Source organism: Penicillium nucicola, assembly GCF_028828085.1.
Source record: "Penicillium nucicola strain IBT 29836 chromosome Unknown utg000013l, whole genome shotgun sequence".
Taxonomy (NCBI): Eukaryota; Fungi; Ascomycota; class Eurotiomycetes; order Eurotiales; family Aspergillaceae; genus Penicillium; species Penicillium nucicola.
This window is the reverse complement of record NW_026643137.1, coordinates 282893-522044: the sequence shown is the minus strand read 5'-3', so window position 1 is coordinate 522044 and position 239152 is coordinate 282893. Positions and strand designations below refer to the sequence as shown.

The 239152-nt window shown below is 45.8% G+C and overlaps 56 protein-coding genes across 56 annotated transcripts; 35 read left to right on the top strand and 21 right to left on the bottom strand.

Annotated features, from left to right (window-relative positions):
* Window positions 1-9819: 9819 nt before the first annotated feature.
* On the bottom strand, window positions 9820-10374 carry N7511_011384 (ankyrin repeat domain-containing protein; the record flags this gene model as incomplete). The annotated part of the gene is made up of 1 exon (XM_057133761.1): window positions 9820-10374. The coding sequence occupies one exon, from the start codon at window positions 10372-10374 to the stop codon at window positions 9820-9822; it is 555 nt and encodes a 184-aa protein (XP_056978718.1).
* Window positions 10375-11422: 1048 nt separating this feature from the next.
* Window positions 11423-11737, top strand: N7511_011383 (uncharacterized protein; the record flags this gene model as incomplete). Its single annotated transcript, XM_057133760.1, has 2 exons — window positions 11423-11620; window positions 11714-11737. The coding sequence occupies 2 exons, from the start codon at window positions 11423-11425 to the stop codon at window positions 11735-11737; spliced, it is 222 nt and encodes a 73-aa protein (XP_056978717.1).
* A 5268-nt stretch (window positions 11738-17005) lies between these two features.
* N7511_011382 (uncharacterized protein) lies at window positions 17006-17938 on the top strand (the record flags this gene model as incomplete). Its single annotated transcript, XM_057133759.1, has 1 exon — window positions 17006-17938. The coding sequence occupies one exon, from the start codon at window positions 17006-17008 to the stop codon at window positions 17936-17938; it is 933 nt and encodes a 310-aa protein (XP_056978716.1).
* A 2602-nt stretch (window positions 17939-20540) lies between these two features.
* N7511_011381 (BTB/POZ domain-containing protein) lies at window positions 20541-21254 on the top strand (the record flags this gene model as incomplete). The annotated part of the gene is made up of 1 exon (XM_057133758.1): window positions 20541-21254. The coding sequence occupies one exon, from the start codon at window positions 20541-20543 to the stop codon at window positions 21252-21254; it is 714 nt and encodes a 237-aa protein (XP_056978715.1).
* Window positions 21255-21957: 703 nt separating this feature from the next.
* N7511_011380 (uncharacterized protein) lies at window positions 21958-23283 on the top strand (the record flags this gene model as incomplete). Its single annotated transcript, XM_057133757.1, has 1 exon — window positions 21958-23283. The coding sequence occupies one exon, from the start codon at window positions 21958-21960 to the stop codon at window positions 23281-23283; it is 1326 nt and encodes a 441-aa protein (XP_056978714.1).
* Window positions 23284-26016: 2733 nt separating this feature from the next.
* Window positions 26017-27043, top strand: N7511_011379 (uncharacterized protein; the record flags this gene model as incomplete). Its single annotated transcript, XM_057133756.1, has 3 exons — window positions 26017-26034; window positions 26102-26186; window positions 26244-27043. 3 exons carry the CDS (start codon window positions 26017-26019, stop codon window positions 27041-27043), a joined length of 903 nt encoding a protein of 300 aa, XP_056978713.1.
* A 1113-nt stretch (window positions 27044-28156) lies between these two features.
* On the bottom strand, window positions 28157-29204 carry N7511_011378 (uncharacterized protein; the record flags this gene model as incomplete). The annotated part of the gene is made up of 5 exons (XM_057133755.1): window positions 28157-28177; window positions 28228-28368; window positions 28443-28808; window positions 28875-28969; window positions 29024-29204. The coding sequence occupies 5 exons, from the start codon at window positions 29202-29204 to the stop codon at window positions 28157-28159; spliced, it is 804 nt and encodes a 267-aa protein (XP_056978712.1).
* Window positions 29205-36146: 6942 nt separating this feature from the next.
* N7511_011377 (uncharacterized protein) lies at window positions 36147-36461 on the top strand (the record flags this gene model as incomplete). Its single annotated transcript, XM_057133754.1, has 1 exon — window positions 36147-36461. One exon carries the CDS (start codon window positions 36147-36149, stop codon window positions 36459-36461), a length of 315 nt encoding a protein of 104 aa, XP_056978711.1.
* Window positions 36462-39544: 3083 nt separating this feature from the next.
* On the top strand, window positions 39545-39973 carry N7511_011376 (uncharacterized protein; the record flags this gene model as incomplete). The annotated part of the gene is made up of 3 exons (XM_057133753.1): window positions 39545-39764; window positions 39814-39869; window positions 39923-39973. The coding sequence occupies 3 exons, from the start codon at window positions 39545-39547 to the stop codon at window positions 39971-39973; spliced, it is 327 nt and encodes a 108-aa protein (XP_056978710.1).
* A 2150-nt stretch (window positions 39974-42123) lies between these two features.
* On the top strand, window positions 42124-43083 carry N7511_011375 (uncharacterized protein; the record flags this gene model as incomplete). The annotated part of the gene is made up of 1 exon (XM_057133752.1): window positions 42124-43083. One exon carries the CDS (start codon window positions 42124-42126, stop codon window positions 43081-43083), a length of 960 nt encoding a protein of 319 aa, XP_056978709.1.
* A 1607-nt stretch (window positions 43084-44690) lies between these two features.
* N7511_011374 (uncharacterized protein) lies at window positions 44691-44994 on the bottom strand (the record flags this gene model as incomplete). Its single annotated transcript, XM_057133751.1, has 2 exons — window positions 44691-44798; window positions 44833-44994. The coding sequence occupies 2 exons, from the start codon at window positions 44992-44994 to the stop codon at window positions 44691-44693; spliced, it is 270 nt and encodes an 89-aa protein (XP_056978708.1).
* Window positions 44995-47718: 2724 nt separating this feature from the next.
* N7511_011373 (uncharacterized protein) lies at window positions 47719-48498 on the bottom strand (the record flags this gene model as incomplete). Its single annotated transcript, XM_057133750.1, has 1 exon — window positions 47719-48498. One exon carries the CDS (start codon window positions 48496-48498, stop codon window positions 47719-47721), a length of 780 nt encoding a protein of 259 aa, XP_056978707.1.
* Window positions 48499-55159: 6661 nt separating this feature from the next.
* On the bottom strand, window positions 55160-56461 carry N7511_011372 (ankyrin repeat domain-containing protein; the record flags this gene model as incomplete). Its single annotated transcript, XM_057133749.1, has 1 exon — window positions 55160-56461. The coding sequence occupies one exon, from the start codon at window positions 56459-56461 to the stop codon at window positions 55160-55162; it is 1302 nt and encodes a 433-aa protein (XP_056978706.1).
* Window positions 56462-58377: 1916 nt separating this feature from the next.
* N7511_011371 (uncharacterized protein) lies at window positions 58378-58648 on the top strand (the record flags this gene model as incomplete). Its single annotated transcript, XM_057133748.1, has 2 exons — window positions 58378-58461; window positions 58511-58648. 2 exons carry the CDS (start codon window positions 58378-58380, stop codon window positions 58646-58648), a joined length of 222 nt encoding a protein of 73 aa, XP_056978705.1.
* A 75-nt stretch (window positions 58649-58723) lies between these two features.
* Window positions 58724-59675, top strand: N7511_011370 (uncharacterized protein; the record flags this gene model as incomplete). The annotated part of the gene is given in 5 exon segments (XM_057133747.1): window positions 58724-58791; window positions 58844-58859; window positions 58870-59245; window positions 59311-59413; window positions 59489-59675. The coding sequence occupies 5 exon segments, from the start codon at window positions 58724-58726 to the stop codon at window positions 59673-59675; spliced, it is 750 nt and encodes a 249-aa protein (XP_056978704.1).
* A 2026-nt stretch (window positions 59676-61701) lies between these two features.
* N7511_011369 (uncharacterized protein) lies at window positions 61702-62589 on the top strand (the record flags this gene model as incomplete). The annotated part of the gene is made up of 1 exon (XM_057133746.1): window positions 61702-62589. One exon carries the CDS (start codon window positions 61702-61704, stop codon window positions 62587-62589), a length of 888 nt encoding a protein of 295 aa, XP_056978703.1.
* Window positions 62590-65137: 2548 nt separating this feature from the next.
* N7511_011368 (glycoside hydrolase family 71 protein) lies at window positions 65138-66704 on the top strand (the record flags this gene model as incomplete). The annotated part of the gene is made up of 4 exons (XM_057133745.1): window positions 65138-65272; window positions 65334-65865; window positions 65940-66162; window positions 66209-66704. 4 exons carry the CDS (start codon window positions 65138-65140, stop codon window positions 66702-66704), a joined length of 1386 nt encoding a protein of 461 aa, XP_056978702.1.
* Window positions 66705-68435: 1731 nt separating this feature from the next.
* N7511_011367 (ankyrin repeat domain-containing protein) lies at window positions 68436-69410 on the bottom strand (the record flags this gene model as incomplete). Its single annotated transcript, XM_057133744.1, has 1 exon — window positions 68436-69410. One exon carries the CDS (start codon window positions 69408-69410, stop codon window positions 68436-68438), a length of 975 nt encoding a protein of 324 aa, XP_056978701.1.
* Window positions 69411-78155: 8745 nt separating this feature from the next.
* On the top strand, window positions 78156-80849 carry N7511_011366 (uncharacterized protein; the record flags this gene model as incomplete). The annotated part of the gene is made up of 4 exons (XM_057133743.1): window positions 78156-78713; window positions 78774-79490; window positions 79546-80302; window positions 80350-80849. 4 exons carry the CDS (start codon window positions 78156-78158, stop codon window positions 80847-80849), a joined length of 2532 nt encoding a protein of 843 aa, XP_056978700.1.
* Window positions 80850-85064: 4215 nt separating this feature from the next.
* Window positions 85065-86019, bottom strand: N7511_011365 (ankyrin repeat protein; the record flags this gene model as incomplete). The annotated part of the gene is made up of 4 exons (XM_057133742.1): window positions 85065-85087; window positions 85128-85515; window positions 85667-85745; window positions 86003-86019. 4 exons carry the CDS (start codon window positions 86017-86019, stop codon window positions 85065-85067), a joined length of 507 nt encoding a protein of 168 aa, XP_056978699.1.
* Window positions 86020-95815: 9796 nt separating this feature from the next.
* Window positions 95816-97747, top strand: N7511_011364 (zinc knuckle domain protein; the record flags this gene model as incomplete). The annotated part of the gene is made up of 1 exon (XM_057133741.1): window positions 95816-97747. The coding sequence occupies one exon, from the start codon at window positions 95816-95818 to the stop codon at window positions 97745-97747; it is 1932 nt and encodes a 643-aa protein (XP_056978698.1).
* A 47-nt stretch (window positions 97748-97794) lies between these two features.
* Window positions 97795-101649, top strand: N7511_011363 (zinc knuckle domain protein; the record flags this gene model as incomplete). The annotated part of the gene is made up of 1 exon (XM_057133740.1): window positions 97795-101649. One exon carries the CDS (start codon window positions 97795-97797, stop codon window positions 101647-101649), a length of 3855 nt encoding a protein of 1284 aa, XP_056978697.1.
* Window positions 101650-103013: 1364 nt separating this feature from the next.
* On the top strand, window positions 103014-104228 carry N7511_011362 (uncharacterized protein; the record flags this gene model as incomplete). The annotated part of the gene is made up of 1 exon (XM_057133739.1): window positions 103014-104228. One exon carries the CDS (start codon window positions 103014-103016, stop codon window positions 104226-104228), a length of 1215 nt encoding a protein of 404 aa, XP_056978696.1.
* A 2067-nt stretch (window positions 104229-106295) lies between these two features.
* On the top strand, window positions 106296-107978 carry N7511_011361 (uncharacterized protein; the record flags this gene model as incomplete). The annotated part of the gene is made up of 1 exon (XM_057133738.1): window positions 106296-107978. One exon carries the CDS (start codon window positions 106296-106298, stop codon window positions 107976-107978), a length of 1683 nt encoding a protein of 560 aa, XP_056978695.1.
* A 3729-nt stretch (window positions 107979-111707) lies between these two features.
* Window positions 111708-112941, bottom strand: N7511_011360 (HNH endonuclease signature motif containing protein; the record flags this gene model as incomplete). The annotated part of the gene is made up of 3 exons (XM_057133737.1): window positions 111708-112172; window positions 112224-112543; window positions 112620-112941. Coding segments are annotated over 3 exons (1107 nt in total), but the record flags the coding sequence as incomplete, so codon positions are not given.
* Window positions 112942-114800: 1859 nt separating this feature from the next.
* On the bottom strand, window positions 114801-115122 carry N7511_011359 (uncharacterized protein; the record flags this gene model as incomplete). The annotated part of the gene is given in 2 exon segments (XM_057133736.1): window positions 114801-114850; window positions 114864-115122. The coding sequence occupies 2 exon segments, from the start codon at window positions 115120-115122 to the stop codon at window positions 114801-114803; spliced, it is 309 nt and encodes a 102-aa protein (XP_056978693.1).
* A 6-nt stretch (window positions 115123-115128) lies between these two features.
* Window positions 115129-115763, bottom strand: N7511_011358 (uncharacterized protein; the record flags this gene model as incomplete). The annotated part of the gene is made up of 2 exons (XM_057133735.1): window positions 115129-115364; window positions 115487-115763. The coding sequence occupies 2 exons, from the start codon at window positions 115761-115763 to the stop codon at window positions 115129-115131; spliced, it is 513 nt and encodes a 170-aa protein (XP_056978692.1).
* Window positions 115764-115772: 9 nt separating this feature from the next.
* Window positions 115773-116995, bottom strand: N7511_011357 (uncharacterized protein; the record flags this gene model as incomplete). Its single annotated transcript, XM_057133734.1, has 3 exons — window positions 115773-116162; window positions 116212-116931; window positions 116981-116995. The coding sequence occupies 3 exons, from the start codon at window positions 116993-116995 to the stop codon at window positions 115773-115775; spliced, it is 1125 nt and encodes a 374-aa protein (XP_056978691.1).
* A 3327-nt stretch (window positions 116996-120322) lies between these two features.
* Window positions 120323-121251, bottom strand: N7511_011356 (uncharacterized protein; the record flags this gene model as incomplete). Its single annotated transcript, XM_057133733.1, has 2 exons — window positions 120323-120558; window positions 120615-121251. The coding sequence occupies 2 exons, from the start codon at window positions 121249-121251 to the stop codon at window positions 120323-120325; spliced, it is 873 nt and encodes a 290-aa protein (XP_056978690.1).
* Window positions 121252-137418: 16167 nt separating this feature from the next.
* N7511_011355 (uncharacterized protein) lies at window positions 137419-139665 on the top strand (the record flags this gene model as incomplete). Its single annotated transcript, XM_057133732.1, has 1 exon — window positions 137419-139665. One exon carries the CDS (start codon window positions 137419-137421, stop codon window positions 139663-139665), a length of 2247 nt encoding a protein of 748 aa, XP_056978689.1.
* Window positions 139666-141048: 1383 nt separating this feature from the next.
* N7511_011354 (uncharacterized protein) lies at window positions 141049-141870 on the top strand (the record flags this gene model as incomplete). Its single annotated transcript, XM_057133731.1, has 1 exon — window positions 141049-141870. One exon carries the CDS (start codon window positions 141049-141051, stop codon window positions 141868-141870), a length of 822 nt encoding a protein of 273 aa, XP_056978688.1.
* Window positions 141871-142243: 373 nt separating this feature from the next.
* N7511_011353 (uncharacterized protein) lies at window positions 142244-143336 on the top strand (the record flags this gene model as incomplete). Its single annotated transcript, XM_057133730.1, has 3 exons — window positions 142244-142395; window positions 142458-142626; window positions 142686-143336. The coding sequence occupies 3 exons, from the start codon at window positions 142244-142246 to the stop codon at window positions 143334-143336; spliced, it is 972 nt and encodes a 323-aa protein (XP_056978687.1).
* A 712-nt stretch (window positions 143337-144048) lies between these two features.
* N7511_011352 (uncharacterized protein) lies at window positions 144049-144455 on the top strand (the record flags this gene model as incomplete). The annotated part of the gene is made up of 2 exons (XM_057133729.1): window positions 144049-144173; window positions 144230-144455. 2 exons carry the CDS (start codon window positions 144049-144051, stop codon window positions 144453-144455), a joined length of 351 nt encoding a protein of 116 aa, XP_056978686.1.
* Window positions 144456-145850: 1395 nt separating this feature from the next.
* On the bottom strand, window positions 145851-146216 carry N7511_011351 (uncharacterized protein; the record flags this gene model as incomplete). The annotated part of the gene is made up of 3 exons (XM_057133728.1): window positions 145851-145961; window positions 146043-146121; window positions 146185-146216. The coding sequence occupies 3 exons, from the start codon at window positions 146214-146216 to the stop codon at window positions 145851-145853; spliced, it is 222 nt and encodes a 73-aa protein (XP_056978685.1).
* A 1560-nt stretch (window positions 146217-147776) lies between these two features.
* Window positions 147777-147983, bottom strand: N7511_011350 (uncharacterized protein; the record flags this gene model as incomplete). Its single annotated transcript, XM_057133727.1, has 1 exon — window positions 147777-147983. One exon carries the CDS (start codon window positions 147981-147983, stop codon window positions 147777-147779), a length of 207 nt encoding a protein of 68 aa, XP_056978684.1.
* A 3630-nt stretch (window positions 147984-151613) lies between these two features.
* Window positions 151614-151961, top strand: N7511_011349 (uncharacterized protein; the record flags this gene model as incomplete). The annotated part of the gene is made up of 1 exon (XM_057133726.1): window positions 151614-151961. One exon carries the CDS (start codon window positions 151614-151616, stop codon window positions 151959-151961), a length of 348 nt encoding a protein of 115 aa, XP_056978683.1.
* A 1191-nt stretch (window positions 151962-153152) lies between these two features.
* On the top strand, window positions 153153-154247 carry N7511_011348 (uncharacterized protein; the record flags this gene model as incomplete). The annotated part of the gene is made up of 1 exon (XM_057133725.1): window positions 153153-154247. One exon carries the CDS (start codon window positions 153153-153155, stop codon window positions 154245-154247), a length of 1095 nt encoding a protein of 364 aa, XP_056978682.1.
* Window positions 154248-155198: 951 nt separating this feature from the next.
* Window positions 155199-156303, top strand: N7511_011347 (uncharacterized protein; the record flags this gene model as incomplete). The annotated part of the gene is made up of 3 exons (XM_057133724.1): window positions 155199-155280; window positions 155563-155742; window positions 155810-156303. The coding sequence occupies 3 exons, from the start codon at window positions 155199-155201 to the stop codon at window positions 156301-156303; spliced, it is 756 nt and encodes a 251-aa protein (XP_056978681.1).
* A 4016-nt stretch (window positions 156304-160319) lies between these two features.
* Window positions 160320-161187, top strand: N7511_011346 (glycoside hydrolase; the record flags this gene model as incomplete). The annotated part of the gene is made up of 2 exons (XM_057133723.1): window positions 160320-160328; window positions 160351-161187. The coding sequence occupies 2 exons, from the start codon at window positions 160320-160322 to the stop codon at window positions 161185-161187; spliced, it is 846 nt and encodes a 281-aa protein (XP_056978680.1).
* Window positions 161188-161297: 110 nt separating this feature from the next.
* Window positions 161298-161874, top strand: N7511_011345 (glycoside hydrolase; the record flags this gene model as incomplete). The annotated part of the gene is made up of 2 exons (XM_057133722.1): window positions 161298-161367; window positions 161492-161874. 2 exons carry the CDS (start codon window positions 161298-161300, stop codon window positions 161872-161874), a joined length of 453 nt encoding a protein of 150 aa, XP_056978679.1.
* Window positions 161875-162775: 901 nt separating this feature from the next.
* Window positions 162776-163189, top strand: N7511_011344 (nucleotide-binding domain-containing protein; the record flags this gene model as incomplete). The annotated part of the gene is made up of 2 exons (XM_057133721.1): window positions 162776-163010; window positions 163032-163189. The coding sequence occupies 2 exons, from the start codon at window positions 162776-162778 to the stop codon at window positions 163187-163189; spliced, it is 393 nt and encodes a 130-aa protein (XP_056978678.1).
* Window positions 163190-186551: 23362 nt separating this feature from the next.
* N7511_011343 (uncharacterized protein) lies at window positions 186552-187133 on the top strand (the record flags this gene model as incomplete). Its single annotated transcript, XM_057133720.1, has 3 exons — window positions 186552-186658; window positions 186685-186857; window positions 186967-187133. The coding sequence occupies 3 exons, from the start codon at window positions 186552-186554 to the stop codon at window positions 187131-187133; spliced, it is 447 nt and encodes a 148-aa protein (XP_056978677.1).
* A 2477-nt stretch (window positions 187134-189610) lies between these two features.
* Window positions 189611-190793, top strand: N7511_011342 (uncharacterized protein; the record flags this gene model as incomplete). Its single annotated transcript, XM_057133719.1, has 2 exons — window positions 189611-189709; window positions 189789-190793. 2 exons carry the CDS (start codon window positions 189611-189613, stop codon window positions 190791-190793), a joined length of 1104 nt encoding a protein of 367 aa, XP_056978676.1.
* Window positions 190794-191398: 605 nt separating this feature from the next.
* On the top strand, window positions 191399-191617 carry N7511_011341 (histone H3.1; the record flags this gene model as incomplete). Its single annotated transcript, XM_057133718.1, has 1 exon — window positions 191399-191617. One exon carries the CDS (start codon window positions 191399-191401, stop codon window positions 191615-191617), a length of 219 nt encoding a protein of 72 aa, XP_056978675.1.
* A 969-nt stretch (window positions 191618-192586) lies between these two features.
* On the bottom strand, window positions 192587-194554 carry N7511_011340 (uncharacterized protein; the record flags this gene model as incomplete). The annotated part of the gene is made up of 5 exons (XM_057133717.1): window positions 192587-192788; window positions 192839-193137; window positions 193182-193440; window positions 193500-194422; window positions 194468-194554. The coding sequence occupies 5 exons, from the start codon at window positions 194552-194554 to the stop codon at window positions 192587-192589; spliced, it is 1770 nt and encodes a 589-aa protein (XP_056978674.1).
* A 1278-nt stretch (window positions 194555-195832) lies between these two features.
* Window positions 195833-196345, top strand: N7511_011339 (uncharacterized protein; the record flags this gene model as incomplete). Its single annotated transcript, XM_057133716.1, has 1 exon — window positions 195833-196345. One exon carries the CDS (start codon window positions 195833-195835, stop codon window positions 196343-196345), a length of 513 nt encoding a protein of 170 aa, XP_056978673.1.
* A 1430-nt stretch (window positions 196346-197775) lies between these two features.
* Window positions 197776-198258, top strand: N7511_011338 (uncharacterized protein; the record flags this gene model as incomplete). Its single annotated transcript, XM_057133715.1, has 2 exons — window positions 197776-197787; window positions 197839-198258. 2 exons carry the CDS (start codon window positions 197776-197778, stop codon window positions 198256-198258), a joined length of 432 nt encoding a protein of 143 aa, XP_056978672.1.
* An 8839-nt stretch (window positions 198259-207097) lies between these two features.
* Window positions 207098-208246, top strand: N7511_011337 (uncharacterized protein; the record flags this gene model as incomplete). The annotated part of the gene is made up of 1 exon (XM_057133714.1): window positions 207098-208246. The coding sequence occupies one exon, from the start codon at window positions 207098-207100 to the stop codon at window positions 208244-208246; it is 1149 nt and encodes a 382-aa protein (XP_056978671.1).
* Window positions 208247-209777: 1531 nt separating this feature from the next.
* N7511_011336 (uncharacterized protein) lies at window positions 209778-211178 on the top strand (the record flags this gene model as incomplete). The annotated part of the gene is made up of 5 exons (XM_057133713.1): window positions 209778-210121; window positions 210187-210412; window positions 210466-210581; window positions 210840-210981; window positions 211026-211178. The coding sequence occupies 5 exons, from the start codon at window positions 209778-209780 to the stop codon at window positions 211176-211178; spliced, it is 981 nt and encodes a 326-aa protein (XP_056978670.1).
* Window positions 211179-211874: 696 nt separating this feature from the next.
* On the top strand, window positions 211875-212613 carry N7511_011335 (uncharacterized protein; the record flags this gene model as incomplete). Its single annotated transcript, XM_057133712.1, has 2 exons — window positions 211875-212129; window positions 212152-212613. The coding sequence occupies 2 exons, from the start codon at window positions 211875-211877 to the stop codon at window positions 212611-212613; spliced, it is 717 nt and encodes a 238-aa protein (XP_056978669.1).
* Window positions 212614-219848: 7235 nt separating this feature from the next.
* N7511_011334 (protein kinase family protein) lies at window positions 219849-222222 on the bottom strand (the record flags this gene model as incomplete). Its single annotated transcript, XM_057133711.1, has 2 exons — window positions 219849-222025; window positions 222078-222222. The coding sequence occupies 2 exons, from the start codon at window positions 222220-222222 to the stop codon at window positions 219849-219851; spliced, it is 2322 nt and encodes a 773-aa protein (XP_056978668.1).
* Window positions 222223-223310: 1088 nt separating this feature from the next.
* Window positions 223311-226137, bottom strand: N7511_011333 (uncharacterized protein; the record flags this gene model as incomplete). The annotated part of the gene is made up of 4 exons (XM_057133710.1): window positions 223311-224204; window positions 224292-224511; window positions 224574-225691; window positions 225754-226137. The coding sequence occupies 4 exons, from the start codon at window positions 226135-226137 to the stop codon at window positions 223311-223313; spliced, it is 2616 nt and encodes an 871-aa protein (XP_056978667.1).
* A 2549-nt stretch (window positions 226138-228686) lies between these two features.
* N7511_011332 (4a-hydroxytetrahydrobiopterin dehydratase) lies at window positions 228687-229197 on the bottom strand (the record flags this gene model as incomplete). The annotated part of the gene is made up of 3 exons (XM_057133709.1): window positions 228687-228857; window positions 228922-228984; window positions 229045-229197. 3 exons carry the CDS (start codon window positions 229195-229197, stop codon window positions 228687-228689), a joined length of 387 nt encoding a protein of 128 aa, XP_056978666.1.
* Window positions 229198-229841: 644 nt separating this feature from the next.
* On the bottom strand, window positions 229842-232024 carry N7511_011331 (uncharacterized protein; the record flags this gene model as incomplete). Its single annotated transcript, XM_057133708.1, has 3 exons — window positions 229842-231162; window positions 231265-231799; window positions 231886-232024. The coding sequence occupies 3 exons, from the start codon at window positions 232022-232024 to the stop codon at window positions 229842-229844; spliced, it is 1995 nt and encodes a 664-aa protein (XP_056978665.1).
* A 1770-nt stretch (window positions 232025-233794) lies between these two features.
* On the bottom strand, window positions 233795-234365 carry N7511_011330 (uncharacterized protein; the record flags this gene model as incomplete). Its single annotated transcript, XM_057133707.1, has 3 exons — window positions 233795-233826; window positions 233934-234102; window positions 234156-234365. The coding sequence occupies 3 exons, from the start codon at window positions 234363-234365 to the stop codon at window positions 233795-233797; spliced, it is 411 nt and encodes a 136-aa protein (XP_056978664.1).
* A 1610-nt stretch (window positions 234366-235975) lies between these two features.
* Window positions 235976-237139, bottom strand: N7511_011329 (protein kinase family protein; the record flags this gene model as incomplete). Its single annotated transcript, XM_057133706.1, has 1 exon — window positions 235976-237139. The coding sequence occupies one exon, from the start codon at window positions 237137-237139 to the stop codon at window positions 235976-235978; it is 1164 nt and encodes a 387-aa protein (XP_056978663.1).
* Between the last annotated feature and the right edge of the window lie 2013 nt (window positions 237140-239152).

Genomic DNA, 239152 nt, shown 5'->3' with positions numbered 1-239152 from the left:
CACGATGAGATTTGGTCGATTGTCAAGCAGGTGCTCTTGAATGCACCATCTTTCTAAGCCTACTTGACTGACTTGGGACAGGTCCGGACCGGAACCGAAATTTTGGCATCTCGAGGGCTGCACCATACTATGCTCAATCCACAAAGCATTCTGATATCGTAACAATGGCATTGTAGAAGATTGGTAGGTCAGCGGGCCACATATGATCAGTCCTGTACTCATGCAAGCCCAGGGGCGATTTGTCATATCGAGCCCGACGAACTTGGGAGCTGGGCCAGGACAAACGAAGCACTGGTCCAGCTCGCTACAGATCTGATTGGAGAGTTCAAGGAGCCATGCTCCCACTGCATCGATACATTTTTGTGAGAGTGACGGCGTCCATGGATGCTGCGATCGCACATCGATGCTTCTCGTGTTGATCTCCTTGCAGCAGCATTGAATGTCACCCGCCGTCCGACCGAGGAGCCCACGGATCTTCAGAGTGGTGCCATAGGGGAAGCCTTATTGACGGCTCTCAAGGTACGTACCGAAGCCACCTGGGCTGTAAACTACATCTAAGGGGTGCAGCTAGTTGAGCTTTATTTGCCAGGCAAAAGGCTTACGTCTCGGCGCTTTGGCCGAATTCGCCTCCGGAAAGGTCTATCGTGAGGTGATGCCAGTACTGAGGACCACCGACCGTCATGGCATGACGACCTCGTTCTCCTCGAGCAGTGGCAAAAAGAAGCGGTTGGGAGAGGATTACAAGCTAATTCCAGACCGGGAAACTGTTCGTCGGAGAAGATTTTATGGCAGAAAGAAAGGGAAATCGTTGGTTTGCAAACACAAACCACCTACGGGTCACCCGAAGACAAAACGGACAATTCAGAATCCTACCAGCAAGATCATAGTCCAAAGTTAGATGTCGGCTGTCACACTAAGTGAGCTTTGATCCAGAGCAAGACGTAACAGCGGAGAATCTTTCAGACGGTGCCCTGTCAACTGGCAGCCCAGACGTCCTATGCAAGTAATACGATGATTCATTTTCCTTTACCGCTGGACTTGCAATGTACATCCAAATTGAATTCTGGTTGGAGGCAGAATTTTTCCGCAGCTTTTGGCTGGCATAGCTACGTTGCTCTCTTCTACAGAGTTGGGCTCCACGTGTACAATCCAATAGATAATTGCTTCTAGCCCGCTGGCGGGGTTCGCGAACCATTGATAGATCCTCGTCTACTGCAGCCTTATATTGATCTGTTGAGAGTTCTCAATAATTGCTGCCTAGCCATCGTAAGGGCGGGGTGTGCTTTCATCACATCTGGCCTCCTCTTTAGTCGACCCACCGTAGTCGCTGTAAGACAAGGCCATGTGGTGGAATTCATAGCTTCCACATTATTTGATGAACCTGTCTGGTCTCTTCAGTTGCCGCTGTAACTGATCATGAGCTTGTTCTGCTCGCCCATATCCGGCCGCAAAGGAAACGCTAACGTTACTACTTACAGTAGAACCGTTGAATAATTCATTATATACTTTGGCCGCTTCGAATTGACACATGAACATGTTTTCCCTTTGCGAGCTACTTTCGGCGCAGATCAGATCCGTTTTTGTGTTCCAATTATTTCCGTCCTTTCGCAGCCACTTGGCTTATCTTTCCGGAATTTCGTCCCTACAGCCTTGCTACCCTTGCGAAGCCACACTTTTCTCGTAGTTTAATTTGAGGTGTTCTCGGAGACCGACATGACACTGCAAGTCCATCCAAGGCATCGTCGCTTGGGTGTCCCAAGTATGGGTCCTCACATTTGGGACACATTTGCGACCGAGGGGGGAATGAATGCCAATCTGCGAGTGGCCATGAATATGTGTGATGCCCTCCCAAAATAAACCTATTGCTTGCTAATTTTAGAACGACTACTGCACTCCCATTTCGTTCGTCCTATTTTTGGAGGCTCTGCTCCATATTTGCTCCATGTATTAAAGCAAAGAGAGAAGCCCTTCCTGGACATTCTCTATTCCAGCGATCTCAAAAACAGGTACGCGATGAACAGATCATTGGAAACGCGCTACCCTCCCCAAAGCTACCCTAGTTTGCCCCGGTTTCCATTTTTGCCTGCTCCAAAGCATATCCCCAATCAACCGAATGCCACGAGAGTGACTAAACCGAGACAGAATAGGCATATCTTGAATCCACGGCACGGGTCAGATGAAAATGAAGCCCGTCTCAAGAAAATTGAATCTATACTGGGCTTGAACAGTGAAAGTGGCAACAATTTGCAGAAGGTACAAGATGCGATTCAAGAAACGTGTAGCAAGCTCGCGCTCATGTGAGTATGCATGACCTCGTCACCGCATGCTTTACTGACTGATTTTTTCTATAGATGTGAGCAGCTGAATTCACATCTAGAGAAGGACTCCAATCACATAGATCCAGCATTGGTGTCCAACTCAAATCCGCCAACCGATCTCAATGCTTTCGACCTATGCCAGCTGCCGGAGCTCGGTGATGAGTTTCCTGGTCTTGGGTGATACTTATGGAGGGACTGGTGTGCTCACTTTCCTTGGAAGATAATGTTGGAATGAGGATCATTGTTTCTTGGCCAAGTGTTTGATTCGTTCTGGCGAATTTCTATCTTGGTGGGAACTATCTCTCTAGTATGGAGTCAAGAGAGCACTGAGAAACCCCACAAACAAATCATGGTGTGAGGGCTTACGACAAGTGCGGTCAATACCCAGAGCTCAGGATGAAGCTCTTATTACAAAAAAGGAGCGGGGATGATTATAAAAGAAAATGCATACATGAAGAACCGCACTAGTTTTCGATCTCCGCTGTACCTGATTTGCCATAGATTTCAAGGCGTATATACGGACGTTGGGTTTTTGGGTTTCATTGGCTATTTTGGACAATAGATGGCCCAAGTGACCTTTTTTTCGAGATTTCTTGTGAAAAATATTGGAAATCGCGTCCCTGTACTGTACTGTTTCCAAACTCAACCTACTACCATCCCCACATGCCCCTCCCAGGGTATCAGGAGCCAGCGACGTTTGACCAATGCTTTCAAATGTATGGTGGGCTCTCATACCTAACAAGACCCAAGCATCACGCTATTGTTGCTCTCCTTCCCTTCTGAGTTTTGTTTTCATTTTTCCCCTACTTTACTGGCGCGGATTTCTCTCGCTCTCGTCGTTTTAGACGCCAGACTCACCGAATAGACAGGATGTTCGAGCTTCTGATGAGGGTATGATAAAGTGCCGTTGCTAATTGGATTGGGGATGCGAGGTGGGTATATCCATGTTGATATCGGAATGACCTGCTGCTTTAGTTGACGAAATTCTTGAACACCACATCGCTGATCATGACACGACATCTAAAGGTCCTTTTATATCAGAACGGACATTAGCTTTCAACTCCTTCACTCCAAATTCTATCAAAACTCTAGCTCACCGTCCTATGAACATCAAAGAAAGTAGGCGGACGAGCACACGGTGATCCGATAGCTCGTGATTTGGCCTGGAAGTATCAGACAATACTTCATACGCAGCGCTCAAGATCCTCCTTTATCTTGAATGTGGTAAATGGCCAGCATGGCTTCTACTTTTATCGCAACTGTTGATCAGAAAAACGACGCAGAAATAAAAGGCATATATTGCATTATATTACGCCCTAAAAGACAGTGACTGAGTCCAAGCATATGACAAAATGGATCTCAGGCACGGCTGTCAAAAAGTAGTGTGCTTCGACCGCAGCTTCTAGTGGCCATGGTTGATTCCCATCATTGTCCTTCAATAGACTTGCTTCCATGGTTGATGATAGTAGAAGCTGCGGCGGTATCAACGTGGCGCGCTGCCTGAAAATAGAGTGCTTCGCCTTGATTCGGATTTGACGGGAACACAAATGTGGACTTCGTTTTCTTGCCTCTGTGGTGCTCAAAGGAATAGCGCTATCGGATTACCTGATTATCCGGTATGTGAGGGAATGAAGACTTGACAGTTTCTCATAAGTTGCTTTACAGTGCCAAAACAAACATTATTATCTCTTCCTTCCCTCTTGTTCTCCTTCTGCCCCTCTTCAGCTGGAGCGAAACCATGCCGACTGTCACGGCCATTTTGCTATGTACAGCAAAAGCTGCTAGCCCGGTGCTCTACCGGATCAGAACCGTAGGATCAATATAGCTCATGCATATTGATTGGCCATGCAACTCAAACCAGAGCTTGTCTGAGAGGCTGTCTTGATAGCCGGCAATTTCCAAGTCGCCATACTCAAAAGGAATATTATCCAGCAAAGGATTAAAATAGACTTCCGAGGCCACCGGTGAGCTATCCGTAGTCAAGTCATTTACCATAGGCCGCTGTAGGCCACAAGGGTGAGCAAAATACGGTTCTGATTGTTCCAGGACTGGTGGAATGATGTCCACGGTAGGGCTTTGGCTGCCTTGACTGGATGCAGAGTCACTGCATATTTCAGTATCTGCAGTAATTGAGAGCGATGACGTCCGCTTCATGGGCAGCTGGCGCCTCTTGTTGGCGGAATCGTTGATCCCGTTGTGCATGGTAGAGTGATGTTGTCGCTCAATGTCCGCCAGTTCTTGGAAAACGCAACGAACGATCGGACTCTCGTTCCGCCACCCTAGACCGACGACCTTGGAGATGGCTTGGCCGTTGCTGCGGTGGTTTCTTTGCCGCAGATATTCCTTGACATGCTCGTTGTAGGCAAACCGGTAAAGCATGAACGCATTCATCGGACGCGTGATCTTTCCTTTCTTCCTGATTTCTTCCATGCGATCGGTGCAGGATCGACGAGCCCAACTGTACATGTCTCTCACGGGGATTTTCACCTCATCTTCCAGGATGTGGCTCAGTGGTCGACCAAGAATGTCTCTGATGATCGGAGTGGCAAGCTCGTTTGGCGAGTCAAGCTTCCGCACTATTTTGTGGCGCGCCATCGAGGCTGTATGTTTGTTTCTGGCTAGTCGGTAAAGTGAAGGAAGAGGACACTGGTCTGGTCATGAAAGGCGTAGGAGGTGGAGATTCTTACAGAAACCAGACTGGTGATTTCTGACGGACGGAAACGTGTGAGCTTGCACAGCAATTATCAGGCTCGACGCAACCAAAAATGGTACCCCAATAAATCCGAGAGCAGATGGAAAGGTTCGATGGTTTGGGATTTTGGGCTAGGTATTTAAAGGGCTAGTCCGTGGCCCACTCGAGGATATGAGTCGGGCGGAGATAGGTCGGGTCGCTACGACGCACGAGTTTGCCATATCTTACCAGTCTCTGTCCAACAGAAGGCAGACAAGTTGAGTCGTCTTAAACAGAAGCACAAGCTCAAAGATTTTGTCAAGTTGACTGGATACATGGTGATATCACCCAATGAGCAGAACGCTCCGCCTCGCTAGATCGTCGCATCGAGCTACACAGTACTACGAGGATGAGCTCGAACCCAGCGCTGCTTATCAGAATACCGACCATTATTCATGCATCGCGGTGCCCACCTTCGTATCTTGTCTCTGGTCTTATCAACTTGTCCAAATTGTAGACGCCTTGGTTGCGTGATACATTCTGATTGATATAGTGAGCGATCCTCTCTCCCACGTACTGCTGTGAATGGTATGCAATTTGGTAAACATGAGATCTAGCTACAATATTCTGCGCATCTTTCATACTAACGATCGTACCGCTTCCTTCCATACTCGCACCAAGTCAATAAGAAGCCTCTTTCATGCCGATCCTTCAGGTTCCCCCATGGTATGCGCTCGCCAAAATAACTAATCAATCAGAAATGTCGACCCTATGGCGGGAGATGCATCTTCTCCAAGGACTTTGCCGATCCCCCTGGAGCGTCCAGTCCTCGCAGATACATGCATGTCGGTGTCTCCCCGATAGAAGATCTTATTGACTTGGCCGATGGGGGAACGTGAGCTGGCAGCTCATTGACTCCGTTGCCCACAATGCGGATGGAGCGTACCACGGGCTGCGGCTCGACCGGGGCCCCATCTGCCTCATTTGGTCGAGACCGATCGGATTTGAGACAGAGCATATGTAGCCAATGACGGCTTTGGGGGCTACAGTGGCACAAACCACGTTGCAAATGACGCTTACGATTGATAGCGAACCACATAAGAACTACGCAGACTGCTCCGACCGTGGGGATAGTCACGCCGACAGCAACAGGCATGATCCAGCCATCCTTCTGACGCCTGGATGCTTGGGTGGCCGTAGTTTTTGGTGGCAGCGGCTTTCCCGATGTGGTATATGGGTACCAAGTCGTGACCGTCTTCGTGTACGGGGTATCAAACAGTGACTTGAGGTGAGGGTCTCCCCACAATTCGGGTGCAGTTCGACTGGCGTTTCCTGTTGTTCTAGTCTTGGTCAGCTACCGAAGTTGGCAGGCTCGCCAGGCAAGATCAATGACCCACGTTCCTCCAATTTCCTGAAGCACCACACTTGGTACATGGTACTCCTCGACAGCCTCTGGAGAGTATGTTGTTTGAAATTCCAGATCATTCAGGCTGAATGTCTGCAGAATGCCACCGTCGAGGCAAATAGATGGATCCTGGTATAGACCCCCTACCACTAACATGTAGCTCGGTAGGATACCGAAGCATTGATGTCCGCTGCGACCATGGCCAGATTTCCCGGAGTAGGCCCTGATCCAGATAAAGGATGGCAAGGAGAGGATGTACACATCGTCATAAGGGGCAGTAGTGGAATCTTGTCCGTCATAGCCGCCGTAGATGTAGATATTGTGAGAGCTGCCATCCGATGCCGAAGCCAGCGTGGAGCAGAACGAGGAACGACCCCCTGAGGGAATATCGCCCGTGGCATTTTGGAGATACCTTGTAGATGTATCAACAGTGAAGCTTGCGTTCAGTTCGGGAAGGCCGACAGCGTACATACCATTTATCGAGCGCGATATCGTAAATTGGAATAATAGTCATAAAATCCGGGTCGGTCAGGGACTATGCTGGGTTAACCAAGGTTCTTCTTCGGGCCAGAAGAGCGGGTGGAGTCTTACATTTTGCTCTTGCTGCGTGGATGAAAGACCCGACGGATATAATTCTTCTGGGATCTTCACCCCGCCAATTACTGCTAGAACGCCTTGCCGGGAAACGGGGATCCACACCACTTGCGGGTTTGCTCGGCTCGCGACATATTTGGGCAGCGTCAAGTTCCGCCAGAGTTTCTGATCACCAGTGGCTGCCAAATTGACTGCAATCAATGTGTTCGCCGACGTGTTTGCCGATGCATCGTCCGAGGTGATAGGTCCCCAGTCCTGACCGCGCATGCCACCGAAATAAAAAGCCAGGTCCTCGCTGGGCACCGATACCGAACCCCCATTTGTGACGTAGCGAGTCACGTTGCTTGGTAGTGACGAATTAAAAAACGATCCCTCATCACGGCCTGTGGCTGTATCCAGATATCGATATCCAAGAACCTCCCTCGCGTCGGGAACATCCTTGCTGTCCATTGGCCTGGTTAATCCCCTGAGAAGACGCTGTCAGAATAAGCTCGAGACAAGGGAACGGGGCGACGGGACTTACCCGTAGAGAATGATTTCTCGATCGTTCCCAAACATCGCGCCATCTTCAAAGTTCACTTGGGCCACGGTCGGGCTGGGTGCCTTTGAAAAAGGCTAGATGTGTTGGTCGTTTCATTGTTGAATCGATCAGCGAGGGACAGGCTATAAAATGGGCTCCCACCTAGCTGGAACGATCAGCTGTTATTCTTCATGGACCGTCGTAACAGCTGTCGATTTGTTACCGTCATTTGCTGGTATGCCGTAGGATCCATCGGAATACCCGCTAGGGAAGGGTCAGTGTGGGTCATGAAAGCACAAGGTCACGAACCTCTGCCACCATAAGGAGCCGCCGTTCAGTATGATAGTTTGCCGAAGTTGGAAGCCTTGGTCGGATCAACGTTGTGCTCGTGCGATTTGTATGCTTAGTGCGGTGCGACTTACCACGAAACCCGTTCCAGTTGCACATTGTGGTATTTATTTGGGTCGTCCATGGCGGCGCAGCAATTGCAGGGAGAGAAAGAAGCGCACCAATCAGCCACTTTAACGTGAAAGGGGTTTGTGGCATTTTTCAAGACTTTCTAGAATTGAAGCAGACTGAGCTCTGGCCGGACCGACGGCACTTATAGGAAAGGCTGACCAGTATGCTCATAACGGAATGTTACGTATTCTGTGCGATAAATTTTCTTCAGTTCAACGAGCCAAGTCCCAATCAATCCCCAAGGCAACTACTGATGCCATCGGTTCACTGATTTAGATGAGAAGACATCTGCATCGACACTGGCTACTGTAAGTATTGCGTTTGATTGCTGTATTATCCATCGTGAGAGGCTACCCATGCATTATGCCTTTTTCAGATATTCCTGCTTTTCCGCCTCTAGGGTAAGTTGAAATTCGAATGAGGATTCCTTCGTTGACATAGGCTGGATCATTTTCGGGAATTGCAGATAACCGGGTAACTGATTAGGATCTTGACCCTGCTTGTGACCAGCCAACAGAATGGCAACGTGCCTTTTGCGTAACTGAAAACCCACCTCGCAAAGAATCCATCCTATGCCCTTGTGCAACATTCGTATAGCCCCCTATCGTAGGACAGGCCCATTTATCGTGATATACCACCGTCTTGTTTTCTCGCTTGGGATTCAAATAGTCAGAGCCGATTCGATTTTCCGTTGCGGTCTGCATGTCGAACCTGGGTATATGGGATAAACATGCATTATAGTCTGTCTATTCAGAGCTTATTATAAACCCTCTGCCCTCTCTCTACTTGGGACCCATAGCCAGATATCTGTCTCTAGTGAGTGGTTTTATGTCATAACGGCTAGCCAATGTGCGTTTTTTACGTCGAGAATTATTCTATCTCAAGTTCAGAAGGGACGGACATCCCTGCACGTAACCTGGAAACAGGATCGAGATCCTACTGCGTTCAACTGGCTTCCGCCCATGGTTTTTCTGTCAGTGAACGAATTGAGAAATTACCAACTTTCTGACGATACTCGCCTGAGATTGAGTTGTCGCATAGGAATTGAGGACACAAAAGGTAAGAGTCACGATCAAGTCATGAAAGAGGGAGGAGTAAGAAAGCCAGGTTCCAATTGACCCTTGACCCTAAGCCCAAAACCCTAAACCCTAATGATGAACTTGCGGATACGGCAAAATCCTAGGTCCCCCTTATTTCACCTTGGGGCGATAAAACTTCCTTTCGGTCAATTATCACAGTGGCTTAAATCTATTGTCTACGGTACTTTATCAGAAACCTTCATGTACACATTCCCTCGAGATAAACGGAGCTGAGCTCACGTTGTTTGTCTACTTTGACCGCTTGCGATGCGCCTAGAATCGGATTGAGGCTAAGGCTCGGCTTCTCCGGTCTTCTTTGGCAAGTTACTGTGTTGTGACCTACCTCTCGAGCTTGGATTATCAAAGCTGTAGCTGGCGTCATAAGCGCCATAAAGGTGAAGGTTCTTTTAGAATTCTCCCCTGTATCGAAGGTATGCTTCAGCCTGCGGCTATTTATTGATCTTGTTGGTGAGTAAGATAGACAATAGGTCCGGCAGATGATCGAAAAGCTCGCTCATTGACCAGACAATGTGAAGAACGAAGAAAGCACTCAAGTCTTTACAATGCATTCAACATGGCTTTGTCTCGACAATAAGCAACTACGTGGTACATGGCCGCGTGCTCTCATAATGATGATTTTGGGTTCTTTTTCTAATCAAAGATGCTAAAGTTGAGTATTATTGCACTATTACCGAAGTGGTCGACAGATAAGGATGAGGGAACCAGAATAATATTGAATAATACTGTATATTCCCCGAACCTGATGATTTTTTTCAACCCGCTCCAGGGAAGCGAAACCATATACATTGATCAGCTCTGCGCTTGAGCAGGATCTGAACGATCTTGTCGTGTCCAAAAAGACAAGCAGCGTGCAGCGCATTATCGTATTCTTTACCCGGGGCGTGGACATCGGCTCCTTGCTCTAATAGCATCTGCACGATCTTGTCGTGTCCTTGAAAAGAAGCTGCGTAGAGCGGATTTCCGTAAAATCCAACCTGGGAATTGGCATCGGCTCCTTTTTGCAACAGCATCTGCACGATTTCGTCGTGTCCTTCGAAAGAAGCTGACTGGAGCGCATTTCCGGATTCTCCACCCTCGGCATTGACATCGGCTCCTCTTCCCAACAACATCTGCACGACCTTATCATGTCCAAAAGAACAAGCAGCGTGCAGCACATTTCCGTATTCTCCACCCTCGGCGTTGACATCAGCCCCTCTTGCTAACAGCATCTGCACGATTTCGTCGTGTCCTTGAGAAGAAGCTGCCTGAAGCGAATTTCCGTGAAATCCACCCTGGGCATTGACATCGGCTCCTCGCTCTAGCAGCATCTGCACGATTTTGTCGGTTGTTTTCTGCGGGGCCCAGATCAATAGCGTTGTTCCTCTATTGTCGGCCTTACTGATGTTCCCTTCCTGGCCGTTTTAATATTGCCACAGTGAGTGCATTCGTTGATCGCACGGAACTGTATAGAATTGCTGTCTTCCAAAAAAGGAAACCGCCGGGAAAGCCGTTTTATGTGCGTTTGGTCCCCGTGATGTACGCAATTCGTTATTTCTTTGTCCAACGTCAGTCATATTCTGCACGTGATCGGACCAAAGCACCGCTCAATATTCCAACAGGCCTCGGATCATGAAGCTCGCTTGATCTCTACCGCGTTCTAACTCGGTTATCAAAAGGTATTGCAAGTAGATCTCACCCATCCGATCTTCTGCACTACTCAGGCTCCTACAATATGCAAGATGGGAATTCTCTGAAATCTTCTTTTGAAATAAAGTGTGGAATTGTTAGTAGAGACAAACGTGGATATATGCCATGGACATAGATAAGAAAGCACACCTATTCACATATACCGGGCCAACCTGGATCCATATCAGTATCTGCATGTGTGCCCCGTGACTTGAGCCTAGAACTTGACCGTCATACCGTTTGCTAGGTTTTTGTTTCTTGTAGCGTACGTAGCCTGCTACTTCTTCTAAGAATGCGTCTAGAATTGGGATTTGGGGTTTGAGATTCCGAATTCCCTTCGCCTCCGCTACCCCTTGCACTGCCGACCTGGTGGGCTCGTTTTTCTGCCATTTTGATTCTTTTCAGCCAAGATCCAGACAGGTGGGGCTTTGCCAGACGTATGGCTTCCAGAATGCGTTGTTGCCTCTCCAATGCTCGCTTGTCTATGCTCGAAAGACCCTCAAGTCTATCTATCTCCGATTCTAGATCGTGCACAAGAGAATAAGGATAAGCCAAACGCGTCTTACTGGCCCTTGTCTCTTCTTGTTGCCGCTCTTTCTTTGAAAGAATCCAGGACCAGTTGTCTACCTGGTTCAGCCATCCCGAACTTTTCAGGTCATAGTTCAGGAGTTGGAGGACTTGTTGCTCCATATGTACTATAACGGCAACACTTTGAGCGTTCATGCGAGTGATCACATGCTGATAGTCACCTTCCAAGACGCCATTGTGCGATACTGGCTCGTCGATACAGGGCCAATCTCTGTGGAGTACTGGCGATGGAAGGAATCAGCTTGTCCAAGTCTCTCGTTTGGCGTCAACACCTCACCTTTCTGGGATATTAAGAAACAAGTAAGTGCGAGTGCTCGGAACCCAGATAGACTCTTAATAGACCGAGCTTCTGCTAATAATTGTAAGAACCGAGAGAATATATCTTTGGCATAGAGTAACATGATGACCGTCGTTTGATCCATGACTGGGAGAGCTCTCCTAAAATAATCTCTTTCCTCTCGTTTTATATGCTCTTTTTGCGATCCCGTCGTCTCTGGACAACTTAAGTATTTAAAGAACTCCTCGACGATGTCCTAGCACATTGTAAGTTCTAGTCAACTCGTGTGAATCAAAATTCTCATACATCTACCAAAAGATCTCGAAGGTCGTTAAAATCCATGAGGGTCTAAGATGGTAGCAGACAATAGGATTGAGTACAGACTTTATCTACCGCAGTCGCTCTGCTGGCCAGTGATATATGGACAAAGAACCAGTTGTCAAATTGCAGTCCTGAAATGGAGCACAGAGAGACAGATTGAGTCGATGATGCATCGAAGGTAAAGACAGCTCCCAGCCAATTGCAGGGCCATCGGCTCTTCTTAGCCCATTATTTCAATGGCCCCACTATTCGACCATAAGCGCTGTTGGGATGACCCTGAGCATGTTCAAATGGGCTCAACCCCCGGATATCCAAATCTAGGGAGCGAAAGACCCTTTTTAGATCCCGGTGTCCAATTGTGACTTGAACTGTACCTGTCTTACGAAGCCGGCTTCTCTCGTGTCGTGTATTTATTCCTAGTGCCATATCCCTACATTGGGTGTCACTGAAACATGTTGCGTCGGCTCAAATATCCATTCACTCTTTTGAAACGGCGAAAGAGACTCAATTACATTAATGTAAATACGCCCCCAGTCGAAGGATGGCCCATAAAGGCTCAGATTCCTGATCAGTATTCCTTGTCTCCTTGCAAGGCATTGATTGACCTTGATGGGTCCGTTGACTCAAAGGAATTACCGGAGGTGCACGCACAACGACTCAATGCGATTCAGCGCCGGGCTCAACGGCTTGACCACTGGGGTCTGTTTATTGGACTCGTTCCAGTGTGCGGTTTGCTGTGTCTTTTCCACCGTGTCTGATCTTACTGACTGTACCCACAGCATCGGCGATATCGTTAACACTGCCCTTGCGGTGAGGCTACTCTATGGTTGTCGGAGGTTGGGCACCAAGCTCCCTCCATCGCTATATAAAAGGATGGTGGCCAATATAATCATCAGTCTTCTCATTGGTTCTTTTCCTATTTGCGGAACCATTCTTGACCGGTGCTTGGTCAGATGCAACAAACGAAATGCTCTCATCCTTCAATCTTTTTTCAATTCCCAGGGCTGCCAAAGGACGAGAGACTGAAAAATACAATAGCAAATGAAGGGGCGATACAGGATTGGTTAATACGAAGGCCTATCGTTACAGGGCGCATGAAGCATCCTAAGTTGATACGCGGGATAGTCAAGTTCTGGGATTTAGACTGATTTTATGTAAGACCACTAATAACCATGACTACTATAACTTAGTTTCGTAGATAGGTGGCGTTCCGGGTGAATGCTCAACTGATTGGATCGATATCGGCGACTATGTCTCATTGAACGTCAACAGTGCAAAGTGGTGAAACGCTCTCTCAACTTTGTCTTCCGCATATGTTGCATTGATCTCACCGCAATATGCTGTATAGTCTCTGTGACACTAGCACGGTTCTTTTTAGAATGCATTAAGCCCGACTTTTACGAAAAGCAAGGGGGAAAACGGAGATAAAAAAACGAACGATAGACTCTGATGAACACTCAGTTTGACTTTCGGTAATACCCAGGAACGCTAGACGTATCAATGTTTTTGGAAAACCGTTTTATGTTACCTGCGTATTCCAGATGTGATTTCCAAAAACACCCACAGTTGATCAAGGTATAATCCCTTAATCGGGCCTGAACAGCGTTAGCGCGTTATGTCGACCATTTTGAAAACGGTGGTCAAAAAATGAATTTGGAGACTAATACCAAATAAACTGACTTATTGCGAGTACGTCAAATCAAACTTTTGTATTAGTCCCAGAAAGTTGCTGCAAATTTGTGGACGCTGTATATTTATTTATTCAAATACTAGAAGAATGGAAGTGAGGACTCCCGCAGATGGTGTAGTCTCTAGATAGCGTTACCTTCAGATAAGCTTGTTGTGGTATTTCTGGCATTCATCATCACGGAGATCTCTGTCCATAACGGTTTGCGGATTTGAAACCCCAAGCACATTGTAACGTTGACATGACGTGTTTCCCAGATGGTCCTCCGGGCGTTACTTTTACTAATTGATCAAGGCGATTGGGTGATAATTGTGACAACAAAAAAGTGCTAAGAGTTTGCACGTACGATGAATGGGTCGGCCACATAGCTACGTAATAAAGTAGAGTCACGGCCAGCGGATCCTGCTACATACAGCGCATTGACAACCCATGATAGTAGCCCATATTCTGTGATAGCCAGTAGCAAAAGTAATGTATCTAAAGCAGCAGTGTCGACCCTGCTCTGCCGAAAATCACAACATGAATTCTTGTCTACAGTGCTTGCAGTTTTCCCATTTGTTTCCGTCCTATCGTGAACAGACCACAAAAGTTTTCGAATAAGACTTGTTCTTGCATCTGCAGACCCCAATGTGCTGGCAGAGATTCCAATAAGACTAGGCTGACATAGATACTTGTCTGCAATGCAGATGTAGATCTTAGTTGAAGCGAAACTGTGACATAGCGTATGATTTATTGTACGCATACCGGACCGAGCATTTGGGTCCTCAGTGGGTGAGAGCGAGACTTGTCTTTGATTTCTCTGAGCTTTCGTTCCAGGAATGGGTTAGTTGAAGGTATTTGTTGGTTTTCTCTTCTGAGCTTTTCGATACGAGTGCAAAGAAAAGGGGTGCTGTCGCTGGGCATGATTTCTGACCTCTACGCACCTCAAAAGGTCGGCTTCTTATCTTTTGTGGCGTGTACGTGAAAGGTAGACGAACAAAAATCATTAATTGTTGTGTCTTTTTTGGAACTTGGCATCCTCAGCTGCACAAAAAACATGCAACTAAATTTAGCCATGCGAAGGGCTGCGGCGCTGTCGCGCCACTATTCGATGTCCCTGATTTGATAAGTATGCACCACCGGCGAAACTTGCCCTCATTGCCTCATCCTCAAGTTTGATCCAATACCGACAGCAACCTTATCTGGTGCTCTAAAAAAGACCGCAGAAGCGGTTTGTCTGTCTTTTTTTTTCCATCTTTCAAAGCATTTCTGGGCGGATACCTTGGTCAACGAAAAGGGCAGGCATTCAATTTCGGACCATAAGGCTGCCGGAAAGATGGTATAAAGTAGGTGTCAGTACAACTTTCTTGGTTGAAGGAGGACTCTCAATGGCCCCTTCTGTCTTACCATGGGCTATCCTTCCAAGCTGTCAGGTGGACAGCTTGAGCACGTTGATTCAGCTGTATGAGCCCTATACCGATATTGAGCAGTTGAAATGCCAACCAGTCTGCGTAACCATCATTGGCTATGAACAGCCACAGGCATACGGTCCTGGTATTCATACATCATTATATGAGGTTCAAGGTGAAAACACCGTATGCAACTTTTTGCAGCTTTCTGCGGCCTGTAGCCTCAAGCCACAACCACTCTATGCCAAGCAGTCTGTTTCTATAGATGCCGAGCACACTGCTAAAATCTTTCATAGCCTATGCCTGGAGTTTAGTGACGTTATATGTATCAAAGCCCGAACCGTGGACGAGGCTGTTCACAGATTCCTACAGTTTCGAGACTGCACTGATGTTAGAGCCGATAGAAAGCCCCAGTTGATTATTCTCTTTGAAATGATTTCATCACAGACTACAGTAGATGAGACGGGCGTAAAGAAACACCTCGAAGCCAAATTGGCCAAAGATGGGAATGCCTCCCAGTGGACTTCGCAACTATTGCAGCATTTGATTGTGCAATTTGATGACCCGCAAAAAACGAATTTGCCCGAACTTTTGACCCGCATCCAAATGTATACTACCACAATGAAAAAGAGACGCGAAAAAAAGAGCCACATATGGACACTTGGAGAGCTCAACTATCTATTTGAGCAATACATCGTCACCAAAATGCCTTTTGTAGCATACCGTCAAGATCTGCCGAGGCTTAGCAGCCCAAGGCGGGGCGCCACCTGGTATCCAATGGCGTTTCGAAAGCGGATATGGCCCGGAAAAGAGATACAAAAACATAACGGCTTATCACAATGGCTCCAGGCCATGGATCACGATAGCGATTTGAACAGCGTTTTGGCCCCGGTCTTTGCAAAGATGTTTCTGGAGGATGCCGGCCTCCTCCCGCACGGTATGTATTATCCCACCGAAAGAGCCCACACCACACTTATCAGAGTATGCTGGTGCATTTAGATTTCCTCCCCGCAGAGCTCGTTGCAAGCATATATGGGCCATTGTGTAGACAAGCGTGGCACTGTGCCGTTCAGCAGTGTGTCTGGATAACCCACAAAGGACTTAGCAGCTTTTTAGATGATGTAGTCTCAAAAATGGGGCTCCAGATCACGGATCTCTGGCACGATGCGCAATTGGGGCTACAAAAAGTCCGAGGAAAGCCATTTTGCTGCATGTGTCCATGGAGCCTGCAACCCTGGGCCGTTTTCCCTTGCGGTCACAGCTTATGCGAGCGCGACGCCTGGCGTTATTCTGGGATCCAACCCAATGATGCCGGGCACCCGACTTTGGCCCAATTCAAAGCCTGCCCGGCATGCCATGCACCGGTGGACATAAAGTTACGGCTTCGCCCGTTACAGGCCGGTTATCGAGTCGCAACATTTGATGGAGGTGGTGTCTTAGGAATAGTCTCGCTCATTGCTCTTCGAGCTATTACCGCGAGCCTTCCAGAGGCACTGTCCGTACATCACTTTTTCGATCTCATAGTCGGTACAAGTACAGGTACGTTGAGTTGGGCCTTGTGAGTCTTGTGCACATAAACGAGGTTCAACTGACGGTCAGAGGAGCAGGCTCAATCATAAGCGCTGCGCTTGGTCTTATGCAATGGCCGTTGTCGTATTGCATTGAGATGTTTTGCTCCACGGCAAGTGACGTATTTATGAAGAACCGCGGATTAATAGCCCTTGTGCGAAGATTGCTCCGTCTCCACAAGACCGGGGCACGATATGACATGAATGTATTTTGCCACATACTCAGAAATGCCTTTGGAAATGACCTGATGCGACAGAGCACAGTGAGAACGAAACCAGATGTTGTACGTGTAGCCATCACGTCGGCAACCTTCGATTCACAACTATGCTTATTCCGTTCCTACGGAGACGTGGTGCGCGAGGTAGAACACGGAAAATACAAAGCAGAGAGCTTGTTCGATCTTCCCCTGTGGCAAGCGTATGTTTCCCGTTACTCTGATGACCATGGCCTTGGTTTGTTCCCAGATAGGATATGCTGATCTTCTCTGGTTCTTACGTAGCATTGCCACAAGCTGTGCTGCCCCCTTGGTCTTTGAGCCAGTGAACGGACTTCAGGATGGGGCTTTTGCTGCTAATTGCCCTGCTTGGGTGGCAATGATGGAGCTGAATGAGCTTTCTATGCTAGGCAGCCGTCTACTTGATTATTCGGTAAGCTTTGGGACTGGTCGGTTTCTGTGCCCGGACAAAAGCCGTTCGCGGAGATGGATAAAGCATCTCGTTCCAGAATGGGTTTCGAGATTAGGCTGTGGTTTGGGCAGTGTAGTGGACGCCGATTCTATGTATGGAAAATTTTCCAGTGCCCTCAATCGAGCCGAAAGGGATGGTAAACATTATCGCGTGGAGCCGTCGTTGAGAAAACCGCCAATTGCACTGGATGACGCAGCCTTCCTTGCAGATCTCATCACGGAGACAGAACAATACATGGAGTCCCCTCAAGTCCAGCAAAGCATTTCTCACTTACAGCTTGCAATGCTTGCGTCTTGTTTCTATGCTGCTTTGCTGTCACCGCCAACCTTTAACTCCAATGTAGGACAATACTGCGTCCAACTAGCAGTTCTGTCCCGATGGCCCGAAGATGGGGACATATGTCAGTCACTCGGTGAGAAACTAGAACATGCATCTTTTGTTATGGGTACCCTGACGCGCCCGTACACGATCCCTTTGTACTGTACGATTTACGTGAGCTCTCTAGATACGCCTATTGACATAGGTCTCACTGTTGACGGAATAACATCGCACCCTATCAGCGGGGCCCCGTTGTCTCTGATGCAATTGATGTACCTGCAACATCCGCCATTCTGGTCTCACTCTACTGCTCGTAAGCGGGACGGCTCTCATTTGGCCGATAGTTGCAATAAACGTCGCCGTACTACCTAAGATGCCTGCGAGATGGTTCTGGAACTGACTACTTCCCGAATGTGACATTCGCCGCAAAGCCTTTTCCTTTTCTCTGCGAAACTCTGAAAAATATAGCATTGCTGATATAACGATACTCTATGACCGTAGTCATGTTTGCAGTTTGCAGATTTACGGAACTTTGAATTTCCGTCGCTTTATTCAAGCCGTGCTCGTGCCTTGCATTGCCAGATTGGTTCTTGCAGCCACATCTAATCATTCATATGAAAGAACATCGTAAAGAAGAATGAACTGTAACTACCAAGATCGGTATCTGACTATGAGAGACTGAATGCGTTTAGTTTTCTCTGCCGCTGTACGCCTCGACGATTCTATAATTTGTGGCTGCAGCAAACTCTGATTCAATGTTCCAATGTGCTTGCTACCATCGCCATTTGCTCAAGATTTAATCAATATTCTAGACTGATAACTTTGTGTGCGTCATCGGGTAACATTACCAAGGTCAAAATTGTAAGACTCGCGTTTGTCTTGGTAGCCGGAATCCAATCTTTGTGTGTGAGGCAAGCTTTTGTCTGTATCTTGGCATCGGGTTTAGAGCACTCCTATCTCGGTATAGAGCTCGTTGTGAACCGTGACAGGTAGAAGGTAGTATATCAGACTGGGTGATTGCGTAATCCCTAAGTGCGGAGAACGAATAGGAAATAGCATGCAAGTTTCAGCTCTTGCTGTGCTCATTCAATCTGTGCTTCTAGCGCCATTCACTCCATGCAGCTATACGGTGCTTATATATTCTTTTTAGCCTTGGAGGTGCTACTGTAACGAGGCGCTCCGTCAGCCGTTTTATTTGTAGCCGGATCTTCAACAGAGATCCTGATCCCTAGCTTGAGTCTGACATTTGGTCAGATCTGTGTCCTGTTCACAGCAATATTTGAGCAGATACATGTACCTTTCCTGCTAATGCATCGAATTTTCCCTGATATGAGCATGGCTACTTTTTGGAATCTCTCTTTCGCCACTAGGCTACGAGGCATCTCACAATGAGCTAGAAAACTTTATTTAAACCGAGTCCTTAAAGCTGTTTGACACCCTTGAACGCGGCGCGAATCTGAAGGATGTCGGTCTCCACGACACCAACCGTGTCATCACTGCAATATACGGTTCTCTAGGTCTATAGTCAAAGTCAAAATGGCGATCAAAGGCTGCGAATATTCTTTTAATCTTTCATTCTTTCATTCTTCTTTTCGTCACTACTTATGTTCTTCCAGGGATTTCAGGGACGAAGGCAGAAGAGGATTTGAATATCGTATGTCAATGACTGAATGGATGCGCCTGATGACACTGGTTGAGTATCAGAATAGAAACATGGTTTGAAATAATAAACAGGCATCGTAAGATTGGTATGCAAGTCATAATTAGAATATTTCGTCGGGCGGCTCCACGTTTGCTGTAGCAGAAGTCCCAAATCTTTGAGCGACATCAAGGAATAAACTAATGAGCAATTTTTGACTTTAAAGCAAGTCTCGAGTATTTTGCACAGTCCAACCACCTTGGTTCACCCACGCTCATCAAGCAATTCTGTGGACTTTCCTCGGCTAATGCGCGGGATCTAGTATATGCAGGTTGCATCAGCTAGTTTTATTCCTGAGGCCGATTATCAAGATAATCAAATGAAAAGCGGAAACGAACCATTCTATGGGGGCAACTCGGCTATCAGGTCATATGGAGCGTAAAGACGTGAGGGCCTCGATGAGATGCAGACTGGCCGAGAGCAAAGCCCATCTCGGGGAAACCTGGATGGCTCTATCGCATGCCATCGGCAGTAGGCGCGTGACCGTCGCTTCCCGCAATACACACATCGTAGGCTGGTTGACCAGTGGCCCGGGAAGCTGGAGTATGGGGGAGGTTGTAAGGCTTCTTCTATCACAAGGTCGCCCCAGTGATCCCTATCAATGCCAAGCTGTCTTGATACATGATGTGCGCAACTGAAAAGAAGTAAGAGTCTGGAATCGCAGAGTCATACCAGAAAGGCACACCTATCTGAAAGCCGTACCCAGATCCCGTTGATGAAGCGCATCGGGCTTACAGCTTTAACTCGATAGATTTCCGCAGAAATTAGATTTGTCTACCATCTATTGAGCTATATATGCAGTACAATACCTGGCATTGACAATCTCGGACTGCATTCTAACGAATCTTTGTTCACGACATCTGAAAGATCAGCGAAATTGACGCAAGTGTTGTCGTTGTCAAAGACTTCAAAGGTCCCCCTGACTGAGACAGTTATGCCATGCCTTCCGCTCTGTTGGCGTGACTGTAGTTTTTGCGTAGCGGATCCGATGCATCTCGCACCACACTGGCACATTACGTCTCGGATCTAAATTTGGCACTGATTAAACAATTATGTGTTATTCTTTTGTAGCCCATGGACATTGTTTGGAAGCTTTTCAAGGACCTTCCACCTGACTATACATTACCTCCAGTCCCTACACTGAATGCCCTCTCGAACGCCCTCTTTCCTTGCTATCCCATCTATTGGCTCAGCAGAGACCACGGTATGACCGAGCTATCCAAGAAAAGCGCGAAGGAGTTTGCAACATTGTAAGTAAGCCATGTCCACTGCAAGATGGCATGCCTGATAGAATTCTGCACTAGCATTCTCCCACTCTACTGTGGCCCGCACGTAAAAATTCGGATCGACTTCAGCGATCACGAGTATACAGTCTCTAAAGGTCTTCTCTGCGCCGAGTCGTCGTACTTCTCCGCAATACTTGAGAAGCAGGATCCCGGATCTCAGCAGCAGACAGCGACTCTGAGCAAAGTGGAAGGCATTGTCTCCAGACAAAGCGTCGAAGCCTTGATCCAATGGTTGTACCTTCGCATGGTGATATTTGATGTAGAAGACCCCGGAGATCAGATATCAGCCGCCATAGAGCTGGTGAGACTCGCCGACTTGTGCAGCGTGAGCGGACTGGAGCCTCAAATGGCTCGTTTTATCAAGAAGATTCTTGTTGCCCATCCAAACCCTCAATCCGAAGGGTTTTGGAGACACGTGGACACCAACACTTACTGCCTCACCCCACAGCACATTGCAGCGGCATCACATCTACCCCAGGGGCACCTGGTCCGTCGCATTTTGGCAGCGGCTTCCGTTGAAGGATATCTTCGGGATCAAAACCACAAATTTGCCGAGGAGACCCAAGAATATCCTTCCTTTGGAGCCGACCTCCTCTGGGAGGTAGGCATGGCCTTGAATGAGATCAAGCCCACCAGAAAGGTCGCATTTAAGGACCCCATCAGTGGACATAGAGCGGAGATCAAGACGGGTCGGGAGATTTAAGAAATTCGATTCAGTCATCAAACTGCACTGCAGTTTGGCAATATCTAAAGATGTCGATTTGCTCGTAGACTGTCGGGAAAGGTCAATAGAAATCCCCTCAGATAAATAATCAGAGACAAGGTCACCGCCGCCGTAGATTAGGTGGCCCGTTTATATATATCAGTGGCTTTTCTGGTTCACCGCACCCACTCATCGCGTGCCTTGGAAGGAAAATTGGAGCTCAGGCTCATCCCTGGCGCGTATAAACGCAGGGCTTCACCGAGAGAATGGATGCTGTACTTGTGATGACCGACAAGCAACTGTCCATATTCTGTCGAAGCGCGTAACAGTCTCAGGCCGGTGAGATATTTCCACCCACCACGCCTATTTTATCATGTTTCAAAAATAGCTCAATCGGATTTGAATTATTCTCCCTTTCAAGCCCCCTTCTCTATGTTCCAGGAAATAACTCAATGCTGAGAGAATTACTAGACCAGACTTCCGTGTGATTTACTTGCTAGTCGTGAGCACCTGCAGATCTTGAATATTCCGGTGCCTGGGACCTCAATGAACGTGTGAGACTGAGATGCCACAAGGGGTAGTAACGAGCCCTGAAGACAAATCAGAGTATCGAGTCCCTCCAGTCCATGGGAACATTGACCGCAGGCGTTCACCTTTGATGTCGGCCCGGTACCAGCAACCGCCGCAGTCTTCTGATCCGCATATGTCTGACCCCCATGTCAGTCATCTAGAGTTGCTGAAAGACTCTTTGAGTGTATCCCAAACCGCATCACGGACAGGTAAAGATAGGTGCCTGGCGCGTCCGACGGGATCCCAATTCCTTAATCAGGAGGAGCTATATGAGAGTATTGAGCTTCTTTTGGGGCTCGACATCCAACAGAATACAGGGCATAGCCAAGGCTTCGAGTCTTCATCGGGAGGCATGCCTTCATATCGCCCGTGTAGTGAGCCAGGTAGGCCCGGGCCAACTCTTGGCCTGAACGAAATTAGACATACGTCAGTCGGACCCCATTTTGATGGAAAATTAGTGACTACATTACAAGACGCTGCGTCTTTAGGTGACCTTTTTGATTTAGCTACGCGCAATGGGGTTCAGCTGGAGAATATCTCCTCAGGCCTCAGCTTGATCCGATCTGTCCTACAGCGGTCACATCCGGAGCAATTCGAATTGCGAGAAATGGGCTTGCCTGTGACACCAGCAGGAAGGGTACTTCGGCCTGGATCACAGGGCTATTTCCTACATCTAGTGTCACCTTTCCGAGAAAGGCCTCTTTGTTTGAGCGCTCAAGACTATTGTGATCACTACGAATACGAGATCCTCACGTGCGCATATATAACGGGAGCTATTCTGACACAATGTGAAGCAGCGGCACTTTCATTAGATGAGACGCGGTGGTCAGTGTTAAAGTTGGCCCTAGACAACTACCAAGACCCCCGATGGAACGTCATGCATCGAGCCTTCTGGCGAGTCTGGACCTTTTGCAGACTTTTCGGCTCTGGCAAAGGACGCGAGGAAGATTGGCAAGGCCAACAAGCCTGGCTTGAAGGACATACCATCCATAGCAACAACGGATTTGGCACTAACACTCAGCCTGGGAGCCTTCAAAGCGAGGTTCTCGACAATCCTCCGGAGTTCTTTGCCACTGGTAACCCAGGAGGGCTCACGTCGGAGGAATTAAAGGATATGATGTTCATCTGGCGCTGTCTCCGATGGCTGTTACGAATCCGACTGTACAGAGACACACTGCCACAAACTCCACGGCGAGACCAAGCGCAGGGCAGCGTGAAGCTGAGTGAGAAGACTGCGAACACCGACTGGCAGATCACAGATACTTTGGTTGATTCGCTGTTGAGCCTTGGACTAGCCGCTACCAGACATCTCTTGTCCACTCGTGGAGAACATCCCCTGCAAGTTGCCCACAATCTACAATGGACTTCACGGCCCATCATCTTTAGGCGAGAAAGGGGTCACGCATTCCTACTAGAAGCTTGCCAGAGGAAACTTCTGGAAACAAAGGAACGTGGATAAGGGATCCAGAAGAAAGAGATTGCGATGATGCCGTAGCAAGGAGTGAGAAACTACCCTCGCATTGGAATTCTATCCGTCGTGACTTATAGTTGGTAACCCGCGATTAAATGAATCGGAATCTACAGGCCCAAAGCAAGAGCCCTGCGCCATACGAAAAGCTCGCGAGTCAGCTATGTTAAACAACTACTGCGCGTTTTTTGACCTAAGAATTGTGGAATTGACGAAAGAGCTTGTATCTGTCAAGGATGTAGAGGCTCGATCGAGTATTCAGAGAATCGACTGAAAATTCCCCAATCTTCGTCTTTTCCAGTGGTCAAAGTCTACGTGAGAGTTGACCAGGCTGGCGAAGGGGATTTGCGAGACTAGCCCATTGACGAACTGAGTGCGGATCGTATTTTTGCTCCATCCGGATAAGAAAAAAAGTCTCATCGATATAAGTAATGTCAAGATTAGAAAATCCTTTGGCTTCACGGAAACCACCATGCGACCTACCACTAAACAGATCAACTATAGATTGAGACACATGGGACTTTGGGAACAGTAATCTAGATTGCAGTAAAAATAGACTACTAAATGTTTTGTGCAGGCAGACCGATATGACTGCAAAAAGAACAGCTTTCCGCTATCAGACATGAGCGGGTCGGCCCTTGTGCTACCTAAGCGCTACCCAGCTTAATGCACGAGAGAAGGTCAATCACCTCTTAAAATAGTATGACTCTGACATGTGCCAAAAGCCAAAAGTATCCGACGATGGGCAAAATTGAACCACTCGGGGCGAACACATATTACTTGGACGGTGTGAAGCCATGTTTAAGCGCTGCGGCAACAGTTCGAGTTCGAGCCACACTAGAAAATGGTTTCCCAGGTTGCCTTGTACAACAGTACTTTAGGACTCCTACAAAGATTCTGTCGGTCGTCAAGCTCGGAAATTGAAATTAATTACCCGCAACGCCTAGACGAGGATTTCACGCTAAAGGACTCGCGCGATGCTTGCGCAAAGCTCAGAGGTTATATTTGCGAGAATAAATTCAGCTTTGGCGACCTTCTACAGACCACTCCCGATCTACAAACGGCACTGCGCGAACTCTCAAGACTGCAAAGTATGCTCTTTTGTGAACCTACCACCGGTTCCTTCACCAGCACAAAGCACATTGCATATCAAAACCCGACCGTGCCTACGAGGAATCTTCAGAAATTGCTAGATGAGATAGAAGAATGTGCCTGGTATATTGTGGAAATTTCAGAAGACGGGAGGGAAAGTGGACAAACAACGTGGAGATCAAATCAGAGTTCCCGCCGAAGTTATGATCATCATAGATACTCTGAGCATCATGAGTGCCGCTGATCAGGCCTTGGTCTGCGTCAGCGACAAGTATGGATTATTCGCGGGTTCCAAGAATTGCTATCCCAAGTATATGAAGTAATCTTCTTCTCTTTCTTCTCGTCCGATACAGTAAAAGGTAAATTTCGTTCCATCTCATAGCTAAATTGATTAAATCATTCTATGGGCTCCAAAGTAGATGTCGGTGGCATTGACGGCAATTTGCCCGTTGGGTCGGTTGGTTTAACTGCTAAAAATGGCGCTGATATATAGAGAGTAAGCCAGCTTTCGCAATGCAATGAAAGTTCAGATTCCGTTTCATGGGGGAAAGTTTGTCCCTCTTATAAATGAACGGCCCGAATGGGCGACAGACCGATGACGTCCCTGGTCAAATAGTTGTAGCTCTGGATGGTATGCGCATTAAATGCTGTTACCTATCATACAGGGTCCAGCCAGTTCCGGTACTTAGTCTCTTCACGCATTTAGGAGTATTTTTGCAGCCACCACTCTGTAGTACCTCGATCATTCTGGGCATTGGAGAGGGGACTGCTATTTAGCAGCTGAACATCTGTATTGGCTCTATGAAAAAGTAAGCCAAATGCCAATCCTCAAAAGCTTAATGGGAAAATATCATTACACAAACCTTATGTGAAGCCTTAGGAAGACCATGATATCAACATTCCCAGCTGTAAACTACCAGACTGTGGCTGCAGAGCCTTATTGATCTTCCTGTCTATGACTGGTGTCGGTTTCTCAACAAGGTTAGTGTATGTGAAAATCTCTAGATATTACGTTAGACAACGTTTCCAAGATACGTTGCCGACATGTTTCATCCGTCATATGCATCCGGCGGTGTCCCATCCCATGCCATTTCTCGTCCTGGTACCCACGTCTGCAAAGCACTACATGACGCTCATTATATTCCGATATGATTTTAAGGTCACTAAAATGAAATACTGTGAAGCCGTCTGAGCATAAGACCATGGCATTCCCAAGGCCGATTGCGCCAGCCGTAAATGCCTAGATGCTCGGGATGTGAGCCACCCATAATTCAAAGGAAAGTGATATCGATCCATAAGCAGAGACTGTTCAAAGAAAGGGCTATATTGCAGCGGCTCGTCCATTCCTCGTTCCGTACCTGGTAGGCGCACGATAAAGCGGGGTTGACGTGGTGCATAGCGAAATCCTTGCGCAGAACTATGGGAGCAACGTCATCATAACTCAGTTCCCTAAAGCCTGGTATGTGGTCAAAACACCCCGTCTGAGTGATTCTCGCCAAATATTCCGAGTCTTCAGATTCCCCTTCTCCACTGGTGCGCAATTCCCCCGCTGGCTTCTCGCCCGGCGTGACCCAAGGCCTAGTTATCGTGGCTAAGTACCCTTCACAGTCAACTCTACCTGCACATTAAGGGATGTCTCTGTCATCAAAGGTCGGTCCAATCTTGGTAAAAGCAAGAAGCATCATACCAAGAAGGCATTGATCTCACGAATTTGCAGATCAAAAGACTGAACGCCCAGTGGTCGTTCGACTGCTTACCTGGACGGGAACTAGGCAAAGGAAGCGTTGCCGATGTCTATCTAGGTGGGTAGAAATATCGGCCCCTCGTCCCGCACTTTCACCCATGTTGATTATCACTAGGGACCAACCACTGCACCCAGGAGAAAGTCGCCATCAAAAAGCAACGGATCCCCTGGTCATCTAGTCCGAAAGGCAACACACTGCACCACGAATACAGTGTCTACCAAGAGCTGGGCCGCGGTGAAGGTATCCCGACTGTCCATGACTACTGCCGTGAAAGATACAGATACAGAGGTGAGAATAGATATCGATGCTATTTGATTATGGAGCAGCTGGGCCCAAGTCTCTACAAGACCATGCACCATAGATTGGGAAGACCTCGACTGGCAAGCAGCGGACTTTTCTTCTCCCTGGAGGAGGTTGTGAGCATTGGAGACAAGATGATCTGTGCGCTGCAACTTGTACACAACAGGAACTTCATACATCGGGATGTTCAACCTGGAAATATTGTGTATGATCAGTTTCGAGAGCGAGTGCTGCTGATCGATTTTGCCGTTGCTGAAAGGTATCGGGGCACCACGGCCCACAGGCATGCGCCCTGGCAAGCCACTCAAATGGTAGGATCGCCTGTTTTCGCCAGTCTGAACAGTCATCGTGGTCATTCAGTGTCGCGGCGCGACGATATGGAGTCTCTTGGTTATGTCCTGGTGTATCTTATACGTGGACAACTCCCCTGGCAACACCTCCCTGCCGAGACCAAAGATCTGATGTTTGCGAAGAAATCCGCTATCACGACCAAGGAGCTTTGCGGTGGATTGGAACCTCTGTGCAAATTCCTCCGCTCGGTGAAACGGCTTGGGTTCGGCCAAGAGCCCGATTACGACGGCTTGCGCCGGGTGTTACGTGCTCTTGTCGTGTGAAATTCTCCGAGTCTATACACACATATCCAACAACCCAACTATCTTGTCATGAGGATCGGAAGAGTTTGAATTGGGAGCCTTGGACTTCGGCACCATATATATAATCAAATCTGTCTCGCCACCGAAATTAAACAGTCTGTTGCACAGGACTCGAGCTATATGGCTCTCCTGGTTGATGAGACTGATCAGATGTCCTCTTAGCTGAGCACTGAGTAACTATCTGTCTCCTATTTGATCTGATCCTTTTGGAACTCCAATTCTTCAGGCCCATTTACGGAAGAATCTGGCTTGCTCTGCCAAAGCCTAATGGCCTGGAGGTAGTGTAAGCCTACCTCTGTAGATTAACCCCGCATAGTCGCGCCTGCCATTTGAGGCCTCCCGAATAATTATCTCCCTAGGAATATACTCGGCCGCTAGTGTGATCCAAAGTGCTATAGCTTGACTCGCTGGTCCCACGTTCTTCATTGAAAACGTTGTGGTTCACCATCCCTGTGGAACTTGCTGGTCCCAATCTACAAGATGAGCTTGGTCGATGTGCTTTTGTACATGCTGCTTTATATGGCTGTGTGCAGACTCTGCAACCCTTCATTGATTCGCAAGTTGATATCTGAGAGATAGAAGGTATTGAACAAGAGACGAATGGCAACTGAGAGAAGTAAGAAAAGAATCAGCACCAACAAAGAGCGGGTCCTGGAAAATAAAGCAGTGAGCACCTTAAACGAGGATGGACCATTTCCAGTACGTAGAATAGTTTCAACACATTATTGATGTTCACTAATTACACCTCTGCTTATTTCCAAATTCAAATACTTTCATAGAAAGACACTAAGCATTGAGATCGGCGGAAAGCTGAAGGGCGCCTGGGTTCTCTGGGATACCTAGGACCGCCGCTTCCATAGGTACGATAGGCAACGGGCGATTTGAAACTGTCTAAAACAAGAACCACGCTACGGGCGAAATCACCTTGACAGATACTGAGCCGGTCAATCAAGCCAGAGCTCAGGGCAAAATGACACAAGCATTGTTGCCTGGATCGGAATTGGGTAGCCCGCTAGATCTACAGAATAATACAGGATCAAGAAAACACTAGCGTGATCAACGTCGTTCGACCTACTAAATGTCACCGCAGACATTCTGAATCGGTCAGCTGATGCTTCAAACAGCGCCGCAGCAAAGCCACATACCTTTCTTCTGTTGTTGAAATCAAAGTAGATTCCAAGCCAATAATCGCGGTCGCGACAGTCATCATCTCCACCGCTTGTTACGTTCCAATGGCAAGAAGGCTTGTGCTCATTCATAGCGTTGGAAGGGAAATCAACCCAAGGCTATACAGGGTCTATCAGCAGGATGAACTCGAATAATCTCTTGGGCACAGCAAAAGGCCCAAAGGGATACGGACCTTTGGAACCGGCCAGTCGGAGAAATGGACGGTCTTTGCTTCCATAAGAGCCTTTTGAGGATTCCAAACTTCGCGTGAACTCCCAAGATACTTGGCGTGGACAACCTCACGGAACTCTCCTGTCAAGAGGGTATAGGGTCGGTGGGGAATGATGAGCGCATGGTCTCTGTAGATGGCATTCACGATCTCCATGTCATAGTCTGATGTTTGTGATGTTGCAGTAGCAGTTACGATGCGGTCAAACTCGAGCTCAGAAGGCTCAATTATCATAAGATAGCTGGTCATAACGCGATGATCAGGATCCAGCCAGTAAGCTCGAGGGAAGGCCAAAGGACATGGAGGCAAAAAGAACAATTCGTCCATATGCTAGATTGCCGAACGTCAGTGATACAATCTTGAAAAGCTACGATCCATGCTTCATCGTATACATACTTGTAACATGGTAACATCCGAGTCTAAGCTAAGAACGCGACTATATTGCGTCTGATTAAAAGCGAGGAGTTTTGTAAAGCTTTTCGACCACGTAGCTTAGATTGTGTTAGTTCATTTGGTCTCTCAAGTTCAAACAAGACATCACGTACGGTCTTCTCTGTTTCCCGTTTGGACGCGTACAGGCACTAGCTTCACATTATATTCATCCCGGGCTTTGCGAAGTAATCGGCTCTCCGTCCCGTTTTCATTCTCATCAGCCGAAAAACTCAACGGGTACATCAAGAGCCGATCAGCTTTACTGTGCAAGCGATGTAAAGTCTCAAAAATCATGACTGAGTTGCACAAGTAAGCAGTGTTGGTGGCATATTGCGAGTACGCAAATCGCGACCAATCCACGGCATCTTGGCCTTTCCCGTGATGGGAATTCCCGAGATCAAGCCTTGTTGCTGAAGATCGATCACATAGAATAATTTTTGTCTGAAAGAAGAGAAGTGCAAGTACTATGGTGAAGCCTATTGTTCGTGAGGCGCCCCGCAATGTGCGTAGCATCATGAAAACCCAGACATGTAATGCAAACTAAATGAATCGAAGGTTGAGATATGTCAGAGCAGCGCTGACCGAGTGTCGTTATAAGAGGAGCTGTATGTCAGGCATTAAACATGACCACGGGGGTGAGGAAAGGAGATGAACCAAACAACGGTTGCACCGTCACTTTTCTCCCTGAAGTCTTAGTATTTTAGGAGACGTTTTCTTTATTCAAAATTCCAACGAAAAAAGATATACCATCCAAGCGGAGGGCAGAAGCTGACAGGGCAATACAATCGATTCAGTTACGGAAAAACACGCAAAGAGAGATGAAATAAAACACAAACGCAGATGTAGCTAATGCTTTCGTCAAAAAGATGGCTGGTTATGTCAATGAAGAAGTTTATTGAATAGAGGGAATTTGACAGAAATGTTGAAATAAACCGGCAAGTGAGTAGGTGGCGGCAGGTGAAGTGTAGTGTCTCAGCTTGGGTTTGAGTAAATAACCTAGACTCAGGGCTCACATGGCAAAGGGTAGGCTGCTATCAACCGAATTAGGCAACGAAGATCGGTCCAGTTCTAATGATGAAAAGCTAAACTTGTCACCTACAAGCACAAGCGCGACTTGGCAGTCCTACTCATCCCTTGCTGTTTCAAACTTAAAAAATAGTTGGTTTCTTCTCTTCCTCTATAGTTTTACAGGTTGTGACTCTACCAAGTAAACGATATTGCCGACGATGAACACCTGGTACGGAGGTTCAGACGGCGACAAAATGGTTAAAAGTATAGAGCAAGGAGACAGATTGCGTGTAGTTTGTGGCCAGTGGTTCTGGAAAACGGCCAATTTCTTACCACCAGGGCTCTTCCTCACAAGGTAGGCGGAGCGCGACCTCCCCGATCTCTCTTCACTACTGACTATGATGCAGCTTCCTCCTCTTCCCGCCGGTGTTGCAAGGCTCTTTGGCCAACAATCTGAGCAAGGAGAATGCCAGCATTGGTGCTGCTTTTGCATGTGCCGCATGTGGCTTTCTGCCTTTGTTCATGCTTCCGTTCACGGGGCTCAGGTCACGAATATTACTTCTAGGGAACAGGTACGGTCGGCTATCCTAGAAAAGTATCATTCTGGGTTGCTGACTCCGGATATTAGACTATGTCTCACGGCGGGCCTCTTCGGAGTATTGAACCTTGCAATACATCTCGCCTACGACCTGACGATCAGCAACATGGTGATAGCTGCGCTAGCTTTGGCTGTGTCACAGATTGTCTGCTATGCTGCCGTCATCTGGCTACGCTCTCGCGGCACTGCTAGACAATATACCCGCCAAGATTGCCCTTGCGAGCAGCTCCACAATTTACAAATGGAAGATAAGCCACCAAAGACCAAATCACCCAGTAATCTAGAGCATCCGATTTGGGTGTGAGGGCTGAGCATGTGAGGGCTGAGCATGTGAGGGCTGAGCATGTGAGGGCTGAGCATGTGAGGGCTGAGCCTTTGTCGAGGCTCACCGCTGGTGAGCCACTATGTTCCGGAACATTGAACGAGTAACAGTGCCAGCACCTCATAATGAGAAATGAGAAATGAGAAACGGAATGATAACTCCTGAAGGAGCAAATTGTACTCACACTGGCCTCCCTGACTGGTGCAATCTCGGAGATGTTAGCCCAGCAGTTGTGTTAGAGTTTTGTTGGGTACTATTGTCTATTCCCAGAGCTTGATAAGTGTGTCATGGAAATTCTATTAGATCTCTCCTTTACTCCAAATGAAATGTCGGGATATAGTTAGATACGGCGAAATTTCCCCGGAGACCACTATCCCTCACATTATTTACTTGAAGAATACGCGCGGACGCAACTGGATTCATTAGATGAGCAGTCATCATTAGATTCGCAGTCAGGTACTTGGTTTCTTACTGTTAAACAAGATCATCATGATAAGTTCTCCGCGTTCTACATTTAAACTATGACTTTGGCTATCAGGCATCTGCTTGTCACTGAGAACAAAGAGAATATATCGTGTCTGGGGTACGTTTCCTAGTATTATCTCTGTTAGTGTAATCGCGCACAGCCTGATAAAATTCATTGGCTGTTTTCACTTAATTGGGCGAGGGCTAGCATCCAACGGCATTGTTTGATGACTTTCGCGTAAGCTCTGCTGCATAAACTGGCTGCTAGTGATAAATACACCTATCAAACTGAATAGAGTCGCAGCTATTGATCAAAACCACCGCGGCAGGTCACGTCCCCATTCAAACTGACTGTCACTTGCTGCTGCTGCCCTATCAGCACCAGTGAAATGAGATACTACTGCCATTCTGGAACAGGAAAACTTGCGACCTGCATTTTCTTTGTATTTTATACAGTAAGATACGTCGCATAGGTCTGTTAATAGCTCAATAAGTCTGACCGAAAAGCTCAACCCCTAGTTCATATGCACAGCTGCAATCATCATGACGGACAGCAAAAGGATTTGCCACAATCGCTCTTTGTTGGAGGCATTCTGTTGCAGATATGAGAAATGAACTGTTTACCTGCAAATAAGTATCCCAAGGGCTGCGAAACAGCTATCGTCCTCAAATTAGCATAGAACTTTCCCGGACTTGCGGTACAGAGAAATGCGAGAGAAAACAAGACGCTGGTAATCTTCTCTGATGATTAATTAGCTACATTGCATCCAAGAGGTCTTGTTACTGCTGTGATGTCTATTTCTCTGAGTCGGGTTCATCAAGCAACTGCCGGTTAGGGCTGGTAATATCACGTGTGTCGACTGGATTAACTGAGGATCATCTCTCCCGGGACCGCCTAACCCTGCTTCACACTTTGTACAAGCTTGACTTTTTTCGTAGCATCATTGTGAAAGAGAACAAAACAAGCTCACTGCGGGCGAAGGCTTCAGCGGGTCTCATCTCAGCATCTGACGTAGGCTCAGATACACCTGGCTTGCTGGCAATCTTTGGAGCCTCGGTCTGTGGTACTCATCCCTGATATCAAAGGTGAACAAGCTTATACCTACAAGTCTAAAGACCAGTTTCAAGGGGTAAGCTCGTGCCAGACGTACTTTGTTCCTAGTATCGAGTCCGCTGTATAGTTTCGCCTGCGTAGCGCTACCCACGGGCCAAGACGGCGTGTATCTCCCGAATCAATTATTTGTACCATGGCCAAGTGCAAACCCAATGATAAGTCATACGGGTTGGCTGTTTATCGCATTCTTGTAACGACGAGGGACTTTGGTTAAGTGTCCTCGGAAAGGAATGTGGTGGACTGCGTTTGGCTTTGCTTAACTTGCCTCGTGGTGAGTATAGCTTCACATTCAGAAATCGTTGCAAATACAGACAAAAGCCCTCCCTCCCTTCCATTTTTCTCATATAGAAGAATTTGAAGCGTTGAGTGTGATTCTATGGTTGATGTTCCTAATACTTTACTGCTAAACAACATTGCACTATCCGTCTAATACAGCACCATAAACTTTCCTAATGTGCTTTCCCATCATTCCAATGATATCGGCACACCCCAGACTGACTGTCCAGTAAGAGCAGTTCAAAGCAGCTGGTGCAGTCGTATGCCTGAAGTGTCAGATATGTCCGACTTGCTAACTATTGCTTGCGCTCTGCTCGGACTTCGCTCCAATGGCTGCCTTACTTTAGCTGAGTGACCCAGATATTCATTCCAATTGATACAAGAGAAAAGGCAACTGCCATACATGTGGAAATTATAGTGTGAGTTCCGAGACTGGCCTGCGCACCATATTTCCCCAAAACGTCCTGAATGTGCTGCGTGTAGACATAGTATAGACTGATTGACCATGAAGTTGCAACGGTGAGTAGAATCGTCGTAATCTACGCCAATTAGTAGAGCCGGTGTCTCGCTGACTGGTGCGAACTTACAAGGGATGAGATCACCAGCAATGCACTTCCACGAGAAATAAATATTCTTTTGATGCCAAAGACCAATGTCAAGAATGCTGCCACATAGGCTGATATATATATGCAGATGATGGCTCGTGAGCTGCGTAGATTTCCTGAGAGATAGACCTCTCCGCCACTCGCTGACAGCCCGTTAATCTCTCCGGTGAGAGACCTAACTATATCTCGCAGGTTGAATACGAACGAAGTGCTTGGATCGGAACATCGATTGATGATATTGTCTCGGCCTTCGCAGTAACTTAGGAGGCCAACGTGATAGTACCTGGGCAGATCTGCTTTGATGTCGTTGAGCAATGTGTCGAGAGTATCACTTACTTGACTAACGATGGTCGCTGCGCCCCTTGCTAGATGCAGATGCTTTCGTGCCTCTTCTCTTGCATTTCTAGAAAACTGTTGCATTGCATACGTGACATTCACAGAGCCCATACCGACAGTATCCGGTGAACGTCGAGCCGCGGCATTAGCGATCTGTGGGAAGTTGTTCAGATCTACCTGATTATTGAAGTCAATATTTCACCGCAGCCTGTAGAGTGGTAGTGTGTACCTTCATAAAGTACAAGTTGAATGGCGTAAATGGCGACGTGCAGCCGACAAATACAATTGCCAGGCAAATCAACACGGCGACGGGAAAGGACAATGCTGCGATGGGAATAACTCGGTTTAGTCTAGCTCGGGAACTGGGTCTCATGATGGCCATCCTGCACCTAGAACAATCTGGACGCGCGGAGTGCCTTTCAAATAGAAAAAGCAGCGGTCGCTAAGCCATTGGCTTTGCAACTGGGTGGCCACATATGAAACATCAGCTGGAAGACATATCCCAACTTTGCTCATATCCTAGTAAGAACAGCTCAAGATTGCTGCAGATTTGCCATTAATGCACACCAGCTGATTTGGTACTCTCCAAAACCGAAAGTTCAAAATTATCATGATTGCTAAGCTATCAGTATATCTACAAAGACTCAGCTGGCCTCACGGGCTTCTAGACCGATGTTGACTGTCTGATTCAAACTGGGTGGTAAATGTTAGACAAAGTTTTGTATGAGACGATGGTTAGGAAGTACTCGCGTATCAAAGTAGGGATCTAACTGCCCCATTGATTACACGACACCAGCTCCAGTGCTATGTCAACATGCCAGAAACCGAAGCATAAAGTCGGCTTGTCGGCCAATCTAGGTTGAAATTGAAAATGATCCAGGAAAGAGTAAAAGCAAAAGATATAAAAGAGACATGTATCTTAGTAGCGCGTGGATGGCTTCAATCCACTGCTCCTTGCTCAGCTTGGTGCTACTCAGATCACAAGCTCAGTCAGCGTTTTTCAAATAATTGAGTCTACATTTCCATTAGTTTTGGATAATTATATTTCCAATAGATGCCACCATGTTCAAGCCATTCATTTGTTTATATCAATAAGCGAAGAGTCCACACTTGGCCAGATGCGCTCAGTCAAGTAGAGCAACTGACTCCAAGATAAACCACACCTGTTTACTCAATCATACTTCGAAAACTAATGCTCTCCAAGGCCCTAGACCTCAATGTCTGAATGACTGCCCCCATTTATATGATAAGTGGTATATGCATATAGATAATGAGGACGACCGAGTAGTGGGCCGTAGCGGCAAGGACAGGCAGCGACATATTGCCGCGTAGGGCTTATGCCTCATACTTCAATGCCTTGTGCTGTCATTTATATCTCATCGAGGGCATGTTACTGCCTACGGAAAGATGTCACGCTGTCTTACAGTGCCCAATACAATTGTGACTGCTGTCTATTGTGGGCTATTGGATATTTGGTCAACATAATTGCTTGGAACCATTCCCAATCCCACCACCAGAGCCCCGAGAATCTGCAAAAGGTGCAGCAGCCATTTGGACCAGCTCATCGACCAGAATCAGGCATGTAGAACACGTGTCCCTTGCTTAGCTTGATCCCGAATGCTGACTATGTCGATCCGCAAATTTCCAAGAACCAAGAGGCTGCATTCAACCCAAGGATGGTCCGAATACAGACGAGATACACATGATCCAAAGAGCCGTCATCTCTTTGATGGCTCGATAAGAGGGGTTCCATGGCGCGACCCTCCCTTCGAGTTCTACAAAATTTCTTTTACAGACGCATGGGAAAAAGTGCCGCATGAATTCCGAACGCGCCCAAATTTCGAGACTGCATTTTTTATGCATAAGGAAAATAAACCTTGAATAGCTCCTATCCCTCATAGAACAGCCTTCCTGTGACGACTCTCATAATGGTGCGGTATTATGCTGCGCATTGTACGAAGGATTTCGCACAGAGAGAAAAAAGAATTGCCCCAAGGAATCCTGTCCACTAGCTGGTGAACCTGCAAGTTTATGCCGCGGCGGATTGCGACGGATACCTTAAGCCCAACCCGCGCTAGTTCAAATTCCGGTCGCGCTTGCCTACCCCATTTAGTGCTTCTTTACATTTAGACTAAAACCGTAGCGCAGTACAGAATTAGTCATGGATCATGAAAGAATACGCAGATGTACCTTATGAAAGAGGCATTTTGACAGAGCCGACTTTCATTCCTTCCTTGTCTTGCTTACAGCTATAAATAAATTCAATCCGCATATCCAGTCAACATTGCTGGTACGAGATCAAAACATTGGCTACCATTTTGAAGCTGTGCAGACTGCTGCCTTTTTCATGATTCAATCCACGGTCGTCTTGGTAGGATTCCTCGGGGAGGGCAATGAGCGAGACAGCGTCCCGCTACTGGTGGAACAATCAGCAGCATTCGACGGGTTGAAAGGAAAAAGCTCTTTTCGTGTCGTTGGGGGCTTCTTCAGGCCGATGAACCACTGGTGAATCATGGTGTTCTACGAAGGATCCCTGATAGGAGACCCTGCTGTGGAGGGATTGCGCCGACATCTGGCCACATTTTGCTTAGACAGGAGAACTTACGAGCATGTTGAGCCGATTGCGGAGCCGCTTTTTTCGGAGACAGGAGGACACAATCCATTTGGAGCCTGGAAACAGGAGACATTGATTTGCTATGTCAGAGGCTCCACCTATCGCCTGATGTGGGATGGCGTTGTGCACTTCGAAAATGCCAAACTATACACGTCCGCCGTGGACGATGCGTTAGAGGCAGCCGGGGTAATGAGTGTGGATTATGATATATAGAGAGTCATTGTGCAAACACGTCTGGGCGAGGTCAACGCAGTGTGGTGACCTGAAGCCTCGAGGTAGCTGCTGAGATCCATGCTCAAATTTGGCTTTTTCGTGTTTTGTGCCCTCGTTCTCTTCTGTCTCTTTTCTTTTCTTACTTCTGAATCTTTTCCTTTACTTGAGGAGTTGGACATGTTGACTGGATGTTGCTAGTGTACCTATATTGTGAGCGATCATAGAAGGACGGACATATCATCTACTAGCCGTATTGCAGTAGCATGACTACTACAGCCAATGGTTTCTTTCTGCGGTATAGCCTGTCCTACATCTTCCACAGGTTCTTGCCCCAAATCTGGAATGTGCCAAAGATCGGTGCACGGCCATTCTACTTTGTAGACCTGACCCATTACTGAAGCCCACAATTTACCGACTTGCCGTAATTGAGAGCCCGGCTGCAGACCAGCAGGGAACCTCTCAGGGAAGCCGCGCATTAGATTTGCAAAGTCAACACGCTTGTATAGGACATGATGCGGTGCTTCTCTATGAAGGGACAGCCGATTACTGCAAAAGCCACCAGGTTCATTGGCCCAAGTGTCGCAAACTTAGCGCTGGGAATAGACAGTATGAAGCACTGGAAAAAAGAGATGACAAGAGAAATTACTCTACCTCGGGCTTTCAAATTTGGCAAGTTTACTTTGAATGATGTTTCTAGCCCATTATAAAGTCTCAAAGCCACGCAGGTCACTATGAATGCTCGAATTATGGTGGCTCGCGTGAAGAAACGGAACCGGAGGGGAAAAAAAGGTCAGAGACGCAAGGAAACGTTTCGCGACAACGCCATTTACTCCAAATTGTATCAGACTTCCCAGTGTTACTTTCCTGATGCATTTACAGGCTACGTGCATCGACGGGTCAAGTTGGATATTGAGATGTATTGGTATGGAATGAGGCGCAGAGATCTTGCAATATTGACCCACGCACGACGCCACTTCGTTAAAAGAGCATACAAGAACTGGGGAAGCGTTTCTTTGCGAGTCATTCGCATGCTATTTCAAGATCCAAGATTCGCCTTGATGGGTGAGTTGAAGGAGTTGGCTGTCAGAGTGGCGCGGGACCATTTTTGTCTAGAAATGTCGCACTTCACACGCTGGATGGCGAGGCTAAGGTCAATACCGCTATGGGAAGCGCGCGGGTTTCGATCAATGCTTCAGGAAGAGCTTCATTACAGTTGGGTGGTGGGGAAGGTGTGGGCTCATCCGCCGCCCAACACATGGTATCATTACGAACAAAGATACCGTACTGACCTAGCTAGTATAACATATTGCAACTGCAGATTTTGAATTTCTCTGCGGTATTGTGATTGCGATTTTTGCTGTCGCACGGGACCTATGTATCGCCGGATGACGGATTATTGCGATGCTGTTCCTCGTTGTCCATGCAGGCAGCCCATGGTGGCGATTGGCCGTGCTTTGGACTCGGACCTGAATTGACAGACTAGACGTAGAAAATCAGGTGCAAGCGCCTCGTGTGTCGCATCGGAGTACTTCAAGTGTAATTTTCTCCGCAACAGACACCACACCAATACCACATGCTTTTGCAAAGATCCCGGTTAGTGAACAACAGCATTGCCCATAATTGGCGAGCCAGGCGGCCACTTCCTATTGCAGGACGAGACTTGGAGCTATGTCCTCACAGAACCCATACATCATGATCAGGGAAGTTTCACGTTTGTTCTTATGCATTTGGAGCAAGTTATTAAAGAGTTTGCAAGACAATCGTTAAATGGATCTTGTAAAGCTTGAGTCACTCGGTATTTCGTAATAGTGTGGAGGTTCTGCGCTAACCGACAGCGGGCCTGGTTTGTAGAACGTGACAACGTGCCAGGGTTGCCAATTGATAGGTACATGCTTGATCCCAGCCGGAACGAGATGCAGTCTTGTGATATAGATTGAAGTAGGCATTGCGCTCGTGCATTACGAGGGAGCGGTATGGATTTGGAAAGTGTCAGGCAGAATGGCAGCAGGAAAGTTCAAACTGCCAGTAGAAACACGCAATGGTGCTCAACAACGCCGCGCCCTTCTAGCCGACGCCCCATTCACGAGCACCTTATGCTTGATCAGTGCGCGGCACAGTCTAAGGGCCTAACATCGTGGCCAGGACAGTGTGGCTTCACTTGATGCGCTGGTGGTGTCGTGACCTATGGCCTTGCTGGGCAATCCTGGGGCTGTTCATGTGCTTTTTGTATGTGATAACAAAGAACCTGCTCGGATCTAGACAGCAACGTGTGGCAGAACCAAACTGAGTCCCGGTCGCTGGGACAAACACGATTCAGACACCCATCTCAATGCGGCCCCCTTCCCAGTTGATATGGTATAATCCCCGCATAAATTTTAGACAATAGCTTCTCATCGCCATACTGCTTTCTGGACAGTGAAAGAGCTCAGGTGACTAGTTGGCCTGGATTACATTTAGGGCTTAGGGTTGGGGTTGGGCTTGTCTCGGAAACCCGAAACCCGATACCCGAAACCCGATACCCGAAACCCTGACACCCTAACACCCTAACACAGAATGGAACGCAGCCTGCCTGGCATATCTTTGCTAATTCTTGCGGATACTTCCAGGAAGGCGAACATCGCTAGTGACCCGAGCTGTCACAAAGAATAGTTCAATCTGTGATAGGCGACCTTTGCCACTTCTTTGCAGAAAGCTGGACAGACTAAGAAATGGTGAAAATTGCACAAGCAGCAATTGCACTCTCATTGATATCGATTTATGTACCGGATGATCATGCTTGACTTGGTCTTTACGAAAGAAAAAGGGCATGGGGCTTGAAGACGGAAAGGACGGCCACCGTGGTACCTTTTGGAAGTACAAAGAATGAGATTGTCCGGTGGGGCTAGATATCAATCATGTGTCTCGATCTTAATAACAATGGACAATATCTAGACTAGGAGAACGGACCATGCTGAGGACAGTCTTCGCGAATATAAAAGAGGCCATCCAAATCGATTGTGATCACACCATATACTTTCCCAGATCATTGCCTCTTCTCAATCCCTCTCCGTCTTTGACGCTCCTCCGTCCCTGTTCTCGCTACCATGGTCAAAGGAGACCCGCCCACCAAGGCTGCAATTCGGGACGAGAGGACCTTTTCCGAGCTAGAGACTCGGCCGACCTGGCCCTCTCTCAAGCACAGTCTTGATCTGAGAACGCCAAATTCGCCTGGAAAGATTGCGTCCACATCGAAGAAAGCTGCGAGGCCAAACGGCAAGCATGTCCGTATGGCCTTCAAGCGGAGCGCCGGCCTCGATGTGGCTGGTAAATCGGCAGACAGCAGGTCATGCTGCTGTCCAACACCGATCTCAAGAACCACCCGCGGCTCTTTCTCAGAAAGCAGTTTTCACACTGTCCAAGAGTACCCGGGTAAGCATCGACTCTCGGGTCTTTTTTCAATGGATGATTTCGACAAACCAAAGTGCCGCGACTCGCCGTTTCGCTCACTTGTGGTATTTGACGCTGGCGGTTGAGGCTTGGAACCCAGTACGTGGACTTCTGCCACACGTCCAGATGCTGGGGCACTTTGCGGTAACGACCGAAAAAAATGCTCTAGTCAGGCTTTTGGAGACCTAGTGTGACCGGGCTACTCGACCTGTGTAGTCACATACATGATTGGTTGAAGGTCACAAAGGGCTCAAGGTGGGATCAGATTGGGGTTCTCATGAGAGTCAGCTATTACAGAAATCCCACGGCTAGAGAAGCCGGACATCATAAATATAGACGATTGTTATATGAACATCGCGTAGAGTCCTGGTGCTTGACTGTCCCTCTGGCGTGCCCAGTATGATTCATGAGCAACGGGAGTTTTATCTGGCGTGCGCTTCAGATCCCTGACTGGCTACAAGACCAGAAAATAAGCCATCAAAAGTGTGACATAGGCTACTTTGAATGGAAGCATTTCTTTTGCTGGGCTATGAATCCACAGAATCACAGCGCATGTGTGAAGACCGTTCAGATAGAAAGAGCTGTCTGACATTGAGTAGGCAACCTGATTGTCTCCACTAGGCTCATGATGAGTATTATTTGAAAAGGTATTTTGTAGTTCTTTTGTATCTGCCATCTGCCGTGAAAGTGCAGCAAAAATAGATCTCGGGGGGCGTAGTGCTGCCTCACTGGAGCTGCTACAGTGATAGTCAAAGCCCTCGCCTGGTTTCCCAGAGCATAATATGATACTGTCCTGTCCTCTCAGCTGCTTGTGGGCGTGGAGCAATTAAACCAGGAAATAAACCGCAGAGGAGCAGCGCGGTCACAAAAAGCATGCCAAAAGAAGCATATCGAATCTTTCAAGAACTAAATAAAACGCCATCTGCAATAATCCGTCTCTGCATATTTGGTTTCACCAGCCTAGTCTTTTGCTACACTGCACTGTATTTTCAAGACTCAATAGGTATGCTGCTAGTGTAATTCCCACCATACGTTTTGAGGGCACTATCAAGCACTGTGGTTGGCAGTTAATCCGGAATATGCGCAGGCTGGACGAGCCCGTTCAGCCTATCCTGGTGATCAATTTGGCTTGCTACTCCCACGCAACTCTTTCGTTCTCCTAACGATTTATTGACGGATATTGGCAAGGGTGAAAGAGTTTCCTGATGGTGAGCTAATCATAGAGCTTCTCCGATTTGTTAGATTTGGTAGCTACCATAGCCTTGAGGAGCGGGTAAAACGAATGAATTCTGGTCGGAAATTTGTTAGCTAAGTATTATGTGGCTACTGTGATCTTCGGTTACGCGAATATATCGAGACAGGTCATTGCCACGTTAACAATAGCAGCTATTTTCTGACACTTTCCTAATTAAGCTTAAAAGAAGAACGGCATGGAGCAGAAAATGATAGTACATTATCGTGAGGTTTGGCCCATACAACTACTTACTACAATAACTCTCTCACAAGGTAATAATAGCTCGTGTAGAAGCAACACACATAGCCCACAAACGTCTCGTCACTGGACTACGTGAGAGCCTTGAAGTCCACATGTTCAGTGAGTCAAATGCTCTCGTGAAATCTGCTTATGGACAGTAACTTACTTGTGGGCTTTCTTCAGTACTTGTAGTCTTTTGGTTGACCAGTGCGCCTATCGCATGGCCATATATTGGGCGGAGACTGGTTTGGATCGAAGCCTGCATGAGGAAAAAGGAATGGGGCGTCAATGTTACCAAATACTTATCCATATGCGCGTAGTGCTTTTGTCAGTCTTTTGTCAGTCTTTTGTCAGTCTTTTGTCAGTCTTTTGTCAGTCTTTTGTCTGTCTTTTGTCTGTCTTTTGTCTGTCTTTTGTCTGTCTTTTGTCTGTCTTTTGTCTGGCTGCGCGGATTCAGGACTGGTGAAGCGGAGGTGGCGGTTCTGTCACCAGACAAACCACGCTCGGTCGAGACATGCAAGCGATATTCAGAGATATTGTCCAGGGGGCTTGACCGGCACCTTACAATTACAATCACCTCCGTAACCATTCCTTACCGAAGAGAGCATGCTCTACTGTAGGCTAAACTGGACGTGTCATTTCCAATTCTGGTGGTTCACATTCCACATTTAGATTCGTTTAGGCAGTTCTGCAACAAATGCGATCCTTAACTTCGTAACTTTGTCAGACATGGCTCTCAAAGAAAAGTAGCAATACTCTAACATGCAACAGGATCATCTTCTCGAGCTAGAGCAGCTAAGCTCACCGCTAGCTTGGAATAGTCAAGGGATTCACAGCCCAATCCTGGCAAACAAAAAGGCTGGCCAACACACAGTAGATGACTGGGTCTCTGAAGACCGCTACGTAGACTCCTGCACTGTGCTGGATACGTACGACTGGAAACCACTTCCCCCGCGGCCCCTTGATCCGAACAGAGGTAGTCACCGCACGTCTGCAGATTATCCATCCGAGCGTGTCAATCACCACAAGCCTAATGTAGTTTTTTCTTTGAAGTCCCAGCCCAATCTCCAAATTCATTCATGTTTCGGACGCTTGGCAGAGTCCAGTGTCAGCGAAGACCACGATCAGAAAAACAAGCCTCTTCCTCTGGAGCCATTCTACCCTCCTGCTGATGACCGTCAAGCACCACTCGGGCCAGCGAATGCCGACCGTTACCATCGGCCCCGGCTATCCTCAGCACAGCCTCAAATCGCCGCTCAGAGCTTCCCTCGTCCATCTCCCAAGCCCTTTCGCCAGCCAAGTTTGCCAAGCCCGGAGCAGCTGTCTGAGCAGAGACTGTTGTGCATGTTCTTCGGATTTGATTTGATGGGTCTGTCCCATCTTCTCAACAATGACAGGCTGCGTCGGGTTCGACATTACTTGGCTTCACAGCCGCTCCCGGATATGATGGTCGATGGCGAGAGATATCCAACTGCCACATGTGCTTGGTTAAGGAATTTCATTGTTGATTCTCCGTATCGGCTGAACCTTGATCGAGGGCGACTGCGTGGCCTGAGGCTGGATGACAATGCCAGTCACAATATAAACCGGGGATTCGGGCTTTTGTGGGACTTTGTGGAAGCATGCGGTTCAAAAGCCAGATGTGCAATAAATGAGAGGAGCAATCTCGATGCAGCAAACAAGGAGGACCAGCTCCGATGGTTTCAGGTAAATATTCCCTAGTCATTGTCTGTTCGGCGTCTCCAATTCCTTCTCTTCGTTTCTCTTATTGCTCTGAAATTCTTAACTAACACGCCTGGCGCCCTCCTTTCTCAGTACCGTGACATTCAGCCGGCGGAAACAGAGCACATGCTTCAGATCTGGCATGTCCTGAAATCTTTACTGTTACAGCATTCTGCCCTAAAACAGACACGGAGGCCAGGACCGGACAGGCATGCTCGTGTGGAGTTCATCTCGTATACTCATCGCGGCCGCATGCTAAAGCTTCACGCAGAAGGAAATGTCATTGGATTCATGAAACGCGGATTGGGAGAAATCCAGCAATATCTGACGGGGCTAATAAACACGGGGCATCCGTTTTGGGATGGATCCAGTATTGACAGGTTTTTCGAGGAAGCTTGCGTAGAATGGCAAGACAAGTAAATTGAATGGCAGGGATGCTGCAGCCCTGTAGTCCGTTATACTTTCCGTGTTGATTCACTATACCTATATATCAACCCTATTATACTTCTATATTCGCGAACTAAACTGAACGAAACAGCTTAGCACTTTCATCCGAGGGCCTATTTATCTGAAGGCATACTTGAAGGGCCTGCTTAAAGGGCCTGCTTAAAAGGCCTGCTTGAAGTTAGGATCTGAGGTACACACCTAGAGCAGGCAGATTCAATCCACAGCATCTTCTCATTCGTGCCTGTCCTCACTCAACAAAGTGGTATGATAAAAACAGTCTCCTGCCTCGGCCTACTCTACGTGACAATCAATATCTTCCTCGATTCAAACAAGAATTACCTAGATCCAAGCAATCTTTGAAAGGATTGCTGTCGAGCTTCTGCCTCCGCTTCCGTCCCTCATACTAGTCACAAGGTGCTCTATACTCGCCAAATTCATCAGCGGTGGGAAGTCAATAATTGTTCAACAGCCGGTTTTGGACCGAGAACCCTTCAGTGGTGTTGCTTTTTCACGAGCATGATAAACCTGGCTTTAGCTCCAGGGCCTAATATAGCCACACAGCTACTCAAAGGCACAAACCCTACCCCAGCGCAACTCTATTTGTCCTCCCAATTATATCGTATTTTGTCACCTCCGTGCCTGCCTCGGGATGGATTTTCTTGAATGACTCCTCGCCATACTTGGAAGTCCCAAAATTAAATAGCCTGGTGGTTGCCAGCGAGAGCCAAGCCAGGCATCAGCTTTCTAACGGCTTAAGTAAACCGAGGTATCGTGGCTTTTAGTCACGGCTCAGCGTGAGGATTCTATGGTATCATTCTTACTAGAACGCCACACGAAAACATCTTAAAATCTGTCAGCCGAGAGCATTGGCAATTATATGCCATCAACATCGTTGACCCCGATGATGCCAACAAAGGAGTTGTTCGTTTCAGCCAGCCTCCGCCAAAGGAAAGGCGACGGCTTGCACACTCATCAAGAACCCCAACGGCTCAGTGCCCAGTCCCCATCCAGAAGCAAAGTCAAAGTCGGCGCGGAGAACTTCAGTATACTGGAGGGCTGCCGAAGTAAGCCTCTGCCACTCACGCCAAATTCCGCATGGCAATTACGGTCATTCGAATCTCAAGACGACCAAGAAGGCTTCCCCTCATCTTGGAATGCTATTACTCTAGCAGATAATATCCACGGCGTGTTTGCGGATGAAATTGAGCTTCAAGATCTATGCCAGCCATGCTTTCCAGATACGGAAGCGCCTCTGGAATGCGACGATGCTGGAAACGAGTCTGAGAGTCGGCCACTACTTACAACAGCACGTAGATACAAGACCAAAAGCCACCGTAGCTCGTCACGGTACAGCAAGACATCAATGCGGATGTACTGCAGGGTAGAGGCCACAGCTCTAGGACGATCGCAGCGCAGTGTCTTCGCGTCCCTCCCATTGTCTCTCCCATTCTCGTCCTTCCGCATGACGCGGGGTATCAGAAAGTTGTTTTCGGGATACAATCGACTGTGCAACGTTTCAAAACCCAGGTGCATTAATGAACATGACTTTTGGCTATTGTTGAAAAGATTCTTCGGCCTGGTGCCACTTCCGCCATCGCTTTCGGGGCTTTTCCCTGCCAATGATGAGATCCCCTACCTCAAAGATTATTTAAGATCCAAACCAGTCCCGGTACAGCATAGCGACAGTAGAGATAGCGATAGAAACCTGGTCAAAATCTGCACGAGGTTGGCAGAGTGGGTTTTCCATCCCCAGTCACCAGCTACAGATTGGGAGATGTTCCAGGGATTTGGGCTTGTTCATCGATTTTGCAACGAAATGGAGTGCAGAGAGCTGGATCCCTCGAAATTGACGGTCCAAACAGCGTGGCTTCGGGTAAATTCTGCCTTTTGTGCACACTTTCAAAGCATCGGTACTAACGCACATCCAGAAACATAATATTTCTTTCCGGAAAGGCCAATGTATGTTGCAGGTTTGGGAGACTTTGCGGTATTTGCTGTTAAAGAAAAAGCATTTTGATCCGACGCAGATAATAAGGGGCGGGCTCCATCAAGTATACTTGGCGCTCTTGACCCCGGGGCTCAATGCCGACGGTCGCTCCGGTAGCACACCGGCCACTTCTCCAAAAGGACTGTCGCGATAAGGTGGGCGACATGCGTAGGTTCTGAGCCACTGACTCTATTGGTGATCTTTCCCCCGGCGCGCTGTTCGTAGTTCAAAATTTCCTCATTTTTCATTCAGTGTCCAGCTTCACCTGACATAATCTATCTGCTACTGTAGCTTCTACTCTCTGACGAATCTGATGTAAACGTTCTTCAGTAAAAAAAGATTGGCATAATTACTGCATGATGATATCTCTTCGAGTCATCACTTTTCCTCCCAACCAGTAAACGTTTGGACCGGGTCTTTCCTATTAGCGCTCCAAATTTGGAACACGCAGGCTGTCGAGCCTTCACATACGGAGAAACATCCTGGCTTGGCTACATTATCACACATTTTCTTCCTTGTGCATATGCTCATAATAGGCATTTTGGCAGTGTAGGACGACCCCAGCACATGAGTGGAGTGGTGTGCCCTTCTGAAAGCTCAACGTCTCCGGCACATGAGCATTGAACCAAAGTTGGATTGACGCTGAAGAGCATAGACCATGGTCTCGGTGCCGCCCATGGCATTCGCAAACCTAGCTTGTCAGTGGAAAGATTGTAATAGACCAAAAGTGGGCGTCTCATCATGTGCCATTTTTGAACGGTGCGTTTGGGGCCAGGGATGCAAGATGTAACCTGTTCATGAAAGGCGGTAGCACAGTTTCGTGATTATTTTGACATTATATAGCCGCTTCCTCCCCTTCAAACACGGAGCTACTAAAAACTATGGTAATCAATATCTCATTCACTCCAAACACTTCATAATAGTCTATTTCATATGCGGATATATAAAACGCCAAATATCTTACAGTGGCTAGGTTCCTAAGAGCAAGAGGGCGGTGAGAAAGGGGCAGGAATAAACAATCAACACACTGTATGAGGAAAACCTGAACGGTAATTCTCACATTCTGTAAGAAGATTCATGCTATTTGTGAAGTAACGTTACATCAAGTTGAACATCAGCTCAATCAAGCTTCGCTTCTGATACCGCCAATCGCCAGGTGTACGTGTGGTAAGCTTCGAGACTCAGAATCTGCTCCGTTCGCTCTACTAAACTATATAATCCTCCGCAGCCGCTTGTCGTCCTCCCCGCTCGTATTGAGGATACTTTGGACGTGCCAAAGATTTCAACCTGATATTGTCAAATGAGAGCTGAAAATGTCACAATAAAACTATCGATATCTGGTTGAATATCTTCTCTATTTTCAATTAAAACAACTACCAGTTCTGGGCATTCTTCAATTTAAACATCTGGCGCAAGACTTTGAACTATAAGACCAATTTCAAACATTCAATTTCCCTCAAATATCGTGCTTTGCATATCATCCGGTGGATCACACCGACTCGGAATTAGCATACGTAGAATCACCTCAATTTTTGACCTACTAAATTTCTCCATTACTACTCACTAGTTGTGTTGCAGGGCTATCACAGACGGTGAGACTTTGGTGGTAAGAAACAATAAGCTCAGTGACAATGGTCATGGCCGCTACAGGTTTAACCTTTCTTCGGTAAATTATGCGTGATGAAGCCCGGCTCACATAGGGCCTGAGCCGTAGGAGTTCATCTTATATGTTTTATGTCAAGACAAGTTCAATTATCGCATGAAAATAAGTCAAAGCTAAATTCCGGTATTCTTCGCGTTCATCATGTTTCCACGGCTATTTGGGGAGGATGAAGGCTATTGCCTTCCCAAGGTGTAAAGTTACACAAGTGCACTGTCAAGCTAAGACAAAGCCTTTATTCGCACATGCAAAGGAAGCTGGTTACTCTGCTCATTCACGAGATCTGATATTTGGCGAGCAACTTCCTGTTTTGCTCTAGTCCTAATCGATACAGTTTCATGATGACCGTCTGTGTGGCTGCCCTGGTACAAACTGACTGCAACATGGGCTTTTTTAAGAGTGTAGCGCCATCCTCCAAGTGAGACAGCAATGGCACCTGCAGATCATCTTGTCACGTCACCAAGACAGGGCGTATGCTACTACCCAGGGAAGCCATACAGACGGTACCAAGCATTTGTTGTCGACCAGTAGGAGAAATAAATCAGGAAGGGACCGAATGATGATCAAAGAAAAGTCCGGATGGCGGTAGCGATGGGCCCGATTGTTGAGAGTTGAACCTTGTCAGTTGCTCTCCACGAACCATGTGGGCCATCTCGCCGTGCCCACATCGATGTGTACTTTGCAAGTCGGAGCTCTGAGTTTGTGATGCACTTGCGACAAGCTGGTCATTCTGTGAGACTGACAGGCACCTTGTCCCTTCATGAGCGAGTTGTTTCCCGATATCGGACTCTATTCTGTCAGATTCACGAGCTCTGGAAGTTAAACAAGCGCTTGGGTAGGGAGTCTCTTCAGTCGGAGACAAAAAGAGATCCGCGTTGAGCAAGTTATCCAATTCGCTAACGTGATGGACAACAACAGATGGGGAGAGTAGGGGCGACGCAGGGGTGATTGATTGGGCGGTTGTGTCCCGCACTCTGATACCTCGTTCTGCTTCGTACCATTGTCGCGCTGACTTCGTTCCCTCCCACCGGCACAGATCATTGATCTCCGATTGAGTCAAGTTAAAATCATCAAACACTTGAAACAATTTTCGATGCCATCGAAATCGACTCAGTCGCAAGCGATGCGGTGGGTATGAATAATCTAGCCCGGGATATCGCACTTCAATACGGTTTGATGGACCGTAGAACTGTAATGTCTCCAGTCGTACCTCGGGCACGAGGTATTCCATAATTAGAGCATCGATTGACATTCTTCCATATGCCGGAGAGGAGACAAACGTGGTGTTAAAGACGACCTTGGCCCACGATGATTTTCGCATATTTGCAGAGGGAATTCAATTTGAAATGGCTGTCTGGGCTGCACATGAGAAAATGACCAGGAGTGATATTTGAGTAGGTTGTTTAAGTAATTGGGGAATTTTCTTTGCGTTCTATTAATAAACCCGAGGTGAGAGTCTCTCTGAAGCGAGCGAGGTCAAAGACCTTACCGATCACAGCTCGGGTGCACCACCAATATCTCCTAGTGCGGATAGCCAAAAAAGCCAATACCAGCTATATCCGTCACCTCCGCTACTTCCAATGCATCTAACAATGATCTTGACCATTATCAAACTTATCTTCAAGGATGTTGCTCACAGATGGTCCATTCCCGTTGGTTGAGCAACTACGCCTTGCTCTCCGTACACGACTCCATATCATAGTGCGGCAATTAAACACGCCCATCAGATGATCGGTCAAGTAAAGGATGGGCGTTTGAGTATTCTTTGGCGGCAATAATGATGCACTTCTGGCAATTACTGGAAACATGGGGTTTACAGTTTACCGAGACAGTCTCTGGTACCAATGAACTCAAAAGCACAACGGGGCCGTCTTTCTAAGAAACACGCCGCGTCCAATGTGCCTTAGCAGGAAACGTAATGGAACAGGAAAAGCTGGCGAGATCATGCAAACTGGCTACTGTTTGCTGATGGCCCACGATAACAGGAAATGAATTGCTTGACAAATTTAAGACACAATTAACATTTTCGATATTTGGCAATCCCTTGGCCGAAGGTCGCAAAAGAGCGGCAGGCAAATTTGGCTTGGCCAACATATTTTCTTCGTCAGCTTTTTATTTAGGAAATCCTATTGATTGGAATAAGTTACAGAACGGTAAGATTATGGGGCCATCTCTCACCAACAGGCTAACGTATATGAGGCGCCGAAACAAGGCGGTGTGCCGAAACTTCACGTTGATACTTTCATCTTAAACGAGGAATAATTCATCAAATGATACTATTGTCGCATGAAAAGTTCGCTTTGATTACTCTTCATCCCTCTAGTTGTATAATTACTTCTTTGAAGTTAATAATACAGCGTGCTGATTAGGAGTGATTGTGCGAACAACCCTCCACCGTCATAGAATGTAACACAGCGGAACTAGGATAATTTCTCGCTCGATCGACGTATGGCTCCAGAATGTCTAATTTTGAGATTACACATGATTTCAAACCTAAATTCTCATATCAAGTATTAGTATTGAAATATTTCTTCCATAATGCGTGAGAACTGTATCTCTGAAGCTCGGTCTTGGGTACTTCATGCGACCGCACTAGTACCTCTGTTACGACCGATGTTACGACGGATTGCCAGGTCACGATCAATACTATATTGTGATTCGGTGTTACGGTAGTATATTAATTCCGGGGGTCCAAATTTGGCTCTGTCGGTCAACCACGGCTCGGGTAGTCTGGCTCTCCCTTGCACCCTATGTTTCCCTCGAGTTTCCTTCCTGATGTACAGCTCCCGTATCCACCACAACCGTCCATGCATACCACCGACCCAGCAACCTTAGCACTTGCTCGACTGATTGACTCAGCACACGGTCTAACCTGGCCTACCAAATCAGAAGTCTCTCACGTCCCAACATCTACCCTGTGACACCGCGCGAACGGACGCCCATCGAGGGAGGAGAAGGCAGCAAACCAGCAATATCCAACTACCTCGGAAGAAGATGATCTTGCTGGTTACCAAGAGTACTGCACTGTACTGTAACACTTGATCTAGTGCTACATTCTCGATAGATGTCAGACTCCGATGGATTCAAAGATGGGATGAAATCTCGAGGAGCTCCATTGAGTAGCTCGGGCCACGTGGTATGGAGCGAACGTGAGCACAGTCAACATGAGATGGCCAAGGAGGAAGATTTGGGAGCACCAGGATAGCTGGTTACCACTGAGAGAGAGATTTGAAATTAATTCGACTATGTAAATTGTATCAACAAACAAGAGCAATACATAGTTGGGCTAAATGGCTGGTTACGCAGCCACTAGACAATGATGAATGGCACGATTCGGACAGAGGTCCAGGGTAAGGGAAGAGAAATTGTGGAAGTGCAGAAGCTGCATCTCTAGATAAGACCTAACGTATATATACCGTAACGAGCAGAGTGACCGTGCCGAAATATTGCAAAGGTACTTCCCTCGCCGATCAAGAAATATCCACCATCTTGCATAGGCAGTTCGTCAAACTCATCAGGCGTATATTTGGTCACCTAATCTCCACTACAAACAAGTTACCATTGAGATCAGGTCCGATAAGCGGGGCTGTGACAACGGCGAACCTTAACCACTCAAAACTCGATTGGATCGCGAACAGGTCACACATACGTTGTAGACACCTCATGCTCCTCTCTACTCCATTTGCCAAGCAAAGCAAGCATCAAGAAGCTGCTTCAGCTGTTAGATGTACATATCATCATATTAAAATTTTTGGAAATCCGCGTCCATCGTGTGTGTGTCGGTACTTATCCTGGTATCTTTCACGAGTCAGGTACGACGTCATATTACTGACAACGTACGGTGACAGTACAGTACATTACTGCATTTTCGGAGATACCTTGATCCGCCAGATCCCAAATTTGGCGACAAGCTCTCGGCCCTGAACTATTATTCTCCGAGTTAAAAAAAACTGTTGCTAGCTTCCCCGTTCAGGCCATTCCCCATCGCGCGGTGTTTGACGCTGTGACACCAAATCCATTCATACGTGTTAGCGACTCAGCAACACTATCTCTGTCTAGACTAAGAGACTCTTCTGGATGTATCACATGGTCTGTTAAATCAGGGTATACTAAAGTCCCAGCATCCACCCTCTGGCATCGCGCCAACGCGCGGCAGTCGAAGAAAGAGAAAGCCGAAAAAGAGCGTTATCTTACGGACTCGGAAGAAACGGCTCTCCTATGCCGCTCAAGTTTTTTTAAAAAAAGCGTAACGTTCTTTTTCAAGGGCGGCCTTGGCTTCATTTAGCGCCAACTTGTGTGATCGGCAGTATCCAGCGGCAAGGGACTGGCCTACAGGCTCTTGTTCTGAGGCGCTTTCTTGCATCAAATGTGGAAAAATCCAAGGCGTATGCGCTTGTTCGGGCCTCAGTGGGATTGGTATGCTTATACGCGAACTCATAGCATGAAGAAACAGTACCTCAACGATCTACATGGGTACTGAAGCGAATTCGCCTGGCGATGCTACCGCACGAGATATCTACACCACTTGCCAGAATTTTCGGAGCTTTGTTGCAAACTGTTTCTCACCTTTTTGTGTAATGCAAGATGTCCACTACCTTTGGCTTGATAGCCACAATCAAGAAATTGAAGACTTCAGCCTGTTGTCCCCCACGCCTCAAACTTCCATTAGACACGTTTCTTCAGCGTCTACACTAGCCAAATCATTGGCTTGTACCAAAACAAGTTCCCCCTTCCCCGAACGCCCGAGCCCTGAAAGCCCCAAAGCGCTCCGAGTTAATTCCCCGATCTATAAATATTCATACGGCTCGTTCCTCCTTTTGCTGAACTCACCATCTCGCAGGAGTCCCTTCTAGACCGCTATTCCATGTCTAGTCTCCGCCGTTCCTCTAGCTTCTCTCTGTTCGCATTGAAAAGTCGCCGACATGCCGACTGTACAAGTCTCCTGACGCATACACCTCCACCTGTATGGGGTGATAACGAAACTTCAACCAGCACCAAACGGTGGACAGATGAATTTCCGAGATTTGAACATATTATTTACCATGGACCAAGGCAAGGGCCCGCCAGTTTTGAAGATGTTCACTCGTTTCTAGGTCCTGACCAGAGAACACCTTCAATGGCCGACCGTATAGGTCTTGCAACTCCCGCTCATCGTCCCAATAATACTCCACAGTATATGGAAAATGAGGCGGATGTAGTGCGGGTTTTCTATCAAGATATAATACCGCCGGTCGCTTTGGCTTTTTCGGGCCCAACGGCCTCTACATATCAGAGCCCCGAATTTCCGCTTCAAGAGGGCGGTGCTTTAATGAATCAGAGATCCGAATCTAGCACCCAAGGAGCTGCCCATAATATAGATTTTCAGATGGTGATGCCTCATTCCAATCTATCACTGAGTCGCACGGCTATCATTGGAGAGTTTAAAAAGCCTCGCTCAATTTTACCAAATGAATGGAAGTCGAGTGACCGTGGGTCATTTGGAGCAGTAACTCGAGCTTTGCAGAAGGAACTTCGAGGGTATGGTCACAATCTTCCCAACGTTACAATGCACACAGACTCACCGAGGAAACATATCCTTCTTCCTGGGCGGAAAACAGCCTTCTGATGATCAGAAGTGGACGCCAAACTTAGAGGCAGTACGGGCCTCCATACGTTTCGCCATTGCGACGGGCCGACTCGAGGCCACTTGAACATATCGACCAACATAACCCCCACCCCCTTCTTCCTACCCTACTTACCCACCACCTCGTGCTACACATGGTAGACGCGCTTCAACTGCCGAAGATAGGATGTTGAACACTTGGAGAAGCGCCTTCAAGCCAGCCTACTAACCCACTTACTAACCCACGAGAAACTCGCTGCGACACTGCTTTCTGGAAATGACACATGTTATAAGATTTTATGTATGGGCTTTCAGGAGATACAGCATATACAGATGGACATGTACAGTAGATCAGTGATAGTTGCCCTTTCGGCTCAGCCGCCGGGCGTCAATGAATTGTTTGTTTGTTTGTTTGTACCTGAATCGGTACGGCGGTGTTTGGTCTTCTATTTTCACATCATTGCATTTAGTCAACCCCAATATTGGGTGGACAGCTAACTTCCCCGCGTATTCCTTTTCCAACTACGAAGTCGTCTTTATTGTTTCTGTCTCCCCTGTGAGCTAATAGTACAGAGAACGAATCATGGCTGTTTCAAGACGAGCTTGATTTCTGTTTCTCACTCTGTGTTTGATATTTAAAATACGCGCTTGCTCATATATTTGGTGATAATTGCAAGGTTTCTTCCAAAACATCAAAGGGCATGTGCTAGTCTAATAGCGATAAGAACTGGTCCAAAAGGCCTCTAGTCTTATATTTGCAAGACCCACGCAAGCGTAGCCTAGCAATTCCTACGACTTGGCAAATATTGCCGGATTTGGGTGTGGCATGATTTGGGATACTAGAAGGCGGTCACATATTGTATAAGACAGGGAGCTCAGAAACTACGCTGAAGCTCTCCAGGCGCTTAATTAACACTGAATTGAACATACCTACAGTTTTAATCTCACTATCACAATCTCAGGCTAATTTAAGTTTGTTTTTCAAAGATATGAGACAAAAAGCGGATCAAGTACTGGAAAATCTTCCGTTTTAGCCGGTCAATTCAGCTCGTTACGGCTAATATAGGACTTGCATTACAAGATGGCTTGGCTATCCTACCAGGATGCGTCGATCTTGTATATGAAGAAGATGGTGATCCCGTGCCCTGGTTGCAGTACATAATCAAAAAGGGCGCTGTATTGCTTGCCCTTCTAGAGGTTCTTGCTAAATATTAAGGTCAAAGTGCGTATATGCCTATTCAATGGCCCTCCTGTACTTCTTCAAGCGTGCTGGCGGAATCCGTCCTAATTCTATTGTAAGGTTTTTCTCTTTCTTGCAGCACAGGTTTGTCTGTCTATCCAGCAACACTTCGATAATGCCCGTATTTTTCTCGTAGATTTCCTAGGTACCGAAATTAGTTATTGTCTAACTAACCGCCGTTAATTTGGGGGGTGATAGCAGTCCTTAAACCTGGCGACTCAGTGCCGGTCTTCCTATTGCTCAGTCGCAGAAGCACTGAATTATCACCTTGGTATCATGACTGATGACTTCAAAGATACACCAGACTAATGGATGACTCGGACATTGGTTCTCCACAGCTGCGTGGTGGAGTCTCTGGCGGTAGCACTCTGCTCAAACAAGTTGCGTGAGCGGGGAATTTTAGCATCACACAGATAAATTGCTGACCAAGAAACTACTATTGTATCGCATCAACCAGGCATTTGAGCAAGGGCAATCTGTGGACGCTATCTAAAAGATCCCTGTAGCTTGAGGATTTTCTTCCATTCCATTATCATTTTTTTGACAATAATTTCTAAGCTTGCTGTAAGGGGGAGACTGATTGTGCACGGCTAATTAGCGTCGAACAAGACGAGCTCTGTTGGCTTCTCAAAGAATATTTCGATTATGGACACTCTGCCCTCACTGGAGACTACCCTATATGAAGCAGGTCTTGGTCGATTTGAAAGTATCATCCGTGACGAAGGTAGCCGCTTGGTGCATTCTAACAGCAGTACTCTATCGTGGGACATTGGCGTTTTTAATATTAGCGAAACGTTTCTGTCTCGGCTTACTTATAATGGGGTAGGTCTAGATTTCTTTGAACCGAAAAAGAGCCCGAGAATAGAGTTAAAATGACCTTAAATCTAAGATCGTATTCGCAGATAATTACTGATCAGGCTGATGGTTGGTGGCCGGACAAAGGCATCCACGTTTGAAACTCGGAAAAGTGGACGAATTGCAAGCAGTGGCATGGAATTGGTGATTTATTGTCGTCTTGAAGATTGAAAGTATTTGAGCAAGGTTCACAGAACTGTCAATTTTTTAAATAAAGCTCACTAATTGCCTGGCAAAATTACAAATAGGGTGAAAGTCTTGAGTTACATTGGCTTGTTGAAGGAATTACATATTCTGAAGGATGCTCAGAATTTTCCGCGATGGCAAATCAAGAGCCAACGATAGGGCTGAGTCACCGTATGGATTTGTCAGTCTAACGTCTAAGACCTGGGTACTTTTAAAAATCAACAATTGGAGCATGTCGACATCTTGATGTTGAACTACCTCCATAAGAGGGGACCAGCCATACCTATCAAGTCGCATAGGATCAGCCCCTTGATCAAGGAGTAATCGGGCCAGCCTCATATTCCCCTTCGAGACTGCCAACATTAGAGGCAGATGAGCATTTTGGCTATTGTTTTCCACGCGGGCCCCATTTTTCAAGAGCAAAGCTGTCATTTCCACGCTGCCCTGTGCAGCGCCCAATGCAATGGATGTCCAACCAAACTTGTCAACTTGTTCAGGATCAGCACCATGTTCCAGCAGCATTTGCACCGTTTCCATATGGCCCATCACCACGGCCCAAGTGAGGGGTGTGCGGCCACATCGGTCCTTTCTGTGCAGACAAGCTCCTCGACAGAGGAGCTGTTGCGCAATCTGCACATTTCCGATCAAGGCTGCCCACATCAGCGGATCTCTGGTAAGCTTGTCAGCCTGGCTCGGGTCTGCGCCACCATCTAGCAGCATCTCTACAAAAGAACCGTTGCTTCGCTTCACTGCCCAACATAACATGGTTTCTTCGAGTGCGTCTCTAGTATTTGTACTTTCTCCATATGAAATGAGTAGCTTGGCAATGGCCAGTTGTCGTCCCTTGACTGCTACCCATAAGGCCGTCATTTCTTCTTCATATGTGAATGTGATGTCAGCCTTTGCGCCAAGTAGCTTCTCAACCATGCAGTAGCTGCCGTTCTTTACTGCCCAATAGAGTGCACTTTGATTAGAAGCGTTACGAGCATTGATATTTGCTCCTGCGCCAACGAGTACGGAAACAATCTGGTCCTGATTGTGTCGCGCAGCCAAGATCAACGGGGTATCTCCCAGCGCTCCGTACGTCTCAAGTCGGCTCTTTGCTTGAGGGCGTGCGAGCAATAAGTGAAAGACGAAGTTGTACCCCCGACTCACTACACACTCGAGGGCAGTTCTCTGCTGCTGGTCACATACGCCTAAATCAATTTGCTGATGACGCCTTACAAAACTAACAGCGGCTCCTTCATGTCCCCTGGCTAGGATATCAAGGAACTTGTATCCAGTCCTTGTTGGCTTGAGGATAGTGTGTAAACCTATGCTAGTGGTACTCAAGCTTGCGAAACCAGGTCGATCAAGGCTTCCGGCCACGAGAAGCCAGATCTCCCAGGGAAGTTCTGCCATTTGATTGTATTCAACCTAGGTGAAAGCTGACGAAGGCAAAATGTTGCGTGTTAAGTACTACGTAAGAACATAAGTCAATTTTGGCTTTAAAATTGACTTTTTGAGGGTCTTTCGACATGGACAGGATAAATTACAGAAGGGACCACGTCTTTTCTCGTCGGGAATAGCGATGATTAGTTATAAACTTCGAGGGGTCGTGCTAGCCAGGCAGTGGGCATGAACAGGGGTGTCAGACTAGGCTTCTAGACGTAAGACCACCTTAAAGTGAAGCTTCTATCAAATATTTTATTTGATTTCAGTTTTTAAATCTCTTCTGGACCTTGCTGTGGCCTTCTATAATATGCATATTTATAGCATAAGCTTACCAACAGGAGACATTGATAGAGTCAAACTAGATTGAAGTAATTTTATAACGTTACTATATCTTTGAACTATTGGGAATGGTGACGCGCTGTGTTTTGGCAATATGGCCAACTACAATGCCTCGACTTATGATAGAGGCTGCACAGGCGCTTAATTGTTTTTCTCCAAAAATGAGCCCCCAGAATGATCTGTGCCATCCCCAAGCTCGCAAAAGCCGCATTTGATTCAATAGAAGCTATCTTAACGTTAGTCGCCTTTTCCGTTGAATTGCAATCACAAAATTTTCGAGCACAAGCGTAGCTAGATATAGAACGTTGATGATCGGTCTTTACTATCGCTTAGTGGTCAATTCAGCCTTTTCTTTCCAATTGTGGCTTGAGTAAGGTTCTGCTTGATAAGGGTTTAATTCTTGTCTGCACTGTTCATGTTTTCTGGCTTCATACAAAATGTTTGGAAGCTTTACCAATCAAAATAATACAAGTCAGATATGATCGAGCAAAGCCCGGGAACGGCAACATCCCTTCGTACAGAAGCATTTCGTGGCAGATAGCAGCTGGTGTAGAAATTACAGGCGCCCTATTTCGTCTGATCCTATGGTGGGACGCGGCAGTTACCAGAATCCAACTGGCTTCATCATGCAGTAAAAAAAAGCAAAGTTATTTCGTTGTCCTCTAGTATACAGCCCTTCCTACTCCTCTAGAGCATGCGAAGCCGAAACAAATAACACATAATTAATCATATTCATCTACGCTTTCTTCATCCAAATCGGCCCATAGGGCATCCGGCCACGTCATGTTCGGCGCAAATTCGGAACCCTCCCTCCGCAGAAGCGCATTTATCAAAATCGAGTGAAATTTACCACGTCTACTTCATGATCATCTGAAATATCCAAAGGAAGATCGAGACCGCCTCTTTCTGGGATCACAACGGGCACTGAAGCTAGATCCATGCAGAACCTGGGGGCAAGGTGCTGGAATCTCTAGTTTAGAAACGGAACCCAATCATGACCAAAGTAGCCTATCATTATTTTTCTCCATGACATCACACTTACTCGCTCTTTCCATTTGACTATCAATAAATCCTGAAGTAGACTTGTGAATGAGCTGCACCGGACAACAGAATAAGATTCATCCTCAATGCTCTCCAGTAATTATGAATACGCAGACAGAGCTAGTGGATCTGCGATATGACACGCAGCATGTGACAGTCAGTTCCTTCCCTGGAGGTATAAAGATCAACAGATAACTTATGCCGCACATGAGACATACCGCGCACATCCATTTGGCCATCCAATAAAGCATTCCCACTGGTACATAACCCAAGGTGGATTCTGAGCTCAGTAAATGCTTCACTTGTTGAGCCTCTTTGTCTGTTTCACAAGCCTTTCTTTTTCTCAACGTTGATGGAACGCTTTGTTGGGGAGGTGATAATACCAGGTATGGTGGGGGCTACTGGACCGACTTGGAGACCATTCGCGAGCTAGAGTATCCTCTACTGAACGGTATGGTCTCTAACCCTAGTAATATTCTGGCTATGCTAATCATTATTTTGAAATGACCTCAGAAACTACCTACCTCGACCACGCTGGAACAACACGTTATGAAAAGTCTCTTATTGAGTCACTCTCGCATGACATGGTACCCAAATCAAATAGAAAAAACTCATTCAATGTCTCAATCCTCACAGAGATCTACGCGGCGTATAGAAGACGTGCGGCTGCGTGCCCTTAAATTTCTCAATGCCCATCGAGATGAGTCTGATCTAGTTTTTGTGGCCAACGCAACTGGCGCTATCAAGTTTGTTGCGGAATCGCTCCAAGATTAGGATTCACGGGGCTTCTGGTATGAATATTATATCGACTCCCGTACAAGTATTGTTGGTGTACGGGAGCTCGCCCAAATGGGCGACCAATGTTTCCAAGATGTTGATGTTGACACTTGGATCCCAGCACTAGGCGCTGAACAGTCGTAGACGCCCAAGTTATTTGCATTTCCGGCATAGTCTAATCTGAACGGCTAGCGGCTCCTGTTTGTTGGTGTAAGTAGATCCGCGCCGCTACTGGTGAGCACGAAGGAAATGTTTTCAGCTTGGTAGATGCCGCCTCATTTGTATCAACCGCTCCCCTGAACTTGAAAGAGTTGGCGCCCGACTTTGTCGCGCTCAGCTTTAACAAATCCTTCGAATTTCCAGACCTGGGGGCTTTGATTGTTCGTATAAGCGCCCCCTGTGCCCTCGAGAAGCGCAAATTCTTTGATGGAGGCACTGTCAATGTGGTTTTAGTATCGGAAGCGCAATGGCATGCGAAAATGACGATTTCGATCCACAAGCGTCTCGAAGATGGCACTCTTCCCTTCCACAGGATCATTCCACTAGATGCAGCCTTTGATACAGATGAACACCTCGACTTTCTGCCAAAAAGTTGTACGACAATCTCTCTTCGCTGAGACACTTCAACTGTACAAACTTCTGTAACATCTACCAGTCAGACTATGGGGATCTTGCGATGCAAAGCCCGATTATTGCTTTCAGTTTGAAGGACAGCCAGGGCAAGTGGATCCCAAAATCTGATATAGAAAGTCTAGCAGCCGCGTAAGATATTCAATTACGTTCTGGGTCAGCCTGCAACCCAGGCGAGACCGCCTCATCCCTGGGCTGAACAGAAAGAGAACTTCGCCTTCATTATGCGCAAGGTCTACGCTGCGGTGACAGCCATGATGTGCTAGACGCTCGGCCTACTAGCGTTCTTCGTATCAGTCTGGAAGCGATGACCAGTGTCAATTATATCCGGACTTTAGTCCATTTCATTGAGGAGAATGCATATGTGGATAATTTTCTACCTGTGATGTTGTAAATCTCATAATTTTGTACCTCTTTCTTGGCTCTAGCTGTACGCAAGCACTTTACAGGCTTTCGGGAAATAGATCGAGTCCAGCCCTTCATATGAAGTCAAATAGCTCAATCGAAGCCATCTTTACTGGTGAATACAGGGTACAGTACAATAAAAATGAGGTGCTTTTATTCTGCAGGAAAGCTCTACCTATTTCATACGAGCCACTTTTGTGATACGCACTCTGAAAAGTAATGCAGACACGAAGTAAACCAATTAGATAAACCGAGATAAATTTGCCTATAAATCACAAGCGTTTGTTTCAAATTCAAATTGACTTTTTCCTTGAAGAAATCCAAGTTCACTAAGACGAACCCCTCCAGTGAGTAATGTGTCCCCACAATGAAAGCTGTAGGATACTCCGATGCCTACGGAGGTCTAAGTCTTTTTCTCGTCTTTCTTATAATTATTCGTATGCCTTATTACATTACAACTTATGAAGACCGCGTGTCCCGCAGACATGTATGGCTGAAATCCAAGTAGATCCAAGGCTTTATACCTGTCAGAGAGGGCGGGGGATGGGGTTGCCATTTGATGCGCCTCTAATAACAACCATACCGCAAAGTCATGCATCTACGTAATCCTCCATCATTCTATAATCACTCTGACTGAGAAGATCTAAAGGTAATGGGTTCTATAAACGTTCCCAACGGGTCTCTTAGCTCTTGCAGTCCATGAGGAGGTAGAGCAAAACTTTCTACTTATCGGGCAAGACACTGGATGCCGGACAAAATTCTATATGTGCGAGTTGTGGTCCTTCGATAATCTGCATTTTACTCGCCGCCTTCATGCTCTACTACTCCATTTCAATACATCCATAAATCGCTTTTGAAGGATATCAATCTCTATTGAATCTGAACCTGAAGTTGGCCCGCAGAACGCGAACGACGTATGCGCCTCTCGCGGCTTCGTCTCAGCAGCAAACCTAAGCGAAAGACCTCTCACGTCAACCTGGAAAATCCCTGCGAGCAGGAGAAATACCTCCAAACTGTCACTGATACCGGCACACTTGAAAGTAGCTCTCATTTGGTTAGAAATGTACTGGAACAAGAAAATACATCAAGAGATTACAGGAAAATAAGCATCTGCCAATGTGACAGCAAAAGTGCGAAGTTTCGAACACATGACACCCCTTAAAATGGAGCTAGTAGACGAAGAACACTGCTACTCTTAGCTAAGTCTCCTACAGGCTCCTGATGACATCGGTTGCTATGGCTGCTTTTAAGATGGCTGTTCTAGACCATAAAAAATCGGCCTGAGTTGTTGGAGTCTGATCCTTCACGTCTCTTAGTCAAGACTATTTGAAAAGATAGTGCTGAAGAGAATGAGCACGGGCAGTGATTTGCTTAAATCAAATCAAAAGAAAAATCCTATTTCCGTTGATTCATGCATATCGAGTCAGACCTGAATACGATCCAGTTAAGTAGTAACTGGGTACTAGTATTGAAGTGTACTGTAACGGAACTACACCTCCCCTAAACTTAACTTATAAGTTACTTTTGAGTTTTCTTTAGCCAATGAAGTTTTCATCAAACTTGAAGCTTCCCGATGAACTTTCTTAGTGAATTATGAGCTGCTGCATGGTGCCAGGTACTGTAGATGAATTATAGCTCGGCAGTCTTTGCTGAGTAGTATGTGACTTTGCCAAAAATTGTTCCCATGCCGAGCTCGCCACAGCAGGAGCAAATATGTAAATGCGTCAACGAACCAAAATCATCTATGGCTTTTTACAGCCGAATATTTTTCCTTCCAACAAGGATCGATACAAACTCATTTGTCAAAAATAGCATTGTAGGTCTGAATCGCAGCTCAGAAATGTAGGAAGTAATTGGAACTGCTTAATAACTGACTCAAAAATAGCATGCACTACAGATGAAGACAAACCGAGTACCAGGAATATTTCAAAATACATATAAGTACCTGTCAAAGACGTTTTTCCTCTCAGTTTGACTGCTACTAGTATCAAAAAGCTAAGACACTTATCAACCTAATGCTTTTCAATCAGGCTTTGAAAGATACAATTGATACTGACGTTACCGATATGGAGGGTACTGATACAGATACCGATGCCACTGATTTTGATGCTACCGAAAATTTAGCGATTACCAGAGGGAATAGCTTGGAGGCTACAATGGCAGAAGCAAAACAGAAGAAGACAGCCGGACGTGGGGATACTACAAATGATCGCGCTACAGCGGCGACAGCTCCCACCCGGAAGAAGACAACCGGACGTGGAGATGCTGCAAATGATCGTGCTACAGCGGCGACAGCTCCCACCCGGAAGAATACAGCCGGACGTGGGGATACTACAAATGATCGCGCTACAACAGCGACAGCTCCCACCCGGAAGAATACAGCCGGACGTGGGGATACTACAAATGATCGCGCTACAACAGCGACAGCTCCCACCCGGAAGAAGACAGCCGGACGTGGGGATACTACAAATGATCGCGCTACAACAGCGACAGCTCCCACCCGGAAGAAGACAACCGGACGTGGAGATGCTGCAAATGATCGTGCTACAGCGGCGACAGCTCCCACCCGGAAGAAGACAACCGGACGTGGAGATGCTGCAAATGATCGTGTTACAGCGGCGACAGCTCCCACCCGGAAGAAGACAACCGGACGTGGAGATGCTGCAAATGATCGCGCTACTACGGCGACAGCTCCCGTCCAGGAAAGGAAGGAGAACGCCAGAGAGACTATCTTCCCTACATCCATGGACTTATTCAACTCACTTCCAGAGACTATGAACATATGGGATACAGATCCGGCATTCCAAAATGTGTATCATGCTGTCCATAAACTAGCTGACTTTCTTTGCGCTTTCGTCATATTTTTAATCCAGCTCTTAGCCGAACGCAGAGCATCTATTTAAAGCACTTGGGCTTCATTCGCAATCCCGAAGATTCTGTTACCGACTGACTTCTTGACGCATAATCATAACTGGAGGGTAATAGAGAAATATAAATGAAATCTCACTTTCGGTGAATTACAGTTCAAGCTGATATTGGGGGTAATAACCCAAGTGTCGTGTTTTAGATCATTAGACTGAATCAACAAAATATTATTTAAGGACTATCATCGAGCCATTGGAAAATAGTTTAGAGCTCATGCTCCCTAGACCAACGAGCTCTAGCAGTTCTGATCTTATTGCTGGGCTGGACTGATTGCAGCCAGAAATTTACAAAATGTGTAAGAAATCATTTCAGGCATAAAGCCGGAAGAGCACAGATCTCTCAAAAACATGGGTTTTAGGGAGTATTTTCAAATGTCTTTGGTATTCCTAATGACTACTTCCTTCCTTCTTCGACCTCCAAATTCGCCTTGGGCGAAGCTATTCAAAGGAGGTCCTACTTAGCTGGAGGTTTTCAGGAGATGCGAAGGCCGGAGTTGTCTGATTCACGAAAAAGGTACTTCTTACTGTGCTTGCTTGATACCATTTGGCCTGTGCTGTTAGGATCTTTTCAGGACTGATCTATTCTGTGAACATGTTGACTTACACTTGGGCGACGAGCTTTTAAGTTTAGGTAGGTTTGTTTGAGCTTAGGCTTACAAGTAGAAGTAAAAGAAATTTTCAATCAGACACAAGGCGCGAGAGGATATCGCTCCTGCTTGGCCACTGGATCAGGATAGAGGTAGATGATAAAATAACTTTGCAGCAGACAAGTCCACATGCTTCTTATGTTATTTACTTAGCTCAGACTCATACAATTTGTGTTAAAATTGCCGTTCGTGATGATGACTCACTGCTCCCAATGCGCTTCGATGGCGATAAGGGGTTGGACAAATTATTAGGCGCATTTAGCCTTCGTGTTGGGGACGGTGAGTTCTCGCACAAAAAGCTTGCTTCTTATCCTACGTTCAGGGCATACAGTAATATAGCTCTAATTTTCTCCGGCGGGAGTCCAATACCTTTGATGCGACGCCACTACTGATCGATGTAGGTTTTACGAAAGTCAAACTTTGCAATACGTGTACTGCGCCTCGCACAGAACTACGGTCTACTCACTCCCAAGTTTCAGCCGAGAGCTAGAGGCGTTCTTCTCAATGGATAATTTTGATATTGCAAGATTAACGTAATTCGCAATTTTGCATTCCTGTGGAGTTCGACGCCGGATGTTGCTATTTGCGATCAAGTTACACAATTAGCGTCACTCTTTTCATGGATCCAAAGAACTTTGTGCAAATCGATCTTAGTTTGTATGTGGATTGTAAGGCAGATCTTATAATTGCGTCTGACTCCATAATGTGTCTCGCGTATGGTAGCTGTGCACTCTAAAATCATGAAAAGAACCCTATCAATGGAAGACAATTTACATCTCGTATATATCGTGATACCTGAATCATTCCAAGTTCATCAATGTATGAAACCTACACGAAAGCGAATCTATGAAGGATAGAAACAATAATCAGGGAGTGCTGCAGCACCGAACCGCATGATCAAAATCTTTTTAAAAGCTATCCTTACAAACTTACTGTTTTCACTCCAACCAACTAGTTATTGAAATCAGAATTGGCTCCAAATAGCGTGTTTAATCCTGAAATGCTTTGAAACTGATCATCTGACATTCATCCGATACTCAGTTCTCCAAAGCACGACACAAAGTCGAACCTGGTCATTATTTGCAATTGTCTGGGACTGGATTTATGAGTTTGGCACTTGAAAAAAGATGCCAAGAAAAGGACTAGTATTCTGTTTTCGGTATATCATTGTCATAAGATATAACTATATGATCCGTACTATCGATTCTACAAGATATCTGTTTCTCCTGCACATATCTTTGTATATCAGACAGCGGAATATGCTTTCATGACATTTTGTACGATTTGATGGCTACAGCAGCTAGTTATGGAGCCTCCATTGGCTATTTTATGACTTTTTTTGGTTTAGTTGGTTTCTAGCGCAAAGCATCCACGGACAGAATAGATTGCTCCACGTTTCTCTGGAAGCCCTGGATCACGTGGCGCAAGAAATATGGATTCGAATGTGATCAATACTTATACGCGAACATCATGGGAGAATTGCAAGTTTTTAATTACAAAGGTATTTATTTAGGGCGAGACTGATAGTCACACGCCAAGCGCACTTTAATTTCGATTAGACCATCATCAAAACAACACGATATATTTGTGTACTTGATCGATATAGCTTCAATGCCGAAGATGCCTCACACAAGAATAGCACAAATAAACCTAGTTGCTGCACTGTATTGTGAATATGAGAACCGATTGCGCTTTATTTCGTCAAGCTCGGTTATTTGTCTGCCCCGTAGATCCTATGTCCGATACAGAATTAAAACCCCAAAGTCGCTATCATAGTCTTTATATTTCGATCAGTAACTCTGAAAGACGGTGCATTGGACTAATCCCCTCCACCCTCCGATATCAAAGCAAGAGGGGTCACTAGGCCTCAGTAGAGCAAGATGAATTCCATCCCCATTTTGCTTTCCATGACTGTCACAGTGGTTGTATGGGTCATTTCATGGGCTGGTACAGTCAACAGCGCTCTGTTAGTCACGAAACAAAGCACTAGCCGTCTTGTGTTCGCCCATTTCATGGTATGCTCATGCTAGTATGAGAAATGTGCTAAAAATGAGTATGTTAATGACTTCTCAACAGATTGGAGCAACTCGTAATCGGAAAAGTGCATCTGAATATGACGAGGACATGCGACGCGCAAGATCACTGGGTATTGATGCCTTTGCGTTGAATATTGGGGTGGATCCGTACACAAACCAGCAACTCGAGCTTGCTTATGAATCAGCTGCACAGAACATGATGCAAGTCTTCATTTCTTTTGATTTCAATTGGTGGCAAACGGAGCAAACCACCGAGATCGGTCAGACAATTGCTATGTTCGCTACCAGACCTGCTCAGCTAATTGTGGACAACAAAGTTTTTGCATCAACCTTTGCCGGTGACGGGTTGGACGTGGCAGCATTAAGAACAGCAGCTGGAATTCCGATTTTCTTTGCTCCTAATTTTCACCTCGCTTTTGGAACCGACATCTCAGCCGTTGATGGCCTCTTCAACTGGATGGCTTGGCCCCATAGCGGAGGAAACAAAGCACCGACACGTCACAGCAATATTTCTGTCTCGGATGGAGATCAGGTATACATCAATGCACTTGCAGGACGAGCCTACGTCGCCCGTAAGAGATTATTTCCATGGCCCACATTATCTCGCTTATTTGTCATCCACCTTTATCTGACTTCTGGAAAGCAGTGTCCCCGTGGTTTTTTACCCACTTTGGGCCCGAGGTACCATATAGCAAGAACTGGGTGTTCCCTTCAGATCTGCTATGGTATGATCGCTGGCATGAAATATTGACCATGGGGCCTCGTTTTATTGAAATTGTGACATGGAATGACTATGGCGAGTCCCACTATACTGGGCCCTTGCATTCTCCCCATACTGATGATGGAGCTTCAAAGTGGGTCAATGACATGTATGCATACTCTTAGAATAATATGCCGCCTCTCTAACATACGCAGGCCACACGATGGATGGTTAGAGATGGCAAAGCCGTTTATCGCAGCATTTAAAGCAGGCGCATCTTCTCCAGACAAATACATCACTTCTGATCAATTGTTCTACTGGTATCGCCCTACATTGCGGAATCAGAACTGCGACATAACAGATACGTGTACGGCTCCAGCTATTAACAATAGCGGGAATTACTTCTTAGGCCGGCCTGACGGTTGGAATTCCATGCAGGATTCTGTCTTCGTGGTCTCTTTATTGCGAAGCCCCGCATTAGTGCAGATCAACTCCGGCGGTAGGGCGTACCATTATAATGCTCCAGCAGGGAGCTTTGCCCGAGCGGTATCGATGTATACCGGAGAACAATCGTTCTCTGTTTATCGTAACGGGCAGGCAATTCTTGAAGGGACCAGCCTCAAACCAATCATCAACGGTTGTGTCTGTGGCTTATATAATTTCAACGCTTATGGTAAGACCTTTGCCAAAGGCCACATATTCGAATTCTGAGCATCATTTTTGATATATTGATTACAGTTGGCAGTCTCCCCCCAAATATCATCAATTCTCTACAGCCGGACGGCCTGATCTCCTTTTCTCATGGATTGCATGTTCAAACTTGCGAGGCCACACCTTCACTTAAAAGCTTGGCTCACCCTCCATCCGCGTCTTCAGCATATAAAATGCCCACAGAACAGACTTGTAGCACAAGCAATCTCTGGAGAGCTTCATCGACTGCTTATGCTATTCCACCAACAAAATCAACATAAAACAAGCGTATTCCTTGTGTCAATGAGATAATCATAGTCTAGCATGAAGCTTTATATGTTTGCAAAAGGATGCTTTCGTCCCACAAAGTGCATAGTAGTATGTTGAGTTCCATTATGGGCAATGCTTTGTCCCGTGAGAAGTGATCTCATGGAGAACATGAATCGTTTTTGAAGACGAAGGCTTCAGGTATATATTTTTTCCTGGAAAGAAGCATGATCGCGTGAAGTGATCTGGCCCTAGCTTCCTCACGAAATTATCATGGTATGATAAAAGTAGTCAAAGTATGAGTTCCTATATCATGCCCCCCGGATAGTAACAAACTGATCCTACATTCTTATCGCATTTTGAGGGCGCTGGCACAAAAGAAGGAGAATCTTAATGGTTAAGATCTGGCCTTTTTATTTGCGATGGTAACACACGGTATGCATGTATACGTAGGCATGGGGCTGTTGTGCTTACTTACCTGCGGGGTTGGGGCACAGTGCTATTCGTTGATTGAAATTTTGCATTGTTGACTAAAATTGAAATAGTGTAATTTTTTTTGCTCTATGACATGTGCGCGTTACAGATATATATCTAGTGTTTATATACATGGCAGCTTTGGAGGAAGGGGTTGATTACTGCGTCGGAATTTGGTCAATCAGGCCCCAGTGAAACGAAACACAGGGGCGAGATTCAGATCAAAATTTGGGCCAACGCGATACGAATTAGGCAGATTAAAGCGCACTAAATTAGTCCGTTGGAGCCCCAGAACACTGAGTTACAATAAATAGACCGTGAATACCCCACATCCCCTTTCACCGCAATACCGGAAACGATAAAGGAATATGATGAAACAGAGAACTCTAAGTAGACCCAAAAAAAGCAGAACATACACTTAGAAGTGCTCTGATGTTGTGTGACTTGGAATGTCTTTAGTTTAAAAACTGCTCAGTATAATTATTGGAATCTTGTCTATACAGACTGTTCTAAATGCGACTGTCTATCCTATTAACGCAATCACGTTTGGTAGTGGCCGTAACTGATTATCGCAGAGTGAAAGCCACCGCAAATCTAAGTGGCTGGCAAATTGCTCGTAGAGTTAAAGATTGGAGATTTTACACAAGTTTATTGGGTTGGGTTGCCTGACGTTATTTTAGCGAACGAAATTACAAGTTTTCCTAGATGCTCATCTCGCCTCCGATATTTTTTCTCCCTCAAGATCTATTGAAATGCAAATTAAGCAGATAAACGAGCAAATTTAGGGCTATATGACAGTTATCTGGAAGTGACACGAAAGAAAAAGGAAAATGAGATAAAGAATGGAAGAGAAAGAGAGATGAAAGTAAGCTTTAAGTTACATAGGCATAGTGACATAATCTTATAGTAATTTCAGAAAGAGCGTTCAAAGAGTTCGATGATGACGGCATCGTGATGCGAAACTATGCTACGAGGATTTGCAGCTTAAGATTCTTGAACAAGAGTGGGCCACTATCTTCCAATACATTTAATTTCTTCCACATCAGCCCCATGCTCGAGAAGAAGTTGTACCATTTCCCTGTCACTATTCAACATGGCCCACATTAGAGCTGTTTGGCCATTACCATCGGCTTCGCTCGCGCGCGCTCCATTCCGAAGAAGCACAGTAGCCATGGAAATATTGCGATGAATGACCGCCCAGATGAGAGGCGCCCGGCGGTCCGGTTTTGTCTGATCAATTTCAGCGCCGTTGCTAAGCAGTAACCGGACCATATCCACGTTGCCCATCATCACAGCCCAGACGAGCGGTGAGCGCTCTTCTTCATTTCCAATTGAATGAAAAGTGGCCCTTTTGTTATATGAGATCAGGAGGTTTGCAGTTGCAATATCATCCGAAACAACGGCCCAGGCGAGAGGCCGATGGCCTTGGCCATCAGGTTGCTCTACGTCACATCCGTGTTCTAGCAATGCTGTAATAAGATCGAGCTGACCGCTCATGATGGCCAAAATTAGTGGGGTGAGGCCATGTCGAACAAGCTGGTGTGGGTCTGCTCCTCTTTTCAGCAGCACGCGTGCTAGATTTGGCTTTTGGCGCTTGATTGCCCAGAAAAGGACGCTTTCACCACAGGCATTTGGCACGTTGACATCTGCTCCTGCGTCCAACAAGAGTTGCAAAGATTCCTCGTTCTGATATCGGGCAGCAATTATTGAGGGGGTATCACTTTGTCGGTTCTCTGGCGCATTCAACAATTCTTTGTGCTGCAAATTCCTCGTTAGAAACCAAATTAGTTTCTTGTAATTCTTCATAGCCGCGTAGTGTAAGACCGTCATATGAGCAGCGTCTCTTACTCGGATATCGACATACTCCGACCTTACAAGAAACTCCACCGACGAAATTTCAGGTTCACGGATGATGATTTGGAGAAGCTTGCATCCACGAAGTAGCGGCATGATGATACTCCGCATGTATGTGCCGGTGGCACCCATTGCCTGAAGATCTCTAACTGCGAGCCTTTTTGATATGAGGAACCAGATCTCCGCCGGAATTCGGTCTATTGTTTTGTGAGATCTGATAATCATTGTTTGAGAAACCAGTGGTTCGGAAGTTGCTTAAAGCAAGCAAACGGATCTGTATCTTTTATACCACAGATGCAAGTGAGCCATTCTGACCCATTGACTCGTTTGTCCTTTTGTTTGTTGCTATTGTCATGATTGTTCTACAATATAGCGATATTGAATTGTATAACTTATCATGTTCCTTTGTCGTTCTTTCTAGATAGATCAAACATTACCTGGATTTTTCGGTGGTTAGTCGGCGAAAAACATCTAAACGCATGCACCAGGCGGACTGGCCGTTTAAAAAAGTACATAATCAAGATCACCATGCGTTTAAAGGAGTAGGCAGCTCTTGTGGGGGTGACTTTATCTAAGGGAGAGATATCATGGCAGCAGGAGAAAAGGATATAAATTTAGAAGCTAAAATTCTCAGACATTTCAACGATAGAGGAGAATGGGGTATTTCAGAGAACACCTCCAGAGCCAAGAGGCGTAATTAATTAAGTCTTGTAAGATCTCTTCAAATAGAAGTGAAGTCCTGTGCCACCAGTCAGCTTTGTAATGCCGATGGCTCCTAACACACAGTTGGTCTATTGTAAAACTGAGCTTTAACTACACAAAAAGAAATTACAGTTGTTTTAGCATACAATGATCCAAAATGCACTTAGCCGGTCAAATAGAACACTTTATCGTGCGTCAGAAACGTCATTTCTGGATTCGATCCAAGGATATATTAAAAGATTTGACATATCAAAGGGCTTTTTTTAGCAAAATAGCTGAAGCCACCTGTGATCCGAATATTTGCGTTATGGCAACATCAGATCTCACGCACGATTTGGCCAAATAGGCATTGATAGACAAACACATCGAAAGAGGCATTTTGTGCAGCGTATCGTATATTTATAGTGATCCTCCGAAAATGGAACAAGTCGGTTATTGTCGCTACAAACCAGAGATCTCGGTGAGTTACACTACGGTAAGAGGCAGTTAAGCTTTATAGACTGTGACCATTTCCAAACTCATGCTCAAATTAGCCCCAAGGCGCACTATTGTAGGTTTATAAAGAGGAGCTGGTACCATGTAATGCCCTGGATAGCTGGAACCTGTGTTACATATCACAATGATCAATAAAGCACTCTTTGGGCTTGTTATCACTTTGACTGGCGTGTTATGGAAGGCCGACAATAGCATTACGAAAAACAAAAGCATGGTTTCACGGAACTTTCTTCTCATAAACATTGGATTAAGCGTAATCCTCAGCGCTATGTCAGATCACACTACCGGCTGGATTCCTGGATCTGAGACTTTTCTCAAAACGGTGTCTACTGTCTTCGTTCACTTTGCAATGGTTGAAATGATCGCTGTCGCTGTTCAGGCTGGAATTCAGTACGAGACCAGGGGATTGCTCTACATACTGGGCAAGATTATGTTGATTTTGACTTATCCCCAACTCAAGGTAGTTTGGTTGCGAATTTTATACCCGACAGTGGCACCATGGTGTATTATGCTTAGCCATAAGACTGGAAATCCCTTTGAGTGGCTTTCTTAATAATTTGAGAATGAGTTGGCTATTCATATTTCCTGTATCTGGTCTCAACGCGTTTTCACAGACACAGACAGATTGGTTACCTGCTTATTCCAAAGGCAAGCTGTCTTTTCTTTTTCTGGAAACCAAAATACAGGAAGAGCCGAGCGTATATGCATTCAAAAGCAAGTTTCAACCAATTCCAGCTAAGTCAGTAGTGCCAAGCATCCAAGAAAGAGACGAGATATATTCAAAACAGTAAAGGGAACGCATAATTGTTTATTGTTCGACTGGAAGTTGTCAAATATTGTGACTATGGCACGTCCTGGGATCATACTCATTTCAAAGCATCTATCACCACATTTTTTATACTCTAATCTCGTCGTTATCCGTAATCAACCGTTGAAATATTCTTTTGCCTGTAGGACAGATGGCCTGATTTTTATGAAGGTGGAATGCATCGATATAAGCGAGGTCCGGTCGTATTATCAGTTCATCCTTTAATGTTAGACAAGATGAGTTTGAATTAGCAATTTGTGGCTTGTTCTTGATACTTTGCTCTTGATTTCTCCTTCGTTCCCTTTACGTTGTTTGTGCCTCTTTCTAGAGTAGCGATCGTGGTACAAAACTGCAAGAACAAACTATGATCAAGTTCGTCAAGTTTTACAAACCCGACTGCACGAAAATAGCATACGGCACCCAAGCTATAACTTGATGAAACTTCTGAGCCAGCAAGATTCGGACCCCATATTTTTATTTTGTCGACTACATTTGAAGAGGATATCTATTCTGTGTATACGAGCGGTTACTTACTGGCTCTAGAACTGTGATTCGAAGCACTTAAAATTATCAACGTCATGTGCTCATGAACAATTGATCATTTTCAATCTGATTGGAGTTGGATGGCACATCCCATACAGTCAACTTGAGGTCAAAGATGTGTGCAGCCTGATTGAAGCGGCATTACAGTTCTTGGCGGCTTTACTCTCGGGCTTCTGCTTTAGCATTTGATGGATCGATATGCACCGACTCGGGAGCAGAAGCGCCAGAGAAGCATAAATCACAGTACCTCAACGATGGTGTTAGATATATCGCTGCACTGCGGTCATATGGATGGCTTATATTACACATGTTCCCAACAAGTGGTAGTTATTGCAGACTCTGGCTTGTTTTGCACGAAAATTTTGTTCGTTGGAGGCATCTCATGACGAGCAAAGGGATGTATCTGTGGTACGTACCCCAGTTGACGTGTCATTCTACAAGTACCATGGCAGTCAATTCTTTGCTGACCTCTTCGCTGACCTCGGAAAAACTGTATACGTCAAGCCAGTGTGACAAAATAAACACGCGGTCGATATCTTAGAGCTTCGCTCCTTGTCCTCACTCTCGTGCTTTGCGTAAGGTGAGCAAGAAGATCGTTCCTAATTTGCCGAGCTTAGTACTGTCATGAGGACCACTTACGACGAATAAACCGTTCAGATATCGTCATTGGCTCGTACGTAGCAGGAATAAATAACAAAGAAGAACTAAGTAAAAAAGGGTGAGGCGGGACTCGGTGTGGTAGACTGATTAGCAAGAGGTTTGCGATAAAAAATTAAGGACTCAGCTTTGCAACTTTTGTGATTCTTTCAGTACGAGACCTGGCTTATGATTCTAGTCACGAGATAATTATTCATTGTTTTCCGTCATGTCACAGCACGTAGGCAATGATGGCGCGAACCCGAGGCAACGTGTGATCATTTTGACTACGTGTGATTGCACGCAAACATAATGTCATGCTGCACTATAATGTAGCGCCATTCGCGCCACAAGAACTACCTCATCGCTGTCTTAATCATCACCATCATCGCAATAATTCCTCTGATTCTCAATTTGGGTCTCGGAAAGTCGTCGACGGCAAAGCGGACAAGTATCGCTTACTCTGCGCCTTTGGTAGATACACTCCCGGTGGAACGAATGCGAGCAGGCAAGGATTGTGACCTTCTCGCCTAATCCAAACGGATTCCAACAAATTGTACAGCCTTTGGAGTTATCGGGGTTACAGCGTAACATTGGCAAAACAACTCAAGAGCTCATTGCCATACCGCCCGGAAGTAATCCCTACTTAAAGCATTCATTTCATAATACTTCCTAGAATAATTCAAATTTGCCCTGTCCAAAATGAGATCTGGCACAATACACTCATCTCTGTCATGAACTGTTGAGAGCTAAATGAACCGAATGTGAGAGGTAACTTAATGCAAGTCCTATATTAGCCGTAACGAGCTGAATTGACCGGCTAAAACGGAAGATTTTCCAGTACTTGATCCGCTTTTTGTCTCATATCTTTGAAAAACAAACTTAAATTAGCCTGAGATTGTGATAGTGAGATTAAAACTGTAGGTATGTTCAATTCAGTGTTAATTAAGCGCCTGGAGAGCTTCAGCGTAGTTTCTGAGCTCCCTGTCTTATACAATATGTGACCGCCTTCTAGTATCCCAAATCATGCCACACCCAAATCCGGCAATATTTGCCAAGTCGTAGGAATTGCTAGGCTACGCTTGCGTGGGTCTTGCAAATATAAGACTAGAGGCCTTTTGGACCAGTTCTTATCGCTATTAGACTAGCACATGCCCTTTGATGTTTTGGAAGAAACCTTGCAATTATCACCAAATATATGAGCAAGCGCGTATTTTAAATATCAAACACAGAGTGAGAAACAGAAATCAAGCTCGTCTTGAAACAGCCATGATTCGTTCTCTGTACTATTAGCTCACAGGGGAGACAGAAACAATAAAGACGACTTCGTAGTTGGAAAAGGAATACGCGGGGAAGTTAGCTGTCCACCCAATATTGGGGTTGACTAAATGCAATGATGTGAAAATAGAAGACCAAACACCGCCGTACCGATTCAGGTACAAACAAACAAACAAACAATTCATTGACGCCCGGCGGCTGAGCCGAAAGGGCAACTATCACTGATCTACTGTACATGTCCATCTGTATATGCTGTATCTCCTGAAAGCCCATACATAAAATCTTATAACATGTGTCATTTCCAGAAAGCAGTGTCGCAGCGAGTTTCTCGTGGGTTAGTAAGTGGGTTAGTAGGCTGGCTTGAAGGCGCTTCTCCAAGTGTTCAACATCCTATCTTCGGCAGTTGAAGCGCGTCTACCATGTGTAGCACGAGGTGGTGGGTAAGTAGGGTAGGAAGAAGGGGGTGGGGGTTATGTTGGTCGATATGTTCAAGTGGCCTCGAGTCGGCCCGTCGCAATGGCGAAACGTATGGAGGCCCGTACTGCCTCTAAGTTTGGCGTCCACTTCTGATCATCAGAAGGCTGTTTTCCGCCCAGGAAGAAGGATATGTTTCCTCGGTGAGTCTGTGTGCATTGTAACGTTGGGAAGATTGTGACCATACCCTCGAAGTTCCTTCTGCAAAGCTCGAGTTACTGCTCCAAATGACCCACGGTCACTCGACTTCCATTCATTTGGTAAAATTGAGCGAGGCTTTTTAAACTCTCCAATGATAGCCGTGCGACTCAGTGATAGATTGGAATGAGGCATCACCATCTGAAAATCTATATTATGGGCAGCTCCTTGGGTGCTAGATTCGGATCTCTGATTCATTAAAGCACCGCCCTCTTGAAGCGGAAATTCGGGGCTCTGATATGTAGAGGCCGTTGGGCCCGAAAAAGCCAAAGCGACCGGCGGTATTATATCTTGATAGAAAACCCGCACTACATCCGCCTCATTTTCCATATACTGTGGAGTATTATTGGGACGATGAGCGGGAGTTGCAAGACCTATACGGTCGGCCATTGAAGGTGTTCTCTGGTCAGGACCTAGAAACGAGTGAACATCTTCAAAACTGGCGGGCCCTTGCCTTGGTCCATGGTAAATAATATGTTCAAATCTCGGAAATTCATCTGTCCACCGTTTGGTGCTGGTTGAAGTTTCGTTATCACCCCATACAGGTGGAGGTGTATGCGTCAGGAGACTTGTACAGTCGGCATGTCGGCGACTTTTCAATGCGAACAGAGAGAAGCTAGAGGAACGGCGGAGACTAGACATGGAATAGCGGTCTAGAAGGGACTCCTGCGAGATGGTGAGTTCAGCAAAAGGAGGAACGAGCCGTATGAATATTTATAGATCGGGGAATTAACTCGGAGCGCTTTGGGGCTTTCAGGGCTCGGGCGTTCGGGGAAGGGGGAACTTGTTTTGGTACAAGCCAATGATTTGGCTAGTGTAGACGCTGAAGAAACGTGTCTAATGGAAGTTTGAGGCGTGGGGGACAACAGGCTGAAGTCTTCAATTTCTTGATTGTGGCTATCAAGCCAAAGGTAGTGGACATCTTGCATTACACAAAAAGGTGAGAAACAGTTTGCAACAAAGCTCCGAAAATTCTGGCAAGTGGTGTAGATATCTCGTGCGGTAGCATCGCCAGGCGAATTCGCTTCAGTACCCATGTAGATCGTTGAGGTACTGTTTCTTCATGCTATGAGTTCGCGTATAAGCATACCAATCCCACTGAGGCCCGAACAAGCGCATACGCCTTGGATTTTTCCACATTTGATGCAAGAAAGCGCCTCAGAACAAGAGCCTGTAGGCCAGTCCCTTGCCGCTGGATACTGCCGATCACACAAGTTGGCGCTAAATGAAGCCAAGGCCGCCCTTGAAAAAGAACGTTACGCTTTTTTTAAAAAAACTTGAGCGGCATAGGAGAGCCGTTTCTTCCGAGTCCGTAAGATAACGCTCTTTTTCGGCTTTCTCTTTCTTCGACTGCCGCGCGTTGGCGCGATGCCAGAGGGTGGATGCTGGGACTTTAGTATACCCTGATTTAACAGACCATGTGATACATCCAGAAGAGTCTCTTAGTCTAGACAGAGATAGTGTTGCTGAGTCGCTAACACGTATGAATGGATTTGGTGTCACAGCGTCAAACACCGCGCGATGGGGAATGGCCTGAACGGGGAAGCTAGCAACAGTTTTTTTTAACTCGGAGAATAATAGTTCAGGGCCGAGAGCTTGTCGCCAAATTTGGGATCTGGCGGATCAAGGTATCTCCGAAAATGCAGTAATGTACTGTACTGTCACCGTACGTTGTCAGTAATATGACGTCGTACCTGACTCGTGAAAGATACCAGGATAAGTACCGACACACACACGATGGACGCGGATTTCCAAAAATTTTAATATGATGATATGTACATCTAACAGCTGAAGCAGCTTCTTGATGCTTGCTTTGCTTGGCAAATGGAGTAGAGAGGAGCATGAGGTGTCTACAACGTATGTGTGACCTGTTCGCGATCCAATCGAGTTTTGAGTGGTTAAGGTTCGCCGTTGTCACAGCCCCGCTTATCGACCTGAATCATGATGGAAACTCATTCATAGTAAAGAGCAGATAGTCAGACGAGCGTCTGAGAAATTTAGCGAACTGACTACCCAAGATGGTGGATTACTGTCGGTCGGCGAAGGAAGTACCTCTGCCATGTTTCGGCACGGTTACTTCGCTCGTTACGGTATACATACGTTACCCATGGAGTCTAGCCATGCCGGTTCGGAGTTGGGCCAGTACGCTCGCTTCTTTCCACGTTAGGCGATCATACAACTGCCGGGTGTGTTTGCCTGGCAGTGCGGCATCTACTCGTTTTGCGTGTCTTCCTATGCTCTCTGGTAGCTCACTGCTGGGGACTGCTTGGGAACGTGCGATGTTCAATGTTGTCGACTTCATCCTCGAGACGTGTTCTTGTGGGAGAGCATCTTCTTGTGTTGCAGTTCTGGCCTGTTCTTTAGCCAGACCTAACAGCTTGTTGTCTTCGGTAGTAGGGATCCAGTGGAATTTAATGCGGTTTCCATTCCTCCGCAACCTTCTCATCAACTTGTATATCTGACAAACAAGCTCCTGGCCAGACTGTCGTCGCGGGTTACTTAGCGTGAGCGCCGCCGCCTTGTTGCTTGTGAGCAAGGTAGTCCTGTAGTCCTTGATTCCCACTATCATTTTCAACACATCTGCCATGGCTGCCAGCTCCACAGAGAACGGGGCAGATGCTTACAGTACCGGCCACGGGGGAGATAGGAATAAAACCCCGAAGATAGCTAAAGACGGGGGATCAGTTTAACGGACTCTACATCGCATTGGTAATGAATCTCTGAGAGCAAATGATGGGTCATGCTCTTATCTACAGCATGTTCTCTTTAACGGCCCAATCACTACCTGTCGCCTAGGCCTGGCTTCGAACCGCCCATAGGTTCCAAATCCTAGAACCTGAACCTAACCTCAAGAGGTTAGGTTCCAAACTTTTTAACCTGGACCTGACCTCAACCTCAAGGAGGGTCGTTGAGGTTCAACCTCAAGAACCTACATGAACCTGCATATGCATTATTCTTCGACGCCTTTCCTCTTTTGGCTGGATAAAAGTGATGATTCATCTCTGATTTTTACAGCTGTTTTGTTGACCTGGCGGAATTCGACTGATTACTCTGTCAACGTGGTGAATTATGGACACGCAATTGTTCAAAAGTAAACAGAAGGCATGGCCATTGATAAATTACAAGTAATATTCGATGATAGCGACGTGGTAGGTAGTTGGTAGAGATCATCGGCGAAATTGCATGTCAAGATGCAGATATATATATTCTGAACACTGTAACCTTATGTATTTTGACCAGCAGAACTATATGATATCGAGAAAACCACTAAAATATAGATGAAATCCCTTCATTTTTATACCAAACAAATTGTTATACCTCCCTCTATGAATTTGTCGCAAAGGATTCGGGTTATAATTATCTACATCTGTCGTGAATCCAGTTCAAAGGTTCTTATGATTGGACTTAGCCATTTGGAACAAGACGATTTTCCTAACCTAAGATTAACCTCCAGGTTCTACGCGGGTAAGTTAGGTTAAGTTCTAGGTTCTATACGGATACATGAGGTTAACTTTCAGGTTCTATGCGGGTAAGCGAGGTTCTCTTCTAAAATGATCCACTATAATAGCCAATCAGACACGGGTCGGTAGATACAAAAGATGATAGATCAATTCTAGTACGCAGAACAGGGTCAAACGGATCTCCCAAGAATATCGCGTATCTTTTCGAAAGAATTAATAAGTTAGTTCCTTATTCTCTAACTCCTCAGTGATCATTTCATCTACAACTTTACTAAATCTATTATGTCTCAGCCCTCCGGCGTCTACGCATCGTCTAGCTTCGATACTATAGACGGTTTACCATTAGAAGCGCTCCAATACCTTCTCCCGGACGATTCCCTGTCCCAGAGCGGTAGCCAGAGCCAAGTACTATCCGAAAGCCAGCTTGATTCAGTTCTAGACCTTCCGGACTATCGATCTCGCGTGGCACATCAGGCCCCAAGCACCCTACCGCGAATCAAGCCCGATCGCATCAACGAATTCATCGTCTGTACGCCAGAAATGACGGCGGAATTCGTTAAGTGGTGGCTCGATACGGGCTATGGCAAGTCGAAGCGGATCAACTGGGATGGGAGCCTAACAAACCGTCGAGCAGAGTGCTGGAAAGGGTTCCAACAAGTTGCAAATGCTAAAGATGGCAAGCTAGGCGTTATGTGTAATAAGTGCCGCACAGTTCTCACGCATCCAGCTACGAATCATACTGGAACTTCATCGATGCAGAAACATCTCGATGGGCCAAGGTGCCGAAAGCAGCTACCGAAGAAAGGTGCTGGTAGTATCCGACAACTACTTAGTGACGCGGTATGTTCTAGAGGGTCTGAATCCTATATTGATATTAATGATGAATTCACTATCTTTTAGGCCGAGAAAAGACCAGCGCCTACCTTTACACAACAGGTATGGGAGCAGATGCTTCTTGATCTAATCACCACATCGAATTTACCCTTTCTATTTGTCGAGCATCAAACATTCCGTGACCTCTTCTCTTTCGCACGGCTAGCATCCGAACCACCTAGCTTTCCGTCAAGAAAGGTGATTCGCGAGCCCCTCCGGGGTTTCGTGCTACAGTATCAGCAGGAGACACTACAAATACTCCCACCTGGTGCAAAGCTATCACTTGCACTTGACTGTTGGACTTCACCATTTCAGGATGCGTTCATGGCTATCACAGGATACTTCCTGGACAAGGAATGGGAGTATCGCGAGGTCCTCCTTGGTTTTGAGCCACTTTCTGGAACTCATTCTGGCGTGAACCTTGGTAAAGTTGTTCTCCAAATTCTACAGAAGCATCAAATCACTAATCGTGTACTGGCGGTAACAACTGATAATGCGTCTAATAATAAGACGCTTATCACTGCGATTAATGATTCAATTCATGAACTACAGCTAAAGACGGATTCAACGATTATTCAAGTGCCCTGTCTTGCTCATGTTATTCAATTAAGTCTGGTTAAATTACTTGGTAAAATCAAGGCCTCGCCAAAAAATGAAAACACTGAATTGGAATGGTCCGAGGATCGTGTTCGATCACTGCGTGCGCGCCAGCAGAAGCGAGATATCACCGATACCCTGAACAAGGTAGGCTTCTATTGAATAACAGTCTCTATATTTAATACACTAACTATGATTATAGGTTCGAGGCCTTGCGGTTTTTATTAATGGAAGTCCTCAACGGAAAGAAGCATTTCTGAAACTCGAGTCCAATGGGCAAAAACTTATTCCAATCCAAGATGTTCGCACGCGATGGAATTCAACGTTTCTTATGCTCCGCCGGGCTAAAAGGCTTTCTACCACATTCGACGACTACTGTTCGCTCTATCACCAACCCCATTTTGCATTGAGTGCGGAGGGGTGGCGGCAGATTGACTATCTACTTTATATACTCCAGCCCTTTTTCACATACACCACACTAGTCTGCCAGACTAATGACTCGAGTATTCACCTTGTCTTTAGTATTTACAACAGACTCTTTGATCATCTCGAAAGATCGATGCGTCAGCTTCGTCGAAAGAAGATTGCCTGGAAACAGCTTATGCTTTCCTCCCTTGAGGCTGCAAAAGATAAACTGTCAAAGTACTATAGTATGACGGATCTTGTTGAAGGTGATCTCTATGCGATTGGAACGATCCTAGATCCGTCTAATAAAATGGAGTTCTTTTCAACAAGTGATTGGGCCCCAGATGACACAGGAAAAGACTACAAAAAGGAATACCGTCAGAGTCTCCAGTCTCTTTTCGAGAAATACCGTCTACGTGCACCATCAAATATATCACCGTCGGATGGTGTATCGGTCCCAGCCAAATCAGCGCTCGAGAGGATTCTTAAGGGCGATTCTTTACTGCGATCAACCAGTCCGTATCAGGATGAGCTTACCAAGTACCTCCAGAGTGGTAAGTGAGTAAGCCGCCGGTATGAATCATAATACTGATATTTTTAGCCACCGTTAATGAATCCGCTCAGATCTTCTGGAGAAACCACGAGAGGGAGTTCCCTATTCTTGCAAGCATTACTCGTGATGTGATGTCCATCCCAGCGACTGGTGCCGGTGTTGAGCGACTTTTCAACTCTGCCCGGGACATTTGCCACTATCGCCGGGGGTCGTTGAGCCCAGAGACTATCCGCGATATCATGTTATACATGTGTACAACAAGATTTGATACGAAGGAGGAGCAGCGGCAGGTTCTCCAAGAGTATCTTTCAGAGCAAGAGATCGCAGCTTCGTCCGAAGAGCTTCATATTGAAACACATTGTGCCGAAGCTATCAGTGATACTGAGGAAGACATGGAGATGCACCTTAACACCCCGGCCGTAGCACCACTCTCAGCGGTTGCCGCTGGAAAGCGGCCAGCTATCAATTCTGACGAGGAGGAAGACTCTGAGGCCGATGACGTTAAGGATCCAGAAGAGACCTCAGCATTACCATTACCTGATATGTAGCAGCGTGTATCAGGAAGAATGCGGAAAAGATCGAGACTCTTAGATGGGTATATAGTTTAACAGTTAGAGTCTTAAGAACCCTGTACTCTAGATATGATGTGAATTACTGATATTTAAAAGCCCTATTGAAGATAAAGCTATAACATACACTATTGGACATACAGTATCCTTTTGTAAGGCTATACAGTAATCAAATTTTGGTTAACAATTACAATGGAATACAGCCTGTTTCGACATAGTTTATGCAACTGGGCCCGAGTCACGTTTTTTAGCTGTTTGTCATGTTTGTTTAACCTGAGGTTCACCCGCGGGTGAACCTGATGAGGTTCGGTCCTCGGATGAAACCTCCCTCAGGTTCCAAACCCCAGAACCTGACCCGCCCAAATGGAGGTTCAGGTCAGGTTCTTCAGGTTCACCCGCGGGTAAGTGCCAGGCGACAGTGTCGCCTGATTTTCTTGGACGTCCGTTCTCATTTAAATCAACTTGATGGCCGTGCATGGACAGAAAAAATGCATGTACGCCCTTTAGTGATGCTAGGCAGACGTTTCTTACAAATCTGTGTTATGTGTATCCTGCAGAAAGGTGCCAGCCTAATCTTGGGTCTTGTTCCAGGAGTCATTTGCGATCTCCTCTACTCTAAGATGTCACGGTGACCTACCTAGATAGATATTAACAGGCTTTCCCAACACATTGGCTCAGATGGAGAATGTCAGGATGGCGTGCGATATCCATTGGGGCAAAGGGCTAGCTTCTTGTGGGTCAGACCGCAGACATCCACGCAAATCCACTATGATCTTCTCGTTGGTGGATAGCCGTTGGATATTGGGTCAGTGACACGATAAGATGCACATATAATAAACATGTGATGTACCCCCTCGATGTTCAAAATCTTTCCTTGGGCATACTCCTGCATACGCGTGCGTATTTGTCCCAACGATCCTCAGCGAAGGCCGAGGAACGACCAACTCCAAGATGTCATCCAGACGCTGCAAAAGCAACCAGTCTGCTTCTTCCATCAGTAGTTTCTCGTGTGAGGCTTCTGAGATATGTGGAAAAAAAGACATTTTTAGCAGCCGGCCACCCCTCAACTCCCTGTCCTCGCCAGGTCTCACACAACGGCCGATAATCAAAACAGAGCCAGGGGAAGCAAAACAGGCCCGGACGCAGCCCACAAATAAGGCACCGGTCGAAAGTACGCAATCGTTTGTCCTGAAGTGGCTTCAGAAGAGTGGGGGAGGTCAGGGATCCATTCCTGGTGTAGGTGGTCAGACCCATTGACTCATATCGCTTACGCTCAGCCGAGCATTTCATCCTCGTAGCCACCTCCCCATCGTCTCCATTTGCTCAATGGGAGGATCCAGATGTGATGGGGGTCTCAACGGGGATAGCAGATATTTTTGAGTATATCAGGGAGCAGTTAGGTGTATTCTGGATGGAGTGGGTGGAACTTCATATCACTGGATTCTCTCCCTCGCGCTTTCCACCGCGTCCTATCTGGGGACGAGTTGATACGTTTCATGAGGACGTTCGTTCGCATCTAATGGGGTGTGGTGATGATCTGGGTGCCGTGCGGGATGGGATCTTGCACCGCATTATGGTCTACAATACACCGTATATTCAAGTGATTATTCGGGTTCGCCCGCCACGGTTGATGTGGTTGGCTCCCAATACAGTTCCAAATGAGCCGCTAGGCGTCTAGCAGTATCTGATCTCTTGTAAAATTGCAATGTTCCTTCCGTATTCTTCGGTTCGTTTGCCGCCCGACCGCTTCGCATACACGAAAAAACACGAAGTTCATTCAGTCGCTGTGGGGGTTTAGCAAGAACGTCTCTCCTACCTATTCCCGAACTTGTCCCCTACCCGTGGGTATTGTTCACAAGTTCTTGTACCCACTTGGCTTCCTTCAAAAATTAGGTAATTTGCTTGGATGATAACTAATAATATGGCCATGCATATTCTACATGGTAGCCCTACATGCGGTTCAGAACCTGAGTTGAGGCATACAGCAGTGTTCATTCGGTGAAAAAGCCATGATAGCAGTTTAGATTATTTAAAAGCAAAAATATACATTATCTTTTGCCACTTTGTGGAAATGGGGGCAGAGGTTGGATGATTTAAATTGGCCAGTTGGTTGGCGATAGGCCAATTCAGAAACCAATACTTCAAAACTAATACTTCAATAAATCTAACATGAAGCGCAAAGTGAGGATGGTAGCTGAAAGTATTCATTAATGAATCTACAAAGCCACTTCCTGCAATGGGCTTGGAAGTGTGATCGTGCAGAACTGGCCAGTTGACTTGTCCTGGGAAACCGATCTCCAAACAATCACGGAAATGAATTACTACATTGGACCGCAGGGCTAGAATAGTAGCTCATAATATTGGTTAACAATTACACAAAGCCTCATCTTGTAATTGAGTTCGACATGCGATCGTGCAGAACTGGCCAGTTGACTCGTCTTGGGAAACCGATCTCCAAACAATCACGGAAATAAATTACTACATTGGACCGCAGGGCTAGAATAGTAGCTCATAATATTGGTTAACAACTACACAAAGCCTCATCTTGTAATTGAGTTCGACATGCGATCGTGCAGAACTGGCCAGTTGATTGGAGGAGGAAATCCCCGCATCAAAACTAACATTGAGGTAAATTGGAAACTGGAAACGGTCGAGTATCCAAAGTAACGGTCAGTCCAAGTATCGCATGGGTCATAGCGTAAGATCTTCTGGCTTCATTTGGGACTGACCTGTTTTATCGACAGTCTCGTATCGACGGTCCAAAGCGAGAGAGCAAGGAGCCTCGTGCCTTTCTACGTCCGACCCATCTCCTTCGACAATATCCAATGAGACGTGGGTACCTTGGAGGCTCAATTTCTTTCATTGCACATGTCATACATGGTCGGAGCCTCGGGCAAATAATTTCTAAAACCAGGCGTTCGGGACCAGGGCTTGTAACCACAACATATGGAATGCTAATGCTTGGAAATGCCATCAAGATGATCGATTGAGGTTAGGGGTGTCTGCGAAGAAATTGGGGTTGGAATAGAATGCCCTGCCTGTACACTCGACTTGATAATTTACTTTATTGACAGCTGGGGAATTGCGACTGTGTTTGTGTACTAGTTTCAGTAAAAAATACGAGGAGAAAAAGCAGGTAAGATCTTTCGAATGTGGACTTCAGCATGGGCTGAGAGTGGAAATGAGATAGCACCAAGAATCGGGCTTGCATTCCTTCCAGCTATAATCTCTAATATTTACTCAAATCTGCATCCACCAGATGGGCAAATATCACTCATCAGCCAGCTATCGGAGAGATTTCTAACTTTGTACCTTGTCATTAGTCGGCATAGCCATTAATATGTCCTTTGGGGCTTTGTTATAGCGAACAGTAGGACTAATTGATCTGCTCTCTGCGTCACGTTGCTTCAATATTTTACGCAATTCCAGCTGTCTGCATTAAGTAAGAAATATAAAATTTCTAGAGAGCGTAGAAAGAGCTTAGTAAGGTAGATCTTGAATTATTCTCAATGTGAAAACTGACTGATGGATAATGTATCGCCGTGCAGTGGTGTCTGAACGTCTCAAGTACGGATAAGCTCTTTATTCTTGCCTTCTTAAGTAATTTTATGCATTTTTGGCCCTTGTGCACCTCCAGTACGCAAGGAGCGTCTAAGGCTTGGCTCAGATGGCGTTTGATTGACCTTGGCTGGTTTGAATGGCTTGGATGGTTTGGAGTTCTTAGACGATTCGGAGATCGGGATTGGTTCGGGCTTCTCGACCGAATTGCTTCCATTGATTGTATTGGGGCTCGGGGGGCTGGCGCAGCCGAGAATCTTTCTTGACGTAAGCATAGATGCAACCAGAAGGTCAAGAGGAATGTAGACAATCCCATGATGCACGCCTCCATGGTTTCATGGAGCATAAAACTTGATAAAGAATGCTTCTTCAAATCGATTTGGAGAGGTACTCCCCCCATATATGCCCCGGGCTCACGCTGAATGGGAAACTACAATTGACTCACCGCTTAAAGTTGGCTCATTTGGCATGACGTTCAAATTTGGTATTTGATAAGGAGCTCCGAGTTTCACGGAATTAAGTGGTTTTTGTCAAAGTGTGTGACATTGTTGGGGCTGGTAACGTATTCCTGATACAACCATCGAAATTGATCAGGAATTTTCCGATGCCGAGGTGGATGTACTTCAGAGAGCCCCCCTATTGGGTGATGGCAGCCCAGTCTGCGATATGCCGCAGATGTGATGTCGTCTCCTGGCTTACATCTGTGTTGGACAGCTGTGAATTTCGGCTCCATGCCGGTGAAAGTCATGATGACCACCAGTGCCTGCATATCTCCGCGTATGACCTTCTGCAAGACATATGTCGGCAGGTCGCCCATGGCCTGGAGCTTCCTTGCACTCTTGGCATACACCAGCCCCACGAGGAACACATGGTACGGTTTTGCCCATGCCCGCAGTTGCTTCCTCTTGATCTCCTGGACCAGCTCCCGCAGCATAGGCAGGCTGTCCATACGGTTCAACGCCAGAAACTTGAGGTAGAGGGTCATCAATTCAAGGATCAGAGGAATGCGGATGGATAGGACCAGTCCCTTCGTGACCAGGTCCACAGCTCGCGTCGAATTCTTGAAGCGCGCATTCAGGACCTGCTCCTGGAACCCAAGTAGCTCTTTCACCCGTTCATCCAATGAATCCGTAGGCCCCCTCAGACAAGCAACTCCCAGAAGAGATGGTATCCACACGTGCTCCTTGCTGGAGTAGTTCCTCCGTAATTTCTTTCGAGTTCACCAAAATGGCTCGCACCAATGGGGTGTCCGTGTCGCTAGTTTCCCACTTGGTCTCGATGCAGGCACCGTGCTCGAGCAGCACCCTCACAACGTCTCTGTTTTGACCGATTAGTGATTTTGTAAAACAGTTAACATGCTTCGATCCTTGAAGTTGACACGTGCCCCATGTTCATTTCTCGGTGACCTCCGTTGACTGCCTAGTACAAAGTTGTCCGGCCGTAATTGTCCTTCCGCAAAATGAGACAGGTATGTGTGCCGAGTAAAATTTTGGCCTGGGGTACGTTTCCAAAGTATGCCGCGAGATGCAAAAGAGTGAAGGTGGGCGGGCTGCCGCCGTTCTTCTCCTGCTCACAGTAAACTTTCCACCATTCTGTTCGGATGGGAGAGTTCACTCGGAAGAATGGACGCGAGAATTCTGTCGCTGAATCAATCACATGAATAGCGTGGCTAAAATGCACCGGCCAGTACTGGCTGGCGTAAGATAAGAAGGGATCTATACCCGGCAGGATTATCCGGTTCAGCAAGGACCAAAAGGCAGCAGGTATTGAAAACGCTATTTCATTTCTGCAGGCAAATTATCGTCCATCCATCCTTATTGTGATGCTGTCTCCGAAAGCCAAGAAATTAGGAAGCCTTGCAAGACTGACCTGCGATGTTACTCATGGCATACCTACTATCGAACTCACGGACGAATGGCTGGCAGGTGCTGATCAAAGGAGATACACTAGAGTTGGTCTTATGATGAACCTAAAGCTTGGTGGGGAGAATCATGTGGTTTACGCATCCGATCTTGGCTTCTTGGCTAGCGGTAAAACCATGACAATGGGTATCAGTGTTGTCTATGCCAGATCAGTGTCCGAAGTAAATTGTTTCACTAAAGCAATATTCGCCGCATTTTAAGACTCTGGCCTTGCTTAGTGGCCTGTGGAGATTCGTTTGCAGCTCGGCAAAGAACCGCATATCCACAAGCTCGACAAGATGTTGGAATTTCAAATTCGGTCTTGGGCAAAAGAAAATTGGCAATAAGCTCCCGGAGGATATTGTGATCTATCGTAAGCTGACTTTTGGGAGCGAGCATGAGTCTTGGATTGAAAAGGAAATATCTATGATCATGGATACCTGTAGGGCTTCAAAGCTCTCGGTGAAAGACGACTTGCCCCGAATCGCTATAGTGCTCGTAGACGAGAACCATGGCGCACAGTTGGTCCCCACAGCAGATAGAGAAGGTCACTGCTCCGGTGGTTCGCTGGCTGATACTGTTGTTGATTGAGTTCTCACGGACATTCGCTACTGGGACCTTTTCCTTCAATCGCGAAACAATACGCAGCGCCCCAATCGACCGACTCGATACTTTGTGGTATTCGACGAGGCTATTCGCAGGCGGTCCGCCTCGGCCAATTTGCTGCAGAAGCTTACTAGTACTCTCTGCTACTTGTCTGGCGAGTCCACGCAGGCAACAAGTGCTTGCACTCCGGTGCGCCACGCTATTCAGGCTTGTGCTATGGTTCGATCATATTATCACCTGGCTGTTGTGTCTGGTCTGTTTATGCAAAGGTAACGCACCAGAAACTTCGACAGGCTAGTAACGACCAGCGCGTTGGAGATTCACCCCACTGTCCGGGACTATGTTCTATATATGATCTGTCGTGAATCTTCTAGCTATAACCATTGAAAATGAGAGTTTCTTAGCATATTACGTGATGTCACAATGAATCAGAATATGTTTTAAAGATTCATTACACATATTGCTCTTTCCAACAACAATGGCTTTGAGGAAAATTTCAGATTCCTTTCAGCATCCTTGAGCACTGAGTGTGCTTTCACCCGCGACCGGGCTAAGCCAAGCGCGTGCTTCTGAAAGAAAGGTATAGATCCAAGGGATCTTATCAACAGCGTTTCATATAATATTAATTGGAAAACAAGTAACAAATGCCTTTGTATCTTCCAGAGCTGGCTCAGTGATAGTAAGAAGGTTGCAAATATGAAGCTTGTGTACTGTAGAGCCAAATAACGATTTAGTGAGTTGTTAGGGCCGTTGACAGTGATATGACTATAGTCTTGAGCCACAGCGGGTTAAAAGAATACAGAGCAATACCATTGGCGCTGCAAGTATAGCAGCCTAGAGGCTTCAATCTGCACCGTAAAATCTGTTTACTAGAGACTCTGACAGACCAGACTGGATGATCATGCGAACAAAACGCGCCCGACCAGGATCGTTGTTAGTCGGGATCATGACTACTACATGTGGGAGACCACGCTTTCTATCATCATGGGGCACCAGCTGTTGGACTATAGCCTCGTTGGAGCTATGAAGAACTAAGAGGGGAACGCCCAGCTATCCACCAGCATATGTCAAAAGGGGCTCAGGACCCCCACATATGAGAAACTCACACAGAACGTTACTGAAAGGAGCCCACGGGATCTGATCTCGCTCAGTGCCCAATATTGGGGCAGAATTATGTATCCAACTTTTTCCCGAACCGAGGATGTGGTTCAGCAAAATAGACGTTGGTGGATACAATCTTCGAAGAATGGCAGAGGTGCACATAAAGTAGACCATGGATTTCAGCGTATATAGTAGATCGGTAGCGTTATATACCAGTAGTCCTGTGATATGAAACCTTTGGAAATAAACCGAACATAGTTGAAATATAGATTGAAGTCGCCAGGATACTTGTTTCATAAGCGTTCGCCAATTGGATTGATCGCAGTAGAAGCAGCAGGAGCGTTGCATCACAAAGAAACTTGCAATGGCTTCAGGTGATACTGGCCCCTTTTGAGAATTCACCAAAGTGTAATCGGCGTTATATTCAACAGCGCATGAAATTTTATATTTTGGATATAATTGGTTCCCTTCTTCTTGCTTCTTTCACTCTGACGCCTGAACACCCTATTTCCAATGACTATGCTGGGGACAAACATCGTTTGAAAATGTGATTGATAATCTAGCGTGAGGTTTGCTAATTTCAGGAAGTAGGCTCGTTCACCAAGACTGCTATCACTGGCAGGCCATATATATAGCTTTTGGTCTTGGACATTTTTTTGGTCACCGGCCGCTGGATATATGTTTAGATAAGTTTCATCAGGTAAAGAACGGCACTACCACGTTTGGGGATGACCCAGGGAGCAAAAAATAATTAACGGTCGTTACAGTGACAAATTCGCTAGAATTTGCTACAGTTTGGCTTCTTCCTCTCTGACCACCCTCGTCGAATGTCGAAGCAAAGTTAATGTTGCGTGGTATTACGCAAAAACCCCGAGACTCTTATCAGGCAGTGAGGACTTGCAAACCCTTCTTCATTCGACGACTAGATGACAAGAATCGGTCATCCTTTTATCAGTAGAAGCGGATGATGAAATATCATTCAGATGGGCCAAAAGGGCATAACACCTGCTTACGGAAACAAGTAGAAAGCTCAGTTGAGGTCGGTACTTAAATAAACCTCCCACAGTGTGCCTCATAGTCCGGATTCGATCTTTTCTCAACCAGCGGAAAAGAATCAGTGATTTACATCAAACCTGATTATGCCACAGACATCAGATCAAGAGCAACAGCCACTATCTATCCAGCTCACAAGTCCTATTATTTCATCCCTAAGACCAAATATCCGGACCCGAGTGTCATTGTTATTACAGCAAGAGTCAAAATCCGAAAAATATGACGCATTACTGCCGTTGCATCAATATTCGACATTGCTCGAAAGTTTTCCGACTGCGTTCCACTCATTCAGACAGAATCCAACATCAGGAGAAGATCCATCACCAACGGAAACTTATATCCCTACCACGTCAAGCTCAGGACGACAAGCATCAATATTCACGGGGCACCATATCCCACAAACTCGTATATCAACTGCGCCGCAGTCAAGGCAACCGAAGTCTCCCTTAATACGACATCACACGTCGGACCAATTACACCATGATCTAACATCGCACAGAGATGATGTGGTACTAAATCCGAGCTCCAAAACGCCACAGGAATTACAACGAGAGTCATTATTCCCGAAGGGCGATATATCATGGTTGTCGCGACATGATTCAACATCAAGCCAAGACACTTTTTCATCAAATTCTGCACTGACTACTCCACTGTCATTACGATGCGGATTTACCCCAACAAAAGAATACTCGCAGCCAACAATCTTCTATTTGACTAGCGTCCCCTCTCAAGTAATATTCCCCAGCGACCAGGAATCGATTACCTCGGAAAATTTCCTTATAAATGCTCTACCCACAACGAGTGAACCAAAGAGCATATCTCTCTCATCCGCGCGTGATCTTATCAAGGGAAAAATTTCTCCAGTAACCTCCCTGTCCTCTACCCAAGAAGCAATCACGCGGCACAGCGAACTACACCACGATCTATCCGAGGTCAGAAAGCTTCAGACCGTATCCCCTGGAGAGGCTGGAAACCTTTACATTGGGATCGCCGATTCTTCGACAAGTAATTTGATCCCCTTCACTGGGGGCCAATCCTCCACAACACTTCTCCCGATAAGAAGCGAAGGGACAAGTTCACTTTCAACAAGACGAACAGACAACGCCAAAGTTGTATACCAAGCTGCGGTGCTTGATACTAGAACGAAGAGCTCCTTTCTCTTGCAATCGACGCCATACCTAGAAAGTCCAGAAGGCATCGCAACAAATTCCAAGCATTTATCTCTAAAGTACTGCCTTCCACCAAATCGCAAGATGCTATCTCAGCTAATCACTGTCATCCACAGCATCTTCACAGCTGCATCCATAATCACTTCCAGTGCAAAATGTTCACACCTCCCCGATATAGAATTTAGCGCAATTCCATCTATTCAGGGGTCTCCTAAACACGAAAGCACGGTTTCATCATCATCTTCAACCTCAGATGGCTCCGCTACCCAACGCCCCATCACTAGCTCCAGCGTTGGTATCGCTGTCGGCAGTGTCGCATCGGGAGGGTTCATATTCCTGATATTAGTGGTGTGGGTAAGACGGCGGAGAAAAGCAAGATCGCAAATGCAGGATAAAAAGCAAGTACGCTTAGCCCTTGCTCCACCTCAATCGAGAACAACCGCCCTGCGGCGGGGATCTCCCGTACCTTCGTCTATTTATTCACGCCCGCCTTAGGCATATGTAATCGTATAGGGTGGACAATCTCAACCAGCTATTCCACAATCCTATGCACTTCCGCTACACATGTCTCAGGAATATACACCCATTGGGCTGATATTACGGTTATTGAAATTTTAATACTTAGAACGGTGGTACAGAAAAGGTAGAAATCGCAAAGCGAAATTTTCTATTCTAATGAAGAAAATTCGATAGATAAGATTGTGTAAATTGAATGATGAAATTGGCTGGGTGGACTGGATGACGAAATTATGCTTGTTACTATTATAAAATTTTGCTGATAATCCACCAATTTGCAAATTAATAACTGCGAACTAGACTGATATCAATCTGGTTAGTGCTCAGTTGGATACCGTGGCTTTGCAAGAGCATTGCGCATCCTCTTCTCCCAAGTACCATACTCATGCATGGAATGATCAGTTTTCCTTCTTGAGAAAGTAAATTACCTTGAGACAAGCTAAGGATTTTCCTATATATATCCGCTGGATCACAAGGATTTAGCATATCTTCTCGTTTCGGATGTAGCGAGGCGTGCCTCCCTGAGCTGATGACAACTTTTAAGCTATCCCGGTCGGACCCCGAATTTAGATAGCGGGCTATGCTCTTACTTTACTTACATTGGACTGAGTACGTAACCTCCGAAGCAACCAATACTTCTCAAATGGAATTAAGAAGGTTTTTTTTTCAGTTTGGCTTTCACTTGAAACTGTCCACTTGAATTCACTATTCGGAAGCTTTGGGAAATAGACGACTGTGGAAGTGAAGATAAGAGCATACAGCTGCATATTTTCGGTAATGAGAAATTGTTGCCTCCAAATGAGCTTCATGTGGCAAGATTATACAGAATAATTAAGAGATGGGGCTAGATCTTCTAGCCCTTGGCTGTTTTACAATTACAGTACAGGACAAAGGGCGATAAATCCCCTGAAGAAGCCATAATTTACGCCTTTCGAGACATGCTTCAGTTTTGTGCAATTAGGCTTGGATCTCTTGAGTTTCACCAATGAAAGCATGTTAACATTACCTTCACGTCCTGCTGCGATGATTATTTTTATCCCCCAAGATCTATGAAGTGGGACCTTTCGTATACTCGGTCACATGTTGACTGACGTTCATACAGTGAGAGTTATCGGCCAAGATCCGGAGAACTTTTATTTTAAGTGCGAGACTGACTTCTAGGAAAGAACACAATGATGACACAGTACTGGGCAAGTACTTGCTAATGCGGAGGGAGCGACGCTTGTTACTTTGGCCGCAAGAATAACGGAACCACTTTCGCCTCAGTTCGACCTGGTTGAGTTGACCGGCTTGGGCGTTGGTCTATCCATGAACATGACGAAATAGGGACTCGGAATATTCAGCTAAGTTAACCGAGAGGATGGCCGGAAATGACCGAGACCAGCTCAAAAGCAAAATTAACTGGTTATATGCCCCAACAATGGACTATTTCAGTAACCAGTTCAGTGGTCACTTAACGTACGTATGAGGTGGCGAAATAAGGCGGTGTGACGAAACTGTATGATAGTACTTCGAGCACAATTAAATCATTCTTTATCAAATCAATCTCTAAGCATTTGGAGAAAGCCCAAGGATTTCACTGCGTCTCTAATAGTGTCTAGAGTTTCATTATGTATCGCCAATACGGCGTGCTGGCCTGACTTCCTTGACATGAACAACGGTCATCGAAAAACAACAATTTACCGCGGGATTAGGATCAATGCCCATTACGCCACAGACATATAATAAGTATGATTTATTCATTGAAGTGCGTATTACGGAGGCCTATATCGGTAATGCTAGCAAAACTGTCAATTATTAGCCAGGTCGTGGAAGAAATTGACTCCCTAACGTTGATCGAGGGTAACGTGCGTCCCCCCGCAACCGTGTCCCCTCCAAGCCGCTCGAGTTTCCGGTACTTCGAAACACAACGCCAATAAAGCTGATCGACTGGTGGTATATCAACAAGCTCAGATTTAAATAATACCTGATTTGTGTCCATTATAGACTGTCGAGCTGTCACCCAAAATTACGTTGATCGGTTGGCATATTTCATCGCAAGTAGACTTCCGTTCCCTAAGAAGGTTTCTATGGCAAACAGTGCTAAGGTCCCATGGTCCCCAACCCGCCGGTTTTTACAAAATTAAGCTTATAAATCTTGGTAAACAGATCCCACTGATCAACATATACTAGAAATTATATACCTTGTTCACTGTCCAAATCTGAAATAGTTTAATGCTTGTTCACACATGAAATTCTTAGAGTACCTGATCTGCTTATTAAGGATAGTTTTGTACAGCCCATTACATACAAAGCGTACTGAACATGTATTGTAAGGAACTCTAATTTTAGAGATTTCCTGGCCACGTGCTTCTCGGGGTCAGTCGTGTTGCCCACCTCCAGAGCCAGCTTTACATTCTCCTGTTACACCAACACGCGCTAAATCCTATGACCGAGTACAACGACCCAGCAGCAACTGTGCTCGCCCTTAACGAACAGCGAACAGTCTGGACAATTTAAAAAGTTGCTCTACCCTCTCGAAGTCTAACGGTATTCCAATCTTCACGTTACGGGATCGTGATCATGCACGATCGGGTACTCTGCCGTCCCCCCTGCTTTTCGAATTTGGTACAGTCCTGTGGTTCAGCTCCTGTATTCAACGAGACGTGGCAGACATTACAATAAGTTTACGATAGTATCAGTTATGTCTACATTATACACCCCATCAAGTTTTAACAAAAATTACTTTCATTTCTTGCCATATTTCATCGCAATGTGCCTTTCGTTTTCTAAGAGGTTCCGCGACAACGTGTTTTAGGTGGCCATGCATGGTACACAACCAACCACAATTTACGGAAGTTATTTAAGTTAACGTGATTCATATCGAAGCTGCGCACATACCGAAGCTGCGCACCACACCCAACTTAGTCATTTAAAATGGATTTTTCTCAACCAAAACGCCATCAAATTTGACTAAACTAACTGCGAGATCTAGTAGGACAGGACCTTCTATTATGACCTTGAATTCCACATTCTGAGCATCTCAGTAACGCCCGCGTACGTGGCTGTAAACGTGCTAAACCCTGATTTGCCTCACTGGATATAGGCGCTAAAACAGCCTGCTCTCGCTCTAATAGCAAGGCAGAGGCATCTTGAACTGAAAGGCCTTCTTGAGAAACTATCTGCCTTGTAGATCTAGCCTTTTTTTCGCTTCTTCTTCTCGTTTTCAGCGCGTAAATCGCTTACTTCTTTCTCGAGAATAGCTGCTGAATGCATAGTGATTTGACAAGCTTTTAAAACCTGATTAATCGCTGAATTTAGCGGACTCGGAGGGCTTTTTGAGCGCTGTTTTAACAAGGCTTTTATCGAGGAAGCTTGTTTTTGTAACTGGATATAATTTGAGGGCGTTTTTGGCTCCCACTCGCTCCCTCGGCTCGAGGGGGGGTCGGCGTACGCGTAAGAATATTGACCTTCGAGAGAACCCGATCGGGGTTAAAAGGTAATAAACCAGCGGCCGAGAAGCTATTCTTAATAGTCTCCGGTTTAAACGCCTCAATTCGCGCGGAAGGGTAGGCATCGAGGAAGTCTAGTTTCTCGATATGGTTGATTTTAAGCCGCATTTTCGAATCAATAAGTCGACCGTAGGCGGCCTTTAATACGGCAAAACAGCCAATATCAAGGGGCTGTAAAAGGTGAGATGAATGCGGAGGCATACAAATTGCGATAATATTGTTCTTCTCGCAAAGCTCGTCGAATTTCGGAGTCAAGTGACTACCGTGGCCGTCAAGTATCAAGAGTCTATACTTCCCCTTCGTATAAGAAGAAGTAGACGGAATAAAGAGCTTCTCGAGCCATCGAAGGCCAATTTCATCAGAGGTCCATCCGTTAGGACTAACCTCGAGTCTCCAATCGTTCGGGAGGTTATCGAACCAAGATTCAATAAAGACTTTGCCCTTAAAGATTATACACGGAGGAAGCGCCCACCCCGTCGAACTTATACACTCAATTGCAGTCACCCACCCGCGATTTCCAGGTTGTAAAAGTGATCGCCGACCGTAGAATTCCTTTCTCGTTACAACCTTCGTAGTCGCGATTATGCCCATCGCAAAGCCAGTCTCGTCAAAGTTATAGATATCGTCGGAGTCGATACCGTACATCAAGATTGTCTTTTGAACGAGAGAAAACCACTCAGAAAGAACCTTCGGGTCTTCGCATTTAGCTCGCTGATAATCGTAGCGTCTTGAGAAACGGGAGGATAATAAAGGATGCCTTTTAATAAAGTTTGTAACCCAACATTTGCCGACCGTAAGAGGGGGTATAGATCCACGCGCCGCAAGTAGTAAATCTGCCATTTCTCGTACAGTCGCCGGTCGGGGGGCTGCTCCGCGAGAATCCATAGATATAATCCATTTTTCAAGAGATTCCTCCTCAATATCAGTCAATTTGAGCTTTTTAACGCGTGCAATTGCGTGGTTTTGAGCCCCATTGAGACGCGTACGGAGGGTCGATTCGGGTACGTCAAAACAGCGCGCTGCTCCACGTATAGAGGTAAAATCTTGCTTCTGAATCGCCTCGATTGCTAATGAGAGCCTACCCTCTTGCTCCGTACGTTTTTGAGAGGATTGAGTACGAATTGGTGGCATAGTGGGTGGTTGAAGAAGAAAGGTCTAATTAAATGACGCGTTTTTGGGTGGGGTGCGCAGCTTCGGTATGTGCGCAGCTTCGATATGAATCACGTTAACCACCTTGATTAATTTAGTAAGCAGACGCCTTCGAAGGAGATCCAGTACAAATTGTTCCCCCTTTGCATGTCCCATATAAAAAAAGGTTTAGATGAAACGCTTTCTTGGCAAAAACGTTTTCTTGGAATATCTAGCCAACCAGAGGTCGCGAGGCCTCGAGAATTAGTTCATCGTAGTCGTAACTTCAAGCGCTACCATCCAATACCCTTTTTGTAGGGGTGATGGCAGCAATGATGGCGACGGGTGCGAATGCACAGAATTTACCCCCTGTCAGGAGAGGAACAACAAAAAACTCGACCCTCGCGGATCCGCCCCAAACCATGGACGACATCGCGGAAGGGGCCCGCAGGGTGCTGAACCACATCGAAAACAATGGCACGGAGGATCGCTATGTTACTGGATATATCCGCGCCGTCCGCCAGTACGCAATCAACGCCCAACGGGGCGATGGCCAGGGGATGGCCAAGGTGCTGGAGGCGCTGACCAAAATCAACCTCGACACTGACCGTCTGAACCAGCGAATCGACACCATTGAAAAGACCACGAGCGCTCTATCGACAACTTTGTCCACCCCTGCGGCGAACTCTGCGGCGGCATGGCGCACCTTCCGAGCCAGAGAATGGCAGCGCGACCTGGCCAAGGCGGTGGCACCCAACACCCGGAGCAACGGTACGTCGTCTCCAGGAGTGCCAGAGATCGAACTTCGCGAAGACCGCGAGATTATCGTCAAGGTGGGCTCAAACCGTGATCAAATCAGGGGTCTGACGCCCAAGGACCTGGTTGAACGGGCAGAACGGCAGAGAAGTACGATTGCCAGACAGAAAAATTCTGGGGTACTAGCTGGGCAGGCTTCATTCGTAGCTGCCCGAAAGCTGCCCTCGGGCGATGTGGTGATGATCGCCAACAGTGCCGCCGGCGCAGAGGTCCTCCGCAAGCACCGTGCGTGGCTGAGGGCGTTCGGACCAGGCTCGGTGATCCAGGAACCATCCTGGGGAGTGGTGGCGTACCATATCCCCGTGAAGTCGATGAAACTTACTCCGGAGACGATGGCCAACGTTGCAGCTGAACTGCTCAGGCAGAACAACTGGGGCGAAGGCGCAAGGATCCAATATCTCGGATGGCTGACGCGTCCGGGTGAACGGGCGGAGGGCTCGATCCTGATCGAGTTCACCAGCCCAGTCATGGCTAATCGCGCGATTGTCACCGGTGTCGTGTGGGGAAAGCAAATCCATAATGTCTCACGGTTCTGTCGCGAAGGGCGGATGAAGCTTTGCAGGAAATGCCAAAAGCCGGGGCATATCCAGTCACACTGTTCCAACGTCTTCAAATGCGGCCACTGCGCTGGCGGGCACCCGACCTGGGAGTGCCCGTCGACAAAGGGGCAAGCGATACCAGTCAAGTGCGCCAACTGTGGCGAAGGGCACCGCCCGACCAGCCGGGAGTGTCCGGTGAAGATTGCGGCGGTGAATGAAGCCAAACAAGCGTTGGTCGAGTGCCCTACATATCACCGCATCCCTCTACACTTCCGGGCTCGGACGAGCTCCGACAAGGAAACGACTTCGACTGAATCCAGCATCACCAGACCAGAAGGGATGGAGGCATCAGTACATGCCCCCGAAAGTCAAGAAGAGGATCTTTCAACGAACTGCCCAGCAACCGTCATCGATTTAGACGAAACACCGGCGGCAGACGAGACAACAATGGAGCCCATTGAAGCCGCTCAATCTAGGAGAGGCCCTGGCCGCCCAAAGGGATCCAGGACCAGGGCAAAGGCCCCCAAACCACCGGTGATCCCACTGGCATGCCAGCGGTCGACAAGGTTCCAACTGGCCTCCCAAAAAGCGACACAGGAAGAGGTCAATTCCAAAAGACGACGCACCGTGGAGCCAGAAGATGTCATGGATGAACAACCAGATGACAGTGACTGGTTCAACATCCAACTCAACCCGGCTGACTTCCCTCAAACCAACTCCCGGCAAGATAACCAAGAACATCGGCTTTCTCAATTCATCACTGAAGTAACAACTGTCAACGATCCAGGCAGCACTCCAGAACCCGTCGACGAAGAGCTAGACCCGGAGAGCCCTGAGTACCGCAAGCTGGTTGTCTTGAAATACAGACAGCGACAGGTAGTACCAATTGAATCCTCTCCTCCAGTGTCTGGAACGGACGCGTCGACAATTGAAGATACAAACGACGAAGTTTGGCACGAAACTAGCGAGCGAAGCGATGACGAACAACATCAACTATGAAGCCTTTCGAGATTCTTCAATATAACGTACACGAGGCGTGGCCTGTAATGGCTACGTTTCTTAGAGATAAGAAAGTCCTAGCAGCAGACATTGTTGCGGTGCAAGAGCCATGGAAGAACGAACTACAACACACAAGCCACCAACCTGCAACCGCATCATTCCAATTGTTGTACCCGACAGAAGGTGCAGTACAGGAACAGAACCAGGAATCAGTTCTTCCCCCACCGGGAGTGTGTCTTTTTGTATCCAAAAAGCTTGACCCAAGCACTTGGTCATGCCAGCTCATTTCACAGGACTACCAACTACTGAAACTCAGGAAGACCTACCGAGACAGGGACTGGACAGACCTCTTCATACACAACATATACAACAGACCAGGCAGCGATACACTAGAACGACTGAGGTGTGAGCTATCGAAACGACCTCATGGAGAACACGTGGTGTTAGGAGACATGAATGCACATCACCCGGCATGGGGAGGTGTAGGAACCAAAACCGATCGAGAGGCCGAACAGCTTCTCGAGATCATCGATGAATGGAACCTGGAGATGACAACTGAAGAAGGAAAACCTACTTGGACTCGGAATGAGCAGTCATCGGTGATCGATCTTACCTTTGTTTCCTCAAGCCTAGTCGGCAGGCTTATACAGTGCGAAAGAGCAGACGACGTCGAGCATTCCTCCGACCATTTCCCCATCCGAACGGTGCTCGACATCAAGAGCCCCGCTAATATACAACAGATGCGAAGAAATTGGAATGCGACGGACAGCAAAAGACTCGTCCAAAAGATTGAGGGAAATCTGCAGGTAAAAGATCTGTCCCAGGCAGACGCACAGCAAGTAGAGGCTCAATGCCAAGAACTACTGGAAAGCGTACAATCAGCAATTGAAGACTCAACCCCGTGGGCGAAACCATCGACCTGGTCAAATTCCGATTTCGAAGATGAGTGCAAGGCGGCAGTGAAGGAGGTTCGTCGCCTCCGACGCAGACACACAAAAACACAGGACCCCTACGACTGGATGTGCTATTCCATAGCGCGCAACAGAAAAGCACGTCTGATCAAGAAGACGCTGTCACGAGCACACCGGCGCCGCGTCCAGCAGGTCATCGAAGACGGGCCACAAGGCATGTGGCGATTAGCAAAATGGGCCAGGAATCGAGATGGAGCCTACGAAAAGGGCATTACTCCCTCACTGAAGATCCAACATTCCCAAATACCTGGAGCTATTGCGAAAACAATTGAACAGAAAGCAGAAGCCTTTCGGACTGCCTTCTTCCCACAACCGCCACCAGCTGACCTCTCCGACACGGGATCATTCCAATACCCGCAACCGATCGAGTTCCCATCAGTAACGGCCCAAGAGATCCAGGAAGCAGTGAAAGGAGCGAAAGCAGGGAAAGCGCCAGGAGAAGACGGCATACCGAACTCTCTGTGGCATAAACTTATCGAGATACCGGCAATCCTGGGCATACTGGTCCAACTGTTTAACGCCTGCATACGCACCGGATACAATCCATCGCACTTCCAGCGCTCGATCACAGTTGTCCTCAGAAAACAAGGCAAAAGCGACTATCAGCTCGCCAAATCATACAGGCCGGTCGCATTACTCAACACGCTTGGGAAATTCCTGGAGTCGATAGTTGCACGAAGAATCAGCTACGCAGCAGAATCGGAAGGACTACTCCCTCGGACTCATCTGGGTGGTAGACGCGGCATATCCACTGACCACGCGATCCACATCATCATCGACCGCATCAAAACTGCATGGGGAAAGGGAAAACCAGTGGTGTCCCTGCTGATGCTAGACGTCTCCGGGGCATACGACAATGTCTCCCACGCTCGCTTACTTCATAACCTCAGAAAACGACGCTTAGGGCACTTCGTTCCCTGGGTCAAAGCGTTTTTGTCCAACCGCAGCACGAGAATCCGCATGCCAGAAGGCATGTCCGATACAATTCCAACGCCCACAGGAATTCCGCAGGGTTCGCCGATATCACCAATTCTCTACCTGATCTACAATGCGGATCTTATTGAGAATTGCGGGCCAGGAATCATCAGCAGTGGGTGGGTAGACGATGTCTGTTTTCTGGTCAAAGGGGACAGTGAACGCGAGACCATCAAGAAGCTCAAGACCGCATGCCGCAAAGCCGACCAGTGGGCTAAGAAACACGCATCAGTCTTCGACCCCAAAAAGTATGCCCTCATCCACTTCGTCAATACCAAAGAAGTCGACCCTCAATACCTTCCACTACGTCTACGAGAACACACTGTGCCAGCGACAGAGAGTGCCGAGAGGTATCTGGGTTACTGGTTAGATCCGAGCCTGACTTTCCATCGTCACCGTGAGAAAGCCGTGGCAAAAGCCAGTATCTCTCTCAAAGCGCTACGAAGCTTGGCTGGCTCGACGTGGGGAGCCTCGCTGTATGCCATGCGAAAAATTTATCAAGCAGTAATCATACCGCAGATGCTCTTTGGAGTCTCCGCATGGTATCAGCCTATGCACATTAGCAAAACTAAGGCCCAATCAATCTGTCGGCCTTTTGCGGCCATCCAAAAACAAGCTGCTTGTCTTATTAGTGGAGCTTTCAGAACCACAGCGGCGGAGGCACTGAACGCGGAGCTTTACCTACCACCCATCTCGATCCACATGAACCGGCTAGTAAAAGAAACGGCTCTTCGTTTGCGAACAGGACCAGAGCTTGGTATACCACCAACGATGGTGCGACGCCGACCGGCACACGAAAGAGACTGGAGTGGATGGACGCCAATGGAAGCGCAAGCCTGGAAGATGGGCGGATGTCTGACGGCTTCCCCGGGAACTTTAGCGAGGAACTGGGAGAGTCGAAAGGCATTCGTCCTGGCACTATGGCGAACGCCGCCGGAGGTGATCATCGACGACAGAAAGACCGCAGTGGAATATCACGAGGGGATCATGGTACAGGCATCACAAGAACGACCCTTAATAGTGTACACCGATGGAAGTGGCATCGAAGGAAGAATGGGAGCAGCGGTAGTGGTTGACCTCGAAGATCATGTCGCCCACAGTCAAATGGGCGACGAGAACACAACAACTGTGTACGCCGCAGAGCTACGCGCTATCGAGATGGCGCTGGACTCGGTCCTAAACAGCACCGAGCCCTGGGCTGCACAGGCCAGGAATGGGCTCGTTATTTTTGCGGACAGCCAAGCGGCGCTGAAAGCGCTCCGCCGACCTCGTATGCCTTCAGGTCAGATTTACCTGATAGGATGCCTGGAACTCATACACCGGCTGGCGGAGAGAGGAATCAAAACCGAGCTCAGGTGGATTCCAGCGCACCAAGGAGTGCTGGGAAACGAGATTGTCGACCAACTCGCAAAAGAAGCGGCCCAGAAGCCCAACGACGCACAAAATCCCCACAATCGATACATTCGCCTGGCTGCCGCGACGAAGCGTCGATTTCGCCAAGAGGCAAAGATCGAGTGGGAAAGAGCATGGGCATCAGAGAAAACCGGTCGACCAACCAGAAGGTTGATCGAGACACCGAGCAGGAAAACCCTAGAATACTGGTCGGGATTACGCAAAGCAACTGCATCCATCCTGATGCAATTGCGGACAGGACGCATCGGACTAAATGCATATCTGGCTCGCATCAATCGGCGAGAGACCGCACGATGCGATTGCGACTTGGGCAACCAAACGGTGACACATGTCCTACTTGAGTGCCCGTTGCATCAGGAGGAGCGCAACGAGATGCGCGAGGCCCTGTCTGAGCAAGGCATCACGCTCCGCCACGAAGAATTGTTGACGCGCCTGGAGGCGCGCACAATCGTGGCCAAGTACATGATCAGAACCGGTCTCCTAGACCAGTTCCAGGGGCTGGATCCAATAGCTCTTGGAGCAGACGAAGTAGAGAAACAATGATCCATAGGACAGTGTGACGGAAGGAGAAGAAGTTTGCCCGCTAGGAGTGCAGTGCCAGGTCCACTGTACTCCCTTGAGTCAAACGAGCACACAAGCGCTTGCTGGCAGCTGAAGAAGATGCGGAGAAAGGGGAGAGTTGGGGTCAGGAGTGGTGAAACAGGGGGTCCCAACGAAAGCGGTGAGGACCAGGAACGTTCATTTTCTTGCGGGCCAAGTGGTTGTGATTCAACACTTGCAGCCCGCTTGCTTTTGTCTTACTTTATTCTACATTCAGAGTGATCAGAGAAAGGCTCAAAATATGAGCCTCTCTGTATCATCAATGGGGCTGGATACCCGTTTTAGCTGTCGGCAGGCTCGATAGCACTCCCGCATAGCAGCATTTATTTAGAGCGAGCTACATCGGGCAAATGAATTCATCATCATCATCATCATCATCATAAAAAAGGTTTATTGTATGCTCCCACATCAATCTCCTAGGTACTTAGTCTGCTTGATTGCTTGTACAAGGTCATTACATACTAGACGTAATGAGCTGATAATGTAAGCACTCTGATCTTAACGTAGTTCACGCCCGAGCGGATCACACGCCCGAGCGGATCACACGCCCGAGCGGATCACCCCAAAACACCATACTCAGTGCCTTCTTTTAATTCACCCATATTTCGACCACCAAAGGTTAATTCCGATTAAGAATTTAGATCATGCATTTACTGTGATACAGGAAGAAATTCACTGAATTTTAGCTCTATGTAAAGATATCTTAGATGCGTTACTATAAATTACACTGTATTTTTGTCCCCCAAGACTTGAATGTATATATTTCGGTCAATACCTTGATTAGTTCTTCTTGAGTACGCCACTAAGCTGGAGATAGTATTAAGTCTATGACCCCTCAATATTTAATTATAAATTGATCTGGTTGCTAAGATATGAAGTTGTAATTTATCGCCTTTAGTATGGTGTTTTGGGGTGATCCGCTCGGGCGTGTGATCCGTTCGGCCGTGAATTACGCTAGTTGCCCTGAACCGCGTCCTATCGCATCGTCCTCTCCAAAAATCATGATTTCCTTTTTTCTGTAAGGCCATACATTCTACTGTGGCTTGACCTGTAACTTGACCTCTATGACCGAGCATTAGATATGGCTAAGTGCTTTACTTAAACCCTCAGGGGCACTTTATGCTTTGCCATTCTGCTGGGATACGTAAATCCATAATTCATTTGTAGTCACGTGTTCTTGTATTATAATCCTCCCCTCTCAGGTGACTCAAAGTCAGTTTCGACCAAGATCATACGGTTGAATCTAATTGTTGCAAGCACCACTGCCACTCTCTTGTCCAATTTCTTTATCCCTCGTATCTAACTCAATGACTTGCGAGCGTGTACGTCAAGTATTGGGTGGCGTCTTTTTGCAAAACGGAACAGAAAAGGCCCTTCTCTGGTTTGTTTTCCATCGCTGGGCAGCCTTATTAGATGGTCAACCAGTTGAAGACGCAGAGGTTTTCTCAGAAGGTATCTTCGCTTTGAAAATACAGCAGAGTATTATTTTCAAGATTTCGAAGGATATTCTGGACCGCTGGCAACATGTTGAGCGCGGCTCCACTATCTGCAAAGCTCGAAATCTCACCCTTTTGGTCCTTCCGCGTCAGAGCTTGTTGAAATTGACGATCAATGTTGAAGAGTACTGGGTGATAGCTGAAGAGCGGCTGCACCTAACTCATGATTTGGTGCTCCAAAGCAGTCTTTACAACCAACTTGCTCTACGTTTGAACCCTGCACTTCAGCAGCTTGTCACCTTCATTATCGAGGCTGGGTTCTCTGACGTCGATTTCCGGAATTGTCCCATCATTGACCAAGAATTGCAATATGGAGTAACACCAAGAATAGCCCTCGTTGACCTGGAGAATTGTGTATCTCCTATGCTAGAAAGTGCATGCTTGAATGTTATTTATGAACGGGCATTTTTCGGCCAGCGACCGTCCATCCGTGGGCTTTTGCGATGTGTAACACCGGCAAATTTCGAAACCATTTGCCTTGCTGCCATGAGAAAAGGAGTTGACTTGCACGCTCTCGGTCCCTATAAGCGTATCACCAATGAACGCTGCTTGGAGCTAGAACAGGCCTGCCAGTATGCGAAAGTCCTCTCGGAGGAACAGGTCTTCCTCCACCTAGTCCGGCAGTTTGTCTCTTGTTTGATGAGATCTGTCGCGAGCACTAGTGCCATATGTGACAAAGTACACACTAAGCCAGTGTCCCCAAAGCGATGGGGTTTTTGTTCTGGGGCTCCTCGTCGATTCCAAACCCTGTGTCGGATCACAGACGCAGAAATGACCTTACGCGGTGTTCTCGTCTTAGATCTGAACTCTAAGCCCGTGGCTACGGCGATCTTGGTTGAAGGTATTCCAAAATATGAGTTCAATAGGCAGAGCGTGTCAGAAAGTATGACTACATTCTTCAATAGTAAGGTGGAGGTTTCAGCGATGCGAGAGCAGGGCGGTGTTTTATCATGCTACTTCTCTCGCTGCCGCAGTGCAGAGTATGAGATTCTGAAGTCGAACTTACGTACCTTTCTCAAAGATTGATTTGCTCGGACTTTTGAAAATTCAATTGAATGGAATCTTGAACTTTATTGACTTATAGCAACACATACGACCGAAGTAGACTCCGAGCTGTACCGTACGTAAAGCTTTAGTTCCTTATATTTCCCCGAGCTATGGACGGCCCTCGTGTTTTTACCGTGTCATCACGTCTTGTATGTCATAAAATCTTAAAGTCAACCCTCAATAAGTCGGCGAGGTACCATAAGAATTTCATGAGGCAAACAATAGAATTATTTCAGATATGGAACTTGTAAAGAGGATATAACTTGTGCCAGATCTTCATTGGAAGTATATGTTTTCTGTGAATTATGAGCTTATTCTTGCAAACAGGTTTGGCTATGTGTCACGGTAGCTTGAGCGCAGTCGCCACAAAAACCACAAAAATCTCCTTAAGGACCGGAAAGTAAATTGCGATGGAATATGCCAAAAGACGGACGTAATCTTGGATGGAACTTGAACGGTGTAACTAAGAGTTGATTGCAATGTTCTAGCACCAGTTAGTCTATTTTGCTAGCATTGTTTCTGAAGTACCTGAAATTTGAGCGTCGCGGTGGGACACAAGTTATTCTAAAATGGCATTGCGTTCCCCTGGGGCTTGGACCAGCATCATAACGTGCTACGCGACGAAGTCGCCAACTTATCAGGCTGGATTCATTTCACGTCTGACTGATGGAAGTGGCAGCTGGATAACTGGCATGGTATGGTGATATTTGACAAGCCTGCTAAGTGCGGTCCTCGAGCCTGCAGGAATGGTGACAGAACGCTCACTAGAAATGTCAACTTGGCTGGACAACAAGGCTCCTATGGAGCGTCATATGAATGGTTATCTCGCACTGTCAGGTATTTGTGTCGTCTACGGGTTTACATTCTTCAAAATGTTCAGCGTGTGACTAAGACCGCCAGAGTCCGAATGATGTTAATGACGGGTGTAGGTGATTTTTGAACTCAATAAAAGCGAAAACACGTGACTGGAGGAGGGTCAAATCTGGATTTGGTTCTTTACGGGACAGATCCCTTACAGGTTCGTCTGTATTGTAAATTTTACATGTCGCATTAGTAAGCCAATAATGTATCCCAAGAGTTCCATGAGCGAGCGTATATCGTGTTCTTTCATATACGAAACGCAAGAAGCACATTAAATTCTTCGTGAATTTTGTTGTAACATATCAATCTACTAAAGGATTGAATTCTTATTAGTATGAAGGATAGGTGGCTGTGAGCCAAGTTGGGTTTGTTCGAACTGTATGGGATATGCTAGAGCAAACAGTAGTAATTCTCGTAACGAAATTCACAAATAGTCAACGTAATCTTAGATAAAAAGGAATTTTATCAATGAGTGACTAGTATCGACAGTATTAATTTGCTTTTCTTTCGAAAGTATCACTAAAGTTGTTCACGTTTTGGATGCTTGATTCCAAAGTATCTTGAGGTTGAGCGGGTGCGGCGGGAAGCGGTTGCGGAGGGATTGACGACGTGCGTCCCACCGCAACTGCGTCCCCTCGTACCCGCTCGGGATTGAGGTACTTTGGAAAATAATGCCAGGAAAGTCAATCAACCGGTCGCAGATCATTAATCCCAACTCCAAATAAGAATTTAATATTTTCGTTATAGGCTGTTCCATTTTCAACCATAATTACGTTGATCTGTTGGCATATTTCATGGCAAATGAACTTCTGTTGCTAACAAGGTTTCCGTGGCAAATTTGTGCTAAGCTTCCATGGTCCCCGACTAGTCGATATTTACGGAATTAAGCTCATAAGTCTTAGTAAACAGATAACTCCGATCAATAATAACTAGAATTATAACTCCATACACCGTCCACATCTGAAATAAATTTACTGTTTGTTCGCACAAGAAATTTTTGGGTACATGGTCTGCTTATTAAGGACGGTTTATGTACAGCCATTACATACAAAGCGTACTGAGCATGTACTGTAAGGAATTCTAATTTTGAGAGATTCTTGCCCACGTGCTTCTCGGGGTCAGTCGTGTTGCCCACCTCCAGGGCCAAGTTTACTTTTTCCTGTCACACTCAAACACTCCAATCCAATGAACGAGCATAACGACCCAGCAACAACTGTGCTCGCCCTAAACGAACTCTCTGATAAGCCCAAAAATTACTCTGCTCTATCGAAGTCTAGCGGTATTCCAAGCTCTACATTACGCGACCGTGACCATGGTAGGATTTCCAAAAAGGAGCGTGCTGTGGAACAGCAATACCTTACCCCGCAGGAAGAAAAGTCGTTACTGGAATACGTTCTACGGTTATCGAAGAATGGTTACCCCCTCCCGGTCAAATTCTTACGTGCTCTGGCGTGGGAGATCGCCCGCCGACGCTCATCACATACGCCAATCCCGGTCGCCAAAGAGGACACTCGCCCGCCAGGGAAGAACTGGCCACAAGCATTTTACAACCGTCACCCCCAGCTGACATCGAAGACACTAAAAACAATAGACTGGAAGAGACATGATCACAATATCTACGACAAGGTGCAGGATTGGTTTCGTGTCATCAAGACGGAGCTGGACAACCCCGCGATCCTCGCGGAGAATGTTTATAACATGGACGAGACAGGCGTCCTCCTGAGTGTTTTGAGTGCTCTCAAGGTGTTAGTAGGGCGGGAGGAGATGTGTAAATACCGTGGTGCTGCTGTCAAACGGAAAATGGTTACTGCCGTTGAGTGCCTGTCGGCAGATGGTAGGTCTCTGAATCCCCTGGTCGTTTGGCCTGCTTCTACCCACCGTAGTAATTGGACCACTTATCCCACTCCCGGATGGCATTTCGCCTGTTCAAAGAACGGATACACAGACAGCTCCATCAACCTGTACTGGATCCAGCATGTCTTTGACCCTCAAACCAAGGCCCGTGCTGGTAAGCGGCCGCGCCTTTTGATTAGCGACGGGTTTGCTGCGCATGAGTCCCTCGAGGTCTTGAAGTTTTGTCTAGCAAATAACATCATTCCCTGCCGACTTCCCTCGCATACTTCGCATAAGCTTCAGCCATGTGATGTGAGCGTGTTCAGTGCCCTGAAGACTGCCTATCGGGAACAAGTAGAGCTCTTCTATCGGGGTGGAGCTAATGCTGTGCGGTTGGAGCATTTCACTTCCCTCTATAGCCGGGCGCGAAACTCTGCTGTAACGCCCCGTAACATCAACGCGGGATGGTCTAAAACTGGATTGTTTCCTTGGAACCCTGACCGGGTACTGAAGGACATTCAGCCGCCCCCAGGAGCCAGTTGCTCCAACGGGGGGAATGTTGCTAAAGTAGCCCATTACCCTGCCAGTGCAGAGCTGCTACAAACACCACAAACACCCATCACGGCTGACGGTCTAAAGTCACTGTGTCATAAGATGCAAAAAGAAGTTCGTGGGTGGGACGAAGATTCTAGGCTTCTCGTCAACCGTCTTGCCCACGCAGCGGAGAAGGCATTCGCGGACCGTGCACTTCTTCGTAATGACAACGAGCGGCTCTTGGTACAGAACAATGAAAATGGAAGTCGAACATCGAAGCCAGCACGCAAGGTGGGCAATGCTAAAGTTATGAGCTATGAGGATATAATCGAGGCCCAGCGCAACCTTGAAGCAAAAAAAGCCTCCCAGACTGGGAAGCGCAAGACCAATTCCAGCAGTGGGCGTCGAGCAAAACGATCTTGCAGTGACGATGTACGAAGGGCTGAAGATGAAATACAAAGCTGGGGCTATAAAGAGTACTGCTCAGTTATTAGCTTTTGACAGGCCGCCTTTCTGCTTTAGTCAGTTAGGTTACTTTTAGATTGAGATTAATTATGCAATATATATGTGGTAACGTATTTGTGAGGTGCCGAAATCAGGCGGTGTGCCGAAACTTCAACTAGATACCTTCATTATAATCAACTTTTACTCTAGATGGAAGTGGCTCAGATCATCTTCTACCTCTCATATTAGATATTGCCTAGTTTTATGTGAATAATATGACGTGCTGACTTGGTATGGCTGGGTGAACAACAGTTAATGTGAACAAAAGATACACCGCTAGAGTGAAATTATTGCTTGCTCCAGCGTCACAAGGGTCTATAATATCTAATTTTGCAATTACTTATAATTGCTGATCGAATTTAACGATCCACTCAACTAAAAGGATGCATACCTAATAGATTGCGTGAGAAGTTTCTCTCCTAAGTTAGGTCCGAAGTTCATCATGCGACCGAGCCAATGCCTCTGTAACGACTTACGTTAAGGCATATGTGACGGGAACATTGCAGACTGTATTGTATTGTAATTTAATATTACGGATATTCTTTTAATCCGGAGTCCAAAATTGGGTCTCTCGATCCACGAGGAACGGCTATCCCACCGCCTAACGCCAACTTCTTTATTAACCACTGGCAGACCCAACCAAACAGCCCACTACCCAGTCAACATACCACAGTCTGACACTTCATTGTGCTCCTCACTCTAATATCAACAAAATAAACATCGTGGTTGAAAAATGTGCCAGTACAAAGCTGTCCGTTTGAAAGATGTCTCGGCAAACGTCTGTACGTTCGCCTGGAACAATGCGCTGGAGACGCCCTTGGCTGTAATAACTATAGTCTTTCCCCGTCAGTTATCTCTCGTGACAGCATTTGCGATGGGCCTGCTCTCGATTTCTGCGGTGAATGTCAGGGGCCTCGGCACGGTATGCTGAGAGTGAAAGCTCTGGGACGGATGCCAGGCCAAGACCCAAGAATTGTGCCGATACTTCTCGACGCAATCTATACACCCTCTCGCAGCCCTGAATACCTTATCAGAGGCGGACAGCATGGATGGGCTTTACTCGAAAATGAAGTCCCGATTGTGGATTTGACCATGGCAACGTTCTCTCCTCATATTTCCCAGGTGTCTCCAGAATGCCCGATATGCCTTGTACAAGATGCCCAGGCTTTCGTGATAACAAATTGCCAACACGTCTTTCATCAGCAATGCTTGACGGGCTGGTTTGAATTGAAACAGAATTGTCCACTTTGCCGCCGAAATCTCGCATAATGACGAACGAGGGAATTGAATGGATCTGAAGATGGAATGTAGTATTAGTGTTCCATGTCATACAGTCTTTGATATGTTGACTCTTTCCCCGGTTTTGCGAGTTAGACTACTCTTGAATGTACACTTTGTGAACTTGGCATCGAGGATCCTTGGACGCATGTAGTTACTTTAATTGGTCAAATTCCTTTCACAAATAGTTCTTGATTCGATTTAGTGTATTGCCAGATTTTCAAGTCCCTTGCAAATCGGGCTATTTTTGCTTGACTCTTTTTCCAAGCTCAGGGAGAAGCGGGAAAATGCGTCTCTCTGGGTTTGAATGTCGAAATTGAATCGGTTGCAGCTATCTTCTGTCCTTCGAAAAGAAAGATTCATGTCTTTCAAAAAACTGAGGAAACATTTGTGGAGGCGACGAGTGAAATTATCAGGAATTTCAGCGGTAACCTCCGTGAGGTACCGATGTTTAAAATAGCCGCGATTTTCATCTTTTTCACTGATTATCTCGGGCTTTGTGGGTGCACAAGCCTCCTTGCACCAAGTATAAAAGCTTTCCAAGAGTATCTGAGCATACTTTCCGGTGTCGTGGGCATCTCCAAAATTTGAAAGAAAAAGAACCGCGTCAGCGCAATGCCAGGATAGGTTGCTCTCCGTCAGCCGCGTTTGGATTTGGTCGCTGCTCATATTGGCTCGAAAGAACTGTATCTCATACAAGGCCGTGTTTAATCCACTAATAATACAGTCGATAGCGGAAACGGCTTCTACCCCCCAGACTGCCTTTCTTCTCCCAGGCCCCACTTCCAAGGCACTAGCGTAGGTCTTTTAATGGCCAGACCACACCAAGCTGAGGGCCGCAGTAAAATACCGCATACCTAGTACCACAACAACCAAGCTTCACTACTTAAAATTTAGGGTGCAGATGTAATTTTGCCAAGGAGCTACAGTACCGTACGCGGGCTTGGTACACTGACCCTCAACTTCATGTACTCCGATCAATAGATGATTTGCGCTAAGGCCTTGGCAGTGGAACCTGGGAGAAGAAAAGCAGTCTGGGGGGTAGAAGCTGTTTTCGCTATCGACTGTACTGTTCCAGCGATGCATCATTACATCGGGTTGACTGATTTGTTTTTCTGCTTGCATCTTCTTCTGGTCCCCTGATAAAAGGTTATTATAGATGCCACGCTAGGTTGAATAATTTCGATGCCGCTTACGGGAGATTTTTTGGGCAGTTGTGCGACAATGTAATCGTAAAGTCTCCATCCACGGCTCCTCTTTCCATTCTCCTGTCCAGTTATAAAAGGCATAGGTGAACTCAAGAAGAAGAAGGCGGCGGAAGCAACTATAGGTGGCGTTGTAATTGACCGCATAACTGGGATGAAATGCGTTAATCCTTTGAGCACTGCAATCAGAGCTAATTGTGAAGACATGCGGGCCAAAAACCTGACCCGCTCCTATGCTGCGAAGATTGTTGACAAAAGAGTTAGACGAATTGCCTTGATAGCAGCAGAGGATGACGTCGGGCTTTTTGGCTTCAACCATGTGGCTGAAAGTTGCTTCGGCCTCTCTGACAAGCTCATTATCGTCGGATCCTTCAGGCGAAAGGGGTAACGTGTCAAATACGCTAACATCGTCGATAGTGATTTCGTTGCGGTGATTATTAAATCAGCCACCGCCTGTGTTGTACGGCAACGGCTAATTTCTGCACTATAGCCGTGATCAAAGCATTGGTTCCGAGGCGGGCGAAGAAGCGTGATCAAGACACCACCTGTTGTATCAGGGCCGGCAAGCTCTGATGTATGGTGGGATTCACATTCGGGGATGGGCTTATTGTCTCGTATGGCAGTCCGTGAAAATGCGTCGAGAATGTCGATGTGTGAGCTCCGACCATGATGAGGAGGGCATTTGACGCGTTTGATTATCTTGATGATTCTGTGGTCGACAGGAACTTCTGAGGATTCCATATTGAACAGCTTAGATATGATAAAATTATTTTGACAAAGTTTACGATTAACCCCAGGCCGACTATTCTTCCAGAATATTCCAGCCCCGCTTACCCTGCTTATTCTACCAAAAATCATGTTTGTACCAACCGTTAGGTAGGGCACGTTTAGTGTTGGAGCAAATTCCCAGTGCCCTGGTAGAGAGACCAATTTCCGAAAGCGTTATTTAAGAGAGAGAGAGCTTCTGACTGATGGAAGATGTTTGCGGGTTGGGCGACTGTAGTTGCTACTTTCAGAGCGACGGTGGAGTTGTTGTTTTTCGATAGTTATGTAATTTTTACCTTAGCCGTGCATGTACTAGTACATGGCCATCCAATTCTATACTTTTCATCCTAAGTAAGATGAAGGTTTGAAATATTAACTTACTATTCCTGGATATGGAAGGCAATGACGGTCGGCACCGTAGCCTGACCTCTCGCGAACGATATGGGAAAGTGAGCAGGTACACTGATGACATAAGAGATTAATGCACAGATAAGGTTAACCATCCGCCAAGTCGTAGGCCCGCAAGGGATCCCAAATTTGTTGACCCGTCCTCGCTGATGTGTAACTGCTCCATGTCCCTAAGGACTCTCTCAATATACTCACCTGCGCCACTCAGTTTCAGAATGAGGGCAATTGCACGATGGACATCGAGGAGCCGGGAGGATGGAGGATCAATTGTATGGTTGGGACTCAAGGTGAGGTCGCGAGTGACAGGAAACAAAGGGTCACGCAGAAAAGGGCTTTGCTCTGTGGAGTCAATCCTGTACTGGTGAGGTATGCCAGTGGATTGGAAATAAATCTGAAACTCGCCAAATAACCGGTGATAATCGAGGGTTAAAGTGATGGCATTTGAGGGGCTATCGATTTTCGGGCCATCAATGAGATGGCCAATCCCAGGATCGAACATATCTAAGATGCGGAGAACATTTTTCTTTGAATCACTCTAAGCACCCGCATTAGCAATGGTCAGATAGAACGTCCGTATCAGACATACCAAATCCGTCTCTCCAGAAGCTATTGTTGTCAGACAGTGGGGCAGAATATGGGCAACCTCCAAGAACTGAAACTGGTCACTAGACTCTCCCCTCAACAGGTTATCGTCATCATCCGTGCAGAACTCTCCATTTTGTGCGAATCGTTTTTTGGCTTCGGCTCGGTCGAATTTTCGAGTAACTACACAACGGTGGCGGTCACGCACAAGACAACTCTGTCGTAGAACGGATACACGCTGCCTGGTTCCGGTTGGAGTAGAGCTTTGCAGGGACGACAATGATGTGGGAGTCGGTTGTGGCGTTTTGACAGATGAGGCTCTGACTAAAACCACAAGTTAGCCTATGCTTAGTATGGCTGAAAGCATGGCTGAAAACAAATGGGTGTGGAACAAACACACGGGGAAGCAGGAAATTTTCAACAATATACTCAGCGCATTTTTCAAGAGCTTCCTTAAGGTTGTTCAACTGTTCAGGTTTCCGTGAAGCCAAGCCATCGAAATACGACAAGGCGTCATCAATGTTGAAATCAACCACAGTTGTATCCTTTGGACATAATTCTTCGTAGATATATGAAACGAAAAATTTTAGGAAATGATCTGGCGATGCGACATGCTCAAGGGTAGCCTGTATAAGTGCCGCTGGCTTGTAACCCTTCCGCCCAGCCTGTTCGAGGCCATACCCATGTGAAAGCCAGGTCACAAGGTCCCTCGCCGACTGGCGCTGTTGAGCTGTTAATGATAAAGGTATTGAGAAGTCTATAACTCCCTCCAAAGAGGACTGGTGACGGTGACGGTAACGGTGCGTGGCCATCGTAGTATTCTCTTTTGACCAGCAAGAGCGGGTGAGGTAGGAGCTTGGTTACACGTGAAAGGTCATTCCTCGGGTTCAATCTCGGACCGGACAAAGGCCCCACCTACTTCTCCATGATTCGAGAAAGTAGATGTGCAGGAAAAACCAAGTTCCGTTCCGAAAGGCATTTTCGCCTTGATCTCACGTGACTAGGAAATGTCAAATTTGGCCTTGTTTCATACAAGACAGGGCTGTTACATCGCCTCTGTAATGGTATTTTACGGATCATCGTTACTAAGCAATTGAAAGTACCCCAAGGATTTCTGTTGAAGCAAACAACAAGCATTTTACCTGATACAGTGTGTAGAGAAAATATGATTCTAGTTGGCGACATATGTTAAAACGTGGCTTTAATAAGAAATCCGAAGCTTCCCCTAACCACTCGCTAGCTATGGACTACAGCTGGATAAAAGTGTTTGCCGGCCAAAGCCCTGCTTGGGACGGCAGAGGTTTCCACGATGAAAAGAACACTCAACCGGATGTAATTTTCGATAAAATTAGACGCAGCAAATGAAGGAGATAATGGCGATATTAACATCATTTCATTGCAAAGTTCCGACAATATATAAAGGTAGAATTTCTGGCGCGACTTCCAAAGTATCTCGGTCACGGGCGGTGACGGCGGGAAGCGGTTTCGAAGGGATAGACGTTACTTGCTGTAATTTATCATACCGAATAATTTCACGGCGAATATTACCCGATGTATTACGGAAAGTGTGTATTATGATATATAGTTAAGGATTTACTCATTATCCGGGTTTCCAAAATTAGCACTCGCTTCCTCCCACGGTCGGGTACTCTGTCAGCCCCCTTCCCTGTTGGTCCGGAAATCTTCCAACCTTGGTCCAGCTCCCTATCCGCCGAGGACCTTTCGATGCGTACCGCCGATCCAGCAACCTTAGCACTTGCTAACGTAATTCACTACCGAGTGGCCACCTCCAAAACGCATAGTAAATTCGATATATTACAACTTAGTATCTCAACAACCGCATTATTATTTGATTTTACTTTTTCTGGATAGTGATCGATAACGATTTAAAATCCTATATATTAATTTCAAGAATCTCGAAACGTTATATTATCATGATTTTCGAAATTACGTTACTGAGGGCCAGAAATATATATAATGTCGTACTTAGAAAGTCGTAAACATATTCAAACTCCCCAGAGAAGCTAATTATTACCTGAAAAGCATTAGTTTATTAAGACAAACTCTATATAGATTCTCGTTGCTGAGAAACTAAGTTGTAATACATTGGATTTACCATGCGTTTTGGAGGTGGCCACTCGGTAGTGAATTACGTTATACTTCAGTGGTCAGCCAGGCGATGACGAGGTTGTGCTCACCCATGCGACCCCACGTATAACGTATGTATACCGTAACGAGCGAAGTAACCGTGCGGAAATTGTTCAGAGTAGACCTCGCCCTGACCCGCGGGTGACCCTCCTAGGGTCACCCTCAGACCCTCATTTTGAGGGTCGAGGGTCCGACTTTCTCACCTGCAGCGAGGGTCCAGGTTAGGTCCGACCCTCGTAAGGGTCACCCGTGGGTTACCCACGGGTAGTCAAACGTGACAAACAGTAGGAACTCGTGGGCTGCATATTTTATGTAAATTTAAGCAGTATTTTTGAGTATTTCGCTTACATCTTCAGACTACAGAGAATATTCAATAGATCTTGTATAGATCAGATAAAAGAGCTCTGTTTTCATATCAAATTCTGCTACAGAACTACTTATGGTGTTTCATATCCATCAAGAAGTCTTGATCGTTTCCGGACCCTACCTGACGTACGCTGCTGCATATCAGGTGGCGGAAGATCTCTTACATCTTCATCGTCATCTCTGTTTCTCTCTTCTGGTGTAGATCTAACACTCAGTCGCCGTTTACTTTGGCTTCGCTCACTAGGAGCTTGATTAGGGCACTGTGTCCGAATAGAACCCTCCTCTCCTCCTTCCTCGTCTTCACTAATTGGGTCAAATCCGCTCGCCTCGGTATCCCTTTCCTCACTAGCCGCCTGTATCTCTTCATATGAGAGATACTCATTGATCATTGCCCTTTATTCATCCTCAAAATCGAACCGGGATGTGCACATGAATAGCATCAGGCCTTGGATAGTCGTAGGGGTAAGGGAGCCTCGGCGATAATGGCAGATATCCCGTGCAGAGTTAAACAGCCGCTCTACACCTGCACCAGTAGCGGGGATTGAGAGAGCGTCGCGGGCAAGGCTTGCAAGCGCTGGAAATTCATGCTGGTGCTCCTTCCAGAAGATGCGAGGACCAGAACGAACCGTTGCTATTAGAAACGTTAGTTAGGGATATAATGAATCAGTTTTTATGTTACATACCGCTATCAAGATATTGCGAAAAGCTCATTGTGTTGTTCAGTTGTTAACAGTTGAGACGCTTCTGGTTCACATATCATTTCAAGCTCTGAGATAGCTGAGGCTGATGGCTGAGCCTTAGCCGATGGCTGGGCGCTTAAAAGCCGCCGTTGATAGGGTTCGAGGCAATTTTCAAGACTATTGCGATACCGTATACGCCATGCATTATCCCAGTCCTTAGTGGAGAAAAACTGTAGCTTCTGCTGCGGTGCAACGATTGTGCCAATTGCATAAAGGTCACCCGGGATCTGATCGATCATACTGTAGTATTGAGAGAGCTTTCCCTTAGCCGCATGAAGGGCAGCTAACATTAGCTGCTTCTAAGGGACTTTCTTTCGCTGCAGCTGCCGGATTGACTTTTCTAGATGGTCAAAGAGCCTATTGTAGATGCTCAAGACGAGATGAATTGTCACATCTTTCGTCTGCGAGAGAAGGGATGTAAATTTGAAGAATGGTTGTGTAATCCAAAGCAGATATTCAACCTGGCGCCATTCCTCTGCTCTAAGGGCAAATTGCTCTTGGCCGTAATGCTCACAGAACTCATCAAAGGTAGACTGTAGCCGCTTTGCGCGCCGGAGCATAAGAAAGGTCGAATTCCAGCGAGTCTTAACATCCTGGATAGGAACAAGTTTTGGCTCCTCTGTTTGAAGGTTATAGAAGGCCTCTCGACGCTGAGGACTGCTGTTGATATAAATCGCTAGGCTGCGTATCTAATAGGTAAATTAGGAAATAAATGCAAATTAAAAGGAAGCTGTTTACCTTATTCAACGTGTCAATTATCTCTCTTTTTTGCTGTGCCGCACGAAGAGACTGGTTACGAGATTCAGACCACTCTGTCTCCGCCATCTCGTTTTTTGGATTTGCTTTCAATTGACCAAGGAGATCCTTTGGGCTAAGCTGGATGACATGTGCTATACATGGAACGCGTATAATAGTAGAGCTGTCACTTAGCTCAAGTGACTGGATAGCCTCATTTATAAAGTTGACCAAGGTATTGTTTTTCGACGCATTATCGGTGGTAATTGCGAGCACTCGGTCTGTAATGTTGTGTTGTTGAAAGAGCCTCATTAGTACCTCACTAAGATTCAGACCCGAATGGGTACCGGAAAGAGGCTCAAAGCCAAGTAAAACCTCCCGATACTCCCAGTTATTGTCGAGGAAGTAGCCGATTACTGCCGTAAACGCTTGCTGAAAGGCAGACGTCCAACAATCTAATGCTAGTGAGAGCTTTGAGTCTCCTGGTAGTTGTCGTGGCATACTCTGTTGCTGTTCCGCTACATATCCTCGTAACCGGGCGCGAATAGTTTTTGCAGTAGGAATATTAGGCCGCTGTGGTGCAAGGTGCGCGAAAGAAATAAGTTCATGGAACTCTGGATGTTCAATGAATTGAAAAGGAAGTCGTGACAAAGCGAGGAGTCTTAGAATTTTGTGCTCCCATTCTTCCTGCGTAAAGACCATGGCTTTCGGAGCATGTTTCGCCTAGTAGTATAAGTTTCTTATAAAGAATAGAGAGGGATCTCTAACTCACAGCGTCCTCTATCATCTGCTTAATACTTGGCCTTTTAGTGCTCTTACAACAGGTCGGGCCCTTAAGATGCTTATTCATAGAAGAAGTCCCCATGGCGGCAAAGGGCTGGATGTTGTAGAGGCGCAGCGCACACCCTACACATAACCATTGGCTTCCCAGTCTTTATATCTGCTACCTGGTCAAACTGTTTCCAACACTCAGAAGAGTGGTTTGTGTCCCAATTGATTCGTTTTTTCATCCCATATTCTGTCATCAACCACCAAGTAACGAAAGCGTCTCTTGACATGGTAGTATACAGAACGTACTGCATATACCGGTCGGGGCCTACGCGTTGAAGGCTGTCGGGGATAGGAGGAGGTAGAGGTAGATGTTGAGTGAATTCTGAGTTGACGACTGAGGCAGTTTGGCTTTCTGAGATCTCTGGTGTAAACTGCGAGTCGATAGGAAGACTAAAGTAAAATGGATTTGAAGGATCCCCCCGTAGATAGAGGAGGATGAGGGTCAGAGAAGGGTAGGGACATAGTATATAATGTAGGATATTCGTAGTGCTAAGTAAGGCTCACGAGTCACGAAGAAGGAGGCATAATGAGAATCAAAAGGACTTACAGACAAAAGTCTGGTTAATAGAATTTGAAACGGCTAGGGGACGACCAGGGGATAGTAGGGGAATCTAGAGAGCTGAAGATTCGAAGTTGATAGATCGATACACTCCACTTAGCAGTGGGTCTTTTGTTATTTAATTAGCTAAGAAATGAGGGTTACGAGGGTCACCCGCAGATTTACCCTCGTAATCAGAGGGTCACCCGTCTGAGACCCTCGACCCTGGCGGCCTACGTGGTTCAAAAAAGAAAATCACGCCAGTCTCATAGAGTCATAGTGACATTCCTTTGGCATGAAGAAAGATCAGAATGGAACTCTGGAATTACTTTTCAAGTTACTCAAAATCACTCAACGTCTATTGTGTTCCTTTCTAAATCATAGAAAGATTAGCTATAAAATAAGTGTTGAAGTGATATTGTAGGACGAAAGGTTGTGAGGACACACTGTGCACCGCAGTACTGGATATATATTTTGCACCCGAAATAGCGTATATCTGTTCACTAACCTCTCTTAACTACCTAATTGTAAAGACTTCTATACATATCTAGTCAAAATGTGAAAGATTCAAGTGTGCAGTTATCAGATCGAGAGGGATTTTAATAATATTCAATTCATTCTTGGTGGGTTTATAGTATTATCATTTAACGTACTAGAACAAGTGTAAATAACAGTATTTTATAAGATGAATTCGCATTTTTATCCATCCGATTCAAGTAAAGCGTAGAAACTTTATGAAAAATGAGGGTCTATGAGGGTCAGTGAGGATCACCCGCGCGAGGACCGGCGAGGGTTGAGGGTCGGGCGCGGGTCAAAACTTTTGAGCCGACCCGCGCAAGGGTAATTCCGAGGTCTAGTCAGATACTGCTGGTTTGCTGCCTTCTCCTCCCTTGATGGCCGTCCGTTCGCGCGGTGCCACAGGGTCAATACTGGGATGTGAGAAATGACCTACTAGACCAGTTTAGACAGTGTGTCGAGCAAGTGCTAACGTGATTCCCAGCCGTCCACATAGTAAAGGCGACAAATTACTCATTGTAGTGGGGAAATCACGACACTTGTATGATTACTGCCTCAGGCAGTGAGGAAGGGTTATGGGCAACCTACGACTGTAGAGAAGGATAGACAGCTACAACAATGCCACTCATTTCCTGATTCAAGATTTATGATCATTATGCTCCTTGATATAGCATCTGATTATCCCTGATAGGCATCATTTGTCTAGAGCTCACAGACCTGACTTGTTGTTGGGTTTTCTTGCCACCATTTGTCGACCCGTCTGTTTTGACCAGACTGCCATCGAGCATCTCCCATTTCATCATGCATTATCTCAACAACCATACTGTATGATATTATTATTTGAGTATTAGCATATAGGCTTTTCTAAGCATACGAAATAGTCCTTTTTGGGTTTAAGCTATTCAAATGATTATTACGTTGCTTTAGCACAATATACGGCGTAATTTTCGCAAAAGGGAAATGCATTTATATATTTCCATGATTACTTCAACTAACTTCCATTAACTTTCTACATTTCCCTAGAGGGCTAGAAACAGTATTGAGATGATTTAAGTTAACTTTGATATTTTATCACAATTAGATATAGTTGTTGAGATATGAACTCGGCTGAGAATTACGTTGGTTAACCAAGGTTGCTGGGTCGGTCGTAAGCATGGATGGCTGCCGAGCTGTGGTTGACCAACAGAGCGGACTTCCGGATTAATGTATGGCCTTTACACCGGATTACAGTACAGTATTAATCGTGACATATTCTGACAATCGCTCGTATCACTCGTCGTAACGGGTGCCACAGTCCGGTCGTCATTAAGTATCCTGGACCGACCTTCAGAGACAAAGTTCTCAAGCAGCATAGTGTAAACATATTGATATAAGTATTCAGTTCCACAATATAGATTTTGAGTTATGTGTAATTTCAAAATTAGGCATTTTGGATTCCTGTGGCATCCGAGCGAGAAAAGATCCAAGTACCGCTGTTTTATATTCTATTCCAGTTGACGGTTGTTCGCGCAGTCACGCCCTGATCAATAGGCTGTATAATAACTTCAATTTAGCAACAATTTAACTGGAGAGGCAGGAGATAATGAAAAATACCTTTTCATGGGATAATCATTATCGTATGATAAATTTATCTTCGTTGAAGATGAAGGTATCTATGTGAAGTTTCGGCACACCGCCCTATTCCGGCACCTCATATATACGTTACTTCCTCGCAAAGCACCGCGCACTTGATTCTAAACAGATCCAGGCACGGCTGGACGGCTCATCTCATATTCATGAAATTTTGGTGCGGCAGACTGTGCGTAGCTGCTTGGATTGTGCCTGAACCGTGGTGGTAGAAGTTTCCTTGTCAAGGCTCTCGGGAATTGGCTTGGTTCAGTGTCTGACTTCCTTTCCGTCAAAGTGCTCGATGTATGTGCATTTCATGGGTATTGGCTCTGAAGAGAGACCGACATAGTTGAAAGCATGCCAGATTCAGGCTCTGCCGTTCTTGGAGCCGCTCGTTTTTTCTTCACGTGCCATTTGCGATTTTTTTTTGCTTCCCGTTTAACAGCGGCGCGGATCGCACCGCAGCTTCGATAGTGACGAAAATCTGCTTTGAATTTTTTCTCAATCGCATCATCGGGTAGGTGCTCATGAATTTTGTACCAGGGCAGGAGGCATTGAAGATGCGGTGAAGTCCATCGGCGGGAATGGGGCAGCTCTGCACCCTGTGATCAGCTATATTCATTATACTGGAGTGGAGTGTTGCGTCCAACCTTCTTCTTTTGCTGTAGTCCTGCTTTCTTCAAAATGATTACTGGCTCGCTCGTCGTGCTTGGGTGCTGAATTTTCTTCACTCGCACTATCGCAGTGGAGCCCAGAAAGAGGCGGCTGGAGTGTGCTAGTCAATCGTTTCAATTTTTCCTGAAGGGGCTGCAATCTGCTAGTGATTTGTGCGAGTGTCACCTGGTTGGTCTTGATAACTAATTTTCCCCATTAGTCATTGGAAAGCTACATGAGATCGGGGCACCCCACTCACAATCGGAAGCAATTTGGTTGCACGACGACAGACCCCTCGCCATGAATTCCAAAGTGTCTCGTTCAACCAACATGTCACTTAAGTAGGTTTGAGTGTAAACAAGTTGCCGACACGTAAAAATCAGGTCGTGATCCCAGGCGGATATCCGAACTAAAGCATTGCGCTTTTGGATACGACATTGATAGTTTCCGTTATCTTGACACCGAGGCTCGAACTGTGACTCTTGAATGAGATCAAGCCAATGAATATCATTCTCTTCATTGGCTTCACCAAGGTAAGCGTCAGCTTCAAGGATTTGAGGTCGAGGCTTGCTCAGCAAATCTGCAACCTTGGTAGCCAGTGCATCACTTAGAAGCTGTTCTCCAAAACTCCTAGCAATGCTTGACTCTGTCTGTAAAACGCCTTGCTGTAACTGAGCATCGGCAAGGGCAGACCGCAGCTTCTCCTCTGTGGGAAAGAAATCTCCAGAGATATTTGGAGCTTTATACGATTCGGCGGGGGAATGGAGCTCCGCGTCATGGGTGTTTTCGGGATGGCTGCTGCTTTGATGGCAGACATTTGCTTCCATGGCTCTAGATAAAGAGACAGCAGTGCGTAACTCATCTTGTGAGGGAAGCCCATCACCCAAATCGTCCATTTACAGGCTTAGTTTGCTGTTGATTTGCAGATTTGGGAGGAAAGCAGGGAAGAAAATGATGGAGGATTCGATCAAGTCGATAGTTTTCTTGGATCATTCTGGCTTTTTAAACCTTTTCCGCAATTTGGTAAATCAGTTCGAGACCCATATTTTCAAGTCATTAGTGTATTACGTGACGTTTGAGCCGGGCTACAAAGATAAGAAATTATAAGGATTGACTGAGCTAGATTACGTTATGGTTCCGCGAATTTAGGTCTGTAACATTGCCCAGGGAATGGCTTCCAAGTCAAAAGCAGAATGTTTCCAGATAAGTTTCATTAGATGACATGCTGTTACGCTATACATCCATCTGAAAGACGCGCAATGACGAATCTATCGCTTCTTTTGTCTTGCTGGCACAGAGTCTTTAACGTATGTATACCGTACGAGCGGAGTAGCTGTTGCGAAATATTGCAGAGGTACTTCCCTCAACAACCGGGAATTATCTACCATCTTGTGTAGTCAGTTCATCAAACCCATCAGGCGTTCATTTGGCCATCTGATATTTACTATAATCAAATCAATATCAAGATTCAGTCCAATAACCTGGGCTGTGACAACGACGAAACTTGACCCATCGAAACTCCATTGGATCGCGAATATGTCACACCTACGTTGCAGATATCTCATTCTCTTTTCTACTCCATTTTCCAAGCAAAATAAGCATAGAGAAGCTGCTTCTGCAGTTACATGTACCATATTTGGATCTGGCGGATCAAGGTACAGTGGTGTAACGTTATATATTTGGGAACTTCTTATTAAAGTGAACTACACGGACATTCAGTGATATTTTCGCCGCTGGCAAACTCTGCCCACAAAGCGGAAGAGATTCTGGCTGTCATGTAATATTTCCACGCTTCTTTATAGACTAGAGCCTAGGCGGTTTCTTTTTCAAGTAATCTCTTCAGCTGCGTCATCTGCAAAAATTGACGAAGCTAGACCTTATTTGCTATTGGGCCGCGATGAAGGAGTCATTTTTGGGAACAGTGTTGGACTGGAGTTTCATTTTTCTTTTTCGCTCTGCCGAATTTTTGCCGAATTGACGCAAGCTTGAAAGGAAGAAAGCAATTTTTAGTTTTCCAAGCTTTCTGCCAACATTCAGTCATACACAGGAAAGGCTCAGTTGCTGCAGTGGCCTTCCCGATCCAATTGTGACCAAGCTATTGTTGCTATTTACAAGTACTCATGGCCAAGTCTAATATTGGCAATCTGCATTCATGAGTATCAAGAGGAGGGTTATATATCCCATGACTGGTCTGACCTCTCCTGGGTAGAATTTTTATCCCCGCCTTCTCTCAATGGCGGTCGTAAAGCGGTTCGAGGTGTATCAAGACTCCGATGACCTACAACAACCCTTGACAATAGCATGCGGCCTAAGATATATGCAGTCGCCACCCACGGTCAAGTTATATTCCCTCAAAGGAGTACGATGCAACTTCCAAAACATTGAATCTCTTTCGAATAAACCATGGCAGAGGAATATGAAGCTCTTAACTTTAGCTTCCATTCCTTCTTCTCTAACGGAATCATTCAGAGGTCGATTCGGGCTAACATATCAATTAAATCCGGATCTCACACCCTACTTCTTTGATTACACTGGTCCAATTACTTTACAGTTACCTATCCGACGTGTGTTCTCTTTGCCGCGAACAGTACTCGGCGTGCAAGTACCAAAAATTTGGTACACAGGGTATGATCCGAGGAGCATTGAGTGGTGATAAAGCTATCCTTCACATTGGAAATATAAAGATCATCTTACAAAACCTAAAATTAAGACAATAGAATACATGATGGGTATAGGTTGTGATAGCCTGAAATTGTCGTTGTAACGATCACAACACCATGAAACCCCTGGTTTACTAAGGGCTGATTTTATCTATGGAACTTGTAATGAACAATTGCGGGAGAAGTGATTAGACAGCTTATTAAATTTTGTTTCCCACGAAGCCGCTCAGCTAGTTACTGAGCTGTATTCAATCCACGGTACACTCTCAAATTATCCGTTCTATTGAGGATCACTAAAAGCTTTTAACCATAAGGACTAGAGCCGACAAAGAGGCCGAGCAGCTACTGGAGGTTACTGATGAACTAGACCTCGACTTGCTTACCGAGCAAGGAAAGCGACTTGGACTCGAAATGACCAGTTGTCGGTGATAGACCTCACCTTCACTAGTTCGAGCCTCGCCATTAGGCTTGTCAAATGCGAGCGAGGGGATGACATTGAGCACTCAGCTGACCACTTTCCGATTAGGACGGTGATTGATATTGAAACACCTGTATTCACACAGCAGAAGCGGCGAAACTGGAACGCGACTGATGATAAAATGCTGATTCAGTCAACCGAACAGAGGTTAGAAGCAAGAGACCTATCTGAAGCAGCCCCCTCCGCAGATCGAGGCCTAGTGCCGAACAATAATCGATGTTGTTCAATCAGCAATCAGAACCTCGACTCCATGGGCCAAACCGTCCGTGTGATCGAACCCTGATTTTGATGATGAGTGCAAGGCGGCTGCCAAAGAAGTCCACCGTCTGCGACGCCAGCATACGCGAACAAAGGACCTCCACGACTGGTTCGCCTATTCTGAAGCACGCAACAAGAAAATTCGGTTGGTCAAAAAGGCACTGTCTAAAGCGCACCGGCGTCGAGTCCAACGGTCCTTGAAGATGGCCCGCTGTGAAAAGAAATCTCGCGCACTAGCAACGTACCAGACCTAAAGTGCTGTGAATCATGGAAAAATGTAAGTTTACATCTATCTTCGGCACAAGCTGCAGAAGTTGATGTAAAGGGACTCGCAGCACGGAGTGCACTCCCAACCCCTGGGTCAATCAGAACATATGTTTCTCCCGGGTTGCCGATAATAACAGGCACCTTCCTGGAAAGAAGATTTCCTCTCGCATCATAGGTAACGAAATCTGTTGTGATTCGATGAAAATATCGCACAGTACGAGGTTCTGGTGCTGTGCAAGGCCGAGAAAGGGGGAGGAGCACTGCAGAACGCATGAAGTCGGACTAATAGAGGACTCAAGTCAGTGAGGTAATGAAGAGAGACAGTAAGTTACTTCTCATTTGAGGTGTATAATGAGCTATAGGTTGTAGATTACATACGCATGATCAAGGTCTAACGTGATTCCTTGCCGAGCGGCCACCCCACTCCAAATTTCCCATCTCCTAAGCAACCTTTGTTTTTAATCATCCACAATGCCCCCAAAACGCACTGAAAAAGCCCAAAAATTCATCGAACAAGAGGGCAGGGTCCTATTAGCTATCAAAGCTATTCAAAATGGCCAAATTCCTTCGGTCGCAGCTGCTGCACGCTCTTTCGATGTCCCTCGTTCTACCCTGCGGGCCCGCCTGACCGGCCGTACGAATCGGTCTGATACTCGACCAAACGGCCATAAATTTACTCAAGCTGAGGAGGAATCGATTCAAGATTGGTTAATCTCTATGGATTCGAGAGGTGGAGCTCTTACAATCGAGATGTTACGAGATATGGCCAATTTATTACTCCAGCGCCGGGGTGATGATACCCCCCAGACTGTTAGTAAAAATTGGCCAACCCAATATCTTAAACGATATCCTGGGCTTACGAGCCGATTCTCTCGCAAATATGACTACCAGAGGGCCTTAATGGAAGATCCAAAGGTTATCATAGAGTGGTTTAATCTCTTTCAAAAAACTGTTATCAAGTATGGGGTATTATCAGATGATATTTACAACTTTGATGAATCAGGCTTTGCGATGGGGATTAGTGCGACCACTAAAGTGATTACTGAATCATTTTACACCGGTCGGAGAGGGGTTTTACAAGCTGGGAATCGTGAATGGGTGACTATAATTGAGGCTATTGGTGCATCTGGATATGCGCTCCCGCCATACATTATTTTCAAAGGGAAAAACTTCATGGAAAGATGGTTCGACGACCTCCCTGACCAATGGGCTATAAACCATAGCCCTAATGGATGGACGAGTGACGAGATTGGTGTTGATTGGCTACAAAAACACTTTATACCGCATACTACAAGTTGTACAAAGGGAAAATATCGTCTTTTGGTTCTCGATGGTCATAACAGTCACCTTACGGCTCAATTTGATAAGATTTGCGAGGAAAATCATATCATACCAATCTGTATGCCTGCCCGTGCATCTCATCTTTTACAGCCTCTTGATGTAGGCTGTTTTGCGGTTTTGAAGAGGTCTTATGGAAGCCGGGTTGCAGGATATACCCGATTAGGCATCAATTCTATCGAGAAAGACGACTTCATCGATATATTCCCTATGGCTCGCGCAGATGCTTTTAAAGACACTATTATTTATAGTGCTTTTGCGGCTACTGGTTTGATCCCATTTGAACCTGATCGAGTGCTATCTAAGCTCAATATTCGTCTTCAATCCTCACCCCTACCAGATCGACCTAGTTCGCAAGGCTCGACATCAGATAGCAATATCTCAACTGGTATACCTCAGAACACTAAGCAACTAGCAAAGCGCAAAGCTAGGATCGATGCTGTACTGAGTGATGGGTTAAATAAGCTATCTAGCCCTACTAAGCGTGATCTTGAGCGGTATCATAATATGACCCTCAAGATCATACATAAGGTTATTTTTCAAGATGCGGAAATCAAGCGATTACGGGCTGCAAATGCAAAGCAGGTGAAAAAGAGGGCTAAATCGAAAAAGCAGATATCCTACCAGGGTAGTCTCACAAATCGTACGGTCGCTGAGATTGATGGTAATGATGGTGGTGAGATATATATATCTAATACACCATCTATCCCAACTCTCCCAGTGGAGCCCGAGCTGCCTATTTTACCTCCTGTACGTCGTCAAATCAAATGTTCTGGGTGCGGTCAGAAAGGGCATCGGATTACTAGATGCCCCAGAGCTTAATTTAGTGAATTCAAGGGCGTTTTGGTTGATTAATTAATGTATAAAGATTCAGAATACTGGTGGGGTGGCCGCTCGGCAGGGATGGCCGCTCGGCAAGGAATCACGTTATGACAGATTCGACTGGAGTCGGTGGTTGAAGTTGCTTCAGAGGTGGGTATTCGTGCCGGAACGGAAAAATATCTCAGCGGAGTGGTGGTATTCAAGGGGCATGAGGCAGACGAAGACGGGCAGGCGGTAGAAGGTGGCAGCGGGGCGGTGTAACGGACTCCGTCTCTTGTCCCGCATTATTGGGTCGGATATTGACCGGCTCTCAGTGACACTGGGCAACAGTTCGCAATATAAAGAAATCGGAGGATGATTCATGGTGTTGTCGATTCGCACTGCCTCCTGCGGCTGAAGCGAAAGGACCTTCAGCGGGATGCTTAATTATGGCGTCATAATATGATAGCTCATGGCGACGCGCTTTAGAGCTGAGCGTTTTTCGTTTTTAAAACTACGTTTACGGTGTTTTATTTTATCAGCAATTTATCTTTCCCTCGACTGCCGCCCGTTGGCGCGATGCCAGAGGGTGGATGCTGGGACGTTAGTATATCCTGATTTAGCAGACCATGTGATACAGTCAGAAGAGTAGGTTAGTCTAGACAGAGCTAGTGTTGCTGGGTCTGTAACACGCATGGATGGACTTGGTGTCACAGTGTCAAACACTGCGAGATGGGAGGTGGCCCTGAACGGCGAAGCCAGCAAGAGTTATTTTTAGCTCGGAGAATGATATTTCCAGGCCGAGAGCTTATCGCCATTTTTGGATCTTGCGGATTGAGGTATCTCCGACAATGCAGTAAAAGTTAATGTACTTTACTGTTACGGTACATTGTCAGTAATATGACGTCGTACCTGACTCGTGGAAGATACTGGAATAAGTACCGACACGCACACGATGGATGCGGATTTTCAGAGATTTTTATATGATGATATTTACATTGAACTGCTGAAGCAGCTTCTCTATGCTTGCTTTGCTTGTAAACGGGGGTAGAAAGAAGCATGAGGTGTCTACACCGTATGTGTGAAATATTCGCGATCCAACGGAGCTTCGAGGGGTCAAGGTTCGCTGTTGTCACAGCCCCGCTTATTGGGCTAAAATTTGTTATGGTTCTGTTTGTAATAAAAAGCAGATGGCGAAATGAACGTCTGATGATTTTGACGAACTGACTACACAAGATGGTGGGAAATCTCGGGTCCTTGAGGGAAGTACCTCTGCAATATTTCGCCACGGTTACTCCGCTCGTTACGGTATACATACGTTAGTTAATTCAAATCCAGCTACTTTCCAGATCCTGTCCCCCACCATACCTTGGCACTTTACTAGTTGACAGATATACACTTGGTGCAAGCAGTGTCAGCCGTGCATCCGCGCAACACCCCCCGCGTCCGAGGGACCACGAACAAAAAGCTTACGAGGAAGTCGGTTGTAGAATGAATGTTCCTTGACCAAGATGCCACGTGCCAGATGGGCGTGTTGTTTGGTCATCGACTCGGCTGTGCGTTTTACCTGAGATATGCCGGGTGAGATGGTCGACGAGAGATAGATCTTGAACAAGGCTTAGCATTGGGTGGAGCAAGTCAAAGAAGGAACAATTGGCACATAATGGTATTCAGTGCCTTTTGGACTTCTCATTGAATGATTCGAGAGATACTTCGGAGTCCGCATGAAGCAATTTGCTGTAGTATGACGGTCAAAAGGGAAGACGTAGGCAGTTCTTTGCTTTTTGTAACCTTCTTTCTCGGATCCCGGCTTTTGGTTTTCCGGCTACTTGTCCTGCTATCCGACCAGCGTATTATAGACGGTCCTTTATGTTGGCGACGGTATCTACGTTCGGGATCGCACCAAGAACAAAAAGCGACAAGGACTCCGTAGGTACCTCTTCTGTTTATTCGCTTCTTCGCCACTGGCCTTTCGAGGCTTGCAGTAGCACCACAGCTGCCATCCTTGATCGCATTCTGGGAAGCTATCGGAATGCGAAATTATCGGAGCCTTATAACTTCCTCGGAGGCATGTCATTGTATGCTCAGTTTTGAACCAAATACGAATTGGAATCGGGGACCGGTCTAAATCTGCAATTTTTCCCTCTGGAGTGGAACGGCGGGTTCTAATCGATAAGCTGTCAAAATGTTGGAACTTTCCTAATTCTCCCAATTCTCCTAATCCTCATGCCGAGTAAGCTTTGTCCGAGCCGCTTCACAGTTGATTTAAGGAGACACTATGGGCGTATACCAAACAACTTGCAAATTACGGGCCTGTTCAAGGATACTTTCTGGGACCCTACTTGCGTTTCGGATGTTGTCATCATTCAAAGTTGCTAAGGAGAGACAGTTGGGCACAGATTTAAGGTTACAGTAGTCAGATATCACTAAAGATGAGTATGATATGAGAGCCGGTAATAAACAGAGCTACTGTACCTTTCAACCCCTTTCAAGGATTGTTTCAAAGCTAAGTGACGTCAGACAAGGTATATCTATTTCAAGTGCATCCATTTTTGACAGATCTCTCCGACGAATCATATACTAAAATAAAACCCCCTTGAAATTTGCTGCTTCTCATAGGAAGCCGGGATAGTATTGATCTTTATATAGAAATATCTCTCAGAAATGGCGTGCCAGGTGGTCCAAATTAGAGACCTCATATATGGCAGTGAGATTGAAGCCTTTCCGGCCTATAAAATGCTCTATTTTATGTCTTCCTCGAGGCTTTGTCTTCTTCGATAGGCCATTACTCAAATGAGACAAACCAAGGAATATCGTTGCTCTCTCCAAAGGGGAAAAAAAGAAGGCCTCACTCCGGCGTTGCTTGCCGAAATGGATGATGCTGCAATAGACTTAGTGATTGACGGAATGAACCTTAAAGAAGTGATGTTTCCGGCAATCACACGCAAGACTTCCGCAGATTACTGTCCACTTCAAGGCAAAAACAAGGTAGATATACCAAAGATCCTGAGCAATAGCAAATCATTCAACATTGAGGAAGCTCAGCGCAGCATTTCACAAATGCCCTGCTTGAAGAAATACACGGTCTCCAAGAAAAGACCTGATTTAAGGTCAAGATGGTTCAGCACACAGCTTCGAAGTTATCTTCAAATCTATGACCCCGAATGTCCTTTCAGGATTGCCAGGTCTGAAAATCTCTCAGGCATAGAGGCTGCCGTCTTTGCAAAGTGCTTCTTCCAAAGAGGAGAAACAATCCGATTCCTCGACGGAGTATGTGTACCTCTAACAAAAAGCGAAAAGCTGCAACTAGAGGCATGTGGCAAAGACTTCAGTATCCTTCAATCCTCTCGGTGTCAAGCAGTAGCGATGTTTCTGGGCCCTGCTCGATTCGTGAACCATGACTGCGAGGCAAATTCTGAAATTGTATGGGCTAAGAAGTCAAGGGCACATATCGTGGCATTGAAAGAAATTAACGAAGGGGATGAGATTACAGTTTTTTATGGATCACATTATTTTGGGGATAATAATGAGACCTGCTTATGTCGACATTGCTCCACACGGATTACAAATTCTTAAAGCAAGCGTTACTTAGATCTCTTCGGCCCGAATTCTGTTCTATTCATCACCGTTTGGCCAAATTCAGAGTTAATTGCAACATTTTTGGTTTCAAGACTAGCTTCTGAAGAGGAAACATGGATTACTCAAGAATTATCATTCCGTCGATCAATTTTTGCTATTGTACGAGTAGGTCAAGCTTTGGTGTACCCACAATGCTATATGTGGAATGATAGTTCTCAGCAGTAGGCTGTTTTTCCCTGTAAGGTAGGACAGCCGTCGGCCATCACTGCTTCAAGAAGCTTACCAAGCGTATTGAGCAGTGAGATCGGACGGTAGGCACCGGGCAGCAAGAAGTCTGGTTTGCCTGGTTTTCGCAACACAATGGTCTTCGCACTCCGCCACCGTTTCGGATGGTATCTGTAATCTGTGCACGCTGTGAAAATGTAGGTAATAAAGGTCTTCGAATATGGCCATAGCTTCTTCCAGACCATCAGACCATCCTCTCCTGGTGCAGTAGCTTCCTTCGCTGGAGTCGGTGATCTTTCAATTTCGAGTTCGGTTATGGGTTCCACACAAGCTCCGGGTGGAGAGAGGCAGCAGCTGTGGTGTTAGTGTGTTCTCGTCCGAGCTCCGCGCAGCTCGCCTGCCATCTTCTGCTCAGTTGATTGACTTCGACTTGTTGAATCTTGAGTTCGGGCGTAAACCATCTTTTAGAGTATAATGTTGGGAGAGTGTCGGGCGTGAGCTGGTTGGTCTATTGCTGAAGCCCTTTCGATGTGAGTTGCTCCCCCGCCCGGTCGAGTGTTGGGCGGGTCTTAATGTTCTTCTTCCATGGACTCATCTGCGGAACTACTTCCACGGCTATTCCGGCCCAATCCGCGCGCTCGTACGCCTTCCTCGATTTTGCTTTTGGTGTGTTCTGGGGCTGGAGATTCCATTCTGAATAGGTTGCGCGGTGGTCTGACCGGTAGTTCTTGTGGTACAAATGACATCTGACAAGCTGTTCTGGCCTGTTTGTCACTGTCTGGTCAATGGTCGAGTTTTGTCCTGGATTATTAAAAAACCAGTATGTCGCCGTACCTCGAGAGAGGCAGCTCTGGGTAAAGGTGATTACGTAGCTGGTGTCTTCGACAAATCTGGGTGGAACGTGATTGCCGCCCCACAACGGATGGTGTCGGTTGAAGCGCCCGCGATAATGATACTCGTAGAGCGCTGTTCGTTTTGCACACCGGTTGTGATGGTTTCTTCTATTGCTGTGAGCGCCGGCACTGCTGATGTGTTGTCGGCCGCAAAGAGTGGCACCGGTGGTATGTAAACGAAAAGTAAAGAGTTTGAGAATCGGCTGTCCAGATCTTGATGGCTGCGACATCTGGGTGGTCACAGGGTATTTGACGGTGTGAGGAGGTGGAGATTCGTCCGTTCACGTAGACCAGGCTGCAAAATCGAACTGCGTCGGTCTATGCGGTGGGTCGATATAATCGCCAGGCGCTGTGGTTGACACGTGTGCGGTAGGTGGTGATAGATGGCCTTTGGATCAAAAGGACGCCGAGACCTTGGCTTTGGCGGTCATTGATGAGTGCTTCTACTCTTGGTCCTGGTTCCATCATGTTCAGCTGGAGGATGCGTAGGTTGCTCTCTAGCATCGGCTGGGGTTCAAGGTCGCGGGGGTTGGACATTGGCGATCTCCAGTAGCGTGTTCGCCTCCACAGTCGAGGCACCAGGCTCTGGCTTGCTGACCTGCGCAGTGTCCGCACCATGTGGTCTCTTTTCCTGGCCATGCCAGGTATCCTAGCCGTTGACATCGGAAACATCTCTTTTTCTTGATCTCGCGTCGTTCAACCTGAGGCATGTAGTGTTGGCTAACAACGGAACCGCTACGGAGCTTATGTTCTGCTCTCTCTGCGGAGTCGGACCAGATTACCAACGCCGCGAATTTCCCTAGGGCCTTGTCATCTGCTTTCATCCAGGCCAGTTCTTCGATGTGGAAACCATGTTCTGCCAGGTCGTTATCTTGGATTATTTTCTCTGCTGCCTGGGTGGCACACGTTCCCAGGTCAAATACCTCGGTGGAGGTGCGGTGTACAGCAAGCCGTGGTTTAACCAGCTTCGTGTTGCTGCCTAATTTATGTAGTCACTCAGTGTTGTTGCGAGCCGCCTGAGCCGACTCCACGTTCTTGAATAGAATGAGATAGCCGGGCTTGGTGGTACCTATACCAGCCAATTGGGCGACGCCAATTGGGCGTCTTGTGTTACAGCGTCGCTCTGCAATGCTGTGTGAATTTATGTGTTGGCAGTATCAGTCGGAGGATATCACCCAAAAGCGTTTCCGCCGTTGCTGTCATTATCTCTTGGGTCATCAAAGGCTCTCTGAGTGCTGATTCGGACGCAGTTCTGCTCTTTCTCGGGTTTTCGGTGGTTCAGCGAGGGTGTGGCCTTTCCGCTGTTGGCTGCGACTACCGCCCAGGTCCTAGTCGCGGTGATTGCAGGGGGGCGCTTTCAACCTGTTGTCGTAAAGCTTTCACTTTCTCATGGAGCTTCTCGGTATGTTCCTGCAGGACTTGTTGGTTGTGTTTGATCTCCTGTAGCTCGTTCCGAGGGGACTCGATGACCGTGGTTTGATGGCGGATAATGTCTTTCAGGGTCCCGATGAGTTTCCAAACCTCCTTGGTGGTGACTCGGTCCGAATTTTCGATGGTGCAAAGGCATCACCGCTCCGCGTTCGCTTAAGGCTTTCGTTAGGTGACCCGGGGGATCCGATATTTACTCTAGGCGGGACATCTTCCACCGTAAAGCTGGTGGCTCACTTTACGTGGAGGGGGAAACGCCTCGGCGTTGAACGATGCGTGCGATCACCCGAGAAAAGCAATCACAAAGATACGGCGAGACACGGACGCTCTGGTGGAGGCCATGATTGTAGGAGACTTTACCCGCCATGATCAACTCTGGGGAGGAGACGCGGTGTCTCTGGGAAGACAGGGCGAAGCGGATCCAATCATTGACCGCATGAACGAGTTTGCTCTCAGCAGCTTACTCAAACGAGGTACAAAGACATGGCACGGCGGTGGACAGAGCGGGACTGCGAGTCGACCATCGACCTCGCCCTGGCCTCTGATAATTTGACAGACTCAATGATCAAAAGTGCGATCCATGGGACAGAGCACGGCTCGGATCACCGTGCCATTGAGACTGTGTTCGATGCACCGTGATCAGTCCCGAAGCATCCGGAGCGACTTTTGCTGAAAAACGCACCATGGAAAGAGATCAATGCCAGAATTGCGATTGCTCTGGCCACCACTCCGTCGGGAGGCACGGTACAGCAGAAGACGGACCGACTTATGACGGCGGTCAGCGAGGCACTGCATGTTTTGACGCCAAAGACAAAACCGTCACCACACGCGAAACGTTGGTGGACAGCCGACTTAACACAGTTGCGCCATGTATACACATACTGGCGAAATCGTGCTCGCTCGGAGCGCCGGGCGGGACGAAAAGTACCGCAACTGGAAAGAGACAGCCCAAAGTACGGCGAAACAATACCACGATGTCATCTGCAAACAAAAGAAGACGCACTGGAATGAGTTTCTCGCAGACAACGATAACATCTGGAAAGTCGCTCGGTACCTAAAGTCGAGAGAGGATGCAGCATTCGGTAAGATACCGCAGCTCGTCAGAGCAGACGGGACTACTATCACGGATCATCGAGAGCAAGCAGAAGAGCTGCTGTCTAAATTCTTTCTCCCTCTGCCTGACGTGATTGACGACGAGGGGTCCAGACCACAAAGAGAGCCGGTGGGCATGCCTGCTATCAGCCTGGAGGAGGTAGAACGACAGGTTTTTACGGCGAAATCATGAAAGGCGCCGGGTGAAGACGGTCTACCGGCGATAGTCTGGAAGATGACGTGGCGCACGGTCAAGCACAGGGTTCTCGACTTGTTCCAAGCGTCACTGGAAGAAGACATGTTGCCGAGACAGTGGAGACATGCGAAGATCATACTGCTCAAAAAGCCGAGCAAGGAAATCACCATTGCGAAGGCATGGAGGCCAATTTCGCTCCTCGCGACGCTAGGCAAGATTTTGGAATCCGTGGTTGCAGAAAGGATCTCGCACGCTGTGGAGACACACGGCTTGCTTCCGACCAGCCATTTCGGAGTCCGAAAGCAACGGTCCGCGGAGCAGGCGCTTGTGCTCTTAGAAGAGCAGATTTACACAGCGGGGCGCGGCCGATGGGTGTTGAGTTGGATCAGCTTCGATGTCTAAGGCGCCTACAACGGGGTGTGCAAAAATCGACTGCTCCAGAGAATGGAAGCGCGAGGCATACCCGTTGACCTGCTCCGGTGGGTCGAAGCCTTCTACTCGGAACGATCGGCGACCATCCAAATCAATGGGCAAGTGTCGGAGGTCCAGAGCCTTCCACAAGCTGGCCTACCTCAGGGCTCGCCTCTGTCCCCGATCCTATTCCTTTTCTCTAATGCAGACCTCGTGCAAAGACAGATCGCTAGCCAGGGCGGAGCAATAGCGTTCGTGGATGATTTTACCGCGTGGGTGATCTGACCAACCGCCCAGAGCAACCGGGAAGGTATTGACACAATTATCAAAGAAGCACTCGACTGGGAAAGAAGGAGCGGAGCCACCTTTGAAGCTGAAAAGACAGCTATGATACATTTCGTCCCCAAGACGAGTAAATCGGACCATGAGCCGTTTATCATCAAGGGACAGACGGTTGTACCCAAAGTCCATGTCAAGATCCTGGACGTCTTGATGGACACCAAACTCAAGTACAAGAAACCCATCGCGAGGGCAGCATCCAAGGGCCTGGACGCCGCGATGGAGCTTCGGCGACTTCGGGTCTATCTCCAGCAACAGCGCGGCAGCTATTTACATCGACGGTGGCGCCGGTCGTGGATTACGCATCCAAAGGGCAGGAGCGCAGGTGATTAGAGGAACATTCCTCACAGATGCGACTAGAGCAGCAGAGGCGGAGGCCCACCCTGCCACTGTTCAACGCCGTTTCTGGAGACGAGCCGTGAAGATGTGGACGGACATGTATACCCTGCCAGAAACCAACCCTCTTCGCAAGTATACAGCTCGGATCAAGAAATTTAGAAGATACCATCGTTGGCCGTTGTATCAAGTAGCAGACGCGCTGAAGAACTTTGAGCTGAAGAACTTTGAGCTGAAGAACATTGAGATGGAAACCCTGGAAACCATCAATCCGTTCACATTGGGACCATGAGAAGTACGCGTATAGGCTGGCGTTGAAGCAACTCCACAGTCACCGACCGTACCAGATGGTCTAATGCAGATCGCAACCAGCGGTTCGGCACGAGCTGGTCGGATTCGGGGTGACGATCGAGAGCCAGCCACCTCGGCATCGAAAACTGAAACTGAAGACCCTTTCCGTCACATTGGGTGCAAGAGCAGAGCAAAATCTGTTCTCTGCGGAGCTAGCAGCGACGGCACATGCATTGAACATGGTAGTGGGACTGAAAGTCCACAGACTTACGCTGCTCACGAGCAACAAAGCGGCGGCTCTGACACTAAGGAATCCTCGACAACAGTCAGGCCAGGAATTCGTCTGCCAACTATACAAGTTGACGATAAAGCTACGGAGAAATGGAAACCAGATCAATATTCTGTGGATCTCAACGAGCGAAGATAATAAACTGCGGGGTCTGGCCAAAAAACAGGCCAGAGCCGCGACACAAGAAAATGCTCTCCCGCAAGCACGCGTCCCGAGAATGAAGTCAACAACACTGAATATCGCACGCTCCCAACCAGTCCCCAGCAATGACCTGCCAGTGAATATAGGGCGACACGCAAAGCGAGTTCATGCAGCACTCCCAGGCAAACACCCACGGCAGCTCTATGAGCGACTATCGTGGAAAGAAGCGAGCGTGCTGGCTCAATGGATATCTCTATCGAATCAACGTAGCAGACACGGACCGACCAGTGTGCGTGTGGACAAGCGAGAGAGACCGTGGAACACTTCCTATTTCGATGTCAAAAATGGACGGCGCACCGGACGGAACTACTACAATGCACCAACACCCACCGAGGAAATATATCCTTCTTCCTAGGAGGAAAGTCCCCTTCCGATGATCAGAAGCGGACGCCGAACTAAGAGGCGGTACGAGGCTCAATACGATTCGCCATCGCCACGGGCCGACTCGAGGCCACTTGACCATGCCGACGAACATAAATCACCATTTTTTCCGATCTAACCCACCAACCACCTCGTGTCACAGGTGGTAGACGCGCTTCAACTGCCGAGAATAGGATACTGAACACTTGGAGAAGCGCCTTCAAGTCAGTCTACCAACAAAACTACTAACACACGAGAATCCGCTGCGACACTGCTTGCTGGAAATGACATATATGGCAAGGTTTTATGCATGGGCTCTAAGGAGACACAGTAATGTATATATTATGGCATGTATAGTAGATCAGAGATAGATGCCCTTTCGGCTGAGCCGCCGGGCGTTAATAAGTTGTGTGTGTGTGTATATACTACACATACATCTGCACTGGTCTGACATGGCTACTGAGCTGTACTGGTAATTATCACCACAACCGCCGTAGGCAGCGTGCTTTAATTGATAAATTTGAGACACTCAAATCCATAGACTTTGAAAACACATGTAAGGGGATAAGTAGTCCGCACTTTTCCACGTTGCAAAGGAGCGAAGGGCTACAAGCTAACCCTTACCGTTGCACCATGGAGCCGAGATTGCTGTAACTTATTACTTTCTTTCCTTACCATTCTGGAATGCGAAAAGGCAAGTTGGGGCTTCTCACTGGAAACCCTCATCTATTCGTCTAAAGGTGCGCCCGAGCCTAGTTGTAGCACGCAACGTCGCGCTAGCGCTGCGGTAATGTACCGAAATCCCGTTTAGTAATACGTTTAGGGCTCCGAAAGGAATAAATGAATGCGAATATACAGCATATTCATATTCGCACTGTAGGAATATGAATATATGAATTTTTATTCACGCGAATAAACGCATTATTCATATTCGCATTCATATTATTCATATTGTGAATTTTATCCGCATTAATACTTTGTCCGGTACAGCGGTTCTCGTATTACCGAAATACGTTAGGGGTTAATTTCAAAATTCCATCACTTCATCGACGGCGTTGAACCGTAGAATGTCATTTCCAAATATATGCTAGAATTCAAGATCCGCCTATCTACTAAGCTGCAGTGGATTGTTTTGAGGTACCATACTCATCCACAAGCGTCTGATCATGGAGACTTTAGGGCCAGTAGAAAAGAGCGGTTGAAATTATATATATCTATGACCCAGCTTCATATCATCTTGTTTGGTCTGTTTGACTATACCCATTAATTCCCGTAGTTTCATTGTGATCCATTTCAAATTTCGTCCATGCACTATGTACGATGAATGGCACGTAGAAACACGTTTGCCTCACAATATAGAGTCTCCAATGACCCTGGCTGCATTTTGTTTACATTCTGTTTACGCTCAATGTTATGAATAGCGCGCTGCAGAAATACAGAAGTGACCTATCGATTTTCCAGTTCATAAAGGGCATATAAAGCGCGAAAATGACCGAGATTGCCAACAATCATCCCACCCTCCAGTCCCCCTTTCAGCTCTGCCTGATTATTCAAGTAGCTCAAGGTATGTTATGCATTATTGTTGAGACCACTTTGATATACTGACCCAGAAAACACTAGCATGGCATCTACACCTGCTCCATTCGTGCGGAGGACGCGGGGTCTTCCACGCCGGGACTATAATGCTCTACACAATGGCCTGGTTTCATCACCTTCTGAGCAATCCGAGGAATCCATTTGTGAAATAGGACGCCCCTACTCTCCGGAACACTCTCCGTCTAGGGGCCCTGAGCAAACACCCCAATCTAAGCGGTCCTACTGTCTGCCTAGTTCTTCCCCCTCCCCGCTTGATCCCGCGTTTTCAGAGAGCACGAGCAATACGAGTAGCTTGCATCCGTATAAGAGACGAAAAACCAAGTCCTATTCTAGTTGGACCACTGAGCACTTTTGGACCACAGAGCTGGACAACACTTGGTGTCGACAGGGCGGCCCCTTGAAGAATGACCGATTGCTGGTTTGCAAGCACTGTAGCTGGTCCTCCAGGGATTCGGCGCGCTATGGTTCCACTTCGAATTTGTTGGTGCATCTCCAGACCAAGCATCGTATCAAATCCGGGAATCACCCTATATTGTTGCCCACGGCCGAAGGGAACCTCGACCCATTCTTGGAGTCGCCGGGGAAGAAGGCTGATGTTGAAAAGACGCTAGTCCAATGGGTCATTCAAACAAGGCAGCCTTTCACGGTAGTGGAGCATCCGGCGTTCAGGGCACTTATTGAAGCAACGGGGGTTAAGTTGCCTATCAGGACCGCTGACACTCTCTTCAATCGAATCAAGGACGAATTCCACTCAGATAGGGCTTGCGTGAAAGAAAAGCTTGCTATAAGCAGTCGAACACTCGCATTATCTCTTGACGTTTGGACTTCGGAGAATCAGATCGCGATAATGGGTATCATGGGTCATTGGATCTCCCCCGAGTTTGAAAAGCGAGAAGAACTTCTCGAGTTCACGGATATCAATGGACCACATTCTGGAGAAAATCTTGCGGAAATTGTGCTAAAGATGCTCGAGGAACTGGACATTGCGCCTAAACTCCTGACTATCACAGGAGACAATGCGGGCAACAATGGGACTCTCTGCGATAGTCTGCATGACGAGCTCTGCAAAAAGTACGACAACGATGATGACCGCTTTCGCATCAGGCCGCTAATGCGGTTCCGTGGACGACAGAGCTTTATCCCTTGCCTTGCCCACGTCCTCAATCTGATTTGCAAGGACGTGTTAGCTTCTTTGAGGGCCGGCTCGGCACGAGAGGCGAAGGCGATGCTGGACGACTTGGCCGTCAATACTAGCTCAGCATTTAGCTCCCTTCACAGCACGAAAGGAGCAATCATGAAAATCCGGCTTTTGACACTATGGATCGCCCGCAGCCCACAACGCCGCCAAGATTGGAAAGAAGTGTCACCAGGCAAGCAAGTCAGCTATGATGTTGACACCCGATGGAACTCAACCTATGTCATGATCCAAGACGCCCTCCGGCTACAGACTGAGCTGGGGCAATTTGTCCGGATACATCCAGAAGTCCAGGCCCTTCAGCTCACCGATGACGAATGGTCGACGCTTCAGCAAGTAGCCAAGATTCTCAAGCCGTTTTGGAACCACACAAACTCCGTATCAAAGACTCGCCCGACAATTGTGGAAAGTCTACCAATTTATTGGAGCTTGGACGACTTGTTGAACGACGTTCGGAATGCCGCGGGAGATTTTGAAGATGTGAACACTGAAATTCGAAATGCAGTGGAAAGAGGGATTCGGAAGATGAACAAGTTTGCCAGGAAAATGGACGACAACCTTCTTTACTACGTTGCTTCCGTGTTGGATCCGCGTATCAAGTCGTCCTTGATTGTATCGCAGATGAGTGACCAGGATGCAGGGCTCATCATTTCTCAAGTGCGCGAGTTTCTAAAGAAAGAATATCCCCCGGAGGCCTTTACCTTGCATGAATCTGAGAACTCACGTCCGCCGGGGATGTCGGAAACCATGTGGAAAACTCTGCGCAAAGTTCAGCCTGCCCAAGGAAAATTTTCATCTGATATCGATAAATATTTGGACTCACCACCGGTCAGCTGGTCCCACCATATGATCGGCGATGCGGACGAAGAATGGGTCCTGAAATGGTGGAGGGCCAACGAATTTAATTTCCCTCTAATGGCAAAAGCCGCTCGCGATTACCTATCGATCCCCTCAGCAGAGGTCGGTATTGAACGCGAATTCAGTAATGCCAGAGATATGTTGGGTCTCCGAAGACACTGCCTAAACGCAGAGACTATGCGATGGTTGATGCTACTGAGAGAACGGTATCAAGCATAAATTTCGGGTAATTCAAATTTCAAAGCCTCGTATTATTACGCTGCGTAAGAACAAAATGATGAACCCTATTGATGTATTGGGATGTAATGAAATGAATGGTAATGTATGGGATCTGCGTATTTGGGATAAATATGAATTATTCATTTATTCATGATTAATGCGAATATGAATAGAGGGGTTATTCATATTCATATTATTCAATTCATTTAATTCATATTCGCAGATATTCATGATTATTCACAAATTATCATATTCCTTTCGGAGCCCTAAATACGTTCAAGCTTCACGACAAAAACTCAATCACATGATGCAGGTCAACATGCATGGGTACCTTGATATTTTAGCTCCTATGGACTGACGCATAGGTCTCCATATAACACAAATCTTCGTCTTCAACGAGAAAGGTGACATTTAGAATGCTGAAGGCAAGTACAGGGCACGCAAACCGTTTTCTCCACACTGGCCCTCTGGGACAAGAACAGACGTCCCAAAAAGACAGAAGCCTTTTGATCTCAGTAAGCTGACTGAATCGAACTACTGTTCTTGTTATGCGCCTAGAAGCTTTATGACAGTAGTCGTCAAACCCGATATTAGCTTGGTGTCCGCTCATGAAACTCGATATCCATATCCTAGCCCCAATAAAAATGCCTCTTGCGCGAGGGAGAGCGTCAAGGCTGGTTTTAATCACCCCATTGAAGGTGTCTTTGGATCAAAAGTCACCAAAGTGGCGATTCTCTATTGACAGCATGCTCGGTCGATTGCATTGGCTAGCACCTAGCACCGGTAGGTAGGGCTTGCTCGGCGGTACATCCCCGATCCCAAACCAGTCACCTTGCAATAGGTCATAGTTATCGGTCAGAGAAGGCAGCCGTCGGACCACCATCGCGTCCGACAACCTGCTGCTAAGCATGTTGAGCTGTGATCTCGAACAGGACACGCCTGGGAGTGAGTAGTTCGGGTTTCCGAGGCACCATTAAACGGGCGACCCTCCATCTCTGGGCAAGATAGCCCGAATACCTGGACGCTGTGAAGATCTACATAATGATTTTACTAGCTCATGTCGAAAGCCATCTTAAGACCAATGTCGACAGACCGTTTCCAACTGACGCCTTTGAACCTCTCGCCCTTTTTAGGGATCGGCAGACTCCACAGGAGGGTCAAGGATACGATTAATGTTTTGGATCTGGCTCGCAAACATACCATGAATAGCAGCTATCTGGTGAAAACGTTTCCACATTCTGCCTGGTGCTTGAGATAGTTTAACGAAATATCGGGGCGGCGCGAGTCAAAATCCTCGAGTTCAACATCACGTGATAATATAGCGTGCAAAACTTTAGTCACGATTCCCGACCCCTGGGGGCAAACGGTCTTCCGCCGCCAACCATGGCCCTGCCGGACGCCAGCTCGGATCTCACCCTGCACACCATGAGTGAAGCGTTGCCCCATTTGATGGTTGGGGTTGACCTGGGAACAACATCCTGCACCGTCAGCTTCGAATGGATGGGTAGCAAGGTTTCTCATCTGCTCAAATTTCCAACCCACAGCAATGCCAAGAACAATGAGGAACTAGATGCTATCCTTGCATGCTCACAAGACAGATGGTACTATGGAGAAAATGCTCAATTTCGGCCCCATGCCGTCCTCTTTGAACATATCAAACTTGCGGCTATGGGACGGAAGCCCTATACGAGTATTCTGAAGAGAGCGTTGCGTGAGGCAGCAACAAATTATGGAACAGCCTTGACCATCTTGAATCTGTTCGAGAAGATTTTCTCGTACATTCTTGAAGTTTTGGAGGTGCAGTTACCCAAATTATCAGAAAGCAGTGTCTTCTCAAGGGGTCGACGTTTCGACGAAATCCAGAAATACTGTCGAGTGACGTATCCAGTGGAATACAACGTTTGGCTCCGAATGATGCTTTTTGAGGCGGCACGAAGCGCGGGCTTCGATGAGGTTGCCGGAGTCTCGGAACCTTTGGCAGCTGCTCATTATATTGCATTCGAAAGTGAACGTGCTCGATTACCTTCTCAAGCTATGTTGATCATCGATAGTGGCGGTGGAAGCACAGTTAGACTGCGGACTCCCTTGATACGCAACTCATCGTCTAATTCTTTACGTAGGATGGCGCAACGGTATATTTTGATGCTGAAGAAGTCAAGCTGGCCTGCCCTACTGATGGTGAGAACTCTTGCAAGCATTCGATGAAAATTCTTACTAACAGGTACACAGGGTTTGATGGAGGGAGTCAGATGATCAATGACACTATGCGCACATGGTTACAGCACAAACTCCCCGACAATGTCTACTTGAGAGATGATAAATGGTGGCCGAAGATTTCTCAAGAGATCGAAGGTCACAAAAGAAGGTTCGATGGAACCGCGGCGGTCGTGATCGAAGTTGTGAACGAACACGTGTCTATAGAGATGTGAGTGTATTCACTATTCGCTGTTCACTGCTCCCCGCCCCTTCCCACCGGTGCTCTCCTGAAGCAAACTTGTGATTGACTGATAAAAAACTTTATAGTGAGGAAATGAAGAGTCTCTTTCAACCCTTGATCCAGGGCATCCTGTCACTAGCTATGAGACAATATGCTGCGGCTAGAGAGAACGGCCACCCGCCTAGCGATTTGGTTATTACGGGCGGGTTTGCACGAAACAGCTGGGCCATAACGTATCTTGAGTCGGAGGTGCAGAAATCAATGCCTGGAATCAAATGTACCACCGAAGTTGTGTAAGTCGCCCCCTCTCCGTCAATCATCGATAAAGTTGGATTTTTGACCATGGAACTTTTAGGGTTGAGACCGTGGCTCAAGGAGCCCTCAGATATGCGCGAAACCCATTGAAGGAAACAACCACGGCTCGTGTTGATGTGGGTCTGTCTTACTTGGAAGACCGCACCCCTTCGGGGAGGCCCTTGGGAGGAGACCGCGTGGAAGATGCCATTGGCTGGGTCATCTTGAAGGTACGACACTCGCGAAACGTATTCCTGAGATCTCAGGCATCGTTAACTCACTGTACTAGGGTGAAGCCGCTGGAACCGAGAGTCGCGTGGTATTGATTAAAACTGTCTTTCGGGACAAGCAAGAGCGATCCAATAAATTTATCTCGTCTAAGGTCTGGACAACGACAGATCGGTTTGATCAAAAGAAGATTCAGCCCAACAGCTGGAACGACTGGGACTGTCCAATCACGTATCCAATTATTGGATTACGATCGGATTTAAACTGCATCGGCATCATCGAGGCCAAGATTCCACAAGACACATTATTTCCCGCCGGCAGCAAGCATGCTCAGGTGGAGGCGCGATTTCTTTTCACCGTTAGACCTAAGGACCAACTTCTCGAAGCGACAGTATTCCTCATGCGCGACAACTACACCCCATTGTTGCTTGAAAAGTCCTATGTGTCCGCCCCCGCCTGGGTCCCTCAATCAGAATTTGACGTCGACGGAGATCGCCATGATAGTCGCCAATCACCATTTCTCACAAGTGAGCCCTTGACAATCTCGGCAACAGGCAAGGTGCAAAAACGAAGAAAACGTGCGCCGAAAGGAGAGTCCACGGACTCAGTACTACCGCCTCGGTCTAGCATTGAAGAGATACCATTGCCTCGGAGTCGAAGAAAAATTCGACGTCTTGGGCCTCTAAAGCCACGCCGATCATTGTCATTGTAACGTCAAGCAATATGACCAGAGCGGACAAAGGGGCCTGACTTATGTTTCTCGTACACCACTACACTAGACAGTAGCTACGAGTTTCATCCATTGCTTCCTTGTTCTCTGGATCACCGAGGATCTTTTCCCAGGTAAGCGAGAGATGATAAAAGGATTGAGGCTTCCTTACTCGCTCAGAGCCTGTATCAAATTTGGATATGTGTAATGCAATTTGTCCTTCCGATTTGCGTCGTTCCCAGGTCGTGAAATAATGCCATGAGTCTCATTTTCTACAACGGCGTCTGTTGATAAACCTTGATCATTTAGGCCTTCCATGGTCAATTAAGCGGTTTAAACATTTTAAAGATAACGCACAATGATGAAAGGTGACCTCAGTAAAAAAGGAACGCTAAGTTCTACAAGAATGAATGAGCTTGAGAACGAACCTGAATCGCGTCAAACCCTCGAAGTTACGGCTAGCGAAGAGTATGATCGCCGCCTAAATCATCGGTGGCCCTTCCCGCACGCTTCCGCACGCAAGGTATTGAAGTTGAGAAAAAGAGTCTGGATCTTGGTCAAGCTAATGATGGGCAGGCTCTCTCCTAGGTCGAAGACAATGCTGCCACCTCCGTCCAGCACCATGAGATATTCATCAATACATTCATAGCTGGGCTTTCATCAAGAAGCTGTGATTAAGTTTTCAAATACATCACGAACTTCTGGGCAACATTGAATGACATACTCGTCGCTAGAACGCATTGCCTTCATCCTTGAAATCAACACATTGAAAAAGGACGGATGTCTGGCTATTCGCGGTCCACAAAACCAGACTTCGGGTGTGTTTCGCATCGGTGATTGGTAAATGTATGCGAATGGGATGTCTTATAGTATCAAGGTAAATTATATGAGACCAGCGTCATCGATGCGTCACGTCTTCACCTCATCTTCACCTCATCTTCACCTCATCTTCACCTCATCTTCACCTCATCTTCACCTCATCTTCACCTCATCTTCACCTCATCTTCACCTCATCTTCACCTCATCTTCACCTCATCTTCACCTCATCTTCACCTCATCTTCACCTCATCTTCACCTCATCTTCACCTCATCTTCACCTCATCTTCGATCACTCCGATGTAAATGTATGCGTCAGTCGTCATAACTTGGCTGGAGTCGATTTGGGCGACCCATAGCTTGCTGAGAGTAATATACAAGGCCGGAAGAAGAAAGGCGCCTAGATTGAAGAGCAAAGACCATCAATACCTGTCCCTGCTCTCCTGCAGATTAATTGACATTCTGGGGCTTGGAACTTACGTTTGACGGCCCCAGAACCTGCGAGGCCCTGAGCGTCTGACTGTCCGGTACGCTCTCATCGTCCGCACATGGAACATGTGTGGCTACGGAGGGCGTCTTTGCCAATGTAGTTCCTGGTTCCATGATGGCAGTGACCCAATAGCCAATTGGTAGCGAGGTCAGCCTTTGTTTGTGCAGGTGCTCAGACAAAAGCGAAGATCGGCCGGGACATGTTCATTGCACTCGATTCAAGCGCCCTAGATGTGTAGATTTGGGGAGAGGGAGATTGAAAGCGGGTTTCTTTGCGACTCCGCACCCGAGCTGCCTCGAGGTCTCCACGCTAATGTGGCTCACAATGCCCGAGCATCTTTCACATACCAACCAGAATGTGAATCATACCCCTCTCTCTTGTCTACTGGCCGAACCGTCAACCAGGCTTTCTTTGCATAAGTCGCACACAATCGATATCTCCCAGAGACGTCGATCTATGTTCCCGTTGCTAAGATGGGCTTTCACCATCCACTCGATCCCACCTTGCGCGCGGGACAAACAACACGTGCTACGGTGGCTTAATTCCATATGACAGGAAAGAACGATATGGCGCTACAACGAAGCTGCGCAGCTACAGCCTGAGCGGGTTCCAAATACGTTAGGGGTCTCTCCAGACGACAGACAGGCCACCTTTCCCCCTTGTCACGTCGCGATGAGCAACACGACGTGCTCGTCCGCGGTCCCTCCGTGAGATCGGGGCCGAGGGCTAAGAAGAGGTGCCAGACAAAATCGCTGGCGAAGGAAGGAGCCCGCTAGCGTCAGACGTGGATATCCCGGTTACCTAGGGAGGTCTTCGTAACACGGGCTCCGCACACGCTTCACGTGAAACACACCGGTTGAAGTACTACAACATGACCTCGCCGACGTCTTGTCCTCAACCGCTTCTCCAAGAGCTTGAACCTCATTGGTATAGGCATCAGCAGGGCGACAGGATCAAGCCACAGCTGACTTCCGAGGCCTGACGTTGGCTCACGATCCTTCGACCGATATCAAATACCGTTCCACCTAAGATGAGAACGAAGCCGCAGTTCACAACGCCTTGCCGAAATGAACCAGACCCCAATTCCATTTTCAACAGCTAGCACCAAAGAATCGAGCCCGCGAGCTCTCTGCCATCCAACGTAAAGTTAGCGGAGATCTCATCTCTGCACGATCTTCACGTCTGCGCTGGTTGACGTGACACTTTTTCTCTCATTCGCTACGAGCCCCATAGTATTTGAAACGCTCATAGGCATCGTACTTGAAGAACGCGACGTCCACGCGGATCGAAGCTTGCTGCTCGCGCAGGCCGTGATCTCGAAGCTAGAGAAACGAAGTCATATAGCATTGGACAAGTCTTCTTTCTAATCAGCTGCAAATCAGGACCCGTTGATTTATTTTTACCCGTGCCTCCAGCGTATCTGTGACATTGGTCTTGCTGGCAGATTTCCGCGTTTTCATACTGGATGCTGTCGCCGAATACCTAATGAGGAGCTATGCAATCACTGTTGTCCCCTGGAAGACGATACCTTCGGCTCACATTTACCATGATTCGTCAACTCCACCATGACATTTCATCTTGAAGGAGTGATCGAGAAGAAATGATCGGTGTGGAATGAGTTTGAGGATATGCCCCGAGGACGATCAAGCAGACACCCATACAGCCCAAAGCTGATGAAAATGAGCTAAAGGCCAGATATAAACACGACATGAAAGCCACCCAAATGCTAGGGTTCAACCTTCACGCGAAGGCGTGTCACGCTTTCTTCAGCTTTCTTTCTTCACCACCAACGCTCTTGGTCGGCTTCATTTGTAATTGGCCGACCATTGTTCACTCTACGGCCGTATAGCGGAACCAGAGACCCTTAGGTACCATTGTCTAGGCGAGAAAAAAAGGGGCACGTACCGTGCGGACCTCGGGGGAAACGGATGCGAGCCATTTGACCCTCTTCGCGCTTCCTAGTGAGACAGAGTGGGAAATTGCAGTTACCCTTTTGAGCCTAAATGAGTCAAAGCCTTAGTACGCTAGTGAAACCGGATCGAATGTAAGGTGGAGCACACACGGTACATCTATGGTCTTCTCGCCCCTTAGAGCTCGGTGGCGACAAGACGATGTACGAAATACTGACCTTGGCAGTGTAATACGTGGCTATTGCATGAATATACAAGCCGATTGTATTGTATTGTATATAGTGGAATTAACACCCAATGAAAAATTAATCTCTTATTTATTTCTGGCACTAAGGGGGAAAAATAAAGCGGGAAATCTTGACACACCAGCTAACAGCAATACAGGTTGTGACCTCATTTTCTTGACTGCACTCTGCAATCATCTCATCCCCGTTCGTAACGACAACGTTTCTATTTGTCCGCAGGATTTTTCCCACCAGAAGTGAGATGAGTACATCTATAGATATATTCACAAGACAGTATCATTCTATGAATAGCAGCACGTTTGCGCGAGAACAGCTCCCAAACAGCCCCTGGCCCGGAAGTATGACTGATCGGCTTGTTCTTTTTCTAGTAGCTTTCTCTAGCTCTGATATACCCAAAGATTTACCAACCATGCCTCGAAAAGTCATTTATGCTCGCCGCATATACAAATACAAGAACTGCCCGACACTTTCTTACTCAATTCTCAGGCGTCCCTGGTCTTCTCCGAGGGCTTTTGGGTGACCGAGAGAGCTAGTTCCATAAACTTAGTGTGAAAGAGGTGGCCACCTCGTTAAACATCCCGCATCCATTGCCACCATTGATTGAACAAATTCGAATTCCACAACTCATGGAGATCGCGGACAAGGTGAGGTGATTAACATGTAATGAACTAGACCAAATTGGTCCTTCAATTGATCGTTCATCTCCGTACGGACCTCAATTGGCCGCTAATGATATGAGGCGTGAAGTGGGACCGTAGCCGACTCCGAGCTTTCCGACCCACTGCGGAGCCCAGTTCCTGGTCACGCAAAAGTCCATCGCCCCCATCTACAGCAGTGGCACTTGATTCATATCTCGACTGGTTCATTGATCCTAAATCCGGATCAAACGTGCTATGACCAGCCGCTGCTCTAGTATTCCTGTCAGTGTAGCGAACAAGAGATGTAATACCCCTGATAGATCCACCTTTGATTATACCCTAATTTAGTGCGCAGTAACAAATCCCGATATCAAGTCTAGTACGTTTTCAGAGTCGGAGGCTGGCAAGGGACCTTTGATCTTCGCTGTGTCTTTGGGGAACAGGGTTCCTGAAATTTCAGTGGATTGGAAGAAGCGGTGCGTGTAGGTGTAAAGAAATATGACTTTCTTGGCATCGGGGTTGGAGGATGTCGCGGTCTCGTCATCATACATCTCGAGCAGACAAGCTTCCAGCAGTATTTATCGGTCAGTGTCCATTGCCGTACTTCAAGTTGTGGTAAATGCAAATACACTGCAAACATGGTACGCGATGCTTCTGGCTAGGGCATTCACTAAAAGCTCCATTCTGGTAGGCTCGAAACACGGCAGAGAAGAGATATCACGATTGGCTGATACGGGCCGGGTGGTGAAGGCTACCCATGGAACTATTGTGGTAAGGTCAAACCCCGCCTCTACGATCAATTCCGGCCTGTGCACATGAAAGAAAGAATGAACCTTGGAAAGTGGGTTAGCTGGCGAGTAAGCAGCGATCCCACTCTGATCAAACGTTTGCCGATCTTGCCGTCGATCTCAGCTCGGAGTAGCTATGGTCAGATACCTCTGGCGATGATTAATTTGTCACTGTCCTGGGATTGAAGTTGAATTTCGCTGCTGTGTTGATTAAGATCACTGACATCAAGTGTTCCATATGGTTGTTCGCAGATCTCATGGGCCTACCTAGGTCAGGTGATCGAACAGGCATGCGGGCTAGATCACCATTGCGCAGCCAATCTGCATATGAGCCCCACCTTCTAAAGCTGAAGCTATCCTGGCTGCTAGCCTATCCTTGTGTTTCGCGTGAACGGCAAGGTCGGCACGGTAGCAGTTCTGGGTGGCATACGTATTTCCGGTCAGCTTCAGCAACAAAGAATTTCGCTAAACAAAACCCGAAGGTTGGTTGGTCCGCCGGGCTGAACAAAGGAGTATAGCGGGACGAAAATCAAGATGGGGAAAGGGGCCAGTTTCGGGCCTAGTAGCGATAATCCACAACTTATGTGGATCATATACAAATTGAGGAGATCAACATGCGCTGTATGAGGTAGGCCGCATTGCTGTTCATATTGATCGCTAATCTCCGTCCTCACCTCATGCGGCTAATAATTTGAGACGCGAAGTGGGTCTTTAGACCCAGCTCCCAGCTCCCCGAACCATTGCGGAGCCCTATTCCTCCCCTTCCTCTATCTTGCCCCTTCGTCGTTGCTCCAGAATAACTTAGTACGTTACCGTAGCAGAACAGGGAAGCATCAAACATCAGATTGGATTTCAAACACATTGCAAGTTTGAATAGTCTCTAACAGCTTACAAGCAACCGAGTGGGCGAGAAATGTCGATCAGTGGCAAGGTCGGCGAACCTGTGATCAGAGCGGAATCTGCTTCTTCTGCACTCGCCGGCTAATAAGCCACTTCCAAAGCCTGTTCATTCCTTCATGTGCTCGGGGTATCAACCAATCGCGGAATCTCTTCCCTGTCGTAGGTTTCCAGCCGACCAGAACGGAGCTACTAACGTATGCCCTAGCCAGCAGAATCGCGTATCATGTTCGAATGCGGCTGTTGATCCGTAAAATTGTGATCGTCCGTATACATATGACGAATACACGGGGGTGAGCCGCGAAGTCTGAGTTTCTTGTACCGTGATTGAAATCCGGAGATTGAGCGACAAATTAAAAGTCCTAGTGCAGTTTGAAACTCTCGAGATCTAGCCGCGTAACTCAAAATGCTACACATATGATACAAAGGGGATGGACTGCAAGCTAGAACCTATTCGAATTGAATGTGAGGATCGTTCTCATATTAGAGAAAATCAAGTCTGGTAGTCTGAGAGTCATATGGCTCTTACATCGCTTGAAGATAGTAACATACCAGCCGATACCATCGCATATAGAGGAAAAGCCGTAGACCAAACCTAGTTCTCCACAGAAAACCGTTTGACGGCCCGCGCGCTTCCGGGCCATGCTGTACTGCACCACCAAGGTAAAGGTTGAATGGTTGCCTCGTCAGATACATGCTGCGCTGAATTTTAAGATCTCAAAACAAAAGAACGAACAACAGAGCCCAAGTCACGTACAAGTCCTCAACGCCTTATATGTTGATACCAGGTCTTCGATGAAGACTCAACTTGCTGATGCATAGTATGTCTAATACCACCAGTTCTCGAGTGGACATTGGGAATATCTCACAATGTAACGTCAGAATTTAATTAGCTCTCGCTGGCAACAGTCACGGCGACTCATTGGACAAGATAGTATGTGGCACCTACAAAAACTGGTGTAGTCAATCTAGACCCAGCGCTAAGCAAGGGCCATCTACGGCTTTGCTCCGTTGGCCGATCCCTGATAGGCGCGGTATCTGCCGATCATTTAAAGGGGTAAAGTCGGGACAAGGAACCGAATACGGCGAAAAATGGGGATTGAATATTCATGACAGAACGCAAATTACATGCATGCTAGGCCTGTAAACGAGGTAGGCAAAGTCATCGGGGGTTTGCGATGGTCGCAGAATGGTTTGTGCGGTGAAGCTTATCTGTTCGCAATCTCCGGTGCAATTTGATTCATAGGCAGACACTATGGGATGTGTACAGTACCAGGAATGCAGCTTATTCTCAACTTAATCAGATCGACCATCACTCAGATCAACCATGGATTCATGAATTAGCCAAGATCCTCAAGTCGAGACAAGTGAAGTATCGGAAAACACGGGCGACCAGTCGCTGACGCTCCGTATCCGAAGATTTTCCAATAGCTTGACATCCTTGGCAGTTGGTTGCCAGTTGCATATAGTGTACGCCACTTTTAATGTACGGAATTCAATTCAGTCTGAGACACGGCAGCCGAACAGGGTACATTGTAGGTGCATGCGCGTCTAAGACCGACTTTTGTCACCCTTGATCGACTGTGCATCGCAGAGGTGCGCTTAGATCCCGGGTTATACATCATGCATTCGCAGATCGAATATAACAACTACATTCACATCTAAGCCCAACCAAATTTGCTACCCTGCAATCTTCGGCCCGAGCTCCAACTAACTAACCACCTCGGAAATAGCTAGCTTAAGCGGAAGTGGGGGATGAGGTATCAATCCGGTCAAGAGCATACCAGAATTCGCGCGTTGAACTGTCTGAGCAAGATAATTTAGCCTGCGTGTCACGTTGATCATCTGCTTTTAATATTTCGCTCTGGCCACTTGATCAGATTGGGGTGATTGTGGGGTTCTGCTCCGGGGGTAGCGCCTCGGTTTTCATGTTGCATGCACAGAAAAGGAGCCATACTTAACCGAGTCTAATGATGTACATAGTCCAAGTTTCATTTTCCGGGCCCCGCAGCAGAAGAGTAATAAGGGCCGTGCCCAACTTGTCCCAGGTAAGCTACATACATACCTAGAAATGAGAATGACTTCTGGTCTTCTGGTCTTCTGGTCTTCAACGCTTGCCTGGGTAGAGGGAGATGAAATACAGTTATATTGATCTAATTCCATCAAAGTGATGACGTTATCGTGGCAGGTCCATTCAAAATCGATGCATGTCGCATCATGCTTCTTACGGTCATAAGAGGGTCTCCTGGGAAGAGCACGTCAAAACTCTTATTACCTAGACTTGATGTTGCCCAGGTTCCCGCCAAACATCCCTGCTATGGAGCTAATGCACGAGGCGCCTCAACCCACCTTTAGTGCCAATATAGTCACACTCTGGTTTATTTATTCGGAAGACTTCGATTTTTTGGGACGGGAGAACACACTAAATGAAGTACTATAAAGTGATGGCACGATCTCACTTTGATTTATCATTTCTGTTTATCACAAAACACCGCAATGGCTGGACGACAAACAAGGGCGAGTGCAGAGGGTAACCAACAGCCGTCGTACGACAACCCTGAAAGACAGACACCAAGGCAAGCCCAACAGCAAGAACTGTCCCCGCCGTACACGACGCAAAACTCCACCCAAGGCCAGACTACACAGCTGGGTAGCCAGGATGAACTTATGCCTGACGGCTTTGGCGAAATCAATACCATGTTCCCGCAGGAGCCTACTTACAGCACCTCTGGATTCTCGGCCAGACCCATGTTCGATCAGGGCCATTATCCAATCAGCTCCGCGCTCATTGACGAAGTGCTAAGCGGATTTATCATGAACTGTGCCAGAGACTTATACGTATGAAAGCCTCTTTGATCGTACGCTTCTAGACGCTAATATCTTATAAGCCTCGCATGAGGAGTAGTTTGGAGGACCCAAGTGCAAAAGCCACACTGGTCGGCCTCATGTCGACAATGTTTCGAGCTGAGATTAGCCACGGGGAGAGTGTTGGGACCAGTAACAGCAACAACAGTGTTGGCAATGAAGACAGTGCTTTCTGCACATGAAGAAAGAGAGAGGACAAGAGACCTGGCAGGGCAGGGGAAGAAAATGACGGCGGAGGTGCTGAGGGACGGGGGCTATTGTGTACGTTTTTTTATCAGCTGTAGAAAAGTTTGTATAGGATCAATTATTTCTATAATAATTGATGTACTCGGCACCTTTCACAGTTTGAATAATGTGGCGCAGTCAAACTGTTTTGGGAACCTTCGTTCTCATTGGCCTGGGACCGCTTAAATATTACTTAGCCTTTTGGACTTTCTGACAGTAAACGGGTATGAGAAGCCCCGAGCTTCGTCAAGGAAGTCAAGGACATTCCCACCAAATTGATAGCCATACTCGCTCACATAGGCAGCTGTAAATCTGCTCGCTATGCTCCGTCAAGCAAATCCAATACGTATATACTGAAATGGGGATGGCGCGATGGCAGTCTGGTCGAGCAGACAGCTTGACAAGCAGTAACAAAACCCAATAACAGGTCAGGGAAGAAGCAGAGGAGCATATGACGTATACTGTAGGTAATCTGATGCTATATCAAGAAGCATAATCATAAATCAAGAATCAAGAAATGAATGTTATTGTTGCTTGTTTTTCTCTCAGACCGAAATACGCCCTTGTATTGCCCCAACGGTAATGATACCTGAGGCACTAATCATATGTCACAATTACCTTACGAATACTGCATGAAACCGGATCTATCGATGATCCGTCGGCATAGCTTATGTAATCAGAATGGACCAATGGATAGCGAGAAATGGGGTTAATGAAAATACAGAGTCATTTACATCTCCAATTGGCCGGATACAGCACAAATCGTGACAGTTATGAGCCCGGTTCGCACCCATTAGGAATTCATTTGCTATCACTCTTGAAGCTATTCACAAGCTGAAAGGTCCTGAAAGCATCTTGCCGACTTCCTACCCCTGAATCCCCCCGATCCCTACTATCCAACCATCTCGCAGGATCCTCGCTTCATTGCTAGAAGCAGCATCCACAATGGAGACGGCATCAATGCTCTCCGCCCTGAAAGGCGATGAATTGAAAGACTCGTCACAATGGCGAGCATGGCACAAGAGGATGAGGGCATTCGCAATGAATCGGACCGTCTGGGACCTTTGCAACCCTGACAACGATGAAGCCCATCGTCCGGAGGCTCTGAAAGAGCCACGGGAGCCCGAGTATCCGCTGGATGCGGATGCGGAGGTTAAAAAGGAGTGGAGAGACCTCTTAGAGGTCTACAAAATTGGATCTAACCGCTGGGAGAAGCAGCGGAATGAGTATATCATCACCTTCGTGGATAGCAGTCTCCGTGACGCAGTCCTCGAATTTGATACCCCGTGTGACCGGCTAGTCTACCTGAAGACTAGCTTTGCGCGCACAACTGCGTATATGGAGGAAATTCGAATGAAATGGAGAGCTTTTTCGGCTGAAAAACCAACTGGAGATATCGAGAAATGGCTTGCTTCTTGGACTGAACTAAGAGAGCAAGTGGTTAGTCTCCAGCTTCCCGAAGCAAATAGTGCCAATCAGGACTTCCTACAAGCAGTTAAGGAGGTCTTACCAATCTGGTGGCAAGCAAAATATCAAGAAATCGTGATGAATGGAGCCTCGTACGACACTCAGAGTCTCACCGAATCATTCAGAGCTCTATATCGGGAAACTGGCCAGTCCGACCTATCACCGACAGCGCCGAAGGGGTCTTTCTCCACTTGGCAGGGTCATCAGGAAGCAAAGAATGACTCTAGGAAGCCAAAGGAAGACGTCCCTTTCGAGGAAAGACCATGCCCCTGCGGCAATAAGCATCCGAAGCATCAACCCACTACCTGCTGGGTTGTCAATGAATCAATTCGACCCGACGGATACCAGCCAAGGAAAGAGAATCTCCTGAAAACGGAGAAAGCTCTGTCGGCCGACCCGGCATGGAGAAAATGGATCCAAGAAACCACCGTCAAACATGCCGGCAAATGCAGTCCAATTAAACCTAGGAAACATCTCCTTTTCAAGCCAGGAAATTGGGTCACAAACTACTATCTCAGTACTACGCGACCGATGGATCCTCGACAGCGGCTCTGGTGTCCATGTCTGCAATGAGAGAAGCAGGTTCGTCAACCGTTACCAGCTAGGGAGACTCTCGCGACGGGAGACGGCGGTACAGCAGTTATTGGACGTGGGACGGTGAAACTCACCGGCGCCGACCCGATAACAAGGCAAGAGAAGACCATTACCCTAAGTAATGCCTGCTACGCACCTGGGTTTCATGTCAAGCTAGTATCGTACGCAAGGTTGCGAGAAAGGGGTGGTGAATGGTCTGAAGCTAAGGGGTATATCCAGGATCACCAGGGTATCCCTATTGTTAGCCTGCATCCTAGGAAGCAGCACGGGTTATAAATCTTTGACAAACCTAATGAAGCCATTCAGAGCACTGCCAATGCAGTGTCCTCGGCACCACGGCAGGAGAAGGGTCCAACGGAGCTATGGCACCGTTGCCTAGCCCATATACAGCCTGCAACCCTTAAGCAATTGCCTAAGATGGTCGAAGGAGTGATCATTGACACAGAGGAAGCAGCACCCAAGGTATGCGAAACATGCAACCTAGGAAGGTCGAATCGGCAAGTGTCTAGGAAGCCAATCGGACGAAGCTTTCGCCGATTTGGAAGAGTACACTTCGACCTAATTCAGCTTCCTCATGCCTACAATAGGCATCGATGGATCTCTCACTTTTACGTCGAATGAATGCGGTTTCACTGGATTATGACGCATGAGTTAAAACCTGAATGTCAGCTAGCCATCACCCAGTTCGTCTAATTAGCCAAAAATTGGTGGAACCTACCGATCAAGGCCTTTCATTATGACAATGAAATCTCGGCAGGAAGTGTGTCAGAACGAAGCTTGACGTCGGACGGCATAGTGGTCTATCATAGTCCACCAGGACACCCAGAAATGAATGGATACGCCGAGAGAGCAGGGGGTGTCATCAATTTACGTATGAGGATGCTAAAACTCGAAGGAAATCTCCCTAAAGAACTATGGCCTGAAGCAGCAATGGCAGCAGTCTGGCTGCTTAATCGGACGCCAACCTACCAGCGGGAAGAGAACCACTGGACAGTGCCATGGGACGAAGTCCGTAAGAATTCTGCTGCTGGCGAAGCTATTCCGAAAGTCAACCTATTCAATGTTAGGTTGTACGGAAGCCTTGCTTACTGCCGTATAGAAAAGCAAGTCCAATCGGATAAGATGAATACACGCGCTGAGGTTGGTTTCCTCGTGGGCTATCTAGCAGCAAATGTCTGGAAAATATGAGTCCCTCAGCATGGAAAGGTCAAATTAGTCAGAGATGCCGTATTCGATGAATCACGGCGATACTCACCGGATTTTCAACCCTTTCAACCTATCCCAATGCCATTAGGAAAGGAACCGCAGGAATTGGACCTAGCGGAGACTGAGAGAGCATTCCAGGCATCATTGACAAGTGGAGAGATGCCTGAACTAGAAGCGAGGACCGATAATGAAGACGTCCAGGAAGCACCAGGGAGAAATGAGGCTCTAGGAAAAGATGGGTTTTTCGGCCGAAAAACCATCTCATACAGTAAGCCGCCAAGGGGTGTACGAAACACCTAGTAGCCGACGGTTCGAAACTATATCGGTCTTACCAGGTGCATTCCCACAGGAAACTCCACTGCCGCCGACACCTCCACATGAAGAAGAACCTCCTACAGCTCGTCAGGGGGTGGAGACGCCGGAAATACAGGCCGGGGACCAGCTCCAGGAGGTTCAGCAAGAGACCCATAAAGCTCAAGAAAATAGTGAATCGGACGATGAAGCTGAAGCACAGCTGCAAGCGGAGCTAGCACCGAGAGAACTAGCCCCGAGGGACATCAACGGCGATCTAGATGAGGCAAATATTATGTCTGGACCAAGAAGAAGCTTAGCAAAACGGGATAATGCCTTCGCGTACGCCACCATGGAAGAACCCCCAGCTTTCCTCCATGCATTCGCAGCGGCCTTATACGCGGAGAAGCCAATAAGACGTCATCGGGACAATCTACCTGATCCCCCGAAGCATTGGAAAGACGTCATGAATCATCCATTTCAACAAGACTTCTTAGCAGCCATGCGGAGAGAGATCGACTCCCTAACGGAAAAATAGACGTATCAGGTGGTAGATCGTCCGAAAGACCGGGGAAAGCAGGTCTGGCCGCTGCTATGGGTCTTCTCATACAAATTAGACCAGGACGGCTTCCTAGTAAAATTCAAAGCTAGGATCTGCCTGAGAGGAGACCTTCAGACCATCACATCGGACGAAAAGAGAGCTGCTACGCTAGCAGCAAGGACAGCGAGAATGTTCTTTGCGTTGGTCGCGGCATTCGACCTGAATTTGAGACAGCGGGACGCTGTGACGGCATTTCTCAATAGCAGGCTAGAGAAGGAGGTATACACCAGGATCCCGGAAGGTTTTGAGATGCCAGGAAGGTGTTGGAAGCTTCAAAAAGCGCTATACGGGCTGAGAATCTCACCACGCCTGTGGCAGCAGGAAGCTGCGGGAGTTCTCAGCAGGCTAGGTCTGAAGCAGGCACCCGAAGACCCATGCGTCTTCACCGGAGACGGCATCCTCGTCTTCTTTTACGTCGATGATATACTGGTAGCAAGCCATCGGACGGCGGAGAACAGGGCTTATCAGCTAGAAAAGGATCTCGAAGCATATTGGGAGCTTACAGACCATGGAGAAGCTGAATGGTTCCTGAATATACGCGTTATTCGGGACCGACAAGCGAAGAAATTGTGGCTTTGCCAAGACAGCTATCTCAAGCGTGGCAACTCGCTACAACCTCACAGACCGACCCCCGTGCTAACCCCACTACCGATCGAAGATCTAAAGCCGTATGAAGGTATTGCAAGTGCGCAAGAAATCCACTTGTATCAGCAAAAGGTCGGATCAATGGGATACGCTACCACAATCACCCGGGCCGACGCCGCTAAAGCAACCAGCAAATTGGCTGAATTCCTAACGAATCCAGGACCCCAGCACCACCGAGCCGTCGATCGAGCTATCACCTACCTTTACACCACCCGATACCTAGCAATCGAGTTCAACGCGGAGGTGGACATGGACTCGGTGCAGCTAGTAAGCGATGCATCGTACGGTGATCATGCAGATCGGAAGAGCTCTGCAGGGTATATCTGCCAGGTCTACGGCGGACCTGTAGACTGGAAAGCTACTAAGCAGCAGACGGTGACGACTTCAACCACCGAGCTTCTCGGCCTATCTGAAGCCGGCAAGCAACTCCAATGGTGGAGAAGACTGCTTGGCCGAGTGGGTTTCGAGGCATCGCACGTCCTCACTATCGAGTGCGATAATGAGAGAACTGTTGGTCTGATCACCGCCGACGATGCTAGCTTCGACACGAAGCTTAGGCACGTTGGTATTAATCACCTTTGGCTGAGACAGGAAGTGAAGGCGGGACGCGTCGCTGTACGCTGGGTCCCAACAACAAAAATGGCCGCCGATGGCCTGACGAAGCTGCTCTCTCGACAGAAGCATGCTAGCTTAGTCAAGCTACTGAGAATGGTCGAAATTGAACACCTGGTCATGAAGGAATGACCTAATCGGAGCAGATTCGCTGGTAAATGGCATTGCCAGCGGCTCAGGATGAGATACTGAGGCCGCTGAAGGGGTGTGTCGCAATTACCTTACGAATCCGCTATATATCAATTTCCTCCTTCAATCAAATGCTCAATCTGGATCATTCGGAGCAGCTTGATGAAGTTCTCATGCTGCTGCCTCTATAGCAGTTTGGTTAAGCCGTCGGCGACCATTCTTGCCGTCGGCTTCCAGCGTAAGGCGATACGTCCAGCTTGTACTTCCTGTCTAGGCCATAGATGGTGAATATATATATGGTGAAGCTTGGTATCAAGACTGGCGTCCTGATTGGTGAGAAGTCCAATTGCTCTCTCATTGTCACATTCAGTTGTGATGACATGAGAAGCATCAAATCCTACATGACTGAGTAACCTTCTCCACCATTGGAGATGTTTCCCAGCTTCTTAAAGGCCTAGCAATTCGGCTTCAGTGGTTGATGTTGTCACCGTCCGTTGCTTAGTAACTTTCCAATCCACGGGTCCTCCGTAGACCTGGCAGATATAACCTGCGGAGCTTCTTCAGTCTTTATGATCCGCGTACGAGGCATCGCTGGCTAGCTGTACCGAGTCTATCTCTGATGTGCTACTATACTCAATGGCAAGAAAGCGGGTGGAGTAGAGATAGCAAATTACTCGATCGGCAGCTTGCTGATGCTGAGGACCAGGGTTGGTCAAAAATTGAGCAAGTTTAGCGGTTGCCTTTGATGCATCTGGTCGGGTGATCCAACCTTCTTCTGATATAGAAGGATGTCTTGGGAAGATGCCCTTCCATCGTACAGCTCCAATTCCTCGTTTGGTGGTGGCGTAGATACACTTGGCCGGTCAGTGAGGTTATACCTCACTGCAATACTAGTGATATAGCTATCCTGGCATAGCCATAGCTTCTTGGATTGCCGGTCTCTGATAATGCGGATTTTCAGGAGCCATTCAGTTTCTCTTTCTCCATGATCAGTTAGTTCCCAATGCTTTTCAAGATCTTTTTCAAGCATTTGGGCTCTCTCCCTTGTTGTCGGGTGACTTGCAATCAAGATATCATCCACGTAGAAGAAGACAATAAGTCCATCTCCTATAAAAACGCAGGGGTCCTCGGGAACTTGTTGAAGACCTAATTGGCTAAGCACTCGAGATGCTTCTTGCTGCCATAGACGTGGGGAGATTCTCAGTCCATAAAAGGCCTTTCGGAGCTTCCAGCATTTTCCTGGGATTTCAAATTTCTCCGGTATTCGAGTGTAGACATCCTTCTCTAGCTTGCTATTTAGGAAGGCTGTGACCGCATCTCGCTGTCTCCGATTAAGATCAAATGCTGCCACGAGTGCGAAGATCATGCGAGCCGTTCTAGCTGCTAACGTAGCAGCTCTCTTTTCATCCAATGAAATAGTCTCCAGGTCTCCTCTGAAACAAATTCTTGCTTTTAGCTCAATAAGATATCCATCTTGATCAAACTTATAGGCAAAGACCCAGAGCAATGGAAGGATTTGCTTGCCCCGGTCCTTCGGTCGGTCCACGGAGTTAAATGTCGCTTTCTCTGCGAGAGTGTCAATCTCCTTTCTCATTGCGGCTAGGAAGCCCTTTTGAAATGGATGATTCATAACATCTTTCCAATGTTTTGGAACTTCTCAAAAGGTCATCTCTGTGACGTCTGATTGGCCTATTTGCGTATAACCCAGCCGCGAATGCATGTAGATATGCTGGAGGTTCAGTCATGGCAATAGCATTGTAGGCGTAGGCATTGTCTCTTTTTGCCTGCCTTCTTCGTGACCCAGAGATAATGTTCGTGTCTTCGATATCTCCATTGATGTTTCTCGGTGCTAACTTAGCAGTCCTGCCTGTAGTTGTAATTAGACCTCGCCCTTACCCGCGGGTGACCCTCTTAGGGTCGAGGGTCCGACATTCTCTGTTGTTTTATAAGTGATGCTTCAGTGTTCTTGTTGTTAAGGGAGGTTGATTGTGTGTTGTGTTGCATGTTATCTAAGATACAAGTAGGCTGGTGAACAGGTATTAGGCCTCGCCAAGCGCGGGTTGGGTTTCGACTCTTGACCCAAAACCCGCCAATAAATTTGAATACGTGTAATATATACCATATTACATATATTAATATGAGCTACAGTACTGTGTGTATTACGTCCGTTATTCCGTAAAATACGGACTCATGGGTTCTTGGCGGGTTCGCGGGTGCCCATAGGGTACCCGAAAACAATGTGGCCATCACGTGACCTACGCTCACTTAACGCAGAGCTACATGCTCATACAGACAAGTGGTTTCCGGCGATACTAGTGATCGGCTGATCTCAGATTTTGGAATTACCTCCACGGATTTCTACGAGTACAACACTGCGTCAGATCTCTGTTCACCAGTCGTCGTGGGTATCTATGTTTGCTGTTCTGCGGGATCTCAGACTTCTCACCATTTGCTTATTCGAATGGCACCTGTTACACGTACAGTGTACAATCTGGCGACAGTTATTCCTCTCTGGCTAGCTCATATAGCCTCACTGAAGCTGAAATCGAGTTCTACAACAATAAATCATGGGCCTGGTATGGATGCAGCGAATTGCAGGCTGGTCAGAACATCTGTTTGTCTACAGGCAACCCTCCATACCCTTTGCCAATTACCAATGCAGAATGCGGACCTCAGGTTGCGGGAACTGTTTTCAATAGCACCAACTCTGATGACTGGGAGGCCTACATTTCATGTCCATTGAATGCCTGTTGCGATGCCTTTGGCCAGTGCGGTATTACACCAGCTTACTGTAATCGCACCTTTGCGGACAACAACAACCCTGGAACCGCAGCGAATGGATCATACGGATGCCTTTCGAATTGTGGAACAACAACCACAAACTGGGCAGTTCCTCCTTCAAGCTTCTACAAGGTCGGCTACTACGAGCCCACTAGTGTGGATCAATCCTGTCTCCAGATGAGTCCGCTCTCAATTGACACATATGTATTGACTCACGTCTATTATGCGTTTGGCAGTATTTCTTCGGACTTCTCCATCAATGTGGATGGATATGAAACAGAGTTCTCGGAGTTCATGGAGCTGAAAGACGTCAAGCGTGTTATGTCCTTCGGCGGCTGGGATTTCTCTACCGGGTTGGATACATATATGATCTTTCGCGAGGGAACTACTGCAGCACACAGATCCACCTTGGTAGAGAACATAGTTAACTATGTTTCTGATACCGGTCTTGATGGTATCGACATTGATTGGGAGTATCCAGGCGAGCCAGATATCGCAGGCATTCCGGCCGGAAGCGATGACGAAGGAGATAACTACCTTGCTTTCCTCAAAGCGCTCAAGGCCGCCCTACCTGACGACAAAATTCTCTCAATTACGGCTCCTTCCTCGTACTGGTATCTCCAAGCCTTTCCAATTTCCGAGTGGCAGATGTAGTGGACTTTATTAACTACATGACCTACGATCTGCATGGAACCTGGGATAAGGAAATTACCTGGGCAGACAATGACTGTACAGCCGGAGACTGTCTTTTCTCTCATGTCAACATGACCGAAACCGAATGGGCCCTGGCCATGTTGACCAAGAGTGGAATTGCCACTAACCATTTTGGTCGGAGTGGCTAGCTATGGTCGCTCTTTTGAGATGTCTGAAGCAGGCTGCTATCATTGCAGTTGCACATAAACTGCCGCAGGATTGGCAGGAGAATGTACCGATTCCGCGAGATACATCTCAAATGCAGAGATCAACCGAATCCTTTTGACCAACGACAGCTCTGAGGCTTACTCGGATGGAAATGTGACCGACTTTATCGTCTACAATGACACTCAATGGGTCGGTTACATGACTAATGACACCAAGACCAAGCGCGCAACTTGGTACGAGGGCTACAATTTTGGTGGTACAGCCGAGTGGGCCGTTGACCTCGAGGAGTTTGTGATTAATGATGAGAGCTCTTCCTCCGGTAGCTCAGGAAGTTCAGGCAGCTCAGATACAGCAACACTCACGGTCGATCCGGAAATCTGGCAACAGCCAAGTCCCGCCGTGACCTGCGCACCGCCCCGTTTGATGACCATGCCCCCCCCTACCTTTGACCTACAACACCACAATTACCTTCCCCCATAGAGGACTCATCTTACATGGAGCTCTATTGCGTCTTCTACCTCTGCCAATAGAGCTGGAAACATCACTACGGTTTCGTATTTCAGCAATATTCTGGTCCCGTGGCTGATCAACATCGAGCCTGGTATGTTATCATGTTATCCTTCGAATTCTACGCGCACAGGTATCCCAAACACTGACCTGTTGACACAGTGAGAACCGATTACATCAATTTGTGGAACCAACAGATTTCTGCGGGTCAGACAGCCGTTTACCAGACCAGCTCAGTGGCTCCAAGGCCTTTCGCTATCACCTACACACCGTGAGTCCCGATCTCAGTTCCAGTGACCCTTTCATAGAAAAGCCAAGTCAAGCTAACCAGAGCAGAACGGTCGGAGGAAACACTACCGTCATTGATGGCACCACAGGCGTCATCCCCGGATTAGAATATTCCTCTGGGAACATCACCTATACCACACAGAACTACACTGGAGTTTAGGGAGGTACCACATCTGTCAGCGGTGGAACCACTCAGCCTGCGCAGACTTCAACTGTGACACATGTGGCCTATCCGACAACGACTGACAAGACACCTGATCCGATTTTGAACACTGTTAAAACCACCGTGAAATCGGCTTCCGACTCCTCGAGCTGGTGTCCTAAGGCAACTAGTGGCACTGAGCATACTGGTTCAATCTGTATGTTCCAGACTCCATTCTAATATCCCATTGACAGATGTTCGAAATGGAATAATTTGGCTAATAAAGAATATAGGCACGATACACTGCCTTGGAGGCTGCCCTTTTTGCCCTCCGAGTCTTAGCATTGATATCGATGGTGGTGGTGGTGGCGGCGGAGGGGGTAGTGACGACGATGACAAAAGGACGATAAAACCATCGTGACAGAAAGCGCCTACACCACAACTATGACCACAGACGGCAAGATAACCACAATAACCCATAGTGCCACGACAGAAACTGAGACCAAGAGTGAATCCACTACCACCACTGAGACCACATCCACCATCACAGTCGGCCTGGTAGTTGGTACTTACACCGCGTTTGCCGAACCTACGAGCTCATTGGGTACCTCAACGGTGGACATTACAAGCCTGTCAATCGCCACACTTCAGTCAAAGCTCTTCTCGTCTCTTTATTCCGGTGAGTAATACTCGCTCACAGGCAGCCTGTACACCACAACCACGTCCACATCGACAACTTCCACCTCAACGACCTCTAAATCTACATCAACCACCACATCAGCTTCGGCTACACCGTCAGAGCGGTTCATTATCACACTCACCGAAGATGACAACGAGCTTGGCAACCCTTACATCTAGGAATACTTTGATCCAACATACAGTGAGTCATACAGTTTTTGCGAGGATATTTTAGACACGCTCGGAGAAGGACCCTCAGATGGCGAGGGTCTTCCCAATGGCACCTTCGATATCTCGGTAGACATTCACAGAATGAGTGACTGCGTTTATGTGGGTACTACTGATGTCCCGGGTACATTCACTTGCCCCGGCGTTTCATCTACTGTGGACTGCATTAAGAGTCCACAGACAACGGGTGCGACGTGCTATGAGATTTCCGCCCCGGTTGAATACACTCCCAAGATCCAATGCTCTTGGTAGATTCGACCATGTCTCCACAGCCAAGCGGTGCAAAGTTGGATAGACGTGAGTGACTGAGGTATACATTTCACACCTACTTCTTTAATCACTTGGGCTATTTTTTTTTCGTTTTTGCGTTTTTTTTCAAAAGCTTATCTGTAAATTTCCTCAAATTATCAAACCTTGGGAAACTAACATATCCAGAATATGTGAAGGTATACCAACATACTCACCTGATCACACTGGAAGGCTATCCTGCCGATCTTACCAGCATCGCTTCATCGGGATCCATCCATCTTTAGACCTCGGAATTACCCTCGCGAGGGTCGGCTCAAAGATTTGACCCTCACCCGACCTCAACCCTCGCCGGCCCTCACGCGGCTGACTCTCACTGACCCTCATAGACCCTCATTTTCCATAAAGTTTCTACGCTTTACTTAAATCGGATGGACAAAAATGCCGATTCATCTAATAAAATACTGTTATTTACATCTTGTTACGGACCTGCCGGGCACCAATCGATCCTGGGGCCGCAACCAGTGACGGGCGGTCGTGCACCAACCGGTTGACAGCCATCGGGATCACGTGACGACCAATCAGAATACTGAAGGAGCGCTGCCAAGACAAGGCGCCCTTTTCGGCCCTTGATTTACCAGCACTCAGAATACATAATAAGAGGCTTTCTTTAAGATCATCATTATGATCTTTAATCTCTTTTACTTCCTGCTCTCTAGTCTCTTCTCATATTAACAACGGTAATAACTTATTTCTGCTGGTTATTTCATATTGTACTGTAGCTATAGAAAAGAAACTAGAAGCTATCACAAATTTGAGAGTATTTAGTACTGAGTTAGAGATAACTGGTGACAATCATTCACCAATACAGCTTGTGGGTCAGCTTGAGGAATATCAGTATATCAATAACTTCCTAATTCTGTATTTAGTACAACAATATTCTCTTTTGCAAGCATTCCAAGATAAGCAGGGAATGAACTCATTTGAACTTATAAGGCTAATAGATACAGATCAAAACTACAAAAGCTAATATATTAGACATGTGTTATCTATTGTTCATTAGGCATAAGCATAAATAAAACTATCATTGAAGTTAACGTGGAATAGTTATAAAAAGAACTAGCTAGATAAGGCGAAATCAGAATCCTTGAAGATTATTTTTATGTTCAGGTCTATTAAGAAATATGGATGAAGTCATTGATATAATGAAACTCAATCATAGTCATAGTATTACTTAAATATACCGATTTAGTTGTGGTCTTAAAATTTAGACAAATTGATTCATTTTAATTGAAATTTAAATGACATCTTATGGCCTAATTGGTATTATCTAGTAGCTATTTAGGCACTTCTATCTAATTGTAGTATGATCTCATTTGAACGCCTAAAAAAACTCACATATAACAAACATAAGCAAGCTAATTACCGAAATAAGAGAGAGGTACCAGCTCTATACGTGACCAAATTCGTAGCCTAAAAAAAAAAAGAAACTTGGTCCTAGTTGTGACTCAGTATGAACATAGCGCGTCGAAGCACTATCTACCCTTGTAATATCTTGCTATCTTATTCATATCATTGTTCCCGACCTTACAATATATCTATCTTTACTTCCTCCATTGGCCTCCCGGCTAAATCCTATAGCGGTTAGATGAGACCCCGTTCTTCAATCTCCTTAATTTAGGCTACATCATTTTCATGTGTGATTCTAAGAGGGCGTCTAATTAGGTACAGTATATTGAAACAGCGGATTGAGATTCTCTCTGCTCTAAGCCATGCAATTAAGTTCTGGTAAGTATCTAGCATCTTCGAGACCCCCTAATATGTATTAAAGTCATAAATACTTATATAAAGAGATGAATCTACTGAAATGCAAGAAGAAAAGTTATTATATTATCTGTAAATACTCGTAGACTTGAAACTCTGTATAATTTGATACCATAAAAAGGTACTATCACTAGTGAATGGAGCAGTTTATAGCAACGATATCTTACGTATCATAGGGCTAAATTGATTCAGTAGACCAATTTAGAAAGATATACCCTCTAAATTAGTAACATACAGCGTAGACTCTTTTAACATATTTCCATACTACAAGAGGATCTTTCGATGAGATACCGATAAACTTCATGATAACGTAAAAGAAATACAAAAGGATTAATATAATTAATGGGCTTCGCTTAGGTCAAAACAGCCACCACTTTATTTAGGTTACAGTATTTTCGATATATTCTATTGTATATATGATTAGAAGGTAAGCGACAATGAGCAAATACAATGTTGTTCTTACAACTATTTGGGTCAGAATGAGAAGCTCTAGTCTTACAGAGTAGTAAAACTTCATACTAAAATTGGTGTCGTGTAAAGCAACGATGAGAGTCTGTGTATTACCAGTCTTTCTGCAAATTCTAGTAGCTAGCAATACGCGATATACTTAAAGACGGACTGACAATTTAGCTATATTTTTCATAAATCGATCTAAGTATTTCTGTATCTTCTAGATAATTCCAACTCGAAGGGGCGTATAAGAATAAGGCTTAATCTAGGTTTGTGTGAAAAGCTAGATTCGATCTTCTCTTTGAAAAAATAAACTGAAAATTTTCAAGTGCATACAACTAGCTTATTGGATTATCGATAAGATATCTCTCTCTGTAAACAGATCATTAGATTTGGTAAAGACCAAGTCTAAGATATATATATACACATATAGAATCATGCTAAAATTTTCTTAATAAACACTTAAAAAAGATTAGATTACATCGTTACAGTAAGCCGTTATGTTACTAAGTAACGATACCAGACCGGGTTGTTCGCTTAGTTCTAGTTCTTTAAGTGTGAGTATGACAGCGGAATACGCACCGTGAGAGTAAAAATGGAGTCCGAAAGAGGTTGGGTGCTGGCTAAACCTTGTAAATACGGTTGAACGCGGAGAAAACTTCGATTCACTTTCCATATATATATTATTTAATTAAAAACCTAACCCACTAGGCTTAAGTAGTGTAGATACATACCAAGAAAAAAATGTATGTATGCCTCAACTATTTCCATTCTTTTGTGTAAATCTAGTGATATCTACTTTGTTATATTGACAGTATTAATATAAACATTTACTAACTATATAATATCAAGATCTGTACGTATTTTTATTTCACGTATTTACATGGATAAAATATAATTTAGCAAATCAATAATTGTACATAGAACTAAATTAAAGCCATTGAGAGTTATTAATATCTCTAAAGTATCAATATCGAAAAAAATAAGTTGATACTTTGTATTAACTCTAACTCCGTTAGACGAGTTTGAAGTAAGAGATTTATTTTCTTTGAACGCAAACTAATTAGGTAGTTTAAACTTATCTTGAACAAATAAAGGTTTATACTCATCATTAAGTATCTTTTTGATTTTAAGATATAGCCCTTCAGCTACATATAATCATGAAGTAATTCCAAATAACTGATCGATAAGTCAAGAAAACCTGTATGCTACAGTATATTTTATAGTAGTAATTCAAATTAATCCTAACAAAGGACAAGTGTTCTTTCCATTAATGCATGTATTCCATCATGTTTAATTTAGTTAATAATTTAATAGGATCAGTACCATATAGTTTTGCATCAACATCACATTTCATATGAGCATTCTCCTGTGTTTTACTGTTGTTTTAGGTGGTGCAACTATATTAGGTTTCCAAAGACAGGGTAAAAGTTCTTCTTTTTATTTGTACCTTCAGGTTGTCCTTTAGCTTTATTACCTTTATTAGCTTGGATTGAAATTATTTCATACATATCTAGAAATGTTTAATGAAGATTAAGATTAGCTGCTGACATATTAGGTTCCATGCTTTTGAGTATTTTAAGTGGATTCACTTATAATGTAATGACTAGTGGTGTGTTCTTCTTAATTTGATAACTTCTACCATTTATTGTTGCATTCTCTGGTTTAGAACTAGATATGCATGCAGTATTCAAGCTTACGTCTTTGTAGTTTTAGCTTGTTCATATATTAAAATAATAAAAAAACAATAAATATATTAGAGAATATTTATAATAGCAAAAATGATACCCATTATAAAAATCAGATATATAAGGCTATATATTGTTAAATATATAAAATATATAAAGATTTCATGAAAATAGAAAAGTCCAATACTTATTAGACGTATACACTTAAATATATGAATACATATTTAATAATGAAAGAAATTTAAGGATTCTAACAGAAAGTTAGATTTTACTCAGATACTAATAAGTACTAATAAAATAATAGAGAACAATAACACTACGTTTGATTTTCACTTGAAATTATTAAATCTAAAACAGAGACTGGCTTAATTATATTTAAAAAATATAATCTAAACTAATAGCTATCTAACAATTATATAGTAATTCATTCAGTGTATCATATATAACCGTGAATAAGAACTGAAAATTTAAGCAAAGTAAAAATAGTCTGCATAATATGTGATGTGATATATTATATAAAACCTCGAATTACAGGGTAAAAGATTACACATAACAAATGAGAATAGAGAGTCTGATGAAGGCTCTAACTGAACACTGTCCAAGTACTTGACATGCTAATCGAACGACTATTTAAGTTAATTAAATTTATACCGTTAATGCAAGACTACAGTAGTGGGGTAAAGGTCAGTTAAAGCTAAATTGGCTACCTTGAAGAAAAGGGTCAAATGTAAAATCCCTATATATCCAATCAAAGGTTAAAATCCGTTTTAAGATACTATTTTTTATCTTGGTGAGCAGTAGGAGGCTAGTGTTAGTTATCTTTATTGAGTCTAAAGAGTAGGTAGGCGAAAATGAAACTCTAATTGAATACTTTTTTTACTAGAGTTATATGAGAGGAGAAAGAATTACTGAAGAAATTATTTAAATATAAATTTTGTTTTTCATAAGTAGTTAGTTTTAGATAACTTTTCGAATTTTTTCTAATAGAAAGTTTTTAGGCTTTTCCTGGCTAAAAGACTTAGTTAACTTGTTTTTTAGTATAGTTGAATTGAAATGTATCAAATAAACATTCTCAAAAGCATAGATATTCGGGCCTTGAATAAAAAGATACTATTATTTATTCACTACTCACTACAGTCTAGTCTTTTAGCTGCTTAACTACCCACGAAATAGTAGCGATTTGCTAAATAGTCCTATTATTAATACATTTTTTATCTTCGATCTAAGACAATACATCTGGATATATAGGGTTACTATCTATTAGGTTTTGAATAACTCAAGCTTCACTATTCAATAATAACTCGGTATTACCTATGTAGCCAAATAGCATTTAAATGTAGTTAGATCAACTCTACTACTTCTTAGCGATAATTCGCATCTTAGTAAGAATTGCCGAGCACTCCTAGGAGCTTATACTATACTTTGTAACCTTATAAACTATCTACTAGATTGATCATATTAGTTGCGATTTTTAATGATAAAGTTGAACAGTTTAAGAGATATAATACCAAAGTACCTAGCTCGAATTGAACTATAGTCATTTAACAAATAATTATAGAGATCCTTAAAGGTAACTAGATACTAAATATCTTTTTTTAGGTTACGATAGAATACTAGCTATCCCCTTATTTTTTTATATCAATTATATATGTAATTTGCTATTGAGAAAAAAATGGTATAGTAAGTTAGACAATAAATAAAGCCTTTACCTGCTGAAGCTGAAAGGTAGCTGGTTCTTCTATGGTAAGCTATATAATCTCTAGTCTTTTTACTCTTCTTCGATATTTCTATTACAAGTCGTATTACATAGGAATATCCCTCAAAACGTGGAAAGATATGACAGAAATCTAAAGATAATCAAATCACTTAATTAGTAGCCTTCTCCTATTCTTTAATTATAGCTATCCTATTGGAATTTATATCTACGCCCTAATAGTTAACGATCAACCTAAGAAATCTCACTTTTTTGCTATTGATAAAATATACACTCTAATAACTCTGCGTATAATTCAATATACGAAAGACTTTTGGGGGATTACCGAGTACATTTTGAATATATTTCGCGATTAAAAGAGAAAATTAAAGTATTACTTAGATAAACAACTTTAGTAATATCTAATAAGCTATATAATATAATAGATATATACCTAATCTGAGACGTAGTATTTTGGTTAATCTCATGGGCATAAACTATTCCATATTTAAAATAATTATAGCGAGCTCGGGTTAATAATTTTATGTTCTTCTCTCTATTATGAGGCATGTAGAAGAGGGCTTTTATATTAGATTTAAGAGCAAAAAAGTAGTAGAAAGACAAATTAGACTTGACATTAGAGATAAAAAGATATTAAATCAAGGAAATAGCGATAAAACCCCCTTTAAACAATACATAATCGTAGATCTCCTAAATCTTATTTCTTATATTATTAAGACTCTTAATAATTTATTATATATAGTCTTACAATAATAATTAGATACGACTATAGAGGAGAATTATTTTTCATGATGTTAGCCTGATAACCTATTAATTTACTGATATATCAGGCAAACTTTTGATCTTATTCTTAACGGCTCTTCTTTATACCTATAAAAAAATCCATTTAACCAAAAAGATAAGCTCTAGCCTTGTTCTATATATTTAGTTGAACTCGAAGCCATTATGTAGGTGAAACGTTTTATTTTTAGTACTAGACTACTACTATCGACTTATAGGTGATAGATAATTATCAAGATCTTTCAGGTATAATTACATATAGTAAAAGTAGACTTCTACTAATATACGGATCTCATAGAAATAAAAATTATAAGTAAATTATAAGATAAATCCTTATAGTTAGGTACCATCATTAGTATAATATAATATATTTATATAAGACTAGATCGATTTTTAATAGCTTGGAGCTTAGGTATAGATAGGGAAACCTCAGTTAATTCGTTTTCCATAATTATCTCATCGCGTATAGGTCTAATATATCCTTGGTGGCTTGTTGCTATTTTTTCGAAGGCTTTTCGTGTTTAAATCATATTATGAACGAGTAAAGTTTGAAGCAGCGAGTCCGCGTCAGGATTCGGCCCTGTCCCTCGTGGTTGCCCGTGGTCGTCACGTGGCGTTGCTGAAGACTGATTGATTGTCCAAAGTCGTCCATCCATAAGCTGCGGCCCCATAACTGATTGGCGTCTGGTATGTCCGTAACAATCTAGAGTAAAGTATATAAAGAATACCTATCACTACCCCTGTCATATGAAGCCCCTAATGATCTAGAATATCATTAGCGCTTCTAGGTAATGTTCGAGATTATAATTCACTATAAGCATAGTGTTAGATACTGGCTTAATATACTAGATAAGCGCACTACCTTGCTTTGTTTAGTTAAATGGGGAAAGATTCTATACTCAAGCTAAATTAAGTAACGTTTATCTACTAGTTTTATGTAAAGTACGAGCAGCATTTATTTTATTTGTCTTTGGTATAGACACTAATCTTGAGGGGACATGTATTTTGTATTAAATATATCAAAGAACAAAGAACCAATTTTCGAGCTCGTGGGGCTCTCTTGATACCTATCTCCTATTGAGTGTACTCTTTGTATTTAACATCTGTATTAGTGATAAATAAGCTAATTATTTACCCTTATAGAACAGTAACGTTGCACACAGTAAAAATACTTTATTTCTTAAGTAGTTTCTCATAAACATTAAATATGAGGGTTAATTCGTAGCGAGATTTTTAAGAGACATGGCAGATTTATCGAAGTAACAAATATTCGTCAGCTATTCCAAAATATAATCCTAAATCTCTCTATTATTGTCAAGATCTTCAACATGATAAAAGTTCTAGATTATATTGCACTTGGATTAAAAATTGAGATCAAGTCGATAAAGGGAAAGGCCAAAAAATGTTCAATGAAAGCTAAATAGATCTATAAAGTTAAGAATGAAGTGTATATTTTAAAAAGTAATACACATGTCTTTAAATATTGTAGTGGGGAAAACACGAGATTTGTATGATTATTGCCTCAGGCAGTGATCTCCTCAAGGGACATAGGCAATCTACGACTGTAGAGAAGGATAGACAGTTACAACAATGCCACTCATTTCCTGATTCAAGATTTATGATCATTATGCTCCTTGATATAGCATCCGATTATCACTGTTAAGACTCATTTGCCTAGAGTCCCTTCCTGACTTGTTGTTGGGTTTTTTTGCCACCATTTGTCGACCCGTCTATTTTGACCAGACTGCCATCGAGCATCTCCCATTTCAATATATATATACCTTACAGATTGTTAGAGAATATACGTATATTACGGTAAAGTTTGGAAGAAAGAGGCACGTCGTAGGAAAAAGGTAGATATAATACTCTTTGAAATCGCTCACTATCCCTTAATATCGACTTTCCCTACCCCTGCAGCTTAGTGATGTCCCGTAGCGTAGATATAAATTACTATCCCCGGAATACCTGGCTTGTTTCTACTATAGACAGCCTTGGTAAATAACGCTTTTAAGAGATAAGCGTCTTTATTAGGTGTTATAGCTATCCTTTTTAAAAATTATGAACAATCAAGTACTTGTGTTGAATAATTTTGGTTTCTGCGAAACCCCTTATGTTTCTATAATTATTAGCTATGTATTTATACAAATACGTGAAAATTATGTTATGGCTAATCCTATGCAAGCTCTACCTGCTATAGCCGAAATATACGACGGTTCTTGTAATAAAATTGCACGAGGAGTATAAACTTCAAGAAAAATGAATGTGTCTAGAATTAGACCCCTAATTAAATAAAGGCTTCTACTTTTTGAGAATACACCAAATAACAATCTCGTTGATTCAGGTATAGTTACTTTATTTTCAACTATGAAATAATTGACATTGAGAGACAAAGGCAAAGTATTTTCTAGTTATATAAGTTTTATTGCTTATTGCTAAAAAGGCTTTATGAAATAAATGATATTGAAAAATATTTAGTATAATATTTAATAATATTAATATTTAGTACTTTATATCTAAAATGTCTCCATTCATCTTGATTAATTAATCTAAGGAACAGGAAAGTCGCAAAAAAGAAAAAGAAAAGAAAAGAAACTAAGTACCACTTATTCAGCCTTCAGCTTCAACTAGTCTTTTTTTATTCAATATAGAATATGTTAATATCTTATATCATTGATTGAAAAAATCAAAAATATAACAGAAAATAGGAAATGGAAAATATGATGACAGTAATAGATAAATAAACATGTATTTATGATCTACGGATAACGGTTATCTACTAGATAAGTATTCATAGCACGTTTAGATCTAGAGACTGAGAAACGTCTATTTAATCTTCTAGCAGCTTCTAACTTAACACCAGATACTCTTCTATATTTCATATTACTTAAAATAACTATTTTTAGATATTTAGAATCAAATAAATAAAGTGGGGGTTTCGTTAATTAAAGGAATTAAGCAAATCTTACGAAGAGTATTAAGAAAAGTAAGGCAAAAAACCTATGGATTTTACTATTTTATTATGAATAGTATATCTTTATTAAATGGTGACATATACATATGTTCTTCTCTATGTCTATTTATATATTCAGATAGACTGAAATCATTAGACCGTTTCCGAAACCAGACTCATGAATTAAAACCCCGTAAACGTAAATCAGTACCTATAGAAGAAACTGCTTACATACATAGCATACCTTACACTTTCCTTTCTACATTTAGAAATGCCTTTTAACTGAACACTGTCCAAGTACTTGACACATGCTAGTCGAATGACAATTTAGGTCAATTTGATTTATTGAATTATTTTAAGTAGTGAAATGGAGCTAATCCCCAAAAAAGGAAATAATATGGATTGTATTCTGTGACTTGACTACATGAAAAAGAAATTAAGATAAGTGTTGAAAGCATCTAAGCGCGAAGCCTTTTTTACATCTTGTTGGAATAATCCTTTTAAAGTGGTGTTGTATTAGCTAATGCTTCACTCGGTGTTGCTTCTCATGATACTCATTATGCTGTAGCTCATTTCCAAATTTAAAAGTGACTGTCACAAGCGCTGCATATCAGCAAATGATGATAGATCACCTTTTGCTCTTTACTTCCTACTTAAAGATTCAATAACCATATTATTATTCTTTAGAGTATTATCAAAGTGTAGCCTAAGAAAGCTGTAATGTAATTCACTACCGAGTGGCCACCTCCAAAACGCATAGTAAATCCAATATATTACAACTTAGTATCTCAGCAACGAAAATCTATATAGAGTTTGTCTTAATATCTTAATACTTTTCAGGTAATAATTACCTTCTCTGGAGAGTTCAAATATGTTTACGACTTTCTAAGTACGACATTCTATATATTTCTGGTCCTCTGTAACGTAATTGCAAAAATCATGATAATATAACATTTCGAGACTCTTGAAATTAATATATAGGATTTTAAATCGTTATCGATCACTATCTAGGAAAAGTAAAATTAAACAGTAATGCGGTTGTTGAGATACTAAGTTGTAATATATCGAATTTACTATGCGTTTTGGAGGTGGCCACTCGGTAGTGAATCACGTTAGCCATCATGACTATAAGTATATTACTGTACCTATAGCTAATGTTAAATAAGTATCCCGAATTTTATCTATTTCAATTACTTTCCCTCAAATAAAAACCCAATGCCAACCGAACATTCAACTTCAATAAGGATAAATAGCATCCAGGTATATTATATAATATTTTGTACTTAGTACTAGACTTAGTAAAAGATTAATGATTAAGTAATTCACTACCGAGTTAACGTGATTCATATCGAAGCTGCGCACATACCGAAGCTGCGCACCCCACCCAAAAACGCGTCATTTAATTAGACCTTTCTTCTTCAACCACCCACTATGCCACCAATTCGTACTCAATCCTCTCAAAAACGTACGGAGCAAGAGGGTAGGCTCTCATTAGCAATCGAGGCGATTCAGAAGCAAGATTTTACCTCTATACGTGGAGCAGCGCGCTGTTTTGACGTACCCGAATCGACCCTCCGTACGCGTCTCAATGGGGCTCAAAACCACGCAATTGCACGCGTTAAAAAGCTCAAATTGACTGATATTGAGGAGGAATCTCTTGAAAAATGGATTATATCTATGGATTCTCGCGGAGCAGCCCCCCGACCGGCGACTGTACGAGAAATGGCAGATTTACTACTTGCGGCGCGTGGATCTATACCCCCTCTTACGGTCGGCAAATGTTGGGTTACAAACTTTATTAAAAGGCATCCTTTATTATCCTCCCGTTTCTCAAGACGCTACGATTATCAGCGAGCTAAATGCGAAGACCCGAAGGTTCTTTCTGAGTGGTTTTCTCTCGTTCAAAAGACAATCTTGATGTACGGTATCGACTCCGACGATATCTATAACTTTGACGAGACTGGCTTTGCGATGGGCATAATCGCGACTACGAAGGTTGTAACGAGAAAGGAATTCTACGGTCGGCGATCACTTTTACAACCTGGAAATCGCGGGTGGGTGACTGCAATTGAGTGTATAAGTTCGACGGGGTGGGCGCTTCCTCCGTGTATAATCTTTAAGGGCAAAGTCTTTATTGAATCTTGGTTCGATAACCTCCCGAACGATTGGAGACTCGAGGTTAGTCCTAACGGATGGACCTCTGATGAAATTGGCCTTCGATGGCTCGAGAAGCTCTTTATTCCGTCTACTTCTTCTTATACGAAGGGGAAGTATAGACTCTTGATACTTGACGGCCACGGTAGTCACTTGACTCCGAAATTCGACGAGCTTTGCGAGAAGAACAATATTATCGCAATTTGTATGCCTCCGCATTCATCTCACCTTTTACAGCCCCTTGATATTGGCTGTTTTGCCGTATTAAAGGCCGCCTACGGTCGACTTATTGATTCGAAAATGCGGCTTAAAATCAACCATATCGAGAAACTAGACTTCCTCGATGCCTACCCTTCCGCGCGAATTGAGGCGTTTAAACCGGAGACTATTAAGAATAGCTTCTCGGCCGCTGGTTTATTACCTTTTAACCCCGATCGGGTTCTCTCGAAGGTCAATATTCTTACGCGTACGCCGACCCCCCCCTCGAGCCGAGGGAGCGAGTGGGAGCCAAAAACGCCCTCAAATTATATCCAGTTACAAAAACAAGCTTCCTCGATAAAAGCCTTGTTAAAACAGCGCTCAAAAAGCCCTCCGAGTCCGCTAAATTCAGCGATTAATCAGGTTTTAAAAGCTTGTCAAATCACTATGCATTCAGCAGCTATTCTCGAGAAAGAAGTAAGCGATTTACGCGCTGAAAACGAGAAGAAGAAGCGAAAAAAGGCTAGATCTACAAGGCAGATAGTTTCTCAAGAAGGCCTTTCAGTTCAAGATGCCTCTGCCTTGCTATTAGAGCGAGAGCAGGCTGTTTTAGCGCCTATATCCAGTGAGGCAAATCAGGGTTTAGCACGTTTACAGCCACGTACGCGGGCGTTACTGAGATGCTCAGAATGTGGAATTCAAGGTCATAATAGAAGGTCCTGTCCTACTAGATCTCGCAGTTAGTTTAGTCAAATTTGATGGCGTTTTGGTTGAGAAAAATCCATTTTAAATGACTAAGTTGGGTGTGGTGCGCAGCTTCGGTATGTGCGCAGCTTCGATATGAATCACGTTAGACACCCTAAACTGCGTACTAGATGCGATTTTCAAGAACTTAATATCTCAACAACAACGGCTTTATTTTATCTCCTAGCTGGTCGAAAAAAAAATGATAAGTCATTTCAACATTGAAAACAAATTTCAGGAAATCGACAGCCCGCATTATTATGGTCTGAAAAATCGTTGCTGGAAGCCAGAAATGACTATATCATTCATTATCACTAAATTTGAAATAATTTGATACTCCCGTATGAGGATAGGTATCGCCCAAAATGTATTTTGATACTAGCAGAAATCCCTAGTTTATCGCATTTAGTATGGTGTTTGGGGGTAATAAGTTCGGTAGTAATTATGTCAATAATAAAGGAAAGAAAGTATTATCTAATATTATTAGGAATGAACGTAAAAATTTTAATTGACATCACGAATAGTGATATAACCTAGTTATTTTATGTCTTACATCAAGTCCCTTTAATAATCCTACCTAACCCAAAAGCATTCAAAGATAATAAGTACTATGTCTTTTCCAGCTACTATCATATTATTTAATCTAATATACTCCTAGATTATAGCAAGACGTAGTTTAAATTTTTAAAAAGTGATGCTACTTGATGACTTACGCTTATTTATGGACATATTTTCATATAACGACATACTCACGGAGCTTCTTTAAGTCCTTCCTTCTCTCCCTATTTTACATGTTATGGAAAACTGTCAACTCTATCAATAATTGTTTGTTATTAATATTATCTCTGAAGGGTGTAATATTATGATAAACGTGTATTTATAGTTTTACGATATAGCTTTGCAGAAGTAAATATTACTCACAATAATTTTCAAGCTTCAGTAAATGACCGGAGTAAACCGGAGTAACCTACTGCGCTAGGACCGAATCTTCTTTGCATTGAAGCCATAGTTCCACCCATAGTTTCCCGTTCCACTAAAATTACGAATGTCAATGAAAATAAAGCAGGTATTATTGACAATAATCCATTAATTACTAAAATTATAATTTTCAATTATTTTTTATTGTTTAGCATAACAATATAACAGTGTATAGAATAATTATCTTTTTATTACTATTCAGCCTGCTGTTTCTATTATATATATATTAATGTTTAATAAACACGTTAGTAATTTCTATTGAAAACATTTGTGTCTAATTTGGACTACAGGTTATTAATTTGCATCATATTAAAGAAAAGTGATTTTAAGAGCTCTGAGAACTCGAATCCTTTTTTTTCGATTTTTAACCGGAATGCAGAGCTACTCCTGATTTACAAAAGAAGTTAATAATGATAGAATTAAATTGAATGATAATCTTTTTGAATAGATAATTCAACTGAGCCATTTTTTATAATACTTACTAAATCTACTATAGCAAAGAAGTAAGTAAAGTATAGTACAGTAGAATATTGTCTCAATGCAATAAATGGTCTTTCAACATGTTTTGAACCTATTTGCATTAATTTTAAGAAATTAGCTACAAGTCTGAAGAAAGCGGTTTTGCTTCAAGGTCTAAATTGTACTCCTCTTGATTCAGATGATAGTAAACTACCACTGAAGCTAAAATAGCTGCCAGTATAGCTAAAGCACCTAATATTCTATAAGATTTGATCTAAATATAGCATAGAAAATTGGTGTATCATTCTAGTACCATAGCAGGTGAAGCTTGCATAGGATTAACCATAGCTTAGATTTGCCATCTCCTAAGCACCGAGTAATGAGAAAACAAATATAGATAACACTATCAAGTAAAATGTTATAGCTATTAGATCTTGAAATGAGAAGAAGTAAGACCAATAGGTAAAGCATCATAATTTCCTTATCGTACTCCACCGTAATTGACTATTAATTGGATTAATACTAATGTAGGTAATACAAAATGTAATAAACAATGTAATGCATAAAATCTATTTCAAGTAGCATTAGTAACGGAAAAAGCTCCTCACGTAAATTCAACTATATCTTGACCTACTTAAGGTGTAGTACTCGTTATTGAAGTAATACTTGTAGCTCTTCATAAATTCAATTGCACTTATGGTAGATCTTAACGTAAGAAAACTGTAGCCATCACAGCTATGAGTATTACTGTACCTATAGCTCATGTTAAGTCTCAGGCGATTTATATGATCCGAATAAACCTCTACCTGTGTGTAAGAATAGCGAGAAAAAGAAAGCTGAACTGTGTTAGCGTGTAAACGACGTAGGAAACATCCATTAATTACATTTCTCATGATATTTTCTGCATAATTAAAAGCTTCTATGCTCTAATCGCATGTAGTTTTTCATATTCTTCAAACTATGAAGTACCAAAATGAAAGAATGTCCATCAAAAAACATAGTTTGAACTATGAAAAATTGATACATAGTTATGACACTAATCAAACACCAATAAGAGCTAAGAATATACGGCCTTCTTATGAAGCAACTAAGAATAAACAATTTGTTTTCCTACCCTTTCTATTTTCTGAATCTGTTTAGTAAAGCCATTCAGACCTCTACAGACTATTTGCTAGTTGAGCTAGTATAAAGAAGTAATTTTATCAAACCTACTAGAGTATCTCTTCGTATCTCACTCCATATTTAGTATTCATTTTTAGATTTGATAGTTTACATATATTATATGCTAGCAGAAAATCTTCTCAGCTTATTGATAAATTCTTATTGAAGGTAGTGATACTGATTTTTTTAATAATAAATATTGAGTATTTACTAAGATGAGTTTTTCTCATATTTAATAGATGCACTGTGGTTTTAACGTAACAGACCCCCAAGCTGCGCACCCCACCCTACTTGATTATTTTAAATGGATTTTTCTCAACCAAAACGCCATTAAATTGAATAAACTAAACGCGAGATCTAGTGGGACATGACCTCCTATTATGACCCTGAATTCCACATTCGGAACATCTTGGTACTGCCCTCGTACGTGACTGAGAAAGGGCTAAACCCTGATTTACCTCATTAGATCCTTGCGGTAAATCAGGTTGTACTAGCTGCGATATCAAGGTTGATGCCTCTCTAACTGTAAGGCCTTCCTCGCGATGTATTTGCCTTGTAGATCTAGCATTTTTGCGCCTTTTTTTCTCGTTTTCAGCGCGTAAATCGCTTACCTCTTTCTCAAGAATAGCAGCTGAATGCATTGTGATTTGACAGGCTTTTAAAACCTGATTTATCGCTGAATTCAATGGACTCGGTGGACTTTTTGAGTGCTGTTTTAACAAGGCTTTTATCGAGGAAGCTTGTTCTTGTAATTGAATATAATTGGAGGGCGTTTTTGGCTCCCACTCGCTACCCCGGCTGGAGGGGAGGGGCGGCGTACGCGTGAGAATATTGACTTTCGAGAGTACCCGAGATGGGTAAAAAGGGAGTAACCCGGCCGCAGAGAAGCTATTTTTGATATTCTCCGATACAAATGCCTCAATTCGCGCGGCTAGGTAGGCATCGAGGAAGTCTAGCTTATCAATATGACTGATTTTAGCCCGTATTTTCGATGCGATAATCCGACCGTACGCGGCTTCTAACACCGCAAAACAGCCAATATCGAGAGGCTGTAAAAGATGAGATGAATGCGGAGGCATACAAATTGCGATAATATTGTTCTTCTCGCAAATTTTGTCGAATTGTGGTGTTAACTGCCGTGGCCATCAAGTATCAAGAGTCTATACTTCCCCTTCGTACGAGAAGTAGTAGACGGAACAAAGACCTTTTCAAGCCAACGAAGTCCAATTTGATCAGAGGTCCATTCGTTAGGACTTATCTCGATTCTCCAGTCATTTGGAAGGTTGTCGAACCAAGATTCGATAAAATCCTTGTCTTTAAAAATCACGCATGGAGGAAGCGCCCACTCCGTTGAACTTATACACTCGATTGTTATATAAACTCGATTTTGGTTACCCACGCGCGATTTCCAGGCTGTAAAACGGATCGCCGACCGTACAATTTTTTTCTCGTCATAGTCGAGATTAAACCCATTGCAAATCCCGTCTAGTCAAAGTTATAGATATCGCTAAAATTAATCCCGTATGTTAGAATTGTTTCTTGAACGAGAGAAAACCATTCAGATAATAGCTTCGGGTCCTCGTATTTAGCTCGCCGATAATTGTAGCGTCTCGAGAGTCGAGTAGATAGTAGGGGATGCCGTTTGACGAATTTTTTAACCCAATTTTCGCCGACCGTAGGTGGGGGTATAGATCCACGCGCCGCGAGTAGTATATCTGCCATATCTCGTACAGTTAACGAGCGTGGAGCTGCTCCACGAGAACACATAGAGATAATCCATTTTGAAAGCGATTCCTCTTCAATTTCAGTCAATTTCAGCTTTTCTGCGCGAGAGATCGCGTGGTTTTGAACCCCATGGAGGCAGTTACGGAGGGTCGATTTAGGTACGTCAAAATAGCGCGCTGCTCCACGTACAGAGGAAAAATCTTGCTTTCGAATAGCTTCAATTGCTAATACAAGCCTACCCTCTTGCTCAGTACGGTTTTGAGAGGATTGAATACGAATTGGTGGCATGGTGGGTGGTTAAAGAGAAGAGGTGTAATTAATTGACGCGTTTTTGGGTGGGTTGCGCAGCTTGAGGGTCTGTTACGTTAATAAGTTATTGCTTTGTCAATATTCAATTTAATTTAATTTCTGCTGTTACAACTGTTTGGGCTAAATCATCACCTATATACATACTATGCTTATAAGATCTTCATTGATAAGTAGTTACTGAGTATTTGATACTTTGCAAGAAAGTAGATACTGAAGAGCAAGAAAGTAAGAAGAGTGATGACACCTTTATAAGAGCACATACAAATAAAGAGAAACATTTATGATACAATTAAATCACCATGATAAAGGTATGTAAAAATGAACATTTATCAACCAGGGCTCCAATAATTTCGAAGGGCTAAAAATATGGCGATCATTACTAAATAGTTCCAAAATAGAAACAAAATTTGCAACAGAAAATACTACTATTCATTTACAGAAGTAGCCGGCGGATATTAAATCTATATTATTAGTACATTTATATTTTGATTTCTCATAAAGTAATTAATTATATATCAATTTTTTTGGAATGTTTTATATTACAATCAAAATGTTATTTAATTTATATGTTTAGTCTTATTATATTATATTATCAATGTTTTTCAATTGATTGTAATAATAGTTTCACTTTCTTATCTGAAAATATATCTTATTTCCGTTTCTTCAAAAATTAATAATTTAAAAAGTAATTCAAATATAATACTTAGAGCAAGATTATCTATCGTAGTGAGAATGAGTTTCAAAGCTATTCACAAATAACTATAGCAACTCCTTTGTTATGTTTTTTTCAAAGAGATCAAAATTTTAATTTTGATAAGAGTTATCTCTGTAGTAGATTGGATACCCTCAACCACTTAATACAGTTACATAAGAAATACCTTCTGTTCAACTTCTTTTAATAAAACACTTCCATCCCATATTTATATTAATTTCTTAGTATCACTCTATAGCTATAATATCGTAGAACTAAGACTAGTTGCTACTCATCACTAGAATAGAACTGGACATAGATATTAAGGACTAAGATATGGATCATGAAATCCGCACAGCCTGTGAATATCATAGGAGGCTAAATTAAACAAAGAGCGAATATAAGTAATACATAGCTACTACTTCCTTATGATTCTTTAAGAAACTTTGTAGATTGGGAAGTCTATAACTGTTTTCTTGTACTGAATATATAGTATAATTAAACCGGTAATATAGCATTTATAAGAGGCGAAATATTTCCCAAAAGCTTGAGCTATCAAATATATAAGTATTTCACATAAAGAAGTATTTTAATCATATTAAATTACTCATATAAATCGCCTTACCACTAAGTTATCTATCAATATTTGTTCGGTTAAATGAAGAACACCATTTTCCCCCAAAATTTTATGTTTCTTCATATTAGAGAATACTTAACATTGTGTAATTTCATTAGGGATATCTTGAAGATCCTGAAATAATATAATTATCACAATCTTTTTATGGACAAGAAAGTCATAAAAAAAACTAGCAAGAGCTTACGTCACAAAGCCGACTAAACGATATACCTACAATGACATCCTAAATACAAGATATAATTATCATGTATGATAATAATATGATAACAACTATGCTCCTCTACAGTTAAATATTCAAATTAGTAATAGTAGTGCAAGACATACTATAATCTTACCCACTTACTTAAGAACATTACTTGGTAACATTATCTCAGGGCTATCATTGTCCGTAAGAAGAAAACAACTACTCTGTAAGACACTACTAGAACTTGATACCATAGGACTATAGTTATGGAGCTTTCACAATATAATTTATCCTATTCTGGGTAATGTTCCAGCTATAGCGCTTACTGATATGATATGCTATAGAATAGCCTTATATTCATTCGTAAATGTAATCTATATACACTCACCCTTATGTCACTTTTCTCTCCCTTGGAGGTCATAGGGTAGATAAAGCTAAGGTAGAACGTTATTTTACCACTTTACTAAAACGTAGAGTACTCTATTGCTTAGGCTCTATCTTGAGAAAAGATATCTAAATACCTGAAGGATTAGAGTCTTATGATACCTCCAGCTTATAAAACCTCTCTGGACGATTCTATGACTGAGAACTATATAAATGAGCTTAAGACATAGTTCCTTCCTTATATTGTTTCTTTAGATATGATGAGCAAGAACAGATCCTTGTAACCTTGTGTCTATAATAGAGACAGATACAACATGATAATTTACTCCTTGTTTCTGGAGATAATTAAGTAGCAGGCTTGGTAGTATTTACTATAGTAAGTTGATATACTTTGTCTATCTTTGATACTTTTTTTAAATATTTCAAATACTCTTCCAACGGTAAACCGTAATATAAAATATGACATTTGATCAACAAAACTAATTATTTAGAGATTAATTTTTACTATCTATACTATATATTATGCTACAATTTTCAATGGAGAAATATTATCAGCTAATACTGTCACTTATAAATTATTTGAATTTATTTTCTGTATTGAGCTTGATCACGCGTTCGGAACGAATATGTGCTCTAACAAAATAGTACCGCCTGCATAGCCATTACAATACTACTTGGGCAGCAATAGGTTAATTGAACTTTGATTCATTGATACATTATTTAGCTTCCCCTATACGCCTTCCTTAAAATGTACTTGTTACTACGCTTAATTAAGCTTATCTCAGTTCAACGTTCTCAGTAGAAATAAGTACTCAATATAGGAGTTCTACAAGTTTTGACTTATACTATCTTGTTCCTTTCTTATTAACTCTATATATCTCTATTTTTATTCTTCATTTCTCTATTTCTTGTCTTAACCATGATAAACTTTATGTTATAGATCTTACTAAGCGCAACTTATTCTTAACTTTAGAATAAAAATTCATTGGAAATAAATGTACTTGAAAAGGATATCTAGCCCTTCTTCTCCTTTCGTTCTCATTTAATCTTCTCTAACCTTTAGATTAATGGGGAGATTTACCTCACCTAGAACGATATTCAAGGGCTAAGGAGTCAAGAACTTTAACACTCCTTATATAAAGACAGTAGATGTATAGGTAATATTCATATCCCCATCATTATAGGAGATATATACCTAGATCCCTATATTATCTTATATAATGTGAATAAGCGTAATAATAAATATATGATGTATATTCCACTTCTTCATTTTATTATATAATAAAGTATTATTTAGCTTGACCCGAAACAAAAATTCGAGTTTCAGCAATTGGAGATACCCTTCATCTTATTAAATAATATAGTTTCAAGATAATGATTAGGATTCATGCATCGGAATATCTTTTTTTTAAACTTAATTTACTCTTCATATAATACTAAATGCTTTAAATATAATATTGTAATTTAAATTTTGGCAGGAGGAGTTGGAATCGATAATTAATAAGTGAATATATTTTTCCGTCTTTCTTACAGAATGAAAAAAAGTAATATTCTAGACAAGCTAATAATACGATTAGTTTTTACAATTATGATCTTATGAAAAACAAGGAATTCTTTCTTATTCGAATAGATATTCATTCAGCTTACTCATTTGTTTGTACTTTATTAGTATTTGGAAAGGCGAAAATCCCCAAAAGTAGGCAATATAATATTAGAGTTTAAGATCTAGATGTTGATAACAGTTTAAAATATTGTATTTTTGAAATGAAGACTCAATTATCAGGGAGCTATATACATCGGTCTGACGGTCACCACCTAGATAGAACGTAAACGCACTGATCTCTCACGCAAAAAGCTAGGCAAAAATCACTTCTAAGAAAATCGCAATTCAACCAGACAAGAGAGCAGGTCGCAGGGCCCCTAGCCGTCTGTTAGTATTATTTTCAAGACGATATGTCATGATACCATATGTAGAGTTTCCCTATAGAGTGAGTCGGAGTAACTGGCTTCTTTGAAGGCCCGAAAACGACCCTAGCTGTGACCAACAAACGCGAGTGTAGATGCTTCGAGTGCTTGTATGAGGACCGAGACGAATCCCCCTTGGATCGTATTAAAGACATCCTAGGTAGTAGCGTAGATTCCACTGGCCTGAACAATCTGATGCAAAACACCGAGATAGATAGTGTTCCTTTCTGATGGCTGATTCTGTGAAGCTATAGATGCTTGGTTGGCGCAATCGCAATATCTTCAGTGCCGCGAGAGTATTCAATTATGTTGACTTAAGTTTGGAAGAAAGAGCGGCATTTAAGTCAACACCTGACATAGTCGATCTTCTGATGGAGCTCCAGTCAGCTGATACTGCCATCTATATATTGGGCTGGCAAGGAGGGCAAGCCCAATTGAACAACCTACAAAAGGTTTCGCCCAAGGGGTCAATAAGCTCATATACCGTACCAACGCCATGGATCTGGGGGGGCTAATATGGATGACACAGGAGAGCTTTTTTTTGACAGCAGTGAGGCTGCCGGAGCCGAAATTCTCTGCCTTTCATGTGATTCGTGGCGAAGGCATCCAGGACACACAATGTCAGCACCAGTGCTTCCACTGCCTGATTTGGCCACAGGATGGACGCCCGAATCTGTCTTTGTCCACCTTACCCGACTCATGAAGTACTTAATTAAATATCCCCTTAACAAATAAATGATAGACTGCACTTATGACACGAGTTAAACACCAGTTAAGAGTATAAATGCTTCTTGTAAAACAGCCGGAATTTGCCCTTGGTTAGTAATGATATCGTTGAGGGTGGAAAACTGCAAAAGAGAATGACCTTGTTTATGTATTATTCCTGTTGTTTTTTTCAATAAATACATTATCTTTAGTTCGGCATAAGCATACCAATGTACTATGATGGTTTTGTTAGATCGATACAGCCTTCATTACTTAAAGCTTCTCCGAACCTTACGTATGTTATATATATTGAAATGGGAGATGCTCGATGGCAGTCTGGTCAAAACAGACGGGTCGACAAATGGTGGCAAAAAAACCCAACAACAAGTCAGGAAGGGACTCTAGGCAAATGAGTCTTAACAGTGATAATCGGATGCTATATCAAGGAGCATAATGATCATAAATCTTGAATCAGGAAATGAGTGGCATTGTTGTAACTGTCCATCATTCTCTACAGTCTTAGATTACCCATACCCTTTCCTCGAGGACATCACTGCCTGAGGCAGTAATCATACAAATCTCGTGATTTCCCCACTACAATATGTAATATAAACATTAAAAATTTACGAAATCATGGATGAATTAGGATCTGAACAAGAAACGCAACTGCTGGCACGTACTTTGGTCAAGACATATAAATAGATTACGTTATTATATACAATCTATATAGAAGTTTATGCGACAGAATCGCTCCACAAATTGCACTTAATGATATTATAGCAAAACACCGTAGTCGTATGTGAAAAGTTGATGGACCATTCCTGCTCCTATTGTTCTTGCTGCTTGTAACATTAATTATGACATACCTCTGATAGACTTTTGCACCTTTCAAAAATAAATAATGTCGTAAGGATGTGGTGCTGTAAAATGGGGACTAGATTTAACGTCTACCACGGCTCTACCATAACATAGAACATAACTCCCAAAAAGCAGAATTAGATAGAACTAGAGTGTTTCTTAATAAACAACTTTAATCACGAATTCAACAATTTCAACACAATTAGATTTGTTCTTGTCCTAATAATAAAGAGGTTCTTTAAAGAAAGGTAGCCCTTTGATTTGAGATAGAATTTATATCAGTGAGAGATTACCCTCAGCAATAGAAGTTGATCTAGGTTCAAGCATAATAGCGAAACTTTCAAAAAAAATATAGTAGAGCTGTCCTTCCCAGAGGTATTTCGGCACAAATATGATATGCAAAACAAGCAGGTAGAAACCCGGGTGGTCCAGGAACTCCGAGTGTGCGTTACTTCACGGGAAAATTGTGTTTAGCTCAACCGCATGTGGCAGAGGAACTAAATATTCCAGATGTTGCATCGAACATTGCAACCAAGCCCTGGTTTTCTTATCAACAGGCAATCGATTTTCAATCCAGTGGGCTGGCTGCATGAACCCTCCGCCGCACAGCCTGGTGGGTATTTTGACTTGTGTTCGGGATTAGATACAACGAGAAACAAGTCCATGTTACCATTCTACCCAAAGAACAGACTTTCTTTTCGGCTCACCCTATTATTGCAGCCCAGGAAGGAAATTTCAGTGGAAATCTCGCTGGATTGATTTGCTATTCGAGGCGCTGCAACGACACGTATGATATTCCTGGACCGAGGGAGAATCGTTGGTTGAATTATTTTACAGTCACTGGGATCCTCACATTGGATTGGAATAACGCGCCCTGGAGATCAATTGAATACACGCCTTGACTGGGCTGTTTGAAGATTCAAAGAGGAGCTTAACCTGTCTCATGTGGAGAGTGGCTGTTCGGACAATCCGCGCGACAAGATCATTCGAGGAGATCATTTGAGCTGCTCACGGGAAAGAACGATTGACTTTGCGTCAGCTGGCCGCTTGCCTCGAAAGAGAATTTATGAAGCATCGAAATCCAAGTACTGAATGACTCGGAGCTAATCAATGACTATGAGAGGGGAAAGGTCTCCAGAGCCAGGCATAAAAATGGGTCACATATTTACAATGTGCAATTAGCTCAGGGAAAATGCCATCTGAAAATGGAGATATCAGTCAGGGCCACCCATGCTTTCTACTTTGTTACCGAAATAGGGTACCCAGGCAAAATTCTAGACCGGTGTCTCGTGCTGCTCAAGGAAGGATACAGTACTGCTCTTTCCTTGGAAAGAAAGACAATGGCTGTGAACTGAATAAAGCCATACGTGAAATCATCTCAGTCATTTACGTCAAAGCAAGCCGATGACATCAGTGTGCGCACTTATGAAGTACTCCTGCTTAAATCGCCAGTTTTTTTGACCCATTCGGCAGCTTTTTGGACAGCCATGTCGGGTTCCTTCTTTAAATCCATGAGATAGCTCTAGATTTCAGCAGCTGTGAGTCGGCCTGCTTGACCAATTCCGCAAACTTGATCGATGTCCCAGATATTTCGGGATATTTCGGGGTTCCTTTGCGCCAGCTGACTGACTCTCTATCTCGTGAGTCACAATGCACGAAGTTGATCACACTCCCTTGCAGAGAACGGGTTGTAGACCAGTATGAATATGCTCCTGATGCTGCTTTTATCCGTTTATCGTGAGCACTACTTCTCATTCACTCGGTCAGGGCGAGTCAAAGCAGTATCAAGTTTGTCTAGGTGATTAGTTGTCATGATGAGAACCCGACCCTCCTGTGCTCCAACACTATTGAGATAGTTCAAAAGCGCCGATATTGAAGTACCACGATGAAATGCGTTCCGATCTTCGATGAAGCTCGTAACGTCATTGCTTTTGCTGACATCATGGAGAGGTTGAATCCCCGCATTATCGACATCCTCGAGGAGTCTGATGCAGCGACTTGAAAGCTCCTGGAAGAGCTATTCCGAGAGACATATTAGGTATATTCGTTAAAGGGAGCCAGGATCTTCTTGATATCCGAGAGCTGTCTCCAGTCGTTGGGTATGAGACGTAAGGCTTCGATATCTGGACCATCGTTGACTGTATCTTCGAGCTAAGGGCGACACTCTTCGGCTCAGACAATCATAACAAAGGTAGAGTTCCATCGCGTATCAACATCGTAGTTGATAGCTATTGTACAGCCAAGTTGATTATTCCACTTTTGTATCCGCTGAGGAGATCGTGAATCCCAAGGACAAGCAGTCGAAGCTGTGCAACAGGCGTAGGAGCGTTGACCGTCTTCCAGCTCCTTTCAGCAACATCATGTAGGAGAGCACAGGCGTCCTTATGCAAACTAGCGCGTAGAAGCTTTTATATAGATTTCATAATCATGTTCAAGAAGTGAGCAAAGCAGCGGATTTGGGAGGTAGGGGTAAACTTCTTCGTCTCCTCTCGGATGATGGTCTCGGCCACGTGCTCCTCGTACCGCTGAGACAGCTTTTGAAAAAGATATCGGTGTCGAGTATCATGAGCACCGGCACCAATTCCCTGGGAGATAGGGCCTACTCCGGTACCTTCTCAGCCGCGTACGAGGGCCCTACCGAGATGCCGGTCCGGATGGACCTCGAGTCCAGCTGTTTGATTTGATGACGTTTTGATTGAGATAAATGCGTCTAATATTGATAGTTTAGATGGGTGTCCAGCTCGCTAGTGACAGGGAGCTGAAGGAGTCGACTCAGAGGGAGGCCACGGATCTCTGATTGTTGGATTGTTCATTCGTCTGCGTGGCTGGCCTACAAATAGTGCATCATTCTTTCCTATCTTCCTTCACCGTGCACCGTCGGACAATGGTCCCCCTCGTAATTGGCGCCTTGATCCCCTGCCCCTTTGTCGACGAACACTCCCAGTCGGGTGTCCGCCGGCGCAGTGGCGGCATTTGAAAGCGTTAGAACGGTGTGACCAGATATGCCCCGGTTTTTGGCATTTCCTGCATTGCTGCATCTGCATGTGCGTAGTTCATCTATCATTGACCACGGATCTCAATCAGTGCGAGCAGCACCTTGTACGTCCAAGCTTGGAATATCCGCTGCGACCGTGGAAGCCGGACCTGACACTGCCTCTGGTTCGTAATCAGCCTGCTGTCCTCGTGGATTGGCATCTGGAATGTACCACAAGATCAAGCTGATGTCACGTCTTGCATCCGGTAGCGGATCCCCCCGAACCACCCCCCCAGGAAGTCCTCGTAACACCCACGCCCTCACTCGGCTCATCCTCTGCACGATCATGCTCAATCGAGTACCCCGATGACGCTGGATTGTGATTTCGATCCCTCACAACGACGAGGACCCCTCGTGGAGGTTCTCGTCTCTCGCGCCCGCGCACCGTCCACAAACATCGCCTTATCGAGACGTGTCGCCGAGTCACGGTCGACGCGACCAACGCGCCTGCCATGATATAAATTTCGCCTCGCTCCGCTCCACGCTCAGCGGACCTCTCGCTCGCTTCATCGCTTCCGTCCTGACTACCAATAACATGACTGCCGACGACCTTTGTGACGGCATCCTTGGCATGGTCGCCAGGATCCGAAACCAACCCCCTGACGAGCTTCACGAGCTGACTTACGATAACGAGGTAAGCGGCTGGTCCTGATGTGCGAGCGACCCTGCCCCCTTTCCGTGGCCTTGAGATGCGCTACTGACCGCCCGGACAGTTTGCGGCCGAGGTGGACAAATGTGAACGCCTGTGGGAAACCGCGCTTTTGCGTACCTTGCGGTTCCCTTTCAAACGCGACCGTAAGGGCCATAACCGCCTTTATGAAAGGCTGTGCAAGGACTGGACGCCCAACGAGCTCGGCCCAGAGGCGGAGGCGGTCATCTGGTATTGGGCCATTGAGCCCGACACCTTCTTTGCACCCACGCCCATCGTCGACCCGGACCATGCCACGCCTTGCATGTTGGACTCGGTCTGTCGCCTACTGAACCATCTAGCAACCCAAACCAAGGTCGATGTCGTTCGCTGGCGATTGCTCCTGTGTTTCCTCGTCGAGTTCGTTGACGAACGGATCACGGGTACCAGCAATGCGGATCATATCGTCCATCTCTTGATCCAGGCGAAGCTGATCTCTCCCGGAGTGCAGCATATGCTGTCCGTCAACCTTGTGAAATGGCCCAAGGCTGGGCGCCGGTACGTGAGTCTCGCCAACGGGCTTGGAGGCTGGGGTGCTCTTGTGTACCTTCCTGCCTTCGCCCCATCGCATTATGAAGAACACTACCACCCGGATGGTATGGACCAATCGCGGATCATCCAGTGCCTGCAAGAGCAAGTGCCGACGACCGCCAGCTTGAAGCGCAACGACTGGAATGCTTATGAGGTTGCCAATGCCCTCCGCCAGCACTGGCGTAGGAAATGCCCGACGAGCTTCTTCCATTGCGACCCATGTGGACACCAGGGAAGTGCTCGACCTCGTCGTGTCCGGCGGCCGAGAAAACGTCGTCAGACACCACGCAATGGCGTCTATCCACCCCCACGGACGCCTCTCCCGGCCATGGGTGAAGAGGTCTCCACGTGGCAAGCTCCTTCGCCCATGGGCCAGTCGCCTTGGGGCAGTGGTGATCCGATGCCAGACCGCGCATCTCCGCAACTCTCTTTCCTCGCTCCCAGTGACGATGATTGTCGGGTGTTCCCTACATCCTCTTCGACGCCGCTCGTCATCTAAACGAGGCGCCTGGATGACTCCCTGCTGTCGGTTGTCATCGCGTGCGGACTTTGACTTATCGAGGACTACGTTGTCCCTAGTGCGGCAATTGCCGCTGCTGATGGAGGAAGTGATTTCTACTCTACTTCCTCTTGGGGTGCGAAAGTACGGATCAACCGCAAGGCAGGCACGGTTTCTGTCTTTTGTTGTGGGCGGGCCGCGTCGATGATCTTTTTGCCAACCTCACGATGGAGGTGATCCTCTAGCCCTCCAAACGTACAGTGATGCCGGACAGTTGGAACCGCTCTGCTGCTCGTATGCATGCTTTCGTGGAGTCCGTCTATGTATATATATATATCCTCTCTTTAGTGCAGAATCTAGATGATGGAGATCTAGTCAATTGTGTCAAGACACACGAGGCCGACTGATTATTATTGATGCCGTCCCATTCCCCATAGTCCGTGATCAATATCCATGGATGATTGGACCACGGCTGACCAACGATAGGTCCGGGCCATGGGCATCCCCAAGAGTGACAGCTGCTCTATGGACAGCCTCCGGCATAAATTCTGTGTGGGCAGGGTGGACGCATCAATATCTAGACCCTTGTGGCACCGGAGCGAGAAATGATCCCCGTCCAGCGTCTGGTCCGTGAGATCGCCCAGGACTTCAAGTCCGACCTCCGCTTCCAGTCCTCCGCCATCGGTGCTCTCCCGGAGTCCGTTGAGGCCTACCTCGTCTCCCTGTTCGAGGACACCAACCTCTGCGCCATCCACGCCAAGCGTGTCACCATCCAGTCCAAGGACATCCAGCTGGCCCGCCGTCTCCGTGGTGAGCGCTCGTGATTTCTTCATCTCTCATATGAGTTGAATTTCAAGGCGATTATGGGGGTTTGTTCTTATCTTTTATCATGACTGGCGATACATGATGGGTTTGCTTTCCAATATCAATGGGTTCAGGAACTGGGTTTCCCGCAGTCGATCTTCTATTCCAGTTGACGGTTGTTCGCGCAGCTACCTCTAGTCAACACGCTGTACTATTGACTCATAAGAACACACTATTCCATCAGAAAGAAGATGTTTCTATCATACCAGCCTAATTTGATGAATCTATGTTCAATTGAGGCAACGGAATCTCATAGTCCAGCGTTGCTGTTGAAGTGATAGCATTGTGAAATCGACCACTAAGCGCATTTCGGTAATACTGTTGAATATCACGGTGGCCAAAGCTTGTGTGGCGAGACTAGCGATGTACATTTAAATAGATGGGTTTCCCACTTTTGATAGTAACATGAACTAGAACACTACCCCCTCGGCCAACCACAGGACCTAAAAACGTTTCTTGGGGTCGAAACGTCACGGAATAGAGTTAGTTCAATAGTTTATAGGATCTGGCGAGCCCGCGGAAAATCGCTTTTTTAATTACTTAATACACAATCTGAATTAAATACAGTCCAAATGGTGCCGGCAATGATGCGCGGGCACTGAAGGCCGTTGCCATGACTGAATCTCCGAGGGAAAAGGCGGCTTGTTCGCATTCAGTATGGCTGCGATGAATGAATGAATGGAGAGGACCAGCTTAAAGGAGCTCTCATTCGTTTATTTGAGGTAAATTCATATCTGATATGTAACAGAGCAATTGTTTGCGAAAAAAAAGTAGGTTAGTCGGGTGCAGAGCCAACGGAGTATAGGCATATTAAGTCAGCTAATAAGTTGAACGTGATTTTAATTAAGTGATGTTCAAACCCTATTTTTCCCCCTTCCTAAGCCAATTGCCGTGGTTTTCGAAATACATATGGCAAAGAAAAGAAACTCCTATTCCATCCGTCTCCATTCCACGAATCGTTCAACGCACGTATAGTTCGAGCCCAGAAGGATGTTAAATTCGTCTTGAGACCCTTGCTGTCCCCGTTCTAGTATTGGCTTTGTGGGCCATGTCTCAACAACCGTGTGGAGATCCTTCATTGCGACCTGCAGATCGGCAGATATTCGATCAAATCGAAACATCCTGATGTACCTGGCCAAAAGTCAGCTGATATCGTGGGGGGCACCCAAATCATGACTAACCTCTCAAAAAACTTGTGTCGGTCAATTACAATTGTTCTCGCATCCCATAGTTTTAGACTCTGGGCACTCTCCGGTCGTAGCAAGGAGAAGATGTCAATACCAGGTAGAAATTCCATTAGTAAATTCAAATTTGGCGTTTGGTCTCTGTCGTCGCCTTGTTTGACCATCTCCATGACCGCATTCAGGTACGCCGAAATTATGGTGGCATGAGGATTTTCCTGTGGAGATTGTAGCAAAGGGGACAATAGGCGCAAGGTTTCTCGTGTACCCAGATAACCGGCATCAGTGATATTCGATACCTAAATATTGTCAGCTACCTGCCCACATGTTCGGGATTACGTACCTCGATTCTAGCATATTTGTTCTCCTGAAGGGTTTCAGGAAGCTGGATCGCGTCCGTATTAAGCAGTTCAAGGTTGATCTCTATCCTTGCAAGACGATCTAAGAATCTTCGGAAAACACGCCGAAGGTAAATATAAAGTTTGCCGTATAGGTCCTCCTTCGCCATAGTCTGCTCTCGGGCAACTTCTCGTATCGGCCACCCATCTAAAGGGTCGGCTTTGTCATCCATTGGCCAGACAAATGGAGGAAAATAGAATGTACTAGCACATTACCACGAGTGTAAGCCGGTTTTTCGTAAAGTGGTGGTCCTGATACTTACGGATTTGGGCTGCTGAAATCGGCCCTATCATATCCAAATGGAAGAAGAAGTCCATCTTCACGAAACTTCTGTTTCGACAAACGTACGGATGGTGTGGTATCTTTGAAGTACCATCGATCTCGAAAGTCTCGCCTCTCCGGAGCCAGTGTTGTGGCCGTCCGGATATGCAAAGCTTTCTGCTGTGTTAGATCGGAAGGAACTTCGCAGAGCGCCTCCAGTCGGTACCATTCCTCTTTTCTAAGAACAAGTCGCAGGCTTTTCTTACGAGAAAAGTTCCAGGTCCTCTCCACAATCTCCCCAGTGGCTTCAGCAGTTATTTGTCCACAAACCTCAGTAAAGAACGGTTTTACACGCGATACTAACTGAGTAGTAATATTCTTTGGTAAGGAGGCAGAGTACCAGAGGTGAATTAAAGATTCAGCATTGGCAAAACCGCCAGGGGGTATTGAAGTAATCTCCAGCGCTGTTAGGCAAAACAGGAGTATTATCGCGTTCCTAGCAACGACGTGAAAATCCCGGTCGTTAATAGTCAAATCGATTCGTTGTGCGAAGAGCTGAGGAAGCTCGGAGACGGTTTTGACCACGTTGCGCAGATCACCAGATGCTTTATATTGTGAGCCGCAATTCCCTTTGTTGGGACGAAGAAGGCAAACATACCAGCAAAAAGTAGCGTAAACGTCACGAGAGAGGTTATTCCCTTCATTCTGGTCCAAATTGAGAACATCAATTGCCGGGACGTTGCCCCACAGATATATTCCTTTACCAAATGGATTATGAAGGTTACTTGCAAGTTTTGGGCTTGAAAATGATGGCGTCCGTTTTTCTCTTTCCCAGCATGGGCTCCAATTATCCTTCATCAAACTCGACTTGCAGATTATTTTGTGCTCTGGCCAGTGCGCTACCTGGCAGCGTTTATCACAGTACTGTTATACATGTTAGTTAATTACAATGTTAGTCTCCAAACTTACCGAGACTAGCTTGCAGTTACTGCACGAGTATTTGCTATCTTTGTCACAACCCGGGTCCGCACATGAGAATAAAGTAGTCGCAGCCATTTCACTGTCGTTAGTATAGTTGCTGGTGAATATTTTCTATTAGTCTCGAAAGTTGCGGGGTTAGGTCTAATGAGATACACCGCAGACCAGGCTTGCGAGGCAATCAATCACTTTGTGCCACGACTCGCATACCCCTCACTTTCCGAGTAACGTACATTCAACGGTTTCTTGTCTACACTCTGACAAACCAGACGTATAGAGACCCAGTCCTAAATTATTAGCCATGCCGTCGTATTGCTGTCATAAGTTCGAACAGGCTATGTGTCCATCAAGGGACGTTTCATCTTAATCTTTGTGTGTGTGTGTGTGATTCACTTACCCTGACCTCCCGTTGAAACGATCAGCATGGGTCGGAATCAGTCTCACCATTTACTCACGGCTGCCACTGCGGGGCAGAAAGCGATCATGAGCAAAAAGGAAAACAAACTTTCTATCTGCCATGGTGACCCTGGCGAAGCGCATTTACGCGTCATCAGTGCCTCATGACTACTGTTATCCTTCGAATCTGATACGTGTTGGCAGAACTCATGCACAAGCCTGGTCAAATCGGCTTTCTTCTCCAACACACCTTTGTTTGTCTGCCAAAAGGTAAGATTTTCTGAACCCCTTTATGGTCTGTGTAACATCAACCGAGCCCATTCTAGTCTACCCCCTTCTCAGGAACTCCGCCCGCACCCTCTTTTTCTGTTATCGGGCGCCTACTCACTACCACTCAGCCATGGATAAGTGAAAGTCTCACAGCCGAGCTAATGCAGATTACCCTCAGCATGGCAACCAGTACGAATACGACAGCCGCTACATGCCTATACTTTTTCCCCATTATGACGGATTACAGATACATGGCGTGTCAATATGTGCACACTTAGCTAATTTGGAGTACTTTTGTCATTGCGAGGGGGGACCGCAAAGGACCATTGGGGACCGTGGTGCGGTCCTAACTATATCGAAAAAAGACCAAAAACCGGATATTCCGGCCCCAGTCCTTGCCGAGGTCTAGATTTTGCAGTCTCAAGCTGACTCTTGGAGAGACTGGAGACCTCCTCAATTGAGCGGGTGATGCAGGTAGAGCATGGATTGTGTGGTAACACGTAAATACATGCAAGGAGCATGTGTGGTGCTGGCAGATTAGCGCACCTCCCTTCTATAGAAATAAGTACTCGTAGGATTTCTTCCTACTTCAGTAAGTTAGCGAGAGAAACCCTCCGCAATTACAAGGCAGAATCCACAATCCGCTTTGATCGACGCCACTGTCATAAGCGACATCCTATCCCCAAGAACATGAAGGCAGTTCTGGAATATTGGGTGCCCAAGGTTCAGCAGTTTGAGAGGGAGGACGAGGTGATTGTCCGCAATGCTTTTGAGCTCAACGGTATGGGATTACCTATCACAAGCGTTCTTGTTACTGGAGAGCAGGTCCCATCGAGTGAGGCCGGTGATGCCCCATATCGCTATAAGTTCCTTTGGATTATTGAATCCATGGTGACCCCGACGCTCGGAGTTATTGGTAGTTACCCTTGTGCCCTGCGGCCGACAATGAGTGGTCTATCTCGGCTTCGTAAAGCCGAGATTTTTTATTACGCTGAGGATGTCGAACACATGATGAATACCATGTATGCGGAGTTCGAAGAGAATTCGAACGTCAAGTCCATCAAAGAATTTTTTTACTGCAAGGATTGTCCGTCCAGACTGGACTATCGGGTCCGACGAAAATTGAAAGATGGTACGGTCGATCTGCAGAAAAACTGGCACAGGACCAGGCCCCAATTTGGTCCGACTGAGCATTTTCTATGAGTAAGTTGTTCATGTTGTGAGGTGAGCTCGTCTGAGCGAGTGAATTCTCAGGTGGTTAACATCCATGTCGGATAGGCGACATTTCCAAGTTGAGAGCTGAGACTAAACCGAAACTTTCTATTGAAATGAGAACGGCGCGATGGCAGTCTGATGGAACAGACAGGTCGATACCGAATGGAGAGAGCATAGAAGAACCCAGCAAAGAGGTCAGGTAGTAAGTTTAGGCGGGGAAATGCCTACTGTAGGTAATTTGATACCATGTCATGAATCTTGATAGGTGATCAACTTCTGTGACGTTCTTGTAGATCATCCAAAACCTCTATCTGATGAAAGCTCCCTTTTCTACAACATGGATGTCAGGCATCCCGTGCGAATACTGGATTGAGACCGGATATATTGATGCCCCGACCACCCGAGATTAGTTGGCATTTCATATCAAAAGCCTCTAAAATAGGGGTAATAATAGAACAGATTTCTGGACGACTAGGTGGGGGACTCGTGCTAGGAACACCCTCATCGACGGCCTCCAGTCTGACTTTCTTCAGAGCGACAAGAGACGCGTGAGCTGAGTTTCGCCAGGACCGTATCAACAAAACCAAGAACCGCGTCAAAAGCCCGTACCTGCGCCGATTTTCTCAATTTACTGGTAGTTCTCCATGAAGAATGCGACATCTAATATTATTCTGGGCTTAATTGTACTTAATTGTATCAAGAAAATGAAAATCGAGAGTGAGTGAGGCATGTGAGATGGATGGTAGGAGGAATCAGGGAGAAGCAAGGAGGAGAGAAAACACGGGAGATTGATGAAACTCACATGAGTCAAGCTTCGATTCTCGAGACCACGAAGCAAGTCAAGTAAGGTCTCAACACTACAGTAGGTTTCGAGATTATACCTCTATACGCTTCCTACTTGATCCTGGAGAATAATAATACTAATAATAATAATAATATTCCGAATAACGCTAGGCCGCTCTTACTCACCGCTTCACAACTCTGACAGAGATGTCATCGTAATGATTGTGTTGCCCTAGTGAGTCGTCGATACAGAGCCGTAATATTACATGAAATTATCCGGAATTGTGTCGTAGATCTGGTGGCGTTGCCAGATCGCCTGCTAGCTTTCCTCTCCCGTCAGCCATCTTTTGCCTCTCTCTCCGTGTGCTAATCGGTACTTGTTTTTATGACCATAAACATACTTTGGACGAGCTAAGGTGATATTTTGATGGTTCCGCACGGAACCATCAAAATAGTTTTGGGTTAGCGCTGCGGTTGTTGGCAGCCTAGAAAGTGGGGGCGTGTACCACGAAGAAGAGCTGAACATCTATATCACATACGTCCGTAATCAACGACCAATCAGTATTTTTAGATTGAGCTGATTTCACGAATTCGCAGCTGCCTTTGTCTCAGACCTCCTCTGTTTACTAATTACTATGCAGGAATCCGTATGAATTGTGGGTGCTCTGTCTGGGAATTCTGACATTCGAAGGGCTTAGGGCTTACTTGCCTCCTCTCCTGGCCGCACAAAGCGTAAGAGACTTGAGCGCCTTGAAGAGGAGCTCCGTGGAGTTTCCGATGAGGAGTTATGCCAAGTATTAATTCGATCGGGACGGCGACATCTGCTGGCCAAAAAAAAATATGTAGACAGTGATCTGCCAGCCGAGTCTGAGACAGTCGGAGTTGCCAGTGTCGAGATGCTTGAGCGCCGCCTCAAGCACAGCCTCAAACAATATGTCGTTGAGACGATTGAGCACCTCAAATCACAAGTTGTCGGTGATATTGTCGAAAATGCTTTAAATGAGTGTGATGAAGCGATCGAGGGACGATACAGAACGCACGAAGCCGACTTAGAGGAACAGGTCGACGACTGTAAGGTTGACCTAGGCATTACGGCCAAGGCTGTACGAAGGAAATAGAAGAACAAGCGCTACGGTGCATGGATGATATCGAGGGTCAGGGAATCAAGGTTGAGAAGTCTGCGACAGAAAGATTCGCAGAGCTCACGCGCTGCTTGAGTGATTCTGCCCAGTCCCTACTTGATAGCAAGTCAAGCCCAGGCCAGCGGCGCACTGAGGGCACTAAGGCTAGACGCATTTCTATTTAAATTTGGTATTATATCTCCTAGGATTGTCGTTGTACACTTGAGTTCTTTATAAGTCCGCTAGAAAGGCAAGTGCCGAACGTACTCCTAAGCGAGCAGGCCACCCTAGAACTTGACATCTATGCCATGGGGGTGTGCCATACCACCACGATGGGCGTTCCCGTCTAGGGGTACATGTGGGAGCGTCCAGACTATCAAGAAATCTTAGCGCCAGGAAGATCAGTAGGCCACCGACTGGGTCGAGGATACCATTTAAAGTTCAACGCAGTTCGTCGTATGCCGGCGTTTATTTCATCGTAGTATCAACTCGTACTGTATCCACATTCGACGGCCCGGTCCGTCCTACGAGCCTATGGTCTCCGGCCCACCCTGTTCCACGGGGTGCTGGAGTCTGGTTGACTCCAAGTTAGGGTTTCCTCAACTATGGCAGAAAAGTGGGCCACACGTTAGACATCAATCTGCACCAGCCAAAGCGCTCGATTAGCATGTGCGATTCGTTCCAGCAGAAGGTGTGGAGCTCATTCGAGCGCGATGGATGTCCGTTTTATGATTCGCTTAGTACGGAAATACCGATCCTAGAACGTGGTCTTAGCTAGACGCGTCTACTTATACTTTAGATAGTGGTAGGGTACCGGGTGAAAATTTCAAATTGACTTTGTTCCGGGGAACCGTGGCCAGTCGAAATGGAGACGTGCTGGTAAAAGGTGGCGTTGACCGCAGTGCTGGTGTCCCGGAGCTAGGAGTTGTGCGTGAAAACGCGCAACTGGAAACGAAAATAACATTTATAACGATTAATTAAATTGACAACTGGGTTCATCTGTTGAAAAACTCTACCCCGAAACCGTCGCATATTCTAGTCTTGAGTTTGCGACCGCAGACGAAACCCCTGTACAAGCTCAGAGGATTCAGCCTTGCAGGGAACTCTAAGCCTCTTTGTGGAAAGAATATTTGGTTGAGGAGTAGCCGCTATAATATCTTGTCTCAACCTTCAAGCCCGTGGATTACTAGACTTGCGGATACGGAACGGATCCCTTGCTTTCGAGGCCTTTGTATCCCTTGAATTGGTCGGTGAGTGACCTGAGCCGTGGATCCCGTGTATGTCTCGGCATTGGTCCTAGTTGAGGGCCTTATTGGAGTTATCGGCGGAACTCGACTCCGGTGAGTTGTTAGGCCTATTCCATCAAAGCACTTGACCAGCATCTGTACCGCGGAGGCGCGCTCGTCCGGATTGACTCTCGCCATTTCTTGAATAAAGTCAATCTTTTGATGCTGCGACCAAGATGGCCTGATGGGCGTGTTGGAGACACTTGAACTGCTCTGAGCTTTCACGAAACCCATCGATGTCCAGTGTCCATGCCATGGTTACAAAAAGGGACCAGGCATCCATCTTGTGTGTCTGGACCTGATTCTGAAACGCCTCGGGGGCCATGTACAATGGACTCCCAACAGAAGTTACGGCACTGACAGTGCTGTTGCACAGACCGAAATCGCCGAGCTGAAACTGAAATTGCGCACTTGGCAGCGAAGAATAAAGAATGTTTTCGGGCTTCACATCTCGATGAACAATGCCTTCCGCGGCGAGATAATCCAATGCGTGAGCATCTGGTGGAAGACGTAGTGGGCAAGGCTGGTGAGGGACGGAATCCGACCTTTGAGAACCAACGATCTAAGGGTGCCATCCTTGAGTCCCATGAATATCTCTATGTTGAGATTTATGGTAGCCGGCCATGGTTTATGCCATGAATGAGCCATGACGGCAACCGCAGTGATTCATCGCCTGGGAAATCTAATTAGGACTAGCTGAAGGCAGAGTTTTCTGGTATGTAAGGAGATTCTGACACAAATGAAAATCTCCAGACTTAAACACCTCGGTAATCTATTGTTAGATTATCTATATTTTACGGTCGTACCCGTCATCATTCCTACTTGCATCGTATCTCTTTTAACACTCTACAGATGGTCCGTCCCAGCCTTGGGATGTGATATAATCGATAATGTGCAGCTAGGACAGCGTCAGTTCAGAGTACGAGCCCTGGACGGCTTGGAATGATGACTAACGTGGCATATGTGCGATAAAGTCTCCACTTCGCGTTTCAGCGCATAATACAATAACTGCCTCCACTCAGCCTCTTTTGATGCTCGGTGAGGTTTTTGTAATATCTTAACAGCGAGAAACCTGCCCGTGTCGATATCGATGGCCTTATATACAACTCCGAATTGTCCCGACCCAAGTGTGGCAACCTTTGTGTATCTCATCATCAGTTGTCGAGGGCCTGGAGAATGGATTCTGGTTTGCCTTTGAGATGGTAAAACCGTTGCGTTTCGACAGACGCGCACCGTCGCACACGTCTTGTCAGTCGTACAATTCAATACGATCTCAAAGCCCTTGCGGCACTTCCGAGATGGAGCAACGCGGTGATCGTTGGCAATGGCAACTGGAGAAGGATCATCAAGAAGGATCATCAAGCTTCACGATCCGATCGGCAATTTGACGCCCAGGTCGACGAGCTAGAAGCGTGCATAATTGAAGGAATCGAAAATCGAAAGTTTGCCGTTCCCGACGGCACAAATATGCACAATCTCGCCCGAGACAGACACTAGCACAGCACTCAAGCTCAATGTGTTTTCTCCCCTGGAAAAAGCAGAGTCATGGTCCAGTCAACCGTATAACGGCAGCATAATACAACAGCACGTTGAGCGACGAGCAAGACAGAAGCACAGAAACGAGGCATCACGCCCATTCCATCAGCTCATCTACCAAATATCAAAGGAGCGAGAACAACTTCAAAGTGGCTCTCCAGATGATACTGTTCTTCTTTCTGCCCCTCTGGATATCAACACCAACGCTTATAATAACGTGAAACGTACCTGGGTCAAAAGAGGCATTTGGAACGAAAAATGGGGCATATTGCCAGGAATGCTATGGAAGCACGAAGGACCTTTACAGATGCCTGACACGGATTTAGATTTGAGCCAAACAAAGATCACGGAGAATGGCACCGGCAATTTGATTACTGTGCCTTGGCGAGGCGATTTTCAATTGCCCCCAAGCCGACCCATGGGTTTTAAAGGCCGTTCAGATTTACTTTGCACTGCTGCACAAAAATGGACTAAATATCAATTTCAGCACCAGCAGACCTTTCTGCATTGTCAACAATGGGAGACCGTATTGGGCGCATGGAGTCCACTGAGCATGGTCAACACAGCGCCGGCCTAGTTTTTAGTCCCAGATACTCCTTATCTTTGCTTTTATTGTCGACCAATCTCGTCGAAAGTCCAACTAAACAAAGATCATAGGATATACCTCATCAAAGAATCCGCGGCTTCAGTTATCTCAAGATACGAAAAATATTTCGTCTCGCGTAAGTGGAAAACAAAACCACAACATGAGACCAATCTCTAGTGTGCGTGCTTCACATTTGATGCTTTAGACAACACAAGCCAGCTTGGAGTGGACGATACTGTATTAGAATACGTCATAAGCGGAGATTTGAAAAATTATGAATGGGGGCTGACATAGTCAACTCCGATCACGCCAATGCGATTCTGATTAGAACCAATACCGACGACTCCTTGTCTTTGCCACTTGAGCATGACGTTTTGAATTACTGTGCGTGATGTCACGGATTTGGTTGCATTTATGATGAGTTCGTGTTCCGTGCACAGCAGCAAGATAGATGGAATTCTCACTTTTTAAAGACCTCTTGAATAAAATCTGCAAACCAGACTTGATGGACGCCCAGGAAAGTCTCATCCAGCGACTCCGCTGCCCGAACTCTACGCAAGACACCCTCGTCGAAATTATCAGCCAGTATTTGACTCCGGAAAAAGCAGTTCCGATAATTCAACAGTTTTTGTCTGACGACTGGGTCACTAATGGACAAGTGCTGTGGAGCGGCGTGCCTTACAATGTGGCCTTACAATGGGCCAAAGATCACAATATACAAACCCTGACCACTGCAATGGGGCCTATGATGAGAAAGGAATGCACGGAATGCCGCAGGACGGAGTTGTCCGCCCGCAAATGGAGTAAATACATTCATGGGGCTTCAGCAATCTTCGCGTGGCGCATAGCTCAGGACCAAACAGTCACGCTGTTGTCCCCTCCACCACCTGGAAGGTTTCACCCAACTGGCTTGTCATATTTTCAAGTGATTGAAGAGCCAATAATCAAAACGGTTTCTGGGCAAAATTTGCCATGCCGTATAATGATGGTGCATCCAACAGTACAAGGAGCTGCAGACTTCGCTTATGAAATATGGCCAAACGATGAAAGTCTTTTATGGATTGAGTGATTTGGTATGCAGCCAGGCCCGAGAAAATGGAGACAAACAAAGCAATTCGATAGAATACCGCAACCTCAGAGTTCTGAGGCTACATCAGTTCAGTCTAGTGGGCTGCCAGCCAAGTCAAGGCCGGTGGAACACGAAAAAGTGAGTAAAGCGTTCCATCCTGCTGTTACTCCCGCAGGTAGTTACAAGGCATTGAGTCTCGCGTACTGATTTTGCATACAGTTGATCTTCATTGATCTATTTGGCCCAATGTTCAAAGCTTTCAAAGCTTTCATTATACTATGCGCCCTGAAAGTTCATCCATTATTGACTTTAGGAATCTTGATCTGTCATCTCTTAAGTGTGGTGCACTTGGACATGCAAGTCCCATATGAAGGACCATCTTACACGGCCAATTTGCAGTTTCAAGAAGAACTGTCGAATTGGAGCTGTGAACTGAAGCTTCTAGGTTTTATCCTCTTAAATCTTGTGGATGTTGAAGACCGATCGCCGTACTGGGATCAGGCCGCGGATCTGATAACATTAGTGGATGAGCTCAGGCATGCTTGTGCCAGGTCTGATGGAATTCTTCGCAGAGCAATAAGCAAAAAGGGGTTAACTTATTTTGCCGAGTCGCTCAAGAAATTGAGGCAGATTCACAATGCTGCAGGCCAAAATTGCTTCTACGACGAACTGCAAATGATGGCCCTCCGAGAAATCAAGAAGGAACTCAGCAGCCAACTCCAATCAGTCATCTGGATATTGGCTCCCAAAGTCAATAAACATCAGGTATGAGCATGGATTTGTTTGGAATTCTTGGCTTCTAATGATAATCTTCCTAGGTTGATTTGGATGTAGGTATCTTGTGTACGCAACATGGCGATCTCCAGATATCTCGGATCGAGAAAATTTTCGTCGATGGCCAGCCTTTGCTACGCCAGTATCAACGAATTATCTGTGGATTGGGGACTAAGAGATGTCACGCGGGATAGGAATGCATCAGAATTACCAAAGAGAGCGTGATATTTTGTACGACCCTTGCTCATGATGTAGTGTGTCAGCCTTGAGACAAGCTTGTTTTTCATCGGTTTCCCACATCGGTTTTGTATGCTGTGACTGCTGCTAACACTATGTTCTACGTTACCATGGAATGTTCGTTTGACTAGGCATCATGCACCACTTTCAGTGTGTTTCGTGAAACGTTGTTCGAAAATGAGATTCAAGTTGACTTATGCTAGACCAACGCACCTCCTAATTAATGAGAATGAATACCTTGTTACGTTCGATCAGTATCAAACCAGAGGCGCGTACCTTTTCCCGAGCCTGGCAGCGGATTTTGCCCATTGCAATTAGGTACTGTCTTAACGGACTGACCTTTTCCTGTTGGAAGATCTTTAGAGTATACTTCGCAACTAAATACCACTATATATTAATTGACGCATAGTCATAATGTGAAATGACCCCGAGCGTCCGAGAAGGGCTGAACTAATGATATAATCGCGGTTGGTATTATTACTCAAATCTATTAAACGCGGAATGAGAATAAGGAAAGCGAAAGCTAAGTGAAAAAGAAAAGAAGAAAAAAACAAAAGTCAACGCCAAGATCCCGTATGCCGAGGTCAGAGAAGCGGTAATAAATCTGGCAGCGCGCTACGAAAATGTCGGGTTTCAAGTTTATGTGAAATAAGCTATCTATCCTATATATCCTAGCAATAGTATGGCAGTAGAATTTTTTATAAACTGACAGTCGCTCACCTTTTGCTTTGAATCATACTTGGCGCTTATCAGTAGATCAAGCGAAGGCAATTTATTTTCTTTATATACAAGCGACAATGGAAATTTGGGTATCAAATACAGAACAGGATCGCTAATTAAATGGTAGAAAATGTATTCGCATCTGTGAATATGCTGGGTCTCGTATTGAATACCCGAAAACTCGAGATGCCATATTCTGTTGTGTGACCGTTCAATCAAAGCCCTTTATTTGGGGGCACCCCTCCTACTCTATCCTTTTGGCTTCATTCCCTATGTCATGCGACTAGAAATTTCTAGACCGATAGACAAAACAAGTCTCAAATTCAAGCAGTCTGTGTACAATGGAACTATGATTGACCAATCGCAGCGGTACATTTGGGGGCACCCCTGCTTGGGCCTCCTGCTTGGCAGGACCCACTCGCGCAGAGCGGAATGGCGCTGACATGTCCACGCGAAGCATAAAACGGCTGGAATTCGCGATCCTGCTTTCCTCTTCTTTCTATCAGGGGTGGCGGGTCTCCAATTCCCCCTCTTCGCTCTTTTTCTGAATTTTTCCTGCTACTAAATACATCCGTACTTCGTGTTTTAAATCTGTCTTTCGTTATCTCCTCTAATCACTCCTTTGCAAGAAGATACTTTTTCTGCTCTGCACTTATTGGGAGACTGAGTCGTCTTACCAACCCTCCAATATATCAATTTTGTGATCAATCTACAACCCGGGGATTCAAAAATACGTGGAACTCTTCTTATCCCATTTTTTGATAGCGCGAACACATATCAGAAAGACCACCACTAGCCACTGATCGACAGATCAATTCTCTTAAATCACAACAACAACTTTCGGAGACTTTTGATACTGTCAACCCAGCCTGGCTTAGCAAAGCGGACGATACTGGTCCCCTTCCATATCTCGATTCAACAAGTCACCCCCGGTTTGTTGATAACACACTTGATGGAGAGCAACAACAACAGCAAGATTCTTTGCGACATCTAGGAGGATATTCTCAACATGAAGAAACAGAGAGAGATCATTTTGTCTCCCAAGAATTCTCGGGTTCATTACAGTCTGAGCTACCTTCACCACCGAGCAGAAACCGCAACTCAGTCACTTCCCTGCAATGCAAACATTGTGGTGAAAGATTCGAACAACTCGGGCGGCTCAAGTATGTCTTATAATCTCTTCGATTGCCTAACAACCCTTTTGGCATATTCTGACAAATCAAAAGCAAACATGTCAAATACCATGAACGTCTCCATATATGCCCCGTGGAGGGATGTGAGTATGCACGAAGCCAAAATGGATTTGGCATCAAAGAAAGCCTCATACGGCATATGGCATCCAAGCATTCAGACCCCATCTCTATCACGAAGACCATGGCCTGTTGTACCCGTTCTGGTTGTGCCCTTGCAGGGAAGCCAATGCGTAAAGATAAGCTTAGACTGCATGAGCAGCGCAAGCACAGATTGGACATGCTTGGTTCCTGAAGTATGTAAAATTGCAGGCGTGCTCACTAGTTTGTTTATTTTTCTACCTCGAGCTCTACTTAGATTATTGAACAGACTCTCTTTCACAATCAAATCAAACAATTTTTTGCGAAGTCATTTCTTACCATGTTTTCTGGGCATGGGGAATGAATCAGCCTGGTTCAGAATTAATAGAAGATGGCCGAATCGAAGATTCCAGTAGACATGGTGACGGTTGCCGCCCGAGGCCATAGAGAGAGGGAATGCGATTATGCGTCGGCCGAGATCCTTGTTGGGCTTGTTTTAGAGGCAAGCGACCTAATGTATGATCATATTACCTTGGCAAACGGTGGGTTTATCTGCAGAATAAAGGTTATGCGGAGGCGGATGCCTGAACTGCCTGAGTAACCAGCCTCAAAATCTTATTAGAACCAAACACAAACACTAACAGATGGCTACACCCTGGTCAAAAATTAATAATTCAAAGTGGCTGGGAAGCGGTCAAGTTGAGATTGCGGGATGAACACGCTAAGGTTGGTAATTGTAGAGAATGTCAACGATCGATGAATCGGTAAGGTCTCGTACGTAGCAATGGATTCTAGGGGGCAGATGTCGGGAAATGGATCAGCCCACCACAAGCACTAAGAGGGCTCTATCCCACGGGGGGTGGTGCAGTCAGCCTGACTGCAGGTGAGGGTTTTTCCTTAACTATGGGCGAAAAAGCTTGGCACAGGGCTGACTGCAAGTGAACTTTCCCGACCTGACTGCAGCTGCTTTTCTCGCTCCGATCGGTCTGAAAATTTAGAAAGTTATAATAGACGTAGTTAAATACCCTCCATTTCACTTTCAGATCATACAGTCAAATAGTACTTGAGTAATTCGCGATTGAAAATCGGAGATAGTTTTGATGGGGTGCCGCCAACTGGGCTACTTAGGGTTGCGACCGGAGCCTGAGGCGTCACTTAGGGTTTTCGACGAATTGTATGACCTCGATTATCTAGTCTACAAGGATCAGGAGGGGTAGAGAATCATTCAGGGGGTAAAGACGATTCCCATTTAATCTCAGAATCATTTCGGACCCGATTCACTCCATATTCAGTACCGAACATCCATTCCAATCCACTTGATTTATCTACGCGCGGATAAATATATCTTCTATCGACAATGGAACATCAGCTTTTTCATCAGCCATCGACAGACCCAGTTATCGTTTGTCAGCGATGCGAGCATGGTATTAGACCGAAGCAAGTGGTCGCCCATCTCCAGGGCACGCATCATCGACTCAGTCTCGCTAGGGCCCGTTTAGTCAGTGAGACTATTCAGAATTGGGATCGTATAGAGGAATGTGAACAGTGGGAGCCACCTAGTGTTATAAGCACCCCAATTCCTAACTTACCTATTTACTCCGACGGCTTACTATGCACCAAAATCCCATTATGCTCATTTATCGGACGTACGGTAAAGACTATACGCCAGCATTGGCGAGATCACCATAGCTGGACTGCTCCAGTCAATAACGTTGGCGGTGGCAGGAAGCAGCCAGGACCATCAGCAGCCGAGCAGCAGATTCGCCAGTTTACGCAAGTCGTACGCTGTCAGCGGGCATTCGGCCAGGGGCCAGGCTCCCACTACATTCGCGTCCGTACGGGCGGAGTAGAGCCCGTTCCTAAGCCGATTGCCCCGACCGTACTCGGTGATCAGGTTCTCGACCAAATAGAGCAGGCTTTCACCGAGCGACAGAGTCAGCCCCAAACTATCCAGGCTAGTCAGCGGGACGAAGCGAATCCATGGCTTCGACGTACGCAGTGGGCGGTTTACCTACGGGGGATTAACCCGCAAGATCTACGTGACAGCGTTCAAGCGCCCAACGCCAACTCAGCGATTTCGGCCGAAAAAGCAGCTTCGGCAATCTGGGACTCGATGGCCGTTATAGCTCGAATTAGCCAGTTGATTTGTACGAAGACTAGCCAGTCGATTCGCACTGAGGCAGTCCGTACGGAGCGGGACCGATTACCGCATCAGCCACTGCAAGCGTATATGGACGCTGAGAACATCGACCGACACACGCTGCCATGGCAGCAGATTTTGATGTTTTTCGCGCGTACGCAGGCCACACATGAATGGAATAGTCCGAAATACCGATTTTCGAAGCGCCAGCGGGCAGCGTGGATTTGGCGACTAGCTCAGTCGGGGGTCGATACGTCACCCAGACGCTCCGATAGGGCTAGTTCCGCCGGCAGTAGTGAGCAGTCAGCTAGTAGCGAGTATTCAAAGAGTGATACTGAGCTACGTCTAACGGAGGAACAAGTTTGAGAAGGGTGGTATCTGTAGAAGTTTGAATCGTTTTGCCGAGCGATTCCAATACTGCTTTTAAAGATTCAAGTTCACTCGCCAAATCACGCAAAGGCTTCAGATTTGGTTTTAAAGTTTGAATCCCTTCGAGAAGATCGATGCTGGCCTTGGTTGCCGAATCTACTGAGCCCATCAAGGTGCAGGGAGGACCAACCGCATTTGCCATTGATTTAAGGGACATGTGAGGAACTTAGATGAGCAAACAATTCCTCGATATAACGGGAACCGAACGTATTTATGGGGGCTCTCAGCCGCCAAGGTCAACTGATCTGAAAATCTGATATGCTTTGTTTCTTGACAGCTTGAGAGCTGCCCCGCGGCGCGCACGGACCAGACCTAGGGAGGGTGGGAGGCTACTCAGCCAGGCTTTTTGTAGGCTTTTTACAGGGTACCTTTTAAAATGAGAAGTGATTCCTGTGTAGATGAGGGCGTACCTGGTGATATTGTTATTGATGGGAAGAGATATCTTTATAGCCCGCTTCCTTTCTGCCCCGTATATTCGCCGACGGCGTGTGACTGTACTTTGATCGCGGCAGTTCAGGCCAAAGACTGGTCGATTGGGTTTATTTCTGCCATAATGTAGTATATAAGGGCCACCAGCGCCTACTGAAACTGAATGGGGTCGTCTAGTCTCGTCGCAGGCAATGTGCTGCGCATTCTTTGCAGGCATTTTCGTCGTCAACTCATTCGAGAGGCTCTTTTGTCAAATCGATGTCTCATTTCTAAGACTACCGATCGGAGTAACTAATTACTAGATTACTTGCTCTACATTGAATCGGATAGAAAGTTGTTTTTCACCGAGGGACTAAGGGGCGGTCAAGAGCCAACCTTCTCAGAATGGATCACATTGATCAGGATGAAGCTAAAAATCAGAACTCTTTTCCGTCCCCGTCTTATTCTCGGAAGCCCACAAACCCCCTCTCTCACCCCTACTGAGCGCTGAAATACACCACAAGAGCTACATATGAGAGCAAAGCCGAACCGGGCTTACAAAATAACGGCACATGGTCCTCTGGAATGAACTGAGACAAACACAACCCCATTATCTATGCATACGATACCGACCAGATAATCTCCAGCTAGGATCAGCCACCCAAATAAATGCCTCAGACAACACTCACATGTTCTTGATGTCCTCTTCCTTCATCGAGCCAACGAACTGCCGTGAGCTGCCACTAGAGATTGCTGTCCTGACCTCGAAATGGCCCGGGGAAGTAGCCACTAGTGTCTGTTCGCTGCCAAGGGCAACTACGTTCCCAAGATAAACGTTGCTGACGATGTGTACAACTGGCTCCGGACACAGACCGGACTGTGCAAATGACGCATTCTGCAGCATCTAGAATGTTGCAAAGCCCCAGAATGAAGCCACCACCTGTCTGGAGGTGCCAAGAATCCCAGGAATATATATAGGTCTATCTCCTCGGAGTAGAATGAATGTTTTCAATAATCATCTAAAGAAACCCATCTACATAAACTTCAATTGACTTTGTCTATGGAAGATATGACCATGTCTGCGATATTCTGCTGCACTACTCCATCTCCCTATCAGCCATCACATCTTTTGCATGATGAAAAGTTCGAGCCTTTTGTCTCGTGGGCTAAACGATCCCAGTCTTCTCCCGCTGCAGACTCAATCCAGTACTTTCTAGACTCCAAAAATTTGCCAGCTTTTGCGGTTCAATTGGTTCAACAAGTCAATTATGGCGCCCTTGAATCCAAACGATATTTCATCCCATCTCCCAGCATCTGCACCCCCGCAGCAGACCGGGTCGGTATTGAATTTGTGGAGGTTACCGAGCAAGACCTGATAACGGGTAATTTTCAAAAGCTCAACTCGTATGGTCCATCTAAATCCAATTTTTTTTTTTTTTTTGGGCTAAAGAAGCTCAATGAGTGAAAAGTTACAAGAATTTCAAATGTACCACGCATAACAAGTTCTTCGAAGTCAATCTCAACCAAAAGGATCCCATCAATCAGCATCACTGGCGGGCCAATATTGCGAGACCATCACAAGATATCGATCTAGCTCTCAGGGATGGTAGCTGCAAGAGACAGCACCCCACAGGAGAGAACAAGAATCCGAAGAATGCGTCATTTCTTCTTGAAGGCGAAGCGTCAACATCTCAGGTAAGTCATTTCAGTGTGCGAGTCGGACAGCTCGGTGTTAAAACTTGAGATAGGACGTCGATCAAAATGCCACCAAAGCAACAGATCCTTCGATTTTGGTGCCCGTTCTTGGGTTCTTACTCTCATCCGTTAGAGCAGATCTTGGGTCGAGCAGTCTCGTATCATTACTGTGCGTTGATTGGGCTAACAAAGAATTAAACCTCGATCTTGAGCTTGAACCCTTTTGGAAAGCAAAGTTGACTACTTCAAACATCATCATATTTTTTCATGATTGTTTTGAGCTGGAGGAAGATGGAGAGGTCGATTTAAGATCCTTGGTAGCTCATGCGATGCGAGCAACCCAACCGTCTCCAGGGCTCCAAGTACATGGACGACTCAGGCTCCAGCAAATCATCACTTGCGTACTTAATTCTGGACTTGCATCTAGATACGGCTGGAATATTACCGATGCATCGAAATCTACTTCTAAAACAGATGTCCTTGAGGAATGTTTGCGCAAAAACAAATTTTCACGAGGAAAGCCGGGCAACGAGGAGGTCGAAGTGAGCCAGAAAGTCCCACTGGACGAGGTAATGCTCCGCTCTGTTAATCCAAATATAACTAATTGAAATAGGATGAGGAGTTGAAATCAAAGATTCGTATGAGTGGGTATCAATACGAAAATAGAAATCGCGGTGACCAGGTCTACGATTATGATTTTGAACCCATACAAGATTATACAGCCTGTGACAAGGAGTGTGGATACTGCGGAAACTGTGATTATTAGAGAGCACGAGAGATACTTAAAGCAGTCTCATTTATTGCTCTTTTGGATCTATGGTCAAACTTCCCGGGCATCATTGCCAGAGAAAAGCAAATTCCAAATATTGTTTTCAATCATAGCGTGCAAGTCAAGTACTACATTTGTGGACACCCTTTCACGTATGGTAAGAGCTGGAACAGCCCTTATTGCAACGCCGAAAAACATCGATATCACGAATGTTAGAGTACAACATAATTCGGAAACAGACTTAGCTATGATCTCGTATTGAATTGAATTAGGCAAGGGGTTCCCAAGCAGCGCTGGTCTGCGCTCAGGGTGATTTGTTGTCGCCTATTTCCACACACTTTGGACTCGCCTTTAGAGCTCCGAAAGGAATAAATGAATGCGAATATGAATAAATGAATATCGTATTCACGCGAATAAGCGCATTATTCATATTCGCATTCATATTACATGTATATGTCAGTGGTAATTTACCACTAAGCCCGTTTTGGACAGGATTCACTAGAGAAGCTTACTAAGAAGCAAGCCCCTGAGTCTGAGTATGTATGTAACAGGGGACGGAGGTACTTAGAAGAGCAGCTGTTTAGTGATAATCCATTGCTACGTACGAGACCTTACCGATTGATCCATCGTCGACATTATACTTAAAGCCCAACGTATATTTGCCGCGAAACACTCCTCAACTTTATATTAAGAATGCCGACTACCATTTTGCCCTCTTCTGCTGCCGCCTTGACGCCCCGAGCGCGGCCCATAGTGGTGCTGAAGAAAAGTATCCCCTGGTTGATAGAGATTCTGAAGCAAGTGAGGCAGCCTAGGCAACCTTTGAAAAGTCTCAAACAGCAAACCAACTTTCTCATTGAGAAACTGGAATCGATAAGCGCAATCTGGTCCTTGTCCTCGGTGATGTTGGAGAAAACACTTGAGATGATTCACATCGAAGCATGTCCTGTATGTTGACATGGTCTCACAGAGCGAGATGGCCTTTAAGTTGGCCAAAGAGACGATCGATCCCCTCACAAAACTCCATGAAGAATTTCAAACACTTGATGCAGCTAAATACAGCTTGAACTGGCCACAGAAGCAAGCTCAGTTGGACAAATTACACGACGGGTTTGTCGGAGCCATCAACAAGTTCGTTTACCGGACTGACGTCAAAGCTCTAGAGAAGCTAGAGAAAGACGGCTCGGGAGAGCTACTAGAAGGTTGCAGCGTCGATGTTGAAGAAACTATTCTCAACCTTTTGGTGCCATTGAGACCTCCCCCGCTTGTGGTGCATTTCTTGTACCCAGTAGTTCATTGCCTCTATCGAACTGAACAAGGTCTACAAAGAACTGTCCACCTATTTGGGGAAGATCAGTGGTATGCCGAAAGTTTGCCGATATCTTCCGTTGATAACTCGTTTTTGCACTGGCGCACCCGTCTCAGCGGTTGAGCCAGTGTATTATGCGCCATTATATAACTCAGTTACGGCAGCAAACGCGGATTCTTTTGGTGGAAGCTTTTTTTCTTTTTTTGAGTCCTGAGCAGAAAGATATCCCTGTTGCCTGCGTATTCTGGATGGTCGTGTCCGTAGCTGTTATATAGCTTCGAATCGAACAACTCTCTAACGAGGAGCGAACACGGAGCAGACAGGCTGATGAGACTGGTGGGGACAATGGATTTAGCATGCTTTGTTCAGAGACATCGGAGGTGAAAGAAGAGGGAATTATCGGGTTGGTCCTTCGTGGTCGGTACCTTTAGTATATATTTCAAAATCAGCAGCTTCTTGCTATGAATGGTATGCGTTACAAACACTACAATGCTTGTAGGTTGACAGTCGTGTTTCAATGAAAGCAACCAAAAAGGCTGCTATTGCCGCATGCCTTGCTAGCGCAAATAAGCACATGCGAAGCAAGATTATATTTGCTTAGAGTATATCGACTTATGTTTTGGATTCTTCATCCATAGCATCGCCACGGTAGACGCCAGGGTAGACAGTAACGGAAAGAGGACAGCCTTCGATGAATTGACGGGCTAGCTTTGATGGACGGCATATTAGCAATAGAACCTGGTGGATGCTGCGCTTTCAAAAGCTGACTTACTGTACCGAGCTCTGATCCATGTATATCCGATAGACCTAAAATAGGTGACGGCAGCACGCCAGCCATCTTTGAGCAGAGTCTTCTATCCGACACAATTTGGTCTTCTTTTTCTCGGCAGGTTTACGGAGTTGAAAAGCGCATGTTCAATATCGGGGAAATCCTTTCCGAGATCGTGACACCCCAATTACCTGCCTCTTCGGTCTGTCAGATTGTATGTTTCGTTCATCAGTTGGTCTCCGTGGGTAGGCGGCTTAGGCGGCGTTGATTTGGCACCAGGTGATTTTCCAGAGGGCCAGAACTCAGGACTAATATTGGGATCAGGAATTGTGGGACGTAGGATACGTGGAGGAGCGGTATTGGGATCGTGGGTTGTTGTGATGATGGCAGCGAGTGATGCCTTGAGCCATATCGGAACAGTGACTGTTTGACAAGCAATCAGGGGCGCTTTCGGAATGGATAATCTAGTAAAGAGTTTAGCCAGCCGGCGAAGAGAGTTTTGTACAGGGGAACAGCTATTTTGAAGCTGTCTACGCGGCTTATATCATAAATTTTGTGTGACTCAATGGAAGGCAGTGGGCTGAGGGCAGTTTGTTCTGACCACAGATAGGATTGACCGAAGGTATCGGTACAGGCTCCAAACCGTTGATAGGAACTGTTGTTCAAGTAACTCATTAATCATCTGACGGACCTGTTGTTCTGCAATGGACATACCAGGATACAAGGGTCTTTGGCGCAACTCAAGCCATGTAGTGCAAAAAAGAAAATGAAGCGTGTTTTCACAGGAAGATTTGGAATGCCATCCTGTACGAAGACGTGCGATTGGAAGAGTCTATCACCTCTAGACCAGCTCCGATCTAGCCGCCCATGACTAATTTGCGGCCCGTCATTTGCCTATCATACCATAACTAGCAATCAGAAAATACCTCATTATAGCTAAAGTCTTATAGGACTTCCTAGGAGCTCTCAGACCTTTCGTGCCACCATAATGTGATTGGTGAGAGCCTATAGATCCTAGGAGTTGAAGCGCTAGTTCGAGAGAACTGTGACTACTCATGCCAAGAGTGAAAGTATATAAAAGAAACACCGATTTATCCTTCAGAGAAAATACCCAAGTTTCAAGCAGTTCTCAAGGTCTCATGAAGTCTACTGACTCTGCTCATAAGCTCAGTGTCTGTCAGTATCCTGGGTCTGTTTTTCTAAGCCCCTCAGCCAGAGCAAAAACCTAACTAAATACTAATTATGCAGATTGTCTGATGCCGCAAAACCCGAAAACCTGATTGATATCCGATATCTCCCATTTCCCATTCGGTGAGAGTTGCAAGACCGAGTCTTGTATATATCTGAGCTCTGAGTTTATTATCTATGGTTAATATCTAAATGGAAGGGTAAAGTGACTTTCACTCTTGTACCTGAGGAGGCGCGAGAAATTGCAGGGGGCATGTGGCTAACTGAATTTAGTAGCATATATTCACAAAGATCTGAGAGAGAAAGATCCTAGCTTGTTACCCCGGCCTGATTAAGCCCATTTTACTTGAGCATGCTCTTTCTGTCATTTATTCAGATGCAAATGGTGTGCTTCCGCCGATGAGCTGGACTAACGATAGCCCCTCCCACGCAAGTGAGCTTGATCCATGACTCGCTCTTCTCCACCCATTGCCAGACACTGACATAGACGAATGGCTATGAGATATCTGAGCATTTCGCAAACTTGGTCTAAACTAATACTTACTTAGATGAGATTTATACAGCGCCTTGGTACTACTTTAGAAACTCAGAAGGCCCCGAATGGAGTACCTCTCCTGAAAGAGACAGTCTGAAGATGCCACTAATGAGCACGCACGTGGCTTATATTACGATATATAATCAGTCATGCCACGAAGATCGAGAGCCTCGCTTGACAGTCTTCAGTCTGTATCATTCCACTCTGACTTATAGGCATCCTTTTGCCCCCTGGCCCCAGCTTATCCGACCATGGTTCTTCGTGCCGTAGGAATTGAAAGCCTTCAATCGAGTCATGATAGTCGTGAAAACAGGAAAAGCTCATATATTGGAGCGAAGACGCGACATCCTAGTTTGCTAACCTGTTCAGACTTGACGAGATAACCAAAAGGCCGTATTCTACGCGCTGCCCCTCGGCGTTCCAAGTTCATACTGAAAACCCAGATCACAGTCTCTAGGACTGTCAAGGTACCCGCTACTTATCTTATCATATTGCCTATGTTTCGATGCTGTTGACAGGTTAAGACTGTTGTGATTTGAAGCTGGTGCAGATCAGAACCCAAGCCGCATCATCGAATTCATTTAATTCTGCACCGCTATCTATCAGAAGGACCGAGCCTATTGAAAGCCAGCTGGACTTCGTCATGTATCCCAGAATGAATAACCCGCTTTCTTTGAATCACTACAATAACGAATACTCCTGGAACAGCAAAAGGTTTGGTATATGGACAAGACGCGACAACCTACTTCCGAATACTTGGGTTATTTCTGAAGGCATATTAGAATTTAGAAAATGGAATTCGCGGAAAACGCAATTACGCCTCCAGACTTGTTTGATGATAGCCTGGCCATTTCGGTAATCAGCTTAGTCAGTGGTGTTCTGGGTTCGTATTCGATAGAGCGACCCATTATTTACTGATGTAAGGTAATTACAGAGGTCATGTCCAGCCTGCACAGCCACCGCCTTTAAACAGATAAGCCACAATACTTGGAGAACCTGTAATTTGAGTGTTACATGAAACAGGTATTATACCGTATGATACCATTACCGTGTGGTTTCATCCACATGACATTTCCACTCGGCCTCCGCCGATTCGATATTATTTTGAACACCCCTCAGGAACTGGCATCTAGGCAAAATTGCCCGTAAAATCAACGACGCTAGTTCCGCGAGGATCGAATGGGCAAGCATAGCTTGGTACTCGTGCAACGAATTGACCATCTTATCGTAGGCCAAAAACATCGGAGGCTAGAGCTTTTCCTAACACCAGCTAGTTCACTAATGCTGTTCGCCGGACCACTCAGGCTGGCTTTGCCCAGACCTCAAGAAATATGAAGCTCGACGCAGTAGCTAGAGTACTCGCTGACCATTCGGTTCAAACTGACTGTCCTATCCAAGTCATGCTGATAATTCCAGTGGCTCTGGACCCTGGGAGATCTATCTTCGTAAAGTGCCGTTGGCAGTTCGGTTCCACCTGCTGCCCTTTACTCTTTTCTGTCGTTGTTTCTCGCTTTTCTGCTGCTTATGTGACAGTTTAGCTGAAGATTTCCCCAAACCTCCGCAAAGCAACAATGAGGCTTTCTTCGTCAACGCTCGAGATGATTTGTGTTATGATACTCACACACAAACTGTACTTAGCTGCAGGCACCAAGCTAGTATTGGGTTCGAAGACTATCAAACCGAGGTAATACCACTAGACAATGCCAGGCTCGCGCAAGGCTCTCTGTTATCTTTGCATTCTTCAACTGCGATCTGGCCGATAAACCGGTCGATTTTTGCGATGGGGCATCCGCCTTCATCGACGACTACTTCCGCTGGCGAGTTGGCTGGAGTGCCGCAGAGAATCTGGCCACAATTCAGTCAGAGGACATAACCCGGATCGAAGCCTGGGCCCAGAGAACGGAGTCCTGCTTCGCTGCGGAAAAGACCGAACTTATTCACATTACCCGAAAGAGGAAAGAGCAGAGCCAGGGCCAGCTTATCATGAATGACAATGTCATCAAACCATCTACGACCGCCAAATTCTTTGGAGTAGTTTTCGACCACGAACTACGGTGGAAGGAGCATGTACAGCAAGCCGTTAAACGAGCCACCAAGATCAATATTGTGCTCGGCGGACTGCGACAGCTTCGCCAAGAGAAAATGCGACAGCTCCACGAAGCGTGCGTCTCACCAGTGGTTGACTACGCCTCAACCATCTGGCATGATCCACTCCGAAACAAGACCCATCTACGACAGTTGCGTACCGTACAAGGAACGGCTCTCATCCGCGTCCTATCCGCTTTTCGGACGGTGGCCATACCACACTTGATGTAGAAGCACATGTACTGCCAACACATCTTCGTCTACACCACCGCACACAAACCACTGTCACGAGACTACATACCCCAAAAACATCTTATATGGAGCGCCTTACTTCGGGCCAAGAGAAGACGCAACAATCGAGGATTTTTCGCTCGGTTCCCGCTATCAGAAAACCATGAACTTGGAGAGAATACAGGAAACCGCAATGATTGACCCAACTCCGCTACCACCATGGCGAAAAGAGGCGTTCTCACAAATCAAGATTGAATCAGACAGGGAGACTGCACGGTCAACTGCGGAAATCGTGGTGTACTCGGACGCCTCGGTGGACGGGAAGGATATCTAGGCGCAGCAGCTACCGTGCTCTACGAAGCACTGGAAACAACCGACAGCATACAAGTTCAGGTCGTACCTATAGAGCGATGGTCGGTTCACACTGCTGAGCTCATTATGATCCTGTACGCCATCAACATCATCAACAAGATTGCCCTCTGTCACTGGAGAACATCCCATACGCGGGTAAGATCGGCCACTGCCCTTAGTGAAAGCAAGTCGGCCCTACAAGCAGTTCAGAACTCCGGGAACAAGTCCCGACAACACATCATCCATGCCATTCTACAAGCAGCCAGGAATACCAAGACTCACGGCACCTCGATTCGACTACAGTGGGTAGCCAGACATTGCGAAATCCCTGGGAACGACGCGGCCGATCTGCTAGCCAAAGAGGCAGCCATACCGGGAAAAAAGCACCCGTTTTGCTTCTTGCTGTCACGCGAGCCGGGACACATTAGAAAAGGGATCTACTCGCAATGGAAGAAAGAATGAAAGAGTCAAGTACCGGCGCCCATCTGCGTCAGGTCGACAACACACTGCTGAACAAGTACACTAGACGACTCTACAGCTCTCTGTCTAGAAATCGAGCGTAGTTATTACACGCACAATCTATTAACGCCCGGCGACTCAGCCGAAAGGTCAACGATCTTTGATCTACTATACATGTCATAGTATATATAGTTCTGTGTCTCTTTAGAGCCCATGCATAGAACCGTACCATATATATCATTTCCAGCGGTTGAAGCGGGTCTACCATCTGTGACACGAGCTGGTTGGTGGGTTAGATCGGAAAAATGGGTGATTTATGTTCATCGGCATGGTTAGGTGGCCTCGAGCCGGCACGTGGCGATGGCGAATCGTATTGAGGCCCGTACCGCCTCTAAGTTTGGCGTCCACTTCTGATCGCCGGAAAAGAACTTTCCTCCTAGGAAGAAGGATATGGTGCATTGTAGTACAGTAGTTCCGTCCGGTGTGCCGTCGATTTTTGACATCGAAGTAGGAAGTGCTCCGCGGTCTCTCTCGCTTGTCCACAAGCACACTGGTCCGTGTCTGCTACTTGATTCGATAGAGATATCCATTGAGTCGTGCCATGCCGGTTCAGAGTTGAGCCAGCACGCTCGCTTCTTTCCTCGGTAGTCGGTCATACAACTGCCGCTGTGTTTACCCGGGAGTGCTGCATCAACTCGTTTTGCGTGTCTCCCTATGTTCCCTGGCAGGTTATTGCTGGGGACTGCTTGGGATCGTGCGATATTCAGTGTTGTTGACTTCATTCTCGGGACGCGTGCTTGCGGGCGAGCATCTTCTTGTGTCGCGGCTCTGGCCTGTTCTTTCGCCAGATCCCGCAGTTTATTGTCTTCGCTCGTTGGGATCCACCAGGTATTGATCTGGGTTCCATTTCTCCGTAGCTTTCTCGTCAACTTGTACAGTTGGCAACCGAGCAGTACAGTACCCAGTTTTCATTGACGCCTATGTATTCTGAGGCGCTCCTTATTCGTATGCTTCGACATCAACGAATTATTATGCGAGCCGGGCATTAGGTTTGAGGATTTTGGAATAATGTACAGGATGGATGGATGGATGATTTCATTTACCCCGACCCCCGCAAAGTTAAACTCTGGATTAAGGTACAAGTGTGATGACTCACTATATGAGTAGATCCAGCTATTTGTAGTTGTAGCAGCTTATCTCCCTGCTGCCTAGCGGAGTGTCTGCCTAACAGGCAGCCACTCCTATAGATCTCCGTACCTTAATCCAAAGTTCAACTTGTCGAGGAGTCGGGGTAAATGAAACTATCCATCCATCCATCCTGTACCATAAAATAGCATTGCAAATTGTAATTCAATACGAAGGTGGCATTTTCCAGCATAATAATGCACCAACGCATACTGCGCACGTTGTCTGGGATGCTTTACGGGATATAGTGATCGAGACTATGGATTGGCCCCCGCATTCGCATGATTTAAACCCCATTGAAAACCTCTGGGTGTCAACAAAAGCCGAGATCTATAAGCTTCGGCCTGATCTCATTCATATGAAGAAAAATGAGCAGGCAAAAGCTACTTTGGTAGCTACAGCACAGCTTGCATAGGACTAATTGAGCCTAGATCATCTTAAGCATCACTCCGAGACGATGCCCCCATCGGGTGCGAGCTATTATTATAGTGAGGGGTGATATACACAGTATTCGCTGAAGCGTGAGGTTTGAAAGGCCGGCAGAAAATAATTTTCTCAGTCCTCTTGGGCTCTCCGTAGGATCTCTTTCATCCTACCATACAATCCTATATCTTCCTTCGCCCATCTCCTCCCATCGGGAAAGACCACCTTCCGAAGTGTGTTGACACATGGAATAAGTGGCTGGTAGTACTCTGTGAAGTACTCATTCGCAGACCTCACAAAATCTGCTTCCTCAGATATCTGGCCTGTCTTCAAAAAGGCCAGGTCCTCTGTATCCACAAAATTCCACTTATCAAACCTTGCAACAACTCTTCCGTTACCCGGCCCCTCGTAATGGATGCAAATCCAGAAAATTACCCAGAAGAATGATTCAAGGTCATGCATAAAAGAGTGCTTCTCGCCCAGAAGCGAGCCAATTGCCATAAAGGCCCTTGTGCCGGTCTTTCCATTTGCTCCCGAAGCACCGTCTCGCTCCTCTCTGATGGCTAGATCAAGATCAATCAAGAATGACGGCCACGATGGGTTCTTTTTGTCCTCGTTAATCATGAGATTATTGACTGAGATATCTCGGTGAAGGATTCCGGCGCTTTGCAAAGACTGATGCCCTGTAATGCAACCCTCTAACGCGGCAAGCAGGGCCAAGCGAGTGCTTGCTTGGTAAATTGGTTTGCCATAGTCACGCAGGACGACACGCCGATGAACTCGATTTGGCAGTGAGTTGCTGGGTGCCTTGGTAGGAGATGCCGAACAGGATCGCTTACTAGGTGGCAGAGAGGTACCAGTTTGACTGGAAGAGCGCTTCACGCCGGACCGGCCGCTGCTCCGGCCCTTCCGCGGAGCGACGGTTGCACTTGTGAGCGAGAATTGTTCTGGCCGATAATTGCTCGCGGTCCTGATATCCAAGCCGCCTCGAACGTTGTCCCGGACATCATCAGACTTACCACAGGTACGAACCGTCGCATGATGATAATACCGCGCGACGTTGACCACCCCTCGTTCGGTGGCTTCTTTGAGAAGATCACCTTCTTCGTCGCGCTCTGTGTATTGCCAAGAATCTTTGACTACGAGTGGAATCCCGGGGTCCTCTTCACGATGCGCTTTCCAGCATGTTGTTGCTCGACCTGCGATGCAAGGTGCCCGTGTCATCAACCTCTCGAGGACAAGACGTTCGGTCTGACCGTTCTGCTCTATCTCAATGGTCCGCTGGCCATCTCTCGTGATGATTGTGGGGTCAAATCCACAGTCTTTCTCGCTCATCCATAGAAACCCGAGAATGGTCGACACAAACTGGAGTCCATCCTCATTTATGTCGAATCGTTCGGATGCGACTCCTCCAAGACGATCAAAGGCCCATATCCTCATGAAGGAGCCACATAATGTAAAGCCCAGAACGAAGCGACGGGTATCTTGAGCCGCGAGGACTTCTCTAGCATATCTTCCCAAGTCAAGCCATGCCTTAGAAGCGGTGTCGGCGGCAGGATTGCTTTTTAGCTCGCCGGGTACGAGAATCTGTGACCACTGACATCGGGTGTCCTTTCCAGCGCCAGTGTCACTCACGAACCCAATGTCTAGCTTGCGCTCTGCCGTGGAACCCTGGACGGGTTTGTTGGGCTGTGCGAGTGGCCTTCGCAGGTGCGCCGAAACAGGAACATAGTCTGCTGAGAATGTTACTAGTTTCTCGCTCAGATCTGCAAACCAGCTCAAAACATCTTCTTGGTTTGCGTTCTTTGGCCATCCTTTCCACCCATCTGCAAAAGCCGCATTGCTGCCTTCTGTGCATCTTTGAAACACGGCATTGGATGCAGATTGAAGACCACTGACACCTCCAAAAAATGTTGATCGAAAATGCGGGAGCCCTACATACAGAGGTCCAAGCTCGGACTTGAGGACCCTGTCTACGTCTTGGCGGTATTCCGAGGAGTTCGCGAAGCTACTCGTCTTGTGGAGCCATGGCGTTTGCTGGAGCGAGGAGGCAATCGTTCGAGGGGGCGGGGTAGATTCCGCTGCGGCAGCATCCACCAGTTTCCATATCTGTTCATCTGTTGACGCGTCCACAATAGATATTTTGAGCAGCGGTTTAATTCGTTCGAGGTCGAAATCATTTGATGCGACGGCAGATATGAGTCGAAGCAGGTTACTCCGAACGATTCCTCCTGAATTGGACGGCAGAAGACGGGCGGTGGGAAGGATCTGAAGGGCTGTTAGGAGGCTGGAGGCGAGATCTTGCACATCTGCACTCAAGTTAGCAAAAAGGAGGATTCATGATGGATTCTTGTGCCTCACCCTCCCGCTTAAGCCGATCGATGGCCTCATCTGGTGAGCGCAAGTCCGCACCTTTACAGATCGAGGTGAACGTGGCACGAAAGCCCTTCAAGCCATCCCCAATAGGGTGTTCTAAAATCAACCTCGACCTTGTTTGATCTGACATGACACAGTTCTTTGTCTGCCACCATGTTGATTTTGGAGAGGATGGTTCGAGAAAGAGAGTGGAGGGGACACGCGGGAGGAACGCGACCTCACGTGATTTCAACCAAAGTCTGAAGGAGGCCACCCGTGGGTTGGGTGGGTCTTAGTCAGCATACCTGTTGGTTGGTAAATGATGCTTCGGTATTGAGTAAGTTGATTGTGTGTTGCTTTATTAGATACGAGTAGATTGGTATACAGGTATACATGTATGCACGTGATCTCAGCCCCCTTGACCATGTCAGTGATTGGGATGTTCAACAAAGTTCCTTGAGCTGACAAGCAGTGAAGCTAGCTGCACAACCCGGCGCAGGACGCCAAGCCTCACAGGATATGCCCTCCAAAAATGTGACTCTATCTCGGGCCATCACAAAGCCACCGAATTTTATTGGGAGGTTTGGTCTGCATTTTGCCCGCTATTTATGAAACTTTCCCTCCTCTCCAACCGGGGGCCTCATAATATCAGCGATACATGAAAGCATCACTAAAAATTCAACCTTAAAATCCAACGATCATTTTACGAAACCAAGAGTTGAAACAAGCACCTGGCCCCTGCTTCATTCTTTTATCTCTGGTTTCCCACAAGGTGAGCTATCGCCTGGGCGCGAATTGAGGCTCTGTCCTTAAAGCCATATTAGGCGACACAATCGTCGATTTGCAAGTAGCAATTGAGTTCAAGAGCCCACAAAATTGCACGGCGAACAGGAATCAGCCTGCTAGACGGTATGGGAGTAGATTCCCGAACGGCGCGGTACTCCGCTGGTGACTCAGCCCGTCTGTCAACTGGTCGCTGCAAATCCGCTGGCAAAATGCTGGTGCGCCAGTGGGCAAGTTGCTCGTAGAGCATTTCAGCATCCCTATACTCTATACCCTTGCCTCTGGCTGTGGCATTGCACGACTCCTGGTTGATTCGCCGCGCAAGGTACCCAGCTTTTGATGCTTGGCGGCTTGAGCCATTTATTGGGCGCGCGGAAACACATCAAGAACTCGAAGCGTATATACTATGGGACAAACATTTGGTGCTCTTTCAGCGTTTTGTATATGTAGCCAGTGTTATGTATGTGAAATTCTGTAAAGCTGATCCCCTTGAATGCACTCCACCTTGTCTTGGCCTTCAAGTATCTTTGCCTCGCCATTTTGCTTTCTCCACATACGGGCATAAAGGCCTTCCATACTCACTAGTTCCTCATGGGTACCGCTCTCGGCCACCTGGCCATCGCTTAGAACTAGAATGAGTTCTGCCGACGTGATGGTGCTTAGCCGATGGGCAATGATGAGCGTGGTTCGGCCGTTGGAGAGAGTAGCTAGGGAATTCTGGATATGCTCTTCTGTTTTAGTGTCGAGTGCAGACGTAGCCTCATCCAGCAGTATGATTTTAGGGTTCTTCAGGATAGCTCGAGCGATTGCCACACGTTGCTTCTCACCGCCGCTGAGGCGCAGCCCACGCTCTCCAACTTTGGTGCTGTAGCCATCTGGAAAACCTTTGATCTTGTCATGAATGCCGGCCTTGGAACAAGCCTCGTGCACATCTTCATCACTCGCGTCCTTGTTGGCGTACTTTAGATTGTACATCAAAGTTTCGTTAAAAAGCGTTGTATCCTGCGGAACCACACCGATGTTTTGACGAAGAGAATCAATCGTGATATCTTGGACGTCATGTCCGTCGACGAGAATTTTGCCATTTTCAGGATTATAGGATCGGAAGAGGAGACGGAGAACAGTAGATTTGCCCCCACCAGACTCTCCCACCAAAGCTGTAGTCGTTCCTGGTTGACAAGTGAACGTGAGTCCAGTCAACACAGGATTCCGCGCATCATATGAGAAACTAACATTCCGGAACTCAATCTTTCCCTGGCAAGTGGCCAGTGGGGAAACGCAATGGCTGTCAGTGACTGTTGGCTGCTCTTTAAAAAGCTCCAACATACGCTCGGCATTGATCAAAGACGACTGTATGGAGACATAGAAGGCCCCAAAGAAGCTCAGGGGACCTTGTAACTAGGCCATGTACATCAACAGGGTAACAAACCGACCCACGGGTTGCTGGAGAGAAGAGACTTGATACACAGCGATGAAGCACGTGACCAGTAAACAGGCCAACAAGACAGTGTTTTGACTGGCGTTTAACAGGGTCCCACAGAGGAATGTGTAGTACTCCGCATTCTGGTAGTTGCAGATAGCGCGACGGTATCGGTCAAACTCATGTCGTTCAGCATTGAAGTATTTCACCGTTTCGTATGACATCAACGAATCATTTCTGTGTGTGCATGCATATCAGCCTTCTTGTGACTCGGATCGTTGGTATTTACCTCAACTTACTTGATCGCATCCTCATATCTCGAAGCATCAACCATCTTTCTTCTGATCTTCGCATTCCTCTGAGCGATGCGAATGGTAACATAAACATAAACAAATGCCGAGATTCCAACCACGAGGGCATAGTAAACGTCAAACGCAACTAGGAAGTACCCAATTGCGATGAACAAATCAGCTAGTGTAGGAAGGAATTGAAATGATATTTGTTCCAGGAATGAATTGATTGATTTCCCTTTGTTCAGAGCTGATAAAAGCTCGCCCGTCTGTTTTTCCAGGTGGAAATCCAAGCTGAGACTGTGAACATGCTCGAAGCCAGCCGTAGAGAGCCCCAGGTAGGAATACTGGCTTATGGGAATCCAGAGACCAGAGCGCAAAGACCCCAAATTTTCCTGCAACCAGCGGTAAAAAACATACATGGAGATCTCAAACCACGGTGGTTGAAAGCCATTTCCATCTTGTTGATTTGCCAAAGATGTAGTAATAGTCCCAATCTGGATGGGTATCCACACATTGAGAACTCGCTGGAGAATCACCAGAAGGAAACAAATCACCGCCACAGCCTGTAGACGGGGGAATTCGGAGGGCCACATGTAGGGAAAAAAACGCGAGAAGCCACTGAGATACTCCACATAGCTCGTAGATGGCAATACTTCTGGTCGCGCCCAGGAATTCCGTGGTTTGGGCTCCGCGGGTCTCGCAGTTCCACTTGTTGAACCGTAGACGGAGTCATTAACAAGACAAATCTTTGTGTGCGGAGGGCTCAGCAGTCTGGTTGTCTCAGTCACATCCTCTGAGTCTCCATCATGGCCTATGAGAGCACCGGACTTGGTAAAGTAGAGTAGAACAAGAGAGACCAGAATCAATATACGGAAACCGTTGGGGACAACTTCCATGCACTCCCAAAAGGTGATCCCTTGGCGCATCGCACCTCCGTTGGGGTCTCCGACTACTGGCTCATAGTGGTCTGAGGTATAAATGGAGAGGGATGTGGTAAGAATAATGAGCTCGGTAGGAATGGCGAAGGACCAACACGTGAGCTGAGTGGCCGTCGGGGAAGGGGCGGTATCGAGTATGCTGACAAGAATAACTGCATAGGCAAAAATAGAGCCAACAATATAAATCTGTGGTTGTTAGGACATCACACATGAAAAAGTATTGTTCAACGGAGCACACAGCGACGCACCACTACAGACTGCCCGCGCCACCAATACTCGGAACGGGCCATTAACACATGGGTGGTATAAATCATCGCATTCGCAAAGAATGTCACAAGCACACCAGCTGAGAGCCAGCTAAAGCAGTTTTTGGCGATGCGGGAGAAGGGCTGAATGTAACCGGAAGCCATCGGGTTCTGGGCCCGCCTGGGAAGCCGGCCACAATTGTTCTGCGAGACTTTTTGCTCGATGTTGCTCGTGACGAACACTTTGATCACACAAACCGCGACGAACAACAACAGGAGGAAAATTGGGTAGCATGTAAGAAGATACTCCAACAGCGTCAGGGGATTCATAATGGTGGTTCGTTCAATAATGGAATCCGGACTTCTCATGCGATTGTCTTGGGCCATTTGTGGCGAATTTTTGAATACCAACGATGGAAACGGGGTCACTAATGGAACTATTATAGATTTCGATGAGTGGTTAGTAAACTGATAGTTCCGATATGTCAAAGAGAAAGATAACACGAGATATGTGAGATAATACCTATGCACTATTTTCGCGGTGTACGACGCGGAAAACTTCAAGTATCAGACTTGTGGATGAGTATCGAAGTATGGAAATGCAATTTATATCAATGACCTGAACTGATCCCATCATCTTGTCATTAGTGTACACGTCTCAAACAGGGGTAATAGGTCCATTATTCAGAGGCTGAGAGCACGTAATCTCCATACCGCGTCCCCATACCACGCCAGAGTTTACAAGACGCCTCTAGACCTCTGTTCCAGCTGCAGGCCTGCATCTGTGGAGCCGAAGGCTGTACTCATAGGTCATGTTCCAGGTTTTCCCGGGTGCGGAGCCTTTTTGATCGACCACCGCACACCCTTGGGACTTCTAACGCTTCAGTTTCCAAAGGCTTTCTCCACTCATGCCGAGAGCCAATTCCGCAAAATTAGCCTCGTGCAATGTTAGTCCAGCAGTCGGTGAAGGTGTATGCAAGCCCCAGCTTTGGTCAAAGGGGATTCTGGCTCCAAATTCCGGAATTTGGGACCGTCACGTTTCTACCACGCTAAAGGATCCGTATCCCAGAAAACAGTGCATTGGAATTATAGTATCTGGCCCCTCAAAGGAGGCCGTAAAGATATGCTTCATTTTCTCTTTTCTTGCTTATCGCCCATATTGGGACATATTGAAGTAGATTAATTTGTTTGGCCCCAATTCATGTTAAAACAAGGCAAAGGTCGGTAGCTGACAATGCCTTGCCGCACATCTGGATCTTGCTTCTGCGCCGTACGGTATTAAGGGAAAGGGGATCGGCCGCACATCCCCTCCCCTGTAAGGAATTTGGAGCGACACAGCCAATATTATGATTCTTCGGGGACTAAATACCATTGTAAATTACCACTAATGCATTCAAGAATTGCGTTGTCACATTCGTAGCTTGTTTCTCATGACCCTGTGCGGTTTTATAAAAAGGTGAAGAGCGGTTCTGACCAGGCGATGTGATAGCTCATGGATGATATCGGGAGCAGGAGCAAGAAATATCGGTTCTCATTATGAACTGTGAGTCATTAAAATTGTCCGCAATGTGATTTACCTAAATCCGCCAAGATACCTCGTACCTATGGGTTTGCGGATAATTTTAACATTGATGATGTAGCGGCTTAAGTCATTGACCGCGCCGTTCATAAACATAGCCAACAGGTTTTTTCGTCTCGTCATCCCATACGGGACCTGTAAAAATCCAGAAAGTCCTCGAAAGTTTAGTGTTCCAGAGGTGTTGTTTCTTGAAAGCCTTGAAAGGCAGATGGGTGGCCTGGAAGACATTGATCGAGTACTGGCTTCAGTGTGAGGGCCTGGCTTTGCGACTGAAAGAGAGGGAAAGTGCGGGTGCATTTAAAACACACACCGTAGCTGAGTCATCGCCAAATTTCTACGAAGTGTTTTGTGGAAAATGTGATGCAAAGACTGTACTGGAGGCTTTGATCCGCGAGCTCTGGGAAGAGACCAAACTGGGAGTTTTGGTTATACATAGCGAGGTGGCCGAGGTCGATGTTTTTTATACCGCGAAAAGTAATCTACGGATTGCCCAAATTCACCTCCTCGTTTCAGCTAACCCGAAAGGTGTATCGTTTGCGGTAGAGGCTTTGGCATCGAGTTGGAACTCAAAGAGCATCAAAGTTTCATTTGGACCGTTGGCAAGCTTACTGCACTGCGGGCTCTGCCGCTCACGGGAGACTGTAAAACCCATTTTGAGCCGGCACTTGCAATGTTCCGAAGAAAGGTGCCTTGTCCAAGTTGGCGAAAGTATTGGCACTCTTTGAGAAAATGTTTTGCATGATGAGGTATGACCGGGTTTGATCGGTGGAGAATTGATGTGATTTCTGGGTAGGCCATTGCTTTATTGTATCTGAATCAGACAAATTGGCTATGCTAGATGGTATTTGGTCACATTACTCTGCATCGTCACTGTTTTATACTGTAATTCAAGCATCAATCCCGGCCTCCACAACCAGACTCACATAGCAATTTCTTTTCCTGGTGTAAGAAAAGAAGAAACAACGAGGCTATGGAATATCGGCGATTGTGAAGGCTGTCATACTGTAAGACGAATTGTACTTCTCTGGGTCCACTTTCTGTTATGCCACTCGTCATCTGCCGAATAAAACTATGCTAGCTCCACAGTGGTGGATCTCAAGAAGCTTGAACTAATGATTGTGCACAACTTTGACCATTGTTTCTCACTTAAGAAATGGAGACTGGGGCTTTTCAGTTGCTGACATATGCACCGTGTGGTCGGAATAAGTTACCTTTTAGTTGAAGCAGATTCATTCTGATTGTATAATCGATGCTTTATCTCAAGACGAAAACATCATAAACGGAAAAAGTAAATAACGGTTGAATAAAATTCATCATAGGAAGACTCCAATGTTATCTTGGTCATTGAAGAATAAATTCAGGCTTTGGAGTTTTTTTCTGTTCCTGATCCACAATTCAATCCCTGACCAGGCTCAACAGCTTTCATCACACTAGCCAAGCTGTCGCAAAATCTAGCCATCAAAATGTCTTTGCGGGTGAGGCCAAGGGGGTGATGCGTTGTCCAGTGGACATCCACAGTGCCGATACGCTTCGCACATTAGCTATACATGTACTTAAATTTTCTTTTTGAAAGATGATGAGCGAGTACTTACCAAAGTCATAGTGGGATGATGCTTCTTCACCGAGCTTTCGGAGGCGATCGTGCTCATGAATGTCTACCAAGTCTCTTTAGTTATCACAGTGGAGTTCCCCTTTTTTGGAAGTTTTGAGCTTACCACTGCCTTGAAATAGCTTTTAAAATGGAAGGTCTTGGAAACTCCCATTCTCCCGTCATCTAACGCCCATCCTTGCTGTCGCAGCTCCTCTGTATCGGATGTGAGTTGCTCGGAGTTTTCACCCTCGGCAAAGAGTGGAGTGTTAGACGCCATGGGGGTTTAGATGGATTTCGAAAATCAGCGGGGTTAGGGCACATATATGATAAACAAAAGCGCACGTGATACAATAACGCAATCTGTGTGGTGAGCATAGACCTCGCCAAAGTCGTGGGTTGGGTTTCGACCTTTTGACCCAAAACCCGCCAAGAATATTAAATAACAGTAATATTTACCATATGACAAGACGTTGCATGTGTTATTGTTTGTATTACACTTATAATTCCATAATTTACGGGCCCTTGTCTTCTTGGCGGGTCGTGGGTAAGCCCACGGGTACCCGAAAAAGCAATATGGCGAGGTCTAGGTGAGCATTGACTACGCATTTGTTAGAACAAGGCCGCAGTGCGCCAAGAAGAGATCGACAAAATCAGGACAATTTGAAATAATACTTAAGAAAATTGTAAATACAAAAGGTAATAATTTAAAGAATGTTAAAACCTAACCCATTCAGTCTTTTTTGAAGCGTCACCAGCACGTCATCTTCCTGTTCTACTGGAAAGATAGCGAGATGCAAAATTCGCATCTCAAGTCATCAAGTCACCAATATATTACTATTGCACGAACGTTGAATTTTTAAACAATAAGGCAGGTTCTACTAAAACACCACAGATCGACAAGCTATGTAGAACGCGATGTCATCATATCCGGGACAACAAGCCGGTCTGTCTTTGTGCAGAATCCAGAAAATCGGAATATTTCTGCTGAAGTTTGCGGAAATCACTAGTTTCCGTCCACGACGGCCGCTCAGACCTGATACTTGCTAATAAGTCTGGTATATACCGTTGGGGAACCATAGGTATCCAGAAATTAAGGTCTTCGTGTGCGAGAACAGTACAGCCAATGTCGAAGGCTTTCTTGGCATCTGCGCTCCAGGATGGCGGGACAACACCAGAATCACGTTTTGTCGACGAGGAAGATGCCAACTGAAGGAGTGCGAGGGAAATAGATATCTGACCGAGGCCGAAGTAGAAACCCTCTGGTTCAAAACTATGGGGGTATTTTTTCAGAAGCGACAAAAGATTCTCCCACTCCGAAACGGCTTCCAAAAATCTGCATTGGCAATGCAAAAGAATAGCAGATGCGACAACTGAGCGAAGATGCAACCACTGATCACTGATATCTGGAGATGAGATGGTAGAAAATTGCTTTCGCAACGATAGAACAACTGAAGAGGCTTCCTTATATTTGCCTTCTGCGATGTACACACCCAACACGGACACTTCGAGACGTCTCTTGGCTTTGGGCAAGTTTCCATGAAGGCGTATTAAGTGTATCTCTCGTTCGATCTTCGAACGAGCATCATGGAAGTAACCATCTGCACAAAGAAGATCTGAGAGTCTGCAAATGATCTGAAACCGATTTGGATCGGCTCTGAAGTGTTCTGACTGAAGGAAGGGATAGCAGTTGCTCAGGTAATCCCTGGCTTCGGCTAATTTGCCCCGAGACTGGTAGATCTTCGAAATGGTTGACCATTTCTTGAAATTGACAGAGAGCTCCATTGGGGACCAAATCGTATCGCTGTTCGGCTCCCAGTCATTGAGATCCTCGATGTTATTGCTGGCGGATTCATAATTTTCGAGCTGGATCAAATTCTCAATGTGAGAAATTATTATTAGACGGGTTACAGCTCGTAATCTCGGGTTGGCCGTTTCGTACGGAAGAGCTCTTTTTTGGTAATCCAGTATTACTTCTTCAGACTTGTGATAAGACCCTTCTAGCCGTGCAATTATACTCCGCCGTAGAGCAATCGATGCTTGGATGTGATCCGGGGCAGCGTCGCCGAGAAGATCAGTCGCTTGGTTCAAAGCCTGCTGAGGGCATTGTACTCGTCTGAGACGTGCCTTTGCGACAAGGACTTCCGACAATGCTAATTTTATAGAAGGTGGAAGATCGTAAGCCTTGCTTTGTTGAAAAAGATGATCTATTACATGGACTAGGTGTGTCCCGTGCTTCTGAAAGCTGATTGGAAAGTCAGTGGTGATGTTCATGCAAATCGATCGCATGGAAGTATACCGGCCCAAATTTCATGTGAAGAGTGGAGGGTGAATTGGCAATACTTACTTTTCTTCCAAGGCAGGGTCGCGGGGAAACACGTGACAAGAAACCTGCAAGCCGACTAAGGTCCAGTACCGAAGATCATCAACACTTGAAAGGCGTGCTGAATACTCTCTTCCTCTTTCGGATAGAGAGTAAGTTGTATGCGAATGATTGTCGCAATTATCCAGGTAAATCCACGAACCCAATTGAAGCTCTTCCAAGGATACACTCAATGCTTCCGCCTTGAAAAGCTCACCGACAGAATCGTACTCACATGTGAGGCGGACAGGATATCCGTCCTCACTCCAACGCATCTGAGGTCTCAAGGATCTCTCAAATAAACACCTGGGCACTTTGTCGCCCCCAAGAGCCGCGAAGATGCAGAGTAACTGCAACGAGGCTGGAGATAGTTCCTGCATTATGGACTGATAAAAAACAGACTGTGGTGCCGTCCTAGATGGTATAGAAAGGTTGCTCTGACGAAACCCGGCCTTCGCAAATCCATTTGGTTGTAAACTGGTTGGAGCTTGCTTCCGTTTCTTGGTGGCAAATTGAGCTTCTGATAATGATTAGTCATCTATTCAGTCTTGGGTGGCACCAACTCCCACCAGCAGCGGTGGATCTGCGCCTTGCGGATGTGCGTACCGGACGAACCAGAGGTATCCTTTCCGCTTCCAACTGTGTTTTCAATAGCCAGGTTGTAAAGGCCCTGTGAAGGAGGATTTTCGATGAGACTTTCGTCAATCACTTCATGTTCTGATCCCAGCCTCAAAGGTGGCGGCATTGTGGTAGGTGGCGAGTCTGTCGGGCATTAGATTAGGTTTGACAGGACAGTTATAGAGTAAGCTTGAGATTTCTTCTTACGAGGTTTGATACATTCTGTGGGGTCAACGTTTTGCTCCGAGAGTGTGTTGTATATCGTATGGTCTGGAGTTTTGGAATGTTGCACAAACTCTCTGTTGGGAACATAATCCTCAATTGAGGTGTTGTTTAGTTTTGTAGGAGTGACAATGGAAGAACCGGGTGGAGTCTCTGTTGTGGTCTGAGATTCTACATTGGTGCCCTCGCTGCTTTGCCATGATATCCCAGCAGCTGAACCATTAGCAAACCTTCTACAGGGGCATTATTGAAACACTTACCTTTTGTAATATCATCAACTTGATGTTCAAGATTAGGGCAGTCCAATTTGTCTTTGTTTTTGTAGATATATTGGACTAATTTTGGAGCCCCCTTCGCACCCAACCGCCGAAACTTTTTCTTAGAAACAAGATGGACCACGAGAAAAGCGTGCGCAAGACCCGTGAATTCCGATATCAGCCGTAATGAATTGAGGTAAGTTACTTCATTCGGGTCTTTTTTGGTCGCATCGGGAAGGTTGTGAAAATTGTGAATGCTCCGAATTATTGAAACGAAAGATTCTTCCTTTTCAGACCCTCGTGGTACTGTAAAATCTGCCAGCCCTGATTGATTGATCTTTTGAGCACCTTTACAAATAAGTTCCGAACAGGCTGTCAAGGCTTGCTCTTCCTTATGATGAGCCGAGAGTTCCCATTCAATTGAGCTTACTACCGCTTTGGAGAGGACAAGTAACTGTCGAATATCCTTCTCTTCCTTATCATTGAGTTTTTCGAACCCGTCCTGCCATTCAAATTTCTCTTTGCCCAGCTGTAGTGTAATCTGCACCGACGCCATGTTTGCATACACAGTTCAATACTTGACGTGCATATAGCCATCCAGTGTGCCAGAGTCGAATGCACAGGGGAAGAATATACAGTCAGCGAGAGAAGAGGGTGTCAGTAGAAAGAGAGGGGATCAGTAGAAAGAGAGGGGATCAGTAGAAAGAGAAGGGATCAGAAGAGAAGGGATCAGAAGAGAAGGGATCAGTAGAAAGAGAAGGGATCAGTAGAAAGAGAAGGGATCAGTAGAAAGAGAAGGGATCAGTAGAAAGAGAGGGGATCAGTAGAAAGAGAAGGGATCAGAAGAGAAGGGATCAGTAGAAAGAGAAGGGGCCAGTAGAAAGAGAGGGGGCCAGTAGAAAGAGAAGGGGCCAGTAGAAAGAGAGGGGGCCAGTAGAGAAGGGATCAGTAGAAAGAGAAGGGGCCAGTAGAAAGAGAGGGGGCCAGTAGAAAGAGAAGGGGCCAGTAGAAAGAGAGGGGGCCAGTAGAAAGAGGGGTACGTAAGGATTAGTTGCTGGCGCTTATGCTTGTGGTAGGATTCGCTTGGTTTGCGCTGTGGGGCGAGACGGGAGCATGTGCGCAGGACTATCCTTACCAGGCACATATGACATTGGCCCATACAAATATCAGAAGCGTTTGGGATGCATTACATGTATTGCGGGAGGTATCATTATTCGTGTTTTGACATGGAACAAATCTGTTGCCCAGGAACGATGTTTCCCTTCGCGACTCCCTGCCATGAGCGAAAGAGCTGATTGGCCTAAATTACACGACTTACAGAGGAGAATATGCATGCATTATGCAGGCTTGAAAATTTCATCCGATCAATCACAGACAAAATCACATGACAAGCCACTCAGTGGGAGGTGAGCAAAGAATTATGTTACCTGAGCAATCTTGAAGTCATCAGCTAGTACATGCTATTTTCAGCTTTTTTCAACAACCTGCTTTGTGGTGGTCTTTGCCACCGAAAACAGTATTGCCCCTTCTCTAGTGCAATGCGTCTTGAACGCTCACCCGTTTGCCAAACAGTTTCCCCTTCCTCTGTCCAACCCAGCTCAAAGGGCACACTGTAGTCTGGAGGGGTTGGGAGATCCGGCCATGTAAGCCGCTTGGGTGCATTGAAATATTGTTCTTTGGCTTTCTCCGTTCTCGACATTATCCATTCATTCAGAAACTTGCGGAACTTTGATACATCAGAGTCAGTTCGCGGCGACAAGTCCATTCAATATTCTGTACCATGTCTATATTTCGGTCCCGGTGAGGAATGCTCGTGGGATGTGAATCGTTCGTGATGATCTCGTATAGCGTGAAGACAACCCCAGACACATCGTCTCGACTATCCAGTAGACCTTCCTTCTCATTGGTGGCCCAATCGAAATCGAAGAGAATAATCTTGTCTGTTTCGGGGTCGATAAGCAAATTCCGTGGTGCAATGTCTTGATGCATGATCCCTAATTTCGGCGGCGAAAAGAGGATCAGAACTCAACAGACGCAAATGACCTAGGTTGGTATTCCATAGAACCCATTTTCCTTGGTGACAAGTGGTTTCTTACAAAGGGAAGCCCCGTTTTTAAATGGTGAGCAGACACCGCTCATCTGCAAGGCGCCGAAGTTGCGAAGACGATACTGCATCATCGCACGAACAGCCAATCTCTCAGCCACAAAGCATAATTTTGTCCCTGACGTATCCGGAGGCAACCGAGAAGTTTGGTCTTCTTTGCGCATGCTCTTGGCACTGGAGCCGAGGCGTATTGAACTACAGACACCTTGAAAGACCGGCAGAGAAATGTATGATAGGAAGCGACTTGATCTTATTTGTTACCGCTTGATATGACTATTATCTCATTGTTCGCGTATTCAATGGGCACTAGCGTGCATAAGCTGGGTGTTGTCATTTCGCTTCAGCACGCTCAGAGCCCGTGTCCTGAAATTATTGATTAGAATTCATAGACATGTATCATTATCCCAGACATTGTTCTCAGATCGGCGCCCCCTGTTTGTGACATGACCTTTCCAAAGACCATGTCACAAAAGCTGGTGGGGTAGTCACTTCTGACCAATGAACGCGTCTGGTACCATATAGAAGAACGCTACCCGCATATTTGTCATTGTAATACCAAACCTGGTTGCTGAAGCTCCTGGGGCCATCCACATTGGGACCAGCGCCGATATGCACGTGCGTTGCTCTCGGCGGGAGGAAAATGCGGCACCAGATTTTGCCAGCAATATGTTCAGGTTGGTCCTTTTACAAGAACAAAACTGCGAGAATCGCTTTCTACAGGATACGAGACTAGCTCATTGGTCGGATCGACGGCCCCATCAGGTTTTGTAACATGGTGTTTGGAAACGTCATGTAACAACACAAGGGGCCGATCAGGGAATTATGTCGCCTATGGAAGTACACTTGGCATATCGTCCCCATTACTATATACCGCTAATGGCTGGTCCGGACTCCCAGTATTAATCACAAAATCACCTAGCGACGTGCCACATTGCACGACCAGGATCCATGCATCGAAGGATTTCAGCGGGTTCACCGATCATTGATGCAAGCGATTGCAACAAGGACCTCTGCAATCACTATTCGTGTAGATTCGGGCAGCTCGCCAGCTTTGCTTTGCTTAGCCCAATTATAGATGACAGGAGAATGTTTAGGTAGCCATTTGCAGCCTCTGTATCCTAAGAAATTTGGACAAGTGAGACAATGGCTTTCAATGAGATATGACCTTGGAATTCAGAGCCATACTTTTGAATAGCTGATAGGTTCAGATACCACAGGGCAGTTTCGGAGCACAGAATGGCTTCCTGAAGTCAACATTGGAAACCAGGAAGATGGAGAAGTTATAATGATGAAATGACTGAGACGCAATCAAAAGGCATCTCAGCAGCAACCAACCGAGGATACTAAAGCCACCCACCAAAAAAAAAAACAAACAAGGACAGAAACAGAAACAAATAAAAAATAATCTGGGAACATCGGGTGTCATTTTTGGATTGATGAATGGAAACAGCCAATGCACTGTAGTTGACGTACATGTTCCGCTTATTGTGAACGACTAATCCTCCTTCTCATTCAATTGTTTGAGAGCGTCGCACATCGAGGGGCGAGATTCGGGAGCCACCTTGGTCAGGCCGTCAGCGATAAATCGCAGTTTTTTCCCAATCCCAGCAGTGGCACACTTTTCGGCAATAGCCGAGAGTAATCTTCCATAAGCCCAACAATCTGTGGCAACCCGTGTCTCAAATGGCATGTCGCAGGGACTTGTTTCACTGTTTTGTTGAAGAAGATTCTGCATTTCTGGTGAAAGCCATTCCCACATGTAACCACCGGTTCCGCTGACATCGATGAGGACGGCGTTTTTATTGACATCCAAAACAATGTTCGACGGCTTGATGTCAAGGTGAGTTCGCCCTGCCTTGTGTAATAGTTCTATCGCTGTCCCAATCTGCAAGGCCCATTGTATTGGCAAATCATCATGTTGAAACTCATCCTCCAAAATTTGCTCAAGCGAACCTCCGGGGTAGTACTCGAGAAGGAATCCTGTGATCACTGCTGCCATATCGGTTGACAGGCAAGTCTTATACGGGTTTTCCGATACAACTAGGCCAACTAGTTGCGCGATGTTCGGAACACCGCGGAGACGTGCAAGAACATCGATTTCGTTCAATATATGTTCCGTGTCTCCTGGCTCATAGATAGGGCGGTCGATTGTTTTGTAAGCAAACTTCTGTTGCTTGAACAAAACCGTGGAGACTGTTGGAGCAACAACCTCGACAATCTGCAAAAAACGTGCCTCAAATGTTGGTAGACATCGTTCTCGCTCTAGAGTCGGATATATGACTCTTTGCGGATCTTCTGCGATCCTGTAACACATTTGATGGGCAACAGCAATATAGGAGTTCGCTAGGGCTTGATACCCATGCCGTATTGTGATCGAGCTGTGACTTTGCTCAGTCAAGCTTAAAATAATATTGGTCACAGTGTCGTCCAAAAGTTGCAATTGACCAAAATCAATCGCTTCAACAAATTTTTGAAAGATTGACCGGCGCTGGAGATAACCCCGCGGTATAGATTCTGGAACAGAGCCATGCAAGGTAACTTTAATCCACCATGAAGAGCTGTTGTTGCGGAATATCAAGATCTGTGATTGACAGTCACCGTTCCAGTCTTGGAACGATTTGAATTCCAGGCTGTGTGAGAGAAGCTGCTTTTCCAGCATTGCGCTTGATGAAATTAAATGAGCTCCCTTTTCGTCAAAGAATAACATAAAGGGAGAACCTCTCAAGATAAACGATTGGAGAAGGGAGGAAGGGGGAAAGGGGGTAGTCAAGTATTCTTGGATCACGTGTTGCTCACACCGAGTTTGGAATGACTTGACTGATCAGTTTCAATAAGCCAATGAATGCAATTTGCGAATATACCCCCACTTTTTTGGTCTGCTCAAAGTATACAGCTGTCATTCCTATTTTTGTTCTTCTTTGGCAGTCATTACGTATATCAGGCATTTAAACTAGGTTGAAGGTATCAAGCATCTCAACGGAAAAATCTTGCGAAAAATACTACAGTACACTATCACTTGACAGCTTTATTGTCCAATAACGGTACATCACAACCCGTTCATGTGTCAAAGTTCAGTACATCATGCAAGAATTCTTCAGACAGAACGAGTGTGACTTATGGTCCACTATAAATATCTGTTGAGTCCACCATTTACTATTGAACCTGTACACTCGTTAGGAGGTGAAATGGAGTAATTCAATGAAGACTCACCCGGTCCATCTCTCTTGAGTCCTTGCTTCTTATCGCAGAAAGGTTTGTTGCAGAATGTTCCTGTTGTAGATTGTTTTTCGACCTTGGGCGGGTCACATATCTGGCCGGCTTTCACTGCGTCCTCGCATGCGTCTCCCATCAGCGTGGCCGTATAATGACCACATTTATAGACGCGGACCACAATTTGACACATAACGAATGCTGAGCTGGTTTGAGGTGATAGGATTATGGTAAGGTATGTTGATCGAGAGTTCTGAAGGACTTCAAGTGAGCAATCGAAAGTACAGACAATGGTGATGAACAGATGCTAGACCGATGACAGAAGAGTACACTTTGCTTATGGAAGACAAACTGTTTTCAGGTGCTGGGGAATATGTCATGGTATGTTGGAGCTATATTTATATTCAGCTGATCCTATTTTCACCACCTTTGGGCCGCTTGGACCTCCACTGCACTGTTGTACATTGCCTATAGAAAGCAATATGTAACCCAACGTACGGTGCTCTTGGGCAAAATGGTTGGAGAAGCTTGTGACCTTGTTTAAATTTATCGACAGTGGGGCCTGCATGTTGTGTGCTATGATACTGGTAGAGAGAAATCTGGCTCCTCGGCCTTGTTCTTGGGTAGAAAGGAGCCAACGCCATGTGACGTTATGCCAGGTTCATCCGTCCGACAAGCAACCAAATAGGATCTACCAATGTAAGATTCGATGTCTTTTTAGAACCCTTGGCTCGACTTTATTCTCCTCAACATTTTACCTACATCGATTTGGCCATTGATTACGATGGTCATGGGGTCCCCGACTTTCATCGATGCTTTGAACTCGACGTAGTCTTGAGGCACAAAAGTAAGTAGGAATTGTATCTCACAGCAAGGAAATTTGGGCCCTAATACAGTCTACCAGGCCGGTATCACGATAGACTTGTGTACAAAGAAGGCATGGGTTTTGGCTTTGGGAATGTTCATTTCCGAATTTTGGATGGAGATTTGTACATTTCACGAAAGGAAAATCGAACGCAATGCAGTTCTGCATATGAAGATGATCTACCTCCCGAACATGTTATATGACAGTATTCTGGGGCTACCATCGCAAAATGAATCAGCGAGAGGATACTTAACAATCTGCCGAAGCCTAAGGACTTGCATAGAAAATGACGGTTTTTCTCTCAGTGAGTTGTGCGATGAAAGTGCTTGTATATTCCTTGCCATTGCATCTAAAGCTTAGATACGGAACCATTGGCAACTGAGAAATGAAGTCCAGTAGACCAAGCAAAATGGTTGTAGAAGCTGTCGGCCGCGTATTTTATGTCATCAATGGGAGTCAGCATGATGTGCACTGCCCCAACTTTTCAGTTCTGATTTTCTTGTTTTTTTTATTGGACGGGAAGGAGCGAACTCCATATCACATCATGCCAGGTACGTCCGATCCAAGCTACCAAATGGAGCAACTTATTGTCGCAAT